The sequence below is a fragment of the Cinclus cinclus genome, chromosome 20 (assembly GCF_963662255.1).
Source record: "Cinclus cinclus chromosome 20, bCinCin1.1, whole genome shotgun sequence".
NCBI classification, from domain to species: domain Eukaryota; kingdom Metazoa; phylum Chordata; class Aves; order Passeriformes; family Cinclidae; genus Cinclus; species Cinclus cinclus.
In genome coordinates, this window is record NC_085065.1 from 9,207,222 (window position 1) to 9,495,579 (window position 288,358).

A 288,358-nucleotide genomic window follows, 5' to 3' on the forward strand; every position below is an offset into this window, starting at 1 on the left:
ATGTTATATTAAACATACAATTCTTTCTATATGATCTTTTTCTAAAGGATAACTAGTGTGTCAGACATTAATTGAAATGCCAATATTTTTTAAAAACTGTTTGGATTAAATACAGTATTTCATTGTTCAGTAGTTATGTGAACATTTAAATGCTTTCATTAAAAGTGTTTTTTAAAGGTCATGAAGCATACTTGGTTTCAAACTGCTTTTCAGAAAGCAACTTGCTGAATTATAAATTTTTCTAAGATTTTTGGACACGCTGCTTGCCTTTCAGTGAAAACACTGTGATATATTGGAAGTGTTAGAGCATTATCTGACAGTGTGTGCACTTGGGTCAGCATATAAAATGTACTGTCTGCAGGATGGCTGCTACTGCTGTGCATTTTTCTTTAGTATGTGCCATATTTGATTTTATTTACTTGATTTGTAAACAACTAACATGACTTGAGCATTTTTACAAACACACTCCAGATAGATCAGTGATACATGGGACAGTCCTGTAAAGCAGGTGTGTATTTAACAGGGGGAGAAGGGGGGCTCCAGCTTCCATCAGCCTGGCAGAGCTGGGTCCCAGTTAGGTCAGGACCAGGTCCTCTCATGCCTAAGATGGGGAGAATGACCTGGACCAGGCTGCCTTGGGACACACAGAGGTACCAGATGCCAACTGCTGCTGCCTCCTTTCTCTCTCTGTCCTAGGGACAAAAGGGCTGTGCCTTGGGTGTCCCACAGGTGTTTGTGTCCTGTCCTATCTTCCAATTCTGCTGGGAAATGAGGATTTTCACTCACTGTTCCCCTTCCCTGAGTAGAACTGCCAGGCAGGATTTAAGCTGAGCAGCTTCATGAGGGACCAGTGCAAGATCTGCAGGCAGCAGATGAAGGAAAGCCTGCCAGAGCACCAGGAACTGCAGCAGTGTAGGGACAAAAGATGCTGACAGTCCCTGATAGTTGAAAGTGCTGCTTTCCCAGCTTAGGAATCCCACTGGAATGTTATGATCCAGAGGTTCTTGAGCCAGCGCTATTCTCAAAGTTCTCAAAATATTTTCAGATTAACAGAATTAATGTCTCACTAACCCTGCTTGTGGTTTCAGAAGCCAAGAGTTTGCAGTAGATTGTGTCTTTATGCAGTTCCATTTCAGGAGGTTTCACTGGGTGCAGGGCTGATCCTGTGAGAGGGTCAAGCAAATATCATCAGAGCTGCTGACAAGAGCCCCGTGCTCCACTGCAGACTGGTGTCACTGAACAACACATCCTTTCAGGATGAGGTAGCTCACTGGGATCTGCAGGGATGGGAGTGCCTTGCATCACCCTACAGATCATTTTGGATGACAGCCTTGCTGCTGGACTTGGGAATTCAATACAGCCTTCTTCAGCCAGAGCTTCACAGCTGAGAAACCCTCTAAAGGATTGGTGGACATGCGTAGACAAGGGGCAAGGTCAGATGTCTTTAGGACACCAACAGGGTTGTTGAAGAATCCACAGGGAGAAAATAATATAATAGTTGGTATCATTGTGATATCATATCAGTGGTATTGGTGTCATATGAGTGAAACTTTTGAAGAAATATTTAGAAATACAAAATTTTGTTCTGTTCCATGTCTGCACAAAAAAGGGCTTGGATTTCTTGAATTTACCAAGAGAAGAAGGAGAAGGTTTTGCTTTCACAGATTGTTCTCGAAGGATTTAGTGTTCTGGACACTGAGAAATGCGTACAAACATCTTTAACCAAGTAGTGCTCATTTTCAGAAGAGGATGGTTGTAGTTAATTTGTAAGAGGTGAGGTTCTCCCTGTCTTTAGAAATAGAAGAGTATACTGGAAACTCATTCCTCGGCATGTGGAATGTGTTCCAAAAAATCAACATTTAAGAATTCCATTCCATTTCTTTCAGTATATAGGTTTAATTGTGGCACATGCCTTCAGCAGTAGTGAGAGCTGGATGGCTTTATATCACATGCTTCCCTAGCTTCTGTAATGATATCAAGAAAGCAAGAGAGCTCTACCCCTATTATTATGATTTTGTGAGTCGATTAAAAGGTTAAAACTATTTTTCTGAGATGATTTTTAAAAATAAAGATATTTTAAATTATCTGGATTGTATTTATTTCTACTAGTCATCATTTACTAAATTTCCCAAACCCTGGTTGAGTTATAGACACCATCCCTGGAGATCATGAAGTTAAAGATGAGTTGGTAAGTAGAGAATTACACCTTCATTTCCTCTTTCTCTATGATGTATTTCTATTACATATGGAACTGATAATGCTAAATGCCTGTTTTGCAACCTAACAGTGTGGTTCTGAGAAATAAAGTACTATAGCAGATTACACCTAGGCAACCCCAAAAATGTTTAAATTTATGTGGTTTAATTTCATCTAGAAAGAGATACATTTGAAATATATATGAAAGTCTGTTCCATTTCTCATCAGTATTTTTCTCTTTTTTTTTGGTAAAGCTCTGTTAATGTACCAAAAAAATAATAGAGGAATGAAATTGTGAAGAATGATGAATGTTTATATCAGCAGTTTTCTCTGCCTCTCTGTTAATTTGCCTGATTAACTCATACCCTTTCAAAGCATTCTTCAACACCTTTGCTTGCAAAGGGCATTGTTCTCCTGGTCTGCCTCTTTGGCACAGGTTTTTCTTCTAAACCTTCCCTAAGCCAATCATAACTTCTTACTTCCTGAATTCATTGCAGATCCACCACATTTTTTGTCCTGTTCCTGAAAGGAATTCTGTCCTCCATGAGGCTGTTACCTTCCCTGCTGGTCTTCTGTGCTAAAAAAAAGAAAACCCTATTACAGTCATGTATAAAATGCTTCTGCATTTCAGGAATCAAGATGAGGAACAGAAAATTTCACTTTGTACCAGATTCCATTTTTCCCTTTGCAGATTATGAAAGTCGTCAGACTGGAGGATTATTTGTGTTGCTGCTGAATGGAACAAACTACATTAAAGCATTGAGATGCACATGCTTAAATATCTGGTTTTACTCTGTCTCTGTTGCTGCTCGGAGACAAAGAGAGTTAACCCAGCAGTGGAGGACAAACCTATCAGAGCTCTGGGATGAAGAAACATGTCTAGACAGGGGCTCTGGTTCTCACTAAGGCTCCCTTTGGCATGCAGAGACAATGTTTATGCAAGAGGTCAAGAATCAATCCATTTCTCAAGCTGGAGTTGGAGATGAAGCTTTTCAGGAGAAGAAACTAGGAAGGAAATCTCCACCCATGTGCTGGCTACTGCGACAGGGGACAGCAGCTTGGAGCAGAGACACCGTGGCCCTCTGAGACAGGATGTGTCTTGGGGAAATGATGTGTCTCTGAAGGGAAATGACTGCAGCTGTGGCTACAAAAAAAATGCATGAGCTTCCATATCACAGGATTTTCCAGTGGTTAGTCACTAAGATAACTTCTAAGTCCATCCATCCAGAACAGATTAGTAACTGATGCACAGATATTCCATGCAGTTCTCTGGCCATGTTATTTCTTCATCTTGTCCTGCAGGACAACACTATCCTAATGTGACTTTGGCAGAAGAAGAAAAGGAAGATTTTAGAGGCAGGCATTGAACACGTAATAAATAGATGTGTTGCGTTTTATTACTATTGAAATCCACTTTCTGGGAGGGGTAAATCTGTAATGAAAAACCATGTCCTGCTGCCTGGGCAAAAAGCTGGAGGTGACACCCATGTGCCAGTCCAGCCCCTTGTCTAGCTCAGGTCACCCCTGTTCTCTGCTGCAGGATGTGGCACAGCCCAGAACCCAGTGGCAGGTTCTGCACAGCTTTTTAAGAGCCAGCACACAGGGTAGAGCCCAGCTTCAGTCTTCAACTACAATAATGTGTCTCAGGCTTACAATACATTCCCTGACTTGTCTAGATTCAAAATCAATGAGACTGCTGACTTGAAGTACAAAAATCAGCCTCCAAAAGTGGGCCAAAAAGATCTCTGTCTGAAGAATATTTTCTTTATTCTTCCGTGATTTCCACTTATTCATCCATAGGACAATACCAATAATACAATTTCTTTTCAAGACTCTTGGACAATTGACTTTGTCAAGTGCTTTGAGAGCTATGTGCTAAATATTCCAACTGAAATTACAGAGGTTTCCTGAAAAACCACGTTCCCTTGTGCAACTGCCCTGTGCAACTTTCTTGTGTTGTGAATGAAGCAACTGTAGAAACTCATCCTAAGATTTCCTTGGATGATACAAAACAGGTTCCTAGAAGACCTTACAGAAGAAGACAGTTGGAAACAGACTCCTCTGAGTGACATGCATCAAGAACTCAGTTTACTACTGTGCTACAACATCTGTCTGCAGATAGTATCTGATGCAATTTGACACAGTGTGTATTGTACCAGAGCTCAGACAAATGAAGTGTTTTGAGGAAGAATCTTAGCCCAAATAAGTATTTAAAGAGTTGACATACAGCATTGTTTTAAACAAGCCACATCATTTACCAGCTAAAGGAATATCAAACCTTCTCCAGTCTTTCTTATTCCCTGTGACCCAGCATCAATTTGAAATAATTATTTTGTCACCTGCAAAAGGTGAGCTGTAAAATCTCCTATATTGTAAATCTCTGAGTTTTAATTATAGTGGTGATGCTGAGAGCAGGGTGCCACTGCCAGGGATGCCAGGAGCTGACTCAGTCCTGCTGCTATAAATTCTTCCTCAGCCACTGGTGATCAGCAGTGATGCACTGGCAGGTGGTTGCCCTGTTAAATCAGCCCTTGGTATGCTCAGGTAACACCCAGCTTACACCACAAACTCTGCTTAATGCTTTGGAAGAAGTAGCAAATGTTCTGCAATTCACCTTGCAGCCATGCAGCCGTGGCAAGCAGAGCTTTCCTGGCACTCCAAAAGCCCTGGAACATTGTCTGGCGAGCCTTTATAATTTGGCAAAATTAGCCAGTTCTCACTGGCCATCATGACTTATCCAAATATCCAGAGATTAACGTTCCAAGCTGTACAGAACTCCATGTGTCAGGGTTTACGATGAGGTTTAAGAGGAGCAATTTATCCCATTCTAACCTGTTGCAGGGAGTGTGGCTGTTAGAGAAAATGCAGCTACAGATAGGCAAGAAGCCGGCAGCCTGCTCCTCTCATGTTGGCAGGGAGAGCAACCTGGGGCAGTGTAGGCCACTTAAAACAGCCCCCACCTTATAGTTCTGATTCTCTCTGTTTTTTCAAGCAAGTGGAAGTTTTTCCATATGTCTCATTCAAGTTACTTCCAAAGATTTCCATTCAAGAGACAAGATTAATTCAAGGAAATGTCTCAAGTTACAGCAATTTTGTGTAGTCCTACAGGTAGCCGAATCTGCAAGGTTCAAACCCAAAAATAGCTCACAAAGCCTCAACCCCATGGGATGATTATTTTCTGCCACGGGGAAGCAGGCACTAAGAGTCAGATGAGCTGTCTCAGGCTGTGCAAATCACATCTACTCACAGTTCTGGGAATTGCTGAAAGGAGCCCAGGCTGTCCAACTTTGGAAACATTCTGCTTTGTCTTACACAAAGTCTGGAGACATTTAGAATCATGCTACATGAAAACTAAATCCATAAATAAGCGCAGTCATGACATAAAAGCATTTGCAGGTTCAATAAGCTCAACACTCCCTCTTTTTTAAAAGAAATCCTTCTGAACTGCAGAAATACCGAACCTATCCACAGGCTGTACTGGGTTCTTTTGTGCTTTCTTTTAAGAGAATCACCACAAGTCCACAGTGAAATCAATTTAGGAGGATTTAATATAAAGTTATCTCTAAAAATACCTCTAAAATATTTCATTTTAAAAGTTACAAAGCAAGGCTTTATGCCAGATAAGAGCAGCATAGATATTTAAGTAGGTTAGTAGGTCTAGTAAAGTGCTAAAAGTAACCTAAAGCAAAATCTGTCACCATGTATCTTGATCATTCCTTTATTCCACTCTTGAAAACGTTTAAAATAGAACTGGAAGAAAGGAGATAAGCTTTTCTCCTTTTCTTTTTAGCTTTAGAATTCAGGGGCAACATGTCTAATTAGGCAGTGTGTCTAATGAAAGATGGGAGGGCTCGGCTCTTCCCTCAGTGATAATCACCCTGCTAACAGACACATCCAGCCCCTCTGAGCACATGTTCTCATTCACTGGCTGCAAAATTCAGGCTTTTCTGAGCAAATGTCATCTCTCATTTGTCCTGCAAAGCACTGCACAGTTTGGTTGCTACAAATTTCACAAACAACTGGATTATGTTGCTAGAAAGACATTATGTTCCAATTTGGGTCTAATACACAGTGGGCTGGCTGTGGGGAAGTAAGCTTACCCATTAGTTAAAATAATTTTTGTTGGTTTTTTTATGTCATGTTTATTCCTGGGTTGCTCTTTTCTGTTTAACTACAGCACACTGAATTCTGTTGACAGCTGCAAATTCACTGTGCAATATAGCATATCAAATTTTGTTCTGCAGCAGAGTAGGAGATCTGCATGTGCTCTTGGGTAGTACTGAACAGAAAAGTTTTCAAGACTGTTTGGATGAAAGCTGCAGGAATGGGCTAATTTGATTTTTCTTAAGTAATTTCTAGGATAATTTGCTATTAAAATTGGGTTTATTAAAAATTGTTAGGTCCCCATTGTCAGTCTCCCTCAATCCCCTCTGTTCTTTCTGGAGTTACTTTACATCTTGCAGAGGTTTTACCACTCCCCCTCTGCTACATTTTCCTTCCCTAATCCCTGTCTGGCCCCAGACTGCAGGTGTTGATATATACTTAAGTACAGATAGGGTAATAGCTTCAGCTTAAGGAACTACATAAAACAATGTTTTTACACAGACAAAAAAACTCCTGCTCCATTCAAATCAAGTTTGCAAAGCAGAACTTCAGAAGTGGAATCTGGCTGTCCTGTCTGTCCCATCCCCCTGCCCTTATTTCCCTAGATTGGTAATGTTCTCTTTCTTATATGAATTGTACCAATGGGGTTTTTTAGCCATTAGGGGAAAGGAAATGATCTATGGAGAGAATTCAAGGCCCTCCTCATTCCTAGAGAGTCTATCCAGAAAGTCAGTGTGCTGAGCTCCATCCAAATGTTGTTTCCTGCTCAGAATTGGGAAGGGGAGCTGGAGGTGGGAGGAGAGATGGATACATAGCATTAAATTGCTGCTTCTGATTAACAGCACATTCTGCACATGATTTCACAGTATTACTTTGAACAGAACTGAGCCTCTGCAGTCCAAAATATGTGTAGCAATCCACTGATGAAAGAGCTATTTTTACATCTGTTTCATATAGTGGGTAAAAATGAAGTGATTGGGAGGGTGGAAATGTGCTTTGGAGATTACTGAAGATTTTCTGATAACTTTGTACCTCCAATCTTCCATATGCCCACAGAGCATTATTAATACTCCTGGTGGTAGAGCTATTTTACCACTCTGAAACTGCACACAAAGCAATCTGTTACAGAGGAAAAAATTAGGCAGCTTTCCACTATTTTATATATATATAAATGCATATATGACCCCCATGATTTATATATATACACACACAAAAATAAATAAATCAGACCTTCAAAAGATGACCCCATGCCTTTCATTTCACACTGCAATGCAAATTGAGGAAGATATGAAATAAAGGAGAATGATTCCTCATTACACCGCCTCTTTTGTTGAGCTCATAGCTGTGATCCAAATGCCCCCTCAGTGAAGTCAGTGCCAGTGATTTTTGCTTTCAGTGTGTCAAGTCAATTGAAACTCTGTTCTTCTTGATATGTGATTTACACATCACTTCTGGAGCTGGCCTATTGTTTAATTCAAATGATCAGCACAACATTTTAATGTGGTCAAGCAAGTTGTGCTTGGTAAGAATAGGATTTTTTTCTATCCTGCTTTATTTTTTCACTCCCCTCCTCATCCCTTTAAATCCCAACTTCACTTCCCTCCCACTAATGACAGTCCCCAGGGCAGTGGGTGAACTGCAACCTGGAAAGGGGCCATGGCTCTTCCACGAAATGTTCTGGCTTTTGCAGAAGAGTGTCCATTTCCTGGAGCCAGTCTGAGACAGACAGTGCTCTGCAGTCAGGAGCAGGACTGGAATCCAGTGACCCTTAATCCATAGGAAGTGCTATGAAACTCACAGCACATCAATTCTCCCTCAGCTGTCCACAGCCTGAGTTTCTGCCTGCCTCGTGTCAGTGCCATTCCCTGGATCAGTGAGAAGGAAGTGTTTTACAAACGCAATGGACAGTTTTGCTTGGAGCAGGAATGTTCTTGTGAATGGTTTTTCCTGAAATTTCCAGTTTCAGGGGGTGCACACCTCCCAGCCTAAGGAGGGTGTCCCCTAATTCCCTCTTAGCCTTTTTTCCTAGTGTTCCTCTGAAGGCCAAAGGGTTAATGTGTTTCCTGTTAGGTTTTAAGTGAAAAATCATAACATTTTCCTCTATGGGACAAACATAACTAAACACAATTAACCTTCATTAATTACTTCTGTTTTGACTAACAGTGCTTCCTCCCCAGTTTACACACCTTCTAAACCTGCACTTAAATATGTATCATACCTTATCACAACACAGCTTCAATACTCCTGGGATAATCCCATATTCAGCAAAAGGATAACTGACCAGAGGTGCCATGGGTTAACCACAGGGACAGACATCAGGATTCTCAGGCTTCAGGTGAATTCTGCCAGCAACTTTCTGAATGTCTGCGGATAACTTTCTTGTGTCTCAGTTTGCTCTGCTGTAAAATAGATTTAGAAGAGATCTGGGGAATATTGTTGGGTAGTGAATTCCTTTTCCTGCATCTTGCTGCTGATACACCACTGTGATTCTGTACAGTTTAAATCATTCTGGATGGAGTAGCAGGAAGCAGCTTTGCTTAAGAGAATATTTCAGTGTAATTCACAAGAAAAGAAAAAATAAATTTCTACTGATTTAACCATTTCTACGTCTCCCACAGTTTAAGCTGTTTTTCCTGCAGGGGAAAGTGAACAGATGTGCTACCGGGCTGCAGAGCCTGGCACCTTGGGGAACAGCAAATGGAACAATCAACCAGGCAGCATCTGCTGCCATCACAGTTTCAGAGACAGTTACGTTTGCTGAGATCTCAGACTGCAATCTTGCTATCACTCCACAGATAAAATAGTATTAGCAACAACTGCATTCCAAGCCAGTTGATGTCAGTAGGGGTCTGTTATTGTTGCTCTCAGCACAGAGGAGTCGGCAGACCGACACACAGGCCACCAGACATTGATTCCAGCCCTTGTCCTGAATGAGGCATTTGACAAATAAAGAGGACAAGCTCTTGAATCTGACCATACCATTCACCAAAAATAAACAAACAAATAAATAAAAATCCCCCTACCAAAATACCAAACTGAACAAAACAAAAACCAGGAGCAATAACAATTCTCCTTTTCTGTTCCTACCACTTTTTTGAAGCTAGAGATGCAGCCTCATGGGTGACTGTGATCCTAACCTCAGAAATAGTTTGCATTTTCTTAGAATAAGAGGTGACTCACCCCAGTCACTTACTCATAGTCATTGTAGATTGTTGCTTGTGGAAATACATGCTGCCAACAGGGCTCACTGCTGGATAGGCTGAACACATTTTTTCTTGGATAAAAACAAAGTCTCTGGCACCAGAAAGTTAATTATTAAGCCACTGAGCTGTCAGGCATCTAAAGATTTTGCGCTGTTCTATTATTAACTCAATATATTGGATAAATCTGAAACAAGTAATTCAGAAAAAAAATAACTAGAGATAACACTATTAAACAAGTGTTCTGCATTTACTATATACAGACACAAAAGCCAAATTACATGCATGTGCTAAAGACTAAATGAGTTGTGTTTTGAAGTAACAATACTTTGATTTTAAAGGGGCTTTTTAAAGGTTGTTTCTTATATTCGATATTTAACCGGGCCACACACTTAGGAATTAGGACACAGATGTCCTGAATAACCACATTGGGGGTCCCGAAGCTGCAGCCCGGTGTTTTTTATTCGGAAAATGGAGCTGATCCCTCCTGAGTGTTCCCGGCGGGATTATCCCACCTCCGGCACCGCCCTCTGCCGGCCCTTGCGCTGCTCTACAGCCGTTTAAAATCCGGGATTCCGAGTCCTTATGGCTCTGCCCCTACCAGCCCTCAGACAGCAAATACAAGGGGAAGGAACGGGTCGTTCATTAAAGCTGACTTCGCATAATTTCTTTTATAGAGGGTAATTCTTTCAGTTGTCTACAGCTACATAGAAAAATCATGATTTTCTAACTGATGGTTTTAGGTCAAGGGTGGAGGTTTGACAACAGAGCAAAGGACACTGGAGGCTTCACTGCAGGTGCATAAATGCTATGAGTGCTGACTTTTCACCCCAGAAGAGTAAAGGCTCCAGCATTGCAAGGCAGGTGTGCACAGGTATGGCAATACCAGACTCTGGTTCCAGGAGAGCTGTGGTGGCACTGTTCTGCCTTTAGCACTGCCCCAAGCTGCTTCCATAGGCCCTGGTGCCACCTGCAGCCTCACCCTTCAGTCCAGCGACAGGTAGGGCTGGCACCAGACTATAGGCACAGCTCAGCCTCTTTAGAGACACCCACAGTAAGGTTTAGTACATGCTAACAACTTGTTTGGAGTTAAAGAAAAACAGTTACAGTAATACATGCCAAAGTATGAAGGTCATAATGAATCAGTTCAGGATGGAGTGGTTTTTTGTGACAGGTACAATCTGCAACCCCTGCTGATACATCAGTGACAGCAATGTGTCACAAGGACCGTTCTGAGCTGGATGCAGGAACTCCCAACAGCTTGAATAGCCCAGCAGAACAATCATTATTGTGGTGACTCAGATTGCTCTGCACAAAACACTATTGCTGCTAATGAGATGTATAGGACTGTAGATAAAGACAAATTATCTGCTGCCCTTTGTAACTTTATCACAACCCAGCAATACCCAAGCCCCAGAGAGGTCCCAGGATGGATGTCACCACCAGCCTCCAGTCAGGGAGGGAACCATTTGCCAGCAAGTGTGGGATAGGGAGCAGCAGACCTGCCCCCCACTAATGAAATCAAGAGTGACATCACCTACACTAGCACCAGTGCATTTAAAGAGCTCTTTGTTAACAGCACACCAGAGTAAATTCTTCATGAAGCACACCTGATCTTCCATTGATTGCCAAAGAGCCACACCCAAATCCACTCTTCTATGCATCTGCACTTCAGAATAAACTTACAAGCACACAAAAGGTGAGTAATACAGGAGACAAAAACAGAATTCTATCAGGTTCACCTAGCAGAATAAAGGGGTTATAATTTTTGGTTTGTATTCGAGTTTTTTATTCCCCTCCACCCATAAAGGTATAAGCAAAGCCAATAGGAACTCAGGGAGAATTGCCTACACATCAAAAACTCCCCCTCCCACCCCTTCCGCTTTTTATTAATAAAAGTAACATGCTGTGGTCCAATAAAGTCATGTTTATGGAACATCTAGCCCTGAACTCTGACCTCTCCTGCACCATCATTGGAGCTAGAGACACTCAGTGAACTGAAAAAATACTTATTCCAGCACATTTGACTCTTGGGAGGTTCAAGTTAAATAGCTCAATCCAAGTTCTTCCAAAAAGCTGTAAAACAGAACTACAGTTCTTCCTCTCCACTGAATACTGTTCCCCCTCCAAAGCCCAACTCTGCACAACCCCTCTAAGGGACAAAACGGGCTTCTCTAACTAATGACTTCAGAAGTTAAGCACAACCTTCCAACACAAAGCCTTCATTTTTGCTCTCTAGGGCAGGCAAATGCTTCAAAGCATTCCCTACGCTTTATCCTAAGAGTACCTGAACATGTATAGAACTGGTAAACTGCTGTACTTACCTCTCCTCCAAACTATTACTCCCAGTTAAGCAGCACTACTAATCCTCAAATATTTCTCCAAGAGGCTGGAGCTAGTTTAGTCAGTTATGCACAGGGTAAGATGAATCGGTTTTCTATAGGAAGTACCTGGAGATAAGCAGCAGTTCATTAGTCCTGTAATAGAAGGCTGCTGTATGCAGAAATCAGAGCTTGGGGTGACCAATCCGTTTTAAATCCACCATCTTCAGCACTGAATCTCTCATGGTCTAGACCTGCATTCACACCATTATCTATTTTTAACTAAGTTTACTTACCCCATCAGTCAGCTTTTAAGAGAGCAAGTGACACAGTTCAATTTGATGTGCTGATAACATTTTATTGAACTTCAAGTAAGTCTTCCTTAAAAGCCTGTTCAGTGCATTTATTACTGCAACAGGTCATGTAGAAGGTAAAAGGTTATGGGGACGCCTGCAGAGCAGTGGCTCAATGCTTTGTGAGAGGCCTGAATTGTTCACATGCATTCTTTCCCTGGACAAAGACAGAAACAGGAAGTATTTACAAGTATATCTCAAAGAATGAGGTTTACATTTAGAAATTCACAGACATATATATATATATAGAGTTTGAACTGTTCAAGTATGTTTTGGTTGGACAAAGTGCTACAGGACACAGAAAAACCAGTAAAGGCAAGAAGAACTATTAAGACAAAGAGGTGGCAGTCATCTGTGCGCTAAACCACTAATAGGTGGTTGCAGTGTATGCAAGACCTAGAAGTTGAAGGAATTTGGGGTGCTGTCCTGGATTTGGAAAGTGTAGCTGTCAGCAGTAGAGTCTGGTACAACATTTTGATCTTCCTCTTCCTAGAAGGAAAGAAAAGAAAAATGTTGAAATAGCAGTAGCATTTGAATCTAGTAGTCACAGTGCTGGAACAGAAAATAAAAGTGGAAAAGGCCCCTGAAGCTACTTACTTCTGCTGAGAAATATTTCTCAATGATGGTGGATGAGGCTCTGTACACTTGTTCATTTTCATGTGACTGGAGAGCTTCAATTCTGTCTAGACCCCCACACTCCTCAATCATAATGCAAAGCTTTTCAGTCTCATTAATCTTCTCAGCAGCCTGCAGCAGAAAAGCATGGAATAACCTCCAGAAAGATATATGGCAGCAGCTAATGGAGAGCCATTATCAACAAAAACAATAATCAAGTATACTGCAACCACATACCAAGAAGATGTTGGAAACTGCATCCAGGATAACGAGCACAGTTTTGCTGTCTTTAGTAGAGAGAAGATTCAGTAGGGGTTCAAGAACACCAGCCTGAACAAGGTACACGATCTGGTCAATTGTTCCACCACTTGTGTAGTTTGTCACAGCCCACACAGCTTCCTTCTGAGATTTGAAATCCCCCTGTAAAGGTAAAAGCAGAGTGTATGGACACAGAAGTAATAGGAAAAGGCTCAACACAGTAAATATAGTCTTTGTTTACCTTCCTCAGAATACCAATGAGATAAGGCACAAGCCCGTGGTCTACAACTCGCTGGATCTGATCCTGACGTCCAGCAGTGATGTTGGACATTGTCCAGGCTGCTTCTTTCTGAATGTTGTTTTTATGATGAGAAAGGAGACTTGGAAAGACAGCCAATGCTCCTGAGTCAATAACAATCTGTGTCTGCTCATCAGTACCAGTGACAATATTTCCTATGGCTCTTAGTGAAGGAGTCTGAAACAAATGAATGGAATACTTAGGAAAACTGTTCAAAACCAAAATAGATTATAGTAAACACAGCCACAGCTATACCTGATGGCCATCCACTCTAACCTTCTCAGTTAACAGCATGACGACCTGTTATGTAAAATGGGGTTTGGGCCCCTCATTAGCATTTCAGAAGCAGACATTAATGTCTGCATGCAGAGACTGCACCTTCCAAGGCCAGTCTGCAAAACAACCACCCTTGAGAGAGTTTAGACAAACTACCTGCAAAACACTAATGCAGTTTTATTATGCTCTAATTACAGTGTGCACAGAGCACACTTGTGAACATTGTCCCTAAATTTGGATCAACAATTGAAAGGCAAGCTTCAGTGAATGTTGACTGGTGTGCTGGCCTGTGAGGTAAATCCAGTGATTATATAAAGCAGCTTGGCAAGTCATCAGCAGCAGCAGTCTGGTGTGAAACAACACCCAGGCAGGAGAGAAACTGATGGCTCATGTCACAAAAATTAGAACAGGCGCCTGACTCATGTATGAAAAGAACCATTCAGTTGCATGGACACTACTCTCCCCAACTGTAGTTCTAGCCATGATTCAAATCAAGCAATGGCAGCATATCCAATCACTTACCATTATTGGCAGTTCACTACATCCCAGTAGTCTCACAAGTTGTGGCACTAATCCAGTTTTCACAACAACTTCTATCCTGTCATTGGAGCCATCTGTGAGGTAGGAAATTGCCCAGCACGTGTCCGCCAACACCTCAGGGTCATCGTGGTGCAGGAGCCGGACGAGAGTTGGAAGGATCTGCTGGATGGCTTCTATGGGAGGTGCAGGATTCTTATTGCGACACAGGTTTGAGAGGGTCCACGTCACATTGCGTAAATACCCAGACTGCAGTGGTTGAAAACAATGGTTAGTAATGGCTTAGCTAGGTTCTACTCACTAATTGTAACTTGGATCACTCTGCACACTCACAGCTAGGGAAGAGAGGTCAGGAACAGCAAGGAGACTCAGAAGTGGCTCGATTGCACCATATTTAATAACCAGGTCTCTGTAAGCAGAACCATCCCCTGGGAAGAGAACAGGAAAAAAAAGCCAGGTGAAGACCAGAAAAAAAAAAAAAGGAGATGTGTACACAGAACCACTGTGTGTTACAGGATTAATTCTTCTACTCCTTAAGAAGGGCTGTATAAAATAATAAGGAACAAGAGAACCATGGCAGTAGTCTTTTTGTCAAGTCACATGACAAGCACGTTCAATCAAGCCACTGAGCTTCACCCTGTGTTGCAAGAAGAGGTAATATAGAGTATTTTCTATACAGCTTTTCCTATGACTTCATGACCATGCAGGGTCTTGCATGTTTCTCTGGAGACAAATCTAAGCCCTACACTAGAACAGAGCTTTCCCCACTATTATGGGACTTGAAAAGCATTACAATAATCAGCTGCATGATTAGGTGCTACTGAATAATACTGATGGCATGTCAGAGTTTGACTGAGAATTCTATTGCAAGGTATAATAAATACCTTATAATTGATTTTAAAAATCCAAGGACAAACTTGAAGAACACCCCAACCAAACAAGGCTTTTAAACAAGATAATACTTGTGTGAACATTCACTGTTCCAAGGCACAGCAATTGGAAACCCTAATACAGCAGATAATTTAAACATATTCTTTATTTTGACAATTTTTTTAAAAGACTGGATCCAACACTGGCAGATCAAATAATCCTGAGAGAAACTTCAGTGTACCAATACTTATCAGCAAGCAGCCAGTTCAAAGCAAGGAATATTGGCCATTGTATACACAATTACTCAAGTCACTGCTTGCTGCCTGCCCCCTTTTAGTCAACACACAGAGCAGAGCTCACTGCTGAGTCACAAAAGCATTGAGATGTCTGAAAAAAGGTTTGTGTTGTCGTATTATTAGAGATCCATCAAACCCGAGCTAAAATCTGGAAGCAGTGCCCACAATACAACCCACAGGTTGTGCCAGCCATTGCATGAGGTCTGAAGAGTTTCCTGCAGCTTGCTCTGCAATGCAGGGCATGTTATGACTGGAAAACCATTCGGGGCACAGCTCCTAAGCAGCTCAGCACAGGGCATGGCAGGGCAGGAGCGATGTCCTCCCACCTCAGACAAGGGCACAGGTCTGAATTAGAGCTGTGCAGCATGTGGACATACCTGCAATATTCCCCAAGGCCCACACAGCCTGTTCACTAATGTGAGTGTGTGGAGAGGCCAGCAGGGAAATGAAGGCTGGAATTGCCCCTCCATCCACCACTGCCTTGGTTTGTTCTGACGTGCCAGAGGCAATGTTGGTGAGTGCCCAGGCAGATTCAAACTGGATGGGACTGCAGTCTGCTCTGCCCAGGAACGAGACAAACTTTGGGATCAAACCAGCCCGAATTATGTTGTCTATTGGGGGTTGCTTCTCTCTTGAGAGGAGTTTCCTAAGGAGGAATGCAAACAGGAAGCATTATTTTTGTCTGCAGACATCTGCACAACAAATTAAAGTCTTAAAAACACCATATAAAAAAGCTTAGCGTTGACTTAACATTCAGAGAATGCAACACACCACACCATGAAAGAGAAATGCAGACAAGCTGAACACAGACTTCCCAGGCCTCTGTTAACACTGAGTTTGGCATGTCTTCGTTATGCAAGAGGCTCTGCTCAGACTCTGAAGTAAAGACGACCTGGAGAAGTCATAATGCATCTGAACTGCTAGAGGCTTCTCAGCAGAAAGAGGTTAATGACTGCCAGAAGCAGCAGTGCAGCAATACACAAACTTGTTATAGGATAGTTTAGATTTGGAAGGAGCAACTTCAAACCCCAGGCATCTTACTGTTCACATTATTCTAAGGTGGATTGCCACACTTACACATATCAAAACTAAGTGTTAACACAGTTTAAAAGGTACCCTACTTTGCTACAACAAAGGGTTTACTACAATTACTCCTTCATTTCTAAGGTGACTACTGTTAAATTTGCCACCACTAGAGTGAATTACTTCTACCTACTAAAATATTCAGAAACCACATGGTTTCAATAAAGTTATGCCTAAATTATGGGTACCTCAACATTGTATATAAGAGGGTGTTTGTTGAAATACTGCTTGATAAGAAAGATGTAAGCAGCCAATTAGGCTCATAAGTCAATTCTCTCACCTTGCCTAGTTACTGGCTTACATGGCTAAATCTGCTTCCTCTGAACTGCTTACCTGGCAGCTTGAGTAGCCTGTAGCTGAAGCTCCATATTATTACTATTAACTGCTTTGACTATTTCTTCAACTGACCAATGTGTCAAAACCTGTACAAGAAAATGTTACATGAGTGCTTCACCAGGACAGTCACGTGCATTCCTGACCACAGAGAGCTCTTACACAATACCATGAATAGGCCTCAATTTGCAGCCACTTCCCTTAGTGCCACCGCCATTTCAAAACCTCATCAGCTACAGATTCATCTAGTTACCTGAAATGCTGAAAGCTTTTTTCAACTTCATAAGCTTCCAAGTGCTTCACACCAGTTGTGCTAGGCTTAAAATGTAGCTGCAGCCAGCTGTGGCTAAGTGCTGTCCATTAGAGGTAATAATACAGGCCTGAGTTATTAATACAGATGTAGTAGAGCTGTCCTGCCCTTGAGAAGGGATTTATGCTACCCTAGCTGCAGAACCTTAGACTGCAAGACCCTCCAAGTGTGTCTGTTCCAAGTGCCCACTTACCTGGTTTCCTCTGTTTTCCTGAAGGGGAGAAGTAGCATCGTCTGGTAAAGTGCTCACATTTCTTCTTTTAAGCATCTGGTCATCTTTCTTAGCTTTTCTCAGCTCCACATTGACTTCAATGCGCCGTCTTCTCATTTCCTGGAGGAGAAACACTCAGAGTAAGTTCTTGGCCTTCAAAACTTAGATTTAAAGAAACAATGGTCAGCTGAAGTACTAATTGCACCAGAGTACTCACTGTGCTGTCCTTTCCTTTGTTCTTGAATCTATTCAATCGAGCTGATGGTGTATTTGCATTCTCATTAGTAGACATCTTGCTTGTTAGATTTTTGAGTGGGACAGATAAAAACAGGCCTGAAAACAGAGCAAAGAAACAGCAAGTTTACTCTATGAAAGTTAGATTTTAAAAATTGGATCCATACTCAAGAATGAGAGGTACTTGTTTGTATTAATGCTATAATAACATCTGACTTGATCAACAGCTGTCTCTTCAAAAGGCCAGATGTTACAACAAGCTCCAGCATCAACACAAAAGCAAAAGACACAGTCACACGATTTTACGACGCCTTAAACCAAATACTAGTAGTTGTTATTTTCAGGAGCAAGATAGATTCCCCTTTCCACGCGCTGTAAATACTATTTTCACTGTCAGGTACTTGTATTGCACAGGATCCCACCCAGCCCCACCCCGACCTTTTTGGACGAGAACAGCGAACTCTCGCACTGGGAAGGACCTCAAGGAGCGTTTGCAGTGCGGGTGCAGCCAGCAGCATATAACAACGGCTACACGGGTAACGAAGAAAACCCATGCACCTCGGCTACCCCCAGCGTAACCCACTGCATAAGAACTGGCTTCGCTTCAGCTACAGCCCCGCCGGAGCGACAATCCGCGCTGGGATACACCAGCTCCGTCAGCCTCGGAACAGGCAGCGGAGGCGCGGAAAGCTCCAGAGAGAGGCCCACAGCAGGGATTGCCCACGGAGCACAGCCCTTTCCAAAAAAGGCCCGCATCCCCGCCGCCCCACACCCAGCTCCCGGCCCCGATGGCGGCCCCGCACCTCGGCCGGGACACCAGTGATCGCTCCACTGCTGCCGCACGCTGCCACTGCCCACGGCCACCCCACGCGGCATTTAAATTTCCCGCGGCCGCGCCCTGCCATTGGCCAGTTCGAGCCAAAGCAGTCTTCCGATTGGCCGGTTTGAAAGCAGCCAGTCTCGCGATGACGGGAAACGCCCTCCCGGAAGAGCCGGTCGGACGTGACGTCTAGCATGGCCAGGTACTACAGCTCCCGGCGTGCCCCGCGCGAGTAATGCCAGCAAACCTCAGGAGGGCGGCGCGGGGCACGCCGGGAGCTGTAGTGCACGGGTCCGGGCTCGGCGATATTCCGGGAGGGGAGCGGGGGTTCGGAGTGAGGGAATTGTATCCCTGGAGGGATCTCGCTCTGAGCGGTTTGGGAAAAAAAAAAAAAAAACAAACAACAAAACAAAACAAACAAACAAACAAACAAACCCCATTCCCTCATGCAGAGCACAGATTCTGTCTCAGTAATTAGCAGGGCACTGCAGGCTTCCCCTGGGACAAGAGCGTGTAGTGGTAGAACGAGGGAGAATGGCTTCAAACCGAAAGAGAGTGGGTTTAGATGGGGTACTGCGAGGAAATTCTTTCCTGTAAGGGCGGTGAGGCCCTGGCACAGGTTCCCAGAGAAGTTGTGGCTGCCCCATCCCTGGAAGTATCCAAGGCCAGATTGGATGGGCCTCCAAGCAACCTGGGTTAGTGGAAGGTGTCTCTGCCCATGGCATGGGATGGAACTGGATAAGCTTTAAGGTCCTTTCCAACCCAAACCACCTTGTGATTCCATGGCTCCATGCCTCAGTTATTGTCTCAGAAATGTGCACAGAAATGCAAAGAAAAGGGGATATGAGATTGCTGTTGAAAGCAGTTCTACAGCCATCAGGGCAGATGAAAACTAAATTATACAGAGTAACAAAAGAAAAGGATTCCTGCCCCCGTGACAAGGCCTGAAAAGGGATGGGATTGATTCCAATAGGTTTGGCCTGCTCACGGGGGATGGAATACAAAAGAACACTGGTCTTCACAGGAGATTCAATTCAAACAATAAAACTGTAGGGAGAACACGACTCTGATAGCAGCTCTGATATTTCGAGACACCTATAAGGCATTACAGAGAAGTGTCAGGTCTGCACATCGATACATCTGTGTGCTAAGCCGTCACATTAAACCACTTATACTAATCTGTACGTGTACACAGGTGTGGAGGATGTTTACCGAGGAGGAGGAATTACCAGTGACATCTCATATAGCTGGTTTTGGGCCTTACAGTGCTGAGCTTTGTAACAAACACCCACAAAAACAAGAGCAGGGAAGCCAAGAAAAGAGAAAGCACATTACTAACAAATGGAGCTATTGAACAAGAGCAATTTGACAGAAAAAAAGCAGTTAAAAGGCAGAAATGGAGGTAAAACACCTGTTTTCCTGAAGGAAGGGTTGGCACGAAGAAATTCCATTGGGTTCTGAATCTCTGGCAGTGCGTGGTCTGGAGCAATGAGATCTGGGCACGGGGATGGGTGTTGAGGGCAGAGAGAGGGTTGGCAGTACCTGAGATCCCTGAGGGGGTGTGTGCGAGCTGCTGCAGGTGGTGCGGGCTGTGAGGGAGGTACACCTCCGAAAGCTCTTAGCAGCACAGTGAAGCGACAGAGAAGTGGAGGGAGACTGAAAAGTTGGGGCAGGACAGCGGCCAAGCTGTGGGTGAGGTTGTGGGGCAGCAGAGAGTATGTGTGAGGTGGGCAAAAGGGCCGTGAGGGGTCACAGAGCCCTGAGAGGCGGGTTCCCTGAGAAGGCCGAGTGTGGAGCCGCCGGGACTGGATGGAGTTTCTGGTCGCAGCACAGCAGCCACGGCCAGGCTCGTGAGGGGAAGTTTACAGACGCGGGACAGGAGGACAGCGGTGCTGGGGGGAGAGTCTGGAACCGACGAGCGGGCGCCGAAGGCGGGAACCAGCTCTGAGGAGCGGGCGGGGCCGCGGGGGCGCGCTGCGGGGCGGGGCCTGGGGCACGGCCACCAATGATGTGCGAGGGGGGAGGGGCGAAACGTGCGGGGGCGGGGCTGGGGCCGGCCGGGCGGAGCTCTTAGCAGACGGTGCGCGCAAGTTCCGCTGGGTGACCCAGTGGCCTAATGGATAAGGCATCAGCCTCCGGAGCTGGGGATTGTGGGTTCGAGTCCCATCTGGGTCGTGCCGTGCTTGTTTTGTGGCGCACCCCGGACTCTTTTACCCGGCCCGGCCCCCGAACCCCTCCGCTGTCCCGGCACCGGGTCCTGCCTGGGATCTGCGGGTGGGTCCCGCTCCGTTCCCGGAGTGTCCGGGAGAGCCGCAGCCGGGGAAATCCCTGGGGCTGGCGTGGCCGCGGTGCTGTCGGTCCCTGTTTTGCCCAGCCCCGCTCGGAAGTGTTTTCCACCTCCGCTACTCGAGCATCCCGGTGCCGCTGGAATGCTGGGAATAATCCAAACACCGCTACTGTGCTCTTAATGCAAATCCTGTCCCGGGGAAGCTCTGCGGACACTGCCCTAAATGAATGAGGGTTGAATTGCACCACCAGCTAATTCAACAGAAGAATCCTTGGAATACAGGTCTGTGGGATGCTCACATGTGTGTCCGTCCGTCCATCCATCCATCCACCCACCCACCTCTCCAGTGCTAGCACTCACATTCCAGCTTCTCCTGCTTGCTGCAAGCACCTGCTGGTCACCAAAGCAATGTAGGAGGAGCCCTCCTCTCCCTCATCCTCAGTTTACATTCCTATTACCTTAATAGCTATCGTGGGATAGTTCTGGAATTCAAATGTTTCAAGTAACAGAGGAAAACAAGGATTAGCAAGTGGAAATGTAACTCCTGCAGTAATAGATAACTCCTAGAGTAATAGATGTGGTGAAATGTCATTTATTTTCCACACTATTCTGGTGAATTTTCTGTATCTTCCTTCACCCGTTGCTGCTGGAGCCAAAGCCCTGAGCTTCTGGGAATCCTATTGAAATGCTTAATTAAGGCAGGACAAAACAATCTGCTTAAACTAAGCAACACTGAATCCCATGCCACAGGCATTGCTGGGGATTAGATTTTCTGTCAAGGGTGGGTTTTCGTGCCTTTATGGAGTTTTAAAGTTGTTGATTGTCCCTTAAAGTCATGAGCAGCTTCCACAGCACCCGGCAGCAGCTGGTGAGTTAAACTGTCACAATGGAAATCTTGTGTAGCAATAAGGTCACTTAGAAATAAGCCTTCTTAATTCAGCAATCCAAATCAAGGTTGGCTTGGTGTGTGAAAATTTGCAGAGTTCTTCATGATGGCAAAGAGAGATTTAAAAATAAAGCTGTGTGGGATCAGCAGAGCTTTCCCTTGGAAGGGACAGTCACTACTGCACTTTTCAGTCTGAAAAGAATCACCGAAACAGGTTCCCGAAACGAAAAGAGGAGATTAGCAGCTCTATCACTGGAGGTGGCCAGAAATCCCCAAATATGTTCCACTGTCATGCGCATCCTTTACAGACCCTACATCCCCGGGAGTGTTCCAGCATCTCCCAGTTCCCCAGAACTGGGGAATGCAGTTCTCCATAGCCAGGAAAACCAGGCTTGTTCCCTACCATTTTTTCCCTACAGAGTGCCATAGGAGGGCAAGACTCTCAACAAAATAAAAAATCTGCTGCGAAAACCACGTGCGGGTGTGTTAGTCCCAGGACACAGGTGATGCAGCCAGGGGGCTGTTCCGATGGGAAGGAGCACGTTCCTCCCAGGCAGGGCTGGTGGAGGCAGCAGCTTGGTCTTGCTCCAGTGGGTTTGTCCTGCACTGATTCCCGTTTCCCCTCAGGCTGCCTCTCATTAGCATGAATCGGGGGAAGGGCATAAAAGACTCCAGTTCATTTTGAGTCTGGAAAATCTTTACTTCAAAATGACAACCCAAGTGTTCTGGCTCCTCTGCTTTGTCATTAGATCATCTTCTGGTAAGTCTGTTACCTTCAGAGCGGGGCTGGGGCACATCTGCCTTGGGAATCAGGGGAGGCTAAAGACATTCCTACAAACCCTTGCCCATGCAGCCCCTCAGCCCGTAGCCTTTTCAGCAAGTAAGGGCTCAAGAAAGAAGCATTTCAACGTGTTTGTGGGATGGGAATGTAAATTGCAATATTTAATTTGCCAGCATTGGGAAGAATTAAGAACACCTGGCAGAAGCAGGCAGGGAGCTCTGTCCTGCCAGCCACTAGTGGCAGGTGAATTTGGATTTGCTTCTGCACCTGGGATTTTTATCATTTGTATGTATGACCTTTCTCTTTTAGTCCCCTTCACCTGTAGCTCCAGGTGCTTGACTGATTTCAACATGTTCAGTGTGCCCTGTGTGCCTGCAGCAAGCTGTCCTGAGTGGATTTATTTCGGTTTTAGTGCCTCACTGACAGAACAGAAATAGCATTTACATCTGTTCCACTGGGATTTGGTTATGCTGCAGTCGTATTTCTTAGGTTGCAACAAATAGACAGGAATATGCTGGTACAGGAGGAGGAACCCCAAGGTCCTGAACAGATTGAGTAGAGAAAAATTAACTATTTCTTGATACAATCTGTGACTGAGGAGGCATGATGAAGTGCTGAAGAGTTAATTTACACACCCAAGTCTGAGACACCTGTTCAGAGGGCACAGCTCCACACTGAACCATCTCCAAACCCCCCTTGCCTCCTGCTTTCAGCAGCTTGGACTCCTTCCACCCCTCTCTCCATGGACATTCTTTTGACTTTACGTGTGGCCAGCCCAGATATCAGGGAATCTTTCCCATGACAGCAGCTGGTGAGAGCACAGGGGGAGAAGTGGCAAGGTCAGCAGTTGAGTCAGTTATAGGAGATAAACCAGGACATTGTTCATCCGTGTATGTCAGATCTCTCTTTTCACACAAGGAGCTGGGATCAGCCTCCTACACAGAATAACCACGGCCGTGAACACCAGACAGAAGTTGTGTGTGGGTGAGCTGTGTGAAAACTCTGCTGGTTCACTCCAGACACGCAGGGAAGGGCTAAAGGAAAAGAAAAATAGACTGCCAAGGGACATTTCTCTCCTGCCAGGCTTAACATTTTGGTAATTTTGCTTTGTGAGGTTCAAGAGATCAAGGTGAAGGTATAAATTAAAGTGTGGGTGACTGCTCAGCTTGTGTGAACAGTGCCATTAAGTTATTTTTTCCCTGGATTCCCAAACGCTTCCTCTCTTTCTCAACCCTTATCAAATTAAGCAAAGCCTTGAAATAATTGTTACTCAGCAGCACTAGTCTAATTACTGCTACTATATGCTCAAGTGAGAGATCCAAAACTGTGGATAAAGACCTTTCCAGTAGCATCCAAAGCCCCCGAAGAGTCTGGATGACATTGTCAACAGGCATCCCATGGATGGGAAAACCAAATAGTTGTGTTGTCATGGTCTTTTAAACAAGCATCCCAAATGACAACATGAACCTTGTTTCCTCAGATGCTCCCTGGAGATTCAGGGGTTTGAGAAAAGGGTTTGTTTTAATTTGCAACAATAATAATGTAAAAATGCAAATCTTCTGTTTTGCTCACACAGCTGCATTCCCTGTACTGGACCTTCAATGTCTGAGTAGAGGAATGAAGAGCTCTGCTGTGTTTCATCTATTGAGATGGGATGGATGCTTAATCTATTGAGCTATTTATTAGTTGTTTGTCTTATTGTTGAAGGTCTCACTTATGGATTAGAGCCTCAAATCTGCCCATTCTGAAGCACTTGGAATAAAATACTTAAAACACTCATTTTCTTTCTCTTTTTTTTTTTTTTTTTTGCCTGTAGGATCCCTGCCCTATGCTGAGAAACCCGGCCAGGCTCTCAGCAAAGACGTTTTTAGTTCAGCAGCTGCTGCTGATGCTCAGGTGGAAGTGCCAGCACGGGGCACGGGCAGCGCCAGCGGGATCTCCGGGCAAGGCCGGCTCCTGGGAATGCCTCCCGCCCTCCTGCAGCAGCCAAAGCCCCCGGGAATCCTCCCCTCCCTCGCCTCCGACAAGAAGAAACGTGGGGAGCCCACCCTGGAAAACAGCACGGGGCTGAGGAAGCAGCCCGGACAGCACGGAGGGGTTCTGCCCCTGCACAGCCTGACCCAGGGGGATTCTCCCACCCCGCTGGGCTCGGGCCAGGCCAACAGGCAGCACACGGACCGGCGGCTGGCCAAGGCTGCCAACAGCGTGTGGGCTCGTGCCCCGCGCTCCCACCCAAAGGTGGCATCCCTGCTGGAAGCTCATCCTTTTCCCGACTCTGGAACAGTGGAGTCAAATGATCCTAACACGCTGCACCACTTCAACCGACCAGGGAAGGCAATCCCCTACAAACACCCCAAGCCCTTCACCGGGATCCCCAAACCCTCCTGGGTCACCAACCGCTGGTCACCCAGCCCAGTGTACCTGGGTGGGCTGAGGAAAGGTAAGGGACAGGCTGCCCAGAGCTTCCCATTCCAGGCTTTCATTCCAAATGGGATAGAGATCCCCAAAGGGCTCTGTGTCCCTCAGCTGTGTTCCTGTTGTAGATGGTGACAAGGAGAAGGTGTGTCTGACCGAGTGCAGGAAGGAGCAGGATGAAGTGGAGTCTTTCTGTGCCAGTGAGTTTGGTACGTGGTGTCCCCCACAACCCAGAGGGACAGAGCACCTTCTGTCCACTTGTCACTGATACTGCACTTCTACTTTTAAAATAGTGTGATTAAGTTATGATAAGTATGCTAAATAATTACCAAGTATTCAAAAAGGACCCATCACAGCTCTTCATAAACATACTTGCATTACCCTTTCCCTACCTTGGGCTAGTTCTGCACTTTTTTCTGTTTCTTCTGGAGGAACAGCGTCCTTGGGACTGGTCAATGGAACTGAAAAGACCAATTGTTTTAGATACTATCAGATTAAACATTGCAGCTGGGCTATTTATCTCTTACTGTTTAGAACAAGTTTGATTTTGGAGACTGAAGTGTGAAATTAAAATAAAATGGTGAACCAAACAGAAATAAGAGACTGTGATCCTCTGTCTAGAGAGGATTCTTCTTGAAGTTCCTTAAGATTCAGTGTCTTTAGTCCGTGTGTTGACATTGATATAACTAAAGGTGGCAGGAAACAGCCTGGTATTTTTGTACAGACTGTTTAAGGACAAGCATTTTGTGACTGAAACCCTGCCTTGTGCTTACAGACTTGTGAAACAGATATCAACTTTTTCTCACAGTATTTTAAGAGATAAGAAAAATACAAGCCCAGTGGTAACAGATGTTTCCATTTGTAGAACATAAACACGTTAGGAGACATCTGTTTTCTCTAAATGGAGAAGTCAGGAAGTGCTTTTTACAAATGCTGTCCTGCTTTGGTTTTTACCACTCTCACACATTCCTGTCCAACGTGGGCTTCACAGCAACCCGACCTCAGTGTGTTTTAGCCCTTAACCAACAGCTCTGCTCCTAAACTGAAAGGACAGGTAGGAAAAAGTCTGAGCAACAGATAAGCCAAGGTTCCACGACAACGATCAGAGAGAACTTTTCCTTTCTTTACATTTGCAGTGCAGATAAAAGAATAAATGACTGAATCAGAGTTCTTCCCCTGAGGCAGGTGTAACACCAGGTACAGTAGCCCCACTAACACAGTGCTGTTTTCCCATCCCTGCACTCAGCTCAGCACTTGCCAGAGCCAGAAACTGGGAGAACAGCATGAAGTGCTTGTCTGAGCTCCCAACACAACCTACTTGGTGTCCTTGGCTCTTGGTATGACAAGGGCCTTTTATTTCAAAAGCCAGAGTGTTTCATTACCAGCTTCATTGTAATTCATTGGGAAGTTTTAAATTTGAAAATTTTACTTTGTTAAGTAAATATGCCCACTTCTTATATATCAGGATAGAAAATGGTACTAAACCCATTGCTTTCTTCAGTAAGAAACATCTCAAACCTGTAAAGCACAAGGTTTGCAAAGCAGCAAAACTTCAGGCAATGACCTCACCAGATGTGATTATTTGAAGCAATTCCTACTGCCCACTCCTGAGACAAAGTATTTCTGCTGACACTTCCTTTACAGCATTTTAAAAGACAGTCTTCATACATACCCTGAAAATTGTCACAATATAAAATCTGATCCTATTTTCCCCTCTCCCTTAAAACAGCTGTGAACGGTATTGTTTATAACCTGGAAAGCCTGGGGGATGGAGTCCAGTGGATTACCCTCTTGGTGGACAGTGATGGACTGTACAAGATGAGTCGTCTGTATGTCACTCCTGACGCCGCCTTCTTCCGAGTTCACATCCTGGTTGTGGATACTTCAAACTGCAGTAAACCATGTCCAGACTTTAAACTTGGTAAATCATTCCCGCTAAATCCATTCTGCTATTCCTCTGCATGCACTACAGTCTTAGTCTGCCCTACTTTAATAGACTTAGCCTGGTTGTTGGGAAAATTTGGAAGGAAAGTATTTATTCAAAGTTGAGGCCTTTTTTCCATCCAAGTTTCTCCAAACTTCCACAAGAGAACCAGCTGCATGGAGAAGTCAGGTACGAGCACAGCCCTTCCTTAATTCTGTCCAGTTGCAAAATGATGGCAAGTTTTCAGGATTCCTAAAACAATACAAGCAAGAGCTTAAGCTGGTTTCTTTGTAAGTCGTTCAGTTTTCCTTTTAATGCGAGTTTATCAAACACCAGCATTTCCCCCAACAGTAAATCACCACTTCCATGACAGCACCACCCCCAGGTCCCAGCAGAGCTCAGGGTGCCCCGAGCTCCGGATGTTTCCACAGGCACGACTTCACATCTGTTCCCAAGCCCGGGGCCCTCAGAGCGACCCCCCGTTCATTCGCTGGGGCTCAGCAGCTCTGTTTGTTTTGTTTTCCTTGCTGCAGGCAGCAGGTACATCGTGATGGGGAACATCTACCACAAGCGCCGGCAGGTGCCCGCCGAGCTGCTGCCAGCCCTGCGCGGGCGGCTGCGGCCAGGGGACGGCTGGGTCGGGAGCAGCAGCGGCTACGTGAGGAGATTCAACAGGAAAAGGGATCTCAGGGTGAGGGCAGCGCGCTCCGAGTGTCCGTAAAGCTCCGGGAGCTCCGTCCGGGATGTGGGAGCAGCGGGATTCACCTCAGAGCACACCTGGGCATGGGCAGCGCTCCTGTTGGCAACCGCAAGCCAACACCTGCTCCTGTGCTTCAGCAAACACGGGGTGCCTCGAGCAGGCACCCCCGGTGAGGTTCGGCGCAGAAGTCGGCCCGGGGAATGTTAACTGGCCCTGGGGTTGCTCCTGCTGCTTTCTGAGCCACAGGTTGCTGTTGCTTCCCCCGCTGCAGTGTGCCCTGCGTAATCTGTAGCAACTGTAATGCAAAATTCTGGCAGCTTCATCCTTGGTACACAACTGCACTTTGAACCCTTCACCTTGAACACATTAGATGATACCACAGCTTTATCTACACAGGATGTTCACTGTGCTTTCACAGTTCTGCCTAAAGTATCACATGCATTTGATTTCAGAGAACCAACACCACTGTGTACCGTTTATATTATTTTTGTCACGTCAACCATATCCATGGTATTTCTGAAAATCACACCATTCTTCCAGCAGAGCTGGGTGTTCACACAAAGCACGCAGAATAGAGTGTAATAATTTGAGTATGTGAACACCCTGACTGCAAGCAAATCAAGAAATGCAGAACACAAATGCCCAGTTGTGTTTACAAGAGACGGCGCAGGGAACGCAACATGAGCACGGGCTGCACACACTGGGTGTGCCTGGGCACTTTGTCCCAGAGCTGTGCTGAATGCCATTCCCCAGGACAAATGCTGCCAAGCTTGTATTTGCACAAGAGTAAAGTTACTTTTTAAACCAAAAAGACAGTATTTTAGTTGCCTTTAATGTGGTGAAATTGAGATGTTTGTTGTTCCCAGTCAGTATTTGCAGATAATAAGTCTGTAAAAGAAACCAATAAAATGCTCATGAGGTTCTGCTTTCACTGTCTTCTGGGTTCTGGAAAACCCAAAAAAGCTTAAGTAATGATGTCACACAAAGGCACCTCCTTGTGTGACAAGTTGGCTTAGGATTTGATACATATTAACAAATTTAAAATATGCAGTACAGCTTAAAACCCCACATACACAGTGATATGATGTGATCTGCCACAGGAAGCAGTGGCTTCTATAGAAGCATTTTCTGTTTTGAAACAAGGTAGTTCTGAGACACTGTACTTGTCACACATCTCTGCAGCTTCATTTAGAGTCACTGCAAAGCCATGGAGCAGGGGATGGGACAGGCTACTCTGCATCAAGTATTTCTTGATATGGAGCCAGATACCAAAACCAAACATCTCATATTTGGGGACCCAAAAGGCTCTTACTGGAGGATAGAAATTTACTCGTAGAGTGAGTCCACCTAAAAAACAGCATGTCTCACTTTTGGTATGTGAAAGACTTTGCATGGAGCACAGCACAGATTGATGGAATTTTCCTGAGAAAATCTGAGGGGGGTTTTGATCTGGCAGAAGGATTATTCTGGCAATGAATCAAAGTTCTGGAGTGACTGGAAGGGACAGAAGGAGGAAGGGTTACATGTGCATCTCGAGTTTCTTTGTTTCTATTTTCAGGGGAAGTCCAGGGACTAAGCAGCAACTCCTCCAGGCATCCTCCCACCCAGAGCAGCAATCGAGCCCCATTCCCATTATCCTGCTCCAACCCAGGGAAGTGTGTGTACAAACCCAACTCCAACACAAACTTCCCTGTGCCTGTCTCTGGGAAGAGACAAGCACAGGACACCAGTGCTAAAGACATCCCAAGCCCAAGGTCAGTGCCCATAACTGACACAAACCACTGGCATAAAGATGTTGTTCTGGGAGCCTGAAAAGCCATTTATCTATCCCACGTTCTCTACTTGTGCTACCAAGTACTCTTACCTTTTCCTTCTTGACTGGAAGGTCCCTCCTTAAAATGTTCCCACAGCAGCACAGCAAGAAATCCCTGTGTGTCACAGCTCCACTGAGACAGGGCTGGAGAAGGAGCAGGGCTGTTGCCACCAGGCTCATCACGCACTAAGCACACCTCCTGAACAATTCCTGGATTGAGAGGATTTCCAGTCTTGTGCTTGCTGTTCCAAAACCCTCCCAGCAATAACCACGCTGGGAACTGGACGGCACTCATGTTCAACAGCTGCCACGGTAATTTTGGTATCTCACAGTCAATTTCCATTCCAGCAGGATAAGTATGGAAAGTTCTGCTGCCACCACACAGAAATCTGGGTGTAAAGGAGTAACTGTTCTCATCCCATCTGTCCAGGGGTTTACTCGAGGCTTTAGGGTAAGCCCAACTTCTTACTGTACTTTAAATCTCCATGAACTTCTGCATGAACTAAATTGAGATTGAGGACAATTGCTTCAAATTCGAGGAGACAGAAAAGAAAAATCAAACTGGCACAGCTCACATTATCAATATCTTACAACATATGACCATTTCAAAACAACAATTGCAATAATATATAAAATGCAAAGAGGACAAGGACTGAGCAGAGATCACAAACCTTATGAACTTTATGTTTGATGGCAGGTGGGGATTAATTACAAGTGATTTATTTCCTGTAACACCATTTAACTATAAAACATCACCACTACTAAATCCAGAGAAGCACCTTGACCTGACCAATGGCAACTGAACACACTCAAAAGAGGCTCTCATGGAATCACAAAATGGTTTGGGTTGGATGATTAATCAGCAGCATTAAATTATATGTATGGATTATTTCCCTAATCAGCCTGATTCACAATAACATATGATCTGGCAAAGCCAAGACCTATATCCAGTAACATTATCAATGTTTCATTAGAAACACCACCAAATCCATGTCAAACACATTACTTTATTTGTCTAGGATGTTGTGTCCTATAAGGTACAAAAAAGTACTCTTCAATTTGCCACAATTTGTTAAAAACAGCAATCTATTGCCTACAGGTATGAAAGGTTTAAATCATGTCAATATGGATTTAGGTACGAATAAATAGTACAGAAATGCTTAGAAATTGGGATGAGATGCAGGATATGTCCCAGTGCTGTTAAAGGTGAGCTTTTTCCTTTTCCCATTAAACCACAATGCTTACAATATGCAGCATTTTTTTAAAACGTCAAAGGACAACATAACCTAAATGCAACTACTCTTCTTTGACTTTCAGAAGCATAAATGGATTATTGTTTCCACACTGAACAATTAGTAATTTTCACAGATAGGTTAAATGACAACGTTTGTATGTACAAAAACACACGGGTTTTAAGTAGATAAAATCCCCCTCGAAGAACCTGAACACCTGAGCTGGAAGTGTAAGAAAGGGTGGTCAGTAGCAACATCTTTCTTAAAAAAAACATCAGAGGAGGTTCTTGCATAGCAAGGTGTGAGGTTAAACCCAGAAGGAGCTTATCCATAAATCAGGTAAATCCCAGACCAGTGTAGAACAGAAGTTGACTGTGAGTTAGTGCAAAAGCTGGTCAGCTGGGTGAGGAGCTGCAGAGAAACCAGGGCTGGGAACTACAGACAGGTACCAGAGGAAGTCAGTCACACACAGAAAGAACAAAAAGCCTCCTCATCTGCAATTTGCATCTTCTTGAGGTCCAGTTCCTCCCTCAGAGCAGCACTGCTCCCACAGGACGGCCGGAGGCAGCCCAAGAGCCTCGCAGGGATAAAATCACAGGGGCTACTGCACACTGCACTTGGCACAGACCCCTGAGCTCCGGAGGGCAGGGACGCCTCGCAAACACCTGCCCAGCCCAGCTGGAACTGTCCTTTTGGCCCCACTCTGGGAATGCTCTGTCGGGATAACAGGGCTGCAGCACGGTCGGGTCCTGCTCCCTGGCCATTCCCACCCCTGCTCCTTGCACTCCTTGCACTCCTGCACAGATCCCCGAAGTGTCGCACACGTGGCAGCACACACTCAAACACAGCTACGGCTGTGGGGAGAACAATGATCTCCATTTATTTTGTTTCATATACATCCATATTTTGAATTTTAATACAAAAGAAAAAAAATTAGAATCTGACAAATGTTTACAAACAAGATACCTTCAAATAGATTTTACTCAGTTCAGTCTGGTGCAGAGTAAATGACAAATTTTACTGTTTTGTTATATTCAAGGCAACAGAGTCTGTAGTCCATGACCACTCAGCCCAACTTTTATGCAAGCTTGTTTTTATCTACCATGAATGATAAACTCCTTGTTGATTCCCAGTCCTGTGTGTGTGCACATGTGTACATAGCAGCTCCTTTCATAGAAAGAAAAGACATCTAGAGGTCTTCTTGTACTTTTACCTATAGGAATCATGTTAAGATACAGAATGGATTACATGGAACCGGGGCTGGATTTTATAAGAAAAAATAATTAGCTGACAAATGAGGGCAGCAATAAAAAAGCGTCTTTTTTGCAACAATAAATAAATACAGTCAAAGTTTTCTGTGTGGACTTTAAACCAGCTTCTTCACTGAAGAACAGACGTGGCATTTCCATGGAGTTAATCATGACCCCATTTACTGTATCTTTTTTTCTTGCTCTCTTTCTCTCTCTCCTTCAAGAAAACAAAGTTTTCCTGCTTCTGCCACAATAGTACAACAATTTGATCTTGACAAGAAAGTGGTGCTGCTGATTTTTATTTCTTTGTCCTTTGGACAAAATAAGCCAAGAATATTATTTGACTGTTGTGACCAATAAAAACGCAGTTTACATCAAGTCTTGTCAGGATAACCTGACTAAAAACATCTGGCTCCTTAATTAAAAATTGTCAGACAACCAGATCCTTGCTCGTGTGTTTGGTTAACACGCTGAACTCTAAGAAGCTGTAGACTGCAGTTTGTTGTTATGGGACCTGCAGAATACAGAAGAAAGTGAAGAATTAAGCATCCTTCAGTTTGGAGAACACAGTTGCTGCAAGGTGTTGCCAAAAATAAATCACAATGAGGGAATTACCACCATGTTGCTTTCATTTATTTTTTTTTTCCCCTTCAGAAAAAACAGTAATTCTCGCTCTGAATTTTAAGCCCATTTTCTCCTCCAGAATACAAATATTTCAGTACTTGTAAAATGCAGTGTGTCACTGGGATATTCCAAAATGCTTGAAATCAGTTTTACTCACGTATTTACACAATAGTAGTCCATCAAAAGGAACGCAAAAAGACATTTTTAGTTGTGAATATTTATAATAAGGTCTACTTTGCTTAAATTTATTCAATAAGTCTTTGGATTAACTTACTAGAAAAAAAAAACTTAACAGGCATGTTAAAATTACATTTTTGCTAAGCAGAGTTCAGCAAAACTCCTCTTTGATATTCACAGTTTTATTAGTGACTTAAACTAAAACAGTAAAATACAAGGTTTCCATGATGAATCTTTCCTTTTTCTCAATACAGTATTTGAGGAACGGAACAGTTTTTTGTTAATACAGTTATGTTCACCAGTGTGACTGGTGGCAACAAAAACAACATTTACTTTTGAGACAAATTATCTGGATTTTTAGGGCTGTTTAATGTCATTGGATTGTACAATAAAAGAAAGTGACCCAAACATCCAGTTCTGATTCCAGTTAAAAAGTTCAGACTAAAGATATCACAATCTGCAAGAAAAGAAAGAAGACGGATGGTATAAATGAAAAACAATAACAAATAAGATGCAGCAACGAAATCAGTGTGCAAGCACAGGGAGTGCTGGGGACCCAGCCAATGGCAGTGACACAAACATGGGTTGAAAACTACCTGACAAAAATCATTATTACAGTATTGAACTGGAAAGAAAAATGCACATCTTTTTTCAGGAATCTCTATGTAAGGGAAATGCTCTACATCAGCCCTTCTTCAAAAAATTTAAAAGTTTAATTTTGAAAGGTAAATTTTGAATTATGTTTCATTTTTTGTACCCTACTTTAAACCTCACTCACTCCTGTTTCAAAGGTTATAAATTATAAAAAGATGAGAGAAGGAGTAAGTAACACTGAAGTACTTTAATTTCTTTCACTGGATTAAAAGATTCACAGCAGGATTGTCTCTTATTAGCATGAGAAGTATTTAGTGCAGAGTAGAACATCAGTAGAACATCTACAACTCAGACACAGTATTTGTCCTGATCAGAAATTACTACATTTTCTGCAGCAATGAGTTGAAGTATCACTCAAATTTTGCAAATTTACGATACTACCCAATGGAATAAATGTTCCAAAGTAACCTTCACAAAATCACATTTAAGCCTTAATTTTGACTAAATTTTCCAGGAAAGTGCTCGGAGCAGCAAATCCCTGTGCGAATGCAAGATAAGCTTAGAAAGGAGATTTTGGGGGTCAACACACCACTTGTGGTTAGGAGCACTCCAGCTTACCTGCTTGCCTTAAATCCTTTTAGTTTCTGTACAAAGAAAGACTCGAGAACTTCTGCACACTGGTAAAAAGGAGAGTCACTTGGATTGTAGTAACGGCAGTTATCAAAAATTTTGGTCATGTCTGCCACAAACTCCGTGACCTTTTTGTAGTAGCGTTTCAGGATTCTTTCTTCCATGGTAGCAAGGTCTTTAAAGAAACCAAAGATTGTTTAAATGAGAGACTTTCATCCTAAACAGAAATCTACATCGTTGAGACCGTGGGAAACAAGGCATTATCCAGGTTAGAGGCTTTTTCAGACATGCTGGTTGTGACTGGTGACAGCAGTCCCTCAGAAGGGACACTTTGGCATGAATACGCTGTGTGCAGGTAAATGCAATAAAATGCAAGAATCACCATGACCAGGGAAGACCTTTGCAAGGAGCTCCCTGCTTCTTCTGAAGAAATGAAGGTCAGACAATTGGGATCCAGGTATCATGTACACATAACAGCCATCACCTCCTGGTTATTTTTTGAAGTCCTGCCTTGCTTTGAATGAGCTATCAATTCTCATGGGCATGTGCACATTACACATGGCACAGATGAAAGATTGCAAGTGCAGGGTCATGCAAAATGCCAGAACTCTCATCCTTACTGACCAGACACACTAAGGGGACAGGAATGGTGATGTGAGTAGTAATCGTCCTATTTTAATGCAAATATCAATTAAAAGCAGGGAGAGGAACAAAACCTGTCAAATATAAATATAGATGTGTAAATGTCTAGTGGCACTTTTAGCCAGAAAAACAACTATCTGCCCTTGGAAAATGCCTTGAGGTGCTGATTTTGAAATACCAGGGATGCCAGAATGTGTGCAAACAACTGCCAATAGGTCTGGATTACCTGGTGTAATTTATTCAGATTTACTTGTATTACAAATGTCTTGTCCTACTATTTAATTCAGAAAGGGCTAAATGCACTTTTGTTTGCTCCATTAGTAATACTGTTATTTGAGCTTTCCTTGTAAACTTTAATCCATCCATCATGGTATAAGAGTTGTTCAGCACTGTCACAACAGACAGTCCAAAACTTTGCAACAGGAAAGGATAAAATTCCTAAACAAAGTATTATTTTCAGTCAACATACCACAACATTTGCCAAGATACTAAATTGAACTTTCCTATTTCCAGGATGAGTAAGGAGTAAGTTAGAAAGCTCAAATGACACACTGACTCTCATTTAGAGATCTGAAAAGGTACTGGTTCAATACTGGAAGGAAAGGAATAGCATTCCCAACACCATTTCTGTCAGGAGGTAGATTTTCCCAGGTGGTTTCACACCCAAGTGCTTATCCAGTTTTAACTGGTGAGCTCTAAGAAGATCAGAGTAAAGCACTGGAAAGCTGCAGCATCTCCTCTCCCACTTTGCCCACATTCACAACATCTAAATCCTTTTTGTTTCTGCAGCTTTAAAGATAAATTACACATAATACAAAATTTACTCTACTATCAAGTCAGATGAAGATAATTTTGAACTCTTATCACACTTCCATAGCATAACCTTCTCCTCAGTCTCTGGAGTACATATCCCAACCTTTGGAGGAGGAGCTCATTAAAAAGACAGAAAAAAAAAATTGTCCTCTTTAAATAAAGAAATTTTAAAACATGAATTCTATCCTATTGCTGCACTGACTTTCACATTCATCTGTGAGACTGGCAGCATTTAGGGTGAAGAAGTCAGCCTAGAAGCAGATAAAACAGCCCTCATGAACTTCTGAATTTATCAGTGAGAAATCAGTGTTTCACCTGCCTAACCTGTGTATTTTGCAAAATATGGCTGGAACTGGTTAGCAGGAAATTAACTTGCTATTCCAAAGCCCAAACCCACCCACTCAGGCTGTTTTCACCAGCACTTACCCATTGGTTCTTTGATGACACCATAATAATCTGGTGCATCGTTGGGATCTACTGGTTCTAGGAATGGCCATGCCATCTTGTGAGCCTGGCAGGGAAACAGGAGAGAATGAAAACATAAAATTAAGCTAAATTAGGCACTACCAATAGGTAAATGTTTTCATCCTTTTATCTGTTGGGTTCTGGAGTTGAATTTCAGGAAGAAGCGCAGCATTATATGAAAAAGGAACCAGTTCTCATCTGGTGACTGGGTAAAGTTTTAAATGTCAGTGACCCAGTAGTTGGGCTTCAAAACAGGAAACTGAAGTTCAGACATAACAGGATACTGTGCTGAACAGGCTGCATGGAAAAGAACAGAATGAATTTACTGAGAGTGCTTCCAAGTACCCTGAAATTAATATGCTTTTATAAATGCATGCAAAATACAGAACAATGCAAAATATTACTTAGAGGATTTCTGTTATCATGATTTTAAGAATTTTACCAGAATTTTAAAAAATTCTTTACAGTTGTAGTAGAAAAAGCCTACCTGTGAGTGACAGACAAACCAGAAATATCAGGCATTATTCTTATTATCAGGATGCCATCATTTACATGCTGACAGTGTTCCCTGTGAGAACACTCCTGAAATCTGGTAACACTCAATTGAAGTAAGGAAGTGTGGATCACAACCCACAGAAAACTGATCTGAGAACAGAACCCTGCACCTTGCATATGCTGTGCAGTTGGGCTTCCACTATGCCTTTTGGGATTCTAAATCAATTTCCTTTAAAAGCCTTTCACTGAAGGGACTGTTTAGTTTCACCCACTCAGGAGCAGCAATTTACTAATTATTGTAATTATTCCTCAACACAATAATGCCAAGCAAGTTTGCAGCTGACACAGTGGCACAGCTTTGCTATTCCTTCCAATCTCAGAGCTGATAAGGAGAAATCACCCTTTCCTTCCAAACCCACGGGGATGTCACACTCCCTGGTGCTGCCACCCTTGTCCTCACCTGCAAGGAGCGCAGGACCCTCCTCAAGCCTTCATAGTCTTTATCTGTGAGTGGACTGAGCACAGTCATGGCATCCTCTGTGGACTGGCACTGGGGACACACGTACTCATCAATGAGATCTGCCTCGCTCTGCAGGATGCCCACGCAGCGCCCGTGGTACCAGTTCTGACATCGGTCACAGCCAATGTAGAATCTGCAAGAGCCAAACCAAATGTCAGTGGCTTCATCTATTTCAAGTCCAGGTTACATTTAAACACATAAACCTGCCATCCCCTGCACACAAGCAGATACTTGGCATGATAAAAAACAACAGGTAATGTGAGATTTTGGTGACAAATTCTACTCCAACTGCTTTTGTATTTACAGACCATTTCAAAACACATTCCTAAATGTTATACTTTTAAGCAATCAAGATTTCAAAAATAATTCCTCTGCTTTAGAGATGAAAGGAACAGTGTAAAGCCAGAAGCCTCACCCAGCCAGTATCCAAACCAATTCAAGATGCATTTTGCACAAACTGGACTACAACTAGGGCTTGCTTCACTCCATACCAGCACTTTTCATATGGAAGCTTCAGCCTTGTAACTGAATACAGAGGGAGTATTCTATGACACAAAGCCTTACAGTAAGAGATGTATATAATTCACATATATATAATCATATACCAACCATATATCCCCATACTAAAATTATGTTCTCCAGCCAGATCAGTTTAAAGCACCAAAAAATCCACTAAATACAGCATTTTTCTTTTAGTCTTTCTAACCATCCCGTTAAATAATTTTTTTAAAAAAAGAAAATAAATCCCAATTTAAATCACATGGCAATTTAGTAGTTTGTTGTTAAAAATAAAAACCACAATACATTTTAACCACCTTGAGGGACTTCACTTTTCCTAAACATTTACTGAACAGAAACATTCAGGAGGGGGAAGACAATTACTGGAAAGCAAATTGTATTACGAATGAATACAATATATGCAGAATAACTAGTTTTTTACTCTTTGCAAGGAACAGGAAAGCACAGTCAGAGCAGTTTTGCTACCTAGACATGGAATAAGAGGTTCTTATCCGAACTCACTGCGACTCATCATAAGGTGTTCTGCAGATACAGTACAACTCCTCACTGCTGCCCTCTTGTGCCCGTTTACACTCATTACAGATGTACACATCCATTTTCTTAGCCTCCTTTTCTGTGATTCCAACACATTCTCCATGATACCAGTTAGTACAAAGATCACAGCCAATATAGAACCTAAAAGTGTTCACAATGAAAATGACAATGTAATTGTCATTTCAAATGGCATGGCACTTTTCCCTGCATTTCTCTCTGATGCGCTTGATGCTCGGCTACCTCCTGTCTCAGCTTCCCTGCTCCCTATCCTTACAAACATCTCATGCTGCAGCTAGACTGGCAGTAAGGTCACTTGGGTCAATTTATTTTGACAATTCATCAAAATGCACATGTATTAATATGTACATATTAATATAGAACCAGACTTTGACAAAGCTATGGGCTAAAAATCTACCGTCTTCAACATGTGTGTGAAAAACTGTCAAAGGCACAAAAGGACAAGGCCATAGGAAAAGGTTTACATTTTCAAAATTGCAGCTCAAAAGCCACTGAAATATTTCCTTAAGGTTTGAAAATGTAGGTCTCAGTTAATTTAAAAACAAAAGCAAAGCGCAAACACCAACTAGGAATTACAAGTACACTACAAGAACATGCAACCAGCAGTGTGTAGGTACATCTTGGTGCAACATGATACAAAAGAAAATGGGGTCAGGGCATGACTGTAAATTTTAAATCTTGGTGGGTTTTTTTTTTTGGGGGGGGGGGGGAGGGCTGTGCACTGAAAAACTGATAATAAACTACTTAAAACTGTGACAAAGTGGAATTTTGAGTGAATAATGTCTCCTCTCAGACACAGCTGTGTGACAGAACCAGGTATGGCATGACACAAAGTGAAGGGAACCAGGGACAGAATCATGGGGATGGGACCTTGCACAGAATGATGTGACAAAAGTGTAAAATATTATGCCAGGATGTTTGTAACTCGTGTATGGATCCCTCAGAACACACCTATGAACCAGTGACAACCAGATGGGCGACGCTCACATCCATTCTCTCTGCCTAAGCAAAAGCAAGCGCACTCAGAACCTCCATCCTCCTGGATTTTGGAGACCTCAACCCCCTGCCAAGTGCTGCTGTAGCAATTCCTGCCACCCTGTCAGCCTGCAGGCAACACCTTGGGCACACCACAGCACCAACAGGGCAGCAGCTACCCCACGTTCCACAGGAAGAACCTCTGATTTCCTGGGCCTCTGCACACATCCTGGACACTCAGATCCTGCCTTTTCTCTTGTTTTTCAGTCAGCCAAATCCTTAAAAAAGTATCACACAACCCAATTGCCATAAAGAATGGCTAGACATAGATTCTGACAATTATCAGCAGCTCAGCCTGCACCCCTTTCCCAAGAGGGGCTGTGTCTGCTCCTGGTCATGTGGGAGCACATTTGCATCCAGCTGTAGATGCTAAACTTTACCACTGGAATGTGGAGCAGGTGCCACATCATAATTTAACAAATAAGTTGGAATCTAAGCAGGTATCTTAGAAGATATCCTTACTGACCATCCTTGAAAACAGTAACAGCAAATCCCTATAATCCTGGAGTATCGTGAATGAGAACTAAATGTAAGAGATTTGCAATAAAATACACAGCACAAAACAACTTGCATGGTTTTACTAAATCAAAGAAAATACACAGGGTATTCACAAAATACCACAACTTGGCTTTTCAAGTAGTACACCTATCTTTTCTGAAGTAGAAAAGAAACACCAGAACAAAGAGGACGATCCAATGCCTACAGATACATGAAAAAAATTTTAAAAAATTTTCAGAAAACTGTTTTAAAACTTGACTAAATTCCTTTCCAAACAGCAGAAGGATTATGTACTTCAACAGTACAGACATTATTTGTAGGAACATCAAATTTAAAATTCACAAAAAGCAAAGCAGCAGCGCTCAGTCATATTCCTAAGGATACTGCTGGTTACTAGCATTTCATTTCTTTTAAAATTTTATTCAGTGCACTGAAGCACAATTCTTAATTCAAGCTACCAAAATTCACTCTATGACCACTGGAGTCAACACAAAGTCTGAGAAACAAATCCCTTTGCTCATTCACTAAGTCCAGATGCAGCAACAGAGACCTCTGGTATCACAACCAGAGAACAGGGTCCCTCCTAAGTACACTGGGTGACCTAAAACCTGACACAAAGTTAAGTGAGGCTGAGGACACCCCTCAGAGGTGACAGTGACTTAACAACCAGAACATCATTCTGCTCTTCCTGCAGCACTGGCAGCCCAGGGAGCAGCCCCATTTCCCCCACTGAAGTCATAGTGCAATGGTCAGAGCTACTCAAAACCAAGGTGAAAAAAATTTCAAATATCTCAACTTTCGAAGGAATGATTAAAACCCAAAAGAAAGGCTAGAAGGAACCTCAAGAGGTGCCCTAGTCCTGGCCCTAAATTTGAAATAAAGAGCCACGACCCACGGAGTGAATGCATGACTCCGGATCTGTGGTTTCCCTGTTACCAGCCCTTAAAGCAGCAGCAAACAGTACCAGTCCATACCTCTGGGTATTGTCACTTACTTGGAATTGGTATGAAGTCAAATTTATCATACATACATCTCTACACAGCTCTCACATGTTAGCCATTACAACTACTGCTGTTAGTCACCCCTAGCTTAAACAGCAACATGTAGCACTATCCCCTGGGATCCACTGGATTCTCCACTTCAGCATTACACCATTTCTTCAGAAGCGCTGTACACAGCGTAAACACTCTTCCTCACTCAGAGTCAGAAACAAACTACAGAAAACTGCAGTTTTCACTTTGTCAGATGCTTAAATATCCATTTTTATCAATCCTGACATGCAAATAATAATGCATGGAAACCATTTCTTCCTGAAACATTGTCCAAAGTGAACTGCAGTCCAGTGACTCAGAGCCCCCTTTACTGGGTACTGCCTTACAAAAAAAAGTCATTTATTGGAAGACGGTACCGAAGCTATTTCTGAAGAACATCAGCTACTTCTTCACAAGAAATTGCTCAAACCAAACTGTCACTTGCTTCTGAGGCAGAGGCAAAACAGCAAAAGAAAGAGTAACAGAGCGGAGGGAAAAAAAGAAAAGAGTATGTGCATGTGAGACAGGAAGGTCACACAATGAAGACATGCAAACGAGTAAAATATAAACCACGCACAGTAACAGTATCAATCGAGTATGTTAATATTTGCATCTGCTAGTGGAAAACAGAGACTTTATTCTCTAACCTCAGAGATCCCTGCAATAACCTGCCACTAGCTCCACTTCTAGCACTACCTGGTACTAAGAGCTGACACTAAACCTAAAGCTAAGGACATGCAGGACATGCTGCGGCATTGCTACTCACTTGGACTCGTCGTAAGGCGTTTTACAGATGCAGTAAAGCTTTGTGTCCTTCTTCGTTTCCTTTGAGGTAGTAGAAATCATTTTCTTTTTCTTGGACTTGGAAGCTGAGGAATCTTTCTCCTCCTCTCGTTTCCTCTTCTGGGAGGAGACTGGCACGGGGACAGTGGTGGAGGAGGAGGAGGTGACGCTGGCTGCTGGCAGCTGTGGTGGTGCTGGTGGCACTGGTGGCGGTGGTGGTGGGGCAGCGGCGGCGGCCGCGGCAGCGGCTGCTGCAGCAGCAGCTGCTGCCTGGGCTCTTTCTTTTTCTTTCTTAATTTTAGTCAAGTCTTTCTTTAGCTCCTCCTGAAGTGTATTAAATGAATAAATAGAAGGAAGCACTTCATATGATTATTGCAAGACAGGGTTAAAATCTAGGCAAAAATCCCCGATCCTAACCAAAACAATGAAATATGCTTTTTTTTGTTTTGTTTTTCATGTTCTGAACCTGCAATTCTCATAATATTAAGGGATGACACTCTTGGATTTAACAGCCCACTGGCTGCAACTTATCAGAAACTGTTTCATGAAAGAAGGTAATTTCAGTCCAGAAAAAAAAACAAAGGGCCCTCAAAGGACATATGAATAGCTTTGCAGAAATCCACAACCAAAGCTTCTTCCTGTAAATTTCCTTAAAATCTCACTGAGCAAACAGACAAAGATTAACACAGAAATGTTCTCACCATCTTAACATCAAATTAGCCTTTTGAAACTCTGTCCTTACCTGCACTTCAATCTGTAGGTCTTTGTCCAGAAGTGCTCTTTTTTTCAGTATTTCAGCTTTCAGCTGCTCTTTATGCTTGAAGAGCAGAGCTGAGAGCTTGGTCGCGTTCTGCTTGCTCCGCTTCTGCTCCACGCTCTCTTCTCGCTTCCGTTTCTTAGCTGCCTGTTTTTCTTCTTTGTCTATCTTATCCAGAATATATTTCATCACTTGGTTGCACACAATCATTCTGGGGAAGGAATAAAGGAAAAGGACATTGTGCTGAGCTGCCTGTTTATTCAGAATAATGCAGAATCAATTCTCCAGTCGCTGCAAGCTCATTATTGTATTTCCCAAGATGTACAAGGTAAATTTAGCAACGCCCAGTGCTTCCACTCCTGTTTATTTACTAGAGCAATGCTGGGAGAGATCAAGCACCTTGTTCGGCTCAAGAGGGCCAGTACCAATTTCACTTAAATGATCTGAGTACTAATTGTTCCTCCCCTCCCCCATCCAACTACCAACAAAGCTTTGGCTTTAGTAGGATGAGAGAGATTTTCACTCAATTCAGTTTCCACAATTTGTTTGAAAGAGCTGGATTTTTATTCTGATGTAGGATGAAAGTGAGTTGGAAGCCTGTAACTTCTTCAAAACCAAACATTTCTATGCTCCAGTTACCACAAAATACTACCAAGATTTTGTGTTTTGGCATAAGGACTGACAAACACTTTTCACTGTATAGAATTCACTATAAACATCTCCCAATTCTCCTATAATGACAGCTCAAGATTATTTTTTTGTCTACTTTTTGTACCTTCAACTATAAACCTATTTTCCTGCTTACTTGTTTTGCACCTTTCATTTATTGTGCTTTATATTTCAATTAGAAAATGAATGTATTTTGGTTCTTCTGAATTTACTTTTCCCTTCCCCATTCTTTTCCAAAACCATTAGAAAAACAAATGCTTCTTGTTGCCAGAGTGACCATGAAAAACAAATCTCACTGAGCTGAGAGGAAACAGCAGAATTGCAACGGCCAGGACATGCAGCTGCTGGCAACTCAGTGGCCTCAGACATTTTGTCCTTTGATAAGACAGCTGGATTTTGATGACAAATGGAATATGTAGATAAATATCTGTAGGGCCATACAATTTTGTTTAGGTTGCTCTTTATACCTGCACTGCAACTACTTGGTTTAATCTGTTTTTTTTCACAGACTAAAGGCCCCCACATTGTATTTTTGAAGAAGAATAAATCAGTGAGATGGAAGGGCAGCTGCACCACCAACCAAGCTAGTTAGAACTATTTTTTTCATCTTTCTCTTAAATTGGACTTTTTTCAGTCAAAACACCTATTTGGCTGTCTGACACCACGAAATAAAGAGCAATCCAATCCAATCCAATCCAATCCAATCCAATCCAACTTTTTCTTTATGCAACTGTGAACAGTAAAGGAGAGGCACCCAGGGATAATGTTGTAATCAAGTGAGCTTGTGATTTGTTGATCAAAATTTTATAGAACATACTCTTCCTTTTCTTAGTATCTGACACACACATGTGATTATCTAATTGGAGCAATTGCATGTGTGAAAAGGAGTCAAAATAATCCCAAGACAAATGACAAATACTCCAAATTTGTTTAGCAGCTTCAAGCATAAAATCTCTCAGTTTGACAATCTGTCTTCCAACTCTTCAGCTCCTTCTGTAGAGTGGGATGTGCAGGGACAGGAATGGAAACACATGGTCATGATAAAGGACAAACAAAACCCAGGCTTTTTTTTTTTTTTTTGCAGCATTAATTCTTCATTCTGTGCTCCTTTACTTGAACTTAAAAACTGTGGCTAGCTTCAAATACAATATGTACCATTACTTAAAAAAACATATTATCAAAATAAAATTTAGATTATGAAAGATGAAATAAAGATAATTTTGAAAGTTACTTTTAAGATTTAGTCTAACCAATTTTAAATAGTAACACTTATTTCAGCAAGTTTTTACAGACCAGCATTTCATTATGATACCATTAAAAGATGTAATAAATGAAAAAATTGACAGGAATGCACTGTGATGCACATTCACCTCTGATTTTCTTCCCTCTCAGCTGGAGTCAGAGTCTTCTTCTGCTTCAAATGTTCTATGACAGCATTCTGCTTCATAACCACCTGTAGAATGATACAGAATCCAAAATAAAAGATGAAAACTTAGCCAGTATTTCACAGCATTATGAGGAGAACCAGGACATTTCCTAAGTTAAAGTGCAATTTATTTCACTGAGTGATAAAATAAAGCTGATTTTATCAGGGGAGCAGTGCTTATTTAAAACAATTATTTGAAAATTGAAAAAGAAATTTAAAAAGAACACCACCACCCCCAGAATAGGATATTTTGCTTATGTCAAGTTTGAACCCAGGGACTAAAAGTAAATTGACTGTATTTCCTCAGTGACTGGTTGTTTTATTTTAAAAGTGGTAAGAGTCAATTATGTATTTTTAAGCCCCACAGCCATCCAACAGCATCACATTTCAGATACCTCTTTGGAACCTCAGTTTTCAGGTAATGAAAGTACTGCCCGTGTGCTCTGTCCATCAGCTCTCCTAGCTCTGACCTATCTTTCCTGAATTGAGAATAGAGATGGATTTGTCCCAGCAGTTAATGGTAAGCTGAATCAAGGTGACAGAAGAATGCAAACATGGTACAAGTAACTTGATGGGCAGAATTAACTCAGAACATGCCATTAAATTGCCAACAGCAATCACGCAGGATCTTTGAAAGAAACAAATTAACTGCCTATCAAATGTATTAACATTGTTAACAAGAACAGGCATTTCAAATAAGTTTCTTTCATTCATTAGGTGTTAATTTCCTTCCGTTAACTTTACCTGTTGCTGGATAATGTCACTTTGATTAGAAGCCTGAAGGGTGTGCTCACGTTTAATTTCTATTTGCTGCTGCTTTTCCTTCTGCTGCTGCTCCCTGAGCTGCTGAACTCTGTGCTGCTGCTCCTGCACACTAGCTGCTGGCACTGTCACCACACTGGCAATCTGCTGAGCCTGTGCTGGGCTACTGTGCTGGACCTCAAGAGCTAACTGAAGCTTGATGGGGGGCACGCTGCCCTGCTGGGCTCGTATCTGAGCCACAACACGCCGCTGCAGCCAAGACAGGACTTCCACTTGCTGCTGGAGCTGAGGCACTGCTCTAACACTTGTTGGAGGCTGCTGAAGTGGCAGCTGAGGATGAGCTGGGCACTGCAGAGGGACCCGATTTAAAGTTTGAGTACTTGTAAGGGTTGAGCCCGAGGCCTGAACCCGAGGCTGCGATTGCTGCAGCAGAGCTGGAATTTGTATGGGAACGCGGGACCACATCGGACTGGGCTGTCGGGCTGGAGTTTGCACCTGAGCTGGATGCTGAGCCTGGGCCTGGCCTGGGGGCAGGCCCGCGGGCGGCGGCTGCATCGGGCCTGGCGCTGGAGAGAGCCCCGGAGCCTGGACTGGAGACTGAGCCGGAGATTTGGAGAGCTGAGCTTCGGGAGGGGCCGCGGAGTCCCCGGGAGTCTCGGGCTGGCTCGGGGGCTCGGGCTGAGCGCCCTGGGGCTGAGCCCCCGCGGGCTGTGCCGGGGCCGAGCCGGGCTGGCCCTGGGGCTGGCCCTGCCCCGCGGGCACGGCCGGGGCTGGAGGCGCCTGCAGAGCCGGCTTCGCTTCCCCCGCAGCTGCGAACACACAAACCAGGAGTGCATTAACTGCAAAGGGCACGGCTGTGAGCCTCCACAATCCAAACCCTCTGCAACTACTGCAAAGCTCTATGCAGGAGCTCAACACACTCCGCAATGCACTTCCAACAAATTTACTGCGCTAACAGACAACCTCTAGCTGCATAAATACTCCCGTGCAATTGAAATGGAAGCTTTTTCCCTTGCTGAACAGAACAACGCTTACCCGAGGTTGAAGTAGAAACGGTGGTTGTAGTCGTGCTAGCTGTAGTAGCAGCTGCTGGTAGCGGGGTGAACAGAAATCTCTGAATTGTACCATTTGGCATAGCTGCTTGCATAAGTTGCTGTCCTGGACCAGGTATTACAGTCACACCCTGAGGGATTAATTGTAACTGCCCAGTAGTTTGACCTTGTCCCTGAATTACCACAGTTAAGCCTTGACTGCCACCCTAAAAAAAAGTTAACATTGATGTATTAGTGACAAAATTCTTAGGCAGACTTTGCTGAAAATCACAGCAATTAGAGGTTTGGACTTCAGAATTCAATATTTTCATCACATACCATACTCCTAAAATCCAAAATTAGCATCTGAGATCACAAAATACTCGAGGACTCTTTCAAAAATTCTGTCGCCAACAGATGACTGCGTTGGAGTTACACATTTTGTGAACCCACAGAACACAATAACTCTGAATCTTTTCATGTAGAAACTCTTAGAATCACAGAACGATTTAGGTTGGGAGGGACCTTAAAGTTCACCCAATTCCACCCACACCTTCCACTATCCCAGGTTGTTCCAAGTCCCCTCCAACCTGGCCTTGGGCACTTTCAGGGATGGGGCAGCCGCAGCTTCTCCCGGCAAAAAAAAACTGTGCCAGAGCCTCCCCACCCTCAGATGGAAGAATTTCCTCCCAATATCTAATCTAAACCTACCCTCCCCTTCAGCTTAAACTCCTTCATCTTAAAGTCTTGTCCACCAACAAACCACCTTATCTGGAAATGAGCAGTCTGTACATTGCAATAATTTATATGTATTATTTATATCTATTTATTCATAGATATTGTGGTAAATAACAGAAATCTATTTTTACCCAAAAATTGACTCTGAACTTATTTTTTACTAACAGACCTTCATGATCTGAGCAGAAGTTTTAAGAACTTTTTCCTCCTCTGCTCACAGATATTGCCACTTTTCCTCTGAGATTCTGGACAGCATGAATGAAAACTAAACCTTCACATCAAATCAAAAGACAAGTAATCAAATGATCTGAATGTCTACAAAACAGGCTATATAGAATAATTAAGTCCCTTACTGCTATTAAAGATTTTTTTTTCTATTCTGCTGAACACTCCTGATGCCAGTTACCTTACAGGGAAATACAACACCAAGCAAGAGTTAAAACTTTACTATTAGAACTACTTACTATGTATTTTTTTATTATAACTATTTACTATTTAAGCTGCTTTAAATCTGTAATTATGTCAGTGCTCATCCTAAATAAAGACAGACAAATAAATTTACTGGCACAGACACTACACTGCTGAAATGCAAAGGCTGGATGGGTGTTAGCACATTGCCACACCCAGGGTGTCCAGTGCTTTACCTGCCCTTGTGTGAGCTGGGTGAGCTGGGCCATTGTCAGCTTCACCTGGCCCTGCTGAGGGCGAGGGGGTGGTGTTGGGGTCTGTGGCTGAACTTGTTGAGGAGCTGTTCCAGAACTTGTGATGGTTTTCTGCCCAGTGCTGGAAGAAGCTGTGCTGGTACTAGAAATTGCTGTTGAGACAGGCTGACCCCTGATTATCTGAGTTACCACTTGCTGTGTTTGACCTGTAAGAGAAGAATTTGAGCTAAGAAACATATTTTCAGCTTTTTAACCATAAGCACAGCAAACCTCCAAGTCACAAACTGCAATGGGGTATGATGGTGATCAGACAGGTGAAGCAAACACTGCAGTTTGCACATAAGTTTTCTTTACAAACCATTTGTGTGACTGAAAAATGCTTGCAAAATGTTTCCTATTTTGACTAAGGTTGCATGCATATGGAGTACTTCATACATTGAAAAAAACATACAAAAAAGGATTTCTCAATGCACAATTACTCTGTTTTTAGGGCTTTTCGGTTTTGTTCGGGTTTTTTTCCCCCAAATTGATGGACTTAAAATTAAGTACTACATTTCCCAGTGTCAGTGATGAATAACACTGACAAAGCCTCCAACAAACCCATCCAAAAGCTGAAAAAGGCATTAGTCAAACATCAAAACGAGGGATTTTTGCATTGGGACACAATGACACACAAGGAATTCATGAAGAAACAAACCATGGGTTTCACACTGGGAATTTAAATATTAAAGTGAACCTACTGGCTGGCAGAATACCTTGTTGCACCACTACAGGTGTTCGAATGATGGTCTTGCCAAGGGGGGACTGCTGCAGTGGGGTCCGGATCACCGTCATCCCGGGGCGCAGCGGTGTCCCCTGCACCACCTGTGCACACCAAACAGGAGAACACCTGTCAGCTTGAGGAAAAAGCCCCTGGAATATGCCCTGAATGTTTTTCTGCGTGTATTTTAATTTTCCCAACTGGAGGGAATTGTTGTACCTCTTTGGAATAAAGGATCCGTTGCTGAGATGAGCCAAAAACATTGAAAAATTATTAGCCAGAACTTTTAATATCTGCCAGTAATTTAAAAGTCTATGCACCCACATTTTTTTTGAGTTACATAACCAGAAAAACATCTTACTTGTGAAGTGCTTGTTGTTCCTAATGTTCCTGTGGTGTTTGGCCTAATGGTTACAGTTGCTGTCCTTGGCTGGAATGAAGTAAAGGTTTGACTTGCACCTGTAGTTGATGGAATGATACCCAATACCTTTTGCTGAACTTGAACCACACCTAATTAAAGAAAAATTGAGAATTCATTAATGACATAATGGCCAGCAAAAGAAGTAAATGCAACTCCAAGGTGGCATTTAGAACTCAAGTCTCCAGGTTTCTAGAATACCTTTGAGCCTTTCAACATTTCTTGGGAAAGCCTTTGTCATATTGTACAAAATAGCAGCATTATACTTTGTCAATAGTCCAACTACATTTTAAGTTAAGAAACAGATATTTTAGAAAAGATTAAGAAAAGCATGAATCTTCACAAAGATCAGTTTGGATCAGTTTGATGATAACTGCAAAGAAGTCCTTGGACTGATAGGGTGCCACAAATTAGTGTTCTACAACCATTAAAAACTATAATCTGATTCATTTCAAATGTCGGAGAGCAGTTTAAACACCTTTCACCTACAATGCTGTGGTGCTGAAGAAAATGGGCAATGCTTCTCCTGTCACTTAAGAAATTTCAGCACAAAATCTGCAGTCCACATGATGTGCTCAGATGCTTAATATAATGGAGACAGAGAACTGAGCTTTTCTGTTCAATATACATTCACAAATCTCAAAATATTAAATCCTGTTCTTGAGGTAAGAATCAAAAATGCTAATCTTAGTCTGGAGCCAAACTCCTGCTCCTCAGTGAAGAGCAGCTGTGGACATTAATATTTTTGTGAAGAAAGCTCCTTTGTTGATTTAGATAACCAGAAAAATAAAAAAGCATGCTTCATTCCACATTGTTCAAAACGAAGTTAATTTTGTGTTAGGAAATGCAGAATAATTTATAGGCAAAAAACTTGCATTTTTCCCCTTACAAACACAAATATGCAACACAGGGGGAACAAGCTGTAGAAACCTGTATTTATATCTATATAGATATATATATATATAAAAAATATTTTCCCCCTTCACAGTTTACTTCACTGGGAAAATACTGTCAAAGGAGAATTAAGCAGCAAAGTGGAATACAGTTTTTATTCAGCTCCCTTTGCCCTACCTCCTTGAGTTGATGGCACATTGACGGCAACAATCTTGCTGTTTGCAGGGAGTGGCAGCTTAGTTATCACTTTCCCTGCCATCGTTACTGGGCTGCCTGAGAGCTGGAAGGTCTGCCCTGTGCTGGCAATGGTTGTGGCTGAGGTGGCAGCTGTGCTAGTGGCTATTGAGGCACACAGAACAGGCAGGTTTAGAGCAGAATAGTTAGTCAATGAAATGACTGTTTTTCAAGTATGAAACAGCAAACAACAGGATTACTTTTTTTTTTTTTTTTTAATGTGTCATGCTTTCTTTGGTAAAGGTTCCTTTTTGGAAACAGGATGTTACATCATAGAATGCTTTCATGAATGATTACTAGTACAAAAACTGTCAGTAATGAACGAGACAGGTCAGAAATGAGACTTCCTAGCAAGTCAGAACAAGGAAAAACTAGACAGGTATAATCTCAGAAATGTCCTTCTGGCATAGCAAGAGTTAAGAGCAAAGACAACCAGAAATGTAATAATGCTGCAGGCCTGGAGAAGATGTGATGTGTATATAGGATGTGATGCATACACAGGATGAATTCCAGCCATGTTCCTTCCACAACAAATGACTCCTTACCTGTTGAAGACTGGCCTTGCTTAACCCAAGTAGCAAAAGTTTGATGGAAATTCTTGTTCTGCTGGAATGTTACTGTAGCTGGAGACCCCACTTTAGTGGTGAGCACTACTTTGGTTCCCGTGGGGACAGGGCCTGTCAGAGGGCCCACCACGACTTTCTGGGGTGTGGAGACTGTGGTTGCAGTGCTGCTGGCTGTGGTGGCTGCAGGGACCACACCTCCTGCAGGCATCTGCTTCTGCTGTTCCAGCCGTTTCTATTTAGGAAAAACAAAGATATAATTAGTATTTTCAGATTTTACAGCAAAAACATTGTCTCTACCCAGTATTGAGAGATAAAGGCCTGTGGGAGGATTTTAGTTCAAATTGTAGAGGATTGAAGAATAGGCTCCTTGACCTCGAGAACTACAAATCTGCTTAGGATAAGCAGCCAGAAATTTTCCTTTATAGCAACTTTAAAATCCTTTGCTTATGTTAATTTCATTGCACATTTTACTTCTAAACAACTCACCCAACATATTAATTTGTCTCAGATTAATCAGAAATAATTTTAAAACTTAAAAAAATATCCATTTATAGTTGGCTTTGACCATGTGCATGCATCTATGTCAGTAATTGGTAATTACTATTAGCATTCCTAAATTTAGAACTTCCTGCACCAAGATCCTGCCAGTTACAGAAAAAACAGACTGTATCATTCTGTTTCACCATTGAGAATGCAATTTTTAAAAATAGCCTTTTAAATGTAAATCCAGTTTGCAGCCTGCTTAAAAAAATTAGGTTCAAAATCCCTTACCTTACCCAGTGACCTTCTGTGCTGTAACTGTTGAAAAAGCATATTTAATCTAGAGAGCCCCTTAGTGAAGGGATGTATCAGCAAGCTCTTCTAAAATGTCAACTAATCTTACATTTTTTTCCCATGTTACTGGAATTATCTCTGTATTTATCTAATTAAAATTTCAGCACTATATTGCAGTAATGCCCACAAATCAGAAGCACTTGTTCACTACTAATGGGTTTTTGTCAGGGAAGATGTAATGAAAAAGGAATAAGTTGAGAAAAAGCACAGTTCTTAAAAATGTATGTGAAATACCAACATGACATTGGGTTTCCTAATTTTAATTGCATACATATCTACGTATATTTAAATAAGATTATCAATGGGCTTAACTCAGATAACTTAAGATAAAATAAAATTAAAAAATTGAATTTGAGTGAAGCATGAAATGCAGTTGTATTCCCAAGACAGCTGTATTCCAAGGCAGCTTTCCACCACACACAGAACACTGAGAACCTTACCTGGAGATGGGTGCTTCCCAGCCTTCTTTAAAATGGAAACAAACTAAACCTTTCTAAAGTGTTATAAATGAAGTGGGAGAAAAACAGGCAATCCAGAACAAATCTCTGCTTTAACCCTGTTTCAAAATAACAAATCTATACAGTGGCAGCAGCATTATCTGATGGCTTAATCTGCAGTTGGAACTATTTGAGAAATGGTGTAAGCAAGGGATAACTTCATTTCCAGGCTGTGATGCATGTGGTGAGCAGTGCAGTTGCTGACTGCTGGCACGACCAACAGCTCCCCACCTGCTGGGCAGCCAAACGTTGGTGTTTTAGCTGAGCCTCCAATTGGGCCTTGAACTCCTCTGCCTTCTTCTGTTCACTAACCTTAGCCTGTTGTTCAACTGCCTGTGCCTTTTCCTTCTCCACCCTGCCAAAGACACAACCAAAAGTAAGTTATACCACCACATAAAAGCCAAGCATCAAAGAGCATTTTGTTTTATCCAGTTTAACTGCTCTCATAAGAGCAACCATTGAGACAGAAGATCACTGAAAAACTGGTCGTGACTTTAAAAATATTTCAAAATACACTACTAAAGTTGCATGCAACATCCCTGAAATATTCTGATGCTACACTACTGCAACACCTTACAGGAAACTATTAATCAAAACTGGAATTTATAATTACATGTGAGACTGCAAAGAACCCATCTAATAACATACATTTAAAATTCTTTCCAAGAGACACAAAAATGTTGTTCCAGCTGCAAGCACATGATACTGAAAATGTGCATCTAATGACTTGAGTATTCTCAGGCTCAATTTACTTGTACACAGTCATTATAGAAGTATTTAACAAATACTGTACAAAGTCATGCCAAAAGCAGCCAACAGCCTTTCCATGCATTACAGTAACAACCTTTTAGCATTTACCAGTGGTTAGTTCATAAGCGTCGAAAAATTAGTATTAGTTCTAACAAATCTGAAATATCTGCATACCTTAGTTTTGGTACCTCCAAAGAGTTTAGCTTTGTAACTTTAAGCTTGACTATCAGTATCAAAAGGCCCAGTAAAAATACAACACAAATATGTTTCTAGTGATCACAGTGACCAGATTTGTGTTCTCTAGGGGAACTTTTATTTAACAATCATACAAATGAAGACTACTTTCTTTAAAAGCTCACTTTACCTTTCAGCAAATGCTCTGATCTCCCACAGTTCCAACTCCTCCTCTGCTACCCAAGTTTCCATTATAACAGGGCCTGTTTGCTTGGGTGTTTCTGGCCTTTTTGGCCTGAGGGCACTTGATCGCAGTCCCTTCCTCTGGGGTGTTGGGGTTTCTTTAGAGAACAGTCAAAACACACATATTAAGCTATGCTGTAAAATGATATTGAAGTGTAAACCAAGACTTAGTTTTTTCAGTCCCATTTTATCAACAGGGAGGCCTTTCAGCTTCAGATAAATCATGTCCATTTGTTAAATGCAGCATTTGTTTCCCATAGGTAAATTAATAGTTCAGGGCAAGCTGCATCTGCTCCCTTGATGGGCTGAATTAACATAAAGATCCAGTTACCTTAAATTCTCTAAATTACAGGGGGGCACGAAGGGAAAAATGTCTTAACAAACAAACAAATAAAAACAAACCTACCTTTTGGAGCTTCTGGTACACCAATAGGACAAATAATTTTTCTTATACAGTACTCTGACCGGATCCCATATGGACCAACATCTCTCCGCTTGATTATTTCTGTTGTTGTAATTTCAGTTTCAGTTGTTTCTACAACAAATTAGTCCCAGTACATTAATAACAGAAACAAATAAAGCTAAATCACCAATCAACCCAATATACTCAAGGCAAAGAAACAGCAAACAAAATTCGAATGTTGCAGCTGACAGCGAGGCTTTAGAGAAATGTTTTGAGGGAGTGTAATATTCAGAATTTACAGCAAAAGCTTTTGCAAAGAAAACCAGAAATTTAAAATAACAATACCTGTCCTTGTGGTTCCTCCCCCAGGTGGAGCTTTTGCTGCCATATCATCCCACTTGAGACATGCCCACAATAACCTCAACATCAGGCTTACTCCAGCCAATGATTTGACTGTTTGGAGTCGGTACCTAACAAGAGAATATAAATTATGCTTTAAAATAAATTTAAAATACCCAACCAAACCAACAGGACAAAGGTTTTCCATTCTACTTTTACTGAACAATATAGAAAACTGAGTAATAAATAGCAAAATTTGCATATTTGGGAAAAAAATGTGTATAACTTGATTTTAAAAAATCAATTCATTTAACCACTCCCTAGACTTTTTCTCAAAAATATAAAGTACATACCTCCAAGTGATCCCAAAAGTTGGTCTTGGGGATGGATATGGCCAGATGTCCAAGGCAGGCTTTGCATTGTAATTGAAATAAGGAACCTCTCTGATCCCTCCTCTCCTGGCCAGCTTTTTTAAGTCATCATTGGGTAAAACAAATATGCTTTTTTTACTGCTTTTGGTAACAAATTTCCTATAAGATGGCAAGGCAGTTCCAGAACGAGTTTTTTTGGGTCTTGTGAATTTCATTAACTTCACTTTGTCTTTTGTGGAATATTCTTTGCTGACAGTCATGGAGGTCACCAGTGTGCCTTCTGGGGTGGTCAGTGAATCGGTGACTGTTGTTGTAACCACTGTTTTACTGTGCTCCTGGACAGAGATGACATCAGAGTTACTGTCTGTGGCTGGAGTGGTGAGCTTGGTCACAGTGGTGGTGGTGGTGACAGTGGAGATGGCACAGTTTTCTGTAGAGGAAACAACCGTGGTTTTCTCATTGCTGGCAGCTCCAGTCTCTGCAACCTTAAACACCGTTTTGGACTCCGTGGACACAGTTGAGGTTGTGGTAGTCACTTCAGTAATAACAGTTTTTATTTTACTTTCTCCATTAATATTTTCCATTTTATATGTCTGTACCCCATTCTGGTCAGCAAAGTGACTGCTCAAGCTGGATTTCTCACACGAGGTTACAGGTGATGGAGCAACTTTCTTCTCTTCAACTGCCTCAGTTTCCATCGATTCTGTTTCACTGTTCAGGTTATTTTCTTTACAGACAGGCTGTGTACTGGCAGATCTCTCAGGAGAAAGCTGGTTTTCTTCAGTTTTCTGCACACACTTGGGAACTTCATCTGGTGGCTGAAGACTCTGTCCAGACCCATACTCAGATGAACTCTGCAGACGTGACTCTGAGTCCACATTATTTTTATCCTTTGTGTCCTCTCCCATGATGTCACCATTCATGAATGGTTTTACTGAAGATTCCTTAAAAGTCAATGGTTTTATTTCATGTTCTGGAAAGGATTTATTAATATTATTAACTTTTGGTTCAATATCACCCCCTACCATAGCTTCACAGGTATTTTTCACTAAGCAGTCATCATTTGGTAATGCTTTAATGTCATTGTCTTTTCCATTCATTTGAAATGATGATTTTTCTTTTTCTGTCTCAGTTTCTTCATCTTTATTACTCTTTTTGTCAGCAATAGTATTTACATTTGTCTGATCAAGATATTTGTTCATGGTACCTGTCTCCACTTTCAGTTCCTGATCTTTCTTTTGACCATTGGCCTCTGTTAGTTTAGAGCTCAGTAAATCCTCATTATCATCTTTCCCATCCACATGGTCCAGAGTTTGACTTTCAAGGTTTCTTTCAGTAATCAGCCCTGTTTTAAATGATTCTAGATCTTTATTAGCTGATTTTTGGTGAAATATTTTTTCAGATTTACTTTCAGTCTTAACAGGAGCAATTTCTTCCTCCATTTCACTTTCTTGAGAGGACATGGTTTCCATATGGCTTTTTATCATACAATTGTTTTCTGGATCTTTGCTTTGCTGTTCAGAATTCCCTTCTGAGTCTGGTTTCTCAAGAGCAGCCACAGCATCTCTTCGACAGCTACTTTCAGGTACCACTGGTCCTAAGTTTTCAAGTTCTTGCTGAGACATTCTGGTAATAGGTAACTTTTGTTTCAAGGGTCTTTCATTTGTTTCTGAAACATCCCATTTGATTCTGCCTTCTGCATTGGTTTGTTTCAAACCATCCACTACAGAGCTCTCAGACTCTCCAAGAGCCTCTTGTCCTTGACACTCACTAGCAGTTGAAGCTTCAGGGTTGTTTTCTCTGCCATCATTGTGAATAGAGCTGCCTCCTACACACGACTGAGGGGAGTCTTCATCCAGGAGCTGCCCCTCTTTTGAGAGCTTGTTTGACAAAGGCAAGGAAGGGTCATCTTCATCCCCAGTTTTGGTAGAGGAGATGCTGCTGATGGGCAAACAGCCTTGTTCCGTGTCTTCAGCTTGGGTCTTGTCTGAAATGCAGCTTTGATCTTGGGAAGAAGAGTCAAACTGGCTTCCTTCTTTTCCTTTCCTCGTCTGTAGCTCATCTGTGTTTTTCTGGGGGCTCACAGATCGAATGCCTCCAATTTTAGCACCAGCCTCCAGCTTTATCTTTTCTAGACGCTGCTTTTCTTCCAGTGTAAACTGTTTGATTCGCCGCTCCAGGAGTCCATCTAATTTTGATGATTTTACTTTCCTTTTGTAGCAAGTCCTTAAATGAAATCCCTCGCTGACATTGATTATATCGCGCTTACAATGACTTTCCTCATCTTTTATGGAGGATTCAATTTTCACATCATCCACATCCATAGGTTCTTCTTTGATGACTTTATCATTTTCACCATCGATGTCTTTTTCCACTGTGAAGAAGTAACTGTGTCAGTGAGCTCCACAACAATGAATACAAATTATATTTTTACATTAAGTACTAAGAAATAAATGGACCTTTTAGCATATTAATAAAATTCAATTAAAAAGGGAACAAAAACTTCAGATACTACTACAATGGATAACAGGCAATCATTTAAGACATTTAAGGCATTTTATATGCCTTGACAAAATCTGTTACACAGTTTTTCACTGGTTATTTCTGAGGTTCTATGCTTTTACTCATGCTGTAACATGAGTTTCACAAGAACAAAAGATTATCACCTGTGTCTTTTGCATGATCTAAGTCTTCAGAAATTGTGTCAACTTCTAATTTGTCTTCACACAACTTTTCTTCTTTTACTTGCACTTTCTCCAAGGTTTCTGAAACATCTGCTTTGTCTTTTGCTTGCAGATCTCGAGAATCCTTTCCTCTGTCTTTTTCTGTTTTTACCTTAGTTGGACCTTTTCGTTTATCCAAGGTGCATTTTTCATCTTCGCTCTTTGCTATTAACAAATTTAATTATTTCAATTATCCAGATTATTTTTTGTACTCTGCCACATTTGAATGCACGTTAGTTTACCTCTCAAATAATTTGCACACCATTAGAGAAATTCAGAAAGAGAATTAAGCATCCAGTGGGAACACCATAGATTACACAGTGCACTACTGAGTAGATATATACACCCCCTCAATAATTAAGATGTTATTTTTTGGTTTTGATGCTCTACATAACTTTTATCTACCTTTAATTTAAACAAGGCTACACAAAGATGCACAAGTATTACACACAACACAATTGAAACAATTTAGTGTAGCTGCAAAATGTCTGTGACAACTGAACAAGTCATACTGACTAAGATTATCAGATATCCACAAAAGCTTTGCTGGAACCTGAAGTCTCCTTAAGAAATATCACACACAAATTAACTGCAATTAAAAAAAAATGCAAGCAATGCAGACACTTACTTGATAACAATTTTCTGTAATTTGCATTAGTATTTCCTGGCAGTTTGGGCATAAACCTGTGGACATGGGTTTTACTAATCCAGCTCCAGCCACCATATCCTGTTACTCTATATTCCTCTCCTTTTTGCTTCCAAACCTGTAAATATTTTTTAAAAAGTAATATTAATGATGCTATTAGCTGCATTACTAATGTTTACATTTAAAAACCCAAAGATAAATTTTTAAAACCCACATTTTTACACACTTTTCCAAGCAACTTGAAGTACATTTGTGAAATAATATACTAAAATTAAAGATACATCTGCTGATAATTAAATTGATCTATCATAGTACCATCTAAAAGCCTCATTTATTTAATGTATTTCTGAGAATCTAATTTACCTAAAAGCTGAAAGATGATACGAGTTTTTGAATCAACCTGTATGCTTGATACAAGTGTAGAGCAAAGAACTACTCCAACAAAAGTAATTAATATCTACTGTAGGAGAACATAAAGAGGTTTCTACAGTAGTTCCCATCATATTATACAACCTTCCAAAGGCTGGATTTTTTTGGGGAGAGGAAGTGGGACAGGGACAGACACACAGACAAGATTCCAATTAAGGCCCTAGAACCCTCCATTAGGAAAGGCTGCTTTTGCAGACCAGGATCTGTCACTCAGAAAGTGTCAATAACAGCATGACACAGATCAAATTCAGTTCACACAAAGATAATGTGCTCCAATACTTGGCCATGGCTCCTACTTCCATGTAGGAGCAACACAAGGACATGAGCACTCTAAGTTTAAATGGAAACAGAACCAGAAGTCAACAGTTTCTGTATTTTCTTCATTCTTCCCACAAAGGGAACCCTCACCTGGTGTTTGACAGGAAATGTGTATTTCACCCATGTAGCTTGCTGCATTGTTTCTTCTTCTTCTTGTTTTCTCTCTTTTTTTTTCACTTTCTCCTTTTCTTCTCTTTCTATTGCTGTCATTCTGCGTAATCTAATCCATACAGATTTAAGTGAATTTAAATGCAGGATCTTGCAAGCAAATATAAGAAGTCAACAGCACATAATACCCCATGAATAAATTTAAATATCTGAAGTTAAGAGGAATGCCCACTATCAGGTTTTAGGTACTATAACAGGAACATCACTTTTTTTTTTTGCTATTTCAGCGAGGCAAACACAGCAAGATGCAATTGTATCTAACACCAGACACATCTATTTTCTGCTCCTATGACAAAATGAGAGACAAAACTCAGACTCCACTGAACGGTGAGTGTTGAAATTTGCTCTTCTACTCTCCCAGAGTTTTAGCAGTTTTGAGACTGTGACTCAGATAAAACAAACACTATAAAATACTGTCATAGTTTTTCAGTGCTTCTGTTTGAGAAAATACACTTCAAGTGCTGAATGACTATCTCAATTTAAAGAGAATTCTTACAGGCTTAGAGGAATTAGCAATTGCAAACCAAAGTAAAATTCTCATATTTGACAGTACTTTAACATTTATTAATTTTACCTCGTATGCCCCAAGGATTCCCGCCAGATGGGCAGCATGACAACTGGTTTGATTGCACACTCCAGTATAGCCAGTGCTAGTGCAAATTCTCTGGGCTTGCTGCACATCTGAACAGCCTTAATCCAGTTAGACCTAAAATGGTAAAAAGAGAATGATCTGAAACATATACATGCACTAATATAGCTTGCCATTTTAAGAAGATTTAATGGTAGGATAAAAACTCCTGTGGTAATACTTTACTCAAATGTGCAACCCTTTTAGCCTCCATCATAAACACACATGATGTTTGACTACAGTGAAGCACAGTGCTTGGAAATCACAGATTTGAAAAAACCAAGACTATTGTTTATTAACACTGCTAGCAAAACCACAAGTAAAACAAGGAGAATACGTATTTCCATTTATCCATTTACCTGTGGGAAGCCCAATTAGGGTGAAGGAAGGATGCTGGGATATTGTTTTCTAGCTGAATAATGGTCAGCCTCAGGGTGGATATGGTGAGAACTTTGGAGCCATGAACAGACCCATTCCACTTGAACTCTCCAGCTGGAGTCAGGCAGAATTTGTGTGAGAGGTGTCGCCTCTTGTCGTGGTCCTCCCTGTGCTGGTGCTTGTTCAAAGCAAAGGAATTGGTGGCATATTGATTGTGATAAACACGGTACTTCCCCTCCTGCCCCAGTTTGAAATAGTTGTTGATGTTGCCTTTAATCACAACGTCCTTCTTGGTGTTCACTCGGGAGATTTCGCCTTGAGAGTTGACCACCAGAACCTTATGAAAGAAATATTGGAAACTTTTCATTAAATCTATAAAATAATTCCATCTATTCACTTATTTATGATTTAAGCTTCAAATGTCTATCTATAAAATAATAAAAATACCCTGCCCCAGTTTGTAGAAACAAATAACTGTTTATCCAGTACACCAATACATGTACTTCATCACTGCCTGCCTACAGGGTTAGGATATTCTCAGATCAACTTTAACATTAAAAAATACCCATCTAGGCTCCTCAGACCAAACAGGAACTTGTTTTGCTGCTCTGATTGCATCTGTGAAGGGAGAGAGCTTTGGGAAAGCAGTTTCACTGAACTCAGGTAAGCTCTCTGTGAACCCCCTCCTTGGTACATCACAGAATTCAGACATGCAGCTTAGCAAACAAGTATCCTGGACTTTGAAAACATGGTATAGATAACATCACTGGACTACTTGATTTGTCAATAAATTCACTTACATGGAAAATCAATTAACAAAAATAAAATTAATAAACCAAATAATATGCAGATAATTAACTGCAAAAAAAAGTCAGAACAATCAGGCACTTCCTCCTGGATAAACCGGGCTACTTAAAAAAACACAGAACAAAAGCAACAAACAACTCAGTCACACAAAACAACTACACCAGTGCACTGGGTCACTGCCATCACTCTGTAGAGAGCACCCAAGAGAGCAAAGGAGAGGGGGGAAAAAAAGCTTCCTGTGATATTAAAAATTCACTAATTGCTAATTTATTATTACTGCTTTTATAAAAATATCTCCATTGCCTGAAAAAAATCACTTTTTTAAACTTTTCAATAACATTTAGCATTCTTTAAATATATGATCATTTTTCCAGAACACTTTTTGTAGTTCTTTGAGCCTGCCAAGATGTGTACAAACCTCTCTGGTTTCTTTATATAACTTATTTGCTTCATTTGTTGCAGCAGCAACCTGCTGGCTTTTCATCTGGCTCAGTTTGCTATCTGGATTTCTCAATCTGGTGAGCATCCGTGTTGAGCCTGGTGTGCCTTTCCCTGCACCTGGAGAATCACTTCTGTCACCATTGGATTTCTCTCCTGCCCAGGAATAAAAAAGGCTTTTAAAACAAGAATTAGAAGTTTCCTATTGATGTACAGAAGTTACAAAAAGAACAGAAAGTTTAGTGAAAAGATGCATAAAATGAAAGTTGGAGATGTCATTATTCTTATCACCCTTATGATTATTATTATAATTATCATCATCATTAGTATTATTACCTATATCCTCTGAAGCCTGGGATCCCCTCTCTGCATTTTCAGCATCATCAAGACTCTTAATGGAGTCATTGTGCCCAGAGCCCAGCTCGCTGCCACTGCTGTTCTCAACATCTGCCTGTGGAGGTGCAGCAGAACCACTGCTGGGGATCATCTGACCAGTTTCTTCTGCAAAAGAACAACTTCAGTTTTAGTTTTTTCTCTTGAATTGGATCAATTCAACTTTTTAAAGTTCTCATTAAAAAAAAAAAAAAAAGGCAGATGAACATGTTTTGCTGGACTGCAGGGAAACACATAGAAAATATGAATTCCCTTCAGAGCACTGTATCCATGAAAGTATTTTTTGTTCTGTTTCAAGCAGCTCCAACTTGTACATCTCTGAAGAACTGAAATTCATACCTGTATTTAAAATATATTAATATTTCATCCAAGACAAATTTTCTATACATGCACACACAAATAGCCCTGAGACCATTTTGCATTTAGAATTCATAAAATTTGGTCTTCCTGAAGCATCTGATTTTCTCTCCTTTAATTTTCTTGTGCTTCAGCTGTTCCTCAGAGCACACACCTTTCAGTTTCCCTTGTCTTCTATTAAGCCTCTGACTGTCTCTTCCTCAGCACTTTAATTCTCAGGAATCCCACAGATTTCTGTTCCATTGGCACTGCTCTAAATATCAGCCCACTTAAAATATCAGCCCCTTCCTGATCCAATGAGTCTTGATGTGGCTTCAAATGGGTTCCTGGTCCTCAGCTGTCCTTGTTACTGTGTCCTGACAGCTCTGGACTTTGTTGTCACCTCACCTGTTGTGCTGCCCCAGTAGGAATTTTTGACTAAATATCACTGAATTGCAGCTACCTCAAAATAAATCTCTCTACCCTCCCAGTAGGAACAAGCCCCAACCACTTAAAACAACAAACCCAGGGATGTCTTCTGGGCTTAGTGCCAAAGGGAGATGGTTCAGCTGTTTAAAATCTACAAGATATGCCTGTTTCTAGAATTCTTCCAAAGCATCAGGAATTCTGATGTTGTTAAGAAAAGTGACAGAACAAAACCCGTTTTTTTTTCTGAAATATTCACTTCTAGCAGAAGGATGAATCAGGTAAATATTCTAGAATTCTTAAGAGAATCCCTAACCTGAATGCTTCTTGATTTCTGACTGTACCAAATGGGTGACTGCCACCGTTTGATCCATTTCCCTTTTTACTATGAGGAAAAATGGACCTGTTTCCATAGCTGCTGTTTGGAAGAGAGTGGAAGCACCCAAACCAGACTTTTAATAAAGGCCAATATCCAAATTACATTTAACAAGGATGGTGACATTCTCATCTACCTCTGCATTTTACCCCCTCTTTTGGGGATAACTGCCTCACCAGTCCTAGTTCAGTATCTCTCCCTCTCTCTGAGAGTCTCAAACTGAAATTTCATAGTATCACAGACATTGCTGTGAATATAGTGAATTAGACTTGAGGAAAAACCCTCCCCACACACACTTTCCTACAAAAAAAAAAGCCCGCAAATATACAACTCATATAGAAGCTTTGGAAGGAGAAAAGCACTTGTGAAAGTATAATGAATAATGATAAATTTATAAGTGAATCTTTAAAATAAAATTCAAACCCATAAAGGTGTCTGAAACAAAATTATGTTATATGTATCTTTTCCATTAAACCTCTACAGAGTTATTTTAACTTTAAAAGGGAATAAAAAATAAGAGAACTGGCAAAAATATTTGGTCATGTATCTAAAAGATATGGTTTTTGTCTTGTACATTTGGACATTTTCTGTACTTAAAAAATGTATCATGAGGCTTGCAGATTACAGATTAATCTTAGCTTTCATTTTGTCCTCCTCTTCAGAAAGTTTATTACAAGGTTTGGGTGCACTGACTTTCCTAAGTTGAAAAGCTGCAGACTGTGACTGCATGGAGAACTATTTCTGTAGGAGAGAAAACATTTACTACCCCCTTTTTAAAACATAACACGCCAAGTATGTTCATACCACACACATTTGGATTTTTAAGAACTCAGAATAAAATCCTGATTATTTCAATGGTGATCAGCTGTTTAGAACAACATTTGTTATGTAGTAAATCCTGTAACAGAATATAATTCTAAATGTAATATAAAGTAATTCTAGAATAGTACACTCACAGGTTATGTTACATCTAATCAACTCCCACTTATTCCTAAAGTAAAAGTTTATCTGGTTTTAAATAGTGTATATTATTACCTTTGAGTCACTGACATGGCAGAACAAAACATGTTAAAATACAATAACCCTTGTGCTTTTAATTCTGAAATCTGTTTAAAATATTCAGCATGACAATTTTAATCTTGACATTTCAGAGCAATGGTTTATTCACATGAATGAAAATGCTTCGTTAGTAATTTACACAGTAAATGAGAGGTTAAAATAATAAACAAGCCAGCAGCAAATTAGATTTGAAATAAACTCTGAGGATGCTAACAATCATTACAGATCACTATGGAAAAATAAAATATACAGAAAATAGAAAATAAAAAGCTTAGCCATAGTTGTCTTTGGAAGGCATGGAAACAAATGCTAATGTCACGGAGGACCACAAATTTCAAGCACTAGTTGCAAGAAAATTAACTTTGAAATGTTAATAATGACAACGTAGCAGTAAAGGATGGCACTGCAAGCAAACAGCATGAGTGATAAACACTGGGAATGGTTTTAGTGGACAAATCAGAGAGAAAAACAGATTCCCCAAATTACAGAGGCATTGGTAACAGTGCCTTCTGTACCTGAGAGTTCCAGAGGGAGCTCTGATGCCACCTTCTTCTCTGCCACGTTGTTGCTATCAAGGGTTTCTGACTGACACCCCACTGCGTCCTTCCCTTCAGAGCAACTATTCTCTCCTGCAGAAGGATTTGTGGTGCTGTCATCAGTGCTTGAGGTCACAGAGTTACTTTTATCCCCAACGACTGTTGCCTCTATAGTAAAATGCACAACAAAACTTTAGGGATGTTCTTTATTATGCCTTAGGATGTCATTTGGCATCATCCAAAGAAAGCGACTTCAGCAGCTTTGTTTGTTTGATAATGCTAAAAAATAAAGAGCTTTTTCCTCTCAGTTTTTTTTTTTTTTTTTTTTTTTTGCTATGAGATGGTATTGTCTCAGAATCAAAGAACAAACCAATTGTGAGTAGGAAAAAGTTAAAAATTATGTAGCGTGGCTTACTACAAACATGTTGATCACAACCTGTGTCACCTGTACCTGAAGGCAGAGTATCTAGGAGCCAGCTGTACAGAAGTAGGAAAATGGGTGAAATTACTCAATAAGAACAACTCCAACATACAACACAAAGGAACTGACAAATATCACCTGTTACAGAAATACCCTGGAGAATCATACAAAGAAAGTATTTCATTAACACTTAAAGAAATGTGGGGTTCACTTCATTTAAATGGAGCTGTTAAAGCACAATCAGTTTCTTTACCTTCTGTTTTCTCTTTTTCCACATCCTGCTCACTGTGTGTTTCCTCAATTTTATCCTGGTCTCCAGATTCTTCCTTGTCTCTCTCAGCATCTGTTTGGTCATTATCAGCATCACTTTTGGCCTTTTCTGCTTCCTCATCTCCTGTGTTTTTATCTTCCACTATTTCTCCTTTTCTTGCTCTGATAATGTCCAAAATTTCATCTACAATATAAAGCATGTTGTCAGAACGAAACAAACCACCTACAGAGCCATGGAGCACAAATAACATGACATAAATCCTGCTTCTGATGTAAGATAAACTAGATTCGATTCAAAGTGCAGCATCTATTCCCATTACACAAAACATTCCTACCATTTGCTGCAGAAAGGAAAGACTTGTTGCTGCCCCTTGCTTTGTTTGTAAGGTCTTCTGTCACATCCATGTGCCGATGAACTTCTTCACGCATCTCGTCCAGGGTTTTGCATAGGTCAGCTTCCCAGTAATCCTTGTCCAGGCATTCAATTAACTCTGCCAGCTGGATCTTTGTGCTGTAGTACCAAATTTTCTTATCCTTCTCACTTTCTGAATCTTCCTCTCTGTAGGAGTATTTTAAAAATAATGATTTTAAAATATCTGGATGAATGACAAAAATTGCTATCAGCCTGCTTTTTGCAGAGCACTACGAAATGTCAATACCTGAGTGTGAATAATTAAATCACATTGATCACATGCACCCAGTTTAATATCAATATTCCTTTCTTGTTTCCTTCCCTTTCTTCATCCCCTTAGTTCTCACGACAACTCCCTCAGGAAAGCTTTGAGGTCTCCTTAAAACTGGTTTGTCCCATCTGCCAACAAGGTTTATTCTCATTATACTTACTATTTCGGTAACCAGTAATTTACTACTAAGTCTGAAAAAACCTGTAAATGCAGAATCCATAATGGTAGTTTCTGACAGCATAAAAAAACACAGTTAGAAAATTCAAATATTTTATATTGGCATCCCACAGTATCCACCTGTGAGTGCACCAGTAAGGGATAAGTCATAATACAACCCCTTTGAAAAGATCATGGTATTTCCACATTTTTAATCTGCAGTACTCCATGAGCCCAGAATTACGGATGCCAACAGCACCTCAGCAGGGCCACAGAGCCAAGGGAGCTCCATGAACAGCCCAGGTAGCAGACTGTCCTGAAGGCTGCAGAGCACAGGCAAGATGCTCCAAGCAGTTCTGCAGCTGCTGGATTTCAGCTTGGCTTGATCCATCCTGTGGAGCAGCAGTAGCCAGATCCAGGCTGGCATGAGCCAGTCCATTCATTTCCACAGCACATCCCAGGCTCACTGAGAACCCTAACCCAGAGTTGTGACAGCAATGGGAAGCTGACTGTAAATCTCAAAGACCTGCCCTTGTGGGGCTTGCTGCAGGCTCCTCTCTACTGATTCCCTTTCTGTGGTTTTTATATTAAAAATGGCCCAAATTGGCTTCAGGGATTCAGAAAGACAAACAACCTTAAGGCAACTTGATTCTTGTTGATCTACTGCCTCCCAGTCCATATTTGTGAAACAATTAATATTTGCAACTCAAACAGAACACTACAGAAATAAGGTGGTTGTGAAGTTAATAACGGCAGTATTACACAAAATTCAACTCCTAACTTGTCACAACCATTATTACAAAACAGAATCTTGGTTTTGATGATAAAACATGGTATATTGCAAAGAAACTTGCATCTCTCTCATAAAGGCTTTTACTCATGAAAAGCAACTAATTTTGCTTTACCCATTTATTCCTCTAAACTGCCAATATTCCATTAGTTTTAACCACACCAAACTGTTAAGTTTGACAAGTTTTCTCAGAAAACAGCTCATTTTGGGAGGACTGTCACATACAACCGAAATGTAACAGCTGAACACTGACAATCTTTGACTCTGCAGAATATTTTAGGCCTGTAAACTTCCATGTTAAAGAAAAATTAGTGTTTAAACCATGTTTCCTCTAAACCAAGAGTTATTTACTAACAACAACAGGAACGACAGCACTTTCATTACCAGTGGTGAACAAAACCCACAGAAGAGGAAGATAAAGGCAAACACCCAAAACCCAAGATGGAAGGGGAGATGAGAACACAAGAATAGGGCTTTACACAGTGAAAGGAAATAAAAGGATAAAACAAAATGCTTAACTAAAAAGGACAGGGAATGGGTGCCTTCTGAGCTTTCCCTGGCAAGTGCCCAAGGGAAATGGCAAGTGCAGGACTCTGGCAGAGCAGCAGTTGTAAGGTTGCTGTGCTCCTGACAAACATGACTGTAGAATACGATGCTGTTATTACTCTATTTCTTCACTGACCAAAAAGGGAACTTGAACCTTTCATTCTGAGCCCCTCTGTTGTAGCTCTGTTGTAGTTACAGGATTATTTGGTAGAGAGATAATGCCATTTATACACCCTCTTATATGACCTAGATATGCAACAATATAAATGCTTTATATAGAATCAGAGTCACTTCAGCTGGAAAAGACCTTTGAGATCAAGTCTGACAATAAAGTCTCATCTCTCCATGAGGAAAGGATGTGCCTGCATCCATCTGCCAGACAAGCAGCTTGTACACATTGCTTCTATTTTGATGGTGATCATCCAAGTGTTTTCTTATTTTCATGTTTCTCCCTCCCATTTAGCAAATCTCAGACTGCTCCAGCTGCACTAATGCAGCCAGGGTGAACATGTGTGTCACCTGAACATCCCAAGCAGCATCTGGCTTTTCCCTTCAGCCCTTTCTATTCTAGGTTTGCAAAGTTCCATTGGACTGAAAAGCAATTAACTGCTGTTTTCAGTTTCCCTGGATAACTCAAGAAAAAGCCTTCAGCACCAGTAAAAGTTTGCTGTATTGCAGGCCAGTAAACCCCAAGGCTAAGTCTGCAGAGCTGAGACATCAGACCACCAAGAGTATTCTGCAGAAAGCACCTGAAGCTAATCCTTCCATGTGTGATTTGAGTCCTGCCCATTAAAGAACTGCTCAGATAATATTCTATAAACAGAAAATGAGGTTATCCAAGAGTATTATAATACTCTTCTACTTCATTTATATCAGGGTCTGAGCATAAAGTTTGTTTTGAACTGAAGACTATCACAATTTTAACATGAGAATTTCAGGAATTAAAGAGTTTTCTCTTTAAAAATCAAAGACAGAATGTGAAATGGGCACAAACTGGTTGGTCTGTGTGCTTATACCAATCTCATCTCTGGCCAGACTTCTTTCCAAGATTCAGATGTGTGCCAAGAGAAGACTTGGAGCACACAGCAGAAATCATTGCATGCAATCCATTTTTGCCAGCTTAGGTAAGACTTAAATTAACAACTATATAATTTCAGCTAACTTTCCCTTAACATCTTTCTGTGTTTACTAAAGGGACACACTGTTACTCTCTGAAGAAATCAGAGGGGCTGGGTGATAAAAAGATGGAAAGATTCAAGTCTGCACTAGGACCAGTTCCCAGGGTTTTCCTCCGACAGTCTGACAGATTTGCCAGCTTGGTGCTGGACAGGTCTGCAGAGACTCCAGGGGACTCAGCTGAGTCACACACAATATGTGAGGCCAAGGAGGGAGAAAAGAATCACATGATTATTTCCTACCTCTTTCAGCCTCCTTGGCTGCCAGGAACTATTCACTGGCAGGCTGGAGAGACAAGTTTAAAGACTGATAAAAGCAACATAGGAGATAATCGAAACATTTGAGTAAGGTGATAAGAAAATATTTAGTAGTAGTAGTAGTAGTAGTAGCAGATACTTCCTGAATTCCATGATGGTACAGTTGGAAACTGAAGAATTCAGGAAATGGTTTAAAGCAATCTATTCAAATGAAGACCCAAACCCTTGTTAATTAACTGGAGAAAACAGAGGAGGACCCCCTAAGAATATATGCAGCATGACAAATCTTGTAGAAAAGAAAGCTGAAACTGCTTTTGGCTGTCGAGGAAGATCCATACAACTCAGGAATAACAATGTGTGTCCTATTTCTGCTATCAAAATGAAAGCCAAACAGTGTTTCATTATCTTCCTTCACAGATAATTGATAAATCCAAAGCATCTCAATATTTCTATAAAGAAACTTGTTAAAACACTGCAGCAGTTTACAAGGACAATGCAAGTCAAAGTCCTAAATTTCCTGAGTTAATAACTTGCAGAAATAATCTTCGCAAGGAAAACAAATGCAATTGACCCAGAGGCATCATCCTTAATTTGTAAACAGCTTGAAACAAAAACGTCAGGAATTAATTTGCTCTTGGCCTGTTTTTTGTTTTAATCTTGTTGATATTTGTTCATGAGGAGACTCCTTCAGTGTCCACTTTTTCATCTTTGTAAAACAGAAGAGACAGAAAAGAGAAACAGACCCGCAATGAAGGGCTTAAAAAAGGCAAGTGATGGAGACGAAAGTATCAGGCAACAAGTCTACAAAACCCCTTGAAAGGTAGGAAAATCAGCAGCAGGCTGGATTTATGACATTTAAAGAGGGAGAGGGGAGAAAAAGTAAAAAGCCCTAAAAAACGCTTTTGAGAAACAAAACCACCAAGAATTTAGGATTTCAGTTCTCTAATCCTCCTGGGCAGGATTTCAAACTGGTATTTGTGCAGATTATTTTTAGATCTATTAGTTTCCTCTGATACATTTGGCATTGGGGAATACACTCTATTCATTGTAATGAAGTTGACAGGATAATATAATTTCACGAATCTCAGGTTTTAGCATTTGGCAGTTATCCCTTAAATTACCCTTCAGTTATTCAAGATATCAGGTGTGGTTTGACCCTCTTCAATGTGTATAAATAAATAAGTAAATACATGCAAAAAGTTGGCTTGGGATACAGCATGCTTACTGAATTTAAAAACTGAAAGTATGGAGTTTAATGTCTGTGGGAGTTATTAAAGTTGCATTTCCCTGGAATTAAGTTATGTAGTACTTTTACCCCCTTATGATATAATTTGCCCACAGAACACTTAAAGGGAATGCAAAATACTGGTTTGAAAAAACTCAATACACTTAACTTCTGAAGATGTCTCTTCTAAGAGCAGTTAAAATTACTACCAACGTGCTAGAAAGAAACAACTCTCACATGTGCAGATTTCAAAGGATCACAAAGCACCTGCATGATTAATTTCAGTTTGAAATATGTTGAAGTATTGCCTGCATCAAAACCTTCTGAACATCAAATACTCCACTTCACTGGGAAAAAACATTGTTTCACAGATCGACTTTGGTTAAAAATAATTATCTATCTGCCTATATACAGGGAGGAAACAAAGTCTGCCCATTTATCTCAAAATCAGCTCCTGAGTGATCTAGAATTTTAATGTTAATTCCCAGATCTCTGCCAGTACAGGAGAGCAGTGAAGACACACCCACCTTTAGAACTGCCTTTTCCTCAAGAGTTTGAGGGGAAAGACACAAAAACAAGGCAGAGGAAACCCTAAGTTATTAAAGCACAAGTAACTAGAGCAAAAATAATCCCAGTTACGTGTTCTTCACAACCAGGCTTTTTGTGAAAATCAAAATTTCAATACATTTTCTGAAAACAAAAGGTAGGAAATTCTGTATGAAGCAATGGAATAATTGGGATATCAACAGCTTCAGGTGCCCATCATATCCTGGTGAGCCACCTGAATGATCCACCCCTTACTGTGGAGCGTGTGCCTGAGTATAAACATAGAGCATATATACAGGAAAAAGAAAGAGAAGCGTATAAAAAATTACCTGCATCCTTTGAAAGATTACTTGGCACTACTGTGACATTTATAACCCAGAGAAACTAAAAAGATCAAACACGGACTTTTTTCTTAGGAATATGAAAGAAGAACACAGGAAACAGAGCAGAGATAATTATTACTTAGAGCGTCAGCTGACAGTACCCCAGAGAAACAGCCCCACATTTTAAAGGAACACTATGAGCCCTTAGAGGTGTCTTCTTTGCAAGATGTAACACCATCAGCACACCTCACAGTCCCTTTCAAACACACTGGCTACTATCTTAACATTCCCTGTAACCTGCTTTGTATGAAATTCTGTTAAAAGCCCAGCTGTGGTTCATTTTCTCCATAACACTGAATGGAAAAATGTGTTTCTGTGTTTTCGAGCTCTCCTAAAGTCTCTATTTCTCCTAATTTAACAATAGCACTGATTTCACTTAAATATTATTTCTCCTCCACTATGAGAACAATTAGATAAAAACAGTCTTTTATGAGAAAACCAATCTTCAGCCATTTCCCTGTGAGAAATGAATTTCAGATTCAACTTTTCAGGTAAAATCCAGGGCACAGTGCCCTCACTAGCAAGGATTTGATTCCTATTAATATTTCGAGGTACATTTGTATCTTGAGACCAAGCAGTAACAGGAAATTGTGTGAAACACCCACAGTACCTAGCTCAAAGACAGGCATGACTTGCTATGGTGACTTTCTTTGCACTCAGGAACATTCAATGCAACATGATTTCTGCATTTCTAGTAACAGTGAATCCCTCTGAGCATCTCTGAAAGTTTCAGCTTCAAAGGCAGAGCATCAAAGTAGTACCAGAACTTGGCAGCCAAACACTGCTTAAGCAGGTGACAGACCACAAGTACTGTCCTACACACCATGTGATCGTAAGAAGAATCAAACTTCTCTTCAGTAACTTTTACAAGAAACTGGGGCGTTGTCATTAATATTCCCTTGATTTTCCTCACATTCATGTATTTTTGGCACATTAATATTAAGCCCGAGGCCCTGTTTTTATGTCCTTTTTATGTATAGATTATGAGAATATTAATTTTGGATAAATATGGATTATTTACATGGTCTTTAGTAATCTTTTTACAAAACAGCAAGCAATGGTCTTATCTAAAGAAAGAATAATTTTAAGATGACAACAGCAATTTCCATGATGTATTAAAACCACAATAGCATTGTCCAGAAATTATGCAATGATTAGGTCACTTACATGATAATTCTCCTGTTCAGGAACCAGTATTTCCGCCTATGCCTGTCGTATCCAATGGGTTCGTGTCGGATGTACGGTTTGTTTTTTTGGATTTCAGCCACACAGTCAGTCACTCCAGGCACCTTATGTGCCACGCAGACCTCGCACTGCCACTCGTCTTCAGGCACCTCCTCCAGAGGGGGTTTCACACACTCCAAGTGGTACACAGCCGAGCAAGTCTCACAGCAAAGCAAATCCCCAAGTTTGTGACAAACCCTACAATGATCATCATACTGAATAACACCTTCTGACATTAACTCCTCACGTGCAATGTTTGTGGTAAGAAACTGATCCACTAAGAACTGCAGAACTTTGATTTTATTCTCTACTGGTCCATAAGGATAGTCCTCTGTCTCTTGGTAAGGAAGAACATGATGGTATTCCTTGTCACTCTCACAATATACCCGCAGAACCTCTGGCCACGTCATTCCATCTATGAAATACAAAGTGGAATTAACGCTATCTTTGAGGTCAGCAGGTCCAAAGGTAGTATTTGAAGTGTCTTCTTCACGTAAAACTGCTTTTAACAGCACTATATGCATCTCTGCCATAAGTGTGCACTGCTCTTGACTTACCAGAGCAGCACAGAAGTCCTCAAAACGAAAAGGAGAGAGGCGCAAAACAGTGCCAAAGTTCCTTAGTACCTCATAGATGGCAATAACATTCATTATATGCTCACTAGGCACCATTAAGTCCTCTGAGGATTTAGGAAACTCCAAAGGTGGGATATCTTTTTCTTCCAATATTGGAGAACGAGGACGATGTGCTCTTTGTCTTCTCCTACCTGGAATAAAAAACAACAGTAAGAATTTTGCTGTTCACAGGTCAACGTGTTTAAACATCTGTCATCAATCACCGTGTTAGCATTCTGAACTTATGCAAATTAAGGCTTCACAAGCTTCACAGTTACATAAATGTGTTAACTCAGCTAATCATCTTACACTTTAACTAACAGTATGAAAATAAAACACAAGATATCTGAAGTTTTGCTATAGACATATACAGGAATTGCATTTCCCACACAATATACATCTACTGAAGCTTTAAAATCAAATCTAGAAATGTAATTGTTTAAACTATTTAAAAAGAAAGACATTTCCTGTAGCAAAAATAATAATTTTTCCTCATTTTTATTAAATATGTCTAGTTTAAAACAGAAACATCAAGCTCCAAACAGATATTTTGTATTAAATGAATACAAGTTATTCTCCTATCCAACAAGGGCATCCAGGAAAGCTCATTTCAAGCAGATGTCTTAGGACATAAATTTCAACCAAATCAAAATACAAAAGAGAACTTAAAACATGTTGCCCAATGCCTTCTAACTAGAATATTTCTCCTGACTACCTACAAACCAAAACCAGAAGGTAAATGTGATGTTTCATGAAAATATTTCAATTCTCAATTTCTCAAAACAAACAACCCACCCTCCTGCTTCAATAAAACAGGAGCTCATCCACAGAATGAGGAGGCAAAATTGTGGAAGGATGAAGTTTATCAACAAAAGTAAATCTAAAGAGCTGTTTTACTATCTAAAAGAAGACACTGAGTATAATTAATTCAGTCTCAGATGCCAATTCAGATATGATGCTACCCTTCCTCTTCTTGGATTCCACTATCCTTGATGCCAAGTAGAAGGAAAAGCAGAAGAGGAATGCTTTTGTAAATGACACTACCTGACAGATAAAATATTTTAATCTTCTATCAAAATAATCAGCTACATGCAACTACTTCTCAGCTATCAGTTAAAAGTTTTAGATTGATCCATTAAACTTATTTCCCTTTATAGAAAAAAAACAAGCTGAGAAAATCTCATAAACCATCATTTAGGTTTAATCCAAGAACTAAGATGAAAACTGGTTTTAGGTCCTCTTACTAGCATGCTAACATTCTGGTCAGCAACTAAATTTCAAAATTATCCACTGTCCATAGACAAGTGTCAGCAGGATGCATTTCATGCACAGAGAAAACCCAAAGAAAAACTGAAGCTATCCATAGCAGTCACTTCCCATACACACTTCATTAAAACGGGACATGTATTAATCTTTGGGTGTTCTGACACTGAAGAGTGACACAACTGATAGTCTGGAATTTTAAGATTCACGCTTGTAATTTCTTAACCACATTCTGCACATAACAGACCTCCCCAAAAACTGGCTCAAGGAAATTAAGAGATAAAGTGAGCTCCAGTAAGCTTGAATGTTACCATTAAATGGAAATGGTTTTCTGTGGCATTTGTTCAGCCCACCCTACTCCCTTTGATGCTCCCAGAAATACAGAAAATAAGTCTAAATGTGGGGAAAAGCTGCTAAGGCAGATCCTGCTGAATGTGAAACATCATCATTAAAACATTAATGCAATAATTGAAAAGGGGAAAAAAAATACCAGAAAGAAAAGCTACCTCTAAGAAACAACTTGATGCACAACAAATGATTCCAGAAAAATAAATCAACATTTAGACTGGTATGGCAAGAAGGCACCAAACACATCTCTCCCTTTCCAATGTTAAAGAATGAAATCTTATACAACAAATTACACACTCAAACAATATAGAAGATGAACGACAGGATGCTTCCATTACAGAAGTAACAGGTCAACCTCATCTGTGGATAAAACTAACTTTCCAAGTTTCGTGAAGTTTGAGTTCTGACTGTGGAAAATGAAGGAATGCTTCTATGACTGTCTTCCAGCACGCCTCTGCACTAATCAGTGGAAAATGTTTAATCATGGCAAACACACAAAGAAAAAGGAGTTCCACAGTCAGGCACAAAGCAAGTGTTCTCTAGATGAAACTCAACTTTTCTATCACTGTGATCCAAAATCATATATGCATAAGGCACAGCTGGTTTAATTAAAAGACCCCAAAGCAAAAGAAGGCATACACAAGAAACTGCTCTGGGGTCCTGAAGCTTCCTTCAGCATTGCAGTCCTAGCTGGCCATGCAAGACACCACCACCACTACCACCACAGAACAGGTATTCTGAAATCACTGATGGCCCTCACAGAGTCCAAGTATCACAAAAGTCAGCAGAGCTATCAACCAGGATTCTTTCTGCAGTAGAAAAATGTGTCTGTCACACAGGAAAGCCATAAAATAGCTTCAAGAAAGAGCAGCAAGGACGTTAACCCTGCTTTACCTGAATTAATGAGAAGTGACAAATCCCCCTAGTAATTTTAGATAAAGGTAAGTGAAGGACCAGAGTGAAGGACCACTGCCGGAAAAAAAGGACTCCAAATATCAACTTCACTGATGTCTCTTTCACATGAGATAATCATGGTATGGAATCATAGAATCATTAAGGTTGGAAACATCTTCAAGACCAAGCCAAACCATCTCGCCCCCACCACCATGTCCTCAAGTGCCACATGCACACATTTCAGAACACCTCCAGGGGGGTGACCTACACCAGCCTCCTGAGCAGCTTGTTCCAGTGCTTTACAACCCTTCAGCAAAACAAAGTTTCCTAAAACATAATCTAAACAACTACTGGTGCAACTTTAAGCCACTTTTATATTTGTCGCATGAGATTAATAGGGGAATAAAAAAAAGAACTTTAAAACAAGGCATTCCTAATATGTTCTGAAAAAGTTAATCTCTAACACTTCCTCTTACAAAGGAAGCACATTGGTACAATTAAGAGATGTAGAAGAAAGGTGTTATCAGTATACAAAGTGTCATAACAGCATAATAAAGAATTGTACTTTGGTGCAAGCATAATGCAACCCTGTGGCTGCATTAATCACACTATTCCATCTCCTACTTAAATCAATTAATGTATTTTCACATTTGCTTTGGTATAAAGAACAGAAATTTCAAAAGTAATAATAAAACATGATAGGAAAAGCAGACTGCATTATAAAATGTGTGTTTCATTTGTGTTAGGCCTCACTGTTGCAGCACATTACAGTATCATGCACCTCAACACTCCCCATCCACACTGGAATCCCCACATCACAGCTCAAGAGCTCAAATAATTTCTCTTTTTGGACACTGAACTGCTCTGAACAATTCTCAATTAAATATAAAAGGGTTTCCAGAGCTAAAAAAGTAAAGAATTTAAAGATGCAGAATATTTTAGAAAGAAACTGTACTTTTTTTAATGGCTTTTTTTCCTTCCAATTTCACTTGCAATTTGTTATTCTCTGTACTGGGGTTGAAGAGAATTTGAAGTTGAGAAGAGAGTCACAAAGTGTGATTTGGAAATTCAGAAACTCCAAGCAATTTGTGCTTAAATGTATTACTGGCCAATACATCAACTGTGAAAACACTCAAAAACCTTTTAAAAAAAACCCAACAACTCAAAAGCCCAAGTCAACAAACCCAAGCATTCTAATAACCTCCAGTGAAAAGGATGGACATTCTCTGCTATGGCACTCATAAATCTTGAAGCATTGCAAGTAGCTGATCAACTGAAATTAAAAGTACAGGTCAATGGAATATGATATAATGATGTTAAAGTGCTACAGGTCTCTTTTTTGAGGTGAAATGTTGGTATTTTACTGGTTGGGTGGATAACCTTTCTTCACAGATGATTTTTTTAGTGTGCTGATAACCCACAGCTCACACTGCTTTGGAGCATTTCCACCTCCTGTGTGAGGGTTTTTGAAGATCACAGTCCATGTTTACCCAAGTGTGCCTCAAACACACACAAAAAAATATCCCTCAAACGTTGAAAAATGTCTCCCTACAATAAATATATACAATTTTCCAAGCTCTTCACTTTCAAGGACAATCTTCTTTTTCATGAAGCAAGTGGGCCAATATTTAAATTCGACATTCAGTGGCAGACAAAAAAAAAACCCCACTGCCCAACAAAGAACTCTGGCCACTTCAAACACTTTAAATTATTTTAGAAATACTAGAATTTGACAACCTTTTTTTTTTTTTTTAACGTGTTGTCATTTGTCAAGGATTTGGACCCCCACAGGGAATTTTTGTTTCAAACAGAAATTGCAGTATATACTATTTTGTTTAACCTCAAAATCATAAAGAGGATTGCAGAGGAGGTACACTGGCAGGTTACTTCTCCTTTAAGGAACACCACCTGACTGACCAGACTTTCAAGTGCATTTTCATGTAACTACTCTAAATTCACAAAATCTACTCTCAATTTACCCACACAGAAGTTTCCCAAAACACACTCAAGTTTTATTACATGCAAATTAGATACTTCTGAGACAGTTTCTGCAGGTTAACTAAGTCTCTGAAACAAATTTCACCTCCAAGTTTGAGGCTGTACAAAGGCACAAAATGTCCACTTCTGCACCACTCAAATTCCATAGTTTTACTTGGTGGAAAAAAAATTGATTTGCAAATAGTCTCCTGCTGGAATATTGACAGGATCCAGATCCCCTGGAGTGTCTGAGCACTACATTTCTATCTAGCACCAGCTTCTTTTAAATGGCAAGTCCTTCACTGGTTGTTTCTCCCCAAGTGCTGAAGCAGTCTGCAGTGGTTACCTGTCCCTATTTTGAATTCCCTAGTTGAAGAGCTGCCTGTAATTAAGATGAAAGAGTAAACAATTCTATTTCCACTGCACATTTAATTATAGATACTGATAATTACACTGAGAATAATCAACTAAATTCATATTGCAAATATTTAAGCAAACACACTGGTGATATTTGAAATAAAACAAAGTTACTCAAGTAAGAGTCTGAACACCCAAAACCAGAATTTACTTTAAAAACCCAAACCATTGCTTTATTTTTTTAAATTTGTATCTACTCAACCTACTTGTTTCAGATGTCTACCCTTTCAGAATTTAGAAATGAAAAAGAGCTCAAAAGCACAAAAACCTTGTCTCCATTTCCACTCACAGTCTGAAAGAAGAAAAGGTAAAGTCATATCTACTCTTTACCACAGGAGAATACAGAATTTAAAACTATTTTAACCATCTTTAACATATCTGCTGGTTTATAGAAACAGAGTATCTGAATTAGCTATAGACATCAGTGTCCAGAATACAGAAAGATTGTATCAAAACTAAATATGACTTTCATGCTCTTCAGCTGTAGTTGTCTTCAAATCACCGTACACATGTAGGCTAACAAAAATCACAAAAATCCAGTTTTGCCTTGTCTCACTGATGTTAAGCATCCCTCCCCTCCAGCAAACATAGCCTTTCAGCCCAATATATTTCAGGTACTGAACTGGTGGATGGAGGTCCTACAGAACAAATATTCTGCCAGAACCACTGTCTTGTTTAAATAGGGACAGAGTGATGGCTGCATTTTAGGTCTGACCTAAAAAATAAACACTGGTTCCAGTCTCTCTTGATTTGAAAGTTCACAGCTGGTGTCATTTCACTTCTCTAAGAACTTTCCCTTCCTCCTAATTTCTCAGCACTTGGGCTCTCCAGCTCAGAGCTCCTGCTTACAGTTGCCATGGAGAGGATAAGCTTGGTAGGAGCATTGGGGAGAGAAAGGAGACCAAGGAGTTTCAGATACTTCAGCAACCTGTCACAGGAAGGGGGAAAATACAGAACAAACCCCCACCACACCCCAGTCACACTCCACTAACTGACCCCAGAACAGACATTCCATTTTCTCCCTAGAGAAAAAGATTTAAATTTTGGCTTCAAGCTCCACAAGCCAAGTCAAACCACACCACTCCTACATCAAAGTCCATCTTTAGTACAGTAGAACTGGACTGGTTTTGTTTTCCAGACTGAGAGTCACTGCAGAAACCTCTCCCCATAAAGACCAGCTGCAGTTATATACGATGTGCTGGGAGCGTGAGCACTCCTCAGAGAAGAAGCCCTCTCCTACATTTTCCTTCCTTCTGGAAACTTTGCCTTTTGACTGCCCTCAAATTCCCCGAGACCCTCCTATTTTGGTTTGGTTTTAATAAACACACACTCACTGCCCCACATTATTGCTTTGCACATTTCAAATGGGACTGTACAGCAGTGCATGAGCTTTTGTTAGATACCACTGACAAAACTAGAAACAGTTGATGAACATGTGTAAGACAACCTTTTTTGTGTGTGTGCTCTTTCTTTCCTCTCACAGAAGAATGCAGAAACTGGATAGAGCTGCATGTTTGCCACAGCAATATCCAAACAGGTTCTTTAATTAAAAGTAAACCTCTTGGGAGAACATTTGATCAGCTTCCACCAAAGAAAAAAACAGCAGTAAAATGAATAAAATTAAGAAAATAAGAAAATATTATGAAAAGCAGTGCAAAATAGAAAAATCTAAACTTTTTTCTTGGGATGTGCTAAAATGAGAGGCTTTGACTTTTACAAAACACTTTTTTCCATTTTAAAAATGTCAACATGATAATCATGTCTCTAATATTCACAAGTCAAAAAGTCTCTTCCAGAAAAAAATTCTAAAAGCATAAGATGCATTTGTAACTACTTGTAGGTGCAGCTCCAATTTGAATATTACTCTGCAGTATCACACCTAATCCAAATTTATTTATTTAGTCTGGAGAAAAGATCAGCCATAAATAAAACTTAAAAACTAAACAAACATTAAAAATTAGACATTCCAAGCACCAAGAAAGCTTTGGAAGTTGAAACACAAATGAAAAAAAAATCACTGGTTATTAGACTAGGTCCTGAGTGCACTCACATCACACAAATTTTCACACGTGTTCCTAAGTAAAGCTTGACTCCTGCCTCTCCTTGTATCAAAGTAGGTCTTTATGTTCTTTTAAAAATGTAAAACTTCTTTTTTCAGTTTGCATATCTGTCAGCAGTACACTTTTAGATCAAACTAGGGTTCTTGACTTGATTTTATGTTAAGAATTCAATTTCCCAACATTATGGCCATCAGCACTCCCTCAAGGAGCCAGGAATACAAACTCCCCCATGATGTATGGAATCACTTTAACATTTGGATAACAAATGCAAATGCAAGACAAGCAGCAGGTGAGACCACTCTGAGAAGGACTCAGAGACACCATCTTTTTGTGCCTAGAACCCAGGAAAAGGAAAAAACCCAACAAAACTACAAGTAGCACAAACAAAATGATTCTGAGGAACAGTCAGACAATTTCTTGGGACACACTCATGATAGGCTGCAACTAACTTCAGAAGTTAGTGAGCCCTGAGAGCCAGCCCCAACCTACCAAAACCCACATTGATTCGCTTTACACCTGTTCTGTGCAGCACAATGAGCACTTACTGAATTTTACTGCAGATGTACAAAAAAAGTTTGCTCAATAAAGTCAACAGCAGCACACTACCTTTTACAACACACATACTTTAATAAAGGTGAGTTATTTGCTGCTCAGAGCTTCTGAGATGACTGACAAACCTCTCTTCAGACAAGATGCCAATTTACAAGTCAATGCAGCAGGATCAGCCCCAGATTTATTCCTTTGGCCTTCTACACAATTTCTTTGTTAAGAATAATTTTTCAAGACTGGCATGACGAAGTGGTGATCTTTCCCTCTAGAGCACAAATCAAAGTGCAGATCACTAAATGGTAAAATAAGAGAATATGAGGTTTAATTTAGAGAAGAGGGTACCCCAGGTAAGATGTTTGGGAGGCTGGTAAATCTTTTCCCAGGGCAAAAAAAAAAAAGGATGCATATCTTAATGTCATATCTCAGTGTCTCCACTTAGACAATTCTTCAAGAGCATAAAAATGTGTTCAGATTAAAAATTACTACACAAACAGACCAAATGCAGCACCTGGTTCCCAGCTAAATTCTTTCACTCTGAAGATAAAAGCACACTGTGAAGTAACTGGTTAACAGAAGCAACTGTCAATCCCTGCAAATGCTCACACAAGCAAAATCCAACTAAAAGTATTATTCAATGTATTTTAAGATAAATATTTTGTCTCCCAACTCCAGTGTTGTGCATTTGTTTGTTTGACAGACTGATGATGACCTCATCTGAAATCTAAATGTATAACTCTTTCTAAAACTAGTTTTCTGATGAAGAAAAATCAAAAAAAAATGAAAGACTTCTAGACATCCTGATTAAACCATTCTCTTGAAATTCTGCGACATATTAAATACTTAGTAACTATAATGCAACAGTGACAAGCCTCAAGTAGAATTTACCCTGGACAGAGGATGGCAAAAATGTTTAGTGATACAAGTTATACAGGATACCTGTCCCAAGAGTTCATCCACCTTCTGGGATGCAAAGGGACCAGAGGGAACGGACATTACACACACACAAAATCCCTCCATTAAAAGTACATCCAGAAGAATAAAAAGAAATAATTGTTATTCACCACAGTATGATTTTACTGTACTATGACTAAGTGGTATATGAAAGACATTTTGTGTTTTCTAAGATTCTGCTTCTTTAAATAGTTTAACAATATTATTTTATATAATAATAATATTAATTTTACTATCATATTATAATAGAATGTACTCCTACATCTAAGTTTCAAGATAAATCATAAGCTCCACATCAGAGCACAAAACCTGAAGCTTTCTTGGCCAGAGACAATGCTCTGTGATCTTTTAATTCATTGTTCAATGTAAATCAGAAAAAACTGTAGCAAGTCCATCCCCCATTTAAGTGGGATGCGATTTAAGTGTAAAAGCTTGGTTGGCAGGAGAGTTCGACTGGGATGGCAATTATTCAACATCCTGCCCTCAGAAACACTCCTCAGCCCCTAAGAGTACATCCTGGAAGTGGTTGGAGGTAAGGGGAGAAGGATTCTTCATCATCTCTTCTGGTAAGAAACCTGCACAATTCTGTCAGGAGCCAGTTCAAGCCAAGGGAGGAGACGCTCCTTGGAGCCCTCCAGCTCAGCACAAGAACTCTGTCACTGTGTTACAGTGCCTGGCTACAAGACAAGGATATGAAATAATCCCCGGTATCTAAACACAGCTAAGGACCAGCTCTGGCTCAGGGTGTGCCGAGTCCAACAGCTCTGGAGCCCCTGAAGGAACACCAGAGACACAGCTCTGCACCCCTGCCCTGCTCTGACCTCCTCTCTGCACCGGCCCCGTCACACACACAGATCCTGACCAGACACAAACCCTGCCTTGCCCATCCACGCTGCTCTGATGCCCGGCATCTCCTGATTATGACAAGACTGAGATTTCCATCAGTGCCACCCCTGCTCAGCCACACTCCCACAGCAGGTGTTTGTCCAGGATGAGGCATGGACTGAGCTGCCTGAATGGAAAGTTTTACTTTCTTTGCACAAGGGCAAGAGTGTGTCTGGGAGAGAGGGAAACAGGGAGGGAGACCTTTAGACTAACACTGAACTAATGAGAACCACCCGTAAATTGCCAAAATAACAACAAAAACGTTTTAACTCTCAAAAACTCAGTACAGAGCAAAAGCACCTAAGGATAAAAATACTTCCACCTAGACTTCTCTTAAGAAAGTTAACTGAAGTCATCCTGACCAAGTGAGAAATAAACATATAAATTATCAAAATGGTTTCTGATACACCTAAATACCACATAAAACCTGTCTATGCTTGCACAACAATGTACACAGAGCTATCTTCTGATGTGCCAAAACACATAGCACATTTGAAAAATGGCATACACCCATTCTCTGGAGAGCTCATTTTAAACCTGGATGGTCCTGTAAAAAATATTATCCTGACCTAGCCAGTTAAAACCATAAAAATGTTATTTCTCTGACATAAACACTCACAAAAAGGTAATAAAAATGAAAGTTATCACAACTAAGCAGAAAATGGAGAGTTAAAAGTCAGTAGGGTATTTTAGAGCTCTTTTCCTTCTGTGAAGCCAGATCTCAATCTTTATTCAAAAAATTTCAATTTGACTGCAGGACATACCACAACAGATAAACTAACATATTTTAAAAAATATCTCCAAATAAATTTAGTAATGTATGTACTTATTTTGATTCATTTAGATTCTGGTGCATGTGGATATAAGTTAAAAAATATATATAGACAAACATACAGAGCTTTTTAAAGGACTATTATGAAGTCACAGAATGAGCTGATATCACTAACTCACCAAAATAAAAACAAATTACACATTTAGTAGCCAGTACTTCCCCCTTTTAAAAAGTCATCAGCTAACTACTCCGAACTACCTTAGATTTTAATTAAGATGTAATGCATTCACACCAACAACCTGTTCCTCCCCCTTTCCAAACTGGCCAAATACTGGAGCAAGAGCAGTCTTCCATCCTGTAGCCCAAATCATACTAGGTTTCCTATAAGGTGAACTACTCTCCTGGTTCAGAGACTTAAAAAAATAAAAGAAAAAAATAAAATTAAAATGAAATTTAAAAAATAAAACAGTCTAAGTTTGAACTCAGTTCTGGAATGAGTTTAAATAAATCCAAAGTGCTTAAGTTGAAATAAAAGAATTTTTGAAGCTTGGTGAATGAACCAATTAAGGACAAATAGAAACGCAGGCCTTAAAAATTTACCAAATTTTCCACTAGAATTAAAAAAAAATACAATTATGTTTAATGAATTTTAACCCAAATATGAGTTTTAAAGGTTGCCATATATTAAGATAAACGTAGTATTTAAATGCAAGACCTCTGACACAACCTCCTCCTTGTAATCTTTGTGTTGAACTCAAACTAGGTTTATATCCTTGCAATGAGGCCCTGTGCACTTTTCCCCAAACTATAACAATGCAATCTCCATTTTGAACAATGCACCTCATTTCCCTCCTTGGAAAGCCACTTTTGTCTTAAAGCCAATAGATGCTGCATCCAGTTATACCTCTAATCTCAAGAGCCTGAAAATTCTCGGTGTTTATAGTTTTTTGGTTTTTCAAGCCACTTCAACTTACATGTGCTTCCTTTCCTTTCAACATCAAGTTGTATTTGCAAGCACAAGCCAGACTTTGCTGTATTTAATTGAAAAGACCTCTCTGCATGGCATGCTTCTCGTTTCCCTTGTTTTTAAATTTAAAGTGAATGCTTCACGACACTTTTGACATTGTTTGCAACACGTCCTGCTGGATCGCGCATTTCTGCGGCCACCAGGTTCCCCGCGAATATTTGCAAAGCATCCCCTTGTTTCCGAGAGTGCCGCCCGCCCTCCCTGCTCCTCTCCGTGCATGCGTTTGTGAGCATCTTCCAACGCTCCCCGCGTCCCCGGGGTTGCCAGTGGTTGTTTGCATACCCCTCTCCCCGGGAGTGCTTGCGGGCATCCCTCACATCCTCGCATAGGAGTGCGGACCGTATTTGCCAACCTAGAGGGAGCATGTGGGGTGCCCTCTACTTGTTTGAGTTCGCCCACGGACTCTCTACCTGGGGTGCTGCTGTAGGTGCTGTGGCTCCTGAAGCTGCTCTCAGTGCAATAACTGGCATCGTCTTCATCCTCCATCTCTTCGGGGTAGTCAGAGTCGTCGTCGTCCTCCTCCTCCATTATCTCCTCCTCCTCCTCCTCCTCGGAGTCCTGGTTATCCTCGGGGTCCCCCTCGTCCTCCTCCTCGGACACCATGCTCTCCTCCTCCTCCTCTTCGCTCTCATGATCGTCGTACACCACTTTGCTGATGCTCCTCCTGGACGAGGCAGCCCTGCCTTGGCTGTTGCAGCTGCCTCCTGCGCCTCCTCCTCCCCCTGCTCCTGCCGCCCCGGCCCTGCCCCTGCCCTTACCGCCGCTGCCTCCCCCACCGGGGGTGCTGCCGCCGCCGCCGCCCGCCTTCCTCTTGCCGCCCCCCCTGGGCGAGGCGGCGGCGGGCGACGAGGCCTGGGCAGCGCCGGCTCCCTTCTGCTTGGGCCCCGCCGTCTCCGCCTGGGCCGCGGCCGCCCACCTGCCGCGGCTGCTGCCGCGCTGCCGGGAGCGCAGCCCGCCGATGGGGCCCGCCGGGGCCGGGGCGCTCGCCGGAGCGGCGGCCGCCGCCGGCTGCTGCTGCTTGGGCGGCCTGCCGCGCCGGCCCCGCATCGCTGGGCGCTGGCCGAGGGGGAAGGGAGGGGAAGGGCGGCTCGGGAGGGCGCTCGGAGTCCGGACAGGCGGCTACGGGCGAGCTCCGCGCCCCGCGGAGAGCGCGGGCCCGGGGCGGGGGGGGGGGGGCCGGGCCGAGCGGGCCGCGGCTCAACGCGAATCGCCGGCGCCCCGCTCCGGATCGCCGCCGGCCGCCATCTTGTTCCCCGCCTGCGCCTCGGCCGCTCCGCGCTGACTGGGGGAAGCGGCACCAGGCCCCGAGCGCCTCACGTGACCGCCGCGCCCGCCGCCGCCGCCAGGGGGCGCGCCCGCCGCGGCCGTGAGGGAGCCGCCGCCGTGAGGGAGCCGCCGCGACGGGGCGGCCCCGCGAGCCATGGACGCGGCGCCGAACCCGGCATCGACCACCGGCATCGGCACCGCTCCTCGCCCCGTTATCCTCCGCTTGCCCCTTTCTTCTCGGCCGGCACCCGGCGCGGCCCCCGCCCCATCTCAGGGTCCCGATACCGCCGGTCTCTCGGCCGGCCCTGTCCCCGGATTCAGCCTCTCCCCACACCAGAGTCGCTGGGCCCTTGGCCGGGGTCTCTCCCAGAGCTCGACCCGCTCCCCGAGGAAGTCCCGGGCCCGTCGGGAACAGCTCTGAGCGAGATGCGCGCCGGGCCCTGGGCCGGAGCTCCCCACGGGGGTCTTCATTCCCCGCCTAAATCAGAGTCCCGGCTGTCCCCTCGGGAGAGGTTTCCCTCCGCCATCGGCACCAAGCAGCTCCCCTGACCACTGACACTCATCTCTGGCCGTGCTTTGACTCCTCGCCCGTTAAAACCCTTTTACAGCTCACCCTTACACGTCCAGCACCCGTGCAAAGCAAACACTGAGATCACATAGGGACATATCATCACCCTTCTGGTCCATCTACTTTCTCTATTCTGCTGTTTCCACAGTTCCCTGGAGCACAAGGAGAGAGATGGGCACCGTTTTCTTTGTATTCCCTCTGTCTCATTTGCCAGAGCCCACAAAGAGCTAAAAATCAACAGAAACCAGTTGCACAGTTGGGTTTCCAATGCCACCGCTTGAATTCAGGGTATCAGTTTCATAAGCAAAAGCAGTAAAAACTGAAAGCCAGCCCAAGGCACACAAACATATTTCTTACAACCAGCCTTCCCTTTCATTGCCAGATCAAGACATCTTTGGGATTTCAGAGACCCAGAAGCCTTATAATTACAAAATCAGTCTGTTTACATGTTCATTTCCTTCAGTCCCTTGCTTATACTTCTGAGCAAGGTAAAACCCAACACTGGTCATGCCATAAACATGGCAGCAACATGCCCAGTGTGTCATTTAATTTGCATTCTTTTGCAGTAATTTTTGAAGTCCTTTTGTTCATTAACTTGTTGCTCAGGCCGAGCACCTCGTTAAACCCACAAACCTGCCACAGCATCAAGCATACAAGAGTGGCAGCAGGGTTTAGCCCAATTTGCACTCTATATCCAGCTTTTTATCTGCAGCTCTTTCATATTCAGTGTTGCAGCTGCACAGGCTCAAAGCCCTAGTCTAAACATGGGATGACACACAAAGCAGCAGCCAACATTGCCCAACCCCACTTACACCTTTCTACTCAATTTCTATTCTGAACCTTTCCAAGTTACCTTTAGATTGCTTATGTCAGGCTGATTTTTCTACCTCTTACAAGGTTGCAGAGGATTGTAGTAACTCTAAGTACATGAATACACAGATACACATTTTCTATTATCTCCTTTATGTATCATGGGAAAAACACCTGTGCATTCTGCCATCTATACACTGAGAATCTAGCAAGGGTACCTAGTGCACCTACTGCACCAAACAGCCTGCAGCATTGTGAAAGCATTAATACCTCCAAAATACTACGGATTTTGTGGATTTGTGGTAGATGAAAAGTGCTTGAGTCATGTGCTTTTGCACTGTGAACCAGAGTATCTCATCTCTTAATCCCATCCCTTATGATGATGTGAAATTGCTTACTGAATAGAATTTAGTAATTTTCATTTTATGGTGGAGAAATGGGTGCACAGATAGGTGTGTGACCTTCAGGGACAGGATATAAATTAGTCCTTTCCAACACACAGCTCAGCACAGAGAAATCAACCCCAACCCCGAAAACCTGCCCATTGCACTCAAAGTAGAACATACTGATTTGGAACTTGGAGTTCTTATTTGGAGTCTGCTGGTAGTTAAATGAGGATAGTTGTGAGTTGAATACAGCAGGAAGAATAATTTTTGTGTGGAGACCCTATCTTGCTTCCATCCTTAGGACAGATGCAGAAAAAGTCTCCTTTCACAAGGCACTTTGAAGATTAATAGCCCAGTTGTTGCAAGGTGTTGTTTGGGTGGGTTGTTTCTCCAAGAATAAAGGAAAGAACTTAACCTACAGCTGGATGGCATTCAGGACAAGTGAGCATATGCTCTTGCTTAAATTACTGAGATGCTTTTGTCCAGTCCTTCACTCCAAACTATTTCATAACTTGTGTTAGGAATTGCATTCAGGTGTTCAGCTCTCAAATCAGTTCCATGTACATTTTTCTAAGACACCACGGTGCTGCTGAGTAACATTACACTAGAGCTCAGCAGTAGGCTGGAAGTCAGGGGTAGGAAGGAAGGGCTTACATGACTTCTGCTGAGGTAATTCAATATAGTTCCAATTGCCATTTTATTTAGATGATGAAAACCAAAGTATATCAATGTACTGATAATGCTGAATTCTACTAATATTCAACCACATCAGTAGTAAAAATAAGTAAAAATAACACTGTATTTGCTGTTCTGAAAATGTACTGATTATCTTGTCCCAAACAATCCATCTTACACTTGACTCCAGGAAATCCAGCATTATGGTTCAGTCCCATTTTTCCTTATTCCAGATGAATAGACCCACAAGTATCTTGTAACAAGTCAGCTTTAAGTGAATGCCTCCTCAGAAAAATAATTCAACAGATATCTGTAAAATCTTCAACAAATGTTTCTTACGTAAAACTTTAGATAATCACTTTGTATTTCAAAGAGAGTCAAAACCAATCTAAGATATACTTTGAAATGCTAGAATTCAAGCACTATAGGTGACATTAACTAAGTTGAGGTGTTAATAGTTGAAAAGTACTTACAGAAAACAAACTAATGTAGGTAAGAATGTTCTAATTTTAAATTCAAGGTAAGTCTTCTTGTCCAAAATATTGAAAACAACTAGTACCATACCAAGAAGACCCCCTCTGTATAAATCTTCAGTTGCCACTGCAGGGTTTTTTTTTAGCCTTCTAAATACATTTGATACCGTCAGTGTATAAATGCAACTGAAACATGTCACCTTCTGAAGTGACTCGAGCCATTTAACTGTGCAGTTCTTTCCAATTTACACAGCCCAACACAGCAAGTTATGCCCCCAGCACTTCTGCCACAAACATCTTGTGTTTAGCCAAGAATCATGTGGTATTTTAGAAAGTTCTCATGATCACATATCAAAATTCTACATGAAAATATAAGCAAATATCCAGCTTCTCATCCAGTCAAAAAGAGAGATTTTAATACACAAGGTTCAAAACTTACAACTCCCACGTAGCTACAGAGTAACCAGGCTCCTCCTATGTAGAAAACAACTTTTGACAGCCCCAATATGGAGTGCTAATACATCCTTGTCATAAAAGGAATCAATACAAAATAAATGTGTTAATGAATTTCAAATTCAAATGATTTCCAGCACTTCAATGGAATAGGTGTGAGATTCTCTGAGGTGGTTCAGTCTTTGTAATTCCTGCAAACTTCCTTCAATCTTGTTGAGTTCTGAGTAGAACCGTACCTGAAAAGAAGAAAACAAAGATTTATAGTAAAATACATTTGAATTATTTCCATATGCATCATACTGTGGAACTATCTGTAGTTCTGCACAGTTTAAGATATTTAAACCAACCAAACAAAGCAGCTTTTGAAATCCAAATGAGACAAGAGGCAACTGCAATTCATGCTCAGGAAAGAGCATCCAGAGGAGGACACACATGATTTGATTCACTATATAATTTGCTGTTGTCTGTCTCCCTGCTTTCTCAACATCCATATTCCAAATCCAGCTGAAAATCAAATAATTATCCCAGAAGATGCAACTTACTTGGGCTCTCACAAACTTATGCAGGTTTGAAAGCAACTCCTTTGCTTCTGGCAGCATCACCATGACAGTGAAGTGAGCATCAAGCAACAGGCACATCCAGTCCATGATCTGAAGACAAACAAGAGAAGTACACTTACACTTCCCAGTCTGGAAATAACACACATTTGGCTTTAAAAGCTGAACTCTGAGACCTCTAACTTCTAATGCAAAATGCATGGGTTTGTATTTTCAGGCACATTTGGAATTTGATTGTTAAAGTGTTACATCTGACTTCATACAGGTTACACTGACAGACAGTACTTTGTGGAATGAATGTAGATGTCTGTTGACTTCAAATATTCCCCAACCACTCACAGTTACATACCCCAGAAAGGGAAGGAAGTACAGCTCTTGGAATGAGCTGCTCACCTGATTTATTGTGGGAGAACGTATTCCAGGAAGAGTGGTGTTAACTTTTTCACTGCACTTCACATACAGGTAATATAAATACCTGAGAAACAGCTGAAAGAAAAAAAGTCATAACATTTGTAAAGGACAAACATTTAATAGACCAAGGGGTTTGTCCTGCACATGCAATTCATAATGGATTTATTTATTTTTTTGTTTTTGAATGCAAACATGGATAGCTGTATACTACACATGAAAAACAAGTTTTATGGTTCTCTTACACCACCCATATCTGGATGTTTGAAAATTTTCATCAATGTTCAGTGTGAATTACATTGAGGAGTAGTCACTGTTCCAGGAATGTGTCAGAGCTGAGATCAGCTTTGTTCTGATATGTAGGGTTTTCCTGAAATCACTGGAAAATCACATACATGCTCAGGTACACACAGTTCTTTAAGTTCTATTTCAGATTCTGACAAATGGATTTGGTGGGGTTTTTTTCCTAAACTGAATGTAGATTTGTAGTACATTTGGGGTTATACAGGGTTTGTTTCTCATATTTTCTAAATTTCTGTTTCTGATCTGACTAAATTGTCGTGTCTTTTTCCTTTCCTAAAAAGCATCTAAATCAAGCAAAGGTATTATTACTTGCTAACAGAATATGAACATTTTCCAGGTATGCTGGGTCATAAAGAGTTTGTTACTTACGTGTTCTAAAACAAGTTAGGACTACAAATATCAAGAAAAATCACTGAAGTATGTGGAAAAATGTGATATTCCTTAATGTTAAATCTTATTAGGCATCCTAATTAGTTTTCATGTATTAGTTTGTTATTCACAAAGCAGAAAGAATAGTGAATTTCTCATATACAACAGAAAAACTCTCTTCCCCTTCCCTCACCACAAAATAATAATATGGGTTTTAAAACCTTTTAATATTAAAATACTTACAATAGCTTGTTGAGCTGGAAGGTTTTTCAGGTGAGGCAAAAGAAATGTTTCAGTGTAAGCTGAATGGAGAACAGCATTTCTGTGCAATACTATTAAGGGAATAACATTACAGGAAAAACACCAGTTTCTACAAACCAGAGGGAATTCTAAAGAAAATATTTCTCCAGGCTTTTGAATCTTATTTCTGTGCTGAAGTATCTACAGCAACGGAACCATCACCATAGATTTAACTTGAACACTTCTGTCCACTGCAAGGGTGTACCTGCCTGCTGTGTTTAAACAGGCAAATATCCTAAGCAGAGAAAGATTATTGCAAAAGTGTAATAAAACTAAGTTTAAATCAGTGTAGATACATTCTAAAAGCTAAATATTTCTATTTACATTTTAAACAATTTTTCTACTGAGTAGGAACTGCTCTTATGAGACCTCAGAAACTTTCAGCAGTAAGAGAGGAACACAGGATGTGCTTTCTGGCAATACCAAACACAAACATCCACGGCACACACAAGGCTCTGGCTTCCCTTCACCACGCAGAGGATACAGCAGTGCTGCCTTCTGAAGCCCAACAGGGCAGGATTCATCATCGCCCCAGGACGGCCTGTCCTTTGGGATTTTGGTACCACACATGTCCCGGTCCATCTCTGCACCAAAACCATTTTCTACAATTTCAGTCTTAAATTCTTTATTGTCGAGTTCAACATCAACGTAACAGATCACAGAATCCACATTTACATCGATGTTTTGAAGATGGGATTCGCTCATGCTGTGGAAGAAAATTTCAGACATTTAACACTTTTAATTATTAGCTTTAAAATCAGCAGTGTCATCAACACACATAATGAATTCTTGGAAACTTATTACAAAAACAAAAGCAGACTAAAATTTGGTGAAGAAAAAAAAGATTTCATGTTACCTTAAAAATGCTTTCAGGCAAGCGTAAGTAATTTCTTCAGGAATATCTGGAAACCGTTCTAGGCAGATTTGTAAGAGATGCATATCTTTTTTCTCCAGAGCAACAGCCATTAAATCTGGACATAAACTATAAGAACATGAAATTAATAGGTTGCACAGTCCACACTGAGAACTACATTGATGACTAAGGTAATAGTACTAATCTTCCTCCCCAGAAGGGTTTTTATGTAAAACACCAACTTCATCAGAAAATAAGCACCTTTGGTACTAAATTCTGATAATTCAAGAGCAGCTTATAAAGAACTTTATTTCTACTTCTTTTAATTTTCATTTTAAAGACTACTCCTTACACTTTAAAAAATGCAGAGTCACTACCTGTAGGACAAGTCCCGTGTTTCAACAATCTCCTGCAGGAAAGTTTGAGGGTAGTATTTTGGATTTCTTTTACATCTGTCTGTAAGGGCAGTGACCACACAGCCTATGGTGGCTTGCAGATCTGGGGTCGGTGCTTTTGCCATCAGTTTTCTCAATCTGGTTTCCAACACATAAGTAGGAGCATCCTGGAAAAGACAAATACTGTGCAATTCAGAAGTACAAGGCACGTGTTTGAAAACTGCCTGGCATTAATTAGACCAAGTAGAAGCATTCCTATTTTGGAATTCAAGTTATAAAAATTCCTCACCACTCTGTGCTTTGATAGGATAGTTTCTCTCAAGCATGAAAGAGCCAAATGAGGAAATTCCTCACTCAGAACTCAGATAAGCAGTAACTGCTCATGGATTAATCACCTGTTACATCAGTGACAATACCATGGTGTCCAGCCACAGGTGAACTGTAGATAGGTTTCCCTTCCTGTGCGACCCATCACAGCACTTGCTGCAAGTTCTAGAAAGGAACTATATCTTATTGTTGTATTTACAGTGGAATTCCTGACAATTCCTCTGACTTCCTACAGCTGAAAGGCCCTCAACAAAATTAAAGCCATAAATAAGCAAAGTTCAGATGAAATATCCTCCCTTATTTACTCTTAGAGACTGTCATTAAAAATGAACAACTTTGTGCAAGTTTCCAGAACCCAGCTGTTATAAATCCTGCACTGCACAGTTCTCAAAACATGCTTCTGTGACAAAACTTAATTTCATCATGCCCAAATGCTGTTCTTGCACAATGGTGATAATAAAAATATCCTTCACCTCACCTGCTCAAGGCAGCTTGGCCAACCTGACATGTGCAAGAGGACATGGAAAGAGGTAAAGAGACACCTAGAATATTCTGAGAGTGTCTAAACAATACTTGAGGATATTTGGGTTACTTACTTTGAGATTTAGTAAGAGCTGCCCAACTGATAAGGTCCCTGGCTGTTCTTCAGCAACAGTGCTCCTTCTTGATCTTAACTGTGGTAAAGAAAAACACAGAGTTATTATTATTCAGATCCAAAATATTTAAGAATTTCAAGCAAGGTAACGGGACATACGTCATGTATCAATTTGCTATCCAGACTATGATTATTAACTCCAATTCCAAAAACAGTGTTAGAAACAAACAGTAACAGATAAAGTGATTTTTTTTTTCTGCTGCAACACCTAAAAGTAACAGTATGGGGAAGAGACAAGACAAACAACAACCTCCAACGACCCTAATGGTAACTTACATTAATTCTGGACTCTGTTTTCAGAGCTACAGACTCCTGGGACTGAAAGGAAACCACCAGCTCTTCATCTTCCAGAGTATTCCAGTTCACAAACGAGGACACATCTGGGAACACACAAATGAAACTACATGAAGATAACACTTACAGCACATTTATTAAAGTATGAATATTGCATCAACTTCTTATGCTAATAGGTATTTTCCAAACTATAGTGCAAGTGATTTTATGCCAAGATGCCAGTTTTATTTCAGCAGCAGGTAACATTATGATCTTTTTTATACTGTTTCTCCATTTTGCCTCTGGGAGCAGGAGAACTAAGTTATTACACAATTTATCCTGAGCATTACTTGCAATGTTTTACCAATGCAGTGTTTAATTAAGACCATTATGACAGTAAAATTTCAAACTGAAGTTCACTAATTAAAGTTTGACATCACCCTATCCAATCACATATTCTTTGAAACTACTTTTTAGGAAACAGCACTTCACTTTGTTTTCAGTATTCACCACCAGCATTCCTGTGTTCCCAGTAATTCCAAGATCTGAATGACAACCCAGGTTAAGTGAAGCCACAATAAATTCAGACATTTGTGTGCTTTGGTGTTCCCAGCACCAGTAAATTTAACAGCCAGGAACACGTTACAGTGTGAAGTTGCTTCAACCTGTTTAGATTCTATTAATTTTATAGGACTATGTTAAAATAATTTTTATACAACTCCAGACCTCTTCCTTTTACAAGATCTTTTCACTAGAATTATTAAAAAAAAAAAATCTTACCAGGGGTTTGACTGTATTTGAGTTTTCCCACAGCAGCTGCCAAGGATGAGGTCTCACACTTGTACATAATTACAGTCAGTACTTTCCCATGAATTAGAAAAAATTTTTCCTCGTAACACCACAACTGCAAAATATTGAAGTGTATCATTAATGAGATGAGCAGAAAAGTGAGTTCCTGCACTGATGGGTTTTGTATTCAGTGATTTTATTCACATCAAATACTCATGACCATGAGAAGTGACAAAGTACTAAATTATCACAGAAATTCCTACAGGTCACCATCCTCTCAATGAATATTCTGACAGAAACTACTCATCAACTGGTCAGTATTAATTTGGCTGCAGAAGTTGCAATTACTGTTCCTCCAGTACCAGCAAAGCTGTGCACTCCAACACTCCCTTCCCTGCTGTCAAATGCACAAAGCTCAAGGACCCCAAACCCATGGCTGAGCTTTACCTGGCCGCTGGTCCCCAAGGGCAGCTCCTTTGAGGTTTGCAGTGTCTGAAATTTTGTATTCCATATGGTCAGGCACTCTGAGGGAAGTAAGAGATAGATGAGATCAAAAAGCAACATGAGTGCTACACTTGCTCTTGCTACTTTAAGGTACAAACGCTGGAGTAAACAGAAATAACTACTTCAAAACAGCTCAGCCAGTATTTAGCATTAGGAATTACAACACTCAGGTTAAATCTCAATTTAAGGAAAAGTTGGTTTTCCACTGAAGAGCTTTAAACCAGAAGCTGGAACAAGAGGGACAGTACAATTTTCCCACCTAGCGCTCAGCCCAAGGAAATTTTAGACCTTACAACATCTTAATAGGATTTTTCAAGTTACCTCTGGGTTCTTTCCTAGGTGCAGCCAGACTGCCCAACACTGCAACATGGTCTTTGTCCAGGACAACTAAAGATGTTCCTTTCAGAACAGCTCCAGATACTGAAAGGTTGAGTAGCAGTGACTTGGACAAAATTTCTTCTTCTTCCTCTTCTTCTTCAGTATCTTGCTGCAGAGGTACCAGAACCTGGTACACAGAGTCATTGGAATCTGTCAAAAGAAAAATAATAACCACACTTTTACAATTTTTTTTATTTTTGGTGAAAAAACCTGTTAGATACAATATGGCAAAAGGACATCAAAAAACTACAACATCGGATGAATGCTGAAATAATTAATACAGAATAATTACAGGACTTATTATGATCCAAAGCAGCAAAATAAAAGTACAGCAATAAAGGTGCAACAAGAGCTGAAGGTACAAGTAATCACAGGTAGGAACAGTTGGCCTTTGCAACCATTAAAGTATCAGGAATCTTTAAATACTACTTGTAGCTGTTTTAGGAAGTTTAAAAAACTAAAAATATTAAACAGCAAATCATAAACATGAACATTTTATGTCATTTCATACAACTCTTTGCTTCCTGATCACAACCCATTACAAATATAACTTACACAAACACAGAAGTGTGACAGTTTGGTTTGTTACATGTGCTGTGAAACACAGTGGCTTGGCTGATTCCTGTTCTTCAAGCTTATATTTGTGTAGACTACTCAGCTTAGGTTTCTGTACATAGACAAAAAAGTCCTCATCCTAAAATAAAAAAAGAAAATTTTCCCTTAAATTACACAAAGAAGATATAACAGAAATTCAGGTATCAATACTGCTTAACTTTGGATGTTTGAAAAAATTAGGAAATTGTATTTTCTATAGGACACACAGAATAATTTGGAACAGACTGCAGACCAACAAGTAAAGAAAATTCTTATTTGATGCAGCAAATGGATTTACAGGAAGGAGTATTTGCATAAAAAAAGATTAATGTATAATTCATTCTTTAAAACACACATCCTACTCAACAGTTCTTCACAATGAGTGATGAAGAGTCATACAATGTCCACTGTACCTCATCTTATTAATTGCTCTCTGCAGTTCTGAGAGCCTGGCTTCTCAGCCCTGAATGCAACACAACTTCCATTTAACTGCTCTATTGATTATATCAGGATAATGATGCCACTAAGAGCTCTTAAAATCAAATGAAACTGGTGATGGATTTTGTAAAAACCACTCAAGTCTCCTACTATGACAGTTTTTAAAATAAAAAGTATTTAACTCACTTTCTCAGTAGTGAAAATTAAGACAGGTTGTTGGCCTTCCATAAACACTCCACTCCACCTAAAACCAGAAAGTTGGATGAACATCCTCCAAATTCTAGGTTTATGTATAAAGCAGTTATCACTATTTCTAATGCATCTTCTAATTTTTAGGAAATCTCTGAAAGTAACTCTGAGATTTTAAAAACAATGTGTTGGAAGAAAACGCCCAACCCCATGATCTTGGTCTTTGATTTTCCCCCCATCTCCTCAGAAGAGGGAACAACTTTCATCATCACAGTCACTTTCTCAAACAAGAATCATCACAAAGTGGCATCACTTACCTGATGACTTCATCTGAGATGACGTTTTCAATCTCCTGCTGAGGGGCTTCCAAGAGCACATCCAGTGTCCGAACCCCCCCTCCCCTGAACAGCACCACTGGCCCCCCCTGGGGCAGGGAATGGATCCTGTACACATCTGCTGAGAGCTGCAAGAAGAAAAAACAAATCTCTGCTCTCTGCCACACTACCCTGAAAATTGAGTGCTTTATTCATTATTCTAACTTTTTCCAATAAACTTTTAACAGAAGAATGAGGAACCTTTAAGATTCTTAGTTACGTAGATGTAGTAGCTGCTAATTTGCTGAAATGCCATATATAATGCAAATACCCAACAAAAAAACAGGAAAATGTCCTGATGAGCATCACATTCCTGAATCACATCAGAAAAAAACATTACAGAGTCAGGAGGTCACACAACTGCCCTACAGCAACTGACAGAGTGATGTTTAACACATCAACCAGCAGAGCACAAAGATCTGTAATTGAAAAAAATTCAACATCTTTAGAAAGTCCTCAGAAATGCTGGCCTTGGCATAACAACCACTTTAAGAGAAATATTCTGATGATAAAGTCAGTGCAAGTGGATTTCCTACAGTATTTCACAACATCATGACGCACAAGTTAAGCTAAAATGTAACATGGCCAATACTATGAAAATCAGAGCACTTTTTCCTTCACCAGGATCCAAAACACGTAGAAGAGAACACATAAAGAAGACTTACTGTTGCTTTAAAGGCTTTGTCCAAGTTAATGTCTTCATTCTTCCATATTCTTAAAACCTTTAAGAGAAGCATCATTTATAGGTAAAACAGTAACACACAGAGTTCTCAGCACTCAAAATACCAGCAACTGCAACAGAAGGAAAACACAGCGAGTATTCACAGAGACCTGAGTGGGAACTGCCCCAGGGAGGACAGAAACAGCAGGAACAGAAACAGAGCTCAGAAATCCTGAGTTGGAAAGAAAGGATGGGAAATAATAAAGACACAGCAGAACTGAATGCAAGTAGATCAGAGTGATGGAAACATGTGAGATACAGATGGCCTGATTTTCACAAACAATGCAAGGCCAGGAGTGTTATTTCATCAACAACAATAAAAAGTCAAAGGCTCAGCATGATCTAAGCAAATGCTACACGTACACAGAGAAACTTTTAACTGTGAAACAAGCAGAAAAACAAGGATAGGGGTGTGATTTATTGTAACCATTCCAGTACCATGATCAGGAAGCTATAAATGTCACCCAGGCTGCAAGAGGAGAAATATCTCATCCTTAGGGAGAATATGCACGAGGCACTGAGAACCTCCTGTGCTCAAAGGGCCACCAGACCCTGGAGCTCAGCACAGAAGCTGTTCATGTCACCAACATGCCCAGGGCTGCCCACACTTTCAACCAGAAATCCCACACTGCTGATCTTTTCCCACCTGAATTCCTTCAGGAATCCCCCAAATCCTTTTTCCCTGAAGGCTCTCACCTTGTCATCATGAACTGCGATGTACTCGTGCGTTTCAAAGTTGCACACAACAGGACAGGTGAGAATCTGCCCATGTTTAACCGACCAACAGCCCAGGGGCTTCTGATCCGAAATCTACAGAGTCAGAACAAAGACACTGCAATTAAAATGTAACATGTGGAAGACCACTCTGGGGACTTCTCTCATGACACAAAGGAAATGCAAGGAAGCCACACCTGGCCTGAATTAGAGTATTAAAATATGAGAACTGCTACACTCAGAAATTCCTCCTGAGCATTCCTGTTTCCACCTCTAACACCAACATTTTCAGAATAACAGGAAAGAACTCTACATTATTTAGATTTCTTTTCATGTACGAAATAATTTTGACCTGTAACAGTCTGAAGTGCTTATGTCATGAAGCACAGGTACAAGGCACGACTATTTCAAAGGGCAAGTATTAATTTTATCACTAGTGTTATTTGTTTTTACTGACTAATACTATCATATACAGACTTGTGCTTTTTTTCTTCCTATGTTAAGGTGAGTTATTGAGACCAAGAGCAGTGAATTTTGCAGTCTGAACTCCTGTTCTGTGTGATTCAAACCCAACTGCTCTGAGGGCACTCAACCCCCTCCTCTCCTCACCCCGGAGTACACTGGGCATATTTATGACACAATCGTGTTGTCACATCGCCTTGGCAGTGCGAATAAACAGCCCAAAGGAGACTGTCTCATCAACCCACTTAGATCATGGATTGGCCTGGGTTGGAAGGGACTTGAGATCACCAAGTCCCAACCCCTGCCATGGGCAGGAACACCATCCCAGGGTGTTCAAGCCCCAGTGTCCAACCTGGCCTGGGACACTTCCAGGGATCCAGGGGCAGCCACAGCCGCTCTGGGCAGCCTGTGTCAGGGCCTGTCCACCTCCACAGGGAACAATCTCTTTACAATATCTAATCTAAACCTACTCTCTGTCAGTTTGAACCCCTTCCTGCTTGTCCTGTCACGACAATCCCCGACAGCATGGATGTGACAGTCAACTAAAGACAGAAATTCAAACATTCGCCTGCAAGTTTCTTATTATGGTCTACTGAACAACAGAGACCAGAACACGCTTTCATTTTCAGGTGCTGCAGACTAAAGCCTTCCCGCTGCCAGCAGGACGGCAGCTGACAGTCCAGAACCTGGCACTACAGGGAACTTGTGGCCTCGGGAAAGTGTTTTTTTGGGATGGGGAATCGACAGAGGGTATCAGCAAAGGGAGAAATACGCGAACAAGCGCCCGAGCCGCCTCCCGTGCCCGAGCAGAGGGAGCGGGGGCAGCGAGGAGCGCAGGGGGCAGAGCACGGCCGGGCCGGGGACGGGACAGCGGGGCCTGGCCCGGACGGGCCGGGAGAGAGGGAGTACGGGAGCAGCGCGGCCTCGGCCCGGCCCGGGACACCCCCCCATGCCGGGAGGCGCTGCCGCCCCCCGAGCGCGCGCGGGCGGTACCTTGAAGAGCGTGGCGGCCCGGCCGCGCTCGGTGAGCAGCACGAGGTCGCGGCCCGGGCCCGGCTCCAGGCAGAGCCCGGGGCCGCCGCCGCCGGGGCCCGGCCCGCGCAGCGTGAAGCTCTCGCACAGCGCCGCCATCTTGGCCAGACCCGGCTCTCGCGGGAGTTGGCGCGGCGCGCGCACCTCCGCGTGACCCGGGGCGGGGTCGGGACAGGCGCGGCGCTGTCGCGACAGAGAGCGCTCGCTGCTGCCGCGCCCGGCCGGGCCTCGCCTTCCCCCGAGCGCGCAGGGCGGCTCCGCGCCGGGCCGCGGCTGAGGGTGCGCGAGCCCGCTGCGTTCCGAACGCGTTAGACACAGCGAACGCTGTACAAGCCGAGGAAAGCGGGTGACAGCTGTGCCCGGGACGGAGCCGCGGAGCGGGGCGGGCGCGGTCCGAGGGCACCGCCCTCGCTCGGGTATCGCCGCCGCACTCCGCGCACTGCGCCCATCGCTCCCGCGGCGATTCCCAGGCTCGTCCGGCAGCGCCGGGCGGACGCTAATGAGGGGTCAGATTTACGCTAATTAATGGGTCACGCGCACGCCAATGAGAGCGGTCACCTCAGTGGTAATGAAGGTCACGTGTACGTTAATGAGGCGGTGGCGCTCATTCGCACGGGGGCGGGCGGCGAAGGCTTCGCTGGGCTCGGGGTGCGCTCGGAGCCCGCCGGGCTGGGGCCGTCCCGGGCTGGGGCCCCGCCCGTGCGAGTTCCCCGTGCGGCGTGGCGGGACTGTCCCGTCGGCAGCGCGGCCTGGGAGCCGCGTTCTCGTTTTCACCGCTTTGTATTTTCCTGTGTAGGAAAATATGTAGGAGTATGTGCGGATTTTAATGCGGCCCTACCCAAGAACAGGAGCCCGATCTGTAAAAGGTCAGGGCGGGTCACTGGGGGTCACCTTGGGCCTGGGCACTGCCGCCCTGCTCAGCTCCTGGCTGCGGTGGCAGGGCCGGGCACGGTGACCGAGATGTCCCCGGGGACTGCGCGGGCTCTGTCCCCTACCAGCCGTGCGATTTCCAATTTAAAACATTTCCAGTCCCTTCTTTGTTTCCCCTGCCCTGTCCCACGCTGCTCTGAAGCTTTTTCCCTCCTGAATGAGCGCTGAGCAGGAAGAGCTTCGTTTCTATGGAGCAAGTCTGTGTAAAAGCTTGTAAAGAACCGTTGTGCAAGGGAAATTTTTGTTGACTAAAATTAACTGACTTGGAGACAAGCCTGAGAGGATTCGAGTGGTCTCTTTTCCAGTATTTTCCAGTTATTTAGTACAACACTGCGCTGCCAAACCCTGCATAAAGAATTAGATTCCCCACTGAAAAACTTCCTTGTCAACCAAATGGTTATTTACAACTGAATGGGCTAATGCCGGACTGATGGGGCACCTGCCCGGGTAAAACCTTTACAGAGCTGGGGCAGAACAGCACCCAGGAGAGGCTCTAAGTGCTTTACATTTTCCTCACAAAGCTATTTCTTTGTGCTGTTAATTTTGAGGAAGTGACTTGCAGAGCAGGGGTAAAAATGTCAATGGTGTATGTTAATGAGGAGGTTCCTGCCTACGGGAGACCCATTAAGAGAAAGCAGCCACCATTGTAAAGAATAGTTGTTGGTAGTTTATTTACAACAAAATGCAACGAAAAAGACATTATTAAAAATAATAAATAACTTGGGAAAAAAACAGAAACTAAGTGATATGAGAAAAATGACAGTCAAATTTTCCTGCTGAGCCTTGCACTATTGAACGTGCAGAGCAAACCAAGACTTGGTCCTTCTTTCATTGTGGTGATGCATTGCCTGATGTTTCCATCAATGCTCTAAATAAAAGAAATTATTAGTTACTGGACATGACAGAATCACATGGAATTATCACAGAAATTAATAAACCAATAAAACCTGTTTTAGTGACACCACAAAACTACAGGAGATCGTAATTCAATGACCATGCTGTTCATTTAAAGCAAAACATTTTTAGACTTACTTAGCAATTTTAACTTACACGTAGAAAACCAAGTCCAAACAATGGCAACAGAAAATTTCCTATTGACAAGATCTTGAATTCTCTCTTACTGCACTCACTAATTCATAAAAGGCATATACATTTGGCTTATTTCAAAGGATAACACATTGTTTTGAAGTTATAGTGCAGCAAGCTTCAAAGCAATTTTAGCAAAGTATAGCGGTCTTTTTACAAACTGAAATTCAAAGAACAAATATTTCCGTTTCAAAGTCTCTACAGCAGCAATTAATGCAAATTGGCTACTAGATGTCACAAAATCACCTTCCAGAATAATCAAAAAAGCCAAAGAACAAGGTCAAATAGTTTCTTTCCATAGGATTTATCCAATCCTTTACAAAATTAACCATTGCATTCATAAGAAGACCCATCTACTACATTTCAGGAATGTGCTGTTCCTCACAACTTTAGTGGGTCCCTCCTTTTTTTTTTAGTTTTTAGGAGATCAACCTTTCTGAAGCTGCACTGAATTGCCAGTTGTTTTGTAATGGCTGTTCTGTGCAAAATCCACAAAAGTACAAGCAAAGTCTGAAGGTTTTCATAGAAACCTGAACAAACTATCACAGTTTTTGCTCTGAACTGTATTCTCCTTGATAAACAATTCCTTGCCAAGTCCTAGCAGAGCTGCATCACGGAATTCTTGTCACTGTGGCAGAGAAGAGGAACACTGCTGTGTTCACCATGCTCCGAGGCTGTACTCAGTAAATAATCACAGCGTTTATTTTTGCAAACGAAGTGAGGAACACCTGCAAAACTATTTTAATCCTAATAAATGTATCTGAAAACACAACAGAAAGGGAAAAATCATTACTGAAAACAATCCCTTCTCCTCGAAGTGTTACACTGAAATACTCGACCTTCCTTCTCGTTTCATTTCATTTCATGTGTGCCTGCTGGGATTATTCTAGAAAAAGCTATCTTACCCTAAATAGCAGCCAACCAAACAGAAAGAGGCATTTGAAGATCATATTGACCAGATGGGTGATGACTGCTGGGGAAAGCAATGCACAACTCGGCACTGGGTACTTCCACGATTTGTGAAAACCTGGGGCATTCTTATCCAAAGCAGGAACACATTACAGATCTTTTAATTGGCCTCGACTGGGCAGCAGCATGAGGCAGAGTGGCTGCTCCTGACCCTGACTAAAGCTGGGCACAGCAGGGAGTGTCCTGTCACTCTGACACTCCGGGATCCCTGTCTCTCTCCTGCATCTCTGCCAGGCAGATATTCAAATCTGTCCTGTTCAGGTAGGCTAATGATTTTCACAAATGACTTATCCCCAAACCTACTTAATATCATGATCAATGTATCGGAAATCGATTAGTTAAACACGAGTAAATGTGGGACTGCTGTGATCTTATAATCTGTGTCAAACCCAGATTCCAAAATGTGAATAGGAACAGTCATGTGTGAGCACCAGGACACTGAACAGAGCTGAGCAAATTTGTCTTGGGACAAATTAAAAATCCATTGAAATAGACTTTCAGGTGTAGCAGACCTGAATTATTTCTGTATGGGCCAAAGTCAGGCAATGAGATAATAACCAAACAGTTGTTATGTTTTCAAAGGTTTCCCTTTGGTGCCAATGTTCCAATCTTGATACTAAACCAACAATAACAATAAAACGATAACGCATGATCCTATGATTCTACAATGTGCACCCTTGTTAACAGGAAAGTTTTGTTTTCAGTATTACAGCAGCTTCTTTTTAAACAAAACAGCATCACCCAGCAGGTCACCAATGACTCGGAATTGCCAGCTCTGGGAAGAAAAGCAAAGCCAAGCATGGACAGGACATGGGAGAATGCAGGAAGTCAGAGCACAGCAAATCTACAGAGAGCTCCTGGATTTTGCTGGCTGCAGGATTTTCCCTATCAGACAAACACTTGTTTCAGTGCAGGTTGGCAGTGGAATTACTTCTGCTCCTAAAACTTCCCCCTAAATACCACACATTCCACAGAACTTGTGCTGCAGCTGCATTTCAGCCGCTGTGTCCCAGGTCTGGGCACTCCCAAACTGAGTATTCAATATTCAGTGACAACTCAGCTTTGGAGAAGTCTCATCTCTTTTTTTCTCAATCGATGAACCATCAGTGGCACAAAGTATCACCCCCTGAGGTCATGATTCAGGTAGGAGCTGTCATTCCCTGGAGATTGAACAGTGATGTCACCAAGAGACAGAACTGCAGCAGCCATGGAGCAGCAGCCTGTGTGGAAGAGAGCAGTGCCCCAAAGCGGGGCAGCAGGGAAAGCTTCTCACCCAGTCCGTGCTTTGAAGAGGAAAGAAGGAAGAGACCACTCCTGCTATTCGGTTTTCTTCTTCTTCTACCATCTACACTTCCCTCTGGGAAACATCCTTGTCTACAATTGAATTCCTGAGATTGAAGAGTAATTTCACACAGAGACCAAGAAGAGCACTTCTGGTTCCTCAACATCACCCACGATTCATTTGCTTTTTGAAGTGACTGATTTTGTCCCCCTTCCCCAAACGAGGCACTGCCTGGACCCAGCTCTCTGTCAGATTGTTCTGTTCAGCAAATATGCGAGGTGGAAAAGAAAAAGGATTCTCCTGTTTTCTTTCCTTTACATTCAAGGTCTCACAGCCTGACTACCACTCTTCTTCCAGCGAGAAAAAAAACCAGAATTCGTTGCTTTTGTTTCTCAGCTGGCACAATTCAGCTGCTTTTTTCGATGTCACAGAACACCATTGATGAACACCAACACTCTGAGCTCACGAAAGGACAGGGGAAAGCTAGTAAAATACATTATCTACAGAAATTGGTGGTTCCTTTTACAAATTCTGTGCAAGGTAGAAATAGTTCAATGGCCTCAAAGTCACTATAATTAATTACAACTGGGGCTTTGATACAGTGATATTTTAGGTTTGAAAATATTTGTGTTTTGTGTTTTAGGCCCCAAATCCTGAGTCATATTAAGCAAAATGTGGATCTGTTGGTGTTCAAATACAATGAGTTACAGATCAAAGGTTTATGAACACACAGGAGAAGCCTGAGAGTGGGAAAGATTTTAAAATTTGTTATAAAGTAAGAAAATGGGAGGGTTTTTCTTCTGCTAACCCTGCATTCTAGTTGGCACTAATTTGCCTCAGAAGTCCTTGGCAGATTTACTTAATACTTACTCCTAATTATAAATGCTGTGACCTAGATGAGGGTTTGCAGGCAGAATACTGCTACTGAAAGATTGGTTTTCGTTTATAGCATCCCCTCAGACTGTTCCATTGATGTCAGTAAGATGCACCATATGGCTTAAAACACTACTTCAGGAATATATAAACTACTTTCTCTGGCATGCACTTTTCATAAGGTTTTAAGGATCAGGTCTGAGGAAAGGAGTCATCTTTCCACACCAGAAAGATTATTTCAAACAAACAAACAAACAAAAAACAAAACAAAACAAAAAAAACCAACAAACCACCGCGACCTTTGTCGCAATTGAGTTATGTCACTCTTGCTGTGGCAGACATGGCTTATCAGGAGGAAACATGCAGGGATAATTTAAAAGTTTTTTTTCGACGGATCTGGAAGAGTGAGAGTTTCTGGAGCAGACTTTTTCCGAGGCCGATCTTTGGGAACTGTTAGGAAATCAGGAGCATCTGTGGAGAGTGGAGTCGATGGAGCACTAGATGGAGCACTGCGGGTTGAGGAAGGCATGGAAATGTTAGAGATAGATATTGCCGGTGGGAAAATCCCAATCTTCTTGTTGGTAGCTTCCTGAGTGGCTCGTTCAAACTCTCGGACTTCATCCATTGTCATGTCTTCAACGAGAAGGAATGAAAGACAAAGGCATGTTAGAATAATTTCCAATAATCATTTCATTAACTCAGTTAAACTACATCCATCCAAATCCTAAATCAGGGAATGATTGCTTGTCATGCATCTCATTAAGTGATTCTCCACATGAATGCCTCCCCATTGTAAGGAGCTGACTGGAGCACAATGAGCACAATGTAAAGGAAACAAACTTTTAAGTACATTAATCACGTACTAATGCTTCTTCTACCTGGGTCTGAGCTGAATAAAGATTGCTGCCTCTGTAATTGCTGGGAAAATCCAGCTATTCCACAGGGAACTAAAGAGTACATTTGGATACAGTCAGCAGGTAGCATTTTTCAGAACTCCAAACAAAGTCCAACTGAAAGGGATTTTAAATTTTTCATTTAGATTGTGAGCCCGAGTGGTCAGAGGGTTGTCATGGTTTGTTCATCTGCTGTAATTATGACGTGATGAAAAATTCTCTCTCCGTCCACTGACTTGTAGCTGCAGCTTCATGCACAGGACCGAGCCTGTTTTGCTTTTCCACTACTAAAGCCTAAAGAATTCCCTCTCACTTGACAAAGCCACAACATTCAAAGCCGTGCTTCCCAACTTTCCATCCGGAAACCGCACTTAAACCCCGCTGGGCAAGTGACAAAGCAATTGTAAAAAGGAGGTAAGTGAGGTGAGGGACTAAAGGCACCGGGGAATGGGAAGTGGGGTGCCCGGGAGCGGCGGGGTACCGGGGCTGTCCCGGGGCTGCCGAGCCCACGAGAGGGCAGCGCGATCCCAGCGTGCTCGGGCTCTGCCGGAGCCGAGCCCCGCAAAACCTCCGAGAAAAGCCCAAGGGAATGACATCTGCTACAAACTGCGAAGTTGAGCAGAAAATCAGCGAGGCTCTTCTGGAACCTGCTGCTCCATGTCTGCAGTGCCTACAAGACGCCCACCGAGCCAACGGAAGGCAATGTTAAGATTTTTGCTGAATGTCAAGTTAAATTCATAAATTTGAAGAGTTTCATTAGACCATTTATAGATTATTTGAGCTACGAAAGCTCAAAAACCGAGAAATAAAACCAGTAGTCTTTTAATAATTTAAGAAATCTCACACATTCTAGTGTCTGAAGCACAGGACTGGCGGTGAGGATTACCAAATACGTGATAAAATCCTGTCCTTCCAGGGCACTGATGCTGTTTACCCCTACCCAGCTGCAGACATGTGCAACCTTGGCTGTCGAAGCAGCTTTCTGTTGTGTCCCAACATCACGTTAAATAAACAAAAGCGTGCACGGTGCCTTTGCTCCCCCTTGCTCCACATTCCAGGGACCTTTCCAGCCCACACTGGCACTCATTAGGAGTGAGAAACGCGGGGTTCAGATCTGACAGAAGTGCTGGCAGTAAACAGATGGTCCCAGGGGAACTGTACCTACTCGTGATGGAGACAGCTCTGAACCTGTTTTGCTGGTTTACTTTTTGTTTCACACCCTGTAACAGTGGGTGAGCGTTTCTGCACTTGGAGTGTCCCAAATCCCCCTGAAATCCCAGGGATTTTGATTGAGGAATTCTGTAGGACATGAACCAAAAGCTGTCTTGCATAAATGAAGGTTTCTCAGTGCACCATCCTTTCAGATGAAGTCTTGCTGAGTGCAGCCTCCAAGACTCTTCATTTTCAGTTCAGACATGAAACTCTTCAATTGACTTTTACTTTTTAGCTTATATTTGCTTTAATTTCCTTCTGCTGTGATATACACTCAAGTAAAGCAGTCCTTACACTGAGCTAGGAGGACTCAGATTCACTTTTTTTTTTTTCCATTAATAACAACTTCTGTTCTGACCTCAATGACAATTTTTCCACATGGAAACTACAGGTGGCAGACTTCATTCAGAACCAAATCCTGAACTGTAGAGCCCAAATCTGAACTAATTCTCTGCTAAGGAATAACCTTGATGTCAGTGAAGCTGCTGTGACACAAACACAAGAATTACCTTCCTGGGGACTACACAGACAGCATCTCCTCAGGCTGGGGACAGCTGGCACTGAGCAAGAGCCAAGGAAAGCCTTGGAGCCCTTCAAGCCTTGCCCCACACCAATTACACAGCTAAACCCAGCACTGAGTTCCACAGCACCATTAGCAGAAATAAAGGAATAATGACATTTCAGGAACAAAGGCCACTGCATCTTCTCTATTTGCAGAGAGTATCAGTCTCTAATTTTCGACCTCTACTTGTGGGGCCCAAATGAGGTAATTAAATACTTTATGGAATCTCCTGACTTTGAACCAGAGAACCTACACAGAAACCTTTTCCACAAACAACTGTTACATACTTTTGAAAATACTTCCCACCTTGTCGGTAGCTGATCAGTGAAGGTGACATTAAAGTTACCTTGAAAAGAGTGAATAACTCATTGGATTTTTTTTTCCTGGTGAAACAAAGAATTCTCTCAGTCCCACAGTTTTCCACTCCCCATGTTCTTGGCTTTTTGACTGGACTGCAGTGAACTCCTGCATTTTTTAACTATTCAAAGAATAGAAAGTAAAAATCCTCTTTAACTTCCTCTTTATGCATCCAACTGAAATTTGAGCACTGTGTTTTCCTGGAAGCCAGGGAGGTGCATAGAGCCCTACCCCACCCTCCCTTACATGACTGGCAGGATTACAGTGCAAACCAAAGGCAGGATTGCACTTCATGGAGAAAGATTCTGTTCTTATTGAAGCAAAACCTCCCCAAAATTCCATTGACTGATCAGCAATTGGTTGCTCTTTTCTGGTCTGTGCAGGTGTATTGGCTGAGGATGGGCAATATGTTTTAAAAATTGACATACTCTTGCTTTGGCATGGCTCTCTATTTCATCCACAGTAGATGAATGTTGGTTGCAAACTTTAATGTTGGTTTTTTCATGCATATTTTTCTCGTATTCTCGAACATCATCCATAGTCATATCTGTAAAAAGGTCAAAATTGTTGGCATTTTCCATTGATTCAGTGCAAACTTCATTTTTTTTTTTTCCTAAGGAGAAGGTTCTAGGAACACAAAGTCTTTCAGCAGAAGCCAACAAAGGATTTTTTAAAAAGCACGGAGCAACTAGCTTTATGAAAATTGCCTCATAAAGGTAGTTGTGTCAGCCAAGGCAGGTGTGAGGTTAAGTCAAAGTGAGTCAGAGAACAGGAAGGAGTGGAAATTGTTTAGGAGTATCTGTGTAATGTAAGGTAGGCAGGAAGTACTGAAGTGCAGGCCTTGGCAAAGGCCAAGATCTTCTAAAGAGATTTTAGAAGATCCTTTGGAATAAAGGATAGACAGAGAAATATTATAAATATTTACTTACCTTTCCAGGACTTGCAAAAAGAGTTTTTGTTAACTTTGCATTGTATATCTCATAACCAACAAAACTCTTAGTTTTAGAGCCCACACTAGTTTAGATTCCAGAAACTAACACTTAAACTGGGAAGTGAGTTAATACTGCCCATGTTAGTGGTTGTGTAGCCTCAAGCAATTGAATGAATGAATGATGAAAATTAGAAATATCCTACGGATGAGGCTGATCCCAGCAGGATCACTGAGCACTGCCCAGCCTGGCTGGGGGTGTCCACCCAGCACAGCCTGTCAGGTGCTGTGCAACACCAGGCAATGGTTAACACCTTTAACAGGATTTGTCATCAACCACAGCTCCAGCAAAAACATAAAGAATCCAGTAAGTGACCTGTGACTCTTCTGAGTATTCCCATGCTTTCCATAAATCCACTGGGGAGTGAGGAGTCAGAACAGGAGCAGTGTCAGAGTTTGGTCTGTTCTGTATGATGCTATGGGAACTTCAGAGCCTTGTAAAAGCAGCTAACAACTTTCTACTTAAAACACTTGAGGAGCATTTTATTAGCACAGTCTGCTCGCAAATGGGTGCCCTTTTGGTCATGCACTGTGATCTGCTCTTGAGGCTCCCATTTTCCTCAAATTTATGATGTGCCACTGGGATTTGGGAATTCTTGTATCACACCCCTCCTTGTTCTGTGCTGTGAAGCTCCTGCTGCATTTTAAGGCAGCTTTTAAGGCAAGTGTTGTAGTGGCAGCACCGTGTCATAATCTATCAGTAAAAGAAATTAATTCTAAAATGTTGGTCAAAAAGAAACATGGAATGCTCCTAACTCACACTCTTTCAGTCTTTTACTGTTACTGGAATGAGAAACAAGCTCAGAAGCTGTGTCAGTAACATGCTGGGATGCACTTTGCCAAGCAGAGAACATGCTCTTTATTAGTAAGTAACACTGAGAAAATAGAATTTCTTAATAATAAAGCCAAACACAGTTTAGTAAATCAAATGACAGAACACATTCATACTTACAGGGTCAGTAACAGCAACCAATCATTAACATAACACATTGTTACTGATTATTTGATTCAGTTTATCTGACTACCATCATCTCCAGTTCTTTCTCAAACTTACATTTTAAAAGATGTTAATAGACATTTAAAATTATATTTTTGATGCTAGATTATTGTATATATTTCATTAAGACCAGATTTTAAAGGTTTTGTACTTAGGCTGATAACTAAGCTCTTAAAAATACACTATATAAATTAGTAAAAAGGGTCTCTCTGACAGGAAAAATCCTCAAGATAATTGTGTATCACAATATTTCATTTGTGGAAGGAGTATTTTTGACAGAGAGATTTCAGACTTAGGAGGGGAGAATCTACAGTTAAATGTTTCGAGCTAAACCTGTTTAACTTCATGGCTACTCATTTGTCATCATTATCAGGAACTCTGCTAAAGTGCAGCTGACACTTTGCTCCTCAGTAGCATTCTCCATCTCTCACTGTATAAATAGTTTGGGTACACTGGGAGCAAATTTATGGGCTCAATTTTTACCTGAAGTCAGACTGTTTTATTTAAAGTTACCAGTTTCCCTGCCTTGGTACAGGGATTGCTCTATTTCAGGTAAAAAATAATGGATTGTTCTATTTCAGGTAAAAAAAGAAACAAATCTAAAATTAAAAAAAAAAAATAGCTCTGAAGAAGAGCTCTCTCATTGGATGTAAAATTCTCTTAGTAGTTTACAGCTATCCCAATAGAAAAAGATATTTTTAGCAGTTTCAGTATTTTTATGACCATTATAGCACAAGATTTTCATGCAGTGTTAAAATTATAAGAACACTGTGATTTCAAAAGTTTTTTTTTTTTTTTTTTGCTATTTCCAGCCCACTGAGTTCATGGTCAAATTCCAGTACAGGGCTGTGACACCTCTGAGATGTGTTTGCAGTAGTGACTGTTCCTGAGCAATGCACAATGGTTCTGAGCTCTGATGAGAGAGGTGTCCCTCACCCATGAAATGCCCAAACTCCTGTTTCCTGAAGCCTGGGGAGGGTCTAAATAAGCATTCTAAATAGATTGCCAAATTCCCATGATCTGGTACAGGCCTGTCTCAGAACGTGTTTTAAGAGTAGCTGTGATTATGGATCTGTTTTACAGAAAATACAAGTAAAAGGTACAAACCCAGAGAGCTCAGTTTAGACAATGTGACTGGCTGATGATATTCAGCCAATTTTTGATATTCAGATTACTTTGTCCTACTGGAAGTGCCCATATTCCCACAGCTGGCTCATAGATTCCCAATACTTTTTGCATGCAGCTGCTGCTGAATCAGAACCTGTAGGATTTATGCTTATGTACATATTTTTCAGAAAAGCTCCATCTTTTCTTTGTTGCAATTCATATCAATAGCTTAAAACTTTCCTAAAAAGCTGGAAATGTTTCAGATCAGAAGCCTCAGGAGTCTGCAGTATGGAAATGGCTAAGAAGTTTTATTCAAACCTGCACAAGTTTCTCCATACTGATAACTCCTTCCTGCAGTGCAGGTCAGGGCACTGGTGCAGGTCCACGGACGTGCTGGGATGGAAAGGCATCCCTGGATGCTGCCTGCTGCCTAAATCCAGCATCCCTGGCAGTGTCCAAGGCCAAGCTGGATGGGGCTTCAGGCAACCTGGTCTAGTGGAAGGTGTCCCTGCCCATGGAAGGGGGTGGAAGGAGATGATCTTTAACATGGTTCCATCTCCTCCATGAACAACTCACACTGGGATCTGGTGATCCACGAGAGCAAATGGAAACCTGCTGTTAATTGTCTCAGGCTTTGCATCAGCCCTGTGAGAGGGTCTGGCTCTGGAGGACACTCACCATACCACTCATCCACCCAGGCAAACGCCTGCCGGTGACCGATCAGGAGGATGTCTCTGACCACCTGCAAACAAGGAAAGGGTTAAAGACCTCAGCAGCAATAAAACATCTCATCTGTTTCTTTCAGCAGGATTGAAAGTGAGAAACCCTCTGACAGTTCTGTGTCTAAAAAGCCATGCTGGCTCTGAAGGGCTTCTAGTCCAGCTTCCCACTGGAACTGGATCTGGTGCCAACACTGAGTCGTGGCTTTGACTAGCATGGAAATCCATTTGGGAATGTGTCATGATTCCACTAATCTTTGGCCAATTAGACATTCTGTATCTCTTCTTTTCCCTTCTTAGTTTTCCAAACATGAGAAGGTCAATACTATGAAAAGTTTTATCACCTTGTAGTTATACTATTCACTAATTGATTTTTTAGTAGACTGATTGGAAAACTTTCCCACTGTCTGTTACTGAGGAATTCTTCACCTCATTGCAATGTGTGTGGGACCCTTGTGTCCTCAGAAATACTTCAGCCCATATATTGGTCACAGCACTGGAAATGTTATTGATAGTTTTTCTCAGCCTTAGGCCTGAGCAGCTTTGGGCTTGGTCAGGTTTTACCCAGAGTGAAGTCCTGGGCTCTGCTCCAGCTCTTTCAGACCTTGAGAAGTCTGAGCAGACTGGGCCGAGCTCCCAGGCTCCTCCACAGCTCTAGCCACATTCCTGTGAGTGCTCGAGCTCTGCTTATGTGAAGGATAAGAAACAGCTCCTGTTTCACTGACCTTGTGTACAAATTGCTCTACTCTGGTTTGAAGTCCCCAGACTTCAAATTTCACAGTCACAAGTTTGTAGGAACACATAATTGGCTGATGGGTCTCTCTCCAGCCTTCTTTCAGTTGGCCTCTCCCAGTTTTCTGTGACTTGAAGTATTTGGGATCCTGCAAAACAAAGAAAACATACAGGGAAATGCATGAGGGGAAGTTGTGTTTATCAGTTTGCTAAAGTAAAGTTTTGATAAGACAAAAAACATGCTAATAAACATTATGAAAAAGTAATAGGAAATTCACTTTTAAAATGCACTAGGATATCCTAAAATCCAAGCCTGGCAGTGAATCAATGGCAGCATATTCTTGGAGATGCATTGACAGTCGTATCATCCAGGACGTTTTCTGCTGTAAGAAAACTGTTATTGCAAGTCATTACAGTGCAGTGCACTCCAAGAGTTATTTATGGCCTCTCGGAAAAAAAAAAAAGTGGCTTCTTCAGAGCCTGCTTTTCCACTGCCCCTTGGTGCAAACTGCTTGTATTTTCCACCCACACCTGTCTCCTGAAATCGTGTCCAGTTGGAGCTTTGACACTTCAACACTGACCCTCACAATGCCATTTTCAGTTTTAAGTGAACTTGCTTATCCTAAGCTAAGTAGGAAACTCCTGCAGTTTATCCAACTCTGGTTATAACTGAGTTGTGAGCAAACACTGAGTAATCCCAACACTGATTCTCTTCCAGGAACTGGGAAATCAAAGAAACTACACCATTGAAATGACAACATAATTTCATAAAACCATTACAGGCATTAGTTCATCTTTTTAAAGTTTACTTTCATCTGTACAAGATATAATTTTATCTATGAAAGTGTTATTTTCCATACTGGTATAATTCTATTTCCCTTTATGTCCAATCTTGCTAATTATATCTTGTAAATAGAAATAATTTATGGTTAAGCACTGATTGTCAGAACTTGAAAATTATGTCACTTCAGAAAATTCATAGTGGAGCTTCTAAAATCTGTCCTGAAGAATAACCAGCAGTGCTCAGCTCTCCCCCAGTGCTGAGGTCTGGGGAGATCCTTTGTTATAAAAGCAGTTAAACGGACTTAAATAGTCCTTAAATTATGCATTAAATGGATGAAAATCAGGAGAAAAGAAACCACAAAAAAAATTGATGACTAATCTGATCTTCATTTTGCTTCATTCAGTGTGAGCTTATGTATCACCCAGCATTCATGTTTCCTACTGTTTAGTTATCTCTTGACTTCTGGTTTTATCCTAAACTGAAGCTCTGCCATTAAAACTTCTCTACAAAGCTCTAATGAGGTGATAGTCTTTCCTCCCTGTGAAAGTCACTGCTTTTATTGCTGACACAGCTTTGCAAAGGGGAGACTTTGAGCTCACAGTATAATAAGGTTTCAATGTTAAATCACCATTAAAAAGTTCAGCATCATCATTTATCAGAACAACACTCCCCTGTATAGCACAGCTCATGGTCACAGGCTGCTGCCAATCTTCTTACTCAACAAAGCTCAACCACGGATGGATTTACACATTTTCTGGTTCAAAGAGTTGTTTAATAATTGATCATTGCCTGAAGCAATCAGAAAAGGGGAGAAGGCATAATATTCAGAAATATGTAACATTCTAGTTGGAGGTTTCTTGGGGAAAAAAAAAGAATTACAGAAAATATTACTTCAAATATGTCTGCAAAATATTCCAGTGTGAAATAAGAATCTCTAAAAAGGAAAACAGTTCCCTATAAGTCAGGGTCTGCTATTTCTTACACACACACACTGTGCTGGTGTGATGGACCCATTGCCTTGATTCAGCATTTCAGATACACACTTTAATAATTCTAAGTGTTGTACTTTACAATCCTTCAGAGAAAACCAGATCTACAATGGAATAACTTCATTACAGTCCAAAGGGATTTAATGTAATCAATTTGAGTCGGTATCAAATATCAAGAAATTCTAACTAAAAATGAAATAATGAATAACTGCTCTGCATCACTGCTGGGTTTCAAGTTTTATGGGTTGGGTCTGGTTTGGTTTGGTGAGTTTAACCCAGTAGACAAGGGGACACAGAGTGGGAATCACTCTGAACTTGGCAGCCCACAAATCACCCACGACTGCAATGCAACTCATCCATGACCACTCCCAGCTGCAAATTCCATTAACAGTACCCAGAGATGGCACCTCTGCATCCCTTAACCCCGTCCTTTTTTCTTGAAGGACATGAGGATTAGTCACAAATTGGCTGGAGAGCTCCATGGGAAGAGCCAGCCAACAATGGACCGTTTGGGCAACTCACATCAAACAGCTCTTAGGGAAATTCCTGCCTCTCTGGAAACATTAACATATTGATACTATAAAACTGCAGACGGATGAATGGAAGCCAGACCTCAGAGGAACAGATTCCCAGCCTGCTGTATGAAAGATCAAGGTGTTAAAGACTTTCCTGAGTGCGTGCTCAGGGAGCTGAGACTCAAAGGCTGCACAAGAGCCAAGCAGGGGGATAAGGCACACTATGACATTGGGCAAAGTCAACTTGAGAGTTTGATTTCTGGGCCATCAACTCAAAGGCCATAAATGTTTGAGAGAGGTGAGCTGTTGTAAGGAAAACTAATATCCCTGGGCTTTAACCCAGCTGCTAAAAATTACACGTTTAACAACATCTTGATTGTTTTAGAAAGACACAGATTCTGTCTCAGCAATTTCTTGTGCTGTGGATCTTACAAGGAAGCCTTTAGGGGAAGAATCTCTACATTCACCTCTGTATTTTTACACCTTTCCTAGGCCTCTGCTATTGACCATAGCCATGGGCAGCAGATCATGCCAGAGGGACTTTTCTGGGACCATGACTGCTCATCTTTTGCTCTTCAATGCCTGATCCAAAGCCTACTGAAATTAATGAGAACTTGGACAACAGTGATTTTATGTGCCTAACTTGTGGGTTCAAATTGCCAGATTAAGACTCAGCCTGAAATTCCTTCTGCATTTAGGCATATAAGGTCCTTCTATAATGAGAAATGAAGCAGGGCTGATAATTTTCCATTAAAAGCAAGTAGAAATGATATTAGTACCCAGCACTGCTTCTCTCGGCAGCACTCGTGGCACACATACTTGAAGCTTTTCTTCCTGTGACTGGAAACTGGGCAAGCTGAACTTTGCTCTGACCCCACTTTTATGTTATTATTTAGATAATTAATTTTGTGTGTTCCTTACTTTTGCTTTTAGACGCCAATGCCTTTATCCCTAGAGTAGGGATCATCCAAGGAATACTGTGTCTAGTCACTATTTTCCCCTTGATTTATCTACTGGCAAAATCTTCAATCTGTTTTAAATGTAATGGCATAGCTAAAATCTCTTTGTTTAAATAACCTTCTTGTCCTTTTATCAGATATAATTTATTAGGAAAGCCCATCTGGCAAATCCTTTTGCTAGAGGAGCAAAACCTACCCTGTATTTGCAATACATTATTGCCAGGTGCAGAGCGATTTAAAAATAGCACTTCTGCCAACAGAGCAGAAACATCACAACCTGTGAGCTGAGTTTAGTCGAGAATAAAATGTAAAATTACAATGAAATAAAAGCCTCTGTATGTGGGATATGTATTCAAACTTAGCACTCTCCCAGGGTTTATAACTTAGACCACGAGTCAATGTGGTTATTGATAGAGTGTATTATTTATCATTTAGCATTTATTTACTTAACTTTCCTCACGGACGTCACAGGCATCAGATGAGGAATGGTAACACCCTTTCCAGGAAGCAAACACAGCACTGGGTTGTTGCAGTGCCTTTTCACAATTAATTCTGAGCTGTTACTTTGTACTCGCAATTAAATCACGAAATGCATTTTTTGTTTACAGAAAACTTCCAAATCTGCCTGGCACACTTGCCCTCAGCTCTGCCATGGTACCAGTCCTGATTGGAAGCTGCCACTCCACCCTGGAGCTGGCAGCACCTCCTTGTGTGTGCTGGGAGCCTGCATGGGACACCTTGGCAGCCTTGTCACCCTTCTGTCTCCCCTTGCTGCTCCTGTGGCCATTCCAGAAAGGGGAAAGGTCCCTAGGCTGAAGCTGCTGCCAGAGGTGAAAGTGCACCCTGCTTGTGCCACACATTCTGTTCTCTCCCTGGAAGTACCCAGATGTCCCTGAAACAGATCCTTCCTTCTTTTTAATACCTAGATTAATTCTTTCAGAAATGGTGGTTTTGAAGTGCAATCATTTTTTCCCTCTTTATGCTGAAGACCATTTTGTTTGATCTTGAATTTCAGAACCAATCATGGGTTTAATACCTGTCATCTGGCATTTCAGCATCAGCTGTAGTTGCTAGGTTTTGGATTTCAGCTTTTATAGCCAGGGCTCAGGAAAGATTTTTTGATGTAAAGATGCTACCACAGACCTTTTTGTAGAGTAATTTTAAAGGACTTTTTAAAAAATTTCCATTAAATTGTATTTTCTGGAAGATCCAGCTAAATACTTAAGAACTGTAAATATTGAGACAGTTCTGAGGTGTTAAAATACGATAAACCAGTCAGCCTTTATGTAAACTCACATGGTGAGTAAGGAAAAGGAAATGTTCGTACTTTTTCATATCCTTCACTGAACTCCTGTGCTGACATGGTGCCCGCACTCACCGGGGGCTGAGGCAGCTGGATTATTTCAGCTACCATCATTTAGTAATGTGACAGAGGTTTTGTTACTCTGAAAACACTTGGACAGGGGTAAGGTGGACCTATCCCAGAGCAGCTGTGCTAAAGGAGAAAAGCCAGCAATGGAAGAAGAAAACTGCAGCAGCTGCATGGAATCCGTTTAGAAGCAGCCTGAAAAGTTGATTCCATTTGTCCAGCTCTCTGTTGCTTCGTTATAAACAGGAAATGAAACATTGTTAATTCTGAGAACTTGAATATGTTTGCGCTGAACATTTTGCTCAGTGGCTCACAGCTACGGTAAATGTTTCATTTTATGAATGATTCACTGGAGGCCCTCAGTCCTAAGCATAGCTCAGCTTTGTTCTTTTCTATGTTTCAGACAAATTTATCTGTCTATATAGCTGGTGATACATATTCATCAATGCTAAAGTCACAAGGAAATTACTTCACAAAATGTACAAATACTCTTACCTGACTGGTACATTCTCTTACAGAAACACAAAATTCTGTACTCAATGCAATATGTACGTCCAGATTTGGAAAAACCCATGGCTCCTTACAGGCAAACTTGTTAGCTGGGATCTAAAATCAACTTTACTCCATTTGGAACCTCACATTTAAACTTCTTAAAACTTTAAGGATTAGACCACACTTCTAAAAAAGCCCACAATGGAGTCTGTAGATGGTCATGAAGTTTAAGGGAGGTCACCTGCTTTGGGATACCTGAATTGCTGCAGTTTCACCTCCTCCAGCCTTCCACAAAGGCAGAAATCAGCTCAGCCCCATGACAGAACTGGACCCTAGGTGTTTGCAATAGCTCACAAAGCTCTCTTCTGATTCACTATTGACCTGGTGATTTCAGTCCTTCTGTGCACACTGCCAGGTAAGCCCTTCACCCTTAAGGGAATCCCAATCACTGGGATGATTCTGTTCAAGAGATCCCCTAGTATTACAGGTAGACGCTCCCTTAAAGCATCCTGCAATGAAGCCACAGCTCTCCTTAAGCCTCCAGCTAACTGGATTCTTCACTTTTCAATTTTAGTTAATATTTAGAAGGAGAGAAAAGCAAATATGCACAAAGTTGAATTCAATCATTTTCCCTTCAGCCAGAACATTTCCATGGAATATATTTCCTCTCTCAGCACCGGTGAGAATGAGCTGTTCAACTCAAATGGAATAGTATTCATATAAAGATTATTTTTATATTTTTTCTTTTTATGTGTGAATCACTATTATGGAAATGAAAATGGAATCTGTTTTTAAGATTCATGTCAGGACAAATGAAGAAGTACTTTTTAGATCATAGGTGGGAGGACACAGTGCCTTTGTCCTTCTACCATCAGGCTAGTAAGTCCCAGCCCAGAGCAAGCAGAGGAAGTAGTGTGTAAAGGCTTGAAATTATTTAAGCCACTCTCTAGTATGCAGCATCACAGCCAAATAATGACATTTGCTGTTAAATCTAAAGTTTATTTTTAATTGAAGAGGAATGCGTTTTCATCAGGATGTAAAGAAAACTAAAGCTCATTTCTAGAAGCTGCCAAACATGCTGACCCTGATAAAGAACTTTATTTTAAGCCTGTGAAAGAGCCACTGAAATGAAGAGATTACTGACATGCCTGAAGTTAAAATTGTTCTCGTTGGCCTTTCTGGATGGGAGTCAGGACATTTATCCTGTGGGATCTAATTGTTAAATCCTGAGGATTGCACTTCACTTTTAATCTTTAAACTTAGTATCAGTTCAGATTACATGATCTAAAAGCAGCCAAACTGTTGTTATTAGTGCAACTAAAATACCTTTCAAAAGCTTACACTAACTGGGTTTATCTGAAACTGCTATTTGGGAAACACAAACCCTTTCTCATTTGCACAGAATTACTGTTCTGATTGAAAACAAATGGAAATTACATTTATGAACATTAAAAATCTTTTTATAGTCTCTAAATTATGTAAGAGGTCTCATCAGAAATGGGAATTTAGCTTCATGTTCATCATATGGTAGCATAAAAACCCCATAGTTTGTAAACTCTGGAAGATCCACCATTTTCAACTATCATTAATTCACTATCAATTATGGCATGTGCACAGTTAAATACTAAAGGTGTTCTTACTGCTCTGTATGAATTCTGAAACAGAATTTGGAAGTCAACAGAAAAATCATCCATCAGTACAGAAAAAAACAACAGATGCTGGGCTATTTTTGTTGTTTAAACCCATGTAAAATTCCATTTTGCTTGGAATCGGGTCTTCAGATTTGTCTTTGAAATAGCAATACAAAGACTCTGAAATGCTTTTCTCCTTTAAGATGAGACTATTTATCTCTACCAGGAGATTAATCAGAGAGAAATTATGCTTAACAGTTGGCTATTAAAAATGAGCAGGAAAGTTGCAAAACTGGTTTTCACCTTTGTGTTTACAATTCTGAAGTGCAGAGATTGAGATGAAAAAGCTCACAGGATTTCTTTAAAGTACAGTCAAATGCTGACCTGTTCCATTAGCAGCTCATTCCTAAATGGAGCCAGAAGCCATGGAGCTGAGATAAGATGATGGGACCAATAAGCTGTTTCATGAGGTGTTATATAATTTTTGGTACTAAACAGATGGGTTTCATTATCTATGGAAAGTAATAAAATTACTTTTAATTCTACTGTAGGCTCAATTTTGGTTTATGACCCGTACATAACATCCAAAACAGGTTCTATATAAATGGAATATAACAAGTACTCAACTTTTTTAGTCTGAAAATCATGTCTCCTATAGTATAGAAATATATTCCTTGGCAAGTCCTCACTTTCTATCCTAAAAATGATTATGTAGTCTCGTTTTAGACAGTTAAACAGCTGCCATACTCACTGCCAGCTATGAATATAGACTTGGCTTCAGAGGCAAATCATATCTCCAAAATTAAATGTGAGCATAGATCCAATCATTCCTCTCTAGCAGCTTGTTGTGAACCATCATTTATCAGCTCTGAGATTAAAACATTGAGACCTCATCTTCATTTGCATGGTGGCTGCTGATTTCAAACAGTGAATTGCATTGACCTAGAAGAAGCATGCACTTCAGAGAAGTGCTCCATCAAATATACATGGGAGCAATTTCCAAGGGAATTTTCAGAGTGACTCTGCCTGCTGCCATTGATGCTTTTTGGCAGATCTGCTGCAGTCTGCAGTGTGCTTCAGTCCCTCTTGGTCTTGTGTCATTGTTCCCTTCAAGCAATCATGCATCACCCCTTGTCACTGCAGCACATCTGTCCTTTGCTGGGCCTTGCAGGACTCACTGATCAGGGTGGGATGCACGTAAGGACGGCAGGGGTGTTTAAAATTCTCAGATCTGCAAACTCTTCATTGAGGTTCATAATACAAAGGAGAGGCCTTTTCTAGTTTAGACTAGCTGAATATCAAAGGTGTGGTACAGGATGTGTTCTTATAAGGGTAGGAAAGCATTTCAAATTATCATCTGCAAAAGCAAGAATTGGGCAATCTAGACAGAGAGGCTGCTGTCTGCTTTCCCTCTGACCAAACCCTCTTGCAGTATTACTGACCAGCAAGATTTTACACAAAAATAAAATGGTTTTGATTCCTATCCAGGCTCTTCTAAAGCCTCTTATCTTCCCTTCCTCATCAGTCCACAGCCAAGTTGCCTCTTACCTCTGATTCCTTGTAATAGCGTTCGGGAATCTCATCGCTGGCAATATCAATAAAGCAGACTTCTCGCTCCAGATCTTTAGCTTCTTTGTCAAAAATCTGCAAGAGTTAAAGAAATTCAAGTCTGTTACAGAACAACACCCTCAAAAAAATCCACCTGGAATAACTGTTACAAGCACTTTCAATGACTTGTGCAACAGAATGTATTTTAAGCTTATGCCTGAACAGCTCTGTGTAAAATACTTGAGTTTTTGCAGGAACATGGTCATGTTCTCCACCCTACTGCTCACATCGTGTTCAGCACTTTCTGCTCCCACTGCTGTTCTTCCTTGGATTTTTTTGGAATGGATATTTTGATTACAAACAGTAAAATCAACAATTTGGATTGGTTTTACTGTATTCTCCAATCTTTGTACTACAGTCTGTCACCGTGTAAAAAACCTGACTCTCTGGACTCAGAGTGTTTTCACCCTCTAAGGACTACAGCAATGTGCAGGTGTTTGCTGGGAACAGTCAGTCTGAGTTGTTACACTGAGAATCAAAATTTTGGTTGAACTGCCTCAGTGGAAGCTGCAAGCTTCCCCAGTCCATCCATGCACACACATTTCAATCCTTTAGGACCTTGTTTGGAATAGCAAGCCTGTTCTATGCAAGGCAAATGATGGAGATATTTTGAAAATCCAGGTCATTTGCAGGAGCAGTGCAGTATCCTTCTGTGCCTGTGTCCATAATTTAATTATTTAGGCATCTCAGTGACCCATGTGACTTACACTGTGTCTGCAATACATTTCCCTCATGATTCTGATACATGGAAACAACACCAAGCTAAAAGGTTACCATGAATTAGTGCCATGAAATTCAAGGAAGTTGTGCATCCACTGTCAGGATCAGTAATAAGCTCACAATGTGCTTTTTCCTTTGGGGCACAATGTTCTATAACTGACATTTCCAGGAAGAAAAAAATATTTGTTTTCATTCCTTTTTTTTTTCCTATTTAGTAAATGCAGTGAATGGTCTCTTGATTTAATTAAATTCTAGAGGAACAGTTAAAAATACAAAATGCCAGCAACACTTTAGTAACAGAAATTCTACTTCATTATTTCTGAAAGCATTGGGGCTGCCCATTTAAAGCATTCAAAAAGAGCAATGGACTCCAGTGAACACAGGAACCAGCTGGTAGGAAGAACACTGCTCAGGAAATCATCTTTCAAATACAGGAAAAGCTGAAGTTTGACTCTACAATTTTAACTTGTCTTGGTAGTGAATAAAACAGGCAGCCCTGAACGCTCACTGAGCTGGATGTAATATGTTCACACATCTGAAACTGCAGAAGAATTTAGAAACTCCAACCCGGTTTTATTTGTATTATTATCCTTCTCCAATTGTTGTTTTGCAAAAAAAAAAAAAAAGAAAAAAAAAAGTTGATTATTTGAACAAATTGGAACTGGGAAGCCCTGCTCCTGTAGTGCTCCTTCTCTGAATTGGGTACATTGACATAAATCACTTCTGTGTTTATATATATAATATAGGTCACCTTTTCCATGCTTCCTCGCTTGCTTTTTCCCAAACAAATTCAGAAATACAGAGCAGCCCCTGATGAAATCAGTTGAACTATTTCCGGAACAAGATGCACTTCACCATAATCTCTATAAAATAATGTAAATTGCACTTAAATGGACATTACCAGGTCAGCTGAGGCTTTGGATCTGTCCATGTTTTAGGAACAAGCTCCATAAATTCAAGCACATGCAAATCTCTGCCCATTTGCAAGGACCTAAATGGAGATTATTACCCAGTATCTTATCCAAAGAAATGTGCCCTGCTCTGTCCCAGGCTTGATCCACATATTTCACCTCATATGAAAATAGCTCTAAATTCCATTTCTCTCTTTAAAATGCTGTGATGGAAGTGGGGATGACAGATGCCTTTGCCAATCTGTCAAAACCAGGAGGAATTTTTCAACCATTTCAACGATGCCTTATTTGCTGCCAAGGCCGTCTCTGACCATTTCCTTTATTCCAGAAGTTTGCTGAATGACGTTCTCACTTCCCTTTGCCAGCAGAACTTGTTGTCTAATCATTTATGCTTCTCCCTTTCTCAGATTGTCCTCACAAGATTTGCAGCTAGAGATTTAATCTTCTCATTCTATCAGCAGTCGAAAATAAGAAGTCATTAGAGAACAAGACTGATTTCTTTCTTAGCTCTAATTCTCTTATTGCTTCTCCTAGCCACAGAATCTTGGATTGTCTGAAACCCTGTAGGGAGGATGGGTTTATTGTGTTTGGGATCAAGGAGACTAAAGCAAGTTTTAAAGGAAAAGATTAAAGGCTACAAAAAGAAGCATAAGGCTCCCAATCTGTGCAACTGTATTTGCAAATGTGCAGAAGCTGAATGGTGAGAACAATCTGTATCCTTAAGAAGATGATGTAGAAAGACAGAATACTAAATATTATATTGGAAAGAACTGGACAGGCTTTACATTTGGAAGCCAAGTAATTAATTGAGATTAAAATACAATCAAATGGAAAACAAAAAGCAACATTCAGACTGAAGTGGCCTTTTTGCTGTGGGTTTTGGTTTTATTTTGGGGGGAGTAACGTGACAGCTTTTTTACAACAAACATTTATATGCTTCCCCTTCCTAAGAGGAATGAAAACTCATTTCCACAGTATGACAGAAAGGGGGAGAAAGGTTTCAACTGGGTCTTCTTTATGACTGACAATTTTTTCTTTTGGTAAAAACTGAAAAACCAAAAAACCAAACAAAAAACCCAAAACAACAGCAACAAAATCCCCCCCCCCCCAAGCCAACCAACCAACCAACCAACCAACCAACCAACCACAAAAAGTCAAACCCAACCAATCAACCAACCAGAAACCAAAAGAAAAGTACACAAAACCCCCTCAGGCAGGTGATTCCAGAACCTCAAGAAAGACAGCTCATACAGGATATTGCAGAAATGTTAAGTCCTGGTGAACTTAAATTTTATTCCTTTGTTTCCCTCCTGCCCTACAAGGACATGTCCTGGCACATCCTTTTCTAGCAACTTCCCTTCTTCTGGTAATCACAGTCAGAAGAGAAAGTCAGATTAATGATGGGAAATTTAATATCCTCTTTTCTACAAGTATTTTTTCCCTTTTTTCCCCCCCTTTTTTTTTTCTATTTTCAGGCTAAGTTGCTGGCTTCAGTTTTATTCAGATGTAGTTAATCTGGAATGTAACTTCCATGGCCAGTCTCCACAGCTAACCTGTATTGGATATAAACAGCAGGAAGCAGTTTCTGCTGTATGCATTGATTCCATCCAGTGGCAAACTCCTCACTCATCTGCACCACCAGGACTCAGAGGGTCACATCTGTGCCTCTGGCTTGGCTTTGTTTCATAATACATGATTCTCTCTTGTGATGTTTGTTTTCCATTTTCAAGAGCAAAGGAACCATCCAAGGGGTTACCAGCTGGAAAGGTGTTTGGCTCCGTCATTGCTACAAAATGTTTTTTTTTTTCCCAGCCTAAACACGAGGAGTTTGTGGTCAGAAGCTGTAAAGAGACAGCTAATTCATGGTAGGGCTGTAACTGTGGTAAGGACTGCAAGAATAATCCTTTTCTTCCTTTAGAAAAATGCCCAAACTATACTTTCCACTTTGAAATTCTTATCTCTGCCATGGCCAGAACCACTGGCTGCTCCCTGGTGAGTTGCTGCACACCTTGAGCAGGTTGTGTCACCTGCTCCACTGGAGCTCTCATTTTTCTGAAGGAAAGCTCAGACTCAGAACTCAATCCATGGAGTTTATTCAGTGTGTAACTTTTCAGTAAGTCATGCTCCAACCTCAGATACTTCCAAATTCCCTCATTTCCTTTTGAGATTTATTTGGCCAGAGATTACAGGAATTGACCAATTTCACATCTGTTCATGGGATACAACTATTTATGTAGACACACATAATTGGGAGCAATTTTTTAATGGAAAAAGATGGAATCTCTCTTTGAGAAGAGAAAATTTGAAAAGAAAATTTCCCTGAACTGGCTGGGAATATCCCTGTGTGCCACAGAGCAGGAGAGGCAGTAACATATTTACCTACAGCCCTTCTCCCTGCTCCTTTTGATCTCCATGTCACAACTCCCCTGTTATTCCATCTCTTATAAAATATCTCATTAAGATTTGTACTTTCTGGACAGAGAACTGTATTTTTATGTAATTATGTCAAAGTAGCTGTTCTTCCAAGACCGTAATAGACCATCTATAATATTTACTGGGATTAGGGTTTTTTTAAGTCACATCTAGTTCAAGTGCCAGATTTTGTAACTTCAGTAATTCATTTAGAAAAATCAAAAAGAAGAGGCACAACCATATCACTTGTTCACACTCTGTCAATGTGGGCCTTGTCATACATTCTGTGATAGCCATATGTGCTTAGGCCATATGATCTGCAGTTCAATAAAGAGAACTCTTCCCTCAGGAGGAATTTCGGACTAACCTTTCCCCTTGTTTGCCTTTATCTCTTCAGGCATCTTAGAGGGGGGAAAAGCTTCACAAAATCACGATTTTTTTTCATTGCAAATTGTGGGATACTCAGTACCAGCATACAGGAAAAGTCCAGGTACAAATAAAATGACCCTAAACGTGTCCCTTGCTTTGACTTTGCCATATTTTGAGTGATGCCCAGCAACCCTTTTGACAGTTTCCAGAATGAGATCCTGTGGTGCAGTGAGGCTAAACCAGGGCACAGCTGAATCCTTTTCAGCTGAAATCAGTGTTTCATGGCAGTTGCCGAAAATAGTGAATTTACATTTAATTTCCATGTGCTATATTCAAGCTTGTTACAACCTAGTTCCACATTACTAAGATGGGAGACAGAAATAGAGAAAAAAACCACTCTAAATTCAGCTAAACTAGAAATTGATTTTAGCTACCATACCTAAAATTTATTTTACCTTAGTTTCATAATCAAGATCCAGCCACTGAGTTTTCCAGAGAATAATGTCATGCTACAAAGAGCAAGACACTGGAAGTTTTACAGACAGTGAATTTTCATTATTGACAACCTTTCAATTATTTGACAAGCTGTACTTTTTTTGCTTTCCCCAGACACCATCAGATGGCAAAAAATCACTGCCCAAATATCAGCAGCAATTAATTCTCTGACTAAAAAACAGAACAAAACAAACCAACAGAAAACTAGCAAACATAATGATCCTTGTGCAACAAATGGGAAAATTGAATGTCTCTGTGATTCAGTGATTTGCTTGAGCAGTGCCTGTCCCCACTCTGCCTTTCCTGTACATTCAGCTGCTTTGCAGGCATTTTCCCCAGCACCAGAGTGACATGCAGGGACAGCATGTGTGACATGGCTGGGCATTGATTACAGCAGCCACTGCAGCCATATGGTGGGTCGCTGTAATCAACACAGCTGATTGTAATGCACAGTTGGTGCATTCCCCACTAAAGGGAAAAAAAACCAAAATGTGTGTCTGTAGTACGTGCTGAAATAGTAAGAAAAAGAGATGGGAAAGAAGTGAGAGCAAGACAACAGTTCGACTAAATTAGTCCTTTGTCACACAAATACTCACCATCAATGGACTGCTGAAAGAAAATACCTGTCCAAATAATAGAAGAGCTCCAGGAAGTCTTCTCATGGAAAGCACACACCCAATTTATTGACACACAAGCAGTAACTCCCACCCTCCTGCCCGGATTTCTACCATTTCATTCAGTAGAAACCTGTAAGAATTCTCTTGGATGTCCCTTGTGTTTTTAATATTCAAAACACACACTTTATCTGTCTATATTCAAATTCCCAAAGTGCTAACTTTCCTCTGGGATAAGGGTGGGATTACTGTGCCCTTGCACACTGCCATGTGCCCACTGAGGCTGCTGGCTGTAGGTATCTGCACTTCCCCCTGCCCAGCACTGCCCAATGCTACCCTGACCAATGGAAGCAGCTCAGGGTACAAAGGGAAGCAATATTTTCATGGACTCTAAAGATGCTACCTCCCATGGCATTTACACCTCACAAAACATTCTAATTTAAAAAAAATCTTTTTTAAAATTTAAAGTAAAAGTAAAATCAAAATAGATTTTCTCTTTAAGAAGTTGACAATTTAAAAGATCTGCAAGAGGAAACACTGACTGGCCTGACTCACTGGTCCAGTTTTTGACAGTATTAATGAAGCTGCAAGGCTGCAAGGTAGCAGGGACAATATTTGATGTACTCACATGTTCACCCAACACTGGCTCTGTTTTTCTAAGAACAGAGTTGCCATGGAACATCTACAAGGGATACATCAAAATCAGCTGCTCTGAGCACTGAAATCACAGCTCGGTGGATTTATAGTTCTGCACTATTACACAAGGTTACCTAAATAAAGACATTTATTGTCCATTGTTCTTTCTGTCAGTGTTTATATTTGTGCAAATCAACTGCAAACTTTAACAGTTTGGAACAAGAATGCTTTAACACATTTAAAATAGAATGATAATGAAGTCTAAGACATGGAAAAATCAGGTTCCAGAGCAGATACCATCTTTCACTAGTATCACTCCTATCTTCCATCATGTCAAATGGGAAGGAAAATCAGTAGGAACTTTGCATCAAGATATATTGCAATAATTAGCTAGAATTATTCCAGACAACACAACATATTAAATAAAATAATTCTAATAACATCCCAGCCTACCAGATGACAGGAACCCAAGATCATTTCTCTTGCTTTCTTCCACGGATCAGTGGAATTAGTTTTAGTATCCTTATGTCTAAGTATAGCTTTTGACAATCAGTATCTACTTTATCAGACAGTATGGAAATGAAGAATAGATCAGAGTGCAAAGATTTCAAAAAACCTGCATGATCTAAAAGATACATTGAGAAATAGCTGAGTTAAAATCAGATTTGTATTATTGCCCTCATTACTGTAACATTCATATTAATTCAGTCTATTTTGCATTACAACTGCAAAAATTAACAGACGTATTTTTTGGATTAATTATTTCTTCATCAGACAAGGCTGATAGTTGCAGTGAAGGAAAATACAGAGTATCTATGGAAATCTGTAAGAATGGGTGCTATGCCTCCTGTTGTTTTCTACCCAGACAAACAGTGACATTTAATCTAAACTTGTCTGACACAAAGGAGAAATGCACTTTGCAAGTTCTTAAGGGAATTTTAAGCCTGCCCATTGAGTAATGGAAATGAGGTTGACTCCTAGTTCCAAGGTGTTTGGATTAACAGAAGCCTCTCCATATTTAGGAACCTTCCAGCATTTCAGTGCTGTACCAGTCATGTCTGTGGTCCCAGATAAAGATCACAGGAGCACAAAAATGCAGATCTTCCATTGGTTTATTGTGTTCACACCAGGGAACAGCAGAGCTCTCAGAATTACAAAATCAGGGAAATTAGGACTGGAGTGCAACCCTCAATTGAGCTGCTCTTTCTCCTCCTCAGTTCAAGTAGGGGTCAGTGAAATCTCTTAATCTAGGCAAACACTGGCTTAGCCTGTGACTCAGGTGCTTCAATAGAAAGGTAATGTGATGTCACCCCACTGGCACTCTGGTAAAAATTACTTTGGAAGAGCTGGATTCAAGCAGAATAGTGTGTCTTTGATTTACATCACTGGAGTGTCCCACCTCTGTGCCACTTTCATCTGAATTCCCTGGCTGGATACTGTTCAGGGTTTGATTAACAATATTTTAGCCACAAGCTGACACACTGGAAGAATTCACTCTGCTTAAATAGCTTCAGTTCTTCCTCTGTCAGACAGCAGCCCAGACCATGTCTGCTCACTGCTGACATTATAAAGCACCAGAAAATTAGTCTGTACCTTCCCAAAACCAAAGGTGTGGGCTTGCTCTGAATTAAAGTGCTGCCGAAAAGCAGAAGTGAACATTAAAAAGTGCATAAATTACACAGTGTTCATCTAGCTGTTAATGTAACACTTCTTTTTAACTCACTCACTGATCTGGCTGAGAGTAGCAGCGACTGTGAGTGGTTGGTATCTGGAGGTTAATAGATGATCCCTGTCATGTTCCCAGTGGGAAAGTGTCTGCATGCCAAAAACATTATTCCAAATTCCACCTTGTTCTGGTATATGTAATTATTCTGCCATAAGCAGTGCAACAGCTGTCAGCCTCATGAACAGCCAGCCCCAGGGGGCAGAGGGAAATGTACCTCCCACCTGGAGAACAGAACACCTTCCTCTTGCCAAAGCTGCTGGAGGACACCCCAAAACACTGGAAGGCTGTGCTTGGACCCCTTAAAATCTTCTTGACTGCCTTTTTCCTTCTCAAGAGTGAGTGGAAACACCCCATATCACTGAGTCTCTGTTTTACGGTTAAAATTTCCAGACATTTAAACTTTATTTCATGCCTACAAGAAAATTTCTTCCCATAAGTCTGCAGCCAACGCATGCCAAAATGAAACAGGGAGAAACACATTCGTGTATGAACCCAAGGGTTCAATCTTTACATGCTGGGCTTTATTGAAAGTTATTATTTTTTCTTTGCAAGGTGTATGACTCTGCTTTCCTATCTGCACAACAAAGTTTGACCTCCTGCTCCTGAGCCTCTCTGATCAGCAGCTGCTGGCTACTCATTCCCACCCTTCCTCTAAAGAGATTTTACATAGTTAATTGTCCTTCTCATCTCTAAGCTGTAACTCTTAAAATTTTTAACTTCGTGTAAGTCACTGCCAAAAGCACTGCTTAAGTGTCCAGCCATTGTTTCCCCTAAGATGCTTACTGAGATTTCTCATCTTTGACCATTGTTTAGTTTCCTGTTTGTTCTTCCTGACACCTCCTTGGAATTCAACCCCCTTTATTCAGAGATAATAATGTGAAACACAGAAAGTGGAATACAAGCACACAAAAAAAACCCCAGTCATCTTTTATTAAGTTTCCATAAATGTTCATCATGACTAAATTATATTGTGTTTAGGGAAGGAACAAATATAATAGAAGAGGCAGAAAGGAAGGTGTGCACACAGATCTTTCATCTCCTGGTAACTCAGAGGTAACTCCTCTACAGCTGCTCAAAACCCAGGGAGGGGCAAAGGCACAAGTTTGATGGGGCCTTTTTCCCAAACTGAGACCTCTACGCCCTGGACAGAAACTGTGGTTAACAAAGAGGTTTAAATCAACTTCTGCACAAGGTGTCATACTTACACTGTCATTGCTTCCTTTGTTGTCCTCATATTTTGTCTCTATATGAATGGAGAACTTAGGCAAAAACGAACACTGCAACAAAAGAAAAGTATATTTAACACAAGATATATGCCTTGCTTCATCAGCTGACACAGTCAGTACATCACTTTTGGTATCACCTTTCTCATTTTTTTCAGGTTACTTCAAGAAAAAATGTTCACAGAACGTAAACCTGAAAGGTTGGATGGTTCTGGAGGGATCCAGAGACTCTATCTAAAAGCTGAAAATTATAATGAAGATATAAATAAATCAGTATAAGCAGTCTGAAATAATTAGATACAATGGTTTTCATGCTCACTATGCCCAGGAGTATGAACGTCCTGAATGTCTTGTAAGAAATTCAACTCACTAAGATCAATATCCCTCATTACAGATCAGTCTATCCCTCACATAGAAAAACCCAAGGACACTTCACCAGATGCCAGGTCCTGACCAAACAGACAGCAATGCTTTCATATGTGAAGGCTTTTTCTTAATTTTCAATGAGAAATTAATTTTAACATAATTTCCTATTAATGAAATTAAGATTTGATTATGAGCCCCTGTGAAAACTCCTTTGTACTAAATCCAAATAAATCTTTAGATAATTACACAAAAAAAATACACCAATGTTTTCCTGTCAAAGATAAATATTCTTTATTTACATGGGAATAAATTTATTTTTCTGAGGGTTGCTTAGCTCAGTTGTCTTATGAAGACTAGAATTTGTAATACCAGGCAACATAATCCCATCATAACAAATATTTCAAATATATTTTATTTATCATTTCACAGTTCTTTGTTCAAAGCAAGTTTTCAGACAGGGAGATAGAGCAGCTGTCCAACCAGCTCTAAATGACACTAGTTCAGCATCTTTTCTATTAGTCACCAAGACTCTCCTTGCATTAACTGCCAGTTCCTCGTGTGATGCATCACTAATCCCCTATGGCAAATGACTCTTTGATGGGCTGTGCATATAGGTTATACAATGAGGATGTTTGGATGCCTCAGTGTTCACACTGCTGCTGGTCCAAGTTCAGACTTGAAAACATGCACAGAGTTCTTCTAAGGGAGGGGCTGGTGAGTAAGGGAAGAGGACACATAGGAGGCCAGGTGTAGTGCAACAACTGAAATGAGAAGGCAGCTCCTTGGAGACTACAGCAAATACGTCCCTCCTTCAATGGGTATCACCCAACAAGTCATTGTTCAGTCTTCTTCTGATCACAGGATACCCACTATCAATAAGCACATCTAGAATCAATCCTTGTTGAAAAAACAAGTGAGACAGATTTCCTCAAAATAAGGTTCTGGTGCCATGGAAGGCCAAACCCCCTTTGTGTTGTTGATCTGAAGCACAGCTGCAGTTTCAGAGGGAATTAGGAATAAAGCCAAATAACAGATTTCCCTTTTACCTTGGTATTAAAGAAATGCCTGCTCTTTTCAATCACTGTCCAGAGGTTGCCAGCAATGGGTCAGGTCATGACACTGAAATGTCACTGTTCCATGTACTGAACGTGAGGCTGCATTGGGATGCCTGTAGCAGCTCAACAAGCCACTGCTTGAGACTAGTTGTTGATTCCTGTGACCCAGAATCTAAACTCGAATTAAAGCAAGAGATCTTCTAACCTTGTATTTCAAAAAGAAACATTAAGAAAAGCCCAAGGATCCTTAGAATAACATAGAAGAATGGTGCCATTTACCTCAAGCCACCTCATTAGAGAGCCCCTTTCTGTAAAGCCACCCACAGGCAGCCTCCCTGTGTGTCTAGTATGAAGGAGAGAACTGTAACAGCCTGATTTGAAATTATAAATGGTAACATGGGTTTACCCCAAATGAAAATTCAAATTCACCAGAAAGTCCTCCACCGCAAAAATCTCTCTCTGAAACTCAACTGGCTGGCAACCACTGCTCCAGCAGCTCTGGGGGGTCTCGCTGCCTTACAGGAACACTTAGCAGGGTCCAAATTTTTGAACATTTCACAGAATGTGTCTCATGATTCATCAGCTGCACTCTGACTAATTGGCAGAGGGCTCTGGCAGAACCAGAAAACTGTTTATGCATCATTCAAAAGACTATTATTCATCATTCAAAAAGTTGTGTTTTTTCCCCTCAAGTGACCACATATTTACTTAACTGGGGATTAAAATTGTTATGTAACAGTCAGAATCAAACTAGGGAGTGAATAGTAGGTAATAAACCTTTTAGCAGATTCTTGTTTTCTTCTGAGCACCAATCCCTTTCTGCTCTGCCTCCTCTGGGGCCCGTGTTCCTCCAGCACTGACCTGGAGGCGATCGATCCCGAGCACACACAGGAATGCACAGGGCACTGTTTCCAGCTCTGTTTCACTACCTCTACAGCTTGCAAGGTTCCTCTTGGGAACGAAATAGTGGCAAATTCAATCTTTAACTTGAAATTAAACTTAAGTTCTACAGAATAATTCAAAATCTTCAGCCACAGTGTCTTCAGTGATAAGGTGTCTTTGTGTAGCTCTCAAAGGCGGCATCTTAGGTATTGCCACCTCCAGATTTTTTAGATGTCTTTTAAACTCCTTTAAAAATTGTCATACTCCAGCACACCTGTAACACTCAAAAACAAGTAAGGTGAATATTCGGGGCTTTTTTTTTCCTGAGACTTTCTACATTTTGCACCTCGATTTTGGAAGAACCAGGAGAGGCTTAAGGCTCAAGAGAGCACCCAGTGCAGTAACCGGAGTGTGTTCCAGTAATTAGCAGCCACGAGCAGGGGGATTTCCACATCAGAATGAAGGGAATGCAAGCAGCATATGGAAAGCACAGCCCGCAGTTGCGTTTGCAATTCCCTACACATAACCTCTTGAAAAATGAAAGGCCTATTTTTAGCATGATGATTGATTAGCGTTGCCATAGCAATAAGCGACACTTACAAGAACAGGCTAGAACCTAAGTGTGCCAAAACACTTGCCAAAGTCTTAAAGAGACAGTCAAACACACACAGGGGTGCGACAATGTTTTAATGGAGAGGACTGTCAAATTAGCCTTTGCCTAGTAATTACACCTGAGGGTTGTGGGAATTACTGGAGTTGTCAGCAAATATGTTGGTCTGAGAGAGGTTTCTTCAGCCCCTGGAACCTGCTTTGTGTGAGTGATGCCAGTTCATCAACACTGGTTTCATTTTCCATGTGGTTTCTGCTGCCTTCAGAATGTTCAAAGACCTGCTAGAGACCTCATCCTTGCTCTTCACCTCTCCTGCTCTTTGTGAATATTAATCCACAATCCTTGGCAGTTATTTCTGTACAGTAAAAATTAATCCTACTTTTTTTTTTTTAAGCAGCAGAAGCATATTTCCCTAAATCTTAACATTAAAGCCCAGCAAGGCAGATATTTTATGTAAATGTTCTCTCTCATCTTCCACCACTTCTCAGACTGATGATTTTTTTCTATGGTCACATATGCATTATTTTGACAACACAGGTGGAACAGGATTCTTCAGAGAACAACCTCCATGGACAGACATCTACAGACAAAGAACACAGTGACTGCTACAATGAGGTGAGAGTGTTCAAGAAAATGAAATCTTTTCCATAGGGTAACTTCCATATATCACATCCTTTAAATTCAACATTTTTGGGCACTATTTTGGTACTCAACAACAGCATTTCTTTGTTGAAGATCAAGAACCTGGCAAAGAGAAAAGGAGTCCCAACTTTGTTGTAAGCAACAAAGGGGATGTGGGACTGTGGGGTGATGGCAAGTGGAATATTCAATGTTTCTTGGAAAATGGACAATAGGGAGTTACTGACACCCCTCAGATTGCTCCAGACAGCTCTGCATGTGAGCTGCTGTGTGATCAGGTAACCCAGGCACAAAGCAGCATCAATGAGGGTGACAAGGCTGGAAGAGAATAGACGGAAAGGGCTGGGCAGGGTGATGGCATTTGGAAGATGTGACTCAGTGAGAGGGAGGAGAATTTGGAAAGCAAGATAAGCACAGGAAGGTGGCAAACAGCAAACAAAAGTGCTATTGAGCGGAAAGGAAAAGAACAATGCAAAAAACCAAAATTGAAAATAAACAAGGGATCAAAACTCTCATAAACAAGCTGAGAAGGAAAACCACTGTACTGTATACAATAACCTGGAGATGGAAAAATTACTAACAAGTTGCCTCCAACCGCTATAAAACTCTTATCTCTGGCTTTGCCTTCCCTTAGGATCTCTCTCTTTGATACATGGGAACAGTAACCTGCTTATTGAAGAAGAGAGAAAGTGAAAAGCAGCATGGGCAAGTGGAAATGACAGTCCCATCCATTAGAGAGGGGGCTGGATTGCTTTGGAATAAGCCAGTGCTGGAAAAGGGGAATTCTCACAAGCAGTTTAAGTTATTTGTTTCAATGGAATTAAGCTATTAAATGAGAATACAGGTTTGCAGCCTCAAAAAAAAAAAAAGTGGTTTTTTTTTCTTATAAACACTGCAGAGGTCCTTCCTTTTGCTAGAGCCTCTAAGGGAAATAAATCTGTATTTTCCCTGGACAACGGGATCCGTGAGCCTGTTTTCTGAGTTGGGGGGGTAAGATGGGAGTAACTTGGTAGTAACTGTGCATTAGGCTCTAATCCTGCAGTACAGATTCTGCTGCATTTTTGATGCAGACTTTTAAAATCCTCAAACTACATAAAAGTTTCAGCACTGAAGAGTGAGGGGTTACATCCAAATTTCAAGGGCTGGTAATCAGATAAAGAGAACACAGGAAAAAACTCTACAGCAATGTTTATCTAAAACAACTGTTTTCCTTCTCAAGTCATCTCAGTATAAAATAACAATACAAAAAAACATTCCTTCCAGATAATTTACTTCATGGATAAACCAGCAGCTAAGTGAAGCACAAAACATGCCTGTTCTCAAAAGTAATCAGAAACCAGCAGGTCAGTAATGGACCATTTAGCAACTCTCACTCTGGGGCCTTGACACATACCAGATGACATAATTTTATTTTCCTCAGTCATTTGCTGTAGAAGAATAAATGTCATTGTGATAAATCATCAAAGGAATTGTTGTGTCCTGCTTTCTGTTCCGTAACTGTTTTTCATAAATATTCTGGATTTATATTCTATGCATAAGGATATTTGGGACATTGGCATGTTGAAGGAATGCTTCTCCTCCTCATGAGCAGACAATGCCATTTTAATGTTTGTTTTGTCTATACAATTGTGAAACTTACAATTGTCCATAAATTATGCAAAAAAAAAGTATTCAGCTGTTTCTAAATTTCAGCCCCAGAACTGAAATGTTGCTAACAACACCAAAGCCATTCAGGTCAGGTGGTAAATCTATTTGAACTGATCCCTGGTAAACACTTGAACTGCAACTTCAGACCCAGAAGAGTTTGATTAAATTATCTTTGTATTTTTCCTAACCACTTTCTACTTCAGCTTGAGAGCTAAACTTTGGCTCATTTTCAGTGTACTTCGATCACATGAAGATTTTGTACCATGGTTTAGACACCAAACATTCATGATCTGATTATTTGTTTGCTTGAGGCTCCTCTCTTTTTCTGTCCAGGATCTCCATTGTCACTTGAGCAGGTCGAATGGATATTTGCTCTGTGCTGTTTATTTTCTAACAATATCCCAATGCAGGTAAAGAAACTTAGTTCCATGCAATTATTTTTCATATGGTTTGCAATAGACACAAGTTTGCTTTCTAGTTAATTATTTCTAATCTTGCTGGGCAACCTCAGAAATAAAAATAACAGAGCCTCCTGAAAGTTCAGTTGTTCTTGCCACTGTGAATAGCATAAATATTTTCCACTAAACATACATATTTGCAAAGGCTGTGATAAGCTGGCACACAAGGGGTTGTTGAGAGCTGCAAGGCACCTTGTCTCCATCCTCCAAGAGAAAAAGGCTCCAGCCCCTGACCAGCAAAGGAATTCTTTCCAAAGCAGCAGCTAACAGCACCTGTTCCCCAGGAGCAGGTGTAGCTGGGCAGGAGGCACCTGACCATACCCAAGTCCTGGAATTGCTCATGGAGTGGAGCCCATTGGGGTTACTCCTATAGGGCTCCCTTTCTGCTGCATCCTAAGTACAGTATCCCTGGTTTATTATCTTAACATCAACCTAATCACAACAGAAATGGATTTGCGGATAAAACTAAACACATATTCTAGCAAGATATCTTGTCAGGTTTCTAATGACAAGATCAAAACCAAAGCAGCTCCAGGTCTAACTTGAAGACACTTTCTCACATACAATTCTGAAGTAACACCCCAACCACTAAAACTTTGAACTTTACAGGAATATCTTATTCCCTAAATAGTACCCCCATATTTGGATGACTTCCTTTGGCTTCAGCTTTGACAGTATTTTTTGTCTTCCTCCTCCCTCTCAATGACAGCAGGAAGCTTTCAAGGATTAGCTCCAGCTCTGATACAGCACTTCTTGGGACAGTCCCTGTGTGTCATCTTCCTGAGAGGAAGTCTTTTGTACAGCAGCTTTAACAAGGTGCATTTGCAAATGCTGTCCTGATGTGACCCTATAGCACAAATTACACCCCACAAAAGCATCACTTGTGCAATAGTTCTGTTAAACTCATTATCTCAAGTGTGTCACTTGCTTTACATGCTGTTAACATGGTTGTCAATACCCAGTTGCAGACGTGGTATTTGCTGTCAAATTTAGAGGGTTGCTGTGTAACAAATAACATTGCTTAAAGCAGATGCCATCATAACTGGATCCCAACTACAGAGGACTAATATCATGACAGTATAATTTCCATTCCTGTTTTCATGCTTCCAGTTGCTCTTGGCTTTTTATACAATCATGGCACAGAACAATATTCTGAAAAGAATTTTTCGATGCTTGATGAGCAACTTTTCTTACGTGTCCTAATTTCAGGTCTTTAAGAAGGCCGTATTTATGAATTCCATAATATTCACAGGAGAACCAGATTGATGAAATTATTCCATACTGCATTTCTGAATGCCAGAGTATGGGCTTGAATGCAATTTCTCAACAGCCTTCATATTTTTCAACTTAAAAACCTTAAGACTGTCAGTAAGGTTCAGTCTGCTGTTCACATCCTCTTCCAAATCACTAACACACACTGAAATAACATGCTGAGCCTTTAAGGTCGTTCTCTTTATTTAGAATGGAGCTTACAAGGTTAATAAGGTGTGAAAATACCACAGAGCAGTATGTACTTGACTCGATAAGATTATGCTTTATTTATCCAATTATTTGCCTTCCTTTAGAATGAGTTTTCCTTGGAATGAGGCTCAATTTGACTCTCACCATATCCCACAGACCCTTCAGAGAGAATTTATGATCTTTAAGAAAAGGGTTTCCAAGCTATCATACATATTTTGGCTAATGTCTGTGGACTTATTCTTTCTTTCAGAATTCTCTAATGAACACAGAAGATGAAATTTAGAGAAATATTCCAGACAAGGATAGCAGTTATTCCCAGTGGTATGTTTAACATTTTTGTTCTAGATTCAACAGTTTGAAGCAAAGGCACTGTCTCTGTATTCAATGAAGATAAATTCATAGCCTATCAGCTCCATTAAAACATACTTTAGATTTTTGTCTGAAGTACAGTTTCCTTGATCTCCTCCCAGTATTTCTAGTTCTGTTTCCTTGCACCATGGTGAGTAATTAGTCCCCAGCTCCCCTAGGCAGTTACACTGTCACTTAGCGATTGCTTTGCCTACCTTCTACATTTCTGGACTGATTTAATTTTTCTTTACAAGTCTCTTCAATGCTGCAATCACTTCTGCTGGTGTTCTTGAACATTTCTGTAGCTGTACTTTCCTCTGACCTATACCAGGTGTTGTTTCACCAGAACAGACAGAGATCACCTCCTGATTCAGTTTCTGTGAGTACAGCACTGCTGTTTCCTTTTAATAATGTATTGCATTTCAAATTTAGATATGCATTTCTGTCTGCCACCACTCTTTGCACCATCCCCACTTGACTCTAACAGTTAAAGAAAAAGAAAAATCACATTAAAAGATTCAGATTTACTTTCAGTTATAGAAAAAAATTATCATGGAGAGATATCAGTGCAACACAGCAAATGTCAACTTCCCAGCTAAAACTAAATATGCTCTCAGAGGTAAACGTTAATTAATGTGAACAGACCCTACTGAAAGTCTCTTCTGACAAAACCAGCTGAGAGTCTGCCCCTCATCACTACTGTCCATTCTGGGATATTTGGGGTTCCTCTGACAATCAAATGAATATTCTAAGTACCTGCAGCACATATTGAAAAACAGCTTATCGCTTTGGTTTTACAAACCTGGCTATCACAGTTTAAACTCTTGGTCTCCAGCTTTCAGATCTCAGACTTTAAATCCCTGTATTTTTTTTTTCTTTTTATCACACTAAAATATATTTTTTTTTATCTTTTTGCTTTACGAGCTTTTAAAAAATCTGCACAAACATTTTGAGCACTGCAGAATTAAGAGAAATTATGTTTTGCCTGCAGTCAGAAGTTCAAGCTAAATCAAAGCAGGAGTTTCTGAAAGGTCCTTTCACCTGGAACCTCCTCACCATCCTCTCCTCACCTTCCAAAGGCTGCTGGAAACTTCTTGTTATTATCGAGGCCAGCACATTTAAACAATTTTTCTCATGATTTATGTGCTATATTTTGCCTTAGCTCTGTGAGAGGGAATAGCTGATTTTTCTGGGCACTGTGCCCAGATTATCTTTAATTTTGTCTACAGATTGTACAGTTTCCCAGATACTATACCAGAGATGAGCATCTTATAAGTTAATAAAACAATAAATAAAATAAAATCTGTTCTCATGTCTCCATGTAACAACTGGAACCTTAAAAGCCTCACCCTTCTTTATAGATGCTTCTTTTTCTCACAGTCAGTAAGTAAAAATACACCAAATTATTTTTAAGTGATAAAGAAAAAGAATTAATACAATTCTCTTAGAATTACTTCTAATTTCCCTTTAAATTGCTTAAACAAATAACTAAAATAAAGTTTCACTGTTGAATGCGTTATGAATAAGTTATATTAAGAAGCAATCAGATTGGATTTCATTACTATATTTTACATAATTTTTCTATTTTTAGAATAAAATGAGGAAGAAAAACTTACTGTGTATTCTGATTTCCAATTGTCCATTTGTAAAACAAAAGAAAGAAGAGGGAAAAGAAAAAAAAAAGACATGTGAAATAAAACAATTATGCAAGTTCCTTACAGTAAACACACATTAATAATAAAAATTATTGTGTTGGATAGTCTGCAGATTTATACTTGACTAAAGCCTATGGGACAATAAAGACCAACAGAATCCAAACACCTGATATTTTCTTTGCAAGCCAGAAATTGCATAGATACAACATTCCAGTTTTTACCTATCCTTAGTCCATAATCTTCATTTCCTGATACCAGTAAATATAAGGTGAAAAATATATGCAGTTCAACAGGAGTTCTTAAAGAAACTTGGTGCTTGTAGTTCAATATATAACTTGGAGCTTCTGAAGATAAACAAAACTATTCCCAAACCACAAAGCAGCAATCATTTCTGCCACATTCCTTACCTGTGATTGTGTAAGGATAATAATTCCAGGCCTTCTCTGTAATGTAAAATATTTTGGGAACAACTGCTCTAGCCCAGCTAGGCAGTTTGCTGAAAGTAAAAATAAAATATAAAATTAGAATATATTATGATGTATGTGTATTGCAGAAATAAAGATACTTCCAAATGTGCCCATCATTTGCGAGGTGTTTGAGGGATACAGCAACACCCAGATTTCTCAGGAGCATTTTCATTTTCTGCCTCAGCTGTGCTTCCCTCACAGAGCAACAACCTTCTAGTGGGCTGAACTGAGGCTGCTCTTTTTGGGAATTCATGGCCTGCACCTTTGGCCACACTCAACAGGTGAGGACAAGCAAGGTGTAAGGGGTGGCACCGTGTGCTCAGCCACAGGGAGGCACTCTCTAACAAGAGGTCAGGAGGAAATGGGGGATTTCAGTCCACTTTCATACCAAATCCATTATTTCTTCTTTCAGATTCTTTTTTCTTCCTTCATATTCTCTGCCAGCACTGAAACCCTCATGCTCAGCTCACCTGGCACGCAGCTGTTCCCACACTACCAACACCAATTCCTGAGTAGGAAGCTTTTATATTAAAATTAACAGATCACTCAAAACACCTCGTGAGGCTGGTAGGCAGCAATAGTCCCATTTTGCTGATGGGAAAAGCAAATAACAAAAGTGAAGAGAATTAATGGAACTGACATTACAGCTCAGAGCTCATTCTGTCAAGAAAACTCACCAGTGTAGTGGTAGAAAGGCAGCAGAATCAGAAATCAAAGACATAGCTACACCATTTGGATGGATCATTAAAGGGCAATTGAATAATACTATGGAAGGGTGGCAGCATTTTTAACCACAGCTCTTGGATCTCTCATTTCCAGCACTCTGGTCACAGAGGTTACCAAAAACTGATGAACAAAGAAACATTTAAAAAGGCAAATTCACTATAATTCATCTTTCAACCCTCTCTTAATGACTTCAGTTATAAGCACTGAGGCTGCCAGGAACAAAGATGCAGAACTAGTTATTCCAAGGACAGCAGACCTTGGACTCCACAAATATCCCTGCACTTGGGGGACTCAGTTCAAATAGTCTGGTCTGGCAAAGCGTTGAGCAGAGCACCCAGGCCAAGACTGAATCTGTACTGAACTGCAGGACATGCTTCCAAACCTCAATTTCCCCAGTGTAAATGTTTGAAATAGTTCTGTTTAGATAACTGTGTGCAGAAAGTACATTAACTTTCCATATTAGCAAAATTCTGAAGAAAATACATTTGGGATCATGAAGGCTTATTTAACCATGATCTGGCTACATATAAATATTTTATTTGTCCAGAGGCAAAATGCAGACGTTAGTACATTATCTACAAATTCAAAGCCAAGTGCATTGACTTTTGCTGCTTGATGGCATTGCTCAAAACGAGATTCTTTTCTTTACATAAACCTTTCTTGTGTACAGACTTATAAGCAGCATTTTACATCGTGCATAATAGACTTCCCTGTATCGGATCTTCTGTTTGTCAGCCTCTGTCAGTGTGTTTATGAATGCTTCCCTTACCCCTGCTAAACTTTACTCTGATGCCTAAATTATAAATACCAGAGGATGCAGACTTTCAGCTTCCAAAACATTGCTCCACCAAGAAAGAAGAGGCAATAAACAATTCTAAATATAACTAAGGTTACACTGACACTAGAAAACATACATCTGCTCATTTTGCACTTTTCTTATTTATTGGGTTTTTTTGGCATATTTGCCTGTCTACCTATACCTATACGTCACCAGTACAGCACATCCTGAAAAAAACCCAAAAACTTTATGAGCAAAACACAGACTATACTCAGAATTGCCAGCAAGTCTCAGTTGCAGACACATGAATTCTTCCAAGGTCCACTCAAAGAAAAGACAATATCTCTATTGCAGCAGCACAGGCATGAGGATCACATTAGCTTCTTTTTCTTTTCCTTATTTCCTTATTTCTCCTCCATCCAGATGAAGTTCAGTCTCAAATTTCTTTAAGAGATATCAGTTCAGATCAAATTAGAGCAAAGCAAAGTAGTTAGGGCAGTGGACCCAGGAAGAAGAAAAGCTGAGGGAAAGAACTGTGCTGGTGGAAGTCGTGTTCCCCAGCAAGGCAGGCAAAGTTTCCAGCACATCCTGTATGGAAGCATGTCTCCTTGTGTGAAATCCTCCAGAGACATCCTGGCCTCCCAGCAAAATCCACATCGGCCTGAAAACCCCCTGATCCTTTCCAAAAAGCTTCAATAGCACTGCAATATCTGGCAGCATTGTGATACCACACCCAGATTCACATAGTAAATCTGGTAATGGAAGACTCAGAATTATCATTAAACTCGGTGAACCTGATTTCAAACGTCCACCACAGCTGCAGGTACCTGTCCTGAGTTGTTGTAGGCACAAAGATCTACTTTGCCAATGCTTGTACCTATCTTTGGCTAAGAAATCCTGTGTTCCATTGCCTGCACTACCAGGAATCACATGCTTCCCAAGTATGGTTTGCACATGGCTTCTAGATTCTCATGGTCATTCTGAATTGCACTGAAGTGGCAATTCTGAATATGCTCTTCAGTGCTTAAAGCCTTATTTTTAACATGCAGGAAAGAAATACCCAGAACCATCTTTTAAAAACCCTCAACTTGTGGGAGCTCTACAGTGGGAGCGCATATATTGATTTTTCCCAAGTCCTATAGCTAGCCTGCGAGAGAGCACTTAGGATAATATTAAATGTTGGCAAGACATATATTATTGAGCTCCTGTGTGTGTGTGTGTGTTTGTGTGTATGTATAACATCACTGGTGGTTCAGTTTGGCTTGAATTAAGGTTAGATATGTCAGGTTTGCAGGGCAGGAGGAACTTGCAATGTAGAAGCAATAGCTGCAATGTTTGTATGCCCACTCCAAAATGCTGCAGAGCATAACTTTAATAAAATGAAACAGGCCCAGGGGAAAAGAAGAACTTCAGAAAAAGCAGTGGTATTCAATTCAATCAGCAGTAGTAAAAATGGGAACAGATTGTGCAGTATATCTCATACTGCACAAATATATATATCTAAACATCTCTGGCCTGTGAGTGTGGTGACATTGGTCCTCAGCAGTACCATGTCAGCATAGGAAGACAAACACTTCACTCTAAGAAATTATGGAACTTCAGGGAGAAAACCCCCAAATTTTCTACCATGTCTTTAAGCCTAGTGGTCCAGAAGGCTGACATTGTACAATGGTCATTCATAATGTCAATTAAGTTTGCTGAGGCAAAATACAGTCAGAAAAAATGCTGGCTTTGTGACATGATTATGAGATGAGAGAAACTTAAACCTTTTTAATGGTTCGGTTTTGTTTTTCTTGGAGGGTGAGACTTTGCTGGTATTGTTGTTTAGTTTTTTGGCTCTCCCTCCCCAACGATTTTGGAAAACAAAATGACAAATAAATAAGTGTAAAAGAAAACAAAAGTTCTGATTTTCAGTATATCCTTACTCCAGATTATAATTCCTTCTCATGGAGAAGATGCTCAAGAAGGAATAACAGCTAATCCCTCTGTTTCAAGCCATTGATCTATCCCATCTCCCCATGGCTACCAGAAAACAGCATGTATTCATGGGAACATCTTTTGAAACAGAAAGGCTGCTGCCAGCAATCCTTGCAAATTTTTCTTACAGTCCATGCTGGGAGAAGCAGTTTTACTGCACTTGCCTGTTGAGATAGACACGTTTTTCTGTTAGCTGACCATTGCCATGGTTGGGATCTTCATAGGGTTCATTCTGCACCACTTCCACGCCCTCCCCTCGGTCACTCTGCTCATGGCTGTGCTTGCTGATCATGTACAGCTGTCCAATTCTGTACTGCAAGGCAAAACCAAGAACGAAGTATATTAGTTTTATGTTACACATGTATTCAAAAGCCAATCTTAGTCAATGATACATGCTATGTGTAAATAAAAGGTAGTTTGAAGGTGAAAACCAGTATTTTTGGGGTCCTCCTATTACCTTATGAAGACCATGGCATCACTTGTGATAAAAATAACAAAACCTGTGTGTGTACAAATGTAAAGAGTTAGGCCAGTCCTCTATTATTAGACTTTGTAAGTATATCAGTTAAGAATAAGTAAACAATTAACCTTGTGCTTCCATATGCCAAAATGTAAAGGGACTTCAACCAGCAGGTGAGCTCTAAAAGTTCTGTGGGACACAGGATTCTCTTACCCTGCCAATACAATGAAGCCCTGCAATAAGGTTTGGGGTAATTATAGCTGGTCCACAGAGACAGGAGCACCAGCTTGTCATGTAGACTCCAAGTCCTTTGAAAAAAGAAGTTTGACTGATTTGGCACTATTATTAAAATGTATCTAAGCACTTTAATGATAATTTTTCTATAGACTCCCAAATAACTTGGGAAGCCAAACACTGTGAGGATTGGCCCAACTTTGCTATCACAGAAAAATAAATTGTTGCACTTGATCTTTTTCTCACTATGTCTCTTATCTACATCAGGACTTTTGTCTCCAAAGAAATCTAACAAAAATACATCCTTAAACTTCCATTTACAAAGATTTAGAGTAAAATTATACTTTCCTAATAATTTTCTGGGCTGAAATTTTATTCTCAGGTTCTTTGCAGATGATTGAACATACCAGGATTCTTCCAACAAACTGGCTTTGGACATATCCAGTTTTCTTGATTGGAACCCTGTCTCCCCCAGAGAAATTTGTTCAGGCATATACATGGCAATCACTGCAATCACATCAATCCCCCTTCAAACACAAAGAACAACCTGTTAATTTAGAGAATGGCTGAGCTACCACACAAGCTGCCAAGTACTAGCTCAGCATAAGCAAACAAAAGCATCGTGACAGTCTGACCTCAGAAAACTTGATGAGATTCTTGTGGTTATTACATTATAGACAGCAATCCTATCACATACTGTAAAAAGTCCAAATCAAAAGAGCAATTAGTTCAGATAAAAAACCCCAAACCATTACAAACCTTAGCAACTTAGCAACTGGCAACAAGACAGTCTTACTAAACAAAATTATAAGGAATAGGAGGATGGAGGGCTATAATACCCTATATTGTTCCTCAATTCTACATAATCGGAATTTATTCCCCTACAGCAACAGGCCACAAGAATGTAAGAAATTTGGAACCTGCCTCTTGATTTAAGAAAGTAAGTCCTAACATTATTTTACTTGCTAATCCACTTCACCATCTTTGTGTCTACTAAATCCTTTATCTCTATCTCATCATATTTGAACATTTTGTCCTAATCTCAAAGGCTTTGAAGAGCTGCAGGTCTCACACATAGCTTTTAACTAGACTAATGACAAATTGTCTTCTCTTTTTCTCTAACAAAAATGAATGTATTAGTGCACAGTGAAGGCCAAGTTTGTAGTACATTTGATTTGACCAATTAGTACAGTTTAAAAAAAAAAGAGTAACTTTCAGGCATACAAAGCTGTTCTTCAGGTCTGAAATCAAAGCAATACACTTCAAAGCTGAATACAAGTTGAGAAAAAATGCTTTGCCTTCAATTAGATGTGTATCAATTAGACCACCTGGGAGCACAGACTTCCTGTCTGTGGAGTGATAAGGATGGCTGAAAAGGGGAAAGGTGATAAAGTCCTTATCTTCTAATGGAAAGGAAGAGGCTGGTAATTTGTATCCTGTGAATATGAAAAGGTCAGATGAGGAGTAGAGAGAGGAATTACAGTTTGACATAAAGTCAATATTTCGATCATGATCTCTATTGGGATTTTTGTTATTCCATAGAGTTATGAATTTTAGTTGCCATGGACACCTCATGTGTCCAAAGTGTTTCATAATTGCACATATCAATTTCCTACATCCACGTAGTCCTTTGCAATTTTGCTCTCAGTTTTAATGGTCAAATACAAACACCTCAGTTTCCGTTGGAAATGTTGGCTCAGAAATATCAAGATGAATGAACTTTCACACTGACTACCAGCTGTGGGGTTGTACTGACACCTTCGTTTGCTCCAGCATCATGAAGCACAGATACCCCCACAACACCACATTTTGTTAACAGAGGTTGTTCTTCCACGGACTCACCCCACCATGAAATGCTTGCAAGATATCAAATCCCAAAGACTGTAAATAAATGAATCTGAGCAGAAGTTTAAGGGGGCTAAGCCTTGTGCCCACTGCACTTTGCAGATGAGGGTCAGTGCTGTCAAACAGCAACTGCTTTCCAGATGCTGCGCTGTCAGTGCTTAAAGGAAGGTTCTCCTCTGCTGAGGCTCAAAATCACACACGTTCCAATCATACCCACCATCTCACAGGAGGTATCCCAGGCAGCTCAGCATGGTGCCTCCCATTTGGAAGATGCTGAAGGAACAGAAGGCACCACTGCTGGATAGCTCTCCTGCAGGAGCCCCACTGCTCCTCGCCTTCTGCAGGCAGGAATTTCCCATGGCTATGGATCTGACACCAGTCCAGCAGAAATATCCCCCTTCAAAGCCAGCTTGGATGGGGCCCTGAGTGACATCCCTGCCCACGGCAGGGGTTGGAATGAGATGAGCTTTGAGGTCCCTTCCAACCCAGACCATTCTGTGACCTTTTTTGACTACTGAAGTGTCTGGGCAGTCCTGCTGGAAAGCAGCTGTGTTCTGCAAAGGAAATATATTTGTACGTGTTCTTTAAAGTAACCAACTTAGCTCTTTTGTGTGCTATTCATTTGTTTCTATCTGCTGTACAAAATATTAAAATCATTCTAGAGCAGAATAGAAAATGTTAACTCCCAAAATAATAATACTTTACTAAATCAGAGAGTGCAAAACTATTATTTCAGATAAAATAGCATTTTTTCAAGTGTATGTTTCTATTTTCGTGAATAAAATCTAAGGCAAAGATGTGTCTTTTAGAACTTGCTGGAATTTAAATGCCTGAATAAAAAGTCACAGCTTTTTCTTAGTTCCTATGGATATTTTGGAGAAATAGCACTTAAGAATCCCTTCACAACAGTAGTTGATACACATTATTCCTGCAAAGGTAAACTGATATGCCACTACTATTTATTTTGCTCTATCACAATCTGAATTTCTGTGTTCTTAGCTGTAAGATAATTTTCTAAGACCATCTACTGTTTCCAGGAATTCAGTAAAATTTCACACAATGACACCTGATACGAATTTGGATCGGGAGCAAAACTCTCTGCAAATTCTTCAGTTTAATAGGGGAAAATTCATTCAGTATCAGAGCAAGAACTTCAATAAACAAATGCACAGAATGTGGAATTAGAGGTTTCTCGGGGTATTGCTGTGTAGCTTTGGTAGTAGCCCTGATGTCTCCTAAGCCCTAATGAGTGAGACTTTGTCTCAGTGGTGACTGCTCCTTCAATGAGCAGATGGTGTTTGCTGTTGGGATTTAGTCATACCAGAAACAAGGTTCATGCTAGCAACAGCATAAGGATGGTCAATCTGATTTTGTTTAAAATTATAAGAGAGACCAGAAACATTTTTATCCCTCTGATAGGAGGGGGGGGGGAGAAAAAAAACCTAAAAATTTTAAAAGGGGTCCACCCCACCCATCTTTCATTTGTAGGGCTCCAACCATCTCCAGTAGGAACTGCACAAGAAAACTTTGTACAAACATGTCTGAATTTTTTTCAGCCCAACTGCCTATTGCTCAGGTTTTGATTTAATGCAAGTCTCAGAGCACAAACTTTCCTACTTCAGGTGGAATGAAAAAATTAAACTCTCTCAAAGGAGAAATTATGCCAAAATGGTCTCATATCTGAAATTTTCATACCACTCCTTGAAGTTCTTACCTGAATGCTCACAGAAAATGTAACAGATTTATCACTGTCTTTGTCTTACATAATTCTCATATACAAAAGAATGGTTGAACACTTTAATCTACATTTACTTCTCTGTAATTAGACTAAACCATCAGGGATGGTGCTGCCATTTTTTGTTCTAAGCCAGTAGTGAGATCCCTTCCTGCAGAGAGGAGATGGAATCCAGAGGACATTCAGTGTCATATCTGCCTGCTCAAGGTAATGATTGTTGGATGAGCTGCATTTTGACAGTGGAAAGACTTTCTCACACAGGTTCATGCTAAAACATGCCAGTGGCTTCTAGTCCTGTTCTCAGAAAACTGCAAAGGTAAAACAGAAAAAAAGAGCAAAGACAGCAACAACTAAAATGAAACAGATCTTATGCACAAAGGCAGCTCTGAAGGTTCATCCCTGCCTCCACTGATGGCAATAGTTCTTTTATCATTGACCTCAATTTAGTTAAGATTTATCTCTAGCAAGAAAATACAACTAATCGGCTTCATCATCAGTTATATCTGTCCAGCTGCACAGAAACCAAAGACATTGATCATGGCAAAAGAGTAGCAATTTTATTAAGGAATTATGATTTATAGAATGCTGTCTTGTTCACAGAAAACAATCTTAAAATTGATTGATACATTTCTGATCTATTTTCAAGTCTTAGTCTTTGCAAGATGATCTGCATGCTCCTTCTGAATGTGTTCCAGGACTTAATTTTATTTTTTTCCTAAAAAATATTGATAGGCATACTCTTTGTCACTTTTCCACGTTTTGAATTATTTAAAACAATTGCTGATTATTCCTCAAAGGACCACCATGAGACAAACATGGGGATCCTCAGGTAAGTTACTTGTCCAAACATGCACTGCTGTCACTCCCAGCAATCTCTTCCCAGCAGTTTTACAGAGACATTTTACCTCTGGAATAAATTGTTTGGAAATGCACTTGCTTGAGTAAATATCTTTGTTTAAGAGGATACACTGAGGTTTCCTATTGTGTTTGTTTTGATGTTGAGGGCATTGTTTTCAGGTCCTGTTCAAGACCTAAGCCCTACACTACTATAGATATGAAAAGCTTGCAGTTAGATACTGAACACAGGCAAAGAAAGCATTAACCTTATTTTATATTTGATTAATTGAGACAGAAATTAATACATCAACCTTAAGAAATATGTCTGTGGTAGAACAGGGAATTCAGCCTCAATCTAGTGATTCCAGCTCAGTCCTGTTACCACAAGACACACCTGTAATTTCTTTTTCATACTTAATGATAATTACTTAAAGAGAAGTGGTTTCTTTTATCTCCTTCACTAACCATAAATCCTTCATGTTAGTATTATTAGACATCATTTCATCTGGAATGGGTGAATCCTGATGCATCCTCACACTTGTGTGGCTGTGGGAGCAGAGCCCTCAGATGTGGGCAATTACAGCTCCAGCTGATGGAGCACTGAGGTTGTGCCCTCTGATCCCCAGACTCCTGTAGGTGATGATTATGGATATTAACAATAATGTCAGGAACTCTTTTCCATGACACAAGCTCCAGTTTCTGACAAAGTGATTTGTTCGCCTTGTTATTAACATTCCTAGATTGGTTTTAACAAGAATAGAGGAATGTGCAGTGTACTGGTATTTGATTTTTCATGTTTGGGTGGGTTTGTATTGGCTCCTCCTTGGCTGCTTTTGGAGTTAGGAATTTGGTTTAGTTTGGCTTCAGTTGGGGTACAGAGCCACTGCTTTGCAAGCAATGGAGGTGGGCATCTCTTGATAACCACGAGCTCAAGGTTTTACTGCAGGACATTCCTACAGAGAGAAATCAGTCAGACTTGTAACCAAAAACTTGCCACTGAAATAATCTTTTTTTTTCCCAGAGAGGCAGGAGAGAAAGCAGGAAGAAAAACTCAATGTTAATTTGAACTTGGAAGTCTTTCTTATGTAGCACAATTTACCAGTGTGAAAGTAGTGGTTTGTATTTCTAAAATAGAGATTTTCCTGGTAAAATAATGACATTATGAGCTAGGGTCCTGTGAAAAGCAGACTGCTGGGTTTGACTGCTTGGGAAATTCCGCAAGGAAAGCATGAATAGTAAACAGAGAAGGCAGAAGGGGGGTGGTTCTTACAGCCCAGTGCAGTGCTGTGCAGAGATTCCCAGCCTGCTGACCAGACCCTAAATCTCCTTTAGCCTGGCCAAACAGCCGTGTGGAGTCTGCACTAATGCATTGTTTGACTTCTTGTTTATAAGCTAAGATGTTTAGGCACCTTTGCAGAAAGTTCTCTTTGTCATGTAGAAACATCCAAAGTGCAAAGTTTTTATGAACTGCTATTTTAAATGGCTGTCCCCGAGGCACAAATACAAGAAAGTAGCTCCAGGAGCAAAGGTAGACTTGTAAAGTATTGTTCTCAAAAGGAAATCTGTTTTTATCTATACAAAAGCTCGAGCAAGGAATAACAGCAAACATCTAGGTCCTAAAGTCTAAATGTTAGCATAATTCACCATTGTGATTTGAAGCCCCAGCAAATCATGCCAATTATTTGGTGCTATAAATGTCACTCCCTGCAGTAATATATAAAGAATCTGGCCAGTCAGAGTTTAGAGTTGAGCTTGAAATTTTTCTTTCAACTAATTCCTGCATGCATCTGTGAATCACAAAGCACTACACATCTGCTGACTTGCATCAGCAGTATTTTTTACTGTTGCCCAAATTCATGGGAACATGCTTTTGTAACCTCACAAACAAACAGTTGCAGTGGGAACAGTTGACTTTTGCATGCTGTGAAGTGCCATTCTTACTGCTTTCATGTTTGCTCTGCCTTTTCAAGGAAGAAATTGCATCCTTAAGATCCTTTATCTGCCTAAATTCCCGTGAATGATGGTTCAGCAATGACACACTGGATGTTGAAAGTCAGTATCCTCCTCTGGTATTTCCAGTTGAAGAAACATGGCCCACTCTAAGTTTACAGTACCCTGGCATTGTAGTGGCTTACAAGTATAGAAGCACTACTGAAACCAATAGAAGCAGGTCCAGATCTCTGGTTAATAGGTGTACAATGAAAATCAAAATAAATGAAAATTAAATTGCAAATGTTCAGCTTTCATGCAAATGGTTTGCCAAATATAGCTCATGTCCTGTTCAAATTGTAGTCATTTTATGCTTCTACACCAGCTGTGCTATTGAGAAAAGCCAGCTGTTTATCTGGAGTGTACAAGCTCATACAATTTTTAAGAATCAGTTTTTATTAACAATATTTTACAGTGAGTCAGCTGGTTACATTTTTCTACCACGTACACTATGTGCTTTGTACATAAATACCAATGATATTCTATTATGTAGATTTATCCATGTATTTCCTGCAAGGAATGCAGATACATTTCCTGAGGCTGTCTCAAAAGTCCTCTGTGCACATAAAGAACAGCTAAAGAGCCTTACTGTGTGCCTTGAGCAGTCTGTCAGTGCTGCACACTGACCACTCTCCACATCTTCTCAGCCCTGTTTATGACTACCTGCTCTGATTGTCTGCAAACATGCCCTGCCTTGATTCCAGCTTCCTGCTTGCCATGCACAGTTCACTCTGCCTTACAATCAATCTGATAACCATCAAACATTATTGAAGCTTTTTCTAAGGCAAAAGCATATGTTATTTGTTTGCCACAATTCATTCACGAGGTCATTGTTAAATTAAAGCCTGAAGCTCAAGGAACTGTTCAGTAAATATCTTAAAATTTTAACTTAGAATGCAGTAAAATGAAGTAAAACTGCAACATAATTTTTGTAGAGGTTACTAAAGGTTTTTCAGTGATATAAACTCTTTTCCTAATATTCCAGGAAAACGCTATTTCCATTTCAGATATTCCAAGAACAGTCAGAATGGAAAAGCGGGGGCATTCTTCTTGATCCCTGTCACCAATCTCTTGCCAGCAGCAGGCACAAGCCCTGCACATGGTGTGGCACAGAACTCTGCTTCACTCACAGTGAAATGTAACATTCTCCATGGACCAGTGATGGTGATGGAGAAGCTTGCTCTATTAAAAGTGACAGCAAAAGCTGTTACCTGTTTTTCCATTAAAACGAACAGGATTTATGGGGGGAAGAGAAGGAACTAACTCATGTGCCATGCATATTAGAAACATTTTAGCAGGCCAGAGCTGGGACGTGCTGTGGCTATCCAGACACACAATGTGTCAAAGGGCTGGGCTGCAAAGCTGGCTTTGAACAGGGAGGTTGACTTCTGTGAAGTGCAGGATTTAAAAAATTTAGTTATTTTAATTCAGTTCAGTTTAAGCTGGGAGTATTCAGAGTTTCATACGTCTTTTGACCCTTTCAAAATTCAGTGAAGTGCAGAAATAGACTTGAGAGGTAGGTTTATCTTTAACTATAAATGGACCAAACACGTGTGTGCATCTATTCATGCTTTTAGAAATGATTTTCTCTTTTTGCATGGCTAATAGTATTTGCTTAATGTTTAAGTAGAACTTCTTTCCCTCAGGCTCCTTTTCTCTAATTACTCTTCTTCAGTAATTACTAATTTTTATGACTTAAAAAGTCTTTCCCACACCAACACCATCAACTTTCAAGTGCAGAGAATTCAATGGTTTTAGAAAAAAAATGCAAAAACTTTGAGTTTAGAAGCACCAAAAACATGACAAACGACTCCATAAACTTTGTCAGAATCACAGCAGGGAATAATTCTACAATTACATTTTTTGGCAAACAAGTTCCTTACAACACATTTTAGGCAATATAATTCTGCTTATAAACATGAAAAAATGAGAACTTTCCTAGTGTACACGAGCTGCAATGAATAAAACAGCATCAGAATGCAGTAGTAACAAGCTGAACAAGACAAATCCAATCTGCCTTCTGGTATTTTATTCAGAAGAAAATGAAATTTTGTTTGCCACTTAAAATGAAACAAAAATATATTCTCAGTCCAGAATATTTAATTTGATTATCAAAAATACTTCATCCTACTTTCTGATCTTCTGAAATAAAACTGACTTCAATTTAATTTTTAAAATGCACTTGTTTTATTCCTGCATCCTGTAGATAAAAATAATGTTATAAAGAATCCAGTGTCTGTAAATAGTTGAGGTCACTCCTGCATGTCTGCATCTAACCCAGGGATCAGGATGATGAAAATATTGAAGTTATCTGAAGTCATCTGATGGAAGGAAGCACATGAGAGCAACTGCATAAGGAGGAAATGAAGACATACTTTCCTCCCCAGATTTTAAGATACATTGAAGTCTCAAATCTAGTTCTGAAAGAAGATGTAATTTTTCCATTTTAGTAAATAAGAGCAAACATTTGCAATTTAAGTACCTGCTCTACATATCTGTGACAAAATCCCCTCATTCTGAAATGAATCACTGCCATAGGAACTTACCACTTTTGTACCTATGCCTCTGCTACATGGATGAATCTGTAATAAATGTTGGGAGCACATTTAGGGGAGAAATCTATTTGCCTGCCACTGACTTACAGAAAATCAAAACTGCAGCCAAATAAACTCTCGGGCAGGAAACCTGGGGGTTGCTGCAGAACAAAAAGCAGCTGGAGCTGCACATGCTGGAGGGGTCAGGGTGCTCATGTGTTTGTCTAGAGTTACAGCACACAACTTTTCATTTCAAACTTCTCCACCTTGAAGTTCTCTGGTGATGTACAGCTGAACAGCATTGCTGCCTTCCAGCACCACACAGAACAGAAGCTCTTACGTAAGTATAAGCAAAATTTCCAGGAAGGACCACATTCCTGACTGACTGGCAGGCCACAAAGATTCCAGAGCAGACATTCCTTCAATATCACATGTAGACTAAAGGGAGGATGAAAGCGAAGAATCCCTGACAAGGGACATTATGGGCTTAATTCAATTTTATCATAATCCAGGAATGTGAAGCTATATGGTCTTCAGATGTTTTTGCCAGATGGGGCCACAGCATTAGGCATTCCACCAGTGCTTATCTGGTTTTAGTGTTCTGTTGGGGAAGTCTAGAACATTACACAAACACAGCATCTCCTCTGGGACACAACCTGGAAACAGTGCAGAGGGAGGTGCAGGAAACTACAACCTGCAGATTTGAACCCACACAGAAGAATTAAGTGGGCTGATCATATTTAGGAAGATTAGAGAGGGTGACAATGTTTGGGTAAAATAGGATATAGTTTCTCAAGCTTATACAACCAATACATATCTCCGTATTCCACAGAGCTCCCTACAGTCTGATTATGCAGGGACTGAAGACACAACTGGCAATTTATCAGTGCAGGTATCAGCATCTGAGAGAATCCAGTGGGACTCATGGAGCCTTGACCACCCACCAGGGAACTAAAAAACTCTTCTAGGACAGATATCCTTGCCTTACCCCTTTAGATACCAAAACCAGAAGTAATGATCACCAGGAACAAGAGGAATAATCAGCTAGCTCTTGGTTCTGTGCTGGACTGTGCACCCTTCTGAAGTAGTTTGTACACCACCAGTAAAAGATTAATCAGTTTCTCAATACCTCTAAGTGGGAATATCTTTCTGCCATGAGAATTTTGTTTTGTGTTATGGCCTTTTGGAAACTTCCAAGTACAAAGAAGTTTCCAAAAGGCCACTTCAGCTGGAACAGATCCTGTTGAGTCCAATGGAAAGCCTCTCGTGTTGACTGCAGGGATCTTTGTACGTAAGTGAACAAACAGCTTTCCTGCACTCCCCACTCCCCTTAACCACTTCCTCATTAGTTAGAGCCAGCTGCGTCACTTGGAACGGATCCTTTGGGTATAAGAGTTCATGGTGTACAGTAGCACCAGGGAATAGAGCTGAAAGCCATAACAACAAAATGTATAAATAGATAAGAATTCTGTATAGAGAACCTGGTTTTCTTCCTGCAGTCCCTCAGACCAGCACAGTGCTCTGAGACAGTTGTGGGAGCACCATTAATGTGAATACTCCAGGCTGGAATCTGCTGTCTAACATGCATGTTTGAAATTAAAAGCATGTAGCTCAAAGACTTGAAGTGCACACACCCTGTAAAAAGCTGGGTTTGGAAAAAGTCAGAGAATTAATCTAAAGCATTCTGCTGTAGACTTCAATAACTGACAAAACCCCAAACAAAAGCCACACACACACAAGCTGAACAAAATCCTCTCCTCACCAGAGTCTAAAAATGCAGTTACAAAGAAATCATTGCTTCTTTTTCTGCCACCCAGGGCCTTCTACTCCCCAAACGCTCCTATCATTGGTTCAGACTCAGAGAGGAAGTGGTTGCTGCAGCAATGGAAACCCAATGAAAGCTCTTTATCCCCTACATTTTTTATTTTTTTTATAGCATGCTGAAACACCAGACAGCAAGACCACAAACTTGTTGCATGGCAACAGAGCTTGACCTTCCTTATTACTTCTCATAAAATTAAAGAATTCAGAAAAACTTCAGAGAATTCTTTGACATTTGTCATGTACCTGTAAATTATTCCTTGGGAAACACGAAAAGGTATAATTAAGGAAAAAGATGGAAGAAAATATTAAAACATGAATGCAACTCACTAAAAATGTCCATGCCCAAACAGGTCTCACAGGTTGGTCAGTAATCTAATTTCAGTCTAACATACTTGATAGTTTCTACTATTTCTACAGGCTTGTGACTGTGAAACATTTTTATGACAAATTTTTTTATTCTAAAAGCTTTATGAACTGTCAGCTTTGTTAACCTAAGATAATTAAAATAATGCCATACTTTAATGGGAATACTCAGGGATTTCTCCAACAGCTCAAAAGCTGAGTAAATGCCTGTTGAAGAATTTCCTCCCTAGCAAATCTAGTGCTCTTGTGGACAGTTTCTCAGATTTGTTTTAAATCTCTCTCCCTTATTTGAAAACTTTCAGGGTGGGAAGGGAGGGAGAGAATGTCACACTGGCTGATAGGTGTTACCAAAACAGTGAAACCTCTAACATGTGGTATTTCATGCTGGGCCTGGGAGCTTGACTAGGAAGCTTTTAGCAAAGTAGTTCAGGGAAGAGCTTTAGTGGGAGCTCATGGCAAACTGTCCCTGCAGCATCCACACTGTCAGTTTGCAGCCACTTGTTAATCTTCAGAATATTCCATTCCTTTGTCTCTCACATTCGCCCACAGAATGAATACATATGAGGGATGTTAATGGTTAATAATCCAACCTGGAAACCTAAATGCTCTATTTCTCTTTTTTTTTTTTTTTTTTTTTTTTTTTTTTTTTTTTTTTTTTTTTTTTTTTGTCGGTTGTTTTGCCTTGTGCTCTGTGTGGACTGCAGGATTCTCCTGAGAGGCAGATAAGCAGATAACCATCTGGGCACTCCGAATTCCTCGCTGCCACGGCTGAACTGTCTCCAGCACCTCAGACACACAAATTAAAGCTGCACAGTGGAACAGCAGAGCAGGGATATTCCTCAGCTGAACCTTCCTTGATCCCCAGCATCTCATAGACCTACAACCCGATCTTGGATTAGCAAAGCCAACACAGACAACCAGGCTAAGCAGTGCTTCTTTCATATTTTCTTCTATCCAGGCTGCAGACAATTAGTTAAACCCAAATAAATTAATGCATCTAATTCTACTCTTTGATTGAAAGGATGGTAATGAGCAATTTGCCACCTAAACTGGTCACAACTGTCACCGAGAGCCACCAGTTTGGTTCTGTGGGAAGCTCACAGTGTCACTTCTGCTGAAACCAAGTGGTCATCTTGCTGTGAGCACAAATGCTGGCAAGTAGGGCAATATGTGGGAAGAATTCTGGCATTCCCAGTGGGATCCACCAGTGCACAAGGTGTTTATGTTTATATTCCATCTACTATATTCTTTGTATACTCCAGTTAACCATAATAAACCTGCTGTGTGCCCATTCTCTAGTCATGGTTCTGAGTTAGCTCCATAGCCACCTGATGTAATCTGGACCACCAATGACTCACAGTAAATAAAAAAAAAACATGCAGAAATGAAGTTATTTAAGAAAAGATAAAGCACCCCAGGTATACAATAAAATAGAACATATAATGCAGTGGTCTTAAAAAGAATAATTAATGCTAAAAAGGGGGCAGAAATGAAAAAATCAAAAGAAATTTTTAATTCCAACTTGTTTCTTTAAATTTAAATTGCAAGACCAGTAATTGCTATTGAAATATATTTAAGGTGTTTAAAGTGAGGTCTAAACACAGAAGACAAGTTAGTGTTGTAAACAAAGCTCTTTTAGTGCAAGGAAAGATGCAAGGTTATATTGTCATCTTCCCATGGCTCTTAGTGACATTAAAACTAAAATCTGGCAAGCATGACTGATTATTGCTTTATTTTCTCATTCTTCCAATCATTTCTAACACACAAACACATGATGAACATCAACAGAGAATACAAAAGCTTAGATCCAATAACCAAACACAGCTTCCAAAAGGGCAAACAGGGTGTTTAATTCAATTGGTTTTAATGACAGGTCAGGGCTCTTTTTTCACAACTCAGAGGATTCCCATTGCCCAGTTCTTCCTGAGCTACTGAGAACAAATAAACATTTTCGTTCTAGCACCTGAATTAGAGTGTGTGGAAGAAAGAAAATGAAGTGTGAGTTTCAACCTTGGGTTCATACAGTATTTCCTGTATTACCTGTCAATGCTGCCTTCATGAAGGCCAGAAAATTCCACGTGGAGCAAATCTGCATCACAGTTCCCCTCAAAGGTACAAATTTAGCAGATCCAGTTCTCATGGAAGTCTTTTACCTTCCTCAATTTCTTTTTTTTTTTTTTTTATGGTCACAAGAGAATAGACAGAACAAGGATGACTGTGCAGCATCATGGATCTGCTTGTTCTTGGTGGCCTCCTAACAAAATTTAGGAAACTGCTTGAGCAGTACCAAGAACGGGACTGATTCAGAACACACTGACTGCAGGTGACTCCCTGAAAATAACTTCCTTTTTTGTGCCAGGACTCACAAACTGGAGACCCAAACTCTCATGTAGCTGTCTTAAGCTGGGAAGGCTCTTTTTCCTAAAATCAGACCTTCAAGTTTTCCTCTCAGCCCTGATGAGTGCTACAGAGACACACCATGCTCTTCTACAGCCAGAAGGTTTGAATTTGAGGCTGGCCATTTATACAGTTATTGCAGTCCTCAACTGTGCCACAAAGCCCTGACAGCCTCAACTATTCAACAACTGACTTCTCTGACACAGAGACAGCCAGGATGGCCAAAGGTCATTCATATCAATAAATGCCTATGAACAACCAAATTTCTCTTTTTTTTTTTTTTTAAATCTGGACATGAAAGGATAATTCAGAAATTTCATTACAACAGGAAGATCAAACTAGTATTGTTTTTTCACTTACTATTAAAGGCAGTCCTGCAGGGCTGAAATACTACACCATTCCTTGCCATTCCATTTTTAGTTCCTTTTCTTTCCTCTCCTTTTCTATCTATTGGTGAGATTCATATTTCAAAACTCTCATTACAAAATGGATGCTTTTATCTTTGCAGCTGAGGTGCCTGTGAAATCAGCATGATGTGAAAGGTTTTCTGCATTTTAGTACCTTTGCCACGTGAGTAACTGGCAGATGTCACTGTGGTGTCACTGGCCCATCTTTGTGAGGACACACATTTAGAGCACCAGTGAAGCACAATATGCACTTTCTCAAGGCTAGAAATGCAATCCCAAAGGGAAACTTGCAGAGACATGTTTGCCTCTCCACTCATCCGTAGACCATATTTTCCCTTAAGGCTGTTTAAGTGACATTTCTTCTTTCAATGACATCAGAAGTAAAAAGTGACATTAAATAAATTCTCAGTTACCATCAGGTATTGTCCTCAAAATAATTTTCTACATGCCACAACAACTTCATTGAAATTCCTAAAATTCCAATTGCCCCTGCAAGAATTCAAAATGATGAAGAAAAATGTGCTGTTTTATACTTTCAGAAATACAGTAAAATATAGAAGAAATTAATCTCAGACAGCCTCTCAGAGAACACCACCAGCCTAAAGATTAGTATGAGCAGTTATTGAGAAACTTGAAGAAGTGGAACTGCCTTAAATTTTCTTGAAATGAAAGATTAGATGTGGTTTTGAAGGTTATATGAAAAAGGTGCTGAAGGAAGATGAGCTATCAAATAATTAACCTGTGAAACAAGATGAAAATAATAAAGAATAACACAGACATGGTCTGCAGTGCGAGCTCAGTGTGGGCTGGATGAACTGCTCTGTGCTCCCATGGTGAGATTGTTTCCAACACTCAGGCCAACGTCTGCAGGTAGTCCAGGTGGAGATAAGCAACCCAATATTGTCCTCAGGACTGTCCCTATTCTCTTAACTCCTTCTTTTCTTAACTATAACTTCTGGTTTTTTGAAACAAAATACAAAGGAGCTTATAACTGAAGCCAAAGAACCATTCTTATCTCCTGCTGATCTGTATTTGACTTGACAACAGCCTCTGTCTTGCTGAATGTGGCCTGAAATATCAAAAGCAGCTGGTAGTTTGACTTAATTCAGTTTTGCTCTGATAGCAATTCCGATGAAGGCATTTTAGTGCATGTGTTGTGTATTTACTAGCTCTTTGTTTATATTGCTAACAATGATGTTGATACTGCAGCAGGTCATTGCCAGTTAAGTAAAACACAAGTTTATGTTACCATCAACTATTTATTTTAACACTGACATAAGCAGCATATTGTGTAAATACAAGCGGTATTTTTCTGTTAACAGAATGGTATTTAAAATTCATGTTAGCAGTAACAGTAATATGAAAATGAACCACTTACATTGAAGAGATTTGTATGTAAAGTATGAGCAGAGAAAGTAGCAGATGACCAGTCATTAACTGCTAACAACTGCCAATACAAGAGATTCTAATCTTGCTGGTGAAAACTCCACTGAATTTTAGTTGCATGATGCTTTACTGTGTCTACTATAGGCTCAGAAAGCCACGATGAAAATGGCTCCGGAATGTTTCAGTTGCTGGTAAAAATAATAGCAATTATTAAATAAAAATGATTCATTGTATTGGAAATAAATGTTAGACTTTTTTTTTTTTTTTGGAAGTCTCTTATGCCTACAGGGAGCTAGGAAAGGGACTTGAAATTCAACAGAGATGCAGTCTTTGCATAAATACTTATGCATGAAATCCCTCAGCTAAATAGAAACCTTTAAATTTAAGTCTTTGCAAATACAGCTCCATATTCTCAAAGAAGCTTTTAAGGGCTTTCCAGAAGAATTATCAAAATACTCCGTTCTTACGGCACACTCTCACAGATCCTACTATATTTAGGATATATGTTTCCCATGTTCTTTATCACAGATTTTTTTCTGTTGCTTATACTCTTCTATCACGTGGCACTGTGTACATTTGAAATGCTCGTTTTATCCATTACTTCCATTATCTCAAGTGCAGCAGCCTGTGCAGTGCATCCCAAGGATCCAGCACGGGTGATAAGAGCCAGCAGCTCACACGAGGCCAGATGATCACACATCACATGAAGGCCCTGCCCATGGCAAGGAGTGGGACCAGATGACCTTTAAAGGTCCTTTCCAACCCAAACCATTCCGTGAGTTTATGCTAGTCAAGCTCTTTTTTTTTCCCCAGAAGTTTGCAAAATTCCCCCAAGATGATTACAAACAAAAACTATGCTTAAGGAAATCTTAGTCAGCTTGTAAAGCCAGGCAGACAGGAGCTACGGAAAGCGATGGGTGTCAGATGGGATCTGAATGCACTTGGGTACCTAAACACTGGCACAATTAAATAATCACGTAGCACTTTTCTCCCAATTCGAGGCAGTAGCATACTAATGTGGATGATTTTACATAGGGCTTTTGCTCCATTTGCTGAAGTGCTGGAAAACATTCTGGGAAGGGCAAACAGTGCCAGCTCAAGGTCACTGGAGCGAAGACTCCACATGAGCTCGGATCCTCTGGGCATCACCAGCACGAGGGCCCGGCCGTGATGCAGAAGGATGAGGAATCAGGACATTTAAGCAATGGAGGTAACACAAAGCAAATCACTTAATTCTAAATTTTTCACAAGCAATTGCTCTTCTCTTGTTCCTTGTCATCTGGATACCCCACTCAACACAAGAGATCTGATTCGGAGTAATGCTAAATATTTACCAGACTGCCAGCTGCTCAAGTCTATGAGAACTGTGTTTCCAATTCCACCCTGGAAAATCAAGCTCCAAATGTTAAATGCTCAAAAAAAAGTGAATATTTTCAACTATTGTCTCAACATAGACTTTTGTCATCTGAAAATTATAGAACTTTCCCATTCACAAAAGTGTAATGAAAATAAATTGATTAATATTTAGTAAACATTCAGACAATTTAGTGATAAGCATCACTCAAAACCATGATAGACACTGGTTCCAGTTTCAGAGATGTAAGTTAGTGGGGAAAAAAGACCAAAAAAATGATATAATGAAAATGTGGTGTTCATACCAGCCTCACCCAGCCTTTTGAGGAGCCAGTCCTATGGAAAGTATATTACAAAACCAAAACTATATGGGCAACATTAATTTTGGCACCTCCTATTTCTAAGTACCCTTGAACTCTTAAATAACAATTTAAAAATCAGTCTACATTGATCCAAAATTATAATTTCCTTTTTGTTTTGGAATCTCTGCAAAAGGATAGAGGCTACTGAAATCTTTGCATACAGGTGAAAATGAAGCGAGGTGGTTCTGAGCTCAGATGTACTTTTTCCTGCTGGTTTTTTTTTTTTTTTTGTGGTTAAAAAAAAGCACTCAGCTTTCAGTGTTTACTTTTTCAATGCATTATATTCACGCTACAGGAAACAAACATTAGTATTTTGATCCTGTGGTTTTTGTCTTTTTTTTTCTGAAATCGAGATTTTAATACAGGGTAGAGCAAGCAACAGCAAAACTTCATTTTTTTTATTTGGAGAAGCAGCAAAATTAATTTTGAAAGCTTCTTCGTTCACAGCTGAAAGGCTTTGTACAAAACTTCATCCTGGAGTGATATTTTCAGCTGTAATATAGGGGTTAGTAATGGAAATGCTGACAGGCCCATAATTATGGAAGCGGAGCGGGCACCACTATACAGCATATCAGATAGGCAACTGCTTAAATTCAGTACAAGGTATCAAAAGATGTTCCTGTCTGTCCTCATTAAAGTAGCACTTGAAATTCCTTTTAACCTTTATGACTCAAGCTATTAATTTGATGTTCATCAGGACACATACACCAGGACTAATATTTGCATGAATACACCCCATTTTGTGCTTCAAACCGAATTGGTGGATCATCCTAAATGGTTAAGCTGATAGAAACTGAAAAAATAAATGGCAAGGCTCAGAACATTTTATTTTACAGGACACAAACTGAAGTCATGTAAAGTATCATAAAAATGACACCCCCATTCCTGTGTTCTATAAAGCTTCTCTTTAGATCCAGATAAGCAATGATATATTTGTGTGTAATTACACTTTGGGATACTGAGGGGGAAAAAGTGCCATCATCTTTGTTCACTGGATCTTGTTTGACAGCCACCTCATATATTGGCATGAAACTCTTGATGCTTGCACAAATTTCATGCATGCAAAGGAAAGAAGATTGACCCTGGAGGTCCAGGAAGGCAGCTGGGTGAATAATATGCTTATAGCCTGTATAGGTTTTAATTTATGTTGTTAACTCCACCAAAAACATTCACTAAATTGGTAGCATGATTATAATGTGCACAGTATATTCTATTTCTGTAATATATAAATTCTGAAATTCCATCTGACAGTTGTCTGCTGTAATAATGTTCTCTTCTTCAACACAGAAAGAGCAGCATGAGGTTACCTTTTCATTATTTCCAACCATATAGTCTATATCACGACTCCAGCAAACCCACTCCGATTTCCTTCTCTGCATTAAGGTGCATGAAAATTACAGAAAGAGTGAATTTACCTCTCTTGCATCTAGATAGAAAATAAAACTTTTGGTGCCAAGTTCTTCTGAAAAAGCTCTTCTTCAAGCATAAAGAAATATTTCTTTTTAAAAAAGGATGTGTTTCATTCTGTACAAATCTAGGTCTACAGCTCTTATCAAGTAAGGGAAATAACGAAAGTCACATTCCACAGAAGCTTGCCTCACTGGAAATGGGATTGATGGTGTTTTTGATGACTAGGTAGAGAAAGAAAACATCTCACTGAACAGAAAGTACTTTCCCATGGAAAGCTGGAATAGTACTATTTTGAGTAATGCCCTACTTAAGCACAGGGACACCCTCACTGTGTCACTCACACAAACGTGATTTGCATGTTTTGATGGTTTATAATTCTGCCTCAGACTACAGCAATGCCTTCTACAAGATGATTCAGAAGATTATTATATTTGCATATTTCCCCCATTCCTGGCAGTAAAAGCTTCCACGGGCCATCAATTCCAGGACTGCAGCCACTACAGGAGAGCATGAGCAGCAAAACAATAAAGTCCCGACGTCGACTGATGTCATTCCTAAGTGAATGTGGAGCACAACTGGGGCTGCCAGGATTCCTGTCCTTGGAGTCATGGGATGTTTGAATTTTCTGATGAGGAAAACACGTTTTCTCCTGAGGAGGACAGGATTTCGGATATCAACAGAGGACTATGTAATTTTGTAGTTCCAGAACAAGGGGCCACCTGAAGAAGATTTTTGACTGTTGGCTCACTCGCTGAAGAAGATGAGGCAGCAAAACAACAAATGCCACAACACAAAAATGTACTGGCTTACCAAGCCAGGCTCATTCCTCCTACATACCTGCTGACCAGGAAAAAACCTTGCTTCATCTTGTGGCATTTTGTCCATATTGTATATAATTTAGCAAATCATCAGGTTTGCAATTTTATTAGAAGTCCCCAGGAAAGAGTTTAAATTTTGTAACATAATTTGGTCCTCTGGCAGCACAGTGTAAAGAACACATAAATGTGAATGTCATAGGCAAAAATGACCTGTGATACTTTTTGTGAGAATAAGACAACCTAAAGCCAGCAGAGCTCTAAAAAGTTCCATTCAGGACAGAATTGTCTTGCCTGTCACAAACAGCTCCTCATTCAATGAATTCTCTCTTAGGTTCATATTTTTGCATTCCTAATGCAAAGGAAGAGAAACTCCCACTGGCTTCTCTGTGTAGAAGTGGACCTGAGAGGGGCATTAATCTTGCTGACCAGCATGTATAGGAATGCTGTCAATTAATTACAAGCATATCAAATGCTTGACTGCAGATCGTGTACGTGATGTGCTTTTCACTTACTGATTTACAGCCAGTGGGAGGAGGTTAGAGTGAAAATGCAACTACGAATCAAAGTTAAACATGGACATGGAAATTGATCCCTGTTTTCAAAGTGGACATTTTGGTGTGTGCTGGGCATGAACCAGAGCTGTTGTGATGAAACAACAGCAGAACTGCGTTTCCTCCTGGCAGTGACAAAGTGGGGAATCTCTCCAGGAGCACAGGACCCTGTTAATTTAGATGCTGTGCATCCTACAAGAGCTAGGATCTAAAATGAAGCAAATGTTAACTCCTTTCAGAGATTAAAAAAAAAAACAACCCAGAAAAGTTTACAGCTCCAAATGGAAACCAGGGAACATGACATCCTGCCAACCAGCACTTGGCAAAACAACTTCTAATATAATATGCAAATAATGGTGCACTGATAAATATTACTTGCAAAAATATTAATAAACTGCCTGAAATCCTAACTATTAGCATTATTTCTACCTCTGTGATTCTCTTTAAGAAACAGTCCCCAAATAGTTGACGGTTTAAAGGAATAAGAATTAAAAGAACAGCAATCAATGATCCTCTATTGAAGTTTTGTGCTTACATGCAGTAAAGCAGATAGCCATGGTAAAAAAATCTCAGTTGGTATTCTAAAGATTGCATCTTTGCATTTACAATTAATTCAGGATGTGTTGGCATTTAATTATAATTCTATACTTTCACCAAGTAGAACAGGAGTTGTATGAAATTTGCTGTTCATATGCTTTTCATCTGCTATCATCTATTCAATGTATTGAACAGAAATTTGAGAAAGAGCATATGATAACGGTTCCTATTACTCAAGAAAAATAAAAAAGTGTGACTAGCACAGTTTGAATGCATAAGCACAGAGTAAAATTTAAGACTGCTTTAGTGAGGAGAATCATGTGTTAATCTGTGTTTAAAGAGGTCAGCAGGTACACAGCCAGAGCAGACCCAGCAGATAATGGGAATTTGATATCAAAAGCCCATTTTGCCAAGGCCACAGAATCACAGAATATGCTGGGTTGGAAGGGACCCACCAGGATCATCAATTGCAGCTCTTGGCCCTGTACACGACACCCCCAAGAGTCACACTGTGTGCCTGAGAGCACATTCCCCCATATTCTAAAAGAAACAAATTTCCCATAAGGAAGGTCCTTGCACGGACAAATCATCGTTTACAAGGTGCAATAAAAAGTGAAATAAATAGACAAATAATTTTTAACACTGGACAGAGAGCACCAGTTAAGTCCCAGAAGAATTTGTGCTGGGTCTGAAAGTCTTCCAGTGGTCATTAATGATGGTTGTAGCAACTTAAGATAGCTTGAACCCCACAAGGATGGAAAGCTACATTTTTGAAATTAACCTCCTACAAAAGGATTTAAAAGAGGGAGTGGGAGGCATATTACAGAGAGTACAAAGAGAAAATAGGAGAGAACAGAGAGGGTACAGTTACAGTGATCACTTGCAGCCTGCAAGGCTCAGAGAGCAACTCTTGATTAGATGAAAAGCTCAGTAACTTTATCTCCTTGACCTTAGAGGGAATGAACACCTGGGACACCAGCTTAAAATTCTTTAGCCCAAATTCACCACAGGGTCACCTCAGCACTGCAGATGGAAGAGCTCAGGGATGAAAACGTAAGCTTCACTGTGGTCTTCTACACACAGAGGAGCCAAAGAGCTCAGTTTCCTGCTGGTTTGGTGTGCCACACAGCTCTGCTACTGCCTCTGCTTCTGAAACAGAGAGGTACAGCTGGGCCACAGGCTGAGCAGTGTGAAATTACAGAGAAACACCTCAGAAGGTCAGCTGAGAGGAAACCAGACCTCCCCTATTGGCAGTGCAGAAATACAGGGTACACAGGATATGAGCCTTCAATCCTGGGCTAGTTATTTCTTCTGAAAATGCAATGCACATCCCAGTGCTATCCTATATGAAGCTAATGATTAATTTGTGGAGCTGTTCAGAGTCTGCCTGAAAAGGATCCCGTACTCAGGATGTCAGAATGGCTTTATGTCACCCACAGGTCTTTGCATTTTCATGACAGCCGTTCCCTGAGCAGCTTCATTAGACAGCTACACTGAAACACTGGCATCTGTCAAGGAACCTTTCACAGAAGAGTTTGCATATTTTTTGAGTTTATAAAAAATGCTAAAGTTTTAACAGGAAAAAAAAAGTAACTCTTTATTCCATCAGTATAAATGCAACATATGAAGAAACAATTGATCTTTGAAGCCTAGGAAACGGTTTTAAACTAGCATCAATATGCAGGTATGGGAAATAGTAAAAAAAAAGTCCACTGGTGCTCTATACCTTTTAGACTTTGATGATACAATTTTTCTTTCCCTGCTTTATAGAATATCATAAGCAGATGCAGTGCACTAATTTGCTACAGAAAGGACACAGGGAACCAAATTTTCAGCTGACTTACTGAGGTGAACTTTATATGTCAGCTTGTAAAGTTTGCTGTGCTTCCAAAACAGTTTTTGTTTAAATCTGACATATGCAAACAATTTGCACACATAAATCAGTGGGGTGATGAAATGTTGATAGACCTAAAAGTCCTTTTGCTTTGGAACTCTTGACTGGAAGGTGTCTAAAGTCCAAATTAAAAAAAGGGTTTGCAAGATAAGACAGACAAAAATGTACCTCAACAGCTCTGTCATTATTTTTATGTCAGTGATTTCATGATAAAATATTTAATCAGCAAACCTATTTATTTTCCTACATGGTTTCCTTATATTTCCAGTTTCTAAAAAATGGAAAATACTTTTAAATGTCACCTGCTGGAGCAAGTGAATTCTATTGCTATAAAACCTTATTAAATTCCTTTCTCTGAAAAATTCATTTTGTGTTCTTCCTTTTTCCCTTACTTTTCACTTCTTTTCTTCTAACTGAAAAAGTGGATAAAAATGTTTTAAAGCAAGAGCATTTTCACTGTGGTGTAACCTGTATTTAAAAAGCAAGATACCAGAGAAATGAACACTTGGCACAGGAGGGGGGAGTATCAGGAACCACCCATCAACACCAAGATAAAAATCCATGCTAGAATTTCACACAGAGAATCGTGACTGTTAAGAATGAATATTCATAGATAACTGCTTAAGAAAAGCGTGGAATAACCTGATATAAACTCAGCAAAATGAAGCCTGGTAAAGCACAGTGGCAAAGCTTTCATAAACTTGAAGACTAAATTGTGGTTTGTGGCTGATGAAGACCTTGCTGAAGCAGCAGCTTGACTCCAGACTCCTGCTCTTGTGCCCACACAGGTAACACTGGCTAGAAGACTGAGATAGTTATTCCCAGGTCAATATCTATTTAGATGAGATTTAGGCAGCTCCAACAGACAGGTTTACACAAGGACTCCATGACTTTCAAACTTAGCAGTAGCACCGAAACAAAGCAGAGATCCTACACCTCCAAAAAGACCAGGTGAAGGGACAGCTGAGCTGGGAAAACTCAGAAAGGCCAAGAAAAACCCAGGCTGGAGACTGAATTTCCATTAGAGCTCTGGATCCAAGACATTGTCCTTAAAACACATGATCTACTAATCTACATTAATCACCTTCAGCGATTTTTTTAAATTTCCTTTGATCAAAAACATCTTGCAAACTCATTTTTTTTCCTTAACTCACTGTTCTTGTCAAAGGTTTGGACTGGCTACAATGCAGAGCTCTCTCCTTCCCTTACCATTAAATATGCATGAATACTTCAAAGCCTAATGCTTTACTGCACACTTACTGTTACATGGAAGTTTGTGAGTGGCCCTAGGGAATGTCCTCAGCTTTTCTGTGACAATAAACTCAATCAAGTGCTACCTATAACATAAGCCTAAACCAGCTCACTTAATTTGCAAGTCTAACTTCCAAAATAGTGGAAAAGGCCTGCAAACAAAGATGTTAAATATAACAACCTGTGGAAAGGAATGCAATTGCTGGGAGCTTGTAAAAGGCCTTAAGGACCTCCTTGCAAAGCTTGAAGACATTCTCTGACTCTTGGTTTTGTGTACAAAGCAAGTGACACTGGTTTAAATAACATGAACATTTCCAGCCAATGTAAACCAGTTTAAAACCCAAACGATGACAAAACATACCATCCACGAAACACTATTTTGTTTGGCTTTGCTTTACAAAATGGTAAAATGTGAAAAAAAAAACAAGAAACAACCCTGAACTGAGTTAAAGAGAAAACTCTGTGTATGCACATATCTCCTGCTCCTGAAAATTCATTTTATATGCTATAGCTATAGGAAAAACTGGAGGACCCAATTAACCAAACTTAATGAAGACCAAAGTCTGACAGCTGTTTCTAAAAACTGTACAAAAATTCTCAACAGGAGACCGCTGTGCAGAACTCAGGCAGCAAACTCCACTCTGCACTTCACTGCTCACAAAACTGCACCAATTAGGCATCCTTGGTATGGTTCTATTAACATGTGTTTTATAAATGCCTTTGATAATAACCACACTATCCCGACTGAAGTATTTGCACCTGGTTACTTTATACTCCTAGGCACATGGCTTCTTTGCAGTAAATACAGAGCATGGAATTATTTAATTTTCACATCTTTGAATATTTTGGGGAGAAAAATCTGCAACACCTTGTTTCCTCCCACCTAAATGTTAAGAATAATTTAGGACAGTATCTGTGTGTTTCTGTCTTTTTACTCTGAAGAATGGGAAATGATACATGTATTCACAAATGAAAACATATATTTATATATTATGCGATTCATGTATGATGTATTATATACTGTTTAACTGATTCTATTGGAGTTGGCAAAATTTAATCAAAAGCTATCCTTGTGGTCATGAAAGGGGGATGCTTTGAATAGTTGTGATAGTAGGATGTGTCTTGCCCACATGGAAAATCTGGAGAACTTCAGTGGAAAACTTCAGGAAATGAAGAGTTGAGATGAGGTTAAGGGCTAATGTGTGAACATCATGAGCAAACAGCAATCGCTGCTCCTCAGGAATGAGAGCTTTACCCAGAGTTCAGTCCCCAGGGGGAGGATGAGACAGAGACCTGTCCCTGTGCATCACAGCAGCTCCTTCCCTGCTGCAGAAGAACATTTGCTTCTGAAGTCTGAAGTGGAGGATGCTCATTGATGGCCACTGACATTCCTTGGCCTGTCACAAGACAAATCACTCATGTTGTTTACTCCAGTCCTGGCCACTGAAGACAAACTGGCATGTCTGAAAATGTCTTGGCAAAGAGGCAGGAGTAGAGGTAGCTACATTTAACTTATAATATGCTTGCAGCATGATTAAATAAAAACATAACCACCTGTTACCCTTAATTCAGTGGGAGTATCTATTTTCAATTATAGCATTTACTATCCACCCTCAAGTATGGCAAGGAACACCATGGCAACATAAACACAGTCGTGGCTGCTTGAGAAAGTTAAATTATAAATAGCAATGTATAGCCCATGAGGTCCTGGAAATAAACTAACTAATCCATAGGCATTTGTTACTATGACATAACATTTCCACTCAAATGCTGTTTGCCTCATCTCAAACTCCCTCAGAACAGATTTAGAAGTTGGGCATCACTTGACTCCAAGTGAGTTCAAGTTAAGGCATGAAAAAAAGCAGAGATAGTGGAGAAAATAAGCTGTAGCAGAACAGTGGAGAACAAATTAACAACAACAACAACAACAGGCTTTATTCTGTTTCTACTGAAGTTAATGGGGAAAAAAATCCCAACATACCCCAAATGTATAACAGACTCCCCTTAATACAGACAAACATGTTTTTATACTGAATCATCCCTGAGGAGAAAAAAAAGAAAAAAGAAAAAAAGAAAAAGAAACAAAAAAACTGGGTTTAACTGAGTAGCAAACAGTTTAGAAATGCAAATAAACTTAGCAACCCTCTAAGACATTGGAGAAATTTTGGAACTTGTTGCTCTCTTTGGCTTCATTCTGGGAGAAAGATCCATGGTAACTGCAGGAATACAGGGATTCAACCCGAGCCGAGTACTCAAGAGGGAGCTGAATTATCAATTGTTCCAGTCTGCTGTGCAGTTCCTTATTCCCTGCAAAGCTCAGGCCAAGCAAGAGTGGCAGCTTTCTGCCAGCTGGCCACACGCCTGCTGGGGCTGGAGAGGCTTCGTCACTTCAGAGTGACCAAGGGCTCAAAAATGGGAGAAAGGAAAGGAAATCAAAGGCTCTATAAAACTTGGACTGAACATTGAGAGCAAAGAGGTCTAACTTCTAACTCAGAAGTCTGTGGTGTGAGGACAGCAAGAACTTCACTTAATGTAGGCTCACAGACATCACAGAGGTTTGACACAAATCTGGGGCCTTAATCTAAACATGTGATAATGTTATTTAGTTTAGGCAAGAATAATAAAGATTTGAAGACATCAGCTTGGTCTCTTTCTTGTTCAGAACGATAAACTTTAGAAATTTACATTTTCTTTTAGTTTACAGCCACTGGTTAAAGTCCAGTTTTGATCAGACTGATAAAAATCTGTAATGGATCTCCTGAGGTCAATGGACTTCAGATTTACACCATGCAATAAAATGGAATTTAAATTCTCAACATTTCTGTTCAAAAAATATGCTGTGTTTTATTAACACATATTTGGTGAAATCCTGGTCTCTCTGACATCAGTGACAGCACTCATTGGTATTACTATGGTCTAATTTCCATGGAGTGGAAAGATTTAAATCAATTTTATATCAAGACTATGGGATAAAAGAAGCAGGTAGGTTATTAAAGACTGTAATCATGTGTGTATTTAATGTGCTTCATTTGGCTTATTGCAAGTCATTGTACAAATAATTTATCAAATTAAAATATTACTTAGAGGTCAGCTAATTTGCACTTTCAAAGAAAACCTGACAAAATCAGAGAAGTAGAAGAATAAATTTGTCGGGCCTCTTTCAGAAGATAGGATGCTAGGACCAGTGTTCAAATGGACCTAACAAGTGATACTATTTAAAAATGTCTACGTATGACCAGGAGAAATCCAAGCTTGGCATGGGTAAAAAACTTCAATAGAATTATCACTGTCTTCACCTTTCTGATAAAGATAATTTTTTTGGTTCATGGTAGACTTCTGTATTTTGGGAACCTTTCAAGCAAGATGGTGCCACTAGCACAAAAGGTTATTATAATAACTTTTATATAAAATGAGAGCAAAAACCTGAAAATATATTAAAAAATGAGTTGTGTTTGTCATCAGCAGCTGATTGTTAATTAAGCACTTGAGCAACAATGTGTGTCACACTGGAGTGTCATTATCACACAATTATTTTGTCATGCATTGTAATAATATTTTTACAGAAAAAACCCTGAACACGGTTATTAATTGGTGAACACATTAAACCTAAGATGACGTTTAGTGTGATGAAAGGAAAATAAGGCATTCTCAGCACACTCACAGAAAACAATTCCCACAGAGCCTAAGTATTCCTAAATCATTTGGGCAAGAACTAATCTTAGAACAGACACGTAAAAACTCCTAAATAAAGACCATGATTTTTCTGGAGAGCATATGAACAAGTCTTTTACTAAATCCACAAACATTCATGTCCTGTGTCTCACGTGACTCCTTTAAATTAAGTGTGCTTTAAATGAAGTGTGTGTGCAAGTTATGGATGTGCTGGAGCTTGGAGGGTGCACAGCAAAACCAGCTTTGGAACTGCAAAAGTACAAAACCAATAGAACCCAAAACTGCTTCAGCATTTTCTAACCACAAACAAGAAAAGATGCAAGACGCATTTTTTTTCCCCAAGAAGAGCCATTAAAATGTCATTCCTACAATTTAGCACCCTGCATTGTGCTTCAGAAAATTAAATAACATTTTGATACATGTCCAAGGATTCAAAATTGGCTGATCACTTATAACCAAAATTGGAAGAAATGCTGAACTTAGAAGGAGATAAACAAGACTAAGCCCAGACTAAAAGCATTATATATAAACACAGGTGAAGTTCAAGTCTGGTTTCTCCCACCTACAGACTGTAAATCCATCTGTTAACCCAACTTGAAATCTAAATTACCTTTACTTCACTCTTTTTTAAACACAGTCAATAATCCTGGGGAGCACCTTTCTCCTTGCTTTTTAGATGCCTGCAGACATTGGGAATTGCACTTAAATATGTGCACAATATTCCTACAGGCACTTCAGGAGGGCCTCACAGCAAATTTGCATGAGAAGCCATTATTTACTTTATTTTGGTATAAAATTTCACAAAATCTACTGCTGGTCATGATAGATACTTTATGAACAAAAAAAGATAAAGACAAATATAAGGAAAATTATAACTCCGTGAAAAAAAAATCCAAGTAAATTTTCCATTAATAAAGATACAGATTATTATTCCTTACCCACAATGACTGAGAATATTCAAGGGTTTGCATGTGTGTGTTATCCATCCCCATCCTCAGAGTATATAATGGTTGCTTGTGTATTAGGTTGGACAGCCAAAATGGAAAGCCCGTGTAGATTTTAGCATCCACAACCAACTCACTTCTATAAGGACAGCCTGAGGAACACATTGTCAGCTCACCAGTCACTCAGAAGAATTTAGTGAATGAATCATTGTTAGAAATGATAGGTTTTCCATTATCTGACTAGGCAGCCTTTTGTACCCAAGAACATGATCTCTAACAGATTTTAACAATGCAAATGCCTATCAGACTAAAATGAATGCTCGTGAAGGAAAATATAATTTGTAACCTTTCCTAGTTAGTACAGAAATCTTTGTCTTGCTCTAATCTAAAGGGCTTTAGAGACTTTAAGAGCTATTAAACACCCAACTTTTTTATAATTTATGCGGTTGAGCACATGAAAATTGGTATAGTTATATTATTTCTAACCTTAAAAGTATGAAGAATGAAGAAATCAAACAGACTGGACTGTGGGAAAATGTATTTGACATATCAGAGCTATCAAACTTCAAGATGCCAATATAGACACCTACATTCATAATTAGGTACATAAACAGAAGTCAGAATTTCAGACGTGCTGATCACTTGGCATTAACATTAACTCTTACAAGAACTTCATGTTCTCAGCAAGACAAAGTTCACCCCAAAATAAAACAAAACAAAACAAAAAACTCTAAGTTTTAAAAGCCAGTATTGACATTCTGTGTTTTTCTCTCCCTGTTCCTTTGCTTCCAAACTTACATTATGCTTCAAAACCAAACACAGCTCATGGAGTTTTTGAAAGCATCAAGGCTCTGTAGAGTGCTTTAGCTAGAAAATGTCCTAAACCACCAACAGGCTGCATTTTCTTTTATGGGAAATGCAAAACTGGGCCTGTACTTCGCTAACAAAACCCTCAATTCAAATGTATGGTATTGTCCAATATATACACCTTGGAGAAAACAAGTGTTGACAGGGAAAGACAGGAAGACAGGACAATGGAGATAAAGAGAGATGGATGTCCAAGCAGAGTCTGGTGTTCCTTGGATAATACCTCATCCTGTCCACGGAAAGATTTTTAAATGATTTATACTGAAGTCTGCAGAACAAAGATTGTGTTGTTTCTTTCACAGAATTATACTGAAATATGCAAACACGAGTAAGGCAGAAAACTGCATATTTTTGGTTTTCTCTTTGCAGTGGAAATCAGTGAAGGTTTGACATCTGCTCTGCACTGCTGTTCTTTTACAGCTGACCACAACTAACGTAAGGCCAAACCAAAGCAAGGTGTTTATTTTCTCTCATGCTAAAAAAACAGCTTTCAGTTTTGTCTGTTCCATCTTGCAACTAGACCGTGCAGTAAAAGAAAATTGAATAGGTATTCTTCCTTGATGCTAATAGCTAACTTCTGGTGCTTTCTCTGGTAGGTTTTATCTGTTACAATGATTCTTTCCAGGCTATAAGATTTAAGGTGAATTTAAGGTCACATGTATGTAGCAAAGGCCTCGGAAGGAGAGTAGACATGACCACCCACCAAAGACCACATCCAACCCCTTTGCTGACAAGAGACAAGGAATTACAATACACTAGGAATTCTTTTAAAGGGTAAAAAGAGGCTCAGAATGGTGTAAAGCAGTTTTCTAGCTCAACAATTAACTCTGAATCCTCCTCAGACCAATGTGTCAGTGTGTCCACTGTATTAACTGCAAAAGGCAGGTGAGGCAGCTGATGTTCTCGAAAGGCATCTTCTGGCAGAATGATCAACTACAGCAAAAGGTCCTTAAAGTTTCACAGCAACTCAGTATACTGCAAAGGAATTGGTGTGAGATGCAATAGAACTGTTGATATCTTAAATTAAAATTGCACAATAAGTCTCTATTTTTGCTGGACAACCTTAGCTCAAAAAAGCCAGATAAATGTTTTCCGCAGAGGTCATGGACGTGACATAGTCCAACTCTAATTTCATTTACAAGTAATTAAAATAAATTAAATTCAATAAGATGACTTCAGCTTAAGTTTTTTTATAGTACTCTTCTTATGACCAACAAACTGCTTTTAGAAATGTTCCACACATTTATATATTCCTGAAAATATGTTCTCTGGCTATAGTTGGGAAATGAAGGAAATGGACACAGTAGACCATTACTTAATCTATCTGTTTGCAGGATGAGTAGATGTAGTTTGCCCTGCAGCAGCACACTGAACTTCAGAAAAAAAATATTTTACACTTTATACCCTACTAAAGGCTTTGCTGTACTACATATATATAGTTATGTCCAAATATTGTAACACCTGCTGACTCTCGGGGCATAACAACCCTTTCTCAAATGCTTTCAATGAGCTTTAAATCTGTCTGAATAAAACATGTTATAACATATACCCTTTGTACACAAAATGGGAGACTATGAAATCTTTTAAAGAAGAAGTGTATACAAGATTCAGAGAATACAAATACTGTTTACACAGATGTTGAAATAATTTTACATAAATAATCCACACTGGGAGAATTCTTAATGCTTGAAACAAGAACTAAACAATGGATATTTTTATAAAGAAGCAAGGATAACACCTCTAGAACCAGAATTTGTTAATGCTGAAAGGACTTTTTGTTGAAAAACCATGATGTGCATTTACAGACATTTTGCAGGTCTCTGCTTGTTTGTATTCATGACTATACAGCTGATCCTCCACACCTCATGCAGGCGTGCTCCCCACAGGTCCAACTTGGCCTTTATTTAAAACACAGAGTGGCAGCGATTCCAGCAGCCTCAGCAGAGATGATCTTGGTTGGAATAAAGCACAAAGGAAAGAAAAACCTGTCAGGACTTTAGGTACTGGCCATGTACCTACCGTTGAAACTAACAGAAACCTTAATGGCCATCCCTATTTCCAAGGAAAAATCCCTATGACTCCTGTAGTTTATTTGATGTTCAGCTTTCAAATTTACATAACCCAGCTTCACATCACTCAGCATTTTACAGCAGCAACAACTCAATTTGCAACAGGATCTAGCAAAAATGTTTTTCCATCTATTTTCCTAAAGAATAATCACTTTCCTCACAAATGAAGAATTTCACTATATTTTGCCACTTCCAGAAGAGTTCAGTACCACACTAACCTATCACATTTGGTTTACATTTTCAGATAAAGGTATCTCTAAAGTACAAACCCATGTAATCCTTCCTGTGAAAAATTGTGGAATTCTCATTGCAATGAGCTCCAACCCTGAGAATTTTTTAGCATCTCTGCTCATTTCAACTGTTTGGAGCTCTTTTCACTTGCTTAAGAATGTGTTTTTTTAACTGATGATATTTAAAACCCACAATGCAGCCTATTATAATATTCTTTGATATGATGTAACAAGCTATTTGTAAGAATGAACTAACACATGAAAATGCAAGGGGAAAAACAACCAAGTAGCAGGCTCATTTATTAATTGCAGCTGGAATGAAGACTGGTAACATATCCTATGGAATTACTGGAACAGATTTTACTCGCCTTATATACTAATGTAAAGAAATGGCTTTTTCTAATTTATAAGGTCTCACTGTTAACAAATGGATTGAATTTGCCAGAAGTACCACAAATGAGGTAAAGAATGAATTGGCAATCATATTGGTTTTGTCAACCAACAGTTCCATCCTGACCTTACTTCCAAAGTTCTTACAGCAGATGTTACTGCTTTGCTTAGCAGTTAAAATGGTGCTTTCTTTCTTAAATTATTTTAAAGCTGATCAGGCAGCTTGTGACTATGCACACGTAACAGACCTAAACAGCTGTCAAAAATTCAGTTTACTGAGGAAGACTCAGCCTTGAATAAGAACTGTAGTGTGGTGCCACTGCACCTCAGCAAGGACTCTTGAAACAACCCATCTTTCCTGGTGCTTACGAACAAGCAACGAATATGCATCTCCAGCTCCTGGATCCTGGCTCAAAATACACCACAACAGTTCAGTCTGTAGCAAACAGCATTTCTTAGGAGATGTTTTCTTTGCAAGAAAGCATTTGGTCTCCAAGCAGACAGGTAGATAAACAAACCTCCTATAAATATTTGGGTATCTAATCTAATAAGGGCATCAAGGAAAGAACGCCTCAGGAACAGGATCTGCAGTAGCTAATGAAGGAATTTCCTATCCACAACAGTGCCAGAAACTCTTTAAACCTGGAGACAGGGCTGCTGTTACACTGACATCTATCAGTTTTTCAGTCTTCTCTAGAGATAAATTTAGGTCATAATAGTCAGTCAGAGCAGCATGAACTCCTACACTGCTGTGTGCACAGGTATTTACATGTGAGGTCATGACTTCCAATTACTGGCCTGGACATTACACAACACTTTACTGGACATTTTTTTCACATTACACACAAAATCTGACTACAGAAGATTGGATACAGGTGCTTGGCTTACAGAGCTAACACTTCATCTTCCCGCCTGTGCCAGATTATTTTTACAGGAATGATAAGGAAACCACTCTGGTCTTGGTGACAACACTACAAATTAAGGACATAGTTCTTTTTCATTCATGTTGTGAGACTTCTGTGGATGGATAACTGGCAAGGCAGTGCTAAAAAAAGAAAGATGCTCAAGGAAGCGCTTTTGGATGTATGTGTAAAGCACACAGGCTGAAAGGCAGAACATCCAAACGACAGAAAAAACAGAGTCTATTAAGTCCACATAAGAAAAACAGCACAGAAAGGGAATCCATGCTATTGCATAAGAAAAAACTACATTTTCCCCACACCTGTTGAGACAGGACCTCAAAACTTCTTGCCAGTGGTGTCAGTGTGATTCAGGTACCCACGTGCCACTGCACATCAGAGCCCAACATCCCAACCCTGTGGGAAATTGCAGCTCCTGTGGAAAATGCCTTTCCCTCAAAGCCCACTGAACTTCAGAGGGACTTTGCACCCTGCAGAAGGCAGTTTGGGCCTCTTAGAACCAAAATGCCCTTGGCTTTTGAAGGGTCAGCATTAACCCCTGATGTTCTCCTGAAGACTGCGCAATGCAGCACCTTGCTCTACACAGACGGCAAAAAATACCACTGTGTTGGAGTTAATGTGCAACTAAGGGTAAAAATAAGATAACACCATCTTCCTAAGGCTTTAAGAAATGTCACAAAGATGAACTATGAGAAATTGTGGAACTTCTTTAGCATAAAAATACTATAAGAAAAAGAAGGTTATTTGCTAATTTCAAAATTTTGTCCTGGTTCATTTTATAATTAATAATTAAATTGATGCTAAACATGAGACATGTTCTAGGTTCCTTATTCAAGCATCTCAGCTACAGTGCTTAGATTAAATAATGGATGATTCAACATGAGAGAAATGACAAAATTGAGTATCTTTACTAATTCTGTTAACATTCCAGAGCATAAATGACACCCAGCCTTGCCTTCTGCCTCATCATGAATCAACCATTCCTGTTTTGGAAGATTTTTAAACTTTTCTGCATTTGGAAATCTTGTTTAACAATAATGTTTCAAAATAAATTAGATCTGCTCCCTTCTGATGATGTAATGAACTGTTATTAACTAAGTATGATAGTCTAAAAACATCAGGAACTGTCTTGGATAAAATGTTGTCTTCATTAGAGTGATGCAATAAACAAAGAAAATTATGTATTGAAAGAATAATACCATCCAATATCACGGCATATGATACAACTTGGATGGAAACATGCTAGAATTAAACCTATGTCTATTTAACTTCATGTATATGCTGGTTTTAGCTTCTACTCCCAGCAGAAGGAACTTCCTGAGCAATCTGAATATTTGGCAGTTCCAATTCTGAGTTTTAGAGAACTGTTAATTTGCTAAATCTGAAGACACGGACAAAACGACCATTGAGACGACCGCTCTGTCTCAGCCGCGAGGACTTTTGCACACATATTGTAAAAATAAAACTGTGCGGCAAAACACTCCTGGATGAAGCCAAAGAACAAATGCGTACATTAATTAGCAGACTAATGAGCTAACTGGCGAGCTCCGCCTGGGACCCTCGGCCGGGACCCTCTGGCGGGGCCGTGGAATGAGCGGAACGGGGCCATGGAATGAGCGGAGCGGGGCCGTAGAGGGGCCAAGGAATGAGCGGAGCGGGGCCGTGGAATGAGCGGAGCGGGGCCATGGAATGAGCGGAGCGGGGCCGTGGAGGGGCCGTGGAATGAGCGGAGCGGGGCCGTGGAGGGGCCGTGGAATGAGCGGAGCGGGGCCGTGGAGGGGCCGTGGAATGAGCGGAGCGGGGCCGTGGAGGGGCCCCGAAGGGGCCGGAGCGGGGCGCCCCCTGGCGGCCCCGCCGCCGTCCGCGGGACCAGCGGAACTTTGCGCGCCCCTCGGCGCAGACTGCGCGCTCAGAGCGGGCTCGCTCCCCTCCGCGATGCCCAGTCGGCAGCAGAAATGGCCAAATAAGACCACACCGAGGGTTTTTTTTGTACTTGCAAGACACTAAACCATAAAGCACCATCTCCTTTCCAAACGCCATCAGGCCTTTGGGCACCTAATTGCGCCCACAAACACACCATGAACACCCGTAACTCCAGAGCACGTGTACTCCTCGTAGGTATTAATGTCTTAATTAAAACAGTGAGCGGGTGGGATGTTAATAAAAACTTAATGTTCCTAACACAGAGTTCAGAACACCGACAAAGAGCTGTTTGACTTTCAATCACTTCTTTACATGACAACAAAGTTTTACTAATAAATTATCACCTCTCTTCCCTACCTGTGCTGGAGTTTAAGGCCATGTCCAGCTGCGAGGGTATTTTAAGCAAAGGTGAAACATGTTTAGAATCTGGGTTTTGGACAAATGCTTTATGAGGTAGAAATTTCAGCACAAAGCATTCCCTTGCAAATACGCACAAAATTCCCCTGAAAAGTCTGGTTGGAAAATCTTTATAAACAATATTTTGACGACACAATGCTTTTGATACACTTACGTTACCTTCGTTCCTGCAAGATTCCTATATTTTCCAATGAAAACATTCCTCTCTAACCAGTCATCTCCGACTAAGTTCATTACACGAAGAAAAAATATTCAGCAAAACAAATATAACCTCAATTCGCCTTGCAAGAGAAAAGCCTCGGTAAGGAACAGCTTCTCCGGTACGAGCGCGGATCTTACCTCTTCAACTGTCAGAGGCATACAGATCCGGTACTCCTTCATGAGCATATTCCTGCTCCTCAGTGCGGACTGGCGAACTGGGAGAAAAGTGGTGATTTCTGCACAGAGATCACGACGGAAACCAAACAAGAGGGGAAATAACCAAGCCTCTTTCTCTGTGCGCGCTTGACAATGTGTCCACAAGACAGTAATGCAACCATCCAGGAAGGCTGACCCAGCGAGAAACCACTACAACCGCTTCTTTCTCCCAGTTCTTCCTCCTTCACACTGCGATCATGGGAATCTCACAGACGCTCGCACCGAGATACACTACAAAGTCTCAAACCCCCACCGCTCTCGCCCCAGCCAAAGACATCCGTCGGAAGTGCATGGAAACGCCGGGCTCTCTCGCGGCAGTGTCAAGACATGCCTGGGGCGGCGAAAAGAACAAACGAGCCGAAAATGTGGCTTTCGCCCCCGCCGGCAGCACGTCGGCCGGCAGGAGAGATGCGATGCTGATTCCCAAGACAAAGGCTTTTTATAACGTTGCCTTCCCCGGCTGCCAAACGCGGCTCCCACCTCCCCGCCGCAACGCGGCTGCGGCCGCCGCGGTTCCCACCGGGCTCGGGGGAGGGTACGGGGGGGGCAGCGCGGCGCTCGGGCGGGCGGCCACGGCTTCCCCGGCGCAGCCGCGGCCGGGGGTGCTCACGGGCGGGCGGACTCCGCGGGCGCGAAGCGGCTGCAGCAGCGGCGGCCCCGGCGGGGCTCGGCTGACATCAGCGGGACGGCAGGAAGGAGGGAGGGGGCCGGCGGGGGGGCAGCGGCCGCTGCCGCTCGGGCGGGTTCAACGGGGCCGGGCCGCGGGGCTCCGGGCAGAGCCCGCCCGCGCCTCCCGGCGAGGGGACACCGGCAGCGCTGAGCCCCGAGAATTCGCGATTTCTGTTATTCTGCCGTGAAGACTTCTCGGGTTTTGGAAGTTTATTGCCCTACGTGTGACAAGGCACCTCGCGAAGCATTTCCACCCCGGTGCGGGAGCAGAGAGCCCGTGAGCCTCGGGCTCGCACCCGCCTCCTTGGTACAAAGGGAAAGGAAAGGACAGCGTGCGCTCGGTGCGGACATACACAGGATGTGGAGGCCTCACCCATTTCCCTTCTGCTCAGCCCTCCGCTATCAGCCAGCACATTTTGTAACACAAATAAACCCCTTTTTTCATATAGGGTTTTTTTTTTTCAAGTGATACACAGAAAGTTCAATTTAGGAAAAAACGCCTCCTTCCTAGCTGAATTATAAAACCAGAACCGTTTTAGGAGGTCTCCCCCCTCCTTTAGTGAGGAATTTGTTAGTGAAATCGTTTTTTAATATGCTTGGGGGTTGTGTTATTCAGAGAAATTTATCCATCATTAAGTTACAGCTTGAAATTCACAGGAACCCAGTTCTGAAACTACCTGGGAACCCTGAACTGTTATACAACCTCAGCATTTAATGTTTTAAATGCTCATCCTGCTGCTTCTGTGCTCCCAGTGGCTATAAAGCCACTCACTGGATTGCAGAGAAGCACTGCAAGAGCAAATCGCAAGGCACTGCACAGATCATATACATCTTCACTGACATACCAGTTATTTTCAAAAAAATAAAAACAATGAAATACCATATTTGGGACAGTTAAAGAGGAATTTAGTTCTACAATGAAATGTGTTTCATAACAAGAAAGAGCAAAAGCCCCTCAGAATTTCATTGGATCTGGAGGTACATTTCAGAGCTGTCGGTATAATTCTCAGCCCAGAGGACATAGTGCCATCTCCTGGAGCCAACAATGTCTGTTTGCCAGCCCCTTGCAATAATGGCACAATATTTCACATCCCTGCCTTCCCAGGGAGGAGCAAACACCTACACAAAGAAATAAAACATCTGAGAGCTCTACTAACAGTCTGGATTTTCAACTGAGGTATGAACAATATGTTTAATGAGACTTCTGTCTCAAATCTGACACAGCCATTTATAAATAGGGAAACTGTGGCTGTAATTCATAATGTTAGTACTGCATGTTCCTGGAATTCCAAGCAAACTAGTAAAACCGAGGCAATACCTTGTGATATGTCACTGCAGGAAGGACATTGAGATGCTGGAGTGTGTCCAGGGAAGGGAACGGAGCTGGGGAAGTCTGGAGCACCAGGGGTCCCTGAGGGAGCTGGAGCCTGGAAAAAAGAAGGCTCCAGGGGGAACCTTTTGACTCTCCACAACTCCCTGACAGGAGAGGGCAGCCGGGGGTGGGGGAGTCGGGCTCTGCTCCCAGGGAACAAGTGATGAGAGGAAATGGCCTCAAGCAATGCCAGGGGAGGGAGGTATAGACCGGATATTGTAAAAAATTTCTTCACAAGGTTGTGAGGCATTAGAATATCCTGTCTAGGGAGGTGGTGGAGTCACCATCCCCAGAAGTGGTCAGAAGATGTTTGAATGTGGCATTTGGGGGCATGGTTTAGTGGTGAACATAGTGGCGGTGCTGGGCTGACAGTTGCACTTAATGAGCTTAAAAGTCTTTTCAACCATAATGATTCTGTGATTCTGTGGTATTACCCACAGATTAGAGACAATCCAAATTCAGACCTAAAACATCCTTCAGTTTTAAGTGTTTTTCTAGTGCTTTCTTCCACTGGCAACCATGTCTCTGGTTTCTGCTGAAACGCACTGTAAAAGAACCTGAACTTATTGGCACAGGGCCTTGAATTTTTAAAAAAACAGGAGAAAGACTTAGTTTCTCACCTATCACATAGTATCAATATAAAGCAAACCTTACAGCTCTGTGTATATTAGTAAAGCAGATCTACAGAAAGTAGTGTGTTAAATACAGAAGCTGCTTAAAATGGAAAAAAAATTACTAATTCCCATACCTGCAGCAAATCATTCTCCCGTCACCCCAAACCTCAGGTCTGTCTTGTGCTGACTGCACATGGGGAAAGCAGTGGCTCCAAGGATATCCCTTATAACTCCCCACTGGGAGTGCCTAGACTCTTTCCAAAGCACACTTCCCAGATGCTTCCCAGGGGGCATGCTGAGACAGAAAACTTCCAGCTCCCATGAGCCAGGCAGTGCCTGCCAAGCATGCCTGCCTCAGTTTGGGGTTTTGATTTCCATGAATTGGCAGAAATTTTTATTCTTACCTCTGCAACATGCTCACGATGCTCTGTTGTGAAAATGAGACATTTTCATTTTTGACCTGGGGGAAAAAAGCCCATATGTTAAATTATGCTGAGGATGAACTCCAGATGGACTTGTGTCAGCAAAGTGTCACTTCACAGTAAGAAACAGTAAGAGCCAAGCTGTTTCTTTGGGTGTTTCACTAAGGACTTTTGAATAAGAATTTAGTTTCTTTTTTAGCCACTCAGGGATTCTGTGTTGGAGGCAACAACCGTCTCCTCATTTCCCAGTGTACCCATGCAGGTAAAGGAAAATAACAATTGCAGAAGGCATTTATTTTCTTTCACTCACAAGTCTGAAACAAATTGCTGTGTATAGGACTATGTTTAAATAGATTAGCATGTGACTTTTAACCTCCCTGGAAGCCCTCATTCCCAATCCACCACCTGTAAAAATATACTAATATTACCATGAACTAGAAGAATGAGATTTTAAAAATAAAAGCTCTGTAAAAATTTTTAAATGGCCAGAGTTAGGGAAGAACATCTGATACACTCTGTGTGATACATGCATGTATTTTCAATACTTAGATCAGCTGAAATTAAAGTAAAAATGATTAAGGGTCATGGATAAATTCTGGCAACAGTCTTTTCAAATCAAGTTTGTGTTCAAACAGAAAGTGATTCAAAGCCCATGGTCTGTGCTGTATTAATTGGAAGGCATGTATCAGATACAGTTGCAAAATACAGTGTTGGAACTCCTAACCCACATAGTTGAATTACTCTGAATTTACATCAGTGCAGCAGATGTAGGAACTCAGTCTTAATTCTGCCAACAGAAGATTTCAACCAGATATCTCAAATACCCCTTTGCCATGTTAACATGTTGGTCTGTTACAGTATGGTCTGAAAGTAACATAACACAAAATGTAATTTCATACTAACTTCTTCTTTCTGGAAATCCTAAATAACATCTAAAGATTCCCATGTCAGGTGGTTGGAACTAGGTGATCCTAAAGTCCCTTCCAACCTAAACCATTCTGTGATTCTGATTCAGGGTGTTCTCTGAGTATTTGAGGTGTTTGCTTGCACACACGAGGGAGTTTTTCTGAATTCCCCCAGTGAATGAAACTTCTGCAGTGTCTGAAACTGTGTTGGGATATGACGGCAACCTGCACGCAAGGCGTTGCGCGAGCATCTCACAACTTAGCAAACACATTGGTAGTGCAGCACTTTCTAGATCAGGATTCTTGTGCTCTTAAAAACCGTGGTGTTCCCCCACCTCTCCAGCAAGGCTAGGTGACTAAAAGACTCAAGGCTGGAATGAGACACAGTGAAATCACCAAGGTGAAATCAGCAGATACAGAACCCAGAGCGCTCCACTGTGGCAACGCCTGACGTGTCTACACGGCCAGGCTGTCCGCAGATGCGGGAGAACAACACAAAGCCATCATCCTCCGGCCTCACCACCGCCCAGCTCCGAGCAACACCGGGGCTGTGGCAACAGGGGCACTGGGGGCCGTAGCTGAACTCCGGGAGATGTCACTGGGGGATGTCACCGTCACATCTGGCACCAACTTACAGCTGCCCTTCCAGGGTGCCGGGGAGTCCCCCGGCCAGGCCGGGGCCCAGAGGTGCGGACTGAGGGGCACACCCCCTCACGAGCGCGGACCGGGGTCTCGGTCCCCTCGCAGGGGCCGAGGTCGGGGCGGGTCCCCTCAGAGGTGGCACCGCCCCCCTGCGGGTCCTGAGGCTGCCGGGGGTGGCGCCGGCAGTGCCTGCTCGCCGCGGCGCGGGGCCCTTCGGCCGGGCTGCCCCCGGCGCGCCTGCGCGCGGGCCCGGCCGGTTCCGGTGAGCGCTGAGGCAGCGGAGCGGGCGGACATGGCGGAGGGCGGCGCGGAGCGGGCCGATGGCCGCATCGTCAAAATGGAGGTGGATTACAGCGCGACCGTGGACCAGAGGTTGCCCGAGTGCGAGCGGCTGGCGCAGGTGAGGCGGGAGAGAAGCCTGGCGGGGCGGACGGGCTGAGTCATGGCGCGCTAGGCCGCGCGTGGAGGCGGCGCGGAGCGACCCGCGGCCGCATCCTACCCCACGATGCGGTGTTGAGGGGTCTGGTTGCGGGCTCTCGGTACCGTGCTAGGGAAGGGAAGGAGTGGACGGCTCCGCTGTTTCAGGACTGTGGAAGGGTGGGCGGGAGGGAGGTTGGTGGCCGACCACTGAAACTGCTCTCCAAGCAGTGGTCACGGCCCCAGCCCTGCCAGAGTTCATGGAGTGTTCTCATAACGCTCTCAGATACATGGATTCTTAGGGATGTTCTATGCAGAACCAAGGCCAAGAGATGGACTCGGTGATCCTTATGGGTTCCGTCCAACAGAGCCTGTTCCGTGATTTTGAGACGGGACGAGGTTTCGGGGCGCAGCCTGGCGGGTGCGGGAGCCAGAGGGCCCCAGTCCACCACAAGGCCCGTGGCTCTTCCCTGCTGGCCTTGCAACGCGGAGTTACTTGTTCATTCCGGGGCCGGAGCTGCCTTCGTTCAACAGGTCGCGGGTCAGGTTGGCCAGGCAGCGCTGGGCATCCTTTAACTTGCTTACATGCGAGCCCCAGGGAGCTGGATTGGAGGGACAGAGCCAGGACAGGCTCTAGGGCTGTCTCTGCCTCCTTCGGCTCAGTAAACAACGTCTGTGTACACGCCCTGGGTGACCGCAGGATATGTTCCACATGGGGTCAGAGTGCTGGAGTATCGGTGTTTAAAAAAGTTCTGTGGCCTGGAGATTCTTGTGCATCTCAGGTCTCAGAAAAGCCAGAGCCATAGAATCGCAGAATGCTTTGGGTTGGAAGAGGCCTTAAGCTCATCTCCTTCCACCCCCTGCCGTAGCCAGGGATGCCTTCGCTAGTCCAGATTGGCCTTGAACTTTTCCAAGGATGGGGCAACCACAGGTTCTCTGTTGTTGCCGTCGTTTGTTGTCCCAGTAGGATGGCATCTGACTCTTTACATGCTGCAAATTCTCTGCTAGTTCCACATTGTGCAAGACATACATGTTGAACAGTTCTGAAGGCAGTAGCCTTAAGATAAATAAATTGCATCTTATATTATTTTAAGACTGTTGTATGGAGAGCAGGCTCAGGGATTTTATCCCACAGGCACAGCTCTGAGGAGTGGACACCATGGCCATGTTTCATTCTGCAAAACATGAACTCTGTGGCAGTAAGAGCACATCCTTGACAAACCATTGTATGTAGTTTCAGCTGGGATGTCTTAGAAACAAATTTCATTTTCTTTGGTTTGTCACTAATTTTCTAACCATTTCTTGTTTCTAGTTTCTAAGTGTTTTTTGCAGCCCCACCGTTGCCATGGGCTGTTACAAATCCACCCATGTTAACATTTTTTTTAAACTAGATATTTGCTAGCATTTGCAGCTGAGGACTAAAAGTACATTGTAGTATCTTACACTCCTTTAAACAAAGGCAAATGTGGTTCTCAAAACATAACTATTATAATTCCACGCTTAGCATGTAAAGCTTGTAGTTAATGCTTTGTATAATACACTGTAATTAAGATATGAATATGGGTGAAAGTAATAGGAGAAGAAATTTTTTTTTGCCAAGGTATTTAACTGTATATCTGGTCTCACTAAAAACTCTGTTTTGGACAGAGAAGAAAGGAGTCTTCCATTCAGCTCAGTGAATGTGAGCTCACCAAACCTGTCTGAAACTTGCCAGGTTTCTCTTCTGAGGCAGACAACTTAGAGCATGTGTGGTGTGAAAATGAAACTAGTTCCTCTCCAGTTTTAGCTCTGTGTAGAGCCATGTGTTTAAAGTAAGTGCTATGCATATGTTTTTTTAAGGAGAAAATGTTAAAAATTAGTGTATGGGCTGGTCTGTGGTTTTATTTATGTGGGAATTTGAGCTACTCCCAGTTTAAACTGAATTGTGTTCTTAACTCATGGAGATAATTGTTTTCCTGTCTTATTAGGAAGGAAGATTGCAAGAAGTCATTGAAAACCTTCTCTCCCTGGAAAAACAAACACGGACGGTGAGTGGTGCATGGTGATGCTGGGATGTGCTACACACGTCATGTTCCACTGGATTAAAGTGAAGGGACTTGGATTATCACTCTTCCTCTTCTTTAAAAAGCAAATCAGTGAGACCAGACACTGATTTTGTCCCCTTTGTGTTGGAAGGCTGCAGGTTGTTTATCCCATCTCTTAACACACTCTTGGTTTGTTACAGGCTTCTGACATGGTCTCCACATCCCGAATCTTAGTTGCCATAGTGAAAATGTGTTATGAAGCTAAAGACTGGGATGCTCTTAATGAAAATATTATTCTTCTATCAAAGAGAAGAAGTCAGTTAAAACAGGTGAATTTAATCTTTTGAAACAAAAAATAAAACTATTTTGGAGTTGTATTACGTATCTGGTTCCCCCATGTATAGGGACTTTCTGTGTAAAGATGGTGGTTCATCTTTGCACCCTTCTGCAGTGTGTATTGTAGACATACTCATGTTCAGATGTATGTTAAACACAATTACTACATTTTATTGTGCTCATATGAAATGTGTGCTTTGCATGCTTGCTGTTGAAACAGGCATACTTTGGTAAAAAGCACTTGGATTTAAGGAAGCGTGGAGTTTATTGTACTCTGTGTGTTCAGTTTGAGCAACAGGTATTTTTAGTGGCATCCCTGCTTTAGGAAGGAAAAGGTTGCCTATCGTTTAATGTGCAGAATCATCACTAGTGTGTGTAAAAGTAGGAGTGCAGTTTACTGTACAGTTCTCTGACCTGGACAGACTGTAGCTGAAGATGTGGATCATTCCAGCTGAATTTTGAGGAACTTCTTGAGAAAGACATTTCTAGAAGTTTTAATTCCGGGGCTTTTTTAGAAGCAGGTATTTTACCAGCTTTGTCAGCATTGTTAGCAGAAGTGCACGTTTCCACACTTGTACTTGCTGCTGAGGGAACAAATCCTTCCTCTTCCTTCCCTTCCTGAGGAATCTACAGCTATTCCAAGGAGACAGGGTAGTGCATACAGTTAAGAGAAGCTACAGGTCTCCTCAGCCATGGAGATCTTAGGGCAGGCAGAGAAGTTCTGCCAGTTCATGTGAGTCCTGTGGATTTGGCAGAAGAGGAGTTGCTTTTCAGAATAGAACTGTATGGCATGGATTATTTTCAATACTGGAAAAACTGAGATGAAAGAAATGCCAGAACAGCATCATGCTTGCCTTACAGCATCAGTCGATAGCATCAGTGTACACATCTTTAGGAATCAAAGAGAGATGTGTCTTGTGTGCTTTTTGCTGAATTGAGTCTCTTTAGTGTGATGTGAAATTATTATTTACCTCTGAGTGTTACACCTTGAATTCATTATGGAAATCTAAAACCACAGTATGTTTTTCCCCTCTGTTTTCATACTAGGCAGTTGCTAAAATGGTCCAGCAGTGCTGCACTTACGTTGAAGAAATTACAGATTTACCAGTCAAGCTGCGCTTAATCGACACATTGCGTATGGTTACAGAAGGAAAAGTAAGGGTTTTTTTTTTAAGACTCTGTCTCTAAAAGGTAGAATAAAAATGCTTGCCTTCTTTAAAAGCATAGTTTCTTAGCTTTTTTTTAAATCTTGTGGAAGTAACACTAAAACTAATTTTTAAATGACCCTGAGAAGCCAAGTAGTTTATTTCCTTCCAAAAGACTGCAAATATTTTCCATATTTAAATCATATGCTGAAACACTGGCCATGTTCCTATGATGTATGCTGGCTGTGTTATTAATACAGTTGTGTTATTAATACATTTCAAAATTTTAAAATGCCATTTCCTTTCCACTTTTTAAAATGTTATGTATTTGAGTTTGTTAGGGAAATGGGCAAGTTTAATTTAATTTCTCCTGCACTTAGCAAGGTATTACATACAGTTATGATAACCAGAAGGTAATAACAACTGAGTTACTTATATTGTGTTCCTTCTGCTTTAAGAAAAGAAGGAATTCTGAACTGTGCAAATTTGAGTCAATGTTATGACTTCTGTCTGTTAGTCTAAATTAGTAGTAATTGAGTCTGATTGATTAATGGCTGGTTAGGAGTAAGTGAAATAGTTCAAAGGGTAGTGCTTACTGTACATTAACGATTAAAGTTAACTTCCCATCTGTTCCAATATATTCTAGCAGACAAAATATGCAATACTATATTCACAGTGTATATCCCTTTGTGTTTGCTTAGAGTCACAGCTCAGTGTAGGCATTGATTTTCAGATTAATTTGGGCCAAAAAAGTGTCAGTTATCCATTGTATTTCATCAATGTACCTTGTGGAGAGTGCCAGTGTAGTGGATGGATACACAGCAAATGAAGTGATTTTATGATGACAGCACCAATGAGACTACAGTGGGGTTGCAGTCTCAGAGTTTGCAGTCCTCTTTAGAAAATTCTGATGTTTAAACTCTTCCTTCTGCCCTCAGATCTACGTGGAAATCGAACGTGCTCGCCTGACAAAGACACTTGCAACAATAAAGGAGCAGAACGGGGAGGTGAAGGAGGCTGCCTCGATTCTGCAGGAGCTACAGGTAATGCCTTGGAACTCAGAATTGCATCAGCAATATCAATTCTGACTGTTAAGAGATTGTTTACAAATTGAATTTGGTATGTTTGCAGAAATGCCTGGAATTAGATGAATTGTTATTAATGAAAGTGCAGTTCAGTTTTAACTGCTTTTGTTAATTTCATGGCTGGGTTATGTAGAATAATTTCTGCTTCGAGGGTAGATTTCAGTTCTCTACCTAATGCATTGATTTTAGTGTTGGTGGATTCTTTGGTGTAAGTGGGGTGATAATTAAAATGGAATAACCTTTGTTCCATTTTCACTTGCTCTGTAATAGCTTTTCTTCTGTTGATTTGTTCTAGTGTGTTCCCCCTCCAGACAACCTCCCACTCTTCTGGCACAGTTAAGCCTTCACTTGTTTCGGCTTTGACAACATTAAATAGTTATAATTTCATTTCAGGTGGAAACCTACGGTTCAATGGAAAAGAAAGAACGTGTAGAATTTATCTTGGAGCAGATGAGACTCTGTCTAGCTGTGAAAGACTATATTCGGACTCAAATTATCAGCAAAAAAATTAATACAAAATTTTTTCAAGAAGAAAACACAGAAGTAAGTAATTGGAGGATTTCTCCCTCTTTCTCCCTCCCCTCACACAAATTTTAATTTGACTTGCCTCTCTTCAGGTCCAGGTGTATTTATTTAAATCCCTCTGTTTTCTGGGCTTCAGCTGAATTTCATTTACCTCTCATGGAGCTATGTTCATTTGACTTTTTGATACTGTTTCAGAAACTAAAGTTGAAATACTACAACTTAATGATCCAGCTGGATCAACATGAAGGCTCCTACCTCTCGATCTGTAAGCACTACAGAGCCATTTATGACACTCCCTGTATCCAAGCTGAAAGTGAAAAGTGGCAACAGGTAAACAAACTTTCCATACAAAATGTCTGTATTTCCATGTGGCCAATACCCATTTTTTACCTCATCAGTGTACAGTGGATGAAATAGCTCATCAGTCTGTTTTTATTCAAATGACTGTATTAATAAATTGGTTAGTTGAAAACAGATCTCATACAATTGATTGCAAAAGAACGTTTATAACCAACATCTTCATTATATATTACCTTTGAAACTGAGAATATCTCAATTGTTTCATACAAGTGTAGAGATTACAAACAGCTGTGCAAGTGGTGCTGTTGTGTGTGTAGTACAGATGTCTTTCATGTTTGAAAAGTTTATTTTCTTTATGTATTTATTTGAAATACTAGAATTTTGGTTAACCTCTGTCAATTTAAAAGTACCACAGTTAATTTCAGAAAGATGACATCAGTTTCACCTTAATTTGTTAATACACTGAGCTTAAATCTTCCACATATTAAACTCTAAGGTCTGTATCAGTTTTGACAATTCCTCTGTTTAATTATGGGAATAAACCACACTCTTTCCTCTTGAACAGGCACTGAAGAGCGTTGTTCTTTATGTTATTCTTTCACCTTATGACAATGAACAGTCTGATTTGGTGCACAGAATTAGTAGTGACAAAAAGCTAGAAGAAATTCCCAAGTATAAGTAAGTATCCTTCCTAATAACCAATTCTTAGATTAGAAAGTGTCTCTCCCTAACAGTGCAAGTAAATCTCTTTGTGCTGAGTCTGCTGTAAGCAACTCTGAATTTAATGCTGCATTATGAATGCTGCAAAAATGCCATGGTTGTTCTATGTGAAAATAAATGTCTCTTGTAAGAGAAAGATCTTTGTTAGAAAAACAGTCTGACTTGATCTGCCCCCATTATTTATGGTAATAAGAATAAAACATTTAAAATTATTCCTTTGATCTATTTTAAGTATGAAACAGGCCTTATTAATACAGGATTGTAATCCAACTGTACTAAACCATTTAGAGATCTCCTAAAACTATTTACCACCATGGAACTGATGAGGTGGAGTGCCCTAGTTGAAGAATATGGGAAGGAGTTGAGAGAAGGATCCCTTGACAGTCCTGCAACAGATGTTTTTGGCTGTACAGAGGAAGGTGAAAAGAGATGGAAAGATTTAAAGAACAGAGTTGTGGAACATGTAAGTATCAGTGTCTGTAAACAGTACCTGTTTACTCAGTGCCTCAGCTAAAAATGCCTTTTGCTTGCTGTATTTTAATCACAAAGAAGATTAAAAAGTAGCTAATAAACAGCAGGTAAAGTGTCTTTTCTGTTGTGTTGTATTTCAGGATTTTGTTTATGCATCGTTACTGTATATTTATATTTGACATAGTTGCCATCAAAAAGGGCATATTGCACTCAAATGAGATTTAGCATTCATGTTTCAATAAAACATAAATCTGAAAGTCTGGTTTGTATCAAATTCCTAATTGGTTGATATCTTTTCTTAATAACGTATCATGTAGAGACTTTTATAGCGTTCACCAGCAAAAGAGCTGTTTGTTCACAACCCCTCACATCCCCCATGCTGGACTGCCATTAGAGCACTACAGTTCCTAATCTGCTTTTAACATGGACTTTTATATTTTTGCAGCCTGCTTCAATTATTTTTTGCACATAACCCTCTACTCTGAACACTTTTATTCCAGAATATTAGAATAATGGCTAAATATTATACCAGAATTACAATGAAGAGAATGGCACAACTCCTGGATCTGTCCATTGATGTAAGTCTTGCTTTGTTTATCCTTTGTCTATAAGGGGAGTGTGTTTGTGGCAGAGATGTGAGTATTCAGCAGAATAATGTTCTTGTTTGATTTAATTTTCTGCCTATATGGGAGTTAGAAAACTATTCATTAAACCTTGAACTCAGTTTCATGATGCACATGCCCATAAGGCAAAAGCTGCTCTTAGAAGTTTGTTTATGTTCAAGGCCTTGTGTAAATGCTGGAGCTTCTTGTCTGGTGTTTCAGTGTTAGAAAGTTCTTGTCAATGAGTGATGAAAACCAACTGAACAGAGGGTCCTTCACCTGTAAGTGTCCCTGTTCATAGGTGGTGGCACTTAAGGAACATGGGGTGGAGGGGTCTTCTGCCACCCCCCTTTGTATTTTCTAGAGCTTTCCAAATAGAATGACACATCCTGGTATTTTGAGTGCAAATTAAAAACATTACCCATTTCATGAAATCTGCTTTTCCCACAAACTCAGAAATAACCCTTTGTGACAGTGGTCAGTAATTCACTGGGATTTTCCCAAGCCTTGCTTGCCACACGACTTGCTCTGGTATCTGTGTAGCCAAGTGCTCCAAAGTGTAAAAGTCTATTGGGGTCATATATTAAACATTAATTTAATGAAAGATAGTCAGATATAGGTCAATTGATAACGAAAAAAGGTTTTATTTTTTAATAGCTTGTGCTAGTACCTTGCATTGCCAGCATGTGTAATATTAAAGTATCCTGCATTTTTTGAAGCACAGTATTGTTACAGTTATACTTGCATATAAAGAAAATCTTGTTCCTGGTGCTTTCGTGCTGCTGGGAGGAATTTTGGTGCTTTGTAGGTAAACATGCTATTTTCTTGACTTAGTGCTGTTTGTCTTTACAGGAATCGGAGGAGTTCTTGTCTAACCTAGTAGTTAATAAAACCATCTTTGCTAAAGTAGACAGGCTGGCAGGAATTATCAATTTCCAGAGGCCTAAGGACCCAAACAATATACTCAATGACTGGTCTCACAAGCTCAACTCCCTCATGGCCCTAGTTAACAAAACCACACATCTCATTGCCAAAGAAGAGATGATCCATAACCTGCAGTAAGGTGCCTCAATAATCTCAGTGCTTTTAAAGAAGGCATTAAATCTTCATAATAGAGACTATTATTACAAGTGTGTATATGGTTTGTTTTCTCCCTGCCAAGCCTTCCTGGTCTAAAATTTAGAACATAATTCTGAAATTCCTGTTGACAATTAAATTCCCTTGATTATTCATTCAGTTGTTAAATGTTTTTGCTACAATTGGTGAAAGAACAGAATAAAACTGTATTGCCTGTATAATAATAGTCTCGTGATGTATTTTTTTCAGTGTGTACTCTTATCTGTTCAACATATGATTCTGTGGTTGTTTCATTACAGGACTATTTTTGAGGCTGTGATTGAGAGCATATACTGTAAATAATAAAATCCTAGGGTTTTACAAAGATGTAACTTAAAATGATAATAGTGCAAAGTTATGTCAAGACACTCTGAACAAAATTCTGTATGTTTATGCTTAAGAATAGTGCTATTTCTTATAATTTGGTACTACAGTTAGAATTCATTAATTAATTTTGAACTGCCAGAGCAATCAATACATGAGTAAGTACCTAAGCCTTTGTCTGCTTGGTGCAAGTCACTAATTTTGCCTGTTTTGTTGTTACAGTTTTTAAGGGATCCAGTGGCAATTAATCAAGTAGCTAAGCTGGTACTTGGAAGCTGCTGCTTCTCATCATGAGTGTGTTATATTCTGAGCAGATAAGGCCCTGTTATTTACTTTAACCTCCTTGTATTGGAGGGAAGTCGTGGACTTTTCCCCCTGGTCTGTTTTTTTAAGGAAGTAAAATAGTAGAACAAATAGTGTAGTAAGAATCAATGGAACTTCTATTGAATTTGCTCTGCTTTGGAATGATTTTTAATGCTAGCCATAACCATTCTGTTCATAATTAATTAAGTAGAGACTACCATTGTAAATGATATATTGAGATGTATATAAACAAGCACACTGAGCTCATTCAGACTAATGCTCTTTTTGTCTGAGTAAACATAAATTGGGAAACTCCAAACAGGGATTTTTGAGTGAGGGAAGTCTGAAGGGACAGGAAAGGATGGAAACTTGTGAACAGTGATTTGCATTTGAAATGCAGACTTTGGGAGACTTGGGAATGTGGTTTGGAAGGCTTGTTACTTTCAAAGCATTACCAATCCAGTTCACTGCATTTAAACAACAAAAAGGCAGCTGAACTGTTAGTAAGGGAAGGAAGAGGAGCAGGTATTCAGAATGCACACAATGTTTACCATTTGACTTCCTAAACTGAACTATAATCCCAGTTGTACAAATTGTTTAAAATCTTGTCATGACCCTTTCTGAGCATGGGATGTTCTGGCCATTGGGAGGCTACTGCCAGAACAATGGACAAAGTGTCTTAAAAAACAATATATCATTTGGAACCTGAGGCAAGAGCTATCAGAGAGAGGAACAATGGGTCATCAGGGGAAGTGGGAACGTGCCTCTCCCTGTTCTTATCATAAACATTTTCCTTCCAGTTGCAGTCTGGTCTGAAATCTTCAACCCCAAGCATTTAAGCCTCTGATGCTTCTACCAGATATGTTGGACTTGTTTCCCCAGCCAACCCTCTTTTCATTTTAATCCTAGAGTGGAATGTTTCAGTGGTTCCCCTGGCTCTTCTTTCTGGATTTCTTGCAGATCTCCTTCTCTGGGCTCTGTCCCTCTGCTGCCTTTTGCTGGATTTAGAGCACGAGTTTGTTGGAGAGGAAGTGGTTTCTCTCCCCTCACAACCACCTTTTGCTGCCAGCATTAGAAAGAATGTGGAAGAACTCTTATCTTTCAACAGCTCAGGTATCTCCTTAAAAGTCAGTTTGGAAGGATTGCGAAGGTTCACTTTCATGGTCTGTATTTGTGCCAAAGATCCACGATGATCTGTGCCTTTTAATCTGAAAGAGATTTTGTTTGCACTTGGAACACCTGAGTCTTGATTTGGAACATACTGCCCAAGGCAGACTCCCTCCCTGTCCTCAGAGTGACACTTCTGCTGTGTTCTGAGTACTTGTTGCCAGAAGCTAGAATCCCTCAGGGTTTCCCTCCCCATACATCACAGAGGTAAAATAGAAGTTCTAAAAGAAAACTCTGGAATTATTAGGCTCCAGGCTAATTCCAAGTGAGCCTGAAATTTTTTTTTTTTTTTTTTTTTTGCTTGCAGACTACTAAAATGGGAGTGTATAGTTGTCACATTCAGGATGCTAGGAAAAAAGCTCTAAATTTTTGGTACCAGTTCATCTCAAGAATGCAGATATATGTCAGATATAACTCCTCCATGAGCAATTCAAAGGTCAGCATGAAGACATGCCAGCTTCTTAAAAAGTGTACAAAGACTGAAGATCTTTGATCTTGACAGTGTGGGATCAAACCATCACATTACTCTGACCTTTGTAGTTTCTATTTCCTTAGTGTACCCTCAACATCCCCTTGTTGCTGGTTGCTTCTCAATGCTCTCATTTTGTGAATCAAAGGAGAAATGAATTAGTTTGAATATTACTTGCTCTAGAAATTACATGTGCTTAAGCAGTCAACATTGAAATGTTACCCTTGGATAATTATGAAGAAAGATTAAAGTTGAGATCATCTGTTCATTAGAGGACTCTGGAGGAATTCCAGGGGAATTTTCATGCTGGAAAATCAAAACTTGCTACTCTTCAGCCTAATAACCAGACATTAATGGCTGCCTAGAAAGAGTTTGCTTTATTGTTTACCAAGACTAAGAACTACTGTTGCTATCTAATCCTAGGTCTACCACTGCCTTGTTTGTGGCAGAGACTAAACCACTTAACTTCTGTTACTTTCCCATGATTGCTGCTTCTGAGGGAGTTCAAAAATTTATAAAGGTCCAGTGTGCTAAGACAATAAAAACATTGCTCCTGTTGCTGCAATCTGTCTGGCACTTCCATTGAGAAAGGCCTCCTGTTGTTTTGTTGCTCAGGGGTGAACAATCTGTTGGAGAAGCCTGCTGGGATGTTGGGCTGCAGGGTCAGGGAGGCAATTCCCTGCTGAATGTATTCTATTATGTCCTTACTACTCTTACATGTTAATTGTGATGGTTTTTCCTGGATTCTGGTTAGACATCATGAGCGGGGCTGATTGAAAATGGAGCTTTCTGTATTCACGTAATACCACTTCCCAGAACTGGGAGTGAACTTGAACATAGAATGGAAATTGATTTTCTGAATTTCCTGTGAAAGCAGAAGAGAAAGAAAAAAGTATAAGCAGTATAAGTTTCAAATAATTAGAATAGGTTTGTTTTGAAAATGTTGAAACCAAGCTGCAGTTGTGATTCCAAGTGTGCAGCTCATGGGTGAGCCAGGACTCCAGGGCTTTTTGGCTACCGAGTCTCCATTAGGCCTGGAGCAAGTGAGGGTTTGAGAGTTCCCAACTCTGCCAGAATCTGTGCCACACCTTTCAGTGCTCTGCTCAGATCTCTGCTTCATGGCAGGGAGCCTAGCAGCCCTGAGTGGCCCCAGGTTTTCAAACCCCTGGTGTTCGGCAAGGAGCCTGGATTCTCTGAGGACCAGGGCATGGGTTGTAGCTTCACAGAATAGGGGGAAGCCCTGTGAGCCAGCATCATATACAGAATCCTGACTGAAGAGTAGGGAGACAGGATGTGTTAGGGCATCTGTACAGGGATTCCTTGCACACATGGTCCCTTGCAGGGTGGGCTTTCTAAACATCCAGTAAGAAATTGCTATTTTCAGATTTTAAAGATTTCAAAATCCTAAAAAATGTACAAGTGGAATTGAGTTTGATATTACTGCATTCACTGGAGGGTTTTAAAAAATTTGACCATCACTGTTAGACTTTTGAGCATCTGAATTCTGTCAAGTCTCATGATGCTGAGTGGAAATTCCTTGTCTTTGTTACTCTCATGCTTCCCCATTATGCCTTTGGTATTTCTTACATTTCCAACCTCCACTGTTGTTTTTTTTTCTCCCCCCAGACTCTGTGTCACCCCCTGCTCCCGGTCTCTTTGAACAGAAGTCTAACACTGTAAGCTCTCCTCTTGCCATGAAACCCCATTGGATTCCAGGAATTTAGGAAGTCTGGACAATTCTGGAAATGCAAGGCAGTAGTCAGCATGTAACACATCTGGTTCTGAGCTTTGCCCAGTGCTCAGTGACAGCCTGGGGGTTGTGAATGATGTGTTGGAGAGCAGAGGTTGGAAGGCAAAATTGCAGTTTCCACTGGGGTAATGCATTTCAAGGAAAGAGAAAGAGATGTCTCATTTAGATAGATATTGAGTTCTTCTCACAGTAGTAGGGATATAATAATCTTATATATTATAATCTTACTTCGTTAAATTTCCTTTAATACTGTATTGAAACATCAAAGCTACAAGAAGTGTCTTTCTTCCCAGGTAATCTGTAACCAGTTCCTGGACCATTCTCTGTTTCCTGAGATGTGACTACAGAAGTAGCTCTAAAGACAAATTTAGTTTTTTAGGCCCTCTGGATTTGGGATCTCATCCCATTAGTTGCTATGCTTCTCACTTTGAGCAGAATTTCCAGGGTTAATGAGCCCTCAGAGCCCCATTTGTTTTGGACCAACAGTCTTCATCTATCTGGTAACAAGGACCTTGAAAGAGCTTGGAGGGGGCAGCACACGAAAACAGGAGAGTTGTTCCAAGCTTGCAGGCTCTGCTTGAACAGGGCAGTTCTTGGCAGCCACCCCCATCCCAGAGCTGCTGGCTCCCTGTCCAGCCTCTAGCACCTCCACTGAGGCTTTATGCAATACAAAATAGGCTAAAACCTCCTTCATTATGGAAGTTAAAAGGGTTAAAGTACCAAGATCTCTAAAAGCAGTGGGTGCAAGGGCACATCTCCATGTACTGTTTTATACATTGGGATTCCCCTGCTCCCCTGGTCCTACAGGGCAGAGTTGCCACCTTTTCACAGCAGCCTGTGCCTCTTGGTACATCCAATCTGGAACTTTAAATTAGCAGAGAGAGAGGGTGAAAAGAATGGGGTCTGTCACTGAACAGATCCTCCAATAACTCAAGTCACTGCCACACAATCTTTTTCTTACCACCTTATGAAAAAAATACTGTCAGAACAAATGGACTTAAAAAAAGCTTAAGTGAAAAATAAACCAAACTAAATTTCTGTCTTCTCCAAATTGAACTTCAGAGGCTGTATGTGCTTATATCTAAAAATATGCATGCATTGATAATTCTATCTTCCACTGCTTTTTCTAATTATAATTTATTTTGAAGAAAACCTTTGAATTTTTTAACAGAAAAAAATGACCAGTAAGCTAAAGCTCACCAGGAACCAAAGACAACCAGCCTCAAAAGTAAAAGGACTAACTCCATTTCAACAACCTGGACTGAGTGACACACTTAGTTGGATCTTAAACATGGTTTCAGCTTTCTTTGATCCCTGTTCCTTGCACAGTGCCCTCAGAAAACACCAGTCACAGCACTGGGAAAGGTGTCAGGCTGGCAGCAGGGACAGCAGAGGTGGCCTATGGCAAGTTCACAGGAGGGTTTTATCCTGAAATGGCATCTTCTGCATTGAGGCTGGGACCACCCACACTCTGCTCTGCGACAGCACAACTACACTCCCAACTGTTTACGAAGTGAATTAAAAAGTAGACTGATTTAAGACTAGGGTGGCAAATGTAAAGGATTTGTTTAGTTTTATTTCCTCCTGTATTTACATTGTTGTAAGGAGCTTTCTCTTTATAAATGCATTACTGATGAATATTGAAAACTGCTTGGGCACAAGTATCTTCTTGCAGTGGCAGTGCATCAGAGGCTTGGCTGGTGGTTTTTCTTCAAAGAGTTACAAGGCATTAGACGTAAATTTAAATATAAATACATTTTACAGGAAGATCCAATACTAAAATTATCTGAATCTTATTTCAATTAAAGGGGAAGGAATTTTTTTAAAAAAAACACTAGACTGTTTCAGTGATAAACTTTTGTAAGATCCTGAAGTAAGCTGCTTTTCCCCAATTTCTTGTCCACTTTGCCCTAAAGCATAGCGGCCTCTGCAGAGCACAGGGCACCCATCCACGGCAGCTAAACCGGTAACGTCTTGAAAAAGCCAGTTTTCAAAACAGCGTAGGTATTAAGAACTGATTGCCAAAGAGTCTGAAAACACAGCTAACAGGGAAGATTACTCCATGAAAATAAAACTGTTATGCAAAGCAGTTTCTGGGAGTCATGAGCAGCCAGCAACGCGTTACCAGCAGTCCTTCAGCACGGGCGGGTGGGTTTGGACAACACGGTGACAGCGAGAGCCGCTCCGGCACCTGCGGCAGCCTCGGAACCCGCAGCCGGCCTCCCGCAAGGTTCTTTCAGAGAATTAACTTTAAAAAGCCACAGGAAAAGAGTTTAAAAAAAGAGAAAAAAGCAACACAAAACCCCAAACCAAACATTCGCACACACACACAAATCCAACTCACGCCGTAGAAAAACCATGAGAAAAAGTAATTTCCAAGTATTTTCCCGTTTTGTCACGGGTGGGCTCCATGTCCGGCCCTGGCCGGCCCCCCCGCCTGCCGGTACCGGCCCCGCCCGCGACCCTCGGGCTCCGCAGCTGCGCTCCGAACCCAGGGAAGGGGAGGGAAAAAAAGAGAGAAAATACAAAGAATACGCGGAAAACCCCCCGAAATTGCCGGTTTCCAGCGCGGGCAGCGCGGACGTGGCCCCGGACGCTGTCCCGTGAGGGAGCCCCGGGCTGCGCTTCAGCGGCCGCCGGGCTGAGGGGACAGCGGGTCCCGCTCCCCATCCTCATCCCCTATACCGGACCGCCACCCTATCCCCATGGCCGTTCCGTCCCGGTCCCGGTCCCGGGCCCCACCCGGACCCCATTCCCGTCCCAATCCCCACACCGCCGCCGTTCTCGCCCCCGTCCCGTCCCCTCACACCGCCGCCCTCCGCCTTCCGGGCCGAGGGGAGGGCCGGCCTTTCCCACAATGCTTTGTGGGACGTTGACAAGTGGATCCAAGATGGCGTAGAAAGTAATGACAGGTAAGTCGGGACTTCCCCGACCGCCCCCGCGGGCACCGAGCGCGGCCCGCACCGGCCGCCCGCGGTCCCGCCGTGCCCTCGGGGGACCCGCGGGGCTCCGCGGCCGGCGGGGTGCGCGGTGCGGGGCGCGGGGGCCGCGCGGTGCCGGCGGGAGCGGGCCCTGTGTCCGCGGAGGGCCTGCGGCGGCCGCCGCTCGCGGGGTGTTTACGGGGCGCTCGGCCGGACCCCGGCGCCGCCGCGCTCCCCGGGGCCCCCGGGCGGGCGGAGCGGCCCCGCGCCCGGCCGGGCCCAGGAGTCGGGCCGGACAGCCGGGGATGCCTCGCACGAACCGGGGGTGCTCCGGGGGGGGATGCAGGGGGGGTGGGAGGCAGCTTTGTTTTTGTACCGGGCGGGGCGGGAGGGGACGGGAGAGACGGCCGGGAAATAACAGTGGTGAAATAGAAGTGAAAAAAAAAAAAATGGGGTAGGTAGGGTTTGTGGAGGGATGGAAAAATAAATTGGAAGAATTTAACAGCTGTTGTAAAATTACCCCCTCGGAGCGGTTGAGGGGTGGGCAGATGAGCTTATGTTTTTGTTTTCTGCAGGAGGCTTTGGCAGGGAGAGTGGAGTGAAGTTGGGAGGTTTAACACAGGTCCTGAGAGCAGCTTTTAAACCCCCAATCAGCTCTGAAACTGAAATCAGGAGAGTTTCCACTGCACTTTGCAACACAGCCCTTCCAGCAGACACTTATATGTATATTTTTAGGGTAAATCCCCAGGCAGGAGAAAGATCTGCGTTACCCCTCCTGCAGTGAGACGTGTCCTTTTGTTAACTTCCAAAGGAGTGCGGTTGTTTTGGCTTCAGCGCTTTGTTAGGCAATTGTTTGATTAGAGTAACATGATTAAACATATCATTGATGGAAAGTAAGAAGTAACTGCAGGGAAGCAGTTGCAAGGCTGCTTCCCAATTAATGACAAAATGAGTAAGAGTTAACAAGGTAATAGGATTTTTGCATTATCTAAAGTACAGCGAGCTTGAGAGGAAGTTTTAAAATAGCACATTTTACTTTTCATTGAAAAAAATAAAAGAATTCAATTGTGAGACAGAAACATACCCTGAAAATGGATATCCCCATTGACAGATTGAGTGTATCACCATGGCTGGTCCTATTGGGATGGTTTGGATTGTTGACATCGTCTAATGTTGTTCTTCATAATAATTAGTGTAATTGAAGCAAGGCAAAGGATAAAATACATCACCTGCCTTTCTTTATGTAAGAAAAGACATGTTCCTTTATAAAAAAATACAAAAATAAGACGATGCTTGGTGATACATGGCAAGTTTGCATTATTTTCCAAGACTGATAGGTAGAACAGGGTGGCTTTAAAGTAATATGTTGAATTTTATTGTTTCAGTACTTTTGAGCCATAGCAGATTGTGAATGAAAACTCTTTTTTGTTTTTTTTTTGTTTTTTTTTTTTTTTTTTAATGGCAAAGCTTTTGTGATGGGGACAGTCTGGGAGTGCTGGGCAGGTCTATAGGGAGGAACTGATTTTTGAACATTCAGTTCAAACTCAGAGGAGGGGAAAGTGTATGAGGGGCCATCACATTCCCTCCACCTCCTTGGGGTGCAAACCCAGGGAATCAGACTTTGGTAGGCTTGGCTTTTACGGTGCAGAAATTGTGAGTGGCAGAAGCTGAGTTGAGCTTTTTTTTGTTCAACTTTAATTAGCTGAGCAATTTTTCTTTATTGGTAAGTGAAGGAACATTTTATGTTATTACTGATAAATTGAGTTCTCTTTGTAATTTGTTCTGAAAGCAGAAATTACTTCTTTATTTTTCCTAGCTGAAATGACATTTCCTTTATCACTCTTCACCTCTGTGATTTTTCTTGATTTATGAAATGTACAGTGTGTATTTTCCTTCTTTTAATTCATACAGGCACTATGCCTTTTTAGGTGAGCCAGATGAATTTTTCTGTGGTAGAGGCTTGTTAAAGTCATGGCTTAAAGACTTGAAAAGTTAAAATAGCTGATTTTGTTGGGGTTTTTTGGTCTATTTTTGGATTTTTTTTTGTTTGCCTGTTTAGGGGCTTGTTTTTACCTCTTCCCATCAGACTAAAACTTAAAGGGAGATGTGGAAGCAGCATCTTATTCTCTAATTTATCCCAGTTCTTCTTCTTGATGTGTCATGGAGGATCCTTTTCCTTTGTGAAATCTCCCTGGTTTCAGAGAAGTTCCTCCTGGCTTTGGGTTCAGTGTGAGGAGATCTGGTTGTAGAAGAAGGGCTGTGGTTTGGAGAGAACTTCTGCTCAAAGGCCAGATTGATAGAGAAATTCTCATCTCAAAAGATGTAAGTGAGAGTGTCTGGAAGGCTTGAAAAGGGGATATTCCCAGGTGGGTAAGGTACAGGCCTAGTGCTTGAGAGATGTGGAGAGACTGATGCAAATCACTTCACCTGTTTGTGCTTCCTTTTGAAGGAATTTTAAGTAGGGATAGTGGATCTTACTGCCTTCTAAGGAGTCCTGATGCCTGTGGATGAAAGAGCCCATGTAGGAGCTGGACAATAATATTACTGATGTTTTCCAACTCTGTTAATTTAATAGTCTGATGAAATATTTTCTCCATTGTTGGCAATAATTTTTTTTTTTTTAGTAAAATCCCCTTTGCATTTATAGCTGGATATTCTTTCTGACTCTCATTATGTTGGTTTGTTTTTCTTATTTGTTATTTGCTACCATTTTATATTTGCTGCTGAACAGTATTCTTGGTGTTTTCATTTTAGTAATGGCAGAAATGATTGCTGGAGCAATTCAGGTTATTAAAGCCCTTGACTCTCTCACCTCAGTGGCATCCCCTCCTGAAGTCAGTGGGACCTCACAGGTCTGGTAGCTGGAGTGAAATCTAAATTAAAAAGGTCTTTGGAATTAATTTAAATCCATCCCCTGTGTACAGGCTGAGTAGCTGGGGAAAGTTGTGGGAGCTGGCTTGGAGCAGGAGAAGGAAGGATGGTGTGACACTGCTCTGGCTTAGGGATAGAGTGGTTGGACAGCTGGAATTCCCCTGCCTGGGGGATCAGTAGGCCAAGAATCCCAGCGAGCCTCGACGCTGTCCTGACGTTTCTCCTGGCATTGCTGAAGCCTTCTTCCTGGAAGGAGGCAGATCCCCAATGTTCTTATCTGTGCAGTGCTGCCAGGGGCTCATCATGGGGGGGAAAATTCCCAATTTTGTAATCCCAGCCCTCCCTCCTGCTCATATTGCAGCAGTTGAATCCTTTCTCACTTCTTTTGCTGAGATGCTGTGGCAAAATCTCATTTTCACTATGTGGTACGTGTAATTTTTCCTCCATAAATGGAAGGATTGTGAGTTAGATTTTCAGAACAAACAAGACCTTCCTTTTTTGTTTTTGTTTGTCTTGCTGTCTCTTTCGTGGCCTTTGGCAGCAAGACAGCACTTGTGTTTGTATGTATCAATGACATATATTTAAAGGCATGGTGCTTTATATGTTGGATTTCTTCCTCCCCTTTGTGCAAACTTCTGTGGTTGCCATTCTTTTTCAACAAGGAAGAGAGAATGTTTTAGGAGACTGGTTTTTCAAAGGTTTCCACACAGCATTGGCATGGAATTATAAAAAATCTGAAGGAATGCATGGTCTTCTGGAGATATTGACTGGGAAAATCAGCCTTTGTTTTCCCCAAATGTTTTGGGGTGAGAGAAAATAACTAAACTTCATAGACAGGAAAATTTGGAGTCTGCAAGGTCAGAGGCTGCTCCACAGGAACAGGCCAGCCTCTGGGAATTTCATTATGGTGACACTGATATGTGACTCAGGTTCCTTATTCCAAAACAGTCTTGCTTACTGAGCTTTTCTTTTCACATGAATGTTTACAACATGAGGCTTCCAACAGAAGCAATCCCTCATGTCTGAGAAACACAGAAAAGTGAATATTACTGTAGGAAAAGAAGGGATTGGGAATTTAAGCAGGGAGATTGTAATTACCCATGGGTGAGAATTTGTTCTTCTGTTGCATTTCTATTGCACTGCCAGTTGACGTTAAAGGATACTTGATGGGGCTATAACGTAATACCCAAATATTCCTATATAATTTTATATGCAAATTCGTTGTTGTAAGTTAGAAATGGACTAGTTATTTATCCAGTCTTTTCTCAGAGTCCTCCATAATACCAAACTGCAGCCTTATTGCAGGAAAGCCAGATAAGAAATGATAGATTTCAATCTTTTCCTCCTCAAATGTAATTTTACTACACTGAGAGGTTCCATTTTGTGACTACAAAGTTTGAGGGTGACTGTGGCCCCATCCTACTTCCCAATGAGTAGAATCTATCAGATTTTCTGAGTGGCATGGAGGCTTTGTCAGATGTTAGAAGGCTGGAACCTTAGCAGGAAGGTAATGTAGCATTAATAGCACTGAACTATACAGGTTTTCCCAGAAGCAGTGGATACACAGTGCTGCTGAGCTGGTAGCAAGAACTTTTAGAGATGTGTTTAGGAGATGTGACTGGGAGCTATTTTGCCATTTGTTGCTGTTAGTCCTGGGAAGTATCACTTGCCTGAAGAATGATGTGTCTGAAGTGAATGTTTTGAATCTTTGGCTTATGTGTGGTTTGGGGAAATAAGTTTCATGCTCCTTTTTGTAAGCAGTAGCAAGGCTAGTGATTCTTGGAGCTGTAATGATGAAATACTGAAAGAAAAAGAACAGTAGGTTTGTGTTTGGTATGAAGTTTTGAATGTTGCAGTGGCAGGAAGTGAAGGATAGAAACGTGAGCACTGTGTGGACTCGTCTGAGCTCGTTTTATGGTAGTTAGGGTAAGTGTTACTTAGAAATGATCTTTCAGTCTGTGAATTTCACAGTCTGGGATTTTTTCCCCCCATAGTTACATATAGCAAAAATACTGTATTCATCAAAACACTAAAAATTATGGTGCTTAAATATACTTGAATATGCTTAAAAGGTCTTTCATAGCCCTTCAGACCTCACTGGCAAGAGGGAAATCTGTAACGTGAGCTGTTTTCAAGAATCTTGGTTGCTAGTAGTGCAGCATGAGTGTTTAATTTGCTGGAAACTGTTTAGTGGTTCAGCAAACCTAGAAGGTAACAAATCTTTGTGAACATCATAAATGGAGAATGCCACAAATGAAAAGCGTTGTGGTTTTGGTGGCGTGTAAAATAGCACTTCTTCCCTATGTATCTTTTCGCTTAATGGTAGGGTAATCTCTATTTTTTTAAACTGAAAATTTAATTTTATCCTGGGGTAATTTTGGGAGGACAGGGATGGGCAGCTGTCTTCTGTTCCCAAGTAATGTTTCTTCATGGGTCTCAATGAAATTTCCCCTCAGCTGGGATTCCCAAATAGCCATGATAGCTGCCTTGCATGTACTCCTCTGCTATCTTGGGAGCCAGAATTTGTTGTATTCCTCTCATTATCTACAACGAGAGGTCATTAAGGGGAATTTTTTTTTGCATACTTCAGAATCTGTGCTAACTCAGTGCTGTGGGTCTTTTATTCCAGTGATGTTTTTGATTATAGTTGTTTGTGCAAATGGTTTTGAGGTAACTGTGCTCTGGCCATATCTTGAGACACTCACACGTTTGGAATGGTGCAGGACATTTGTTTTGTCGTTTGAACTGGCTGATACTACTTGGCTGTAGCTTTGTTTATATTTGTTTGGCTGGGCTAGACACTGCTCCTCTGCTTCCCAAGTTTTGTCAGGATTATGCCGTTAACCACAGCAGGATCGTTGCTCATTCCTGCTGATGCAGTTCTTTGAGTGGGGTTTCAAATACGTGACTGAATCACTAATGTTCCTTTCAAAAGGAATGAGGAGGGCAAGTTCTACTGGGGAATGTGTTCTGGATACATGTTGTGGTGTTGCTCGTAGGGTTTGCTGTGAGGGGAGAACTTGGGAATCCGTATTCTATTCTTGGAAGAATTTAAATATTGAATTTGTTGGTACTACCATGGTCAGGCATTTGAGGAGAGGAAACCGGGACATTGTAAAAACATTATCCATATGCAGAAAGGTTAATGTAATTAAAAAACAGAGTTACAAGACAACTCCCCAAACTAGGCTTAGCTATATTATGCCCAACTTTTTGAAGCACGGTCATGTAAAAATGTATTTCAAAGGTTATTTACAACAAGGATAGCAGTTTTTAGAGGTGGAGGGTTAGTTATGGCTTTGAACTTTCAAAACTGTGCACAGAAATACCATGTACAGTTACATAATAGGCATGGTTTGGGGAAAGATGTGTTTGGAGGATCTGTGGGTGGCATGATTGTGTTATTAAATCTGTTACGGTAGGACCCTTTTGTGCTAAGCACTGTGTAAATGCGTAACAAAAAACTCAGTCACAGTATTATTCACTACTATAATAAATTAAAGTTCATTATAAAGCTGCAATGAAGGCTGAGGTATATTGAAGGAAATTTTTCCTGTTTTGTGCAGTGATGTTCTGGCTGATTCCTGTGCTCAGTTTGTGACCTGTGCAATGTACCTGATGTTCAGCGGGAAGATTTTTCATAATCTTTTCCCTTTTGAACTGATTGAAAGAGTGATCCATATTTTGCATCTCAAACAACAAATGAACTTGGAGCTTTTATTTTTTTTTTCCCCATTTATCCAACTGTAAAACTGTGATAGATACCTGTAGTATGTGCACTTGCCCTGGGGATCAAAGCTGTGCTTTTCAGCTAGACCTGCTCCCAGGAGGGTGGTGCCTTGCAGTATTAGGTCATGTCAGGAGTGGAGAAAGTTCTTGTGTGAGAGTGAAAGTTTGACATTTGAGGGAAGACTGTTTCAGCATTGCTACAATATCCTGTTAAGAAGAGAAAATGTGGATTGAACCACTGAGCTTTGGAACTGCTGAGCTGCTGGGGTGGGGAGGAGTTTGCATGGGGTTTTTGAAATGGGAATATGCTGTGATAAAAAATTCCTAGTTTAAAAACACTTTTATTTGTGAAATCCAAATACAGCTGTATTAGATGAAACTGTGAATTGAACATGAGACCAAGAGTTAGGAACCGCTAATTCTGATTCTGATACTGATTAAATTAGTGAATTTGGCAAGTGAACTATGGTCAAGTGCTCTCTGCAGACAGTGCTGCATGAGTGGCAGCTTCGGTGAGCACTGGAAAAATTAGTGACGTGTTTTTGCATTTAAGATTCTGAAATATATTTGTAAATCTAGTGATACATGTCCTGTGTTGAAATGATGCTTGGGAATCTTCTTTGACTCCCCTTTACATTCCTTGGGAACACAGTTTGGCACTTGCTTGGCATTTTGAAAATGAGGTGACACATGTTTAGTCACATCGACACAGATGTGACTATATCATAGAGCAGACATTTCTCAGAGAGGACTTCTGCCACTACCTTATGACTCAGTGGAGAATAATACTAGGAATTGCAGGACTGGGTAAGTCCTTAAGATGAGTGTGTTCATTTTTTGGTCAAAATTATTACTTAATACTAGTGCAGAGACAAGAATGAGGCTGTGTTGAGAAGAAAAGTTCTGACAGAAGTAAGGCATAGTTTGGAAAGCTGTGGATTATGGTGTTTAAACCAGCTTTTAGAATATGGATATTGTTCTGTAAAGTGTGCTTGGGTTTGAGTCCTGTAGGTTGGTGCTGCTCCATGGAGAGCTGGCTGGTCATGCAGTGCTGATTCTTCCCTTTGTTTTTCTCTGGCAAACTTCATTAAGAGAAGCAAAGATTAAATTACTTTTCTAATGCATTTTTTCAAAGTAAGTAATTGGTGATGTTGTTATGGGGATAAAATGGTAACCATGGGACAGTGTTTCAATTAAAATGCCCTCATCTTGGGTATGTGTGAGAAACTGTTCTCAAAAAGCAGTGTGAACATAGAGGTATATGAAGTACAAATTCCTGTTGTTAACCAGTTATTATGAAAGATTGTTTACATAGAGATTTTCCATGAAGGAGCCAAAAACTTTAGGTGGGGCAGAAGCACCACCTATTATTATATTACCTGATGCTTACTATGACATATTCCTCATTTCACTTGGTTATTGCTTGCCAGATTTTAATTATTTGGGTTGAAATTTCCCATGGTAGGTGTCTTTCATAGTCTGACTTTCTGGGTGCTGTCGAGTAGAGAAAGATTCTGCCAACATGATTCCATCTTTTGTAGAAATTGGGCAAAATATTTTCTTGTGTTCATGATAAATTAGAAAAGAAATAATCTAATGACCTGTAGTGCTGCTTTGTGGAAAGTTGAGATGTGTTATTGTATAATGTTTCTGCCAAGGATGTACTTGCGATCAGCCTTGTGAAAATCTTCTCAACGTTGGTCAAATCAGCATTAAGTACAAATGTAAAAGATAATTTCTGCAGTGAATATGCTTCAGCCTCAGCTAAACAGGATTTCTCTGTAATTTGAAGGCTGGGGCTCCTGCATTCCTCCCTGGTGTGATTTTGGATAAAAATGAGAGCTCAGAAAATTCCCTTTCTGTTTCCTGATACCAAGTTCCTCTTTCCTCCCAGCTCTACCTTCCTGCAGAACAGAGGAAGTAGTGACTGGATTTAAACAGAAGGTGCAAATGCAGACTTTTGCAGAAATATGTACAATAAATGTAGAGATGGGGGTGGCTGAATGAGGAGGTTGAAAAATATTAGTATTCAAAAGAAATAGAAGGGAGGCTGTGCAGTGTGGGTACATATTTGTTTTATAATGGTAATACAGTTGTTTGTTGGAATACAGTTTTGCTATCTGCATAAATTAGAAGGTGTTTCTGAAATGTAATAGGGAATAGCAAAAAAAGAGAAGGCAAATCCTACTTAAGCCCCATTTTCACTACCCTTAATTTTCTGTATTTTTAATGATTTTTCCCATGTTGTGATGTAGAGAAATGCTGGGTACTCCTAAGTCACTCTGCAGACACCAGGTGCTCTGCGTTGGTCATGTAAAAGGACTCTACAGCACAGGCAGAGCATAATGGGGAGAAATCACTTCTAGATCTCTTAATGTGAATATAAGAAATTTATAGAAACTTTTGCCTTGTGTGTTCTTATCTTAATTCTCTGTAAAATGGAAATAACTGTCAGAATGATAAAGGTATTTTCTTCATTCTTGTAAAGTGGTCAGTTGCAGTACTGTAGGCATTATTGAAAAGTTAATGAAAGCTTTCAAATGCTGTCTTTTGAAGAAGATTTGAGTAGCATGCAGTAAATAAGGCCTCAACCCCTGTTCTGAAGTATTTCACTGGATGTCCATTAGCAGCAGCCTCGGTTCTGCCCTCTCATTCTGCCAGGTATCCCTTGGAAAATGTGCTCTGTGGCTGACTCAGTTAAAGGCAATATCACAATCATGCAGGCACACAGGAGGCCAGCATAAGCTTGTACAGATGCTTTTGTCCTCACACAACCTCAGAGGATCGAACTTTACAACCCAGTATTTGTTCTGTGAAGTTAATGAATGCAATATTTGTGTATGTATTTGCTTTGTTTCAATAGGAACCTTGTATCTATTGGGTGTGAATGGTTTTCAGACAGCACCAACCCATGTCATGTAGATTTTGTGCTTTGACTTGCCAGGTATTTTTCTTAGCTTCATCAGGATAGGTGATGTTTTCAGGCAGCTGTGTGAGAAAGGATCTTTTTAAAGGCAAGATGTGAAAGTATTAGGGATGTGGTGGATGGGATAGTTGCAAGTGCTGAGTCTATGAGTTATTTCCAGATTTTGAGTCAAAGATAGCCAGTCTGTCCATGTCTGAGTGTTGCTGCTACTGGCTGCACAGATTGTCCTTTTGCTGCTATTTCCAAGATGAAAATAAAAGAGATTAGTAAAGGTAATAAAGTATTAATAATCACTTAGTAGTCTGTACTGAAGTCATAACTGGCATGCAAAAAAATGTAACTTGTTGCTATCTGTGATATATGTAAAGTGGTTTAAAGCCTGCAGAGGATCCAGATGCAGAAGGCATTTGCTCTTAATGTCAATTGCCTCTGGGAATGACAAACCACCCACAGGCTCTTGTTCCTTCTTCAGTAAAGGTGGTGGTGTTTATTCTATACTTTTAAGTTTGCAGGATAAGACTCAAAGCTTCATTTATGTGGCCAGAGATCATTTGACCTCCTCATTTAGGGTGCTGTCTTTGATTTTTCAGTGTGGAAGGATAGTCTAAGCATTTAACAGTCAGGGTCATCATGAATCTCTTCTTTCCCCTTTTTCCCTTCTCCAAACAGACATATGATGTTCCTCAGAGGCATTGGAGCAGGATTCTTGCTGCTGTTATGCTATAGAATAAAACCTTGAAATGCGCTTGCCTCATTCTGTATGCTCCATTGCAGATTTAACATCATTTTTGGAATTGAAAGTAGGGTCATTTTGCCTGGAGTTGTACAACATTAGCCAAAGTAATTCAGTTACTTCAGAAAACTGATTAGATTGTCCTCTCTCAAGGGTGGAGGATTTTGTATTTGTTCTGTAAGGTGTGCAGGGCATTTCTGAGAACTCCTTAACTGCTATTACAGACTTCAGCCATAATTGCAATAAATGAGTGCATGAGATCTTTGCTGTTATATTTTTCTTAAAAAAAAGCCCAAAGCACCTTTAATATAATTCCTTCTTGCATCCTGTATATGAAAGATGCAGCATCCTTTTCTTCTCTGTTATGTTGGTATAGTGCATTTTCATTATCTAGTCTCATTTTATTAAATGATTTTTTAGGCTGGGATTATTTATGATGTGCATGTCATGACACTAGGAAGTGCATTTTTTTCTTCTGTATGTCTCTGTAAGTAATTTCTCTATTTTGTGCAGCTCTATTTTATTCCATTCTGGAGGCTTGAATAAAGGGAATTTGGGTTTTTATTTTATTTTATTTTTTGTCTCAAGACAAAGATTGGGTTATTTTACCACAATAGCTAAGGAAAACAAATGGATATTTAATTTTATGTTACTGATCTAAAACAATTTTAGTGATATTTGGTAATAATACAAAACCAATTGACAGGTAGAGATGCAGGCACGGCTTAAGATGGGCTCACAAGAGGTGCCAGAGCAAGTCTATAATATGATTCAACAGTGGACAGGTGTACTATTCCCTGTTTTAGTGTGTGGACTGGCAAACGCAGTTTGTTTGCAGAGTTTTGATAGTTGAATTCCAGTGGCCCATGCTTTCTGACTGTAATGTTGACATGTTCAGAGTAGCTAAGTTTTTTATTGTGTCACATTTAATGTATTAATTCAGATTAAAACTCAGATCTTTCCATACCTGTATAAACTACAGTATCTTGTCACTTTTTTCTTGATAATTTTGAGTGAGAGGAAAACTATTAATCACAGGGATTGTAGCCATACCAACTTTGTGACTTCCCAAATATTACTTGGTTATGTTATGGAAATAACAAATTTGTGATGTGTGAATTGCTTACATCTCAGTTTACCAATAGCAACTTTGAAAGGGATGGGATGTGCACTGCTTGGGTCTGTAGTCTAAAAAGTCTGGAAACTGTGCTTTAGTGAAACCTGGAAACTGTTGGATGGATCCTGGAGCAGTTAAATTGATGAATGCAGCCTATGACATTGACTGTTACGGGCAAGAAAAAGAAATAAGACTTTTCTTTCACTGGTGAGTGACTCTTTGCTACAGTCCTTGGTGGTAAATGGCAGCACGTGGCAGTAATTGATGGGGTAACTGATGTCTTGGTATCAGTAAGAGGCTGAGTTATAACTTAAGCTTTCCCTGGCTCTGTTATGTGTCTTGTTACACATTTTTCATGAAATCTGCAGCATCTTCAAGACTCTTCAGACTTCTGGGAAATTCGGTTCCAATTGACTTGAAGTTCAGAAGTTACTGAGGAAGGACAGAGCAACCAGCTCTGTAACCAGCCTCATAAATAAATCTAGGAGGTCACTTCTTGCTCTTGAAAGGAAATGCTGGGAAGTTCTGATAAACCAGCTGTCTTTTCTTGAGTATTGCCTCTACTTATTACACGTTTAAAACTTCTCTCCAGTTTGGTGGCCAGTCTTTCTGATCTGCCTGATGGGCTCGAAAATCCCAAAGGGCTGGGAAACAGAGTGCTTGTATTTCTGTAGAGAGGGGCAGGATGAGTGGAATTCCTGCCCTGCTCTCTCGGAGCCTGCACCAGCTTGACCGCAATAGGCAGTGGAAGGGCAAATCCATCTCCTGCCTTCCTCTCCCGCAGGACAGCGGGCTGCTGGCAGGAGGACACGGCTGAATGGCCTTGGCAAGGAATATTTTGTGCTTCTTTCCCTCAGCAGAACTGTTTGAAGGGTTATGGATTGTAATAGGAGGCAGCTGGAGAGGCTCTTCCCCTGCATGTTCCCCATGGCAATGGGTCTCATTCATTTGCTTCACTCTGTGATTCCCAGGATGTGGCTCTTGAAGTAAATTCAATTGACAGTAAATCCCTACCAGTCTCACTGTAGGACTGTGAGTTGAACATCATTGCTTTAGCATAAATCTTTACAAGAGATGTTAATGTTTGGTTAAAATATGCAAATATTTACTGACTTGTCTACTGTTTGTCAGCTTGGCATGCGAGACCTTGGATCTGATCCTTCTGTCTTGGCAGACATTGGGAATTTTGCCAGTAACATTAATAGGAACAGCATTGTGCCCTCTAATCTGTTTGTTTATGAAGTACAGCAAGAGTTATCTGGCTAGATGCTTTACAGTGAATTGAAAAAGCATCTGTTTGAAATTTTTTAAGAACTGTCACATGCTTTAACTTATTATTATCTTAGTGTATGGACTCTTTGATTCCGTGAAACACATCAGTAAGATGTGGAGCATGGAAGTGCACAGTCATGAGTTAAACTGCCATGAAACACTGGAATTTTAGTTCATGATGTTCTCTCCTCCTACATCGATTTTAATTTGAAGTTGGACTCATCAGACTGTGGAGTAGTTCTTCAGAGCCTCCTGTGCACCAAGCAGGCGTAATGTTTGCTTGGAAATAAATGACTGTGTGGATCACGTTGTTTATCACTCTTCCTCCTCAAGCTGTCCCTTCTGCCTTTCCCAGCCCCCTCTGCAGCTCTGGAGGGGAAACGTGCAGCTTTATTTGGAGATTGGATTTTAGTTACTCTTTTCATATTTGTTTACAAACCCCTTTGGCAAGAAGGTGGAATACTCATTAGGAATATGGAGCCTGAAAATCATTAGTTGTAGGGGGGGAAAATTAAAATTGTCATGGTTAGTTGTAAAAGCCGCCAAGGTTTAAGTTACACCACTTGGAACTAACCAGGTTTTTGAAATAGTATTTTGTAGAAGATAAGCTGAGTACAACTTAGCTTTCAATGAAATGCAAGTTCAGTAAGTTCTCCCCTACTTAAGGGCAAGAGGTTTTTTTGAGGTACAAAGTATGATGCCAGATTATATATTTCTATATATAGAATATATAATTTCTTAGGCATGTCCACGTATTTTAGATATGTGACTTTAGATAGTGGGGAATATGCCTCTTTACTGGTTCTTCAATATTTTGAAGATGGATTAAACTTCACTAGAGGATAAATTATTTCTCAGAATTGAATTTAGAACTCTTTTGGCATGGGGTTTTCCAGGTCTCTTTGAGAAAATGAATAATCCTGATGTTTGTTCTGTTACATGTTAGTATTTTAATTTCAGTTTTGCAGACAGAAGTGAAGCTCATCAGTAATTTGCTCAGTTTTGCAAAGAAAGTTGAGAATATAGCACAGGCCTTGTGACACTTCAGCCTTCAGTTCTAATCTGTAGTAAATTCTACTATTAGAGCAGATGTAGAAATGGAGTGGGCACTGCTGGCTGTGTAAAATCCAGCTTCTCAAACAGATGAGTTCTGTGTTTCTCCAACCAGTCAGCATAAAGCAAGTGATAAGAAACATCTTTGTCTTTTACCTGGTGCCATGTTGGAGGAGAAGGGCTTTCAAATGTGTCATCTGTGCTGGCCAGGTCACCTAGCATGGGATCTGTGTTTAATCAGCTCTATGGGAATAAACACACAGAAGCTCTGCTCAGCCTTTTGGTCAAAGGAATTTTGGTTATATGTCAGCCAGGAAGTGAGGAAATCAAAAGTACAGCAGAGTTCATGGAGTCCTCTATTTTCAGTCCCTTAGGAGGAAAACAGAATGTACATGAGAAAAACATCAATTAACTGTTGTGTCACTGTGCAAGCAGATCCTGGATTTGTGAAATGCACAGTGGCCTAAAATGGTAGTGAAGTGGAAACCAGTGTAATTTTTAGTCATATCTAGAAAAGATCCTTGCATACACAGTATGAGAATACCTAACACTTATGTAATTGGAAATACATGCTTAAGTGATCCAGCAGAATCTTTAGTAGAATTACCTCATGAATGAATTTACTCATATGTATGGAGATGCAAAACCTACTTGCCTGTTCCTATTGTTTGAAATTGCAGACTTATTTTTAGCAGAAAAAGAAATAGCTGGATGAATGAGGTAATATTTTTAAGGCTGTTATTAAGAAAGAGGCACACGTCACAGATTTGTACCAGGATAACTGCAAACTATTCATGCTTACATTCCTTTTAGAGAAGATTTTTTTTGTTTTAAATGACAAATTTTTATATTGTTTTTAAAAGGGAAGCTGATTTAAGTCTTGAAAAATCAATATTCCCTTATGTAATTATTTTGATACTGAATGGAAATTTAAGAATAGAAGGGAACACAGAGCACTATGTTGTACAATATCTGAAAAGACTTGTTTACATTTCTTCTGAATGTTGGCTTATGCATGTGTTAATGGGAAAAGTGGGATAATGGGTTATTTTTCATATGAGGAAATTGCATTTATTGGACTTTAAATTCTTGAAGCTACTTTACCTTTGGTTGAAAATCTGAAAATACCAAGTATAAAGAAAGCTTCTAACAGTGAATTTTTAAAGTGCACTAAAAGTAGGTATTTGAGACAATTGTAATAGCTGATCTCTAATCACAAATACTGACAATATGTGGCTTGCTAAAAGCAAAAATGAGAACTCTTGCGATTTTTCCTTTTTCAGTTATCAGAACCCATTTTTGTGAAGTCAGCTTTAATGCACAGTGTCTCTAGCCATGTGTATCATGAATTCAAATATGAATCAATGAGGGGAGAATGTGGACAGGGATTGTGTAAGTGCTTTGCTCTTTTGCTGGTGGTTCAGATGTGGATAACCATTTGTCTTAGTTTAGTGGCAGATAATGTCTGGCTGTGGACAGATTCATTTTATAGTTGTCTCAACCCCCTCCCCAAATATTTACTTGAACATGATTTAAGAAGTTCTGCACAAAGGTGTTGGTACGGCAGGGGTATTTAGACTTTCTCAGCCATCAATGTAGCTAAAGCAGCAGAGGGAAGAGACAAGTGGTTGGTTTGCTGTTGACTTCCTGGTCTTTCCTGTCCTTCTCTGTCCATCCTTGCTTCACCCAGAGGAAGTGTCTCCTCCTCCTGAGTGTAGGTGAGAAGTGCTTGGGAGAGGTGGTGTTGTGGAGTGCATGGCTGCAGGCTCAGAGACAGCACTTAGGGGAAGAGTTGTTCCTTCCAAAGCAAAGGTCGTGTTGCAATTGAAGACCCAAAAGCCTCTTAAATCCATGCTGACTTTAAAATTTGAAACCCCTACTTACGTTCTTAAAATGAGTCGTGGGCTTTAAGTACCTTGTTGAATTAGAATCAAAACCGAGAGCCGGGAGCGATGGAGAAAAGCCTGGGAAGAAATTGGTTAGTGAGAAGCTCGGTTTAGGAAATGTGACTGGCATAGCACGAGGGGGATGTGATACAGCACCTTGAGATGGGAATGGAAGTTGGTTGGCAAGTTGTCAGTGCCATTCCACAGCTAACCAACGTTTTATCGTCCCCTCTGCCCCCGCTCTAGGATTTCTGTCCCTGAGTCATGGCAGACAGAAGACCAGAGAAGGCATGTGAACAAGCATGTGAATCCCTTAAGCAGCAGGATTATGAAGTGGCAGTGAAGCATTGCACAGAGGCTCTCCTTTCCCTCAGCCAGTACCCCCCAGCTCACCTCCCGGAGCCCTGCCAGGCAGAACTCGACCGCATCAAAATCGAGACTCTTCTGTATAGAATTGCTTCCTTTTTACAACTTGTGAGTGTGACTCTTTATAGTATCCAGTGAACTGGAAAGAAAAGTCAAATATCTTGTATTGTCAAGATTTAAATACAACTCAGAATTTTTGGCGTGTTGCTCTGCCCACAGAATCCCTCTTGCTATAGCATCTGTGAGGCTTCTGTCTTGTAGTTCTCCCTGATCCGTTTATTTTTGGATTGGAATCTCTTGGTTTGGGTCTCAATCACCGTTTCCTGAACAAATAAGGAAAAGTACTTTAAACATTAAAAAAATATGTATTTATTCCAGGAAGGCAAAATAGTTGGGTTTAGGGTACATATGCTCAATTACATACCAAATTACTTTATCCATGAAATTAAAGTTTCCACATGTAAAAACACTCAAAAAACAAAGTTAAGAAATGCCAGAATCGAGGTGGCTGGTTCATACCTGCTTTAGCTCCATTTGAATAGGCCTAAAATTAGTCTTCTAATGCTTAATCCCAGCTTTCCAGGGCTAGGCTAGAGCATATCTGGTGGAAGATGTAACTTTTAGACTCTGGCAAATATTTAGTGGCTGGGTGAAAATGGGAATTGTAAAGGTTTGTAAATGCAAAGCAAGAGGCATAACCCATTGCCAAAGTTGTGTCCTTCCTTTAAAGCATCAGAGCTACAGTTTCTTAAAGGAAAGGACATTTCAGTCCTTAAGAATAAACCCACAGCCTGCTTTTTCTTACCTTTCTGAAATGCTATTACAGATTTACAGTGGCCTTGTCCACTCCAATTGGTCATGTATTGAGTAGGAGCAGTTTCATCTCAGGTGGAAAAAGTTTGGCCAAGTCACAAGACCTTGCTGGGCTGCTTTAAGACAAATCTTGCCCATCTGATTAAGGGAGAGTTTTTAAGCATTCTTTAATTAAATAGCTGGATTGGGCTATTCAGTGTGCAAAACAAGAATGGGGAAACCTCTCTTAAATGAAGAAGTGTCCTATCTTATGACTCCTCAGGGGAAGAGATTCACAAATAAGTGAGGTTGTTTTTTTCTAAGAGGAGTTGTGTTACCACAGACTTGACCTCTCAAAATTATTTCCATAAGCCAATATGCAGATTGATGCTTGGATTATTTAACACATTTCTGACATCACTCTTTGAAAATCCTCTGAGGCACCTGTCTGGATGTTCATCATAGTGATACTATTGCAGTGAGTCTGCAGGGACTTGAGAAAAAAACTTGAAATCAAAACCTTCCTATTAAAGATTTGAATTATATAGATGCATAACATTTTAAACAGGAAAACAATCCAAATTTTCCTTTTGTTTTAATAAACCAAAAAAAATCTTTAAAATCACTACTTAAAATAATAAAATAATGTGCATAGCTTAAAATTTCAACATAAAAATATTAGTGCAAAATCAAAAAACAAACAGCATCTCAAAAGTTAAGTTTTATATTTTTTCCTAGGTGTTGTGAGCCACCCACAAACATATAACACACAGACCTTTGCCCATTCAGGCTCCTCTTTTAAAATGTCCAAATGCTGAGAATTTGATAAAAAGTCAGCATTCTAAAAATTCATTATATTATAATTGACATGTGACTTATGTTCTTTACATGTTCCACCCAGGAAAAGACAAGGTAATGGTTTCTAAAAAAAAAAAAAAAAAAAAAATTAAAACTTGTCATTCTATCGTGTAGTTGTTTATGCTAACTGGAATAATGCTATTTTTAAACTTTTCATGTTTTACCTTTCAGAAAAAGTATGGGCAAGCAGATGAAGACTGTAGGCATGGTATGCTTATTTCTTTTTTTATTACATAGTGTTATGAATTGCAGTCAGTTGTCTGGATTTTTAAAACAGATGCCCAGATTTGTTAGTTTGCTAACAGTGGTTTTTTCCCTATTTATGTATCTGCTTTATAATACTTTTTCTGCTTTTTTGTTCCCTACCACCCCTTTTTTTTTTCCCTTAAAGAGAGATCTCACTATTTTTCAGCTCTTACTCAAGTACCAGCACTCAAATACGTCTTTGGCTCAGTGGTGCTTTTTGGCTAATAGTTATTTCAGTGCACAAATGTAGAAGAGTTGATAATGTCAGGACTCTCACAAAGATAAAGACACAAAGACAGCTGATTGTTCTGCCTTTCTTCCCAGGGACATGGTGGATATTTTGGTTTGCATTTGGGACTTAGTTCAGAGAAAATCAAGATGATGCACATTTGTTAAAGCTTCCAAATGTGCCTATGTCACATTGAAGTTGAGCCTTTCATGTGTCACTGCCTTGTTCACTTTGGGTATCTTTGAAGGAATTATCTATCTTTCCTAATCCTCTGTTGTTCATCTATAATGCAAATTATTCAGAATTCACTGAGAACTCACTAAGTTTGGAAAGTGTTGGAACAGAATTTATCAGTACTTTGGAAAGAAAAGGTGGGTATATCCCACCTTTTGGTTTTAATTCTTTATCTATTCCTGAATGTTAAACGAAGTTTTTTCAGGTGACAGTTTTGTTACACAGACTGTGATCTACTCTTCTGACATTCCTGTGCTAGCAATGATAATCTTTTAATTGTTCCTTTCTGGGTTTGTGGGTTTTTTGTTGTTCTGGTGTTTTTTTAGTATGCTTGTCTTCACTGATAGTCAAGTCATAGTTTGGGGAATTTGTTGCACTCTGCAGCCTGCTTGTAAAGGTGCATAAAAATTGATTAAGAAAAATAAATTTGCTTTCTGTAGGTGTAAAATTAAATTTTAATACTTTAAAAAAGTCTGATTGTCACTTAATCAGTACCATTCTTGAAATAGCTGGAAATTAAAAAAATAATAATTTTACCTTATTGATGTATGCTATTTAAAAAAAATTCTTTTACCTTATTGATGTATGGTATAGAGGTATAATATTCTAACTTCAGAGTTGTCTTTCATGATGGCAAATAAAAGTGACAGACGTATGGAAAGCTGAATGATGGTTAAAGGAGGTAGGAGGGACAATGCTGTTTTTAATGAACAGTGTTCTCATCAATGAGCTCTGATGGGTTTGTCATAGGGGATGGGGTGACTTTCATCTGTGGAACTTTTTCTTGGTGTGTGTGTCAGTTATCAGTATCTCAAAGGAACTGTCATGGTAACTGCTTGTCATCTCTCACTGGGCAGGCATAGAAGTGGGTGCAATAGGACCATTGATCTCTGTCTTCTTTTTTAAAATTAAATAGAAAGAACAACCTTTAAATGTATATTAGTTAACAAAGAAATAGCATCCAGATTAATGTTAATTTATTTCATTCATGCCAGCATATTCTGCTCATATTATTTTCCAGATCTAAAACTGAGGACATTTTTGAACTTACTAATGCCATATTTATGTATTTATGTAAAAGTGTTGTGCAGCCACTTCAAACACACACATACACACACACATATATATACACACACACACATACCATATATTTGTGAATATACAAATGAATGATTTGGCTGTGGTTCTCCCTGATGTGTGGTTATCAAATGTAGCCCCACACCTGACATGGAGAGTATCTACTTGATACTCACATTCCTTGATACTCACAGGCTTTTTATAATGGGCAGAGCTTTATTCAAGCTGCTGTTCTGCCTTTTTACAAGACTTGACATGTTGCACAGTTATGATAGTTTTATTTGAACCTGAATGATCAGTGTATTCTGGAATACCTGGAGAAATTAATGTTCTTTATAGTATGCTGCTTGCAGTGTTAAAGGGAATGATGATAGTTTAAAATCTGTTAAATTACTCCACAAATCTTTCCCAAGAGGTAGTGGTTAGTGTGTTGCAACTTTTTATGTGCAATGTAACTGTATGCTTTAGCTTGGTGATATTATGCAGATAGTGATATGAAATACAATAATTGGAGATATAATCTTTGAGATTAAAATAGCAAACTGTCAGACATCTTAAAGCTATTTTTGGTGCTTCTGCTTCTGATTTGGGAAGTAAGTTCTATTTTTGGCAATGTGGTTTGTACTATCAGAGTGGTGAATTCAAACTAATCTTTGAGGCACTTTATAAAAATGGATTTAGTTACCATTGCAGTTTGAAGAGATTCCTAGTTGTTTTTATTTAAATGTTTTGTGGGACTACTCATTTATTGAGTCTTTCATGCAATTTCTGTTAACGATGTGAACGTCTGTTGAGTGAGGAGTTTTGATTTATTACTCTAAAATGTAATCCTGAAGTTGTGGTGAATGTGAAATTCCTGTTAGCACTAAGAGGGGCTGTTTGCATCTGCATGAATAGCAGTATGAAGACGGATGTTGATGTTGCCTGCAATAACAGTTATTTTATAATTCCTTAATTTTAAACAACTGTCCAGCTTTCTTTTCAATTCACATGCTTAGCTTGCTAAGCTTTTTAGTCACTCTGGCATTTCGTTTTCTGGACAGGTAATACACGTGATTAAGTGTTGTTGCAGCTTGTCTGAAGCACGTCTGTATCGTGAAATAAATCCTGTCCCTGCTGGAAGTGTTCAGAAAGTGTTTGGCACTGCTTGCTGCTGATCCCGTGCTAGGAAGCATTCAGAAAGTTTTCTGTTACGGGGAGCCTGTAAATTTCTGGGCTCGGACAATCGTTCCTATATGCCACACTTTGCAGCATAAGTGAATAAAAGCCCTTTTAGAGCAGCAGGAATTGCCCATGAGGAGGTTGGCTATTTTTGGAAACGCCAGGGCATGTGTTTTGTGAGCATGAATGGATCTTCCTGAGCATGTTTGTGTTACTGAGAGGTTGTTGGTTGCTATTTCTTTTTTACCCTTTCTGTGAGAGGAGGTCCTTTGTGTTTGTGTCAGACGTGTGAATTTACCCTTCCCATATTTATGTCTAATTTAGCATGTAAATATGACAACCTTTTTTGAGCTCATGCGGAGCATTTATTACCTGGTGGGAGACAAGCTTCAAGTTAATATTAGACAACAGCACATGATACTTAATTGATATCCAATAAGCCATGGATTTAACCTGAGCTTCAGACTTTGTTTTCTTGTTAAGGATGAAGGAAAACTGTATATATAACTAAAATGGATGGTGTGCTGAGGGTAACAGTGGCTGATTTGTGTTGCAGTGCTGGGAGAGGGGCTGGCCAAGGGCGATGGATCTCTCCGGGCAGTGCTCTGCTGCATGCATCTCAAAGGGAAGCTGCAAATTGTGTCTAATGTTCTTTCCAAATCACTGATGGGGGAATCACTGGTAAGTGGGTTTGCTGCAATCTACGTGGTTTTAAAAAAAACAGTTTTGTATTTCCTTCGTTTAAAAAAATCTGTTCAATGAGAAACTTTCGAACGTATGTTTCACTGGCAGGTTGCAACAAAGATGATCTGTGGGGAAAAGATATGATATTTGTGTGCCCATGTATTTCAGGATGCCAAGATGTTGCATAACCAGTGTTTCAGAGTTGTTGTGATTTTGAAAAATTTTTTCGTTGTTGGCCCTGAATCCTCAGGAAATGTTAAATAAATTTGCATATTTTGATGCTGACAAGAATAATATAAATCTTAAACTTTTGCTTGCTTATTCTAAATTGTACCTGACCCCATTTTGTATGGACTTCAGGAATTCGATCCATTAAAGCAGAAAAAAATATTGATTTGGCTTTTAAATAACTGGCCCACGATAAGTTGTAAGACAGCATAAAAAGCTTTTCAGGGAAAGAAAAAAAGCTTTGCATTTCAAAATGAAGATAAAAGTTTGAGTTCAAAGCCTCTGTTTTACCCTTGAACAGTTAAAACTTGTAAAGATGCTTTTAACCCTAGACATGTGAGTAACTTCTGACTTTTATGGGGAAATCTGGGACATATGTAAGTCTCCAAAGAGTAGTGTCCTTTTAATTTCTGTAATCAGGATTAAATAGGCAGTTCATCAGCATGAACTGCTGGTCTTGAGACACCCAGAGCCATGGTCACAGCTTGGTCAGACTGAGGGGAACGTGGGCCATCGAAGACTTGCAGGAGAACCTCTTACCTTGAGGTTGGATTCTGTCTCCTGTGTCTTGGTGCTACACTGAATCAGTAGGTCCTTCTTGAGAGTTCTGTTTGTCTGTCTGGTCTGTATCCTGAATTCCCTTCCCCCCGGCCATTGGCTATTTTTACATAAAGAAAGGGTTTTCTAATGAAAAAATGTTTCATTGAAAAATTCCTGGTGAAGTTGAAGGAAACTTGCCTTCAGGAAAAATTAGTAAAATAGTCTTATTGCAGGGAATGTGGAGTGCCCTTGTTTTGAGCTGTTGTTGTGCAAATAAAGGTACCTTTGTATAGAGTTCCAGAGTGTCATCCCAAAGCAGAGTTTGAGAGATTTTTACAAGCTTTAGGTTGTTAGCCACAGTTGTTTTCAGTAGGAATATTAAAATCAGCAGCTGATTTACTGACTGTGCTATTGTCTGAAAGAAGTAGTGAAACAAAGTTTTGGAATAAATTTACTGAAGAGTTGGAATCCATCCAGTTTCCTCCCCAGTGGCTTAAGAGAATGATTCTTGGTAACAATTTTTTTTTTTCCTCTGATACATTTAAGGTCAACAAATTCAATTTTCAGCTTTCTGCTGAAAAAGTGAAAAATCATTTTGGAAAAAGTGTAAGTGTGAGGATTGTTAAGTGTGTAAGTTTTCAGCAAACAGTGGTTTCTCCTGCTCAGTAGCACAGTCAGAATGTGGAGAAGTCTAACAAATGTTGTAGCACTTAATTAAATTTCTGCAAGAGATTATTGAAATAAAGCCCACAGGTCTGGGTTCCTTTAATCAAAGTTTTAGCTTACAAGAGTCTGAAGTTGTTATGAATACCTACATATTTCACATAAATTCAGTTTTGAAGGATTTTTACTTCAGTTGTACTTGACTATGCAGTTAGTCACATGGCTAATCTTTGCTTTTGAGGGAAAACTCCAAAAATGGCACAGTCTACATCAGAGCAGAAAGAGTTATGGAGCTGCAGAAATCAGTGATCTCTAAAGTAGTTCCTTAAAAAGAAATTAATCCATCACTGAAACAGCAGTGAAAGATTGTTATATCAATTCTTCAGAGCAGAAGTGTTACAGTAACCATGGGATATTTTTTCCTCAACTTCTTAATCTGGTGCTTTCCTGAATTGTCCTGTATTGATTCTTCTGTAAATCTAGTGCTGGTTTTGGTCAGTGCAGAATTCTGTTTTTCACCACAATGTTCACTCAGTTTTATTTAGTATCATTTAAAATTGGTGTTGTAAGTCAAACTCATTTTTCCTACTCCTGGTATTGAGGGGGAAGTGAACTTGGCTGCTGTGGTTTAATGCACTTAATGAAGATTTATGTGTTCAATAATTAATATTCTTTCTGCCCCCCAGAACGGGATGGTAACTAAAGATCTCACACGACTGAAAACACTTCTTGCTGAAACAGAGGTAATCATGAGGATAATATTGGGAAAATAATGAGCAGTACCTGAAGCAGCTGCTTTTCACGTGTCCCAGAAGATCCAGGCTCACTGGGAGCAGACTGGTTCAAAAATTACTGTTTCTGCTGGTGTGTTGGTCTTCACCCACCAACCTCTTCAGGAACTTTTCATCACAGTCTTGCAGGATGTTTGAGAAAATAAAAAAATGGTGGTAATAGGCGGTTGATTCCTGAAGTAGCAAGTAGAAAGAATTCCAAGGATTTAGATCTGCAGTATTTATTTTTTTATTTATCTATCACTTTTTTCTCTGTTGGAAATTAGTCTGAAGTAATAAACATAACTTCAGAAATTTTAAAACAGTATAAATGCCTTCTCAATCACCTTTTTTTTTTTTTGGCACTGAAGATCAATCTCTATGTCTGCTGATTAAATTGTGCCCTCTCTTTTTTTTCCTTATGCTTCGTTATTTATTTGTGTTTTATTTTTGATGTACATTGAAACCTGAAAGGCTTATCAATGCAGCTAAGTTTTTGGTGTTTTAGAAATTCACTGCATTCCACGTTAAGGTGATTGCAGGGTGGAATTTGGTCTTGGAAAAATCTCTAAAAGTTTTTTTCAGTTGACTCGGTGTTCCTGTCAGAATCCCTGTTGTTATCAGAATCCCTGTTATCAGCAGTGTTTGTGACTGGAAGTAATTTGAACTTACGATTGATATTTTTGTAATAGTTGTTCTGAAACCCATTTTGACAGCAGTTCTTGTTGATGAAGTTGTTTTGTGTTCCTGTATAACTGTGGGCTTTTTTATATAATTGTAGGCAGCTGGTAAAGTACCATCAGGATATCATGTAGAAGATTTAGAAGAAGGTATGTAACTCAGTTTTAAAGCTATATAATTTCCTAATGAGAAGACTTGGATCCTGCTGAATGCCCAGTGCTGTATTACAGGCAGAAAGCAAAACCAGGGGACTTGACTGTTGTGATGGGTCCGAGTGAGGTAGAATTATCTCAGTGTTGACTGAATTTGGAGGCAGAAGTTTCTGTTTATTGACCAGGGCGCTGTATCAGAGCCTGCTCCTTCTGGAGATGATTTGAAATTCACCTTTGTTACCTTTGCTCTAAATGAGTTTGTCATGGAATGTAAATCAGTTGTGTGGGGGGGGTAATTTTGCTTGTCTTCAGATACACCTTGGTTTGGTGCTTGGAGGTGTGGATCCCTGGGCAGGTGCTGTGTGACTGGAAAGCTGAGAGCTGAGATAACCTCCTTGTGTCCCGGCAGGGTCGCGGGATGGTTGGCACTTCCGCCCCCCTCCCAGGGGTGTCACGAGCAGTGAGGAATACACACTCTGTAAAAGGTAAACTCTTGGCTTCGTGTTAACCCCCTCCAAGGGAGCAGAATGATTCCTCTTTCATTTACCTGCTGACAGAATGATTAAGAGGCCAGGAAAGTGAAGGTGCTTGTTAGAACAGCAGTTGACCTGTTCACAGATTTTTGGAAGGGTCAGTTTGCCCAGCAGCACTTCAGTTTGTAGAATGGAATGTCTAACTCAGGATTCATAATGCAGTGGTTTGAGGGGCATTTTGCTAGTGACAGGTCAGCATCTGTTTCTCCCCTACCTTTTCTAATCTGGATGATATCAGAGGTGTGAAAAGTTCCCCAGGCAGCAGTGTAAGCAGACTGAAGCACAGTCAGGTTATGGTGCTGCCTTCTGATAAATGAACTTTGTTGGTAGATGGGCTTCGTCTTCAGCTTAAAAAAAAAAAAAGGAATTTCCCTCAGATCTCATTTTTTTTCCCTTTTGCATAAACTCAAATACACCGAGAAGATGCAGTGGCTTGTATTGGTATTTCTCCTTGTCTTTTCCAGTCATCTGGTCAATACTGCCTGTACTTTGTGTTGCTCATTGTCATTGTTCTACATAAAACTGCATTAATATATAGAGAGGAACCATCATTATGCACTTATTCTGCCATTTATGTAACTAATGCAAATTATTTTCAAAAGCTCTGACCTGCTTTTTAAATGACACGACTGAATTGCTGATTTTGAGCTACTTCTGGCATGATCTTCTAAGATGCTAAATCTTGGCAACTCTTCTTGACTCTTAATCATGTCTGGTGCTTATTCAGCAATTTAAAAAAAGCAGATATTTACAATTTTTAGCTTGGGGTGATGTTTTGTTGAGTAACATCTATCCCATGTTTCCAACCATTGCTCTGAAACATTTTTCCACTGAAGCTGTAATGAGCTTTATGCTCACTGTTAACCCTTCCAATGAGAAGGATGTGCCTTGCTCAGCAAATCTCTGTGAAAAGCATAATTCTGACCAGGGACTGAAGATTTTAGTTCCTTATGAGGAGGCAGTTGCAGGTACTGAATATGAATTCTTGAAGCTCTGGTTTTATTTTTCCCCTGTGTGCTATAAAGCAGTAGGAGTGCAGCATACTTATTCTAGATAATAGAGCTATGGAATTGCAGGAGGTATTAAATAAGAAAGTAAAATTGAGGGGAAAAAGAAGTGTTAAAAATATGAACAATGGGATCTTGGAAAACCTGTATAATGATGACAAATTTTAAAGTAATATGCTTTCCTGTTAAATAATGAAAAGGAAGCTCTCTTGATTTTAAATCTGCTATGTAGGTTATAAGAACAGGTCAGCAATTTTTCATGCTTGCACTCCAATTACTTTAGGAAGAGAAAATCATAATTGTACTTTAACATTCTAATGTAGCGGTGAATTGGAAAATTGACAGTAAAAATACTGAAATTGACTGCCAAGAAAAACATATAACTTTAAAATATATTAAGAAACATAGCTTGAGAAGGTCTTTAGTGACATGGTGTTTTATATCATGTTTATTTTGTTTACAATTTGGGCATGCAAATTTTCAAGCACATTTCTTAAAGGAAAAATGAATGCTAAATCAAATTCCAGCCACTGATGCAAGTGTGACCTAGATGTGCAGGTTCTTGTGCTGCAAGGTTTTCATGTCCCAGTCAGGTGTGGCTTGGTTTTGTCTCACAGCTCAAAGTTCAAAGTTGAATTCAGATTATATAGAATGTACTGTGGAAATAAAAATGTGATGTTTGCATTAACTTTTTACAGTCTCCTTTTGCAAAAGAAATGAATTAACAAAACAGTCTCCTGGCCTAATTTTATTCTGCATAACCAGTGCTTTCCTGGTAGCTTCAGAACTTAAATCTCTCCCCCTATTTAATTTTCATCTATTTTTTTAAGTGCTTCAGTTTTGAAGAATGATGGAGCTGCAGCTACTCCCTTGTGGTTTACAATTTTAATACAATGTTAAATTATAAAAATAATTCCCAAGTTATACAGGCAATTGCCCAGACTTGCAGTAAATTCTGAGAACTAGAATGCTTCATTGTATACAGGCCTTTGGAATAGCATTAATTTGATGCATCAGCACATGCCACTAAGTGGAGAATGTACTTTAAGAAGTTCTTAGTGTCTGCAAAAATAGATCCTTTTAGACTAATGCACTCTTTCCAAAGAAGAGGATTAAACCTTTTCCTAGAGGTTTCTGTGTAGGTGTATTTAGTAGAAGGGACCATGTGATGTCACTGTTGCTCCAGGAAAAACTGCTGATTGGGTATTTATCTGCTAATAATATAATCACTGGATGGAATTATGCAATATCTTTCCTTTTCCCTTGATTAACAAGGAGCTTTGTGCATATTAATATAGTACCTAGTCATTTCATGGATGCTCTGTGATCTCCTTGTGTTAATTGCTGTACAAACACTTGATTCTGTTTTCTTTAAAGCTGGAAATTTCTTAAGACTTCCATCCCCTGTATTTCTAAGAAATTTGATAAGCTTTTCTGGGCTTTGCAATGACAGAAGCTGTTGCCTCTCTTAGAAAATGCTGTATAAATATATATATTTCCAAATTAGTTCACATGGACTAAACTATCTTTAGTTCTGTAAGAGAAACTCAAAGAATGTCCAAATGTCCGTCTGGCTTTATAAGTAGAATTTTGATAAATGTATTTGTTTTTCTGTTTATTTTTTAATTGGAGGCTGAAAAGTTCAAGGCGTGATGGTTTTTCCTATTTTATGTAGATTTTTAGAGCAAGGGATCTGCAGGTATGGTGCCCAGTGTACTTCAGCACATTCCCAGGAAGAGCTGACAGAATGGCAGAAACGATACGCTTCCCGCTTGATCCGACTGAAGCAGCAGAAGGAAAACAAACAGTGCTCAGGCAGTTACATGGAAACCCTGATTGAGAAATGGATGAATTCCTTATCTCCTGAGAAAGTCGTAAGGAAAATATCCTGCTTCTCCATGTGCTCATGTTTAAAACTAACACGTGCCTGGTTTTGGCCCTGACTATCAGAGCTGGTCGAATCACTCCTCACCAAGAGATTGTCCAACCAATTTGCTCCCCTTTGCATCCTGCCCTAGATCTTCTTGCAAAGAGACTTAGGCTGATTTGTGGGTTAATCATAGCTTGTTCATTTTGCATATTCACTATTCCCAGTGTAGGATGGGTCAGGCAAGTCCCATGATATTGTTCCTGTTCCCTGGCTGAATGGCAGAACTTCTTAAATGAGAGTAAATGGTAAAGGTTTCACAGCTTAGTGGGGAATACTCTTACTTGTGTGTGGCTCCTTTCCTTTGCCTTCAGCTGCAGGCACTGGTATGAAGAAGAGCCAATCCTCCAAATAATCTAAAGTATTTGAGTACTAAGGAGTGTGGGATACGGATATGATTAAGGTTAGCAGCTCTTTGGAATTAGAAAGAACATTTTTTGTGGCATTTGACCAGCTCTACCTAACCACTGACCCTAAGGAGTTTTTGGTCCATCTATTGTTAATTAAAATCTGGGAAAAGTGGACTTTATGCAAAATGCATTGATGAGTAGGAAACCTGATTCTTGTTTCCTGTTGTCTCAATAGTCTCATCTCAGTGAGATCTGGGGTCTTCTGGGCCTCACTGTATCACAGATCCATTTTTCCAAATGAAATTCTGTTCTACTTAAACATTTACAATTAAGTTGCTTGTTGAAAATCAAGTCTTTGCAATCGAGTGGTTAATTTTCCCTAAATGGTTCTGTTATTCACTTGCACAGTGTGATCTGGTAGATTTAGCTTGCTTGTCTCTCTGCATTAGCACATATTTACATTAATTCCTGAGTGGGACTTGCATCAGTCCTGCATGATTTAGGAAACCATTCCTTCCTCTTTCTATTAAACAAAACGCTACCGTTTCCTGAAAGTTTGTGTTTTGATACTGCCTCTAGAAGTTTAATGTTGTCTTCCTTTTCTTTTAATCTAGCTTAGTGAATGTGTAGAAGGAGTGAGAGTAGAACATAATCCTGAGCTCTCAGTAACTGTCACCACCAAAAAGTCACACCAGACATGGACGTTTGCTCTCACATGTAAGGTAGGACTACTTATTTTTTGAAAGTGACTCAGTAATAACTAGAATGCTACCCATAACCTTTTGCAATTAAGATTTCAGTTGCATCATTCTTAAAATAGAGAAATTTCCTAGCACCTTCCCTTCTCTTTCTTTATTCCCAGCAGCTCTGGTGATTATGTATCAACTGCCAAGATTCCTGGAAGTCAGGCAGGACCTTTACCTGCTCTGAGAAACAGATAGTTCTTCTTCAGCCTCTTTATCTGATTGTAAATGAAGATATGCCTGGAATAATTTCAGTATTTCAACCTTTGCATTTCTTTTCCAGCCTGCGAGAATGCTGTATCGTGTGGCATTGCTTTATGATGCCCATCGACCACACTTCAGTATCGTTGCAATATCTGCTGGAGACAGCACTACCCAGGTGTCACAAGAAGTTCCAGAAAACTGTCAGGAATGGATAGGAGGAAAGATGGTCCAGAATGGAATAGATCACTATATATACAAAGTCAGTATAGCCTTTAACACAGAAATCTTTGGGACTTTTCGCCAAACTGTGGTGTTTGACTTTGGATTAGAACCAGTCCTCATGCAACGAGTGATGATTGATGCTGCTTCAACTGAAGGTAATGTGCTAAAACTTTTGTTGTTGTTGTTGTTGTTGTTGTTGTTGTGGATGCCATTTCATGCCATCTCTTTCCTTTTCAGTTTTGGGCAGAACAGCATCTCTGTCAACTGCTCATGAATGTTTCGTATTGTATCTTGTGCTCTTCACAGATATGAATAGAAATAGTGGGCAAAAGCTGCAGAGGGTGTAAATCAGGCAGATAATTGGAATATTAATTATTCTGTGTCAGGATATGGCTCCTAAGTGTGATTAAAATGCTGGGAATTTCTAGTTTGGTGTGTGTCTGAGTGCCGCACTGGAAGTTCTGCCTTTATAAAAACTTGTTTATGTTTTTATAAACATTCATATACTCATGAGGACGTTAAATATGTCAGAAAAGGTCATTAGAGGAATGAAGTGTTTCTGTATAAGAATGCATGGGGTAATAAAGTCAGTAATTAAAACAGACTACCTGAGAAGTTGGTTTGTATTTTTTTCTTCTCTTGCAATACCTGACTAGGATTGTTACAGGCAAGAGGCTGCATATATATAGGTTTGTAACTCAGTAATTTGCTGCTGACATGAATTTTCAAAATGTAAAGAAAGTGTAACTATATTTGTGTTTTCAAGTATTAAAAATCAGCTACAAGTTACTGTAAGTGTTTAATCTGCTTCTTAAACTGACTCTCAGTTCAAACCTGATATAATTCGAGTATGAGAAAAATGTCATAAAATGGAAAGATGTTTGAAGAGGTGCAAAAAAAGAATGAAGCACTTTGATTTATGGTGTAAGAGAGCTAAATATAGGTCACTATATCACTTGGCTGTAAGCCATTGGGTGGGACACAGAATTTTAATTTTTAATGAAAATTTGAGAGATTAAAACACCAACGAAACAGAATTGTAGCACTGGGGTTTAAGCAGAAGAGAGAAAAAGAAGGATGAAAGACGAAGCTGAGAAAACAGCAGTTCTCTAGTCCTGGCCTTTATTTCCTATAACGGATTAACATTTGCAGCATTAATGGAACAAAGCTGTAAATAGCCAATACCGAAGATCACCCATGATGAGATGAGCCAAGTGCCTGTACCAGGGGCAGGGGCACTGTGCATGCTGGAACTGCTCTGGCAGCAGAGGACGTGGCCCTGCCAGGGAGTGGGAGCTGTTCTGTGATCTCCATGGGGTATGGGGGCAGTCACAGATTTCCTAAGCCACTGGGCCTGTGGAGAACAGTCCTTGCCTTGCAAACCTGGGGAACGTCAAGGGAACCAAGCCGTGAGCTGCTTGCAGAGTCAGAATTCCTGTCAAACCAGTCTGGGGCCTTAAACCAAGTCCTAACCACAGGGATCCCAGGAGCAGCCAGCTGGATTCCACGTGAAGGTCACGGATGAGGTGGAGGTGGCAGCCCCCAGCACTGGGTGCTGCTGTTCCCTTGGCAGGTTGCCTGTCTGTCTTCAGGCAGGTCATCACTGATACTTGGGTCAAATGGATAGAGTGTTAAGAGCTTTACAGATAACTGTAGCTACAGAATCCTGGGCTTTGTTTTGCTGTGTAATCTAAGAAGTGTGTAATAGGCAAGGGAAAGGCATAACTACATTGGATGTGTGTAGTTCCATAATTTCTTTTATTTTTTGATATATATGAATTGAGATCTTTTGGAAATGCTTTTTAACAGAAAGATGCCCGAGGTCTTGCCTGTAGTTCAGGGCCCTGTCGAGATATTTAGGCAGAAACGAAGGGTCAGAATTAAAATGTTTTCGTAGAGGAGCCTCCATTCTGCATTTTGGAATCTTTATTTACAGCAGAAAAAGGGAGCTGTAGGAAGTTTTCTGTGCACTGATTATGTACTAACTGCTCTTTAAGAAAGTGTCACTGTGTGTGCAATCTGTGCCAGGAACTGTTTATGTCAGGCTTCCGGGGAAAGCCTCTCCAGTGCTGGGAATTAAATGGCTGTTGTTCAGCAAGCAAGGAGTCAGTCCCAGCATAATTACTGAGCTTTTGGGATCTGAGGTGTGATGTGTAGCAGAGAAAGCTTCATTTCTGGTGATGATATTTCAGACACACAAACCACACAAACCTGGACTTTTTCTTGCCGTACAACTGTAACTCCTGATATGGTTCAGGCTTGAGTGATAGATTTTAAATGTGTCTTCTTAGTGAACACATGAGATCAGTGAGTAGGATAAACCATGTTCCTGTAGTCATAGTCAAGCTGAACAGAGATTTCTTTTGCTAAAATGCTGCTTTTTTTTCTTATTTAGATTCAAGACAGTCAAGATGATGTTAAGCATTTAATTTGAATTTGAAAATGTGTTTTTTGCACATTTTCAGCGTTGGTGTGCTATCCTGGATACCTATGTTAAATCTTCCTCAGAGATTATGCATTAAGATAGTATAGCTTGACGATAAATGCCGAATATTTTCAGCTCTGCAATTTAACTGCAATTCTGTTAACTGATTCACTGTTGTCATAGTGGTTTTGTGGCATTAATGGGTATATTCTGGGTGTCTCTAGACAAGTGCTTGGTCTCCTGTTTCTAATCTAAGGTATGTGGTCCCTGAAATTAGGGTACACTGGAAAATTAATTTCCTTTGAATTTTCGGATTTTATATCATGTTACGTTACATTTCCCAAGTTTTGCTTAGTAAAATGGCTTTAGCTACTTCACATAACTGTCTGCACTACACACAGATTAGGGGGCTGTAGAACTTTTTAAAAGGGTTTCACAGTGTTGCAAATGTGATGATTCCTTACCAGCTGATTTATGAACTTTTTTATGACCTAAATTTTATCTTATAGATTGTAGGGTTCCTCACTATTTAATGTTTTTGAAATGAGGGGATGTTGCAATTGGATTTTAAAGCATACTGCAGTGCCAAGTCCTTCAAAGCTGTTGGTGATTATTTAAATAAAAGTGCTTTTTTGGTCTTTATTAATTCTAATTGCTATCTATAGACTGTTTTGTTTTCTGATTCCTGGAGAGCCTGCTTGCTCTCTGTGCACACCTGAAAAGTAGGGATAGTAAATACCAGCAGTGAACTTCCTACAGGTGTTGTGGGCAGAGGAGACTCTGCCTGTGTTTTGTTATCTCTGAGGGAATTGGTTTTGCTAGTGGGTTTTGATTTTTTTTTTTTTTTTTTTTTTAATAAAAACAAGCCAGCTGCAGTTTGTAAAAACCAACCCCACCTTCCCTGCTCTGTGTGTCCATGCAGACCTTGAATACCTGATGCATGCACGGCAACAGCTCCTGACCACAGCCAAGCGTTGGGATTCCACATCTAAGACTATTGTTGAGTTTGAGCCTAATGAAACTACTGAACTGGAGAAGAGCCTTCTCACCAGATACCAAATCCCTCTGTCTGCTGACCAGCTATTCACACAATCTGTCCTGGACAAATCACTGACCAAGACCAACTATCAGTCAAGGCTCCACGACCTCCTTTATATTGAGGAAATAGCGCAGTATAAGGAAGTTAGCAAGTAAGTGATTCCTCTATAAAAATATTCCTATTCAAATGAGGGTGACAGCTTTTTTCGTTAAAGCTACCTGCTTCTTTAAGGTACTGAGGCTTCCTGTTTCTTTGAACTGAACCTGAACAAATCTGGGAATAGAAACGTTTGGTAAAGGTCACTAGCACTTAAATGTCGATTCCTGCTAATTCATTGAAAACAACCAGTGTATATCAGTCTGTGCTTACAGTTTCAGGCACTAAGCAGCTGTTGGTTTTGTTAATTATTTTTGTTTCTAGTTTATTGTCTGTCTATCTAAAATTATATTACTAATTTTGTTCCTGTGTGAAAGTAGGTTATAGCAAAGGAATATCTAAAATCTTTGTAAAAAGGGTTGAATTGTGGGTGGATCAGACTGATCTTGTGATGATGTGACAGCTGACTATATTTATTTCCCAGATAGGTTGACACCCAGTTTCTGAATAAAAGTCCCTAATAAAAGGCATATAATATTCCTTCTTTGGTTTGTTGTGTCTTTAGGTGTTACGTACAAATTACCCAACTGGTGTAGATGATTGAAAAATAGGGATTTAGGAAAAAGATGTGAAATTCACAGTTACAGACCTTCATGGGGACTTTTTTTTAGTTTAATATTTGTGGTCAAAATTTTTTCCTGTATTCCTGTGGTACTCAGGAGTTTTAGAGTTTTGTCACTTCTCAGAATGGAAAATCTAAAAGAGATAACATCATTTTAGCCTCATTTGGTAGCAAATTTAGTTTTACCAATTACTTGGAAGTTCCTGTATCAATTACAGGAAGTCTTTAGGATGAAGAACCATTCCTGGAGCTACAGAAGTTCAGTTGAACCATCCCTCTAGAACTTAGAAAGAAAATAGTGAGTAGTTGTATTTCCATTGCTTTTAAAGCAGAAAACTGGTTCAATTTCTTTTTTAAATCTCAGCTGAAGGGCAGTATTTAACCTGTTTCTTATTTTTTATCACTGCTGTGCTCTGCTCTTGAGCTGGAGTCTAATACATGGAGGAATCATGCTTGAACACTGTTTCCATCTTACAGAAATATTCTCCATCATACATATTTATAAACAGGCTGACTTTCCTAAGGTCTTTTGAAACAAAGGTGGATTTAAAGTAAATATTATAAAATACCATTAAAACATGAGCAGTATTTTTACTGATATAATTTTTACCTTGGGAGCTGCACTCTCATGCCTCATAGGAAACCAAAGAGCAGAAAACCTGGAGAAATGGAAAAAGAATTAAGTGTATCCTGTATGTAATGCTTCCCCTTTAGACTGTTTGGTGCAGCAGTAATTTATTGCTTGATAAGTTTTAAGTAAGTGCTCATATTTGAAATCTTTTTTGATAGTGTTGATGACAAACATCCTTTTGATCTTGTAGCTGACCCACTTTATTGTAACAAGGCTAAAACCAGCAGACATTTCCACTCCTCTGTGGTTAAGATCACACACTTGGTATTCTCTAGTGAAATGTCAGGGTTGCAAGCCTGGAAATGGGCTGAGAAATCCAGATGCAAGTGGGTTGTAACACCTCTGAAGTGGTGCCACAGTGACAGTGTTGATGAGCTGTTACACTTTCAAGGGTTTGTGAATGTACATTGTAAAAGTAGTAGGATTGGCAGCGTGGTCTTCTGACAACACTGGAATAACATGAGTGTCTGCAGTTCAGATTGGAGTGGATCCTTGGGTTTTAAGAATGTTGATGGTTTCTCACTTTCTAGGAAAGCGCTGGTTCAAACTTTACATGGAATCACCTGAGTGGAACTGGACAGTATTGGGTGACAGTTGCAGTGGCTGGAACATATCTTGAATTCAGTTATAAGGGAATTCTGGACAGTCTCAGATAACTTTACTTTTAAATCATGCTTATTTTATTATTTCAACAGACACTTATACAAGTTACTCCACATGAGTATCACAAAATAGAGTAATAAGGGCGTTACTGCTGTCGAATTTCTAAGTGCAAACTGTTTTTGAGGAAAAGCAAATCAGTGTTCCAGTCTTGATAATAGTTGGTTTTTGGAGAGTGTAAATATCTGTTCATGGTTTTAAAACTCTTCCTTTCTCTCTTGCATATTGAAGAGAAAAGCAGTATATATTTCTTAGAGTGCCTAGAACGTTTTCTTGTATGAACATTAAAGGGTGTGAGGTGACAGACAGCTCCTTCCGTGCTCCCAGAGTTACAGAGCAGATTTATCCTCAAGGCTGTGAGTACGTCAAGTACTGGCTCTGATGGAAAATAAATTTGCTTTTGTCATTACTGTGTGTTCCATTGATCACTCCCCAGGCAGGTGTCCCACTGTACACCCTGAGCCCTGCAGGTGTCAGAGCAAATGTGCTGAATGTGCTTTTGCAAAGTGGCACCTGGAGCTTTGGCCATGATGGGTTTGTTTGCCTTTGGGGAATTTATTGCTTGCATTGGTACTGGATGATTAATGATTTATGAAGTCATTCTTCATAATTATTCTGTGGTTTTAAATATGAACAACAGGTTTTCTTGTAGCTGCTTCTTGAACACTGCAGGAAGGCTGGCATTTGCAGTGCTTATGAGAGAAAATAGAAGTTTTCGGGTTTTTTTATAAGCCTGACTGAAAACCCTCTTTTGTCTAACCCTGCAAAGCAAGAGTGAGAAATGGATGAAAGAAGCAACTTCTGATTTTTAAAAATCAAATCCTGCGGGGATTTTGTAGTTTTGTAGTTTGCCAGAAGGTGTCAGCTTGCTCAATGGAAATTGCTTGATAATCTAAACTTGAGATTCTCTTTGGCACAGCAAATGCAGTTCAGTCATTTATGAAAACGCTAACCTTTGCCTTGTCTCAGAAATGCAATAAAACTGTTTTGCAGCATGTTTTTATAAATCTGAATTTCAGCTGATACATGTTCAGCAGCATAGGGATTCACTTTAGGGAAGTTTCAACAACATAAATTCACAATAGCACACGATTGTATCTCAGCGAGAATTCCTAGTCCTTGTTACCCACTTAAATGTTGTATACAGTGTTTTAACAAGGAGGTATGAGCTGTTGTAGACGTTGCTGACTTGCTGATAGCTCCTCTGGAATAGTGCAGCACTCCAGTAGAGGAAAGCTTGTCTTTTTGTTAAGGGGGGTTTATTGGTACGTGTGGAAATGGGAAGGATTGGGTGAATGCTTTCACTGCAGCTTGTGCAGTAGCCTTTGTGGTCAGTGATAACCAAACAGATCCCTGTTAGGTGAGAAAACTTCCCTTGCTTTTGGAGAGTGGAGGGCTGGGAAATTCGAATCTGACAATGCCTGCTGTGTTCTGTAAAGAAGCAGCTCTTAACCACATGGGGGCAAACTTGCAGTTTTTGTGCAAGAGCCGTGATTTGCCGTATCTGAAAAAATATATCTGATTGGTTTGGTAGATGTTTAATTACAAAGTAAAATGTTGGATTTTATTGTTAAAGGCTTATGATGATTGATACTGCAGGGCTTAAATGAGCAATTACCAGTTTATTAGGATAAAATAGAAATTATAAGAACAGATCAAATAAAACCAGTATGAGTATGAAAAGTATTATAAGAATGTATTTTTCCGGGAGGTTTTATTTAATTTGTGAATGGGTTTTACTTTTTTTCTGTAATTTGTTGCAAATTTAGGAATAGGTTGCCAATGAGAAAAGAAGTAAATATTGTTGCTCTATTGTCAGACTTTTGCCTCAATTTGTTCTTTTTAAAAATATGTTGAAACAATCTGTTTAAAAGCCCCCAACACACTAGGAAGAGATTACTTTGTATTGCTGAGAGGTCAATGAAGTGTGCTAATAAGTCACTTTCATGTGTTGTGCATGTGACTTCTGGAAAATGATAACTGCAGAGGATGAATTTGCTACATCTCTGATTACAGGAGGAAGCTGCTGCTAATAGGAATTCCCTGGATAGATGGTTTATAGGGCTGAGCCTGTGATGCCATTCCCTCATTTCAAATAAAATTATATAATTTTAATGCCTACAGTCTGATTTGTTTCAATGCATTTTAATCAGTCCCTCTGAATTATAGGTATAATACCATTTACTTTTTAAGATGGAGGTTGCCCTCTTTGGTGTGCAGCCTGGAAGAGACAGATGGGATGAATAGGAATCTTGCTCTGTTCTTTGCCTGCTTGTCTCCCCCTGCATACCTCCCATAAAATTACAGACTGTTTAAATGGAGTATTTTTACTGCTTTGGGACATGTAATTCATTCACTCTAGGCTTTTATTGGTATCTAGTATTTGTTTCTCTCTTGTGAGGGTTCTTTTTTAGAACTTCATAGATGTTGATCCTTTTAAATACATACTTTATAGGCTACAGTAAAAAGGAAAAAGTGTGGATATTTGACAGCTGCATACTTAAAAAGGGCTAGTTTGACTGTACTTGTTCATACTTAAAAATTAATTAATGAAGTGAATCTTCACTCTGAACACCTAAAATTTCAGCTTTTTGTGCACTGACTTGATGCTTTCTCGCTTAGGTTCAACATAAAAGTACAATTGCAGATTGTAGCAAGCTTCATGCTCACTGGTGTTTCTGGAGGTGCAAAATATGCCCAGAATGGACAACTTTTTGGCCGCTTTAAGCTCACTGAGACGCTTTCTGAAGACACTTTGGCTGGACGGCTGGTGATGACCAAAGTCAATGCTGTTTATTTATTGCCTGTCACTAAAGAAAAGTCAGCACAGACCCAAGGAACCAAAGAGAAGGTTTATGAAGCAGCTATCGAGGAGAAGACAAAGGATTATATCTTCTTGAGGGTGTCCAGGGAATGCTGTGAGGAGCTGAATCTTCGGGCAGATTGTGAAATGCAGGTAGGTCTGGGTAGAGGTGCTTGTGGTGTCAGAACTCTTTGCCTTGTGCTCGTTTTGCCTCCATAATTGATCTGTTTGCCAAACAGAAATAACCTCACATTAAGGTCACTGTAATTGCCTGGAATGAATGCGTTTTCACCCAAGGTTTAGCTCATTCCATTTATTTTGTGTTGGGGAAACATATGCAAGAATCCTAATGTCTTAATTTAACATGGGTAATTGGTCTGGGAAGCCTTGTGTTGTTCTGAGCTCTCGGTTTTGTGTTTGTTTTCTTAAAACAATAATTAAACTTACTAATTGATTGTATTTGAAACTTGACTGGAATGTAAAATGAGCTGGGGCTTCAGGAACTGGCTGATTTTTCCTTGAGTGTCGTATAAATCTTGGCCCCAGGCAGTAAATCTATTCTGTATTAGAAATTGGGTCCTAAAGTTGTTTGTAAAATCATTTAGTACTTTATACATGTATCACTGGACTGGTGGTCAGATTCTTCAAGCATTACCTGTATTTGAATGAATTTTAATTTTGAGGAATTCTTTAAGGATTAAGTATTGACTGAAATTTTGGAAAGTGATCCTCAGTTTAGAACTGAGGAGGCTGTAATTTGGATGTGCAGAGTTTTTGTTAAAGGTGCTGCAGGTTTCTCTGCTGTCTTTGGAAGAGTTGATATTCCCTGTGTGATTCTCTGATTTTGGATAAGTCGAGTAGTTTCTTTCCTTTTTCACTTATAATTAGTCTCAGAAACTTGGTGGTGTCTTGTTTACCTGCTGTTCTGGCTTAACTATAATAAATTCACAATTCTGCTTTTATCAGGTAAACCATTCATAAAAGTGGGGTGGAGTGAACTTTAAAGTACTGTGGCTTTTTTTTTGGAGTGGTTCCTCTGTTGTGTGCTGTTCTGTGAACCTGGCAATGGATTAACTTCCTTTCCCACTGTTTTCTGATTGTGGAATGTATATTAAAGCAGGTTACATGCCTCTGCTTCCCAGATGGCCTCATTCAGTACCCTGCAACAGCAAATAGAGCTATTTGATTCCATCCAAGCAGCATTAAAAGCAAAACAAATCACAGCCTGTTAAGAAAGTGGTGAATGCAGGTAGATAATAGGAGGTATTGAATGCCAGGCACCTTGCTTGGACTCCCAGAAGGGGCTGTTTAAGTGTCACCCAGATGAGCATCACAGTTTTTCTGCATTTAAATTACCCTTGTTAGTTTGTGTGGTCTTTTGTCAGCCTTGGGTCTGTCTGGGCAAAGATATTTTCCCTGCGTAGATCAAACCATGAGTTTGGGACCATTGCCATTTGAGTGGCAGTCTTTCCCAAACATCTGCAGGATGTGGCTGGGGGACAAATCAGTGCTGAGGAGGGATGGGTAGGACAGAGCTTGGGGAGGAGCTCGAGGTGCCCCATCAGGCAGGATGAGCTGTGCTGTCACTCCTGAAAAGTGCCAACCCTGCCGTGCAGAACAGGGCTGAGGGGCTGGGTGGCACAAATTGCACAGCGTGGGAAAAGAATTCCTGAATTTTCATGTGTCCTATTTAAAAAAAAGTTTTCTTAGCAGTTCCAAACACCTCCATGAGCTCCATGCTTAACGCTGTCAGATTTGTTGCTGCCCTTGTCTTCAGACTTATGGTTGTATGTCTTGCTCTAAAATGTGATAGTCAAGATGAATATTTAATGTCTCTATATCTGCCAGAATTGGAAAGTTAATGGCTATGCTCTGCAGGGATACAAGCAAACACTGTTTATTTACAGCAGAGCTTGTGTTGATTTTACATGCTACATAATGATATGAACACTGTAATACTGCAATAAGAGTAGGATAAAGAAAATGCTAATTTACAAAGCCTTTTGAAGGAGATGATCTGCAAATAGTAAACATTACTGCTATACCAGAGTGATCCCTGTGGTGGGAAGGGGGTTTATGGGCAGATAAAGGAATGTCAGGTACAACAGGTAGTTAAATCTAGAAGGATAAATTATTCCTCTGTATGGGGAATTCTCTGTAGGAGCAGGTTCCTGAGAGAAGTTCATATGGCTTTGAAAGGGAAGTGATCACTTTGCTTCCTTCTGTCCTTCCCTTTAACCTGTCAGGGACTTCTTAAGGTTTTTATATAAGCTATCAAAAAAAAGATAATTGTCAAAATATATTCTGGTATTGCTTTGTGTTTGTTGAACTTTCTGGTTGGTAGCACTCATTCCCATGAGATTACAGTGTGATTAAGTAAGAATGGGCTAACATTAAATCATTGAGTCTAGCAGAGGAGAAAATTGATGGATCTGAGATGGGCTTGTTGCTATGGGCATGGGGGTACATTTGGCATGACTGCCACCTCCATGGCTTTTCTCTGGGATGACATGGGGGGCTGTATCTTTACTTGGGATGGTGCTAATGGACCAGATTCAGCTCATCTTTGCTCTGGTTCTGTTCTTCTCCTCATTAGTAGGACAGAACCAGCTTCTGTCAGGTGGTCGTGAAATCTCTTGGTACAGATGGCCATAGAAATTGTTAAATAATTGGTATTACCAGGTAAATGAGGGATGCTTTTCCAGACAGGTTGCAGTAATGTGGCTACTGTTGCTAACATGTTCACACTCATTGTAAATCTCAGAAAGAGGCTTATATACTCCTATTTAATCAAAAATGTTTATTAGATTTGTGGCACAGTAATTACATAAATATATAGTGACAGCAGTGCTTTGGAAAGAAACCTAAAAATGTGCATTAGTCTCTTGAAGTTCTTCATCAGCTTTAGTGTTTTTATGCTGGTTTTTATTAGTGCAGATCTGTGTCAGATTTTGTCTAAAGGCTTCTCTTCTGTTGTGAACGTGGAGTTCTTTGGCATAATACTCTGATCAGATTAATTTGTTTCTGGAGAGATTAATTACTGCAAATTTAAATATGTGTAAATGATAATCTGAGTGAACTGTTTTTATGAATAATTTCCCCAGGAGCTGCTTTTATCCCTTATTCAAATTTAGAATGTATTTTTCTTGTACCCTTTCAGTGTGTGTGTGTGTGTGTGTCAACTACTTTCACTATCCATTGTTCCATTCTGAATTGAATCAGGAATGTTAAGTGCTCTGCATGATGTTTCTGGCTTTGTACCAGAATTTATGTTGGCAATATCTCTCATTTACTAGCATTGAAACACCTATAATTGAGGGGAAAAAAGCAAGCATGCATTGGTAAGCAGCTAATTGTTAGAAATTAGCTTCTGGGGGGTCCTAATAATTGAACAAAAATGACAAGTTATGCTGTTCCAGAGTATTTGACTAGAAATAATGTTTGGGGTTTATCTTTGCTGATTTATGTCATCTGTTGATCAGGTAAAATTTCTGGCCTGACATTTATTTGAGATTGTTCTTACAATGAGAGATGAAAGCTTACATTTGTAAAAACTGTTTTAGGATAATAATATTTTCTAGCAGTGTTTTTAGTATTAACAAAATAAAAAAACCCAAGAATTCTTTCCCTTCAGTTTTTTTCTGAAAGTACAGTAGAATCTAATCTTAAAAGTCAAACAACAAAATTAAATCAGAGAAAATGCTGTATTTATCTTTGATTCAAAACAGCAACAAAAAAAGCAAGCTAATTTTGTCACAGATCTTTGGATTGAATGCTGTTTGCTGTTTTCTTCTGAGAGCCAGTGGTGTGCAGGAAGATAAAAACGTGTAATGTACAGCAAGGTCTAATGAGCATTTTCTTAACAAATCCTTTTTGTTCACCTCTCTGTTTATTCATTGGTTCGTTGTGCAGGTTGAACTTCAGTTCCAGCTGAATCGCTTACCCCTCTGTGAAATGCATTATGCCTTGGACAGGATTAAGGACAACAGCATTTTGTTTCCAGATGTCAGCATGACTCCCACCATACCCTGGAGTCCCAACAGGTACACGAGCACTTCAAGATCAAAGATTGGGTGGGAATGCAGCACTGAATCTCTCCAAGCAGATGGCTGAAATCTGTCCTCAAACAGGAAACAAGCCGTGCTCCTCATTAGTGGTGAGGGGTTCAGAGGAGGGAGTGGAACTGTGCTAAATAAAACAAGAGGAATGATCCTCCCAGGGTCAGAACCCACTGAGTGAGCTGGGGGTTTGGAGGCATCACAGTTCTGTGGCTGCAGAAAACAAACCTGCTGCTGTTAATTTCCGTGCTGCTGTCCTCCTCTGAAAACATTCTACTTTATAGGAATGTCAGTGCCAGTTCCAAGAGTGCTGTGCAGGATCCCAAGTGTGCAGAGTCCTGTTTGCAAGGGTTGATCCATTAGAACTTGTTGAACTGCAGTGAGCCCAGATTTGGACATATCCCAGAGGGAGTGGTTATGGAAGGTGTGGCAATGACTCTCAAAGGACAGCCCTGCCTTTGCAGGTAGCCCAGAGATTCTACACACATCTCACAGTTTCCTTTATGAAATTATAAACCCCAGTGTTTTATAAATACTTCTAAAGAAACTTAAGGCTGATGCAGTGAAAATAGTATTCTTGAAAGAGGAAGCTTAGGGAGGAGAAATGTGAGGCTGTGTGGCTCAGGGAATATGGTCAATATTCTTGCTCTTGATAAAAGAGGCAGGAGCTTTCTGTACTTGGAGACCAGGGAAATGAGAGGAGTGTGGAACTGATGGTTTGTACAGCCTGGGAGGAGTTGTGTAGGGTCTTGAAGGTGAGAATTAGGAGTGTGATTGTGATGCAGGACAAATCAGGAGATAGCCTAGACATTAAAGCAAAATGATCTGTCAGAAAGCTGAGACAGATATTGTAAGACAAAAAAACACTGGAAAAAATGTAGTTTGTCTCTGGAAGTGTAAGAACAGATCTGGTACAAGGGTGGGATGATTGCTGTGTGCATCAGAGCTTTGACAGTACTGAGAGGAAGAAGGGAGTAAGTTCTGTTTAGAGTTGCACTACAAGGCTAATGGAGGTCAGTGACAATGTGTTCACTGACTTAATTAGGTTCTGAGTGAATCTTACAAGGAAATAGTGTTTAAGAATAGTTTGGAAGCAAGCAGTGATTTCAGTAAAAAGGAGGCAAGTCCAGTAGGATAGAGCTTTTATCTTCTGTGTACATAACCAGTTGCAGTTTATGTGTTGGTATAATGTTTTGTATTTTTCATATACAGAAATAAAATGCATAATGATTTTAGTTCAGTTTAAGTCAGTTCCATCTGGTGGCTTGATTTGCCCTTCCTTAAGAATCAAACTAACTTCAAACTGTCTTTCCTTTTTTTCTTCTGTTTTACATCCCTGTTCCTTTCCTGTATTTCTTAGTCTCTTGCCAGCTTGTTGTTCATAGGCATCTTAAAATTCAATTCCCTCTTGATCTTGCTCCCTGTTGCGAACTACTTCTGAACAGAAACTTTCCCAGTCTGTAAGAAGTGTGGTGCTTGTACCAAAGCAGATCACATTACTGGAGTATGGCCATATGTGCAGCCGTGTTTGTTACTATGCATGTCTACTTTTGAATCTGTCAGTGTGAATATTAGAAACTGTCTAGAAATCTTTCACTTCCTATGCTCACTGAGATTTTCTGAAAGCATCTTCCTCCCAATGCTGGCATCACTGGCTGCTTACAACAAAAATTCTTTTTTTAGACTGCTTCCCCATTAGAGGTATGTGCCCTGATGATCTTTAAAAAAAAAAAAAAAAAAAGAGAGAGAAGTTTGTAGTTAATTGGTAGCCAGTAGTTTTTAAATTTGATTTTAGATAACTTCTACCAAGCCCTGGGGTTTTATAACTGTTTACATTTAAAGTTGACAGTGTAAATGCTACAGGGAAAAATAACTAATGGAGCTATTATTTGCATGATATAGTAGAAAAGTCGTCGTATATTTACCTGCTTTTGTTATCAGGGAATGGTGCAGTGTATCCTCCCTCCTAAAGTGTGTGCTCTGCAAGTTAACTGTTGTTAGGTGGGATGATGTAAATTGAGAATACAATCCACACAACCGATTTATTGCAAAGAGCAATTTTTTATAATTAAAGCATGTGATTATTTTTGCTAGATTTGTTGATTTGTTTCCTGTGCCTCAACGACACAATCCATACAGCAGCTCTGTCAAGGCTCTTCAGTTTCTTTAACGCTTTTGAAATCATCCTTCATTTAATTTCTGCCTGGCAGTGGATTGTGAGAGCTTCTGTTTGTAACCTGTGTGGGCTCCTTTTGGCAGACAATGGGATGAGCAGTTGGACCCTCGGCTGAACGCGAAGCAGAAAGAGGCTGTTCTGGCTATCACCACCCCACTCTCCATACAACTGCCTCCTGTTCTTATCATCGGTCCCTATGGGACAGGAAAAACCTTCACTCTGGCTCAGGCAGTCAAGCACATCCTCCAGCAGCAGGACACCAGGTGAGAGGGGGCACTGAGCACAGAGCAGGTCCCCACTAGCAGAGAGGATGGGATTTTTTGCTAAAATTCAAGTCAAAGGTAGAAATATGGAATTTTCACCCAGCTTAGAAACCAACAAACCCAAGCCACCCGTCATTGTTTGGGATGATAAAGTAATTTTATGATCTTGGCCTGTATTTGCCATTTAGAGCAAAACTAATTAAAATGGAAGTTACGTAGAATGGATGTGATTTGCCCTGCATGGGAAGTTTTGCAGCATGGTAGATAACAAATGGTGGTCTTTAAAATCAAGTCTAGATTAATAATTACAAAATTATTATTGAAACACTGATAACTGAAGGGTTTGAATCATGGGAAGTGCAGGAGGTCGGTGAGTAGTTCCATGAAGAGGAATGTGCAGGAAGATGGTCACTGTTTCCTTTTTTTTGTATTCTACTGCTTTGAATTGTTTTCTGTTTCTTCATTGCTTTTTTATTTGCATCCATTTATTCCAGCAGGATTCTCATTTGCACCCATTCTAATAGTGCTGCTGATCTCTACATAAAGGATTATTTACATCCATATGTAGAAGCAGGCAATCCCCAGGCAAGACCTCTCAGGTATTTTTTTAAGGCTTATTATGTATCTATAAAATACTATTCTTAAGAAAAGGTGTCTATAAGAAAAGGTTAAAGAACATTTAAAGTATAAAAACGTATTGGCATTACCAGCAGTGCTTTTAAAAACAGCTTAAAAAGAACACGAAATATTGTAACATAATTTTCAGTAATTTGTTAAATAAAAATAAAGACATCCTTTTTTAAGCTTTTATTATTCTGTTGATAAATGTGTCTTTCCTAGTGAGCTTTTGATATGCTCCTCTGAAAGTTACTATCATAAAATAAAATGGACTTTAGTTAGTTTTGTACTTTAATTTCTGAAAACTATGACTCACAATTACAAGGCTAATTTGGAAACTGGAGCTCCCCACCTGGCTTCTTGGAAAAACATTTTCGTGTCATAGGAGCTACTTACTTAGAGAATTGTGTGAAAGTAGTTTGGCCTCTTCTGATAAATCATTGTGAAGCAGTTATTTATGTTTTGAAATGCACTTACCATGGATGTTTTGGGGAAGCTGAGTTAGGGGGAAAAAAAAAGGAATCTTCAGAGTAAGGAGGGTAAACTTGCATGGAAATGGTTAAGGAGGATTTATTTATGGGAATAAATCTCCTCCTGGAAACATTTTGCCCAATAATGACAATGTGTACTTTATACTGCTAACTTGGTGTATATATATATTTTTTTTTTTCAAGTTAAAGGCATCATTTTCTGAATGCCAGTGGGTGAATTTATAATATTGCTAAGAAAATGACTCTGTGTTTACTTGCTAGCTATTAAAAGCCATCCTGGACTTATATTTTCTACATTGCCAGTAAAGCAAATGAAGTTATGTGAAAGGGCTACACTTGCAACAGGTGTAAATTCTCTTAGGTCTGTTGGCTTTGGTTGCCATGTGACATTTTACAGACACTGAGGGTCCGGCCAAGGGAAAAAAGGCAGTGTTATCTTTTAAAAGATAGCTTTGATCTTGTTGTGTTTTACACAGATTATCTTGAGGTGATTTGTAAAGCACTTTGGGATAAAGAACATTATGGAGTGTTCATTTTCTGAAGGGAAAAAACGTGTGTGATCAACCCTTTTGGGAATATTGAAGTGTGATTTAACAGTGCAAGGTGTTAAATACAATTTTATTGTTACCAGGTTTTTGCTGTCTTGTTTTCAACTGTCTAGTCCAGTCTCAGAAATATGAAAAACATGAAAAGTGGTATTTTTTACAGTTAAAATTTATGTGCATATTTGCCAAGAGAATCACAGCATGCAATTTAAAAGTCACTGAATATTTGAATCTAAGTTTAAGGGTTGTAGTATTTATTATGAAGCCTTCAGAAAGTGCTGCTTTGGATTGTCTGATGCTGTTCAAATAGTCAGGACACCTCTATAAAAATCGAAGCTTAAGAAAATGGAGGCACCTCTAGAGTTGTGTATATATGTTAATGGATACACAGGTATGTATAGTTCAAATAAAAAATTTGACAGACAATTGTTGTTTGAGCACAAAGTGCATTAACCTGCTCTGGCAGGAGTTAAAGGTCAATTTTTCTGAATCCAAACTAGAGTTCTGTGAGACTCCCAGTTCAGAATTATTTATGGAGGTACCTCCCCTTTTGGCTGTTGTAAAGGTGTACTTTAAAATTCAAATCATTACTGTTAGGCTACACAGGGGAATCTGAGCCTCTTGCAGTAGTTTAAAGGAAACATCAGGTGGAGTGGAAGCAGTTAATTATTCAAGGTAGATGTGCTGCTTGCAGAGTTTGTTGTGTTTCTAAATAACTGAACACTTTGCTGTAGATTTTATCCCTTATTTACTCTACAAGTGATGAGTTGGCTTAGTGGGGAGCAACATAATGTTTATAATATTTATGTTGTTTTTAAAGAAGGAAAGCTAAATTATTTAACATTTTGTACTGAAAACCACATAGATATTTCTGTGGGTGAGATGTACATTAAATAAATTATCCTGTCAGTGATGTGACATGAAAGTTTGAAAAATAGAGTTTGTGGGGCTTTTTGTTTAAATATCGTGTTATAAACTTGTATTTTCTCTTAATACAATAATTTCCTATGCCCTTTGAAAAATACGAAGTCAGAGTGAACAGTGAAAATTTATGTTAAATCTAACTTCTGCACCTAAATGAAATACCAGTGAAGCCTGAAGGCCAAATTCTCATAGTCCTGATGCCCATAAACAAATCATTAGCCAGAAAAAAACTGTGTCCCTGGGTTTGATGAGTCAACTATATTAGGGGCACACTCCAAAACCTTTTACTGGAGAAACTTGACACTGAACCAATTTCATATAGTTATGTAAATGAATGCAGAAATGTTTCTGGAGGATGAAACCCAAACCCAAGCTACAGCTGGGAGGAGATGAAGTGCTTCAGTTTGATGGTGAGACATCTGATTTTTAGTGTGCAGGAGCAGCCAGGCACCTTTAGATGGGTGAGTTGGAGCTGTAAGAGGGAGTAATGGGCTTAGAATTTGTATGTTCTTCTATTCTGTGGATGTGCCTGTGACCCTCAGCTGCTAGAACCTTCTGGAGGTGAATGCTGAGGTAGGAGAGCACTGTAGCAGGAGAATTCAGATGATCACCCTTTCCTAAAAACTCCAGCAAGCAAATAGCAGCAATTCCTCTGTATGTTGCTGGGCAGTGGTTGAGGTATTATTATTTAGTAATATTAGTTTAGTATTATTTTACTTGCATATTTCAGATATAGTTGTTTCGATACACTGGTTTCATATGGAATACTAAGGGAAAAGGAAAGAGGTTTACACAGCCTTTATCTGTATACTGAGTATTTTTATTTATTCCTAAGCATGTTCTTGCTTAGGAATAAATCAAACTAGTGTCTTCAGTTCAGCAGTGTCAAAAATTAAATTGGTTGTATTAAAAATACCTCACTGAAGCACCTTCAGTTCATTTTTTTACTACTTTGATTGTAACATCCATGTGTAAATTCTATGTATATCCTGAAGCCAGGTAGCTTTAGTATGTGGCTGCTAGCTAAGAATTATCCAGGTTATAAAAAATAATCCATAGGAGCCAGAGTTGAATTAAAAAAGAAAACAAACAGTGACCCAAAACAAAACCCCCCAGCAGGTTTTAAAAGACCATTGCCCTTTTTCCAAATGAGTTCTTGTACTGAAAATGGAATTAATTCATCTTATCAAACACTAGTTTGTAAAATAAATTACTCTCCTGCCAATTACTTTTTTTTTCTTGAAACTCTAGCTTCCATCTTACCCATCCTTAAATGAAAAAAGTATTAAAAAAAGAGAACTTTGAAGTTGTAGGACAGGGTTTTCATGTGTTTTGTGCATCCCAAGGAACACAGTTGTTTGTGAGAATGAACCTGTCTTTGGAGATGGATCTAAAGAAATGGAATGGGAAATCAAGTGCTTTTAAAGTTTTCTTTAGGCTTTGGTTTTTTAAAATTGTTTCTTAACAGAGACATGAAATTAGCCTGCTGGATTTCTTTCCCTCTGAGTTTCTGTGCTTTTTTTTACTGGAGGGATTTCAGGTGAGAGGTAACAGCACAAAAGCTGAGGAGGTGGGATGTATCCAAGAAGGGTCTCTTGGAGCACAGGCTAAAGGGGAGAGTCCTGGCCTTTCTATTCTGAACTGAGAGGAGTCAAGTTCAGAACAGGGAAAAGAAGTTTTGAAGAACTGAAGTTTAGTCCCCACTCACTCTGTTGTCACCAGAAGTTGTTGTTGTTGTTGTGGGACAGGAGTGCAAATGAAACTCTCTTCAGTCTCCCTCAGAGCTTCTGACTCCAGACTCCCCCTTCATTAAATTTTAGAAGTATATTTTAAGTGGCTGGAAGCAATCCCAACCTGGAACTACTTGAATTGACTGACACTTAGTTGAAATAGTTGGGGAAAGTTTCTATTTTGGTGTCAGGGCAGGGAAGATGGTAGAAGCACAGGCAGGTCAGCTGACAGCTTGTTGCATTCTTTGGCTCATTGGCTGGAAATGCACAGAAATGAAGGTTTCTGTTGAAGGTATCCAAATGCCACACTTGGAAACACAGGTGAGCTGAATTTCCATAGGAAATGCAGATTCCTTCCATGTTAACCAAGCATTAAGTACAGTGGATATATTCAGTGCCTTTGATTGCAGAAGATTGAGTCCTTAATCTGTAATCTTCTGGGATTCCCATTTTGAGGCTGTGCTCCATGTATGTGCCAGTAATTTCACTGCCTGTGGTCTGGGTAGACCTTACCCTGCAAGGTTTTCATTTCTCCAGAATTAAAGCCTTGATATGAGGAATGTGACAAGAAAAAAATCTCTCTTGTAAGCTGTGGCTGGGTTTGGGTTATGTGGCTGCAGCTTTTGCCCACTTTGTACCCAAATAATAATAAAATGTGTTGTGGGTACTAATGAGTGTTTTGATTAGTAACTACCTGACTCTGCTGGAGTTAAGGGTTTTAATACTAAACATTTTAGAAGTTTAGTCCTTTGTTTAATCAGAAGTTAAGGGCATGTTGCAGGATGAAATGTTATGATTTGTGTTAAGCTGGTAAACCCCATTTTTATAATTGGTTCTTCCAACTTTGAGGAAAAAGAAAACATCTAATAATGGAATTATGGGTGATTTTGTTAGCCTGAGTTGCACCTGAGAAAGAAAGTCCTTGTTCAGTGAGGCTTAACTTCTCTCATGACATTTTCAAATAGTCACATCTGTCAGGTGTTTTTATGCCAGTAGTGAATAACAGCTCTGGGATACCTATTTGATCTCACATCAAAATAAAAGAAATTAATGGGTAAGCAGCAATGCAGTTTGAAATGCTGTCAGCCAATCTGTGAGTCACCCACAGTTGAATTTTTGTAATAAAAGACAGTGCATGGTATAATAATGTCTAATAACCATAATATTTTGCATTTCAATAGCACCTTTCATCCAAAAATCTCAAAGTGCTTTACAAACATAAACTCCCAATAAACTCAGTAATGCTCTGTGGGGTGGGGGTAAGTATTACCTCAGTTAAGGTTGGGAAAGTGAAGGATACAAAAGCTGGGGGAAAGTGGAGCAGGGGTTACCTCGCTCCCTTGTTGTAGCTGTTAGGCCATGACTTGGTGTAATAACAGTTTATCAAAAAAAGCTCATCCATTTGATAGCTAAGAAAAGTAAATATATGGGGGTAACATTAGAAGCCTCTTGTTCTGAGAATGACTCAGGAGTGTGGGGGTTGTTCCTGCACTAAACCCAGTTTTACCTGGAGTTACCTTTGGTCTCCAAGTGTGGATTTGCCTTGGTTGTCAAATAAAAAGTCATTCAGGGTACTGAGAAGGGCCTTTGCATTTCATTTTGTCCAAAATGGACATTGTATCTTCACAAACCAGATTTATTCTAATCCTAGTACTCGTTTCTCTCACATTATATGGAGCTCAGCTGTAATTTTCAGACGTGGGTGGACATGTGATATCCAGAGTCCAACCAGTGCAATCATGCTCTGCAATTAGGTGCATAATTACACTTTTTCAAACACTTTATTAATGATTTGGGATTTGAACTATGGGTGCAGGAGAAATAAAATAATGAATAGATAAACTGAACAGCATTAAATCCCATATTTAGAACTGAAATTAATTAATTTCATCTTAGTTTGCTTTGGAAATAAATTTAAAAACTTTAATCTCAAACTTTAACTTCTGTACAATAATTTCTTGTAGTTTAAAGCTTCTACTTCAGATTTATAGTTCTTGATAGAGATGACAGTGGTGAGGAACATCTGATGGAGGTGTCACAAGTCACCTTTATCCAGCTCTGCTGGATGTGTTCACCCCTGTGGAGTTACTTGTACTCTGTGTTCTGGGGCACAGACTTTGTGTCTTCTGTGCTTCTCCTCCATGCAGCAGAACTGGCTGTAACTGGTCATCCCTCCCTGAGAAAAATTCATCCCTGATCCCCTGGAATGGTGGTTAAAGTGATCTGATGTGTCATGGGAAGGTGTCTGAAGTCCCGTCAGTGTCCTTACATTTTAGACTCCAGCCAAATTTCTGGCACTGTTTTCTCATTCTTATATTCAGAGTATCACAGTTATGGCCCTGAATGATAAAAAGATGAATCCACCTCATGTTTGGTTTGTAGAATTCAGAGAACACACAGGATGGGTGGAAGGAACAACAAGATTTGAATGTATTTCGTATATCAGCTGCAGTAGCTGAGATGTGCAGACCACTGTCATTTCCATGCTCTGGGCTATAGTTGCATTTCAGGTCAGGAAATGTTTCTTTAAAATTAGTTTATTGTAAGTTTAAAATTAAATAGACATTGATGTGAGGGTCACAGGACATAAGTATTTGAAGAGTTTACAGATTTCTATATGTGAATTAAAGCCTAGCAACTGTTCATGTATGTAAAACTGCACTGCAATAATAGAAAGTGAATCCAAGACATTTTAGCAAGTAATTCTACATAGCTGTGGCATTTTGCTTCTTGGAGATGATGTTTATTTACCAAAAGCCAGAATATTAGTATTTGAAATATTTGAAATAGTAGGCTGTCACTGTGTTCAAAGCTCATGGAAAATAAGCCCCTTTTTCTTTCCTAGGGTATATTTCCGAAATCGCTGGGTAAAGACTGTTCACCCAGTTGTGCATCAGTACTGTTTGATTTCAAGCACACATTCCACCTTCCAGATGCCACAAAAAGAAGACATTCTTAAGCAACGAGTAGTAGTTGTTACTTTAAATACATCACAGTATCTGTGTCAGCTGGATCTTGAACCAGGTAAGATAATTTCTAGACAAGAAGTGTCCATGCTTGAGAAATATCTTCCTCTTGCTAGTGTTGGTCCCTTACCCAGTTCTTGGAACTGTTAAAAAAGAAAGTAAACAATAATAATCTTAAAATGCTCTTTTGTTTTTTTAATGAATAAATGCTTATTGCAAAACTGTAAACTGCTGGCAGTCTAATTAACCTTTTGCTTGTTCTTTTTTTTTCCCTTCTTTTAAAAGAATAAAAAAAAAAAAAGGCAGTACTATCTATGATCTGGTGTTTCTGAGATCCAAGAGGGAAAATTCTGTTTGAGATTCTAACTTTGAATGTTATGCTCATTAAGGTCATTACTCAGTGGAGCATGTAAGCATAAATAACAGAGAGCTTTTTTCCCTTGTTTTGTGAGTTGTTTAGCTTTGCAAACAACTCCCACACACACAAGCCCTGTCTTTGTTAACATGATACATTTAGGGTTGTTTTCTTAACTGAAATATATTAGATTTATTTTTTGGGGTAGAGGCTGCTCAGGGTTTATTATTTTCTTGATCTCCAAATTGAATCCATCTGTTTTTTGGAGAGCATGGAATTTCTTTACTTAAGTTGTTAGGGTTAGATTTTTATGGCTCTGTTTGTTGCAACAGAGAAAACTAATGTGGAATTTATGGTAAATATTTTGGGGTCTTTAGATAGAAATAGCTGCTTTGTTTGGCAGTGGGCTGTGTACAGTCATGCCATAGCAATGTGTGTGCAGCTGTATGAAATTCATATTTTCCAAAGAAAATTGCTGCATTTTTATGTATGTAATCTGAATTGAATGGTGCACTAAGTGCTCTGATACTTTGTTTTAAACCTTAATATGTCACAGACATCAATGTATAAAACCACTTCTGTACCTATCTTGAGTTTAGATTTCATAATATGTAACTCTACAGTGGTCAAGTTTTTTTTTCAATTGCATGTTCTCCAGTGCATAGATTCCCACCAAGCCTTTGGTCCACTATTATCATAAGATTGAATTTAAATTTTCCTTCAACTTCTGTTCCTTTTTTCCCCCCCAACATTCCTTTAAGCCCATAACCAGCAAAGTGCTCAGGTATGTGTGCAATTTTAATGGGAAATACAGTATATAAAATAGTTACTAGGACTCAAGTACATGAGGAATCCCTTGTCATTGTCACTCTCCAAAGCTCTTCAAGTCTCATGGTGATGAAATGACTTTCAGATTTGAGAAACCTCTTGAGGGATGATCTGCCAAGAGATATTTCCTCTTGGTGTAAGGTGGGCTCAGATAAAATACATGTTTAATTTCATGTGTATCACAAGAAAGAGGCAGACCTGGGGGCTCCTCTAATGTCACTGGAAATCAGGTGACCACTGTTGGTCACTTGATGGGTTTGAAAATTGTGTGGTTTGCAGTAGTTGCTAGAATTTAATTTGTGTAAGCCATACTTTATTTAATTCTAGTTTTGGTTACTATCAGAATACAGAAAGTTAAGTCCAAGTTCTTATTTTGTTACCAATATTCATTTTATCATATTTCAAGTTTCATTTATTTGCTGATATCTCTGTTTTACAGGGTTTTTTACACACATTCTGTTAGATGAAGCTGCTCAAGCTATGGAGTGTGAAACGATTATGCCTCTAGCATTAGCTAATAAAAACACAAGAATTGTCTTGGCTGGAGACCATATGCAGGTAAGAGCTGTGCCATTTTGGAGTATGAAGTGCATGTGTATAATGTTTGTATTTATCTGTTTAAGTTATTTATCTGCACCAAATAATATAATATGTGGGGAGGCCAAGGAGAACTCCAGGGATGGTATTTCAGTAAGGTATGAGGATATTTATTGTAGTCAGGAGTTAATGACTGGTATTCCCTGTTGAATTTTTAAACAGTTCACGAATATGGAGAATTAGGATTGAAAGAATGTTAAATTTTTATTAGAAGCATCTAATATGGTGAAGATTTGAACAAGTGAGAAATGGGAAACTGAAACTAGCCAGTGCTTTTATGTTTCTGCAAAGTGCCTGGGAGCTGCTTGGTTTGGAGAGTTTAAAACACTGATTATGCTTGTCATTTTGCAGCCTGTAGGCATGAGAAAGCATGCTTGGAAAAGTCAGTTTTACTTGCTTTATTGATTTAGGCCAGATTTATTTGTATTTATAGATTTGCCTTTAATTCTCTTTGCATATCACAGTCGCAGTAGAGTGCATGTTTGCTTTGGTACAGCAACAAACTCAGAATGGTGTTGCCACCTACGATTTAATACTACTGGATAATTTCAATGATATTAGTAATGCCAGGGACTGGGGTAGTGCTTTTTAAATACTGATCTCAAAATGCTTTTCAAGAGCTTGGAATTCTTACTTCAGGCTTGATCTCATCAGCCCAGCTGGGTGGATGAAGTCTCCCCTGGGCCTGTGTGTCTCAGGCTGCTCTACAGCTCAGGGTCGTATAGAAGATACTCTGTCAGGTCTCCAGTATTTAAATTTCAAAAGCTGATATTTAGCTGAGGTGAAACTCAGAATCTGAATCATACGAATTCAGAATGACAAAAGTGATTGGCTTTATTTCTGCACTTGTTAATTGTGTCTTTAAAATCTCATTTTCATCAATTTTCGTTCTATTTTTCCTTCTGTAATAGATAGTGGTTTTACTGTTAAACAAGCTGAGTAGGAGTTTAGTGTAGCAGTAAATAGGTCACCAGGTTTTTGTTCTTTCAACAACACTTCTATTTAACTTTTTAAATGGTACTAAAGTTTCTTTATATTCTGATTTGTACTATCTGTGGTAATAACTTAATTGTAAAAGTGGTTGTCAGAATAATGGTGTAAAGTCATTCTAAACACAGTTTGGAGTGTTCGACTTAGAAGGGCTCTTTGCATAGTTATTGAGTATTTTATTGCTCCTTTAAGACCATGCTGGTCTTTTGTTACTTTTCTGGTAGGAAGGAGCATTTCTGTGGAATAGCCATGGTCTGTGTCTTCCAACTCAGAATGGATGTCCAGTAAAAGGGAGGTTTCATTTTTGGTTTGATGCAAAAACAATGCAAATACATATGTTGGGAGCATGAAATTCCGAGTCCACCCGTTTAGTTACATTTTCTTTGTGTGTGTGTGTCTATTACAGCTCAGTCCTTTTGTCTACAGTGAATTTGCCAGGGAGAGAAACCTTCATGTTTCCTTGCTCGACCGGCTCTACGAGCACTACCCTGCAGAATTCCCGTGCAGGATCCTGCTGTGTGAGAACTATCGCTCCCATGAAGCAATCATCAAGTAGGTGTGAACTTTTTCACTGTATCATGTGCTTCTTCTGACTGCTGCCAGTGAACAAAAGAGCCAAGCACAGCTGAAGTGTTTTTGTCATGGAATCTTACTTGTTTCAAAGTTAACTAGTAATTCTGTGTTGTAATTTGGTCTTGGAGAGCAGCTGCCAGGGTTGTGGGACATAGCCCTCATCCAGGTAGGGATGCTTTGTCTGCTTGCACACTAAACCAAAGAAGAGCCAACTTTTCCTTTTAAATCAGCCAGCAGTCTGTTATAAGGCTTTGTGCTTCTTTGAACCATTTCAGAATTTTAGATTTACTGGGTTGAATTATCTTGGAGTGGTAAGCTGTGGGCAATGCAAGGAACATATGGATATGCAACTGTGAATGGAAAAAATAGGTCAAACTTTGAACATGTTTCTTTACTGTTGACATCTTTTATTACTTCTTTCAAGACACATTAATCAGTGGGTATGCATTTTTATGCTATGATAAACTAATGGCTGACAGTGTAATAAGCTCATCCATGAGCTGTGCTGGAAAGAATAAGTGCAATCATGGGGAAAAATGCTAAAGTTTAAATCCTGGCTCAAATATGTACTGAGGAATATTATGTTGGTATCCAGTCATACTAATTAGGTTATCACTGTGTTCAAAGCAAAAGCAGAAATATTTAAGTGCTCTGGGGAATCAAAAGTGAGAGTGTAAAATATTTTTTTACGTAGCTTGATCTGTCTTCATTTTGTGGACTTTGTAATTATAGGCTGAGTGCTGCTAGTTGTCTAAGCCATTTTTTGAGTTTCTGACTTTGAAATGAGGGAACATCTGTAAAGGAAGGGATCATTTCAGCTTTTCTTTAGAGATCACTTCCATGTCATTTGCCTCAGAAAGATCATCAAAATTCATTTCAGCAGCTGGATTCAGACAGGGAGTTCCAAGAAAAATCCACTGTGTGTAACACCAAGGTGAGGATGCAGAAACACCACTGGTTCTGTTTGGCTCTCTGGCGAAAGTCCAGTGCACCCAATTCCACTGGGAAGTGTTGCTGTGTGAGGTGAAACTAGCTGAACACTCTCATGGTGGTCCCTTTAGGAGATATCTCAAGTCTCCTTTTTTGTTTAATGTGGAATTTCTCCTAGCAAATGGGGCCTTGACACTTAGGACAGACGTGTAGGAAGATGAAGGGCTCATTAATCATCTCTACCTCACTGAAGCAGAGACACCATGAGAAATTGAAGAAGGAGCGAGCCATTAGTTCAGCCTGCCTTTGGAGCTGTAATTGGAAAAAAACCTGCCCATCCAGAAAAGTTTTGTTGTTTAATCAGATCTCGTTACTAAAAGTTAATTTGCAGAAGAGATGATTAGTTTTGCCCTCTGGCTGCTTTGGAGTGACTGCTGCAACCCAGCCCAGAGAGGAACCCAATGTTCTTCAGGGTTGTCCAGGGTAATCCAGTTCAGCTCAGGGGTGGGCTGCAGTGCTTTGATGGTGATTTGGTAGCAGACAGGTTTCTGTGGCTTTTCCATGAGCAGCTGATTCCATCTTAAGCTGCAGCAGCTGGAAGCCTGGAAGAACTCAATGGAGCACCAGCTGTACAGTGTCCTGCTTTGGTTGTCTTCGTGTCAGGCTTAGTACTCATGCAGTACTCAGGTTACTGCAGCCTCTGAGTGATATCCAAAGAACATTAAGATTGGAGGCTGAGCATTGAAAGGGAGATGATACCAAAGTTCACTAATCACTGGAAACCAGTTGTGTTAATTTAGCTGCACTGTGCAATAGCATACAGCTTTTACAACACACTGCTGTCTCTCCTTGCTGCCTTTTTGTCTTACTCCATTCAGTTTGCCTTTTTCCCTCCTACTTTTCACCATGAAGCAGTTCTTGCCTCATTTCTTTTTCAGTCAGTCAGCTGCTGGAATGGCTGCTGCCAGCAGAGGAACTCAATTCTGGTTGTGTTTCTGGTCTCTAGCAACATAGATCAGCCTGGAGTAGAAGTCACAGAAGAAAAGCTTGGTTGACAGCTGAACGCTTGGCCTGCATCGGGCTCAGTGCACATGAAATCTGTAGTAAATTTATCTTCCAAGTTCAATAACTCTTAACTGGCTTGAGCAAGCTCATTGTCCAGCCTGGGGAGTAACCAGTGCCAGACAGCAAGTGTTCTTTTTACCCAGTTTCCAGCCATCAGAACTTCAGAGTGAAACATCAGTGCGAATGTTCATGACTTTGTCAAGCTTTAGATGAGAAGAAAAAACAGCCTTTGTAGAAAAAGTGTTGGAGAAGCATATTTTTAGTGCCTTATGCTGTGTCTGTAGTAGGGAAATATCAGTTCAGAGAAATCATTTGAAGATGCTGAATAGTAATCAGTGGTTCTGTTTTCCTTATGAAGTATTTTGTAGTTGCATATTTCATCAGGGAGATTTGCATATTTTATCAGCCAGCTTATGTGTAGACTCCACATTTTACCCTGTTTTGCCTCGTTACAGTTACACATCTGAACTTTTCTATGAAGGCAAATTGATGGCAAGTGGAAAGCAGCCTGCACACAAAGATTTCTACCCTTTGACTTTCTTCACAGCACGTGGAGAAGATGTGCAAGAAAAAAATAGTACAGCTTTTTACAATAATGCAGAGGTAACTCTTCTTTGCTTTTACTGTTGATTGTTTCCTTAAAGCTCCACTCCCCCAAATTTACTGGTTTATCCTCAGTGTGGGTGGAAGACATACATTGTCCTCTAATAGGAGAGGGGAACATGGAGTTTGCTAAACATGATGTAATGAAAATTGCAATTGTAGTAAACATTTCCACTAATTTACCTTCTTTTTTTCTCTGTAAATTATAAACCGCATCTCATTCTCCCAGGCTCATTCTTCAGGATGTCTTTCCTGATAATTTATGTGACATTCTGATAGATGTATCTTAGCAACTGAGAGTAACTGCAGTTTGAAGTAAAACTTAGATTTCTTTGACTGTTGTAGAAATGTTCCCACTCAGATAAGAGTCCTCTGGAGTAACATTTCACATTTCCTTTAATATGTTTAGGATCAGTGTCTAGCTGATAATGTGCAGATGAGATTCTTTTAGGTGAAAACTTATTCTCAATCTGTTTGTTTCACATAGGTTTATTGGTAGTCTTCAAAAATTACTTTCTGTCTCATTCCTTCGCTTGTGTTTAAAAGAACCAAACAACCCAAGCCCACAAAAACAAACCCATGCAGCAGCACCCACCTCCCACCTTCTGACTTGATAACGCTTTTCATAGTGGAACATGCCTTTTTCCAGTCTCCTCCAGTTATGGGAGGGAAGAGAATCTAAGAAATAGCAGTAATTTTCATAGGCTTAGGAGGAATTTCTGGTTAGTGCTTGCTTCCCCTTGTTGATCATGGTGGGGTTCATCTGCTGCACAATTTGAAAGCTGTTTGTTGTTGTTGTGCTGTACCTGTTGAACACCCCTTGCTGTGTTAAAGTATCTTCTTAAATAAGAAACTCCAGTGACTTCTGGACACCTGACTGATTTCATTAATCTATTTGGACTGCTTTGCCATTTAAAAAAAGTTGTAAAAGACCTAAAAATATCTTCAGTGGCCAAGTAACTGTCTGAAAACTGTGAGTCATTAATGGCCACAGGCAGAAATGAAGGACAGCGGCTCCTTAAACACCAGCAGGAAAAACTGAAATTAAATGGTGGGTGAGATTTTTTTCTGTTTGACCCTTAATGAATGTTTGCATTGGGGCATCTTGTGGTTCATTGATACATTTATTAAAAATTATTCTGGGAAATACACTTTCCCTTGTAGGTCTTAATTTGAAAATTTCCATATGTGGTATTAATTTTAAATACATACCCAGAAGCTATATACTTTCAGAGAGTCTTGCCAAAATACCTACAAAAGATCATTATTTTCATGCTATGGTTTTTATAGATATCAAAGTTTATTCTAATATCCTTTGTCAGTAGAGCTGGCTTATAAATGCAAGAATTGATGTCACAGAGACATTCAGGACTTGCTTAAAAACAGTCCCGTATTTTCACTGTCCTCTGAAATTGCCAGAAATAAACTATTTGTGACTTTTTAAGGATCAACAATTTGTTTTTCTTTAAGAGGCTGAGCTTGCATTTGTGATGCTCTAGGAAAACAACATCATGAATTACCATGCTTTAAACAGCTGGAGAAATACTTAGTGAATGTAAATTAAAGAAAAAATAAGGAATCACAAACCTTCTATAAAGTTACTCAGAAATGCCTTCTGCAGTGCAGTATCTGGAGTGTTGAACTGCTGTGGCAGGAGGTTACTTGGTGGCTGTCTCCTCACTGGAGGGGATGTTCAGGTTTTATTGCACACTGGTCTTTTCAGGCAATACATTCCATAATATTTCACAGAGAGGAGCTAGCAGTTGATGAATAATCTGAAACTGCCAATGGCATCCTTTGGAATGGGAGATGATTGTGCTCTTGTATAAGGACTCTGTGTCTAGAGTTCCCAGACTCTAAGCTGACATATATCAAATCCAGAATAAAAATTAGATTTTATCTAATTAGGCAGTGTATGTACTTAGAGATATAAGTTGAGGTATGGTAAGAAAGGTCCTAGTGCACTTGACATTTTTGTAAGAACCTAAAAATGAAAATTAAGGTTATTAATGTAATCCTGAAGTTTGTCATTTTAACTGTGGCTTTTGTGAGAAAACTTAAGTTCAAGACAAAAAAGGGTGCTGTATAGTGAATACATTGTTTTAATCCGGGATGCTTGAGTATCACTGCAGGATGCATTAGTATCATTGCTCCTGCAACGCAGTGCAGTGTAACAGTTTCAAAGCCTTAAAGCTCAAATGTTTGCATAACTTTTAAGAATCCTGCTTTTCCCCCCCCCGGAGGTGTTTGAAGTGGTGGAGCGGGTGGAGGAGCTGAGGAGGAAGTGGCCCGTGGCCTGGGGCAAGCTGGACGATGGCAGCATCGGGGTGGTGACCCCCTACGCTGACCAGGTGTTCCGCATCCGCGCCGAGCTGCGCAAGAAGCGCCTGTCCGACGTCAGCGTGGAGAGGGTGCTCAACGTGCAGGGTGAGCAGCTGGGCTGGCCCCACAGCTGGGCTGGCCGAGGGGAAATGGGTCTGCTGCACTGATAACTTGATAAAATTACCCCGTGATTTACTGAAATTACCCTGAAGCCACGGCGGCTAAAGGAGGGATGTGCTACGGATGTTGCTCCAACGTTGACTATAAACTCGTGGATATGTGATTTATCTTTTCTAGTAAAGATAGCTATATGTTTTCTCAGAATTAAGTTCAGTCTTACTCAAAAAAAGAAATTGAGTGAAAATCGTGGAAGCTGGTAGTTTTTAAACACAATTTTAACTTTTTAAACAAACTGATAGGCTTTAAAGTTCCAAATACAAAAGTAAAAGAACTTTAGCCTCAAAATGTTTTACTGCTTTCTTTTCCATCTGTGGAATAAGCTGCTAGGAGTCTAAAAATTTAGGTGTTTCTTCCTGAAATCACATTGATAGCAAGGATTTTGTGTAGGCATAGCCTGTTGCTAGGTTGCAGTTCTAGTCAGTAATAAACAAAGGCAGATGATAAAGTAACTGAGTGACAGTGAGTAGTTTGCTCTGTTTTTTCATGGTGGATATTCATGTATTTGAGAAATTTAAAAATATGAATCAAGAATATCCAGAATTTATTTTTAAGTTAGAATAAATAAATAAATTCAGGATTTGTTATTGACTGATAGGCAGTGCTGTAAAGACAATTAACATTTTGGAAAGTTCAAGAGTGATTGATATCAAGGTGAAAAAGTTTTTTAAAGAGGAATTATTCTTGTAATGTAATGTGCTATTTATAGTGCATCTTTTAAAATTTTTAAATCTTATTATTCTTGCATAAAACTCTTCATGTGAAGGGTAGCTATGAGTTCAGAACATGTAGGTGTGAAATCTGGCTGTCAAGGGCACTGGTCTGGCTGTGGCATGAGCAGAAATAGCAACAATTATCTCAGAGATGTTTTTTTGTTTCATTTTAGGAAAACAGTTCAGAGTTTTGTTCCTCAGCACAGTACGAACACGGCACACGTGCAAACATAAGCAAACTCCAATTAAAAGGAAAGAGCAGTTACTGGAGGATTCAACAGAAGACTTGGATTATGGTTTTCTGTCTAATTACAAACTTCTCAACACTGCCATTACAAGAGCACAGTCCTTGGTAGCTGTGGTGGGAGATCCTATTGCTTTATGTTCCATTGGAAGATGCAGGTATTTTCTCTATGTTCCTTGGTTAATCAGGCCTAAGGGTATTGGAAAATGTGTTTATCTGTGCCTGGTGGATTTAGGAAAGTGATAGTTGTCATCATCTATAACAGGGAAAAATGTGAGATACCTACACCTGGCCGTTGATAATCTGACTTTTCATGTATTTATAGTTGCTCAGATTTTCACTTAACAATTGAAGATGCTACATTTTACTTTCTAGTAGGGTTTTTTGTATACCCATTACAATTCTATAGACAAATAGAGGTAATGCGTAATTTGGAGATAAACTTGTGATGTAACATATTTAAATATTATGGCAGTCATAGGATGGTAAAAGACTTGAAAAAGATTATTTGTGTTTTGATAGGTCTTCATGACACTAGGAAAAAACTTGTTAAGATTTGAGTGAATTTACATTTTTTAGACCTAAATGAAGAAATGTGAAAAATGCTGAGATATGTAAACACTTACGTTAAAGGTTCCAAGTTCTTGTTCTTCAAAGGGTTTTTTTTTTTTTTCGATGGAAGAGCTCTCAAATTTTGAGATGATCAGAGATAAACCCTGCAGCTTATTCTCGAAGAGAGGAAACAGTGCACTGACTGCATTATTAAAATAAAGCTAAAAATACGTGCTAGTTGTTATATCTATGTTGTGTTCTACTTTCCTGAGCAATGCTGCTTCTACTGTATTGAAAAGGGATGTGGTTTTCAAAGATTGAGTTGAAAAAGCCAAATGGAACTCAAGCCTTTGTTTACTGTATTTATGAAATATAACCTGAATTTCACCACTTCCCTGCTGGGGCTATGTCAGGAGTGTCTGTACATGAAGGCAGTGATATGCTTCTAACATCTTACTGACAGAAATAATTGTTGTGGGTTTAGTTCACTTTTCTCTTTACCTGGTGGGGTTTTTAGGCAGGGGCTGATTTATGGAATGAGCTGATGAGAAAGAGCCCCTGTGCCTCCCGAATGCTCCTTCAAAATATCTGAAACAGGATGGGTAAAGCTTAATAAAATAAAAATATAGTCTGTCAGTGTGGTAAATAAATTACAGTGCTGGCACTTAAGGATTGAGTTTGCATTTTGAAGACCAGCAGCTGTTTATAGATGTAGAGCTGTTCCAAATTATAAAACTGAAAGATAATTAAGAAACAAGGAGCGCTGAAACTTTATTAAGATGTATCTCGAGCTTTCCCTTTAATACACCATTGTCTTGTTTCACTGAATAATTGAACATTCTCTCTTTGAAAATAGTGCTGGAGGGGCTCAGAGAGGCTGCTGGGAAGATGATTCTTTTTTAGTACAACAGGAGTAGAGAAGTCTGAAAGAAGTGGCATTTCGTTAGGAAAAACAGACCTCAAAAAAGTTTAAAGTGTACTTGAATTTTATAAATATTCTAAAACCTGTCAACATGAGTCAAGACTGTAATGATAGTTGTAGAGAGCTTTGTGAAGCATGCCCAGGGTAATCATTGCATTCCTGTGTGCTCCAGCTGGACTAGACAGGGCTGCTTTGGCAGACACTCCCCTTAAACTCCTGAGCACACTAGGACAGAGACAGCGGGGGCTTATTCTCTGTTCTTAGACCCCAGAACAAGTGTTCCATGTGTAGAGAGACTGCTTGGGGCATTCTCAGCAAAAGTGGATGGATCTCAGTGGATTTGTGGTACTTGGCAGTAGGTTTAGTGACTGAATTGATTAATCAGAGGGAATTCCATCATGAAAGCATTCCGGTGATGCATTTAATTTTGCTTTTTAATTCTCATTTATGACCTTGCATGAGCTATTTGCCTTAGAGCAAAATGCAGAGAAAGGGCCAGCTTGCATCCTGAATTCTAAAAGAGCTTTTCTTGCCTCTATAAAATCGCAACAAAAATGGCCTTTTAGGGAAAACTATTGCAAATTCTTAAAGACATCACTAGCATCACAGCATTTTTGCAAGACAGACATTTGTTCTTTCTCACCAAGTCAGCTACTCAGCAAAATGTGACACTGCTGGTACAATTAATGTGCAGCAGTCTCTCATTTTGCAGGTTTTGGGGGAAGAACAGTGCTTGCTGATAGGCCAGACCTTATTACTGAAGGATGAACAAGCAGGAGTTATAGTCAAACCCACCTTTACTTTTGATATTTTTGAAAGAGACAGCTCAGTCAGGTTTATTTTTTTTTTTCCGAAGTGTCATCTTCAGACCTTACTTAAATATCTTTTAAGCTTCAGTAACTTCACCCAAAATGTTCCTTTGAGGTTAAAAAAAAATCCCAAGTGTAAAATTTTGTATGGATTCTACTGTGGATGTTAACAAAAAAAAATAAAGCCTTTTTTTAAAAATAAAGCAATGGAAAGACATGTCATGAGAAGGTAGAAGACAGGAAGGAATGTTTTTTTTATTACAAGGTTTAAATAACCCCTCCATCCTCCAAAAAGCTGGAAACAGAATTTTCATAGACAAGTCATGCATCATCTGATGGTTGTTTTCCTAGCTCAAAAATACTTCTATATGTTATAGAAAAATCAGACACGCACTAAAATTTATAGTTTTGTTTGTTTTCTGCTGGAGGATCTCAAAGAATGTCTAAAAACTCCCAAAAATGTTAATTTTCCTGTGCCTCTGAAGTGCTTTACAAGAGCGATTTTGAGGGGATATCTCAAAACCCTTTGTATTTGTTTTTTTTTTTTTTTTTTTTTTTTGCTTTGGTATTTGTTACACTGAAGGATCTGCCTAAATTCAGAGAATGTTCTTGACATCTTCTGAGAACATTCTCAGAATCTCTGTCATTCCTGTGACTGTTTGAGCTTTGATAAATGCCTTAAATCCCATGCATTCCAGAATTTTAAGCCTTGAGTTTGCTGGTTTTGATTTTCTAGGAAAAAGTTGGAGCTGTCCATGGCATTAATATTAAATGTGGTACCCAGCCAGTGCTGTGACTTGATGCACATGGACACAGCTGTGTGTCCATCTGGAATGGCTGGGGAGCTTTGCACTGCACTCTGGGGTTCAGCTGCAGGGAGCAGGTTGAGTGAGGGTGGATGGAACACACACACGAAATAAAAGTGTCCCACAGTTACATTAAATCTTCTCATTTTAATAACAGCCATTGAGCCTTCCTCACTGTTTGTAAAAATCATTTCCATAGGAAATTCTGGGAAAGGTTTATTGCTCTGTGCCACGAGAACGAAAGTCTTCATGGCATCACGTTTGAGCAGATCAAAGCTCAGCTGGAAGCTCTGGAGTTAAAGAAAACCTACGTGTTGAACCCTCTGGCCCCCGAGTTCATCCCCCGAGCTCTGCGGCACCAGCACTCGGCCAATGCCACCAAACAGCAGCAGTCACCTCCAAAGGTAAAGGGTTACTGTGCTGGGTCCTGTCAGAAACTGGAAGTGAATGTGGAGAAATAACATGAAAGGTTTATGGAACAAGCTGTTTGTTTTCAAATTGCGTCAGTGCAATCAGATATGAATGCAAATTCCAGAGGGATCCTCAGCATTTTCAAGTGAAAGCTCTAGACCTGTATTATCATAAAGTTTTTGGCAATATAGCTTGGGGTTGCCCAGGCCTGGTTTCCTTACTAAAACACACATTGGCTCACTCACTGTGGCATGTTCATTGGCAGGTTTGCAGTGACCCTGGAGCACTTCAGCCGTGGAAACTCAGGATTTAGATAAGCCAGATTAAACCCTGTGAGCAAGAGCCAGTCCTCGTCCCAGGCTGTGCTCTGACTGTATCCCAAGAAACAGCAGGTTGACACAGACAGTGACAAGGAGTGAAAGAAACCAACAAAACAGTAGCTAAAAGGGATTTGGTTTGGTTTCAAAATCACATTTAAAATTCAAGGACTTAAGTTATGTAATATAATTTCTGATGTAAGTAAAATATGTTGTAAACTGGTTTATTGCATATATTAGCTCAGTGATAATGTCCTTCAGAAGACCAGATTTCATTAGCATCAACAGGGCAGAGATAAAATTACCTGTAAGTGGTAATTTCATCATCATTTTTTATAAAAGCAGGTGAAGAAGTGATGAAAATACATAGCTTCCTTAGGATAATAAAGAACAACACTAAATTTTAGGGCTTTCTTGGGGGGGTGATATGTTAATAATGAATTCTATTTTGATAGTTCTTTGTAGTTTATCTCAAAATCATTTGGGTTGTAATTTAATTAAATTGTGTTTAGAGATGGAACTGAAATGCAGGTTGTCAGTTTTGTGATGAACTCAGTGTACAGGAAGGAAGAACTGCATGTATTTCACATAGCTTTGCATTTTTGTGCCAGGCTGTATCATTGAAATGAAATTTTTGCAACAGTTTTTTAATTCAAAAGGGAAAGCCTTCCCTTTGGCAGTCCTTGCCAAAAAGGAGCTTGTAAAGTGAGAACATTTGGTTTCTTCATCAAGATGCATGCATTACTTTCTGAAACAAACACCAGATTTCTAAAGCTTCTAGTCATGTGTCAAAACACTGGGCTTACAGAAAACCAGAAATTACTAAATTGTCTTTAAAAGCCACTGCTGTAGTCTCATTTTTTCATGAGCTCTTCAGTCTTTTCCTTAATAATAGAACATCATTATTAATACTTTTAGTTTCCTAAATGAAAAAAAGAGAAAGTACTTGATAATGCAGGTATAGTAAATTTAGGAAAGAAAAGGGAGTGAGTGTTAGGGAAAGTGAGAGTCTTGTAAGTAGACAGCTTTGTTTATTTTGCTTTAGTTTGTTGGTAAACTAAGCCCTTGTGCTGTCAAACTGCCAGCACTCTATTTTCAGCTTAAGATCTGAAGTGTTTAAACCACCTATGTCACAATTCTAAATAAAATCTTCCCTCTGAATGCCATTGACAGGTAGCGAGTGTGTACAGTAACAGCAGAGCAATGAGCAAGTAATAATCAAATACTGAGAATACAGCTGGGATCAGGGATACATTTCCCTTTGCTCAAGTTTTAAAAGCAGATGGTTGTTTTTTGTTTATTTTAGACATCCTAAGCACAATATTTAACATTAAAAATGAAGGATTCAAACCTAGTGCTGGCATATTTTGTTGCAAAAAAATAAGAACCGTCTCCAGTAGTGTGGTTTGTGGTGAGTTTATGGACATTGTGTGAGTCAGGGCTTGTCTTTTGCATGTGCTGAAAAGTGGTTTTGTACAAACAGCACTTCTTATTCAGCAGAATTGCTCCTGGATTTATGTAGGGACATTAAAAACCTTCTCGCTGTTTAGATTTTAAAGAACGTAAAATGTTTCAGTCCTGTCTGTGTGAGAGGGTGACAGCCAGCATGGACCTGTGAGGGCAGTGCCTTCTCCCGTGCTGCTGTGGCTTGGCCAGGAGTGGGAGAGGGGAAGGAGCATTGGAGGTGAATGGGGAGAGCCTTCATTGAAGGTGATGATGTGGAAAGGGAAGGTTTCCAGACCTCAGAGCTTCCCTCGGGGTAGTTCACCTACAGCAAATTAAGCTCTGAGTTTACAACTTTCCTACCTCCCACTCGCTGCCTGCCAGCTTTTGGTCTGGATTCAGGCACTTAAATCAGGGTGCATCATCTTGCCAGACATTTCCTGCAGCCAGTGGGGACCACAGGTCAGAATAAATCTCTGGAGAACTCTCTTTACTCGCATTTGTTGACTAAAGGGGGATCCAAGGGATGACGAGGCTGTTAACTGCCTGCAGTCACCCATATCTTGGTCTGGGCTTCCTCTGAGAGCCTTTATGTAATGTGGATTTTTATATTCCAAAGATGGAGGGAGTTTCTCGAGGAAACTGAGTGTCTTTGTGCTCTGCTGTTGTCGGTCACCCTCAGTTCTAGGGCAGGTTTAGGTGTTTGGGAGATGGGTGAGGACATGAGCCTTGCTGTGAAAGTCTTTGAGAAATGATAACAATTGAGTTCATAACAGACTGTTATAAAATCGTTAAACCTTCAAAAGTGTGAAGAGAAAAAGAAAAAAGAAAGGCAGCAACTCTCTTCCCCAGCTTTCTGGTGGCCCCGTTGACTTTTGTTTACCAGTCTAATAGAGGGACATACTGAAGCTCCCATTGAGTAGGACAGCTCCTTTTACAAACTTTTATCATTATTTTCTTACAAACTTACGTAATTATTTGGTATTTCAGTTTGAAGAATATGGCACCTATAAAATACAGGTCTGATAGATTAGAACAGAGGTTTGTCAGACTTCTGCACATGCAGCTTGCCTCTGACACAGTAACAGATACAGAAATGCTGTGTGCTGTCCATGAGTGATTAAGGCTGTAGCTTCTCCATGTTTTTAGATTGAATCTTTCTCTGTTGAATAAACAGGCTTCCTTTGTTTAAGTGCTGCAATGAAAAGCAATTATTATTTTATTTTTCCATAATTCATTTTTGAAATGAGAGGAAAACTTGGAGACCAGTTCTTTAATCTGGTTTATGCATGAGTCAACATTGTCAAACAACCTGTCTTTGTACCCTGACTAATTTGCTCAGAGTGCTGGAAAACTGCCTAGACTTATCTCCTGGGCAAGGAAAGTTTTGCAGCATCAAAGCATTTTTTGATTTATTTTAAATTTGTGAGCGTACTTAGGTCCAGATTAAGTAAAGTATTTCTGCAAAGAACTTGAGAGCATACTGGCAATGGAATATGTGCTCACAGTTTATGAATATTAACTAATTAGTTAATACTGCAAACTCATGAGAAAGTAGGAGGGATAACTCAGGTCTGTTAAAATCCTTTTCTACTGTTCAAGGAAGAACTGTTTTTCCCGAGCACTGGGGTTCTTTACTCTCCTACATTGCACTTTTGGGGAGCAGCCACAGCCCAGAAGCTGATAAATGAGATGGGGCAGGGAGACAATGTCTCCTGGGGCCGGGTGAGCAACTGAGTAAAACTGCAGGCAGCTCCTTTGTCTCCATCATTCCTGAGCAGAAAATGGATCATGCTTCCACTAAAGCTGCCATGGCAGAGGAGTACTGAGGGTTGCATTGGTCCTGCTCCTGAAAGATGTGGGACAGTGGTGGGAAAAGAAACTCAGAACACCTGCTGTAACTCTCTTTGCATCTGAAAACAGGCCGTGGGAGAGAGAGTTTTCCTGGAGAGAGTTGTAATGACCCACTGGTTAATTGAATTAGTGGTGTTTTATGTCCAGCTTTGTGAATTCATAGTCAAGTAGTGGAACTGGATGGTTGAATGTGTAAGAATAAACTGTTGGGCTGACTTCTTTCAATCTCTGTTTTATGTTTAATTTTCATGTTGGCTTGAAATAAAAAGCTTGGTTTGTGTAAGAATGCAAAGATCACTATTCCTGTTTTTTCCTTTACAGGGCAAGGTCCATCATCATAACCAGAATGATCATTTCCCACCTGATGGAATTGGTGAGTGCCTCTGCAGTTCCTGGGGGAATTCCTGAGCCCAGTGAAGCTGACAGTAGTTTGACATACATGGAATATCTGGTCTCTTCTCTGTTTGAATGCCATTTACTTGTTGTTTGCATGTAGGAATCAGATCATAGACTGTTAAGTGGACATTTGATATTTCTGAGGCTCTCCCTTTATAGGTGTTGTGTACACTTATTTTGAAGCCTTAGCACAAATGCAGTTGTTGGCCTTTGAAAAATAGCTGTGTTTGAAATTTATCATGTACAGCCCTATACCAGTGTATTTGCACTAAAAGGGTTTGGACATTATTTTGCATGCACTGTTTTCAGAGGTACTTTGAAGTTAAATTGTGCTGTCATAGATCCCAGATATTACTGAACATACCTTTGCAAGGTAGCATGCAACAGCTGAATAGCTTCATTATTAATTTGGAAAAGCATTAGTTTAGAGCTTGTCTTCCCTGCTAAAGAAAGGAGGGTTATTTTAGCTTCTGATGCAGTGCTTAACAGCCACTCTGACTGTCAGCATATTTAATTGGTTTGGGACATTCTTTCATTAATGCACTTACCAGCTACCTGTTTCTCTGTATCTCAGCTTGTATTTTCTGCCTCTTCAAATTTTTGAAATGGAATACAGGATTTGATTAATGCTTTCTCTTGGTGTACCAGACTTGTGCTGTTAGAGTTGCACACATACTTCATAAAGATAGATGCTGTTAGGATGAAAAAACAAAGAAATTGTCTTCATGTTCTTTTTGTGTATATATCTTCTGGGGCTTTTTGTATGTGTGTATATATACATATATATATCTTTTATTTTTATCTTTATTTTCAGTTCAGCCCAATCCTTCTGTTCTAATTGGAAATCCTATCCGAGCATATACTCCTCCCCCTCCTCCTCTGGGACCTCATCCCAATCTGGGGAAATCTCCGAGTCCTGTTCAAAGGATAGATCCACACACTGGGACAAGTATTCTATATGTACCTGCTGTCTATGGAGGAAATATGGTCATGTCTGTGCCTTTGCCTGTAAGAATTCATTTTCTGTTTCTCCCCTCTCCCCACCTCACTTACTGTGTGCACATAAATGTATGGCAAAATCAGATAATGAGTTTCTTGCAGGTTTTTTTCAGCACTCCAAATCTGTGGGCTTTGCTGGCTTTAGGAGTGGCAGTGCAGAGGACCTGAAGGCTTTGCTCCCAGAAATAACTCCCGGCAGGCTAAAAGCAGTTTCATGTTCATGTAATTTGGTGTGTTTTAGGCACACCAGTGGAATCTGTCTCATCTGACTTGAGACACCTGCCTCTGAATTATTTGCCTGGTTCAATTCTCGATCATTGGAGAGACCTCAGTGATTCACACCAAGTTTGTTTCTCTTTATTGGCATCACACAGCCTAAATTACAGGCTTTGGATGTCTGCAGTGCAAGGTGTCTGAAGTGAAGTGATAAGAAAAATAAGCATAATGGGATGTTTCTCCCTTCCAGAACCTCATAGTGAACCAGTTTTCTCTCCAATCCCTTCCCTTAATGACATTTGGGAGCAGAATGAAGATCTCTTACCAGGTCTTTCAGGCTATATTTATGCATGGAATTTTGGATTACAAATAAAACTGTCCCACCAAAATTTACACACATTAAAGAAGCAGTCTCTGCTTTTTTTTTTTTTTACCCTTCACAGTCAACATATTCCAGGAGGAAAATGCAAGGAAAGAACAAAGGCTGCAGAAGCTTGTGAAGTAACATGTCTGTGTTGTACGTAACTCCTGAAGACTGTGGCAAGCATGTGGAGCACACACATGCAGACATGTGTTTAATTCCATTCATAATGCTAAATAATGGAATATAGCTAATTTGTTTTTTCCCAGTAATTTTGAGTCCTCTGTTGTAGTTTGGCTTATGGATGGTGAATAGAGGACTTGCTGTAGTTTCCATTTTGTGTCTTAGATCAGCTGGCAGCTGTAAATCGATTTTCTTTGTTAGGTCAAGGAATTTTCTTTTTTCCAAACTTACTAGAAATCTGCATTTGATGGATAAATTTAAATGCAATGAGAAGGCCAGCAGCTGTATCTTTGTCATGCTTGGTCACATTACATTAATATTAAGCCAAGGTAATTTTTAAAGCTGTCTTATTGTTCCAAGGTTAATATATTTTTATGTGTTTCTAATCAAAAGAAATGTACTTAAAACAAGTATTTTGAACTCACCTTCCCTGAGGATGGAGTTTTAAATAATTAAGTGGGAAGACTTAGGTACTAATGAGACTGCTACTTTTGAAAAGAAGCTTGGAGAGCTTGGAGATCATTTCGGGTTGTACAGATGCAATAGCAGCCTAAAGCTGAAGTTCAAAGTGCACATTTCAAGGGCAAATAGTAATTTAAAAGAAGAATTGGATGAAGGTTGTTACGCTTGAAACAAGCAGGGACTGAAGTAAAATGTTTTTATGTTCGTGGAAGATAAAATGATGTCTTTGTTTAATGCAGTTTCCATACCCAAAGTAAAAGCTAGAGGAGGTTGTCTGCTGCCATCACTAAAGGATATTTGGGAACCAGAGTGTTGGGAAGACTTGCCCTGCACTCTCTGCTTGTTCATATATTTCCCTTCTTTTAATGAATTTCCTACAGGAAGAGTTTGAATTCATTTGATACAGAGCTGTGTTCCTTAGCATTCCTTCTAGGAATAAAATGGAAGCCATTGTAAGAAATCCTGACTTTTTACCTGCTTTCAGAAGGTGGATTTTCCTTTGACTCTGCAATACACATGTCATGTAGCACAGACACTTTGGAGTGTCATTCCCTGTCACTGCTCACCTGTGGGCACTCTCTGGGTTCCACCAGTAGTCCTGGGAACTTCACTGGGTGTCCTGTGGGTGCAGAGGTGGGCACAGCCCCTCCTGCTGAGGCCCAGAATCCCAGCACTGGGTGCTGCAAGGTCTGGTCCTCACCTTTGAGGCTTCTCTCTCCGTCCCCCGCCCCGAGCCACAGCCCAATGTCTCATATCTACCAGGAGAAAGGGCTTTGTATTTGTTTGAACTTCACCCATTTCTGTTTAATTAAAGAAGAGATTAATCTGAAGCTATTAAGCTACCATTTGTCCATCAGTCTTTTCTCTCTGAACTTTGAAACCACTGAAACAAGAATGGGTTTTGATAGAAAAATTTTTGCCTAGGGTTCTGGAAAATCTGTGCCCCTTGTTTTGCCTGCCCTTAGAGCTCTCCCCTCCCAGCACCAGCTGTAGTTGTGTGTGTGTCAGGTCAGCTGGTGCACGAAAAACTCTTGTCAGTGACCTGATACCAGCATGCTCGTTATCACTGCCTTTAATTGAACGTACCTTAACAGATCACATCTCTCTCTCTCTCTCTCCTTCTTTTTTTTTTTAATCTTTATTTTAACTTTTGTTTACCACATAGGTACCGTGGACAGGGTATCAGGGTAGGTTTGCAGTCGACCCTCGACTCATTACTCACCAAGCAGCCATGGCATATAACATGAACCTGTTACAGGCACATGGGCGAGGGTCTCCGATCCCGTATGGCCTGGGCCACCCCTCCCCTGTTAGCATAGGACAGCAGCAGCTCCCACACCAGGACAAGGAGCAGCACGAGCAAACTCGGAATGGTCAGTGCTTGGAATGGCTCTGCAAACTGCTCTGCTTTGGGTGGAGTTTGTGCTTGAAACAGGGGCTTCCCTTCCTCCATCCTTATGTCCTTCGCCCTTTCCTCCCTAACCGAGCGATCCGCAGGTTGGGGAAATAACCTGGGATTTGCCATTACAAATAGAATAACTGGGCTATTGTGAGGTTCAGAGGGAATGGGAGGTGGGGAGGGCTGTTGAGGGTGTAATTGTTCCATCTCCCTTCCGCAGTACTGCTGATGTTATTTGCAGTTAAGTTAGAAGGACTGCTTAGTGGTGATTAATGAACAAAATGTGGAGATTAAAGGGAAAGTGCTATTTAGGTGGATGATACTAAATGTCTGTAGTGCTATAAATGGCATACTAATAAGTCAATTTTCCTGTGTTTGGGGGGAAAAAAATCCCAAAATAGTACTTTTTCTATTGAAATGAAATAATTTTGTAAATGTTTTTAGGTAAAAGTGAAAACACTGCTGGACCCGAAATCAGTAAAATTCGAACACCTGAGAAGAAACCTCTGGAATCCAAGCAGGTGAGTTTATCTTGTATGGGATGCTGGTTTGGTTTGGTTTGGTTTGGTTGGTTTTTTTTTTGGTGTTTGGGTATTTTTATTTGCTTGTTATTTCATGCTCTCTCTTAATGAATTTAATCATTATGTTTCGTAATTCATTCATTTAGTCAAACCGAAATATTTTTTATTTCAGTTTTTTAAATGCAAATTCTCAGAACTTTTTACTCTCCTTTTGTAGGTCGATTTAGAAGCAAACCCTCAGCAGAGAAGCCCAGAGTCCCGTTCCAATGTTGGTTACCCCAGTGCTAAATTCCATCGCAAAGACAACCCCAACCCCAGGCAGCTGAACCTGCACCTGACCCCGCCCCACTCCCAGTTCGCAGTTCCCAGCCGCCACTTCCAGCACCTGTCCCAGATCCCGAGGCAGCCCTACCCTCTGCAGCAGCAGCAGCAGCAAAACCTCTTAAGTCAACAGCAAAATCACTTGCCTGAACAACCCAACCAAATGCCACCCCAGCAGAGCCAGGTAGTTCAGCAGCATAATCACTTGAATCAGCAGCCTCCACCACCTTCGCAGCTTTCCCCTGCTTTCCAGGCAGGCCCCAGCCAGTCCTTTTTTAATAATCCCATTCCCCACCGACCACATTCTCCTGCTGTAGATGCTGTGATTTCAGAACAACACCCCCCACCTCTGTTACAAGAAGTCAATAATCCTTTGAGGCCTATTGCACAGCACAACCCAGTTCTGCCAACCCACTTGAACAACTTCATTGAAGAGAATCCATCAGGAATGCCCTTAGGGGACACTTTAGGTAGGTGACTTTTCTTTATTTAAATTCAGAGTGTGCAATTATAACTACATTGAAGTGAAAATGAAGGAGGTATTTACCTTTTTCAGGCATATTGCTCTGAATTGGGTTATTGTTGGGTTAGTTTCCATAAGTAATGTCATTGAGCATAATTTACTGCTTGAGGCATGTTTGAATATTCAGCACTTTATTAGAAGATTCATGTTTATATGATTTTCCATATGATTTAAATAACCAGGTTATGCACTGCAATGCAGTTAGTGTATAATAGACCCTGGAATAAACTGTATAAAAATTATTCTTTTTTTTTTTTTCTGACGTGAAGATCTTTTAAAAGGGGCATTAGATAAAATTTTTTTTTAAAACTATTTTTGTAGATCGTATGCATGGAAATGTAGCTTTGGAAACAATAAGGCAGCAACAACAAGCCAGGTTACAGCAATGGAATGAACATAATGCCTATCTCAGTCAAGGCACTATTCCATATCAACACCATCACCATCCTCATCTACCACATCTTCCTCAGCAACCAATTGGATTACATCAACAGCAGCAAGTTAGGGCAAACTGGAAACTTGCCAGTAATACAGAAGATGAAACAGAGGCAACATATTCAAGGTATTTGTTTACTGAGTCATCAGAGCTTGTGTAAAATTGAGCAGTGGGCACCTATCTGTAACACTGTGATTAAGTGCAAGGCACTTAAAGGTATTGCTTTTTGCTGCTGTTATTATGAAGGTTAAAATAGTTGGCAGGCTGACTTACAACTATGCTTTTATTATGTGTTATGCTTTATTCTGTTAGTATATTGGGTAGTAAAGCTGTAGTGGAAAAATATTTTTATGGAGCTTTTCAGAGCTGTATTTATGGGAATAAGGAATGGATAGAGAGTAACAGCCTTGTGTTTTTATGAAAAACATGTCTGAGTGTAGTTAAGGCCTATGTAAGTTGTAAATTCTTCAATTTGAAGTAGCAGTCTGAGATTTGTGTGCTTGAAAAGAAACAAAACAGCCCCTCCCTAAACACTGCTCCCAGTTGAAACCTAAACTTTTCTTCCTTTTCAAAAAGCCTTTGCTTTTAAAAGCAGATGTAAAGAAAAAAAGCTTGTATTTGAGATGGAGCTTTAGGAGGCAAGAAAGGAAGCTGTTGAATGTCAATAGAAAGATGGTTCCAGTGGTCATCAGCTTTAATCATGTATATTGTAAAGGCTGGATTTTTAAATTGCCTCTGTTTACTGTCATCTCCCACTATGCTTTCTTTTCCATCTGGTTTGTTATAGACATGGTAAAGCATCTAAATACCCTCCTAGCTGACTCTTTGAAGTGCTGAATTGAATTGACCTTTTGAAAAAGTTCAGAATTATATTGTGCAAGTGAGGGGAGTCCCTGATTGTTCCGGCTTTTGCCTTGGAAGGGGTTAAAATTTTCTTTAACTCTGTGAACTTTTTACTTTGTGTAGTAAAGCAGGAAATCCTTACCTTTAGTTGTCTCTTAAGAGATAACAAAAAATTGATTCTTCTGACTGGAAAGGAAATCTCAAGAGTTATTAAAACTTTGAGATGATTCAGGTGGGTATTTCATGCAGTTAATCTTCTTGTGCCTAATTTCTGATTGCTCAGTCACATCCTTTGAAGTTAGGGTCAGTAAGCGCAAAGATGAGAATATTTAAATTCAGTGTTTTGTTCTCTGAGATTTCAGCAAAACTTCTTTTTTTCTTTCTTTCTCTTTCCTTGCTACATTTATTGTGTCGATGCAGGTTCCAGGACTTGCTGCGGGAGCTGTCCCACCGCGATCCGAGCGAGAGCCGGGACGTGGCTGAGATGCCCCCGCCCCAGTCCAGACTGTTGCAATACAGACAAGTCCAGCCCCGGAGCCCACCAGCACTCCCTTCTCCTTCCTGCAACTCCAACCACAGCGCCCACTTCCCCAACTTCACTGAGAACAGCAGAGACATTGAACTGCCCACTAACCCAGCATTTCAGCAGCATTTACCCCAAATGTACAACCCCCCTTTCTCAATGCCATCCGAACACATAACCCCGTCTCCCTTGAAATACCTGCAACCTGATGGGTCCTGGACTTATGCTAACCTACAGCAGAATCACCTCCTGGGGCAGGGCTTTCACTATGGAATACCTCCACTGGCCCACAGGTCACAGCAAAGCCCTTTTATACAAATCCAGAATCATCAGCACGCAGTTGGTCAGGAGCCATTTCATCCACTCGCATCTCGAGCAGTTTCTGCTTCTTCGCTCCACAGCTTAGAAGAGGTGGGTGCTCTGTCTGCTCTGCACTTGTCCTGTCATTTTAAAATCAAATTATGTTGTGAAATGGTCATGAATGCAAAACTCCTCGCGCATTAAAAGCTCACAGTGGGAATTTCTGTGAGGAGGAGTCGTTCTCTGTGTCTCTGCTGTTCACCGTGAGCAGATCCGTGGTTCTTGTCTCTGCAGGTGTAACATTTTCTCTGCTAAATGGGAAGCCTTGGCTTTTGGAATGTTACTCTTCGTTTTGGTGCAGTCATTGCTCTGTGTCTGCATGTCATTTTTCTGCAGTGAAAAGGAGCCCCAGCCCAGGTGGAAGCTCTGGACAGTCAGCTGGAATGAGCCAGCCATTTGACTCAGTGTTGAGCTCAGTGTGAGCTGAGTTACTTCTCATAGAAGACCAGAGCTGTACAGTTGTTCCAACACGGTCCAAAACCTGATTTCATAATCACACCCTGCCTGCATTCATTTGATACAAAGCCATCCTGGGTATTTTGGGGGCTGTGTGTTGGAAATCATCCAGCTGTGCTCCCTGAGGCTGGCTCCAGCACACACCCTGCCACACACGGCTGGCTCTGTCCCTCTCCATCTTCTGCTCTCCTTGGGCTCTAAGGGGGTGTGCTGTGAGATGCAGACTGTGCCAGCACATACAGCCAGGACAGGTCATTTTTGAACAGGTTTGAGGTTTTAATCCCTGTTGGAATCTGAGGTGCTAAGGAGTGTATAAATTGCAAACAAACAAGGAGTATCCTGAAGCCAAGTTGCATTCCAGGGATGTGAGAATTAATATTCTCACTGACTGCATGTAATCCAATATTTGTACATAAGTGGCTTGTTCTGTGATGCATTTCTGTTAAGGTTTTTGCAGGAGCTGGGGAGGGAGCCTTGCTCATTGCTGTCTCACACCATACATATTTAATTTGTCTTTCAACTTCTGAAAACAGCAAATATTTAGTTTATGAGCCTGGGAAAAATAACTAAAATAGAATTCCAGTGCATTTTACAAATTTCTGTCTTACACAGATCCAGAGAGGTTAATGGAGTCCTCGAGCCCATCCAGAGCTGTAGTGAGGTTTGGGTTTATAGACATTTAGAAATTTGATGTCTCAGTCCATTAAGTCATACCACCCTGTATAAAATCTAATACTTTGTGACAACAGTTAATGTTGTCAGTACAGCGGGATGTAGGAACAATGGCTTTTCAGCAGTAATAAACTAATAAATATTCCTATAAAGCTTGTGACAGCTCCTGCTATCTGAAGACAAATAGAGTGAGCCTTTATGTAATTAGTGCAAATTCGGTTTAGTTCTTATTTCTTCTTCCTTTCAAAATATGTGACAGAAATGCCAAATGCAAAAAAGACAGAGACTTGCTTATAAACTTTCCAAAACTGCTGCTCCAGCTGGTAGGCAGGACTGAATGCACAAAGAAATCAAAATGGGCTTTTAGGTGTGTTTGTAACAGGCATCCCTCAGACAAGGCACTTGTCAGGGCAGATTTCTTGACTTTTGGTATCCTTATTAAACTGTTTGCTCAATCCCTATTTATAAAGCTGTTAATTGACTTGATACTTGAAAGCTTTTGCATGTGTTTAGTCAAGCTAGATCTGAACTGCACATCAAAGGGAATACTGGAGTTATTCTGTCTGGTTCTCTACTTGCAAGTGTCCAGAACTTTGATAAATTCCTGATTGCTTACCAAAATAGCCCTTTTAAACTCAATGAATGTATACTTTCTGGCTTGATTTGGGCAGTAATTTATGAATTTTTTTGTTTGTTATTGTTGTTGAAGAATTTCCTTAGGGGAGTGGATTGTCAGGACATCCAAATGTTGATCCCTTGACTGTGGCAACTGAAATAAGATATAACAGTTTCCTTTAATGCACTTTCCCCCCCTATTTCTTGTAGTTGATGTAATAACAGTAGTTGAACTCTGCAAGCAAGTTATTTGATGTTTGTTTAGCTTATTTCTTGTGGCATTTCATTAGGATTTTTTTTTCCCTTTACCAAGTCTAGATTTACCTGGATTTACCTGGATGACTTTTCTCTCATTGGTGCTCTTGTTAGTCAGTGCAGATGGCAGTAAATACTGTATTTACTATTAAAAATAAACTGTAATACAACAAGCTTGCTTTGAATCTTGAGAAAGCTTAGAGGGCCCTTAAATCTGAACTCTTGAACCCCACAGGTTAATTGATGGAGCTCCTGCTGTTTTCATCTACATGATCTACAGGGTTTATGGTAGCAAATAATTTGTGTGGTTTCAGATAAAATTCTCTGCATTATTTCTCCTGAGGGCACTCGCTTCTCCAGAGAATTTGTTTTGTATGTACAAAATCCAGTATACAAATGTATCCAGCTTACCCAGATTCTGGTGTACAAGTCACTAATTTATCCTTTGGAAAAGCCATTTTTTTCCTGGTTGCATTTTAAGAACATTTTTTCCTTGCTCTTGTGTGTTTCTGTGCTGCCTTTACTTCGTCTGTAAATGCTGAGTGTCTTCCTCCTCACTTTGTGATCCAACACCCACGTAGGAGTGTGGAGTGTGAGATGTAAAGGTTGATAAGAATTAAGAAATCTCAGTTGATGTTCTTTGCACTTCTTTTAAAATTCTTTATTTTGTGTGATCAAAATACTGCAATACTGCAGTATAAAACATATTTTTTTTTTTGTAAATGCAAAGAACTAGGATTTTTTTGTAAACCATTTCAGGGAAAATATTGAATGGGTAAATGGTATTTGATAGATGCAGTTGAATCAAAAGAGCAAAAGGCTATTTTATGATTTGTTTTTTTTGTTTGTTTGTTTGTTTTGTTTATTTTTTTTTTGTTCACAGTATGAACCAAGAGGACCAGGCAGGCCGTTGTACCAAAGAAGAATTTCCTCTAGTTCAGTCCAGGCTTGTTCTGAAGAATTAAGCACTCCTCAAGACAGTCTTGGTCAGTGTAAAGAGCTTCAGGACCACAGTAACCAGTCATCGTTCAACTACTCCTCCCCAGAGCTGTGGGTGAACTCCTCCTCCTCTGCCCCCTACCCAAACATTCCATGCAATGGAGCCAGCAGAGCTGTTCCACCCCGGGAGCTGCTAGGTGGGTACAGCTGCAGCTGCTGCTTTCCCCAGACCAATTTAAGCAAAGATTTTGAATTATTTGTTATTTCAGTTGTTACAGGCTTGCTTGGAGTAATCCCATTTCTTGTTAACATCCTGCTTTTCAGCTAAAAAAGCAATGCTGCTTCTTAGTCCTTTCCAAAAGCTCCACTAAACCCAGAAAGTCTCTTACGGTGGCTTCAAGTGCAGCTGAATTTGTGCTGGAGGGTGCTGAGGTGACTGGTGGGATTTATTTGCAAGATAGATTATTTGTTTCCAGAATCAGTGATACTTTGTGTTGGTATTAGAGTCTGAGGGAGCAACACATAAACTGAATTAGTGCTCTCAGCATTTCTCCAGTAAATTCTGGTACTTCATCAAAGGAGTGACGAGTTTAAATTCTCTCTGACCGTGGAAGAATCTCAGTGGAATGTGGCTTCCCTGGTGGTAGCAGCAGTGCTGATTGATTGAGCAGACAGAAACTAAATTAACTTTTCAGAGATGAGAAAAAGCTGCAAGGAGAGAGCTAAAGCAGTGCAACTATTCTTCTGTATTTCTTGTGTTTATGACAAACAAAATTACCGGGATAGTACAGTTTCTTCTCTGTGATTTTGCTTTAAGAATCTCCAGTGGTAATGTAAAAACAAAATTAATAAAAACACAAACAGTATTCCAGTGTGGATATTAAAACCACTTAATAATGTGAAAAGATATTTATAAGCTGGTTTTACTGGCCTTAAAAGATTTAATTGTTTTTCACCAAACTTTATAAACGTAAAACATCTTGTAATTTCATAGTAATTCTGAAGTAGGAACACGCAGCGTAGAATGAATGAGAAAAGCTCTTTATATCAGCCAACGACAGCACTCAAGAATTAAATTCCTAATGTGCCTTTTAATTTGCAAAATGTGAAAATGTTATTTAGCAAACCCGTATTTATGGCAGCATCTTTCACGCTAAGTTCAAAGCTTCAAGCTCAGGGCACTTCCTCCAATTTATTTCTATTTTTACTGAAAATCAAGGAGCTGAATGCACAGTATTAAGTGGCATTGCTCACACTGAGTTGCTCTCCAAACTCTGTGGTTATCAAAGAGGTGGAACTATCTCAGGAACTCTGGCACATTTATGCTGGGATCAGCCAGTCACACATTTCTTTGGTTTAATGAAAAGCTTGAGACCCTGTTTGTGAGTAAAGTCCTCAGATGTGTATATAAAAAGTAGCATATACACACATTTGCTGTCAAATACTAAATTCTAAGTGAAAATATCAAATTCTCACTGGTAACTGCGTTTGCAATGTAATTTTTTTTTTTGTTGTAGGTACGCATGGTTTCTGTTTTGTCAATAAATGTATAAGAAACAGAGCCCTGTACCTAATGGTTCATGCAAACACATCTCCATTTTATGGCTGCTGTGGCTTTCCACATTTACAGCTCATTGCCTGTGATCATATTTACAGCCCAAATGTGTTTTATAGAGCTAAGGGTTAATGGCCAGTAACTGCACTGTTCTCGTTACTGTTGGTTTTTACCCATGAAATAAAAGCCCGTGAGAATGTGATGCTGTGAGAGTCCTGAGCCTGCTTCAGAGGGAGTGACCCTGACTCCAGACTGCTCAAGGGCTCATCTCTCCTGCACACCAGCAGTGGCTGTAGCACCAGTGTTGGGTTGGAGCAGGAGGGACTTACAGAGCACAGGGAGAGCTGCTGCCACTTGATCAGGGTTGTTCTATGCAGGCACTTCCCAAAATTGCAATTTGAGGGTTTGATGTGCATTGCTTTTTCTGTTGATTGAAAGAAAATAATTTAAGTTCTTATTCAAGATGTGTGTTTCATATTTTTCCTTCTGTTAGGCACCTCTACCACACACAGCTTTCACCTCTGGCCCTGCTTGTCATTACTTGTCTTCTCTTGAGTGCTGTGGTTATTTTGGGAGGGTTTTTTTGCTCATGTTCTGGGTTGTTTGTTTTTTGTTGAATCATAGCAACCCTAGCAAAATTGGGTTGTGTTCTTTCCATATCCATTCTTCTATGGATTGGTTTTGGGGTTGTTTTTTTGGGGTTTTTTTGAGTGCTCTATAAAAAGCAGATGCCTGTGTGTGACCCTTCCAGTGAGAAACTTTGCTTTATGTTTTTCTTCTTTTGCACTAATTTGGTGGTACATTTTTGTACGTGCACTTTAAAAATAACATTATATGATCAAAGACTGAAATAATTACAGAATATATCTGTTGCCCAGTTCCTGGACTATTGCAGATATGGAGCTGAGTTTCAGTTTAGTGTCTCTCTAGCTGTGCAAGACAGCAGAATTCTCCAGACAAAAGTAAGGGACTTCATTAGGATTCAAGAAATTCATTTGAAAGCAGTTTTATACCTATGGTTTAAAGCACCACTTTTTCTGATAGTTACAGGAGTTGTTAAATGTGGAGCAAGAACATATCAATTAGCAGGAATGCATTCAGCCTGAAATACCAATAATTAGTTGGTTGGCATTCAGGACTCTGAATTGCTGTTGGAGAATGAATTATATATGGTGCTGTAAATTTTAATTTCAGCCTATTAAGCTGTAAAGCAAGAAGAATGAAATACTCTTTATGCTGCTTCAGTGGATAAAGTGCTTAAATTAGAGTAGATCCCATTCGGAAGCAGCTTGCCTCCAGTGCACCCGGAGAATCCGCTGTGCAGAACTGCAGGTCTGGGGTTTCAGCTGGAGGGTGCAGCCACACGGAGCACGTGGTTTGTGATGTCAGCCCTGTGCTGCTGCTGCATCATCCAAGAGTTGGGAATGAAGCTGGATCACTTCGAGGCCAGGTTGGATGGGGCTTGGAGCAGGCTGGCCTGGTGGAAGGTGTGCGTGCCTGTGGCAGGGGATGGAGCAGGATGAGCTTTGAGATCCCTTCCAGCCCAGCCCATGCTGGGATTGTGTCGTTCTGTGAACTTTGTTTTCAGAGTGACTAAACGCGGCAGATGGGCGGTGTGGGAGGAGGCTCCCAGAGGGGTGGTGGCAGCTCTGGCTTTGGGCTTGCTGCAGGTGGATTGGCTGAGTCAGAGCCGTTCCTTCGCTCCAACTCTGCTTTCTCCTCCGCAGCTCCGCCGAAGGCTGCCAAGCCCCCGGAGGAACACCTGAAGGCCGACAACATCCAGCTCTCCAACTCCTTCAACTACAACGTGCTCCAGCATCTGGGCCAGTTCCCCCCTCTGATGCCCAACAAGCAGCTGGTGGAGTCCAACAGCAGCAGTCCCCAGCCCGCGGGCGCCACCAAACCCGTCATGTCCTACGCCAGCGCTCTGCGGGCTCCCCCCAAGCCCAAACCTCCTCCTGAGCAGACAAAAAAGAACAGCGACCCCCTGTCCTTGTTTCAGGAACTTAGCCTAGGTAGTTCATCAGGTAGCAATGGCTTTTACTCCTATTTTAAATAATCAGATTATTTTTTTTAGAGAGAATTTAATTTTTATTTGTGTCGGTAGATCTAAGATAGTTGGGGCTTCACCTGTAGTTGCAAATATTCCCTTTGTTTATATTGGTAAATATATCCTCACTTAATTGCTTTGCTGCTAGACTTGCAACTAATTTTTTTTTTAATTATATTCCATTGTTTTGCATTTTTTGATGTGGGTCGGGTTTTTGGAAGCTTTTCTGTAGGAAGACACACACGTGTTATTTTTTAATTTGTGTAATGTTAATGATATGTTGCATTAAACTAGCAGCTGAGAGATTACCTGTACAACTTGAAAAAAGGAAAAAAAAAAAAGGAAAAAGAAAAAAAAGGAAAAAAAAGTTTGTCTAAATTGTATTTAAGAAGATTGTAAGTAGCATTTACATTTATTCAATAACATTAGCATACTATGCTGGGTTTCTGTACCAGAAATGGCCAGTTAATGTAAAAATGTATGTTATTTCTGCTTAAATTCATTTAAATTTTTTTTTTAATAAAGGTGCAGCATCTTCTAAATAATTTCAGTTTTATCAGCTTTTTTGTGAAGGGATGCTGCATTCTCAGACTTTTATAGTTTTAGATTCTGTATGATGTGGTATTGTATTTTCCATCCACTGTAGGGTAAAGGCATTCTTTGCAGACACCTATGCCATTGTTTGGAAACATTCAGATAAAAGTATTGGTATACTTTAAAAAATAATAAAAAAAATCGAAAAAAGAAGAAAAAAATGAACAAAAAACCCAGAAAAACTCTACATTTTATTTTTGGACAAGCTAATAATATAAGCTTGTTTGAAAAGTTAATTTGATAGGTTTTTTAAATGAATCATGAAGCTGAAAATAAATTTTTAGGTATGTTGGTGCTTAGTAGATTTAATAACTATTTTAAAAAATGCGTGAATTTAGTAAAATACTTTTTTGTTTGTTTGTTTAATTTTTTTCCACTATGCATGTGTAAATGTTTGTAATCTGGCTTTTTCCTCCCCTCTCCTCCAGTGGTATAAAGAATTGTGCCGCTTTAATTTTTTTTTTTTTCCGGTAAAACTTTTGGTACATTATTTGATGTTTACATTAAAATGTGACATTATACAAGGAAATTCAGATATTTTGCTAACTGTTTTGTTTGAGGAACATCATTAAAGAAGAGATTTAATGTTTGTCAAAGCTGTATCCAAATTAATCTAAATCTTCTGGGGATCAGAGTGTTTACCAGGTTATTTATCTCCATGAACCTGGCCCTTAAGGAATCCAGTCTGAAAAATTAATTATGGGATATTAAAAAAAATTAAAGAAACAAATGTGGATGAAAATTCAGAAGATAAAAACTTTGTGGATAAAGATTTCTGGTTTTGCACACTGTCCCTGCTTTGTGGCTGTGGAGCTCCAGAGGGGGGTTGTAGAGTTTCTCCTTTATTTCTCCTTAATCCTCCTTTTACACTTGAAATAACTTTAAATCTGGGAACTGGTTTACAGGGATGAGCTGGGTGTAGTTCAGAATTCCTCCACTTACTACCTGTAAGAATTGAAATTTTAGAGCTGTGAGAGGGCAGTTTGAGATTTTGACAGTTGTCCATAGGACACCTTACTGGGGAGCAGTGACTGCTCTGTTCAATCAGATTTTTGCTCTAGCTACAATCAATTAGGTTCTTTTTTTTTTTTTTTTTTTTTGCATTTGACTTCATGTGTTAAGACAAGGGTCGTTGTGTAATGAGGTTGATTTTTAACTCAGTACGCTGCAGAGATTTGCATATGAATTTTTTATTATAAAATTTTGCTGGGTTATGATTCAGAAACTTATCTGAATACCTTCTTCCTTCTTTTTGCTGTAAAGCAAAGCTTGTGTAACTCCTTAATTTATTTCCTAATGTTATACCAAACAACCAATGCTGGGGAGGGGACAGCCCCTGCCAGGTACTGCTCAGCACTTCAGCACAGGACATGGAACCCAGATGACCCAAAAACGAGGAGAGGCCAAATTCTGCAACCTTGAATCAAGCAAAGCTGCTGTTAAATGGGTTTTTGCCAAGCTGCTGGCTGCAGGAATTGGTCCATGAGAAATTCACTGGCAGAGCTGGGCTGGGGATCCAGTGGAGGGAGGAGCAGGACTGGCAGAGCAGAGATGGGATCCAAAGTACTTCACGTCCCCAAGTCAGCATTTTGTAATTTCAGGGGTTTCAAAGTCACTCAGTTCTATGGAGCAGCCTTTTGATTCTGTTCACCATTTAATATTGAATATTAAACTAATAAACATCACTTGTTAATTTACTGCTATCTGTCGATCAGTTAAGGGGGAGATGGTTGCATTTCACCGCATTTTTTTCTGTTTTACACTGTTACTTTATTCACACTGAAAATATTACAGATAAAATTCCATTTTCTCTCTGACTTCGAATTTCAGTTCTTTAACTTTCTGTGAAAGCCCCAGCTGGTTTTGGTGCTAAATTTTCATAAGTGCTCTCACCCAGGAATTTGAGGATGGTATGATAAGAGATGATCTGACTTAACAGCTTTGGCATGAATCATTTGGATTTCTTAGTTGTTTTTTTTCCAAAGGATTATATTTTTTTGAAATGTCTTGTCTGGCCGTTGTGTGTCACTTGTATAGCCCTGAGTGAGATCTTTGGAGCAAATTACCAAATTTTTATTGAAGTCATGTTTAGAAAACCCCAAAACTGTATTTTCAGCTTTCCTAGGGCTTCAATCAAACTCTTATTAAAATGAAATTAAGACTTACAGATGGTTCCAGTGGGCACTGTTCAGGCTGCACTGTAAATATGGACCTGTTGCAATTACAGGGAAAATTCAAAATTGAGTTTGTGTAAATTATCTCAGTTTGGGGGAAATGAGTGGAGGCTGGGGCACCAACTGGGTATTTGGCTCGACTGTTTTTATGCTGCAGCTAGTGCCAAATCCTATGCTCCTTGTCCAGGAATAAACTCCCCATTGTTGTCTGTGGAAAATTTAAATAACTAAATCTAAATTTAGTAAGCTTGTATTTGATATCAAGAATAATTTATGATTTTAGTTTCTTTAATTCCAGTTTTTGATGAGAAAAATCTGGATGCCTCATAGGAGGTTGTCAGTTTGGAGATAAGAGCTAATGAAGAATGAAGGGAAAGATTTTTAAAAAATAAATTATTTGGATTTTAAGAAAAACTTTATTTTTACAATTAAATTAGAGCCTCTACCCTTTAAAAAGCCACTTAGTGAATGCAGCTAGCCTCTTTTCCTGTGTGTAGTTGAGGACTGAATTCTTACAGAACTGTGAGCTTTCCACTTGGCCATCCTAGGTCAGGAGCAGCCGGAGGTGAAGCCGCTCTGCCACGAGCTCAGCCTGACCTGGAGCTGGATTCTGAGGTACCACTCACACCTCCTGATGCTGCAGGACCTGCCCGTGGTGTCCTGGCTCACCTGGGTTTTGCTGTGGGATGTGGCTGTGCTTGTCCCCAGCCTGGATCGCTCGGGCAGAGGTTTTGTGGCACGTCCCCGTCTCTCTTTGTTAGTGCTCCAGCTGCTGGGGGCTCCTCCGCGGTGTGCTGGTGTCCTCTGGAGCACCCTGCAGTGCAGTGGGTGTCCCCAGGATGGTTTCAGTGTGTCCCAGGTGTCTCAGCAGTGCCAGGCTCCTCAGAGCCCAGAGTGGCTCGTAGGGACAATTCCCCTCCGTCCCCCTTTGTGCTCACGTGGTAGCTTTCAGTGTTTCCACAAGACAGCTCATAAATTGCTGTTTTGCATAAAGCTGACAGGTTAGAACCAAGGCCCCTGCATCCATATTTTCTCCTGGAGGTTGTCATCTAATGCAGTTTGTCCTGGATTTTTAATTGTATGGGCTGTGCTGTTGCTGGCCCTTTGCAGGATGTGAGTCCTGCCACTGACTGCGAACCCTGTGAGTGCCATTCCCTACTTTGATTAATTAATGTTTTGTTCCCAGATTTGTCAAGTTCAGCTGGTTTTTTTGGGGGGTGTTTTTTGCAGAGATTGTGCTCTATAAGCAGTTCTTTTGCTATGTATGTAGTACCTCAGTTCTATAAGTAGCACCAGGAGCAGTGTTTGACCACCCCAAATTTTCTTTTTAGGCTGAACTCGGGCATATCAGAACCTGCAGATTTCCAGGGCAATGAGCCCATGATGCTTCATGCTCTGCCCATATCATCCTTCAACTCACTTGTTTTGTTAGTTTTTAAAGGCTCTAGTTTTCCTAGAAAAACTGCAGACAATTAACTTGTCAAGACAGATGGTGATGATCTATGGTGCCTATAAAAATTTGCACATCCTATTCCTTGACATGAAATATGGGCTATTTCTGTTGGTGTAGCAATACTTGCGCCAGTCTCTTTTTGCTGGCTATGTCAGGGAGCAAGGGCTGAATCCTTCTAAATTCGCTTTTTTTCTTCCATTCAAGAGAAGTAAAAAGATTTGCAGCAGCAATGGAAATGTCAGTTTGGTGTGGGGGATTTTTGGCAACTTCATCTGAGAAATGTTAAGGAGTTTTTACCTCATTAAGGATTAATAGATGCTTCTGACAAATTACAGAATGCTTGGTGGTATGAATTATCCAAGACTGGTTAAAAGATGGTGTCAGTCCCTTTTCCAGAAGACTTGGCTTCCTGCTGGAGGGTAAATACCTCGACAAGACCAGCTGTAAAGCCATTGAGGGGCTCCCAGTGAGGCTGGTCATACTGGGAACGAAGCTGAGCCAGAGCCTGGGGTGCAGCCTTGCCAAACCGAATTGTGCTGCTGGTTCTGTTACATAGAAAATAGTCCAGAAATCTGAGTTTGTTCCCTTCTCTGCATTTCTTTGAGGAAAGCAGCAAAGCAGCTGAGTGTCTGATGCAGAGTGGGCATGTGTGACATCTGCATGCCTGGGAATTTACGTTCAATAGCTTCGGTGGAGCCTCAGCACTGATCAAGTGTGACAAAGCAATGACAGTCTCATCCTCTACTTCAGTCAAAACAAAGTTATGACGCTCTTTTCTTGTCCCTTGATGACAATGGAAAGGGGAAATAATTGGAATGGATGCTTTTAGAGCAGGTCCCACTGCTGTGTGTGTTTTATGGTACAGAGCAGCTTAATGCTTCTGTAGTTAAGTTACAAAGTAATGCAGTGTTCCAAGGGGCGCTGTCCCACTGTGGACAGTGGAAGCTCATTTTAAATTAAGTTTAGGCTGAGGTTTATTCTCTAACAGTTTCTGTGGTCAGGTTCCTGGCATGTGACTGCCCAGCTGCGGCTCTGGATGGAGCCCAGGGACTCCATGTGAATCCCCAGGGCCCTCGGCTGGGCTGGCAGTGCTGCAGACGTCTCCTGAATGCTCTATCAGGTGTGTTCCTCTGGAGCTGTCAGGCCCAGGTGAGAAAGTGTCCCTCTGCAGCAGGGCCAGGGATCTCATTGTAGGAAAATTCCGAGGTCTTTGGGACTTCCTGGAAATAATTTCCACAGCTGTCAGAGTGAGGATAAAAAGGTGATGGCTGCAAGGAAGTCACAGAGTGGAAAGGGATCGCTTAAAAAAACAAAGTAAATTAGTGAATACCTATGCCTTTGTAAACTATGTCAGGGTGATCAAACACCTGAGCATGCTGTATGTGCTGGCTCTTGCCAAGTTTGGAGAACACAGGGGTGTGTGTCAGGATTTCTAGGTGAAATCCTCTCTCATGTACCCATCTGTGCTGCCTTGTGTGCTGAGCTCTTGTCCCCCCACCCGCTGCTGCTGGGCTGTGCCTGCAGAACTTCATTGCAGATGAAGGGTGTTCAAGAGCTCAGCTCCCTGCTAAACAGGCAGTTTTCTTCTTCAGGGTTGCTTGTCTGACACCTTTTCTGCACATTAAATTCACACAGCACAGCATTTAAAAACAAGGGAAGCAGATTCTCTCCACGCCTCACAGCAAATCTTACATAAACAAAAATCTTCACGTCTTCTGTTGCATGGACTGTGATTTAACCCTTGGGCTTTGGCAGACTGGAGCAGCCCAAATCTCAGCACTGTGGCTTGGGCAGTGCCCTGGGGCACCTCTCTGAGGGGACAGGCGCTGCTGTTGGATTAGGGAGTGGCAAATGCCCAAGGGCTGAAGGTCTGCTTATGGCAGGGCCAACGCTCAGGATTTCCTGGTGGCTGGTTCTCTGTTCTGCAATATGACTTGCCTCTCCCTGTCTCTGGTGCATGTTTCCCACTTGGTTCTCTGGCTGTGTCCCAAACCCAGGGGTGCTCCTGTTGGGTGGGTAGCAGCCAGGTTGCCATCCCTGTTTGGCTCCGGTGGCTCCCTGCTGGTGAGATGATTCCTTCACATTTTCATGGTACATTCCTGAGGTTCTGCTGGCTCTTCCCTGCTGGTTGCTCAGCTGAGAGAATGAAAACTGAACCTGGTTACAACTCCCCCCTCCAACATTATATTCCTTTTCCTTTATGAAGGCAAATTACTTTTATTAACTCTCTTAAAACACATTATCAGCTTTGTGGCAGCTTTAACCTGCTGCAGGAGCAGAGTCCTTCCCACCGTGAATACCAATGACCCATTTAATAGATGGGTCCCCCTTCAGCAGTTCTTAATATCTGGAAGAAGAAAATGAAGTTATCCACGTGCTCCTCAGCCTGACAGGGACCATACAGAGTAGGGAATGATCACAAAGCCTCAGCCTGGAGCAGAATGAGAATAAAACTCAGTGAGTCTTTAGGGCTTTAGGAGGCATGTGGCTGAGCTGCCTGAGCTCTGGCTGTGGGTGTAGGATCTCCATGCCATGAGCTGTGTGTTTTCTCTGCCTCGTGAGTGATCCTAGAGAGGCTATAAAACTTTGGATCCAGGCCAAAGCCCAGCACTCACCAGGAATCTTTCCACTGCCCTCACTGGGGCTTGGATGAAGTGGATCAGGAGTGTGCAGGAGATGGGTGAGACCTTCCAGGGTGTGTTTATCTGAAATGGGCACATCTTGCTCTTGAATGTCAGGAAGGGGACTGAGTGGCATCTTGGCTGGGCAAAAGGTTGGCTTATCAGGATAAGAGCCCACCTAGAAGTTACTTTCTCCCAGTGGAGGTGTATTGAAAGAGTGGGATGGCACTTCAGAAAAGGTGTGGATGGGTGAAGGGTTTCCCAGGGACACAGGACGTGCCTCTGCTCTGTGTGGGGTGATGAATTCAGACCCCTGTCCCAAACTTTGCTTATCTCACCCCATGGCATGTCTGAGGTGATGATGATGGCTGAGCTGTTGTTCCTGCCAGCTGCTCTGCTTGGATTAATTTTTGCTGTGTAGGTTTGGATGTCCCAGCCTGGGGTCAGCCACCCCAGCAGTCACACTGACTACTTTCCTTTCTGTTGTTGCATGTAAAGGTTCTCCCTAGAAACTAGCCTCTATTTTCCTGAACAATGAAAATGCAAATTCAGGAAGTCAGCTCTGTACCCAAAAATAAGATTTTAAAACCATTTAGCATTTCAGAGTGGTTCTGTGACAACGTGAAGACTTGCAGTTGTCTCTCATGATGAGAGACAGGCAGAGCTCCTCAGCTCACACTCAGATCTGAGCACCAATGAGTGCTTTATCCCAGAACTTTATAATATATGTGTTATTTGTAGTGCTTTTCAACTTCAAAGAGCTTGAAAACATTAATGCAACTTCACAAAAGGCTTCTGTTCTTGCTGCCACTCTGCTGATGGGGAAAATGGAGATGAGCCTGAGTCTGGCTGGGGCTGCTGGGGCTGAGCCCACCCCTAGAATGGGGCTGAGGGCAGCCCCTCGAGCCAGCACAGAATTGCTGGGGAATTGCTCCTAATGTTTGAACATGCCATGATTTCAGACCTCTTCAAATTGACCAGAGGTTTTTTTCTGTTAGGAATTCTGGTTTTCTTAAGATTGTGGAAAACTAAATGCAGAGGGAAGAGCACTTCAGGTCCCCTTTCTCCTGATTTTTAAATTACTGGGTGAAAAGAGTACCCTGTAAGCCATGTACTTTTTCCTGCTTGGGGGTAAATGCCGAACAGATTCTGAAAACTGAACTGTAAAAAGAAAAAGAAAAAAAGAAAAAAATACCCCACTTCTTGGTGCTGGGGGACCGTAAAGGTGAAAAGGGCTTGGCTGGAGGGGCTGGGGGACCCCAGTGCTGGTGATGTGGTTGCATTGGGGGGACCCCCCCCCAGCCCCCAAAGTGCTTCAGGCAGCTGTGGCAGAGCCCTGCAGGCTCTCAGCAGCAAAGCAGGGCCTGCAGCATCCCCCAGCACTGCCTGGGCTCTGTGATCCTGCAGCAGCAGCAGTGAGGCACTGCCAGGACGTTCTCAGGGCTGCATCTCCTGGTTCTTCCAGGCAGAGTCCCTCCCCTCTCAGCAGCTGCTTTGGAAGGTTTTTCCTGGGCTGCAGCTTTGTGCACACATGTGCAGTGAGCAAAGCAGGGTGCTCTTTAAAAGCCCATTCACGGGGAGTAAATGAGAGCTCCATGCAGCAAACACCACCCAGCACTGCTCTGCTGTCGTGGACCTGGCAGAATCTGATGGGCCAAGTGATTCATCCATCAAATAATTTTCCAGAAAATCATGCTACCGGAAGGTTATGCTTTTTATTAAAGGAAAATATCACTCTCCATGTTCAGTTCTTCTTGGCTTTGCCACTGAAGTTTAAGTGAAACACAAGACTCTGTTTTGTGAGGTTTTATGATTGATTTAGAAGAATGGAACTGCAGGGTGTAAATTTGGAGAGGGGATTTTTATCCCAATGCTATGCAAAGTTCTGTTTTGTTTTTATCAAATGTTAACATCTTAATAGAAGAGCATAAGGATCTCCAAGTTACCCTGGAGAAACAAGCTAACCCTTCTGAGGGAAGGAGAGGAATATGGCATGAATGGGGACACTGACTCCCCAGAGTGTCTCTCTGACCAAGTAAGGTATACAAGCCCTTATCCCTCATGGATCTATGCCCAACTACACCAAACATCTTCATAACAAAGCTGTCTCCTCTGTGGCCTGAGCTGTCTCAGACACAGATTTCCTCTCAACTGCATCAGCACAGGGCAGCCCCAAACTGGCACG

General features: G+C 40.5%; 9 protein-coding genes and 1 non-coding gene across 16 annotated transcripts in view; 5 read left to right on the forward strand and 5 right to left on the reverse strand.

Annotated features, from left to right (window-relative positions):
* Positions 1-12,204: 12,204 nt before the first annotated feature.
* KPNA2 (karyopherin subunit alpha 2) lies at positions 12,205-18,453 on the reverse strand. 2 transcript variants are annotated; one of them, XM_062506126.1, is made up of 11 exons: positions 18,299-18,453; positions 17,479-17,594; positions 17,244-17,381; positions 16,741-16,829; positions 15,702-15,970; positions 14,492-14,586; positions 14,144-14,407; positions 13,289-13,522; positions 13,027-13,209; positions 12,772-12,921; positions 12,205-12,663 (listed from the first exon to the last, which is right to left on the reverse strand). In XM_062506126.1, the coding sequence occupies exons 1-11, from the start codon at positions 18,369-18,371 to the stop codon at positions 12,571-12,573; spliced, it is 1,704 nt and encodes a 567-aa protein (XP_062362110.1). In that variant the 5' UTR covers positions 18,372-18,453; the 3' UTR covers positions 12,205-12,570. The 2 variants fall into 2 exon arrangements, with proteins under 2 accessions (XP_062362110.1, XP_062362109.1); XM_062506125.1 differs by lacking the exon at positions 18,299-18,453 and having other exon boundaries at positions 12,205-12,331; positions 12,571-12,663.
* A 1,964-nt stretch (positions 18,454-20,417) lies between these two features.
* TRNAR-CCG (transfer RNA arginine (anticodon CCG)) lies at positions 20,418-20,490 on the forward strand. The gene has a single exon. It is a non-coding gene; the product is annotated as a tRNA-Arg (tRNA).
* Positions 20,491-20,829: 339 nt separating this feature from the next.
* Positions 20,830-25,467, forward strand: LOC134052227 (UPF0450 protein C17orf58 homolog). Its single transcript, XM_062506570.1, has 4 exons — positions 20,830-20,884; positions 24,086-24,709; positions 24,813-24,893; positions 25,460-25,467. Exons 1-4 carry the CDS (start codon positions 20,830-20,832, stop codon positions 25,465-25,467), a joined length of 768 nt encoding a protein of 255 aa, XP_062362554.1.
* On the forward strand, positions 24,877-27,465 carry C20H17orf58 (chromosome 20 C17orf58 homolog). Its single transcript, XM_062506138.1, has 3 exons — positions 24,877-24,893; positions 26,414-26,605; positions 27,142-27,465. The coding sequence occupies exons 2-3, from the start codon at positions 26,503-26,505 to the stop codon at positions 27,327-27,329; spliced, it is 291 nt and encodes a 96-aa protein (XP_062362122.1). The 5' UTR covers positions 24,877-24,893; positions 26,414-26,502; the 3' UTR covers positions 27,330-27,465.
* Positions 27,466-31,212: 3,747 nt separating this feature from the next.
* On the reverse strand, positions 31,213-83,651 carry BPTF (bromodomain PHD finger transcription factor). Its single transcript, XM_062506107.1, has 32 exons — positions 83,015-83,651; positions 70,791-71,613; positions 64,197-64,420; positions 63,845-64,045; positions 63,150-63,338; positions 60,381-60,545; positions 60,025-60,200; positions 58,781-59,136; positions 58,368-58,499; positions 57,716-57,845; positions 56,861-56,996; positions 56,176-56,397; positions 53,492-55,883; positions 53,145-53,269; positions 52,803-52,931; positions 52,344-52,494; positions 51,461-51,584; positions 49,878-50,130; positions 49,276-49,437; positions 48,148-48,296; positions 47,767-47,890; positions 47,009-47,232; positions 45,631-45,853; positions 45,091-45,404; positions 43,778-43,860; positions 41,724-41,949; positions 40,965-41,305; positions 37,584-37,757; positions 36,504-36,696; positions 35,510-35,594; positions 33,617-33,803; positions 31,213-32,117 (listed from the first exon to the last, which is right to left on the reverse strand). Exons 1-32 carry the CDS (start codon positions 83,649-83,651, stop codon positions 32,081-32,083), a joined length of 9,087 nt encoding a protein of 3,028 aa, XP_062362091.1. The 3' UTR covers positions 31,213-32,080.
* A 2,667-nt stretch (positions 83,652-86,318) lies between these two features.
* Positions 86,319-97,969, reverse strand: NOL11 (nucleolar protein 11). The gene is made up of 18 exons (XM_062506115.1): positions 97,832-97,969; positions 96,359-96,472; positions 95,607-95,663; positions 94,885-95,030; positions 94,565-94,622; positions 93,902-94,040; positions 93,290-93,496; positions 92,912-92,988; positions 92,456-92,579; positions 91,679-91,782; positions 91,344-91,421; positions 90,403-90,587; positions 90,029-90,154; positions 89,657-89,878; positions 89,116-89,194; positions 88,186-88,278; positions 87,778-87,885; positions 86,319-87,471 (listed from the first exon to the last, which is right to left on the reverse strand). Exons 1-18 carry the CDS (start codon positions 97,967-97,969, stop codon positions 87,358-87,360), a joined length of 2,169 nt encoding a protein of 722 aa, XP_062362099.1. The 3' UTR covers positions 86,319-87,357.
* A 1,484-nt stretch (positions 97,970-99,453) lies between these two features.
* Positions 99,454-177,615, reverse strand: PITPNC1 (phosphatidylinositol transfer protein cytoplasmic 1). Of its 2 annotated transcripts, XM_062506132.1 has the most exons (9): positions 177,058-177,615; positions 141,264-141,407; positions 137,559-137,647; positions 137,113-137,120; positions 128,013-128,084; positions 118,865-118,960; positions 110,571-110,726; positions 109,805-109,868; positions 99,454-103,643 (listed from the first exon to the last, which is right to left on the reverse strand). In XM_062506132.1, the coding sequence occupies exons 2-9, from the start codon at positions 141,389-141,391 to the stop codon at positions 103,384-103,386; spliced, it is 873 nt and encodes a 290-aa protein (XP_062362116.1). In that variant the 5' UTR covers positions 141,392-141,407; positions 177,058-177,615; the 3' UTR covers positions 99,454-103,383. The 2 variants fall into 2 exon arrangements, with proteins under 2 accessions (XP_062362116.1, XP_062362117.1); XM_062506133.1 differs by lacking the exon at positions 177,058-177,615 and having other exon boundaries at positions 141,264-141,408.
* Positions 177,616-182,026: 4,411 nt separating this feature from the next.
* Positions 182,027-190,676, forward strand: PSMD12 (proteasome 26S subunit, non-ATPase 12). Of its 3 annotated transcripts, none has more exons than XM_062506127.1 (11): positions 182,027-182,159; positions 184,144-184,203; positions 184,401-184,529; positions 185,584-185,691; positions 186,620-186,724; positions 187,160-187,309; positions 187,487-187,621; positions 188,157-188,269; positions 188,600-188,774; positions 189,283-189,360; positions 190,237-190,676. In XM_062506127.1, exons 1-11 carry the CDS (start codon positions 182,052-182,054, stop codon positions 190,444-190,446), a joined length of 1,371 nt encoding a protein of 456 aa, XP_062362111.1. In that variant the 5' UTR covers positions 182,027-182,051; the 3' UTR covers positions 190,447-190,676. The 3 variants fall into 3 exon arrangements, with proteins under 3 accessions (XP_062362111.1, XP_062362112.1, XP_062362114.1); XM_062506130.1 differs by lacking the exon at positions 182,027-182,159 and adding an exon at positions 183,530-183,987; XM_062506128.1 differs by lacking the exon at positions 184,144-184,203 and having other exon boundaries at positions 182,052-182,159.
* Positions 190,677-197,379: 6,703 nt separating this feature from the next.
* Positions 197,380-281,622, forward strand: HELZ (helicase with zinc finger). 3 transcript variants are annotated; one of them, XM_062506108.1, is made up of 31 exons: positions 197,399-197,425; positions 213,268-213,495; positions 215,209-215,245; positions 218,541-218,665; positions 220,786-220,842; positions 221,651-221,699; positions 222,112-222,187; positions 224,918-225,116; positions 226,134-226,241; positions 226,546-226,843; positions 230,036-230,303; positions 234,784-235,117; positions 238,877-239,007; positions 241,282-241,461; positions 241,956-242,060; positions 248,615-248,793; positions 250,358-250,476; positions 251,912-252,057; positions 254,529-254,676; positions 256,920-257,103; positions 258,062-258,290; positions 261,421-261,625; positions 265,568-265,619; positions 266,457-266,650; positions 269,029-269,236; positions 269,707-269,783; positions 270,001-270,574; positions 270,949-271,189; positions 272,327-272,840; positions 275,671-275,923; positions 279,009-281,622. In XM_062506108.1, the coding sequence occupies exons 2-31, from the start codon at positions 213,286-213,288 to the stop codon at positions 279,338-279,340; spliced, it is 5,832 nt and encodes a 1,943-aa protein (XP_062362092.1). In that variant the 5' UTR covers positions 197,399-197,425; positions 213,268-213,285; the 3' UTR covers positions 279,341-281,622. The 3 variants fall into 3 exon arrangements, with proteins under 3 accessions (XP_062362094.1, XP_062362092.1, XP_062362093.1); XM_062506109.1 differs by having other exon boundaries at positions 241,959-242,060; XM_062506110.1 differs by lacking the exons at positions 213,268-213,495; positions 215,209-215,245 and having other exon boundaries at positions 197,380-197,425.
* A 6,477-nt stretch (positions 281,623-288,099) lies between these two features.
* The window catches only part of CACNG1 (calcium voltage-gated channel auxiliary subunit gamma 1), a 9,593-nt gene continuing 9,334 nt past the window's right edge, over positions 288,100-288,358 (reverse strand). Inside the window, exon 4 of the mRNA XM_062506136.1 lies at positions 288,100-288,358. This exon is cut by the window's right edge and continues 504 nt beyond it. The gene's annotated coding sequence lies outside the window, so the exon portion shown is untranslated.

What these genes read in the sequence shown, in the direction of transcription:
- PSMD12 (XM_062506127.1), top strand. Translation starts at nt 182,052, where the DNA reads ATGGCGGAGGGCGGCGCGGAGCGGGCCGATGGCCGCATCGTCAAAATG. An exon ending in AGTGCGAGCGGCTGGCGCAG is followed by an intron (nt 182,160 to 184,143) that starts GTGAGGCGGGAG and finishes CTGTCTTATTAG; the next exon opens with GAAGGAAGATTGCAAGAAGT. An exon ending in GAAGAAATTCCCAAGTATAA is followed by an intron (nt 188,270 to 188,599) that starts GTAAGTATCCTT and finishes TAAACCATTTAG; the next exon opens with AGATCTCCTAAAACTATTTA.
- PITPNC1 (XM_062506132.1), bottom strand. Translation starts at nt 141,391, where the DNA reads ATGATCAGCAAGCACAGCCATGAGCAGAGTGACCGAGGGGAGGGCGTG. An exon ending in TAGAGCAATTTGTACACAAG is followed by an intron (nt 109,869 to 110,570) that starts GTCAGTGAAACA and finishes CCTTGTTTGCAG; the next exon opens with GTGGTCAGAGACATCCTCCT. An exon ending in CTGGGTGGATGAGTGGTATG is followed by an intron (nt 103,644 to 109,804) that starts GTGAGTGTCCTC and finishes TTCTCGTTGAAG; the next exon opens with ACATGACAATGGATGAAGTC.
- HELZ (XM_062506108.1), top strand. Translation starts at nt 213,286, where the DNA reads ATGGCAGACAGAAGACCAGAGAAGGCATGTGAACAAGCATGTGAATCC. An exon ending in CTTTTTACAATAATGCAGAG is followed by an intron (nt 254,677 to 256,919) that starts GTAACTCTTCTT and finishes CCCCCCCCGGAG; the next exon opens with GTGTTTGAAGTGGTGGAGCG. An exon ending in TGTTCCATTGGAAGATGCAG is followed by an intron (nt 258,291 to 261,420) that starts GTATTTTCTCTA and finishes TCATTTCCATAG; the next exon opens with GAAATTCTGGGAAAGGTTTA.
- NOL11 (XM_062506115.1), bottom strand. Translation starts at nt 97,969, where the DNA reads ATGGCGGCGCTGTGCGAGAGCTTCACGCTGCGCGGGCCGGGCCCCGGC. An exon ending in TCGCAGTTCATGATGACAAG is followed by an intron (nt 95,664 to 96,358) that starts GTGAGAGCCTTC and finishes CTTCTCTTAAAG; the next exon opens with GTTTTAAGAATATGGAAGAA. An exon ending in TTCCAGCTCAACAAGCTATT is followed by an intron (nt 88,279 to 89,115) that starts GTAAGTATTTTA and finishes TTTTTCTTTCAG; the next exon opens with CTGTTTCTCAGGTATTTATA.
- BPTF (XM_062506107.1), bottom strand. Translation starts at nt 83,651, where the DNA reads ATGCGGGGCCGGCGCGGCAGGCCGCCCAAGCAGCAGCAGCCGGCGGCG. An exon ending in TATATAAAGAAACCAGAGAG is followed by an intron (nt 59,137 to 60,024) that starts GTTTGTACACAT and finishes TTCTTTCATAAG; the next exon opens with GTTCTGGTGGTCAACTCTCA. An exon ending in AGGCTCAGCATCCAGCTCAG is followed by an intron (nt 43,861 to 45,090) that starts GTGCAAACTCCA and finishes ATCATTCTACAG; the next exon opens with GTGGTTATGAAGCAGAATGC.
- KPNA2 (XM_062506126.1), bottom strand. Translation starts at nt 18,371, where the DNA reads ATGCCGCGTGGGGTGGCCGTGGGCAGTGGCAGCGTGCGGCAGCAGTGG. An exon ending in TCACTGGTGTCCCGGCCGAG is followed by an intron (nt 17,595 to 18,298) that starts GTGCGGGGCCGC and finishes CTCTGTTTTCAG; the next exon opens with GCCTGTTTTTATCTGTCCCA. An exon ending in TCATTGGTATTCTGAGGAAG is followed by an intron (nt 13,210 to 13,288) that starts GTAAACAAAGAC and finishes TTACCTTTACAG; the next exon opens with GGGGATTTCAAATCTCAGAA.
- LOC134052227 (XM_062506570.1), top strand. Translation starts at nt 20,830, where the DNA reads ATGAGGGTTGAATTGCACCACCAGCTAATTCAACAGAAGAATCCTTGG. An exon ending in GAAGAATCCTTGGAATACAG is followed by an intron (nt 20,885 to 24,085) that starts GTCTGTGGGATG and finishes TTTTGCCTGTAG; the next exon opens with GATCCCTGCCCTATGCTGAG. An exon ending in CCTGGGTGGGCTGAGGAAAG is followed by an intron (nt 24,710 to 24,812) that starts GTAAGGGACAGG and finishes TTCCTGTTGTAG; the next exon opens with ATGGTGACAAGGAGAAGGTG.
- C20H17orf58 (XM_062506138.1), top strand. Translation starts at nt 26,503, where the DNA reads ATGAGTCGTCTGTATGTCACTCCTGACGCCGCCTTCTTCCGAGTTCAC. An exon ending in ATGTCCAGACTTTAAACTTG is followed by an intron (nt 26,606 to 27,141) that starts GTAAATCATTCC and finishes TCCTTGCTGCAG; the next exon opens with GCAGCAGGTACATCGTGATG.